We start from the raw sequence: 287,309 nt of genomic DNA on the forward strand, positions 1-287,309 counted from the left end.
ATTTGGAGGGGTACGTATTTCCGGCGGAGTGTTCGTATACGGGATTGTAGATTACGGAGAGAAGGGTGATTCGATCCATTTCTTCCTAATTGCCGTAGAAAACGGCCCGGAAGATACGGCTTCGAACGCTCCGGCACACTATTTTCCACGAAGAGTTCGATTGGAGCGCGCCAGCCTTGTGCGGCGCCGCATATTCCGGGCTGTTTTTACGGCGATTAGAAAGAAATGGACAGAATCACCACCTTCTCCTTAATCAACGATCCCGTATACGAATACTCCACCTGAAATCCGTACCACCCCAGATTCGTGCGGTGATGCCTTTAAATATGGGGAGGTTACAAAGAAATTTTAAAGCAACGTTTAGTAGCTTGGAGATTTTTCAATGACTATTATTAGAAAGTATTTTTGTAAATATATTATACTATTTTACGAAACAAATAATCTAAAAAAAAACAAACGGCTGACAAAAACAAATAATACTACATATAGTAGTTACAAAACAAATGATTAGAAAAGTTCCTAAAATAAAAATAAATAAATAAAACACAGAGCGCAGTGCATCACAACGACTGCAGTGACTGAGAACTGTGCCATCATGAATTAAACAGAACGAATGATGCTTGGAATGATCCAGAACCGTTCAGCTGTTTCGAAATGAATGGATGGACCTCATCGAATCACAGAATATCTACGATTATTACGATTATCAAGCACGGATCAAATTTCACGTCATATCGTAATCGGTCGTTACGTACAGTCACATTAGGGCTGCGGCTGAGCCATTTTTAAATTCAGCACATCATAAACATATTATAAATAAACATTCGTGGATCGGTAATACAAATGAAGATTACCGTAGATAATCGCTGCTGGGCGCTTATCCTCCTCTGAGGCAGGTGGCTGTAATCTCTTAGTGATGCTACACAACGCTGATATATTTAATAAGAATCGGTGTCTAATGCGCCACCGACGTACGGTAGTTTGTGCGTAGTATGTACGATTTAAAGGCATCACTCCACGAATCTGAGGTGGTACGGATTCCGGGTGAAGTATTCGTATATGGGATCGTAGAGATTAAGGAGAGGGGAGTGATTCCGTCCATTTCTTCCTAATTGCCGTAAAAAACGACCCAAAAGATACGGCTTCAGGCGTTCTGGCGCACTATTTTCTACAGGGAGTTCGACTGGAGCGCGCCAGCCTTGTGCGGCGCAACATCTTCTGGACCGTTTTTTTTTTGGGCAATTAAGAAGAAATGGGCGGAATCACCCTCTTCTCCATAATTTACTATCCCTTATAAGAATACTCCTCCTGAAGTCTGCACCGCCTCGGATTCGTGGTATGCTGCCTTTAAGCGATTCCCCGTTGGCGGCGGGAAATGGGAAGCGATGCATCGCTACTGAGATTTTTGATCACGTAATGCGCTATAGCTGAAGGCTGAAGATGTTCATTCGTGTTGCCGAATCAGGTCGAGTATGGACTTCGGGAAATCAAATTTTAAATTTTCCGCATCGAACAAACTTTTACGAACATCATCGTGACACTTATGTTCACGTGTGAGAACGCGACGCGGCGCCGCCACACAGCGCACGCGTCACGGTCATCAGCGCAAGTATAGGTTGGTAGTAATGGACTGTAATATAAATATAATACAACTATAAATAAGCGCAATAAATAGGTAAATAAAGTAGAAAACAGGAAATATTTAACGTTGTAACAACAACGAATTCATGAACGCATTCGTTTTTTCACTACCATGGCTTACTAGGTATGCCTTTAAGCGGGATCTTTAAGGGGGTGGATCGAATCCAGGAAAGAACAATGTGGATGAAGAAATGCTGGTTTTTGTTGCTAGATCTTTTTTTTTGTTCGTAAAATTGGTGAAATTCATAGAAATTCAAATCTCAAAACTTTAAAGTTCATAAAATTCACAGTATTAAACTGCTAGATCATTTTTCCATAAAATTAAATTAAAAATTGGAAAATGCGGAAGCATTTTTTTTCGTGAAATTAAATTAAAAATTGGAGGATGCGAAAGATTTTTATCTCCTGTTTGATTCTTGCGTGTAGCCCGAATTGTCTACCCCAGCTAGCTGGCGTGCTCTAGTGATAATTAAACACTTGAAGTTCTCACTTCCTCTCTTGTTTAGTTATTCTTCTTTTCTTTTCTCTTTTTTCCCCTCCTTATTCCTCCATACATACGTCCGTTCACTTCTTTGGCGCATCGTTGCGTTACGTTGCGTTGAAGCGATGCGGATTCTTACTTTTCACAATTTTTTCTTCTCCAAAAAAGCAAGACGAGCAGTATAACCTGGAGGAATTCTCTACGAATCATACGGGGCGGGAATTGGACGTTTAGGATCGAAATGAATGGACTACGGAACTCTGATGCTACACTTGTGGTCGTAATATAAGTACAATAGATTGTAATTAAAATAATTACAAATAGGATTCTTCGAGCAATTTTTACCAATTTTATTCGCATTATTAAGCTTTTATTTTTGTTTAGCTTGGATCCATAATTGTTTCCTTAATTGCGACTAACAACAAGTATCACTTCGGAGTTTTGAGTCACGTTGAATTAGTGCCTTGGCGCTAAAACACTCCGAAATGAGTTGACGGGGATTCAGCGGTGTTGGTGTAGTTGGTGTGTGGGCGTCAAAAACCGAAAAGACGAGATCAGACACATGAGAATTCTACTTAAGACTATCCGCTTTCCACCAAAGTTTGTGGTTTTTCGTTTCAAATGCAAAAGTGCTTAGCCAATAGACCATAAGGGCATTTTTGCAAAAATTTCTGCAGTATATTCCACACACTCTAAGAAATCTTGTGTGGTAATTTTTTTGTTGAACATTTTCAACGAAGAAAGTAGTGCGCAAAAAATTATTCGTTTGCCAGAGACTGTACAATGGAAGCGTTCGCATTTGGCACACGTTTCTGTACCTTGGGTTACTGATTTCTCCTTATGTTACGGTATCGATTTCTACGGTACTGTTCATCAGTTGAAAGGTGTACGTGCTTCCCAGCGCGTTTGATTCGGAGAAACTCTACGACGTTTTCTTAAAGGCATCACTCCACGAATCTGGAGTGGTACGGATTTTTCGGTGGAGCATTCGCATACGAGATCGTAGATTATGGTGATTCCGTCCATTTCTTCCTGATTGCCGTAAAAAACGGCCCGGAAAATACGGCTTCGAGCGTTCCGGCGCACTATTTTCTACGAGGAGTTCGATTGGAGCGCGCCAGAACGCTCGAAGCCGCATCTTCTGGGCTGTTTTTTACGGCGATTCGGAATCACCCTCTCTTCATAATCTACGATCCCGTATACGAATACTCCACCTGAAATCCGTACCACCTCAGATTCGTGGGGTGACGCCTTTAAACAAAGTTTCCAGGAATAGTTTTTCTCTTGAATTTGTTGTTTTAAAATCCAAAATCCTTCCACAATTTCCATTTCACAATTCTCTTCTATATTTTTGAGTTTTGAGCACGCAAATTTAAGATGCAGTAAACAATGAGAAAACGTGCATAGTGAAGGCGTACTGTGTTCAGAATGGGTGAAAATTTGAGTAAATCTGAGTTTTTTTATTTCCTCTACTGCCCTGATACCTCTACATACAAGCCTCATCACTTTTAGAAAATCGGAATCCACGCTAATCAGTCATGAGACTACGAGCTGCTCCAATTCACTCTTCTTGTTCCTTACTTTAATGTTTTTCTACAGTATAAGTAGTACTTAAAGCGATATTTTAAGATTTTCGAAAAGTAATGGCAGCAATCAAAAATGGTTGTCTCAACCTCCCCAGAATTACTGTCTTTGCCTTTCCATTCAGTGCATTTCATACATTTGATCTCGAAAAGAAAAGAAAGAAAAATTGAGCATGGATAACCGTTAACAACATATTTGTGTCTTGTTTACTTGTCGTTTTTTATTCATTTTTTGCGTTTGCGTTTTGCTGCCTCCTATAAGACGTGGTAGCGGTCATAAGTAGACGTTAATTCGAACACACCAAACATTAACCACTTTGGAATGGCTAGGGTAGCGCAGGATAAAAAAATTGAGTTGACCCATCCGTTGGCCTCCACAGGTCACTGCAAGGCTGCATGGGTTCCTAAACCTTAACGATTAAGGAATTTCAGAAAAACCCGTTGCTGCATCCCTGATGGATTTATACGCCAGGGGCTCTTATCCTTTTTAAGGAGGTTGGAAAATGCTCTGCTGTAAAGGGTCACCATTTCAGATGGAAGTTAATCGAAAATATTATAATTATATCAATTAAATTATCATCGTAAATTTGAAAAAAAATATCCACAAATATCTCCACTCGGGGATCTGTGACAAACGCGAAAAAAATAAAAGGGCGGGACAAAATCGAACCAACACGACGAAATGCCTTCGAAAAGTCTCAAAACAACATTTCTCTTCGTGAACATACTCTTCGAGGAACTTCTGAATAGTTCTCTTATCTCTCTTTGTTCGTAACGCTATTTACTTAGATGTATATGTGATTAAAAGGGGATTAAGTACTTATTACTATTATCAGTTGAGATATTTATTGATTAAAGTACTTTAATAAGGTCACATATTCCAATCATAAAGAAAACCATCGTAAATTTGAATAGTAAAATTTAAATAGTAAAATTCAATTTTTTAATTTAAATAGTAAAATTCGTGACAAGCGCAAAAAATGAAGGGGCGGGAATTAGAGTTATGTTCTCAACGGTATCATGTTTGGGATGTCAAGACTGGAAAAACCCCGACGGTGAACTTCGGAGTCATCTTACGGTCTCAACTGGCTCCCTAAAAGGTCCCATGTCCAAATTTCCTTACTTTTCAGATACTACTTTTTTTTTGAAGATTTGAGTTTAAGGGTACTTTTCTAGTAAAAAAAATTACTGATTTGAATGTTTTTAATGTAATATTTATTTTTATAATATTATTATATTACTACATTTATATTGTTTATTGTTACTTCATTACTATATTTATAATACTTCGGTAATATTTCTTGATTTTTCCGATTCATGTTTTTTTTCGTACGCTCCAATCTCAGGGTGCATCGTAGTCGACTTAGGACTCACAACTGATTATATTCATGTATTATATTATTATATTATTATTATATTATTCATATATTATATTCAGTGCATGAAATTAGCACGAATATCAAGTCATTCGAATATTCGAAGTTCATAGATGCTCAAGATGACTGCTAGAATTCGTAGTCCAATCAAAAAAAAACTCAACAATCCATAGCAAACCTATTGCGTTGAATTTTTACTTTACTAAAAATTTTACTATTTCTATTTATTATTTTATTATATCTCATTATTTATTTACTATTTTTACGTTTATTATTTTCGTATTTATTTTTGAGAATAGGAAAAAAAAGTTACAGATCCAGCAGCCACCATAGGCTGGGTATCGTTTGTTCCCCAAACGTGAGCAGTAGTTGTTTTTGTTCGGCGAGTTGAAAAAAAGAAGATAAATCCAATAGGTCCAGGAAGGAAAACTGAACCGAATGAACTTGAATGACTCAATTGTTGGAGGATTTGGGGTTTTTTTTCTACAAATGTAGGCGATCAGCGAAATCGATCACAAATAACATTGAATTTAATATCTATCTATCGATTGATGAAGAATCCTATGAACCGAAGGGGGACTCACCGATGCTCATATTGACACGAATCTATGGAAATGAAGAAAGGAGTGGTGGTCGGCCGGGAGGGGAGAAAAGAGGTTTTCCAGGCGCTTGCGTTCGTCGCCAGCTCCTCAGCAGAGCTGAGCCGGCCGGCTGCCGTTGCGCTTAGTAGCTCTAAGAAAGGATGACGGTAAGCAGCATCCGCTAGGAGCTTACTGCGCACACACGTACGCACACACACACACACACACACACACACACACACAATATCTACCGGCTCAGTAGGTCTGAGGACTTGAGTGAATGAAAGTCGAGAAGCGAGAAACGAGGAGCGTCGAGAGCAGAGCGGCAATTAGCGAAATTACCTCTGCCTCTATCGGATCGCATTATCGACGGATCGCCTATTCTTATGGTATCAGCGATAGCGCCGTACACCACAGCTACGCTTCGGTTCCATGAATGGGATGGGTGGAAAAAAAGGAAGGAAGGAGGAATGAAGAGAAAACCCCCTGAAGAAGATGCACAGACGGGGAATTTAACGGGACTGAACTATGCCTCTAGGGCTCTCTTTTAGACCACCATTAATCTCCTTAGATTTGCTATCGAATATGCTCAAACTTTTCCTTAACACTTAAAAATTACAGTATCGCTATTTGATTACAAATGCAGTGGTCCTATGCAGAAATCAATAGCACTTTGATAACGTGATCTTCGGAAAATTCCTCTTTTTCTGTTTTTCCTCCACATCTCGCCTCTCAAGGAGCCTAAATTACACTCGATTTTTCGCAAAATTCGTTTTTTTTTCTGCTTTTCTTCTACATTTTGGCTCTTGATCAATCTAAACGGCATTCTTTTATTTCTTCCTGTTTTCTTAGCAAATCCATGAGTTACCCAACCATTGAAGTGTTCAAAAATTTTTATCAAAGAGCTACGCCTTCTAATTATTAAAAGAAAAATTCACACGTAGTTTTCCTCCGGAGAACCATTTAGTTTTTTCATTGTTTCCTTCTTTTCATTCCTCTCTGTTAAGACGGAAACGTTCTGTTGATTTATTTTTAAATTTTGTCGGTTTTGTTTTGATTCTCTACTTGCTCGAATTTCTCTAAGCAATGTTTTTACTGTTTTACTTTTACTTTTACTTACGTCTTTTTTACTAAACTGTGATTTTTTCTGCGTTCGAGTATTTGTTTTGTTATTTACACTCGTATATCACTTTCCCATGAATTCTGATCGTTTATGATGTCATTCCTTGTCTGTTCAGTTATCTTCCTCCTATTTTGGTGCTTGTTCAAGCATTTAATTCATTCGTCCATAGATGCGATAGGCAGGAGTCGGACCTTCCTCAGGTGAAAAGGTTCTGACTCATGCAGCGCAGCTCAAGTGATGGGGATCCCTTCTCCAAACGTCCAGATGCGAAGTGGATCCTTTCGACAATCGTCCAAAAGTGAGTTGGGTCGGAGCATCGGCTCCGACTATCGCATCTATCCATTCGTCCTAAAAGTTCCTCCATTCGGTATTTATGGTTGACTTCTCCAATATCTGATATCATAAACTAGAGTGGTTAGGCTACCGTACTCACTACAACTTGTGCTTGTCGTTAGCACTTACAGTAATCTGACATTTTATCAAGCCAAACAAAATTACCACGAGGAAGAAACAAGTAAAATCCCCTCTCAAAATCGCTCAAATCAGAATCTTTCGTACAAGCACAAGAAGATCCGTTAAGTCGCGGAAAACAAGGAGAGCTTAACGATCCTCTTGAGCATTCATCTGATCCTGGTCACCCGTTCACTGGCGGCCGCCATCATCGCCCCGACTATCTGACCGATTCCTATCAAAATCGAATTTTTAATCGTCAGTGTTCGTCCGGATTGCTGACTGCTGCATTCTACTAGTGACTGCTGTGCGGGTCATTTATATCTCTTAATATATATTCGATATTATACTTATTTACATTTATGTTTATATTTATATTTACACGCCCTTTAAAACGAAAATTTAGTGCTTTTTTAAGCGCTAACTGTTGCCGTCGCTCTGCTCTAACTGCCGAAGTGTGGAAGCACTAGATTATTTCTGTTGGAGTGCGAAAGAATAATTATCACTGTGGATCCACGTGAACGAATCACGTGAATACCCCGTGATATACTAGACTATATTCGGGTGAAAAAGACATGAATCACGATTGTGGTTACTTTGCATTTGCGTACGCGCACGAAACGGCGCGGTGGAGGCAGCAGTTGGAACCGAGTTGGGACCGAAACTGCAGTAATGCGTAAAAATGCGTAAGAAGCTGCGTATGCAATTGCGTACGTGCCTCATGTCGCGTTGACCCTACTATAAGCTAACTAATGCATAATGCGTGAAGGTGTACGGTATGGTGAATCTCACAAAAAATCCATTTACTCTATTCGTTTCCAATTTATTGAGATTTATTTGTACCGAAGAACTCCAGAGACGCATAGTGCACGGTCAAAACTGCCGGAACCTAACAAAACCGCTTGGATCTAAGTTCAGCTGCGTAGGAGCATCTGCACTCGAAGCTGTGCTAGCGAAAGCTAACGTTTAGGGTTAAAGGCATCACCCCACGAATCTGAGGTGGTGCAGATTTCAGGTGGAGTATTCGAATACACGATGAGAGACTATGGAGAGGGGGGTGATTCCGTCCATTTCTTCCTAATTGCCGTAAGAAACGGCCCGGAAGATGCGGCGCCGCACAAGGCTGGCGCGCTTCAGTCGAACTCCCTGTAGAAAATAGTGCGCCAAAACACCTGAAGCCGTATCTTCCGGGCCGTTTTTTACGGCAATTAGGAAGAAATGGACGGAATCACCCCCCTCTCCATAGTCTCCCATCCTGTATACGAATACTCCACCTGAAATCCGTACCACCTCAGATTCGTGGAGTGATGCCTTTAAGGAGGAAGGCCGCATCGCTAGCTTCACTCGAAATGCAGCCATGAATGCGGTGCTAGCGAAGGTCCGATCGCGATCCTAACCGCTCTAGCGCCCCGCTTCGAGCGCAACCGCCTACGCAATGCGTCGGAGTCGTTTTGAGCTGACGATAACTCGTCAAAATTCTACATATGACTCAATTTTGGTGTGAATAAATTTGTGTCTATACGAGCATTAAATAGCGAAAAGGGGTCACTCAAGACTGCTCTATCGTTTGAATCAATCAATAATTGATGAAAATTCACTCTTAGAGGATGGAAATCGTTCTTAACTGTAAAATACGGACTGCGGAAAAGCCTTTTTTCAGACCATTTTGGTTTTTTTTTCGATGGAAATACTGTATGATATGTCGTAGCTAATCACTTCCCGTAAGGCTGTTCGTAGAGTTTAACGTTACATTGAAGTTAACGCGATAGCAATTCCAGCTCTTTCTTCATTTTTTTTCTCTTAGCGAGTTTAATCTGCATAGTATAGACGATCCTCAAAGGCTAAATCTTAGATTTTAAGCCCCATCATTGACGTAGCTGTTCATTTCCAGTGATGAACTGTTGATCAATGACTTATCGCATTCTGACAGTTAGGAACTATTTTCGTGCTTCAAGAGTGATTTTTGCGCTCTAACTGTAGTTCGATTAGAGCAACCTTGAATGGCCCCCTAATTTCCTTTTCGCTCAATAACGTTCTAGGTTCGTTTATGGTACCTTCAATATTTATGCTCTCATTTATTTATTTGTTTATTTGTTTATTTATTTATTTGTTTATCATTTATAATATATTAAAGCATACGTATGACACATAATATTTTATAATATTTATTTTTTTTACTATTTATTCCCGTTATTTCATACTTTCTACTCTTTATAGAAACGCTAGAGAACGCTTTCACTTAGAACAGACTAGCCGTTCCATCTCGGACAAATGTACTTTCATTGTCGGATCAAGGTGAACTACTAGAATACTCGAACTTTTTTACAAACGGAAGAAAAAATTGAAGAAAAATCTTCTCATTATCTCTGTCATTGACGTACATTCTGTACGTACACTCACGTCATTCACGTCATTCGTGCAGTGCTTAAGCACTTAACACATTATTACTCACCTCAATAGATCTCTCTATATGTTCGGGAATGAAAATTTTTGTGCAAATTTACGTAACACAGTTTCCATATTCACAAATAACACTTGAGCCGCTTATTTAGATGTGATTAGTAGGATACGTTATAGCGCCTTAATCTCCTCTCATAAAAATAAAAATTACTAGTAAAGTGCACATGACGCTACTCTTGGTTACCTGGCTCAAAAATCGTTAAGAAGTGCTTGAGACCTTTCACGAAAAGACATTAAAAAAATCCGGAGATAATAGAAGTTGAGTCGTTGAGTGATGGACTGAGTGAACGAACGAACGAACGAATGAATGAATGAATGAATGAATGAATGAATGAATGAATGAATGAATGAATGAATGAATGAGTGAATGAATGAATGAGTGAGTGCATGAATGAATTAGTGGATGATTGAGCGAATAGGTGAATGAATGAAAGAATGAATCAATGAATGAATGAGTGAATTAATGAATTAATGCACGAACGAAGGTCTGAATGAATAAATGCGTGGATGAATGGACGACTGAATAAGGGAGTGAATGGATGGATGAATGAATGAATGAATGAATGAACGAATGAACGCGAGCGGATAAGGGAATGAACTAATAACCGAAAAATAGCGTTATTAGTAAGCTGACGACTGATGTGAATGAATAACTACATATGTAGATGAATTATTGAATGCAAGAATGAATGAATGAATAAATCATCGATCGGTTGATTGATTAGCAGATTGACCGAATAAAAAAATTAGTGAGCAACTCTGTATATGTAGATGAATGTAAGAATTCATCAGATAATAATCAGTAAAGGAAAGAAGGATTACAAAACGTATTGATTATTAAATAATGAACAATGAATGATTTAATTTTGTGTCTGAAGAGGTTTTTAAGTTAATATGTGAATCGAGTTTTGTGCGTGAAAAATCGCATGAATACATAAACGAATGAATGAATGAATAAACGAATGAATGAATGAATGAATGAATGAATGAATGAATGAATGAATGAATGAATGAATGAATGAATAGGTGAGTAGGTGAAAAAACGGACAAACGAAGTAATGAGGGGGAAAAGGATTTCGTTTCTCAATGTAATTTAGTAAATGAAACAGATTTATTGCGTTTTCATAGCATATGCACATTTCATAAGTTAAGAGTTTTCTCCCAATGTTTAGCTTTATTTACAAAGTTAGTAACCATGGAAAATTTATGGAAAAATTCACAGATTAAAGAGTGATGGGTACACAATCACCCTTCATTATGTGAATCACTACAAATTTACTAGGCAACATTGATCCTTCAGTCGAAGTAAGTACGTTCCGAAGGAGTAAATCTATGAAATTACCGTATAGAACGTCGCCGCGAGTGTCTTTACAACAAAGAAACTTTGCGTGATTGTTGTCTGCGATTTGAGCAAAAATCAGCGCCGGCAACAAACCGTTTTCACGATAGTGATCCTGATGAACCGGCGATCGCATGGTTAGATACCGAAAAACGGGGACAAAATGCGATAAATTCCCGAATAGTGTGTGTGTACTACAGTCGGACATTTGCTTGAAAACTGCATAGATCCGACTACGTGAAGTGCGAATTCGGTTTAATTCAGCGGCGGATACGGTAGCAATGAAATCACCGCGAGTTCTCGTCGGATGAGTCGTATGTGATAGAGTTGGTACCAAATCTGTTCAGCCAGCCAGCTGCGCGACGCGTACGATCGCTCAGTTCTCCCAGTTCAGTTGTCTTTCTTTCTCCTCCTCGTACCCTCAGAAATCTGAGAGCAGGTTTGGAAAAGAGCATTGTCAGCACCTATATCCCCAACGATGCAACCTCTCACTCCATGGAACACAGGCAGCCAGGCAGGCGATTCCGTCTGTAGTCGGATCAGAACGACATGAAGCACGAACAGTTGCGTAAGCGGCTGCGCTCGAAGCGATGCGGGGCGCACAGCAGTTGGAATCGAAGTGGGACCATAGCGAATCGCAGAGATAGGTGGCGGTAGTGGGGATCCTTACACGGAACCAACCGCTACGCTCCACCGCGCTGCTTCGCTCGCAGCCGCTTGCGCAACTGTCCGTGCTTCATATCGTTTTGACCCAACTTTACGTGCACCGTACGCAATCCAACTAATATAACTAATATAGTTCAAATACGCGGCAGAAGGTGCCTCATATGAATAATCGTAGGCATGTTGCGGATCGCATTCGTTATGTTATCCGTAATAAGTTGGATCGTTGGATGGACGGGATCACATCGCATGTTTCACACGCCTCTTTCCTGCATTATTAAGGGGAATTTGACGAATCGTGCAAAGATCTCAACAACGTCAATTTTGTGATATGCTACCGTTATCGAGCACAGTACCAGAAGGAGGCAAAAAGAGGGGATCCAGCGTATTTTCTTCCAGGTCCATAAAATGGTCGAAAATCAAATTAATATCTTTGAAGGTTTTGATGTCTGGCCTTCTACTGACAAAACAACTTCGTAAACAAAAGGATTCTGATTTGAATTAAGGTAAAAATCAATAGGTATTAGTCTAGCACTAATAATATCCATGAATGGAGGTAATTTGACGGCTAAATGCGCGTATCGACTCTTCCATTTGGCGTCAAAAAGGATCATCCTGGATCTGTGGTTGCGCCTTTATCCCACGTAATACTCCTAAGCTAAGCGTCCATCACCTGAAGATTAGGCTCCACACGGATCTTCGTGAAGAGCTCGCTAATTTTAGAAATTGAAGAGGAACTAATCTGGGCCGCACGTTCACCGTCATCATCATCATCTCACAATAATACCACAATATTACTATTTTATATTTTGCTTTTGCTATATTTTATTTATTTTATTCTATTTCACTTTTATTTTATCAAGAAGAGGGGACCCAGCGTCTTTTCTTCCAGGTCCATGAAATGGTCAAAACGTCAATGAAATGGTATTATTTCTATTTGCTATTATTTATTTATTCACTCATTCATTATTTGTATTTATAGTTATTTATTACTTATTTTATTTATTTATTATTTGTTAATTTTCTACTTATTTATTTCTATTTTATTCAGTTGATGCATACGTACTCGTTTTTTTTTTGAATTTGAAATTGCGCGCGCGAAAAAATTTGATGCTATTAACACGTTTGTTGAAAGAGTATTTCCTTTTCTCATGATAGCGTTTTCGGTTTTTTTTTTCAGGTGCTGATTCAATTTTTGCTGATTTTTTTTCCTGAATTGACGGGGATAGTTTAAAAGCGAAATAGTGTCGAAAATGCCCTTTTTATTGGCTTCACGTTATATTTGATAAGCAAAAATTAAAAATGAAAGGATATATAAAAAAGATATAAATATAAAAAACAATATAAAGGAAAAAAACCAAAAAAAACCTCTCTTGTAGAGAAAGTAACGCTCTTTCAAATAACATGTTATACAATGCTAAATTCCTTTTTTGTACGCGAATTTTAATTTTGCAAAAAAAAAACTCCATTACTCACAATCCGCCAACCCATTAGATCAATTCCAAGTCAACGAAGGAGATCGCAATAGGCGTGATTAAGGTGGTATTATGAGGATTAGAGCACGTTTGCTACAGAGATGATCCTAGAAAATTGTCCCATGCTTTTAGCAGCTACAAAAATCCATATAATAAATGAGCAGCAGAGGTGGGGAGAACACTGGGGTCAACAGCTAACCCCGACCTCACCTTTGATACCCTACAATTCCAGAATTGCAAACTTGTCGATATTTCCGTAGCATTCTCTGGGTTTTTTCCTCCCATCTCAAAAGAATTCTTCAAATCGCTTCGCGAACATCAGAAAGTCAACATTACGGATGGGAATTCTAGTTCCCCCAAACAATAATCTAAGTATAAAATCAGCAGAGGCGCGAAAAAAAAAAACGTATCAAGATGGGAAGTCGAAGGTGTGGAGATTGTTTACCGATGGCTGTTGATTGATCGACATAGGAGATTTATCAAAGGGGAAAGTTTTGACGTTTGAAAACTTTTTGAATCATTGTATCTGTTGGGGGAAAAACCCCCCTAATTCACGAATCAAAGTTCGAATCTTTTCAAAGTTTTGGTTGCGTTTTCATTTTTAGCATTCTAATTTTTTTTCTTCCACAAATCCATTTTTATTCATTTCTCAGCATTGGCGACTGATTAGTTGTGCTGTTGTTCCATATCATCGAATTTTCAATACGTTGAAAGTATTGTCATGACATCATCACAAAATTAAAGGCATCATCTCACGAATCTGAGGTACGGTACTAATTTCAGGTGGAGATTCGTATAAGGGACTGTTGGTAATGGAGAGGGGGGTGGTTCCGTCCATTTCTTCCTAATTGCCGTAAAAAAACGGCCGAGAGGATGCGGCGCGTGCACAAGGCTGGCGCGCTCCAATCGAACTCGTTGTAGAAAATAGCGCGCCGGAACGCCAGAATCCGTATCTTCCGGGCCGTTTTTTTTACGGCAATTAGGAAGAAATGGACGGAATCACTTTGCTCTCCATAATCTACTATCCCGTATACGAATACTCCAATTCTCCCTGAAATCCGTGCCGTACCTCAGATTCGTGGGGTGATGCCCTTAAACTGAGTCCTTATCATCCTTTATCTAAGCCTTCAAACCTATGCGAAAATGTGAGGGATGATCAGTGGGCCGAAGGAGTGCTCAATCAGCCAATGAGGTAAGCGGCGCCACTATACGGTATAACGTAACGAATCATCGCGTTCCCGTGTAACGGCCACTTTTCCACTGATAGATGAACCAACTAAGGAAATTCAGAATTTCGCTAAAACACAACCGTGCACTCCACCCAAACTTTTTCCTCGCTACCTTCCTAACTGTGAAGCGGTTCAAGTTCACCATATACCGTTAGAACTTACTTCCTTCGTCCCACTGTTCTTATTTATCATACTATACGAAAAGTTAAAGGAGGGAAGTTAAGAAAATTGCAAGAAACATCAGGTCGAAAAAATAATGAATGATTGAACGTATGAATGAATGGACGAGTGAGTGAACGAATAAACGAGTGAATAAATGAATGAATGTGAATGAGAGAATGGGAGAGTGTATGAACGCGTGAATAGAGGAATGAATGTGTGAGTGAATGAACGAGTGAATGGCAGAATAAATGAATCAATGAATGTAAATGAATGAATCGATGAGTGAACGAGTGAATGGATGGATGTAAATGGGTGAATGAGTGAGCGAAATAACGAGTGAATGAGTGAATGAATTAATGAATTAATGAATTAATGAATCGATGAATGAGTGGATGAATGAATGAATGAATGAGAGATCAGCTGATTAGGTTGTTTCCTTCATTAGTTTCCCAATCAACCCAATAAAACAAATAACACTATAGATAATTTTAGTGCAGAAAATAGCAAACAACAGAACAAGTATCAGAGATCAGAGAAAATAAACTCGATTTCACTTTTTTTTCCTCCTCTTTTTCTTTCCTCTGATTGTCATGCTTCTCGAAAAGGCGGGCACTGTTTAAGCAAAGCATATAACAGGTAATCTAGCCCGTTTATTTTAATAGTATTCTAGAAGAGCGATGAGTAATTTTATAATTTCTTTGTACTTTAATTTTAAATAATTTTATAATTTTTTTGTACTTTAATTTTCTTGCATTTTTTTACCTACTTATTCTTAGTAAAGTAAGCAAGTGTTCAAATGTTCGCCCACGTCGCCGTTGACGGAGTATAGCGCCTGTTGTGGCGACAACTAGTCGACAGTGCCAGACAAGTGCCGCTCGTTTGAAATATCGTAGGAAAAAAAAGTGAAGAAAAGTGGAGAATATTCCCAAATCTCAGTCCGTCGCCACACACCCTCTCTGATTGCTCCACGTACAATCAATATCTACCCACATTATTGACGATCACTGCCAACGGAGGCAGACTACGGCATGATCCTTACCGATATTCAAAGACAAAAAAAAGTAGTGGGGAGCGAGGAAAATTCAATTCTACATCTTTCACCAGCTCATCTGAACATCTTAGGATGGAAAAAACTAAAAGAAAAAGGCGTTGAATGGCGAAAATGTGAAGAGGTATGCAGATATTAATTTTTGAGAATGGTTACTGTAACTCGCCGATACTGTAGTTATGCTTTAAAGGGGGTTATATACCGATGTGGAGCGGGTGTGGTGTAGCGGTTAGAGGTTCCGTTTCCTGCACGATCGATCGGAGGTTCGAATCCGCCTTAGTGCTCACCAAGACTTTCATCCCTCAGGGGTCGATAAATTTGTACCAGACTTGTCTGGGAGGTGAAAAGCACTGACTTGACACATCGGCTAGCCACCGTAAGTCATTGTATAGGCCAGATACACGTTCGTGAACCTTAAACGGTTCTGAATTGAAGTGAACGTGGGGGCGGATCCCAAGCGGATTGATTAACGCCAGGAACTTTAACTTTAACTTTATATACCGGTGTACAAGATGTGGGATAATTTTGCTGTTTTTTCTTTACTTTTTTGACAACGAAAAAATACAAGTGTTGCAGAAGTTACAGTACAAAACAGCCCGGGAAATACGTGGGTAAAAATTGCATGTGTGCCCCTATTTGTGCTATACGGTACCGGAAGACGTTTCCAAACAACAGAAAAGCTACAACCGTAGGTTAAGGCTTTGTTCCCTGAGTTTTTGCAAAGTTAGTTAGTTAGTTAAGTTTTAAGTTAGTGAATCAGGAACAATTTCAATGGTAGACCAAAATCACGTGTGATTCACAAGGCATTCGCTCAGCCCAGCTCATGGAGAGAGTACGGTATCTCGGGGAATCGAAATGAAGTTGAGATCATGATCTTTTGGCGTACGGATGAATTGAATTATTTATGGGGGTACAAAGTCCTGAGATTGGCTTTTTCTAATCCCACACTGAACCCTCTAACCCTTCGTAACCGTAAGCATTAACCCTTAATCCCTTAATCGTATGGGGACCCACTAGAGTTGTTCAAAGTTGTTGTGCAACTTTCACTAAGTGTCCTACAGTGTTTACCTAGCGGCAACAACAGCACGAGACGATACCATCTTACGGTAGGGTTTGAATTTATTATTTTATTATTATATTTATTATCTTATATTAATTATTTATTATTTTCATTATATTTATTATTATATTATTTTGTTCCTATCAACTTTATCTATTAATTTTTCTTAAGGTGGATTCCCATCTATGTTACTATTTTTCACTTATTTTATATTTATTCCGTTTTTTTGAAATTTTTTAGGCCACACTTTCACCCCTATCTATGAGGTCATCCGCGGAAGTAGACCTAGAACTTTCGCTGCTATATATTTATTAATATATTATTTTGTTCCTATCAACTTTATCTATTAATTTTTCTTAAGGTGGATTTTCGGTCCCATCTATGTTACTATTTTTTACTTATTTTATATTTTTTCCGTTTTTTTGAAATTTTTTAGGCCACACTTTCACCCCTATCTATGAGGTCATCCGCGGAAGTAGACCTAGAACTTTCGCTGCTCAGAGATGAATATGTGTGCCCTGACGAATCATATTCGATCTCACACCTTCAGAATCTGAAGCATGTGGGGTAGGCGAAACATCAGTGAAATTTATAAAGAAAGGCCCTAGCAAAAAGCAAGCAAGCAAAGACCTTGTGGGACCCTATTTAAAAGAAAAAACAAACAAACGAAGCAAAAATTGGATAATTGAAAATGCGATTTCGTCAAGAAAAAACATAATCCTCCGCGTGATCTCCGGAGATAAAATAGCAAGCACTATCAAGGGCAGTTCTACCGCAGGACACGTTTTGCATAGCGGTGCTGCATGTTTGAATTAAATGATAGTTTAAGAAGGCGAACATCGCGAATGTGAATCGCGTAATTGAACGACGAACTGAGTGAGTGAGAGAGTGAGCGTGCGTGTGTGTCTGTGAGGAGAGATATTCATAAAGGAAATGAAACAACCTGTTTCGTTCGGCATTGCCATTTTGGCTGAGGCCAGGCCATACCGCGATAAGCATCGCTAACGAACGAACAGTTGCACATCATACGTACGTACATACATACGCACAGACATATGTACAGTCAACCATACACCACCTCGCTTCTGCTGTCGGATTGAACACGAATGAGCGAACGAACGAACGAATCGCGCTCGTTTCGACGTGAGTTGAATATCGTCGTTTTGGAACGGTACAGATAACGCTTCGGGCACATCAACGCACATCAGCACAATGACATTGAAATGACATCAAAATGTACTCCAGGAGCAATTACTCCATGAAACCAGGGGTTTTCCTCGTTCTGCTACTGAAGGTTTGCAAAATTCCTCGAAAAAAAACCCCTCAGCACTGTAACTTCATTTCTTGGATGGAAACCACAGAAGTACAGAACAAAAATAATTTAAGATGGCATTAACATACACTTCGTGAGCATCTACTCGATGGCGGCACAGAGATTTTCCTCGTTGTGGGAATGGAGGTTTTGAAAATTCCTCGTGGAGAAAATCCTCGTATTCTTGCTTCATTTTTTGGATAGAAAAAAAGAAAATATAGAGAAAAAGTGATTTACGATGGCATTAACATGTACTCCGTGACCATCTACTCGATCTCATTAAGGATTTTCCTCATTCCGAGCTAGGAGGTTCCAAAAAAATCCTCGAAAAAAAATCCCTCAACATTGCAACTCCATTTTTCAACTCATAGAAATATAGAGAAAGAAAGATCTAGTAAAGTTTTGGAGAAATTTTTGCATACTATAATTCTTGCATTGTCCTAACGTTGTTTTATAACCATTTTGCAAATTTCCCAGATCTACAAGAACATCCCGAAACGAGAAAGTGTTGAGCGTTGATGACAAACATTTTATATCTTATTGCGAAGCCGATTTTTCCCTTCGTGATTACTGTAATACGGTACCTAGCCAACGAATACGAAGTTATTAGTTGTACATGGTGGCCCCGGAGAAACGGGAAATTTCGAATATAGTAGTGGTAGCCCTGAGGAATTGGTAGATAGGTGCAAGTAGCATCACTCAGTACTCAACTTTTTCCCATGGACCACTGGAACGGTTCACAACGTGCGTTTACTGCGAAGTTATCAGCATTTTTGTAAAATAACTTCACTGTAAACGCAAGTTGTGAACCGTTCCACTGGTCCATGTGAACTAAATGGTAAGTAATGGTTGTGTACTGAAAGATGCCACTTCTCCGTGTCTACCAATTCCTCAGCGCTGCCACTACTACGTTCAAAATTTCCCCTTTCCCTGTGCCACCACGAATAATAGTTGTTATTTTGTTTTCACGTCTACGGTAACATAAAGAAGTATCCGTCTCGACCACACGACTATACTTGGAGAAGCACTGACTTTCACGCTTTCCCTTCTTTATGACTGCGATTTTTTTTTCCCTTTTGGGCAATAGGCGCGTTCCCTATGGAAAAGAACAGAAAAAAAGTCACATGATGTGTATCAAGCTGGAAGGGAACAGTTTTAGGCACTGCTGCAAAGATCCTAAATTTCTGCCACAGTTGTCTCGTAGTCAAACTAAATTTTAAAAAGTAACAAAAGAATGAAAATACATTACGGTAATTCTTCCTTTTTCTGTTTTTTCGCCTCCTTTTTTTCTTTTCGGGAAATTTCAAAGTGTTCAACTGCGATATAATCACGTCACAAATGTTTTTACAGCTATTTTTCTATGGGCAACTCTACATTAAACTGAAGATGTTCTACTATATCGACTAATTTACCATGAAGTTAACTTAAAGGCATCATCCCACGAATCTGGGGTGGAACGAGTTTCAGCCGGGTAATGCCTATAACGGCTCGTAGATTGTGGGGAAGAGGGTGACTATTGCGCCTCGCCCCCTACTGCGATTCGTTGAAAACCTATTCGGACGAATCGCAAGCGGGGGCGGGGTGCAGGAGTTGCGCACTGCAACAGAAGCCGTCGTTAGAAAGTTCCGGCTGAAATCCGTGCCACCACAGATTCGTGAGGTGATGCTTTTAAGCTATTAAATATGGCAAGTTTTCTAAAATATAAACCATGGGGTAAATTTTCAGTATTCTAGGCTCTTTATAGCTGAACGCTTAGGTTGAAAAAACATACATAATTCCCATCCCTACAAACTTACACTCGCAGATAACATTTTTCTGGTAAAAACAACGCTGTAAGATAAACGTTCCTTCAATTTTTTTTAATTCCAATGTTTCAAATTATTTTTTCTTAGATTTTCGCTTGGTCGATGTTTAGCCGTAAACGCATTTGTTTTCGCCTGAACGGTTGAGCAAACGGTTTACGGTACAACACAGTCGAAACTCTTCCTTGGTTTCAGTGAGTCCCGTTTGAAAACCAAGCGACTAACTATTCGGTTGTCCCATAAGTTCCTTTCCACCTCGTCAACATTTTTATTTCACAACAACTTGGGAGTCCCAAGTCGAAAGAGTCAACAATTTATCAGATCGACGAACGAAGAACGTTGCGCTATTCCGCTGACTATTTTGTTCATTGAAGTATCTTTTTAGCTGAGTTAGGAAGTAGAAATATCAGAAAAGAAATTTGGAAAGAAATTTGTGGAACAATCTAATGTATATAAAGACATAAAAATGTTAAAAGTGGTAAAATTTGCATTTTGCTCACGTGGTGAACGTGATTTCTTCAAATAATCGCTCTTTTTTTTGAAGGACTTTAAGCCGCGTCAGTTGGAATTGTATCAGCGCTGTATTTATTATCAGATTTACTATTCTGTTAGTGCTTCGCTTTTTATTCCTTGCGTTTCTATTTTTATTTATCACAAAGCGACAAATGATCTATAGAAACATCTACGACCTCCCTAGACGGGTAGATTCCTCGTTCAAACTTTCAAAAATAGGTTCTGATAAAGAAAGAAACGCAGTTGTTGTGCAGTTTTACGTGAACTGTCGTAAAATGTTGGAATTTCGCGTAAAAATCGTTGCGGAATAAAAATTTGTGCGCATAACAAAACCAGAGCGACGTAGACAGTCTTCCTAAGAGAACCTTAGAATTTTCTTTTACGGACAAAACGGAGAGTGACCTAAAGAAATTCGCAAAAGAAATTTCCAATCCATTTATGAGAATGGGCAAGAGGCAAGGCATTCTTCTCTCCTGCATTACGCAAGTCAGTTATGTTACGTAAAGTATTTTCAGGAATTTTCGGGAATTTTGTCGCAGGAGTATCCTCGATTGTAATTAATCACACTAAAATTTACCGCCAATTTCTTCACTTGCTAGAAATTCAAATTAAAATTCCCGAAAATTCTTTTTAAACAAAGAAAACAGAGAAGATATGCCGAAATTAAAAGGGATACCGGGTACATTTGAAAAAAACGCGCTTATCGAAAAGAACAAAGTGAAACTCGAACGATAAATGGCTTGAACGAACAATCGAACAACGCTTGAGCGGAGTTAGCAATCGAAAAAACCATAAAGAGAAATACAGCTAATCAGTTGTGTACGAGATAAGAGAGCGAAGACTACTATGAATGCTCTCACTCAATTATATCTGTTAGCGAGAATTGCTCTGCTCTCTGATAATGCCTAAACTGTTCCGAATCGGTTCGGGAAATTATTGGCTGCCGATGAAGTTCGAACGAATGACGCAGAGGGGAAAATAGTGGAATTTATCTTCTATTAGTGTAAATACGATAGAATCCTCAAGTCAAGAAATCAGTCACTCTGTAGGCCAATATGCGTTCCAAAACCTCAACGGTTACGAATTTCAGTAAAAACACGTTGGCACATCCCAAGTGGATTGATACGCCAGTGACTTTATCCTTCATCCTTTACAAGCTAATAAATGTCCCATCGAAAAATCCCGTAGGCACACTACGCCTCTGAAGGCAGCGAATAAGCCGAAACGTCCGGCTTATAAAGGTCCCACGTTCCTATGCCAATGGAAATCAGAATCAGACAGAACTGCTTCCATGACACAAGAGCGTTTGAATTACAGAATTTATTGTATTTTTAGGGCGGATGTAGTGTAGCGGTTAGAGGTCCCGCTTCCTATTGTATTTTTGGTTCATACTACGAAAAATTACATACTACATACGAAAAATTTCCTTCTTAGCGGTCCGTTCACTCCAAAAATCGAGTGAAACGTGCAGCAGTTTGCTTTCAAAAGTGCTTAAATGTTTACTTTTAATTATATTTTAACTTGATTTCAACTTTTCTCCTTACCTTCCCATCCGTAGAAAAAGAAAAGGAGAGAAAAATTTAGAAAAAAAAAAACACGAGTCCATCATACTTTGAATCGAATCGTCTATTCTTAATAAGATATAGCAGTATAAGGAACAGAACAATGATGCTCTCGTGAAAAACAGCGTCTAATAAAATTTGTTAATAACTTTTTCTACCGTCATTAGGAGAAAAACCTTACAAAATGGTCCGACCAATTGTAGACGCCGGCACTTATGTTTATCCTGCTGACTGCGACGCGTGACTCCAAACCCACGTAATTTCTCTGGTGGTTGCGCTTTAACTCAATCGAATGGGAATCGAAAATAGAGCCTTCCAACGCCTACACACTCTTTCGACGTTAACATCAAATGCAGCGCAGAAAGAAGCTCGCACAGAAACTCAAACTTCGCCGCAGGACCTTCGTACGAGAGGATATCGAGCATAACGCGATCATATTTCGCGAAAGTGACTTGTGCCGTCGGTTCGGAGCAGAGCAGATGTGTTTCCCGGACGGTGGGACCCTCTTTGTCTTCCACAATTTACATGGAATCACTTTCAGGGTCCTTACAACGACGTGGGAGCAAAATAAGGAAAATTATACTCTTACTAAAGTGAGACACTGGCATTTCCCTTGTACATTTCAATTTTGAGGAATTTTTCATCGTAGCATACAGGTTACCAGGCTAAAGGCTTCTCTTGTGACACCTTTTAAGATCTCTCCTCAGAAATCGATCAAATAGGAGGATTTGTGGAGAGAAAAATCTTAAATTAGAGGATCACAAGTGTTTCCACTCTATTGTGACTCCAGGTGAACGTTACGCAATTGTACAATAGATAAGTATCGACCTTATCAGTGTCTAAGCTTCAATGCTTCACCAGTGAATCACAGCGCATTTCAAATAGCATTAGCGAAAGAAATTTTGAACAATTTTTGAAGCTCATCTCCTCACATCGAATTAGTGCAGAAAAATTGATAGACAACAAGTTATTATGGTTATAAGTATTTTAGATACTCATCCCTCCGGGGATAGGGAAACATTCCTTAATATAAGGCGGATTCGCAGTTAACAGAACGAATATCTGGTTCTTTCAGATGTCACCCAGAATCATTTTCTACGGCCAAATCGGGAATGTGTAGCGCAGTCTGTAAGACGTTCCACTGTAACTGCAGCACGATCTATCAAAAGTTCGATTCCGCCCCAGTGCCAACCAAACTTTTCATTCTTACGGGGTCGATGAATTGGTACCACGCTTGTCCGGGAGAACAAAAACACTGTTTCGGCATATCAGCTAACCCCTGCAAGCCACTGTATAGGCGTTCGTAAATTCCAAACAATCATGAATTGAAGTGAACGTGGTTTCGTGGAGGTCCCAAGTGGATTGATCATCAACCCTATCCGTAGTTAACATGATGCGTATATAATTCTACCATATGCCTCACAAAACCATTTCCTATGGGCCGCTCATCTAGGGTGGACAGTGACTGCACAACATTGTAGCAAGTTACCATAGATATCGGTGAACTTCGAGGGGATTCTCAACAAAAAATTACTGAAACTCCAAAAATCTGCTGTTAGGAAGGGAATCTATGAAGAAATCTTAAAATCATTCTAAAGTAAGATTGACAATAGCTCCGCTACTGGAAGCACATTACAATCAGATGTCTTAGCACCCGAACAAACCTCAATTTGCTATACTGCTACGAAAAATAATGCTAGGAAATAGCACTGCATCTTCTCACTCACCTTGCTTTGCATCCGAAGACGATTGATGATTGATGTTAAGGAGAAAAATGTTTTATCCGTATGTGAATGCGTCTGTCGATTTGAATGTATTTATGATGTTTGCGAACAGATTCAGCATAATCACCCAATTTCAGCGTTTCAAACTGCCATCACTACGATTATTCTTCGACCACGTTTGTATTTGCACTTGCTACAGTGCACGGCCTTCAATTCTATATATTGTCCTTACCATCAAAGAAATATCATCTCCAACACGACGATGGGTACAATTTCACCAACAGTACAATGCTATCAATCTTCACGTCATTTTCACGAAACAACCTCCCCAAAAAATGGGAGCAGCTTCGAATTCATATAGCCAATTCAATGCTGATTACCTTTTCCATCGAATATTCTACGAAAAAATGTTCTCTTATTTATAAAATGGGCCTTGAACCGAGGTGAAAAGGCAACACGTCTTTTACAAACACGGATTTCCACAACAACGAAACAACAAAGCAAAAAAAAATAAAAACAAAACGATCTGTTAAGATTATGTGAAGAGAGACTTTTGTAAGACATGAAGAGATGAATCGAGCGATGGGAAATTAACGAGAGAGAAGAGAGGAAATGGGAGCAGAGAAAAGTGAGGAAGAGATAAACAACGAAGAGATACATTTAGTGAGTAATCGTAGCTATAATGACCGTCATGTTATCACAGCCAGTGCCATCTCCGGCCGTTGACGGCGCCAAGCAGTGGTCACAAAGCTGAAACAGTTCAAATAGTCACTTATTCCTCACCTTACTCCAATGACCTCCGTAGAAGCAAAAAAAAAATCAAGAAACAAATAACGAAAAGCAGGTTCTAGACGTTTAAAATCACCTCAGAAAAAAAAACAAATTTAAGACTTTCAAAAACCGCAGCCGAAAGCGGAAATTCGGTATTTCATCGAGGATTCAACCAGATAAAGAAAGTTAGATGCGAATCAAACTAATAACCTACATCAAATATGAATATGTAAACAATTGTACTGATTAAATATCAAATTATGCTAACGAGCTGATAAAACCTACCTCTTCAGAAATATCCACACAAGATTTTCCTTGTTTTATTCTCTCTCGGATGAAATCAACAACTTGTTGAGAGCTTAGTGAGTTCCTGGAAGAATACGAGTATGACGCCATTATTACTTCTTAGGAGTACATAACAACCCTGAGAACGGATACAGCGGTTTCAAATATGGACCGATCGACTGAATTTTATAGAGAACAAAACTTATTTTATAAAGTTTTAAACAATGACGCAATATTTATATATGGTCAAAACTTTCGACGACATTGTAACCTTTAACAGACAATATTGGGTTCGTGACGTAGATTACGAGTATGGGGTATTCACACTCAGTTCCCCTTAGTCTGAACTCGTCCTGAAGAATACCCTGGGAATCTTCCACGATATCTTCTAAGGATATAGGATAGTATTTCGAATAGACTGTTCGGGAAACCCACTGTTTATCGTCCACTGGCTTGCACGCGTGATAAGTGTACAGAGGTGGTGCGTTATACGGTTCCTCGTTGGGAAATTTGTACAGGAAGATCGTTTTCTCACGCTGTTTTTCAGCACGACTAAGGGAAAATGAGTGTGAACACGCTCATACTCCTAATCTACACCTCGAACACAATATTGTCCATTACAGATCCCATATTGTCAATTTTGACAATATTTGATCTGTAATGGATTCAGGATTGACGTCCTGCCTTCAATATGGATTTCTTAACCTAGCTTAACTAATGCGTTCAACGAATCTGCGATAGTTGCTGCGCTCATTACCATGTAAGTCACGCCCTCACCCGCCCCCCGGTTCTCGCCAACACATCAGTTTACTACGAGCAGCCTTAAAGCCAACACCCTACGAATCTGACGTGATAAGGATTTTCGTTGGAGTGGTAGATTATGAATACAGGAGTGGTTCTGCTCATCTCTCCCTGCATCACTGTAAACAAACCGCTTCGATTGACAATGTTGCAACGCGCCGCCCTTGCCTCCCGCCCCCGCCTGGGATTCGACAAATGAAATAGGTTATCGGGACGTCCGGATGGATTTTCGACGAATAGCAGACTAGAGCGGGGCGCAAAGGTGGCGCTTGCAACAGAGAACGTCGTAAGGAACCGCATTCCGAAGCCGTCAGTTCAAAGTGATGCAGGGAGAGATGAGCGGAACCACCTCTATATTCATAATCTACGACCCGATATAGATATACTCTAACGAAAATCCATACCACGCTAGATTCGTGGAATGATGCCTTTAAACTGAGCAGCACTTTTTCGTCGCCTGTTCACAAATGCCATGGGGACCGACAGAATCGTACTAATTCAGGAAAGGGAAGTCCAAAACCAGAAATAAACGCAAATCTATGTTGCTAAAAAAACAAATAATTCCGAGCTGCTTTATCCCAGATTGGAAAAAATCTCTTTGTACTTGTACTTTTTTGTTGGGTATCACAGTGAATGACCATGCTTTTGTGGGGATATTGGATATAAAATGGATGTTTTTCACAACAAATGTCTGCCTACGGTTTCGCCCCAAAAGTATTGCGAGACAGTTGTCACAAATCAAAGTGGTTCATGTAAATATCTATTATAAAGAATACAAGACTTTTTTGACATAAGAACTTTTTTAATTTGCACCCATCGAAAGAAATTACTAATCACGACACAAATAAAAATGTATTTGTAGAATGAAAATCAAAAATACCAGATTCCATCACATGCCACTACGAGGAACTCATCATTCGGCTGTAGTGTCTCCATTTTCACGTCGGGTAGCGCGCTTAAAATCTATGTGTCTGCATCGGAAACACAATCCAATCGGTGAAATATCTCACGTGATCATTTGATCCCGCAAAGGCAAATCCGTATTCTTTTTGTAACTGTGATCACCGAACGCCCGCGACAAATTCAATCCACCATTCACCCTGGAAAGAACACATATGAAGTAGAAATTATGTGAGTTAATTCAAACCTAATAAATCATTCACCGCCCGTCTTCATTCACAAATCCACCCGCATTCACAATACGTGTCCTTTCAACGTCATCTTCTGGCTTATGGTCCAGAGATAAATCAATAGCGGTGCCATCCCTGCACAGAACCGCTCTGGAGTCACCAGAATTTGCCACGATGATCTACAAGTGGTTCAAAATATATAAAAAAAAAGAAAAATATCCAACAAAAAAGAAATATAGCTATTTAACCTCACTCACTCTATCTTTACTCATAAGGCAAACGCAAGCAGTTGTGCCGGAATCCTCTCCGGGTGTTTCCAAACCCCCAGGAATGGCAACATCCTAAAAGTGGCCAAAACATTGTGCAACTAGAAAAAAAAAACACTTGTAACAAGTGAAAACTATAAAATTTGTGCCCATAACCTACATTAGAATCATAAATAAACGTAAAACTATGACAAATCTACATGACACTATGACGAATTTTGCAGAAACGCCTCCGAAAAATATCTATTCGTTGTCGTATTTGTATTTTTTGTTCCTGCACAACGTGAAGTAGAAGTGATATTATATGTAGTGGAAAATAAATCAACTCACTTCACCATCGTCATCAGATTCACATTCTTCTTCATCTTCACATTCCTCATCTTCCGCTTCTTCTTCTGCTTCGTTAAAGTCTGAGTCATCCTCGGAATCTTCATCGTCCCTAAATTTGAATGCAGAACCTTTTCGCTCGCAACATTTGAAAGCGAACAGATGAAAAGATCATATTTGGCCTGTCTCAGCATTAAATCCAGCGTAACCAAGACTCTTGTAACGCTGGGTGAAGTGGCTGAACTTGTTATTGGTTTCAGTTGAATAAGAGAAATCGAAAAACTCCAGAACCCTCCATATTCAAAGAAACCGCGTAGTAGGTAACGATGGATGATGATTGTTAAACAGACATGGAATATAGAAGTATAATTCGCATATGAATACCCCTGACTTAGTTACCCTTCATGATTCTCTTTAGATATTCTTTTCCTCATCAATGATAATGGAACAAAGGATAACGGACAGAGTATACGGAGTGAGATATCCCTTTGCGGACATGTTTACGTATTCCCGCAAGGATTTCTCCAATTGAAAGGTCAGATTTTAGATGTGAGGATTATGAAGGCATGAACAGGCTACACAATGACTAGCGTTGGTCAGCATACAGCATAAGCAGCATGAAAACACTAATAAAAGGCTTGTTTGGCATCGAACAACTAGTCATACACTCATAGCCTCTTACCGACTACGATACACCGATCCCAACGATGATAGAATTGTAAGTAATACGGTAAAAGACAAAACGAAATCATTGCTTTGATAATGATAATCGTTGAAGCCACAGAATTTGATGTATAGAATGCGGATTGTGAAGTTCATCAAACATGACATTGGACATGGATCATCTGACACTATGATTTAGTATTCCAAGAGCAGAAATAGCGAGAAAAAAGTGTCAGGTTCTTCTTCTAACACCAATTATATCATTATAGCTGATTCCCATCATTAGGATTTTGCATGCATAAAGCCGTCACAACTACCAGGCTGTGTGATAAACGACTTCTCGTTTTGTTTCTCATACATTTATTGTGATGATTTATTGCGATTGTGGTGTGTTGAGCATTTCTGCTAACTATCTCGTCGTTTGACGTCGATTTTGCTCTAATTTTGAATTCAGTATATCGTCATCGAAATCTAAAATGCCATCCCTCCTTGGTTCCTCTTTCAATGTCACATATCCAGAACGAAATTTGACAAACCAATTACTAAAAGACCAATAAGTGAGCCTCCTTCACCATACATATTACATGCATATTTTTCGAGCCGTGGCCGCAGCGCTATTATCTTATTTAAATTCCAAAACCATCACATAGCGTAAGTGTAGTTTTGATTCACTGTTTTCAAGGTGAACAAAAAAATAAAACGTAACGTCCACAACACTAGACTGCTGGCTAAAGAATAAGCGAAGTACTGGGTGATAACAAAAATCCCTTGCTTAGATAACCCAATGTATAACAATAGGTGCCATGTACCTCAGCGGAAGTTATTTATGACTCAACCTCATATTTCTCTTAATTTCAAGTAGGAATTTAGAAATACTGACCTTATCAAAAATACCATGCAGAGGACGACAACAGATGCTAACGTGCTAGACTACTTACATAATTCCATCATCGGCAGCATCAACTTTCTTTTCTGCGTTCACTGGCGTTTTCTTTTGCTTCGTCTTAATCACTGGCGTCGTTGTTTCTATTTCGTCTTCCTTCTTCTCCTCAGCGTCAGCTTCCGCTTTCGAAGAGACATTATTACTATTGCTAAAACGAAGAGTAAAAAACGAAGCTAAAGCAACAGCATAAAAGATCGGTTGGAATCCTCACCATCCATCAGATGAATCGTTGGAAGATTTCTCCACAGGATTCTCAGAAACCTTGCTTTCGTTGGCGTTTAGTTCAGTGTTGGCCTTATCTCCATCACCGTTTTCACCATCTGTGATCAGCATACTCAATAAACTCCCTAAGGTATGCTTTTTAATTCTTGAAGGATTTCCATTATACTACAACGCTAAATAATAATGAACGTTATTTTAACAGTGTGACATACCATTTCCTTCAGTCTTCGCTCGCTTAGCGGGCTCTTGCGTTGGTGACCTACTTTGACGCTTGCCTTTTGAACATTTATCGTCACCACTTTCCTGCTCTGCATTCAATTCCTACAACGATCTTTTAACATATAGTGATCAAATAAAAAAAATGAAATCCCATTGCAAACGAACCTCAAGTGAAACTTTATTTTTAACTGGATTCCTTCCAATTATGTATCCTTGCCTATAAAATCTGCAAAAGAAGAATGCGTTTCAAGGAATTCTGCGGAATAGCCGATGAAAAAAAAAACGAGATCAAATGAGAAGATGATCAAGACAACATTCTTGCGATATACTTAGGGCAGCTTATGAATCTAGGTGTAACTAATCCATGAATTTTGTTGACAATAGTAAGGTTTTTATTCTAATCAATGCTTAAGATGTAATTCTCATGTGCAATCCTCTATAATAAATTTCGGTTCAAAACTCCAGTGAAATAAACCGCTTTCCATAAAAGAAATCACACCACTATGCTGTTCGAAGCGACACTTTTAAGATGATATTGTATCTCAAAAATAAAAACAAGTTGAAATATTATCATGACTGAACTAAACTGAGTGCACCCTCACCAACCTAGTCAATATTTCTTCTAGTGGCATTGAGCTCTCTTCAATAGTCTGAATTCGGTCGCTTTCATCTTCGCTGTTATCACCGTCATCGTCACGATCTGGTGTATCTTCACTTTCCTTGGCCATTTTCTGGAACTTAAGCGTTGTAAGAGATAAAAAAAAATAGGTACCCTATAAAAATCGACGTGAACAGAGAACGGTGAGACCAAAAATCTACCTTTAACTCTTTCATAACTTCCTCTGACCTTAGGACATCATCAAAATCAATAAATATTTGCTGCAGAGTTGTGACCAAATCGTCGTTTGCCCAGAACTCTCTGAAAGTAGACTTTTTTGTTTCTGTTCTACTTGAAAGAGAATAACGGGTGAAATGAGAAAATATATGAGTTATTTTTCCACAATTTCTATGCTCAAACCAAGCTGGAAATACAGCAGTTGAACTGCCGTTGCAACGCTGTCCTCATACATGCGATAGTCGGAGCCCTTGTTCTGACCCCTTCACTTTTGAACGGTTGGGGAGGAGACCTCCTTCACTTTTGAACGGTTAACGAAATTACCCCGTTCACTTTTGAGCGGTTGGCGAAAGTACCCCCTTCACTTGAGCTGAACTTCATGAGCTAAACCCCCTTCACCTGAGGAGGGTTCGGCTTCTCTCTATCGCACCTATGGCTGTCCTGATGCAAGTTCTGCTGCAAGCTAGCCGTCTGCAGGTCACTTAAGAGTTATCCGTGCTTTGTCAAGTTTAACCAGTCGCTCGGTTCCGAGTAGTCGAGTTCCATTCAATTTTGATCCAAAGAATCAAAAAGAAAAAAAAACATGAATGCGCTACTCTTAACCGTCCTGGCCTACAATTATTTACGAAAATCTTCATAAGCACTATCTCAAAAATGTTTTAAACGACGTCGCTGAAATTGGTTGATGTATGATAAACTAAGATTCTACCAAACGATTTGCACAAATGAATACAAAATTAAAAAAAAAAACAAATGTTTAAATATAACCTTTCTTTAAGGAACTCTGGTAACTTCATCGCTGTATATCTGGATACCTCATCACCGCCGTGACCATCGTATACGGCAAACATGCTCCACTCGGCATTTAAATCAAGTATGCAGTTATGTGCATCCTTAAATGGAACTTATAGTATTTTCCGGATTGAAATGTAGCCATTGTATGTATGTGAGTTATACGGTATAAAGATAGAAATAAAATAGATTTTGATAAGTAATTAGTCTTTAGAACAAATCTAGGTGCATAATAACATTCCAAGTGCGTATTCTTCTTCTTTTTTAATTTCCATTCAATAATGCGTTAACCAAAGCGCAGTATTAGATGAAAACGATGCAACTGGGTGAATATCCTCTGCGATTTCCTGCTGTTCCCCACAAAACAGCTGCATATTGTGAACTGCCAACGAAACGATGCCATGAATTATCCGATACGATGAGAACATCATCTCACGTTATGACAATAGGTCGCAAAGTGCAAATTCGCAATATTTTGATGAATAGTGAGGACTAGATTTTAACAGTGGGATGCTATTCGGAATGAGAGTACCGAAAGTTGTTTCTGAAAAAAGATAAAAAAAAAAGAAACCTTACTATTCTAATGTTATTCCAACTAATTAATTGATGCAACGATGAAGAATTAAAAATCCCGGCAAAAAAATAACGCGCTGAAATCAAAGCGAACGATTGCCTATGTCTAAGTTTTCACTGTAGATCGGAGGTGCAAATGTCCCAACTGGTTAATCGTCAACGGGACCTCAGTCTGCGCTTTTGATTAAGTGTTGAGACATGTTTTAGTTGACATTCGTGTTCGTCTACGTCTACAATACATCCTACTAGGTGAAAACACTTGGATCTGAGTACTACCAGAACGGTAATTAGGACAACACAGATATCTCTAGTACAGGCGGCTTGAATCAGGCACCTGTCAGATTTTCACACTTTGGCTAGCATTCTGAAAAGTAGCTTCACTTTCGGAGTAAGAAAGTCGACGCTTTCACAATAACTTACTATTTTTTTTGCTCTCAATGCCGAAAAGAGATAGAAAAATCGGATAATGTGTGGTGAGTGGCATTCAACCGCGCTTATATTTCTGGAAGTGAATAATCAAGTCAGTCTCGGGCCTACAACCTAAGCATTAGTCTTAGAGTATCCATGACTGAACACTGTACAGTAAACTGAAGCTACTAAAAGAAAGAAGGGAGATAGTGCTTCCAGAAGTAAGAGTACGGTTGAGTGCCTCCTTCCTCCACTCTCCAACTACACTACACGAAAAATCTTCAATTTGAGTTTCAATTCTCCATTTTCTAATTTCAGTCCATCCTGATAATAAGATCATGATGACCGACTTTTGTTTTTTTTTTCACAAAATTTCATTTCCGAATTCCTGAGCGTAAATAGCATGGCAGCCTAACGGGCTAACGGAAGCGGGCTAATCGACCACCGTACCACCCGCGGATAGAATTCACCGTCGAAAATCATCATTTTGCTAGCGTTGTCGGCTTTGCTGGGCAACTATCAGACGGCAACGATCCATTAATAACAATTTTAAAGTCCCTATTGTATTTCACCACCAAATAGACCTTACTAACTAGGCTTCTAAGGTTCTCCGAAACTTCTACGTCGTTGCCGACACGAATTTACACCAAAAAAAAATTGACAAATGACCTCGTATTGAGTCCACTGAGTAACCTGCACTGACTCTTTATGGCTAAATATGCTTCGAGCATGAAAGGAGAAAGAAAAGAATCAGAAATCCACTCAGGAATATTTAAAATTTCAAAGTTTTCTATACTGCTCGAGAGCAGAAGGGTAGAATCCTAAGTACACAGCTGAAAATGGAAATTTACAAAAAAAGTAATGTCACGATGAAAAAAAAACTCACCTCTTGTTTCACTCTCCACCCCTGCATGCACGTGGCGCCATACGTCAAACCGTTCCCTTGACCGCTTTCCGATTCCTTCTCTGTTATCGGTTTGTCAAGATATGCTCCCATGTTATAAAATCGTTTCAAATCGATCCTTACAATATATTAGTAACGAAATAGAAGCGTTCTCATGCCCAAAACTCTGTAATCAACAAATTTCGACGAAGAAAACGTAATATGGTGGGCACTGGACACGTGAGAACTGATCCTCAAGTGAATAAATGAGATCAAAATCATAATACATCGCAAAAAAGAAAAACACAACCTTAAAACGCATTCAAAAAGAAGCCCCTTCGAATGGTAGGCACACTTCGAAATGTTCCCCTATTCAAAAAGGATTCGTTCATTGGCTCTGCGCCAAAATTCGAATCCACACCGTAGAATTATCGTGACGGGAAAATGCACAACTTTTTCCCAACGACATTTTCCGAATTTTCGAACAGCTGATTCGATGATTCAGCTGCTTTTCGTGGACTTTCGTGAAGCAGCTTTTCTTGGAATGTTCTTCTATGGAATTGTTATGGCTCTATCGTGGTTTTTTTTCCACCACGGATGATGCTCATGTATTCCACGGATCCATTAGCACTGGATTCTATTAAGATTAAAAAGAGCGATTGCTTGTAAAGTCCGGGGAGCAAGTCTGTTTTCTTCCATTTCTCATTTCCATTTATTGGGGAAAATGCAGTTGAAGAGGGACCAATAAACCGCGCCACTCTTATTTCTAGAAGCCCTGTCTTCCTTTTTCCCTTAGTAGTTTTAACGTAGATATCGTGGATACTCTGAGACTAATGCTTAAGTTTTAGTGCGCTAACTAACTTATGTTTTCTACTAACGCACCCACGAGTTTTTTTTTTTCGGATGGTACTCTTATTCGTCTGTCGTTTCGGCTTTTTCGCCATCTTCAAAAGCCTAAGTAGAGGTTGATTGGAATAATCCTGCGCCCATTCTATCAAGTGTCACACTACCCTGGGTCTGTGTTTCGATTGTTTGTTCAGGTCGACTAACTTAGTTACTCTTTTCCAGAAATAAGAATGCGGTTGAATATCCTTCTCCAACTACACTTTATCCATTTATTTCTCTGTAGAAGGTGGGGTTTCAGTCGATGATCTACTTATTTTCTGTGTTCCTGGAGCTATGATTAGGGATTATCCTTGTTCCTGTTTTTTTTTTGGAAGGGAGATTAATAATATTTGCAAACTTTGCAACCACAGGACTCGATTTGTACTTAAAGAGGCTGGTTAGAATTTTCGGTCGCAGCAAAATTACATCTACAATGTCATGATTACTTGCAACCATTGGCGATGTCATGATTCGGAAGGTATCCGGAGGGTGGGGTGTCAGAGTTATGGTTTTTCTGAAAACTGAAGCTTAATGAATAATAAATGAATGAATAAAACGCTATACTTAGGAGGATAACGAAAAAATTAGTAGAAGCTTGGCTGTTGGCTAATTTTGCGCAGCAGGTTCAGTTCTCAGGAAGATGGTAACCCTAACCCTCCGACTCACTTCCGACGCACAAAACGCCCAACTATTCACCGGAACGTTGAGCATGCAAAATATTCCTAGTTATAACACGTTCTGCAGTACATTTATGCTCCTTCAGTTTCTTCGTGGTGGTTACTAATAGAAATTAAGCGGTCGGTGAGTTCATGGACATACATATAGGTCAATTTCCCTCTCCACTTCGTTGCTTGCATCATTTTCATCTTTTTGTAATCCTTGATCGTGAGGTATTGTTCCCTTAGTCCCTCACCGTTCCATTTTCACTGGTTCTATAGAGTATTTGCTTCGTTTGTTTGGGTTCTGATTGATAAGCCATTGCAATTATACATGTCCCCATTGATTTGCGTCCATGACCGCGTTGCGCATTCGATTGGAGCCATGTGAGGGGTCAATGTGCGAGTATGTACCGAGCAATCAAAATCCATTAGTTTGGCCGTACGCGTTGCTGTCACCTGAACAAAATAAGCACCTTTCTTCCTACAGGTGTCTATAGATTCAGTCGAGTACCAGACTTCTTTGGAAAAATAAAAACAATGACCTGATGCATCAGCTCGACCTTGCAAATCAATGTTTGACTCAAAAATTCATGAATTTTCAACGATTCTGAATTGAAGTCGAACACTTTTCACGCCCTCGAATTCCATCTTTCTAAAATATAATCATAAAATTCTGAAAGAAGCCTCAAGAAGAACTTTTCAATTTTCGTTCAAAGCATTCCCAAATGTGCATCTAATTCATAGTTCTTTGATTTTTTCGATTTTCTTTAGTTATTGCGACAAAGTTTCTTTGACCATTTGAACCATTTTTTACTCCGATTGTTCTATTTGTTTAAGTACCAATCACTTTTTATCCATAGGTAAATAACGTGGTTTTCAGGAATATGCGTAAATGCCATCACTCGTAGCATACGGGCGAAAATGGAACATTGCCAGTGACGACTTTGTATTTCCTGAAATTACCGAAGCATTAGTGAGATTAGCATGGTTAGTGTGAAGTTTTCCTTATACGTGTTTTTTCTCTTTCTTTTTTTTTACAATAACCAATAAAATGAAGTTCTAATTTGTGTTGTGTTCGTCAAACTTTTTCCCTTATTTCCGTTGACTCATTCTTGAAAAATGTGAAAGAGCAGGAGTATAGAACAGAAGGTTTCGAAATATATACCTATTCCTTGGTAACGCATATTTACGTTGATCTAGTAGATGGAGTGATGTAAATTTACAGGATCGATGAAAACTTTGCTTCCTAAATCAGTTTTTCTAAGCATTTACAGTATTTAGAATTTATGTACTGTTCTGACTGATATACTTTCGTATTGCAATGAGTATGTGGTTTTTCACTCCAATTTCAACCGATTCCAAATCCATCTTCCCTCTAATTTTGCTTTTATGAATAGGTTCCTTGTAATCTGAGCAACTGATAAGGATTGCTATTTATCTTAATTTCAGCTAACATATCGAATCGTAAATTTTGTCGAATTGGGAAAAATGAAAGAGATGATATATCAGGTTAAATAAAAAGTGAGCGCTTTTCGCTCTATTTCGACGACGAAATTAACTCAGTTAGGACTAACCGATTTAGATGAAATATGAGTCGTTTTGTCCGATAACGTTTGTCTATTTTATTGGTAATTTTATGTTGCGATGTTTATCTTTATCTCTATATTTATTTATTGTTGTATATCTCTACATTTGTTTTATACTCTTTATTGCTTTTATTTTTTTGTTTGTTTTTTTTTGTTTTTTTTTTCAATGTTCATAAAGCTAAAGCTTTTCATTTTTAGTTTGATGTTGTATTAGGTTGGTATGCAGGTTTTTCTACCTTAAATCTAAATTAATATAACTCAGATCTAACAAAATTTATTTAATCAAAGTAATCTCCATTACAATTAACGGTTTTTCTGTTTCAGGATGGCATTTGCGTTCGCCGTTTTTATTTTGCATTTTCCCCTGTCATGTTCTGGCAAGGATATGACCATTTCTCTGCTGACACTGCTATTTGTCAACGGCATTACAGTAGCGTTAGGTGACCTTTGGCTTCATACACTCTTATTTTTCAGGATCTCATCCTGAGTGTTGTTTTTTTTTTGAAGGAAATTATATTATGTAATATATTTTCAGCATTCCTCACTGTTGCGATATCCTCAAAAGGGTCAATAATGAATCCATATCCAAGACGGCATGTGGCCACTCTATTGTACATAAGGCTACCGATATTTGTGCTTGAAATAGCTCTAACCATTATTTCAACTGTGAATGCTTTTCGTAGGTTTTTGAAATGGTTTCTGTTTTGTTTCGAAGGGTATTTCGTGCAAAAAGAACCTATGTGTTTTCAGAACCGGATCCACCAGATTCTTTGTGCCATTTTTCAAATATCCTGAAAGTGACAATTTGCTTAGAGTGGGCGTTGATTGTATGCGTATTCTTTGGCGTTCTTATTGTATTTAATCCTGTGTATGATGATAACGTGGAAGATAGCAGCATTATAGCGCGAAGAACATGGTCAAGAAGATTTAAAATAGTGAGTATAGTTACATTTCCTCATCTTGATGCTTCTTTGGCTTCGTTATTGATTTGAGTCAGTTCACAGTTTTCTTTTTTGAGATAAATAGTAGCGCTTTGCTACTATTTATCTCAAAAAATCGCACAACTGTACAGGACGTACTTTTTGTCCATATTTGTTATCATTTTGTTCGCAGTCTCCAATCCTGGAGTAAACAAAAGACGAGATTTTTTCGAAAGCGGGAGCGAGCGAGCGTTCTCACCTTGGGGATAATCGTTTTTAGTCGCTTCTTATCCACCACTATAACCGAGATTTCAATGGATTTCATTTCGTCTCGAATCACTTTTTTCTTATTGGCCTTTCTGCTAGGAAATAAACAAATAAAAGTTCTTGAATTAACCCATAGCTCTTGAGTTATTTTGTTCATCCATCGAGGTTTTGTTTGCTCGAAAATTTTCATAAGATCCTGGGTTATTTGGTTCTCTGGGTCATGTTCTCACATTTTTTAAACTCGAAATTTAAGTACAATTTCAGTTCACCATTCGGCAAGATGCCCCAATGCGTGCTGCGATGGACGATCTAGCCAATTTAATGAGTTCCTTCTTTTCTGACGTTGATATTGTGTTCAGCGACGTGCTAGCAGGACTATTTCTAGTAGTCCACTCGCCCACTAACGTATATCCACCAATAATTACAGCTGACAGTGGTTAGTTGCAGTTTTATCAAACTTCTTTGCTATTTTGTGGATATTCTCTTCTGTTTTACATTCTAGAGCATCCCGAATGGATGACTGTGGAGAACGCGTTGCATTTTCAACACTTCTCCTCTTGTGTGTATGGGTGGCCCACATATCTTTTGCACAACTTTGGGATCAAGTCTACGTATAGGTTGTTGAGAAAACTGCAGTTTTGTGGGCGGCTGCGTTGCGATCAGGTTAGTTACAGCTTTACTGTTTGACTGCGATAATACTTATTTCTTATTTTATTATGGATGAAAAAGGGTGGATAAGTAGGTTTACTAGAGGACGCCATTAATTGGACACGTTTATCTTATTTTATTATGGTGAAAGTTAGAACATTCAATACTTTGAGAAGTAAATCTTCCTGTTTTACTATTTTGATCTATCACTCATGCTCCTTCTTTGATCATCTTTCAGTCATCGTTATGTGATCAATAATGCGATTTACTAGGAAAAGGAATGTGAGAAGTAGAAAAAAACCAAAAATACTCTTGTATATAGTCTTTCTTTTTTTTGCACTACTGGAACCGGAACCATACTTATTAGGTCGACTGGTAGTACCTTTTTTGCTGTGGGGAATTTCCATAGTCTGGTTACACTTCAGTTTTTCTTCCTATTTAAAAATTATGAGAAAGTCTTGAATTCTTCTCTTCATGCCACTAAATGTCAAATGTCACTTTCTTAACCGAAGAGGTGTTCACATTTAAAATGAGTTAAAGGCAGCATACCACGAATCTGAGGTGGTACGGATTTCAGATGGAGTATGCGTATACGGGATAGTAGATTATGGAGACGAGGTAGTTCCGCTCATCTCTCCCTGCATCACTGCAAGCAGCCGGCCTCTGAATGCTGTTTTGTACGATGCCTTCTATTTCAGCGCGCCACCATTGCACGCGTAAGGTCCTTACTGCCTATCGGGGCAGTCCGAATTGATTTTCGACGAACCGCAGGACGGAGGCGGCGCAAGGGGTGGAGCGTTGAAATAGATAGCGTCGTACAAAACAGCATTCTGGAGGCGTCTGTTTGCAGTGATGCAGGGGAAGATGAGCGGAACTACCCCGTCTCCATAACCTACGACCCCGTATACGGATACTCCACCTGAAATCCGCACCTCAGATTCGTGGTATGCTGCCTTTACCTGATGAAATCAACATAGAAAATTGTCGAAAAAAAAGAAAAAAATGACATGGACAATTTTTTTTCCGTTGAAACGTCTCTTCGGTTTTACATTTATGCTCTAAAACTTTAAAACTACAGGGGAATATTTTCCGGTGCTCTACTCTACTTCTATTTTCTCTCTGTTTCATTTCTACGTTTTTGTAGGGCGCTCTCCTCTTTTTTTTTTTGTATTCCTTTGATCAGTTCTATTTACTCTCACTAATTCACCGGTAAAGAAGATCTATAGTTGTTTCGTTCTGTGACGATTTGGGTGATGGTTCGATGCGCGCACGTTTTCACTGTCGTCCCTGTTTTGGTATAAACAATACTTTATCTTGATTTTTGTGGAACACGAATTTGGAATTTTATGTACTGTGTTGTGCTTCCTTTAATGCTTCCTGTGTTTATTGTTTGGTATCTGTAGATTTCTAGAAGGAAAACGGTGATGTCCCTATGCGTAACATCAGCAGCGACCATCCTATCCATGACCGAAGCTTCTCTAAACTGAATGCTAAGGTTCGGATTATTGTATTGTGTGTTGTTTATCCCTTGATAGCACTAGGCTTCCGTTTCCTGTTCTTACGTTGCGTTTTCTTCTATCTCTATCTTTGGGTTGTATATCTGCAAAAAGGAAAAAGGTTGTTGCTGCCTTTGCATTTGAGAACAATTTTATATTTAACGTGAGACTAAGACTTGTGCTAAAGCCAAAAATGCTGCTTAGTTGCATTTTTTGCTGCACTTTCCTAAAATTCTTTTATTCTAGGTCTTAGTCATCGAGGATAACTGCTGTTTCTGCAACACAGCTGCATTTACTTTATCGAACGAGCAGAAGAACATCGATTTATTTTTTGTTTCGTTTCGGAATGAGCTGTATGAGGTGAGAAACTTCTAGACATTGCTCTGATATCCACAAAATCCAAAAGCACTTCTTTATGTATAAACTAGATCCTGATGTTTGTAAGAAGGGAACAGTTTTTTATCCTTAGTTCCCCTACGGTAGCGCAACGTAGCCCGAGTGCGAGTTCTCTGTTCTCCGATCCGTTTCACTCGTTCCCACTTGATTGACTTACTACTGAAGCATTGCTTATTTGTTACTTTTTTTCTTTTTTCTTTCTTTCTACAATGCATTGTTTGTTCAAGACGACTGCTCTTCTTTGTATAATTACTAAGCGGATAAACTTGCGACTAATAGTTCCGTGTAGCTTGAGCAGTTGGGAACGAACTAGTGCGATTCCTATCTGCTTTTCATAGCTGAAAATATGTGTTTTCCGTGTTCGCACGCGATTGAAGACGGTTCTTGAGGTTTTAGCTTAACTAAAAACGTTTACGCGTCAAACAGAAACTTTGCCGCTTCAGTGTTGACATAGATTCAAATAGATCAAATAGATGCATGAGAGCGCTGCAAAGCACGGAGAGAGCGATTTTTGATCTGGATGTGTTGCTTCTAAGCATAAATATTGTACACAGCTCAGCAAAGGCTTCACTAGTTGTTTAGTGATATTATCTATTGTCGCACAGTACGGCTTCACTCTTAGAAATAATGCCATATCATTCTATTCACTCGATACAGTGGCGATTCCCTTGATCTCATAATGGTTTTCCGATAAATCAGCATCAAGTTTGATCTCAAGGATCTATTGGTCTTGTTTTCAATTGACTTGAGTTGTGTTTCACATAGAAGTAGTACTAGTCTATCAAATTTTTTAAAGAAATTTCACGGAACACCATTAAGCATTAAGCTGGGAGCGGTTACAAAATCAATCGAAAATCCACAGGTGGAAATGCAGTAGGATCATAATTAATATGGAAATTTTTCGCATTAATGTATTTTCCGTAGTATTTCTTAGTAACAATTTTTATCGATGTCATACTATTATAGGTCCCATTTGTGGTGCTCGCTGATCATGAAACTCGTAGTATTGTTATCACCATCCGTGGATCATGTTCCCTTGTGGATCTGGTGACTGACTTGTGTTTAGGTTTGTCAAGTGCTACGATTATCTTATTTAAACTGCAAAAATATTTGATTTATCGATCACCATAACCTTCGTTTCTCTGAAATCGTTTCGATCTCCAAGTACACTCAAGGGAATTTCAGACGATGAGGTTTTGTCCGTTGACGTTGACGCTGACCCACTTCTTCGCACGGATACAACACTGGATGCAGAAGGTGAAGTAAGAGTCCATCGTGGTATGCTAATGAGCGCTCGATACGTCTTTGATACACTCAGGTGAACTAGTCTTTGTCTTTCATTCCTGTGAATGCAGAAGTTCAGCCTTTTTTTTTTGTAGGAAACACCAAGTACTCGAAGATCTTGCGGTGTTAAACACAGGTTATCAGCTGGTAGTTTGCGGTCATTCCCTAGGAGCTGGAGTGGCTTCACTGTTGACTCTACTGCTGAAGTGAGTGATACGATATTTGGCTGCAATTCTCTTTGTTCAATGGATTAAGCTTTATTTAGACAAGAACATCCTGATGTGAGATGTTTTGCATTTGCACCACCAGGTTGTGTCATAAGTGAGAATGGTTTACATGAGATGGAACAACATGTAATGGGGATTGTGGCTGGGGACGATGTAGTGTCAAGAATTTCTTTTCATGTAAGTTTTGCTCTTGGAATATGTTGTGCTTATGTAAATTTTGGCGTTTTGCCACGAATTGACAGAAAAATGTCGACTTGGCATATACCAGTTCTGTTGTTGTTGATTTTTATTGGTATTTTTTGTTTGCCCTACCTCTGGAAGACTCTATCCACGTCAAAGTAGAATTTGCAGCTTTTTTTAAAATGTGACCACCTCAACACGGTTATGCGCTTAGTGTAATATGGATACCCGTTTACTTGTCAACTACAGAAGTCAAAAAATATTGCAACACGTCTTTTTCATGCAAAGAATTGGTGGTATTTCGATGAAAACTTTCTGCTCTATGGCCATGAACTTCGTAACTTTACGAGTTTTTTTACGCCCTCACAATTTCTTTTCTTTATTTTTTTAGTAGATGTGTTTTGAAATATAAATGTATATTTGTTATCGTATACGATGTACATTGTATGTGAATCTTTTTCTAACTCAAATAACCGTCTTAGTCATATTGGAAATGTACACATCTGCAGTGGGCGTGCTGACCTCTGCACAATTTTCGGCACAAGTCATGAAATCCATTCACTAACTGACAAATCCTATCGTTCATGAACTAGCCACCTCTTACTGTTTCATATTTTAAGGCGCTACATCGATTGCGGGTTAAAGTGGCAGCAGAGCTAGAAGCTTGTACAAAAGCAAAATACGAGATATTGATCCGCGGGATATTTCGAATTTTCTTCCATCCAGCATGGGAAAGTGGTCCACTGTCCGGTACCAGTGAGTTTCTCATTTAAATTTCCTTCTCTCTTATGAATTCTATTAGCTTCTACTTATCAATTACTATGATAGATTGCTCTTCACTAGTTCATGACTGTTTCATAACAAGAAATTTGTCGTTTTTTTTGATGAACCTATCAGTGAAAAAATAAATAAGTTGGGAGAAAAAATAGTCATCTCTCCTTCTCCGCAATTGTATACACAAGGAGCAATTTTTTTTACTAAACAAAAATGGCGTTTATGATAAAACCGTGGAATGATAAACACTTGAATATCCAAAACAGAAGAAATGGAAGGTGGGGAAAATAGCATAACTAAACTGACGCCAAATGTTGGGAATCACTAGAGATAGATGATAGATATCAGTTCATACGCGCTGAGCTTCTTTCCAACTGTACGGTAATTTTGTGAATACTAAGCACTTATGGAAGGAAATTGCCGTACAAGCAACTCTATTTGTTACTTTTCTCTCGCTAATTTTTGGTTTCATTTCTAAAATCCGCCAAATTCAATATGTGTTGAGTCTAAATACCATCTTTATCATCCTTCAACAATCCCCTTATGAATCTGACTTAAAGGCATCACCCCACCAATCTGGGGTGGTGCGAATTCCAGGTTCGCACCACCCCAGATTGGTGGGGTGATGCCTATGCGTGGTCTTAGATTATGGGGAGAAGGGTAGCTCCGTCCATTTCTTCGTAATTGCTGCAAAAAACGGCCCAGAAGATGAGGCATGCATAAGGCTGGCGTGCTCTGGTCGAACATAGCGCTCCGGAACGCTCGAAGCCCCATCTTCTGGGCCGTTTTTCTCGGCAATTAGGAAGAAATGGACGAAATCACCCTCCTCGCCATAATCTATGACCCCGTATAGGAATTACCCACCTGAAATCCCGCAGTTTCGTTGGGTGATGCCTTTAAACACATAGTAGTATATATTTATGACTATTGCACTTAAGATTTTTTTGAACGAATAACATCTACCATTCTCATTTATATCTGAAAAGTGTGGATAACCAGCACTTGCAAAATGTTGTTGCAAACTTCATGTTCGCATGTTTTTCCTAGCAATTCGTGGTGGACACAACGTGTTTGTGAAGCATGCAGAAAAAAGCAGAGCGATAGTTTTTCTTTCGTCCTTCAGGTTTCTTTTTTTCTCAGTTTTTTTTTAGCTTTCAGTGCACAAATCCCCATTTCTTGTATTGGAAATCTTAAAAAATCTTAAAATCTTCTAATCTTGACATCTTAAAATCTCTACGCCTTAAAACCTCAAATGTATCATTCTTTCCCAACATCTTAACGTCCTTTATATTTAAACTAATAGAATGAAAACGCCGAGTAGATCATCAGAGAACATTGATTAGTGGCGACAAATGCATACTTAAATGCAATATTTATCATCGAAAAAAAAGAAGGAAAAAATTCAATGTGTAGTGGTAGCGTGGAACAATTAATGGCTGAGAACGTCAATGAATTAATGCAGACTGCGCAGATAACAATTTACTCCTGTACTTCTTATGCAGTTTCGCATGCAAGTGCAAAACTACATAAGACGTACAGGAGTAAATTGTTACGTGCGCAGTGGGGGCCTAATACTGGCCGTGAACGACAAGACCGTGGACTATCAGTATCGATCCGGTCATGACCAGCTGATAACTGCTGCATCAACATCCATGTTTCCCACTCATTTTTTCATGCTAGGTTGATTTTTCTCTGCAGAATATCTAGGCAGTTCAAAGCATAAAGTTCTGCAGAACCATTTCCATTTTTTCCATCGAAACAAAGCCAGAAAAATGTAATACATAGAGTATCACCATAGTAAGTTGAATAATGAATAAAAAAAAGTAAGTAAAAGGAAAGCACCGCTGTTTGTGTTGTAAGAAACCCCACGACGGTTCATCCAGTGTACGCGCACGTACGCGTAGTTCAAGAACGGTCTTCACTCTGTGTTACAGTGTCATTGCCTGTGCAAACGATGAAGACTTTGGCAACGAATTATTCCAGCTGCGGCGAATTCGGCTCGAGTTCTTCAGAGTTTTGGTAAGGTTGTGTATGGAGGAAGTAAATATGGGTCAAATATATGCGTTGGAATCATGAGTGGTGCCCTTGAAGCGGGCAAGAGGCAGAGAAAGTGAAAAAGAACCCTCTTTTCTTGCTGCGGTGCAGAACGGTTGACGTTTAAGTCTTTATAAGGTTCATGATGGATCACGAGAGATGGGAATTGAAGAAAAGTAGGAATTGACTACGTGCGCTTGCCCCACAAAAGGGTCGGTCTTTGATATGCTAGAGCTTTTCTACAGAATTTAAAAGTGAAGAAGAAAAGCAAAAGAAAAGCTAAAAGTTGGACTTGATTGAGTGCGAAAAAGAAACACATATAAAATTTAAATGGATTCAGCAAAACAAGGACATGCTTATGAGCGTAGGTGTTAAAAGCAACATATCACGGAATTGACGACGATGGTGGTGTGGCTATGGACAAATACAGTAGTATGAGGTGTAGATTACGAATATGAACATGAACCTGATAAGTTTCCCCAAATCCTCGTGAAAAACAGATTGGAAAACGGCATTTGTTCCTACGAAATGCGTGAAACAACAAACAACGCGCTACAGTTGTGAACGCGCCGCATCACGAGCGAGCGGTCGAAAATCAATGAGATCTCCCCACTAGCCTATTCAAGTAAAACCAATCAATAGGCTGCTGGGGGAACCCGAGGGCACTGTACAAAGGTGGTACGTTCTAACGTTCTAACCTCGTAAGAAGTGTAGCGTTTCTCACGCTTTTTGGGACGATTCTGAGTAACTGAGCAGAGCCACACTCATACTTGTAATCTATACCCCGAACTCTATGTTTGACCACAGAAGTCCCAACATCGTCAGTTTCGTGATACGCTACCTCTAATGAAAAACCGCACGGCTGCTTTCCCCAACATTTTTCCCCCAACATTTCCCCCTATTCATTCTAGCTTGCCTACGTGTTGTTGAATGGATCACGTAGTTTCAAATTCCTTTCATCACTTTTTTTTCTGTTTGAACTGCTGCTGGCATTGTTTACTCGTGTTAACCAGAACGAGTGTTCGTCGAGACGTGCTCTGTGGATTCTCGAATTTCACATTACGATGTGACTCGAAAGAAACATGATGTAGTACGTTTTAAGATATATTATAACAATCGTAAGAAACGGTGGGGGTAAGATGTTTCTGGAAAAAAAGTAAAATGTTTCAATATTCACATTCTTTGGTTCATGACCCTGAGCTGGGTCCCGCTAGGATGTATCGATATTTGGTTAATTGACGTCTGCACAAAGGAACAAATGTTTTTCTCTAATCCGTCGGGCTCAAAATGAGCCATAGGCGTAACGTAGTCTTACGAACGTTCCTGTTAAGCTAGAATTTCAATGCGAGTACTTTAGAACTGCACAATTTTGCGTGCAACTGTCTAAACTTTAGAAGAGAACAATCATTTTAGTTTAAAGAATAATTGATAGCATGAATTTCGGTTTTCGATTGCCTATTATTTAAAAATAAAATAAGACTGGAAATTTTACTCGAAATATTATATTTTATTTATTTATTTATTTTCGGTTTGCAAGTTTTCGATTTTCTTCCAACTCAATACAACTTTTTTTATCTCTCTCTATCTCTCTCTCTCTCTCTTAATCACTTTCTCTCTAGGTACTGTAACGGATCGTGTGAATCTCATACCAGAAGGTGCAACTATAAATGGTGGCTCATACGGAACATCGGCTGTTGCTCCAAACACTGCAACTGCTGTAACGATCTCAACAAATCAAAGATTAGCATCAAGAGTTGAGGTGAGAAAAGTAGACATTTTTTAAAGTTGAAATATTAAGAGTATTTTCAGTATTTTCTTCAACACCAGTTTCTAACATTTTGCACGAATGTAGTTTATTGGCTTAATTATACTGTGATAATTATTAATAACTATGATATTATGTTAATATTGCTTAATGGGTCCTTCCATTGACAAAACGTTGGGAAAATTATAGGTCCTCTCCAAAGGACTTATTCACGCTCACGAAACGTAATAGTCGGTTTTGTTGCCATAAATGTACATATGTTGTGAGTGCCAGTAAGTCTTGTATAAATAATTCAAGGGTATTTTTTAATCCTTCACTTTTTCAACATTTTGTTCTCAGTAGGTGATACCAATCTGTCGTTATTTGATGTGAAATTCTAAAATTACGAAAGATTTTTGGGTGATTTGTATCTTTTATCTATTTTATATCTATTTTATGTCTATTTTCTATTTCTTTGTACATTTTATATATTTATTTCTCATTATTTTCTTTCTTTCTTTCTTTTCATATCGTTTGATATTTTGCATGTTTGTATATTTCTAATGTTTGTTTTCTATTCTTTTTATTTTATTTCTATTCGCAATTTCTATTCGCTACAGAAACGCTATAACTATAGAAATGTGGACAAATTGAGAGTGACCCCATCCAGCTTCTGGCAACAAATTTTTCGTTTCAGCTGTTTGCGCCAGGCAAACTACTGTACATCGCGGAGGACGAAAGCAAAGAGGGCGGAGTGGCATGTGAATGGATAGATCCAAAGTGAGTTGTTGATGTTTTTATTAGCTGACTGTTAATATATTATATTTTATATTTCATTATATTTTATACCAAAGGTGATGGTAACCCCACGAGAAGTATTAGAAAAACTTTTCTTATCTCAATCATTGTTGAACTTTTGAATATAAGAAGGAACTTTTGTTGTACACGTGAAAGTTAAACGAAGTGGGAATTCTTATTGCGATGTTAATGTGACAACTATAATTTACATTTTTTTTTCATTGTTGACTGTATTCAGCTCAGAACACATTTTATTTTACAGTCGGAATCCAGGTTTTTGTGCTATACCTTTAATCCGTTACTTTTTACTTACCATCCAATGTATTGTGACTGTTTCTTACTTTAATATGTTGAAAATTATTACAAACTGCGTGACTATCTGTAGTAGTACTAGTCCTTCTTTCCCGTTTTTTTTTCTTTGCGAAATCCAGTCAAACAACCACGGTAAAACGGAGAATATTAATTTTTGTGCACTATCTGGAGAGCAGTGGTAAGAGGTTTCTTTGCGACTGCACAGCGAATCGTTCGAAACTGGGCCGAATCAGCGTAATATTCCATTTCTTTCGGAAGATAAATTGGCACCAAACTTGTCTGAGAGGACAGAAACGCTGAATTGATAGATGGGAATCTGCAAGTTATCGCATATGCCACATACGCGCTCATAACCCTCAAGCGATTCTGAATTGAAGTCGAACGCATTGACCCAATACCGAGAGGTACACGAACGCCAAAAACTTCTCATTTTTATTTCATTCCCATTCTCATTGTAGCACTTTAGTCAGTAAGTGAAGAATTCATTAAAAAAGTGGCCACCATCCATCTGTGTTTTTTCTGTAACGATTTAACAATCAGACAATGGTTTTAAAAAAGTCAACAAATGCACGTAAGTGATGAATTGCGAGCTACTTGAGAGTGTTTTTCTACAACATGATTGATTTCCTAGTTTTGATAGCTGCACATTGGCACCACTGTGAAAAATTCAAGTGATTTTACTTCATTTAAGTTAGACACAGATTAATTTTTTTTTCTATTTTGTGCACCTCAGATCGATCACTGTGTAATGCCGCCCATGTGCGTAGAGATTATGATGCGAAAATTCAGAAGGTGCTCAGCTAAACGCATGTCGTTCCATTCTTTTTAGTCCGATATTCACATTTTGATATTATTATTCTATTGAAATCAAGCCCGTGACATGTTTGATGGTTTCTTTTTTCCTTCCAAATCTAGAAAATAAGGACAAAAGACACTTTTTAAACGTTTTTATTTGTCTTTCAATGGTCGTATTGTGATTGTTCGTGAATACGTACGTGGTCAGTGTTTTCTCGGAATAAGTGACATATTCACGAAAAACACAGTAGGACCCACGTTGAAGTTAAGCCGAGGTATTTAAGATTCACCACAAAAAAAAGTGCAGATGAGCTATTGATAACATGAACTTTTTTTTGTACTTGGATCTCTCTAATATTTTTTTGGCCACATTGCACTTTTAATATCAGTGGTGTATTCCAAATATTTTGTTTCGTAGAAAAGTTTAATCTGTGTGTAAGTGCAATGTTTATTTTACACATTCATTGATAAGAAAGAAAAGAATGTCAGATGTCGCTGTTTTCTCTTTTCTTGTTCGATGAAACATACCAGAACGTTTTACAACAGAAAATTTTAAACTTTTGATACGAGCAATTTTTTGTCCATATTTTTTTCCATTTATATGCATTATTTGTTGGTGTTTTTTTGTGTATTCGTCATTTATTGCCCACCGACTTTCTTTAGATACTTTATTGTGTTAGTATTGGGGTTAGTGTATTTAGAGGATGTGCTAGAATACATTCGTGTGCCTTGTAGAAATTGGAAAGATTCAATCTTGTGACTATTTTTATACGAACCTAGGGACTAATTTTATATGTTTTCGGATGCATATCGTTAGAACCCACATCTTCTATGTACTTTAAGTGCTTATTTAGACTCTTATTTTCTTTTTTTTAGTTCTTATTCCACATTTTAGTATTAATTTTTAGTTTTTGATATTAATTAGTATCAAAATTAATTGAACTTATTGATGATTATTTTTAGACGTATTTTGCACGTGATTATTAATTTTTACTATTAATTATTATTTAAAGCAATGAATCAATAAGTTATTGCCTATTTACGTTCGATTGATATTTTCTAATGTTGGTCGTCTAATAAGGCACGAAAAATTCCTCGCAGTAACGCGGCAGGTTTTCTGCAGGTCATATCTTAAGGACACAAGTATATCTTAGGATACAAGTCTGATGGATAGTTATCACTAAATATTGGCCATATGGCTGTGTTTATGGGTATCGATTTGTTGAATATTAGCACAAAACGGAAGGAAATGGAAAGAATAAGACATTATTGTAAGAATTGAACGTTAAATGATTCCTTACATCCTGCATCCTATATGGATCAAACTATATATTCTTATGTTCTTAGTGTAACAAGGATCCTGAATGGTTTCTCTTCTCTATCATATTTCAAACCTTAAAACGCACTTTTCAAACTTGTCAGGTCTCACTGTTATTCATTATTACAGTCCAAACTTTTTAATCAATATAATAGGTCATGAGCATACAGTGCGAGAATGTATGCGAATCAATGAAATTTAAATATGACAAATTTAAAAAGGTGAAATGAGCTGCAATGCTGCATGTATTTACGTTCGCATTTCGTTTTTTTGTTTCTGTCTTTCCCTGCGGTTTTCGTGAAACTGCGAGTTTTATACCTTGTTTCGATATTGGTGCTGTTTCGCGATAATTTTCTGAATTTTCTGTCTCTTGCGTTTACGTTTGGATCTGTTCTGGTACTTAATTGATTGTTTTGTGCAGTAGCTCTGAAGGAGGAATAATTCCAACATTAATACAATTATTCCCTTATTTACTATTTCGTCTATTTTTTGAAATGACTTTTTTCTGAGCGCAACTCTTTTTTCTTCGAAAAAATGGGCAGAAAATTAATATGAGAAGATTTTTAACAGTTCCTTTCTTTTATATAGTTTAGTTTCAATTCAAAAACAGCTGCAGTGCGTTGTTATTAGGCTGTTGTTGCATAGGAATAGGAAATGTCCTGTTTATCGTATCTACGGCCTCGTACGTGTATTACGCAATAAATAGTGCTAGGTCATAGTCACGACTATCGTATTCCGATAATAAATTCAAGCAGATAAAAAAAAAATTGTATGAAAATTCCGTGTGAACGTAACAACATATTTCAGGTGCCTTTCGGATGTGAAACTGACAGCGTCTGCAGTAACCGATCATCTACCGAAAAGCATTGAACGAATGTTAGAGAAGGTTATCGCTGCTAAAGGCACAACTGTTACGATTCCTACGAATGAGAGCAGCGCCGGCGTTGCGAACACCGCCGCAGCGAACGCATCAGCTCGAACCACGCCTCCTCGGGTAGTGGTCACTGACCAACCGCGGTCGTCTGCACAATAACAATCCTCACATTCTCCGTCCATTCGGAAGATCTATATCTCTCAATGGGCACTCTAGAACCTTCTCTCTACTTCCCAAAACTAGTAAGGTCATGGAAGATTTTTTTAAACTTAAAAATTCCTCTCTAACTTATTTTCATGAAGTGTTGCGTGTAACTGTAATCAAACTCGGCTTTTTTTCTGTCTACTGCTTTATAGCCGATTTAAATACTCAGTTCTGGGATATGATTTGCTGTGATCATAGGCATCCATGGAGCAAAGATCAATAGATCTGATTTCGTTGAATTTTTCAGAAACGAATACTTCATATTATACCTTGGTGTAGTTGGGGAGCGTCCAGTATTTCATTTCTGGAATTCATTCATTGAAATTTATGACGGAGGGCTGTGTTTTTGCTGGCGGAATTGCAAATATAAGGCCAACTACGAGAAACCAAATACTGAAAAAAGCTGTAGCTTGGCCATTTATATAGCGTACATCTTTTTTTCGCTCTGCTATTTACTTAGAACTTCTTTTCTTCGAATTTTCCTTACTTCTTCAACCATCGCCGTGGATTTCGCGGTTATTATCCGTATCGTCCAGAATCGCCGGCTCCTCTCAGTATGAGATCCTTACTCGTTTAGTTATCCGTTTTTTATTTTTGCAAAGCTTAATATTTATAAGCTATAGCCCTTCCGGTTGCGCTTCAGTTTTGGTTTTCTGAGCTGTTGCCTGATTACACGTAGAAAATTTTAACGGCGTCGTTTTTCAGCTAAAATTTTTGGAGTTCTCCAAGTGTGTTAGATATTGTACACTACTTCATAATGACTAGTTATGTGCCTATGTATGGCTTGCATAATTGCCATTGCTGCTTAAGAATAATTGGGAGTTTTCCTGTGAAATTAAGCCTGTTTAACTGCACGGATTCGATCGAGGTCCACGGATCCATTTCCAAACATAGCACACAACTCGGAGATTTCTGAGATTTCAGAATATAAATTAACCAGTTTCAAAGACTTGTTAAGCGCATAATTGCATTTATTCCGGTACGCTATTTTAACTGGTAGCTTAACTCGAGTTTCTTGTTCTCGGCTATATGCGTCGCTCTTCCGGATTTTTTTGTCCAGATAGTTCCCCTGTATTGTCCCCTTATATGGTTCTAGAGTCTGGTTTTAGCTTTTTTTCACCCATTTTTATACAAAAATATTGTTTTAGCGAGGTTTAACACGTGATACTATAGCTTTACAGATAGTCATCATTGTTTTCACTGCAATTTACGGTACCAGTAAGTGCGTGGCGTTAGTGACTACTATAAGTTGTGTGATATTTGCTCTATCGATCATATCTGTTGTGAGAAGAGAAAGTTCTAGCTAGTCATCCTTCTATAGAATTCACCTATACCGCCTATTTATCATTGTTTTACGAGGAAGATTGAGTGACAGCGATGTCATGATCGTGGTATCCCGAAAATTTTGCCTCTTCAGCGTCAGCGACCTTTCATTGTAGCCTTCCCTCCCTTTTTACACGAAGTTCTATGTTTTTTGCAATTGTTGGCTGCCTCTGCGCCTTGCAAAGTTCGGATAGTTATTAGGATGACAATGTTCCTGTTTTGCGGGAAATTTCAAAATTTACACTTTGAATATTTTGTGTTGATAGGATTTTGCAGAGTGCATTTTGCGATTTTCGTTTGGCACCCACAACGTTTCGATCAATAAGGGTGGTTGGGGTGCACTGGAATTCCTGGGTTATGCACTTACAATACATTTCTGCTCACTGTAAGGATTAGAAAGTGGGAAATTCTATTCCGAGGTCATGTAGAGAAGGTGATGCGTGTTCCAGCCATATTTTTTATGCGCACTTCTCTTTTCTCTTTAGTTATTGAGAAATTGAGAACTTTCTCGTTTTTTTAGCCTGATTTTCCTCCCATTTTGCATCATAGGAACGTGTAGCTTTCCCAGATTACTGTCGAAAGAATAGTTTATTGTTTGACCTATGCAGTTGCTGGGATATCGTTTATTTCTGACCGGTGACCTCGTTTTATGACATCGTTGTCGTTCTATTTGTTCTCGGTTTGCAACTCGTTCCAAAGGTCAGTGCTATTTGTCATCTAGTGTCTTGCTTATCGGATCACTTCTCGATTTCGTTTTGTGGTTGTTCATATCGAGGCCAAATGAATATTTCGTGGTGTTTTATCGAGTTTATTTGTTGCTGGTTGCGCAACCATGACCTACTGCGTTTGTTTCAGAAAACAGATGGACGAAACAGATCTGAACCGAGCAGAGGTCGGTGATCTGATATTCCTAGCGAAAAACAGCACTTCGTGCGCGTTCGAACGAGCAGTATCTGACGCCGCATCGTCTCCATACTATCATGTAGGGATAATCGTACACGACAACCATGTCGTGCACGCGTTACCGCGCGGCGTACTTTATCAAACTGTAATTGACATGGTCGCTGATTGTGAGCCGGATCGAGTGGAAATCGTATACGTAAAAGCTAAGAAGTCGGCAAAAATCAGAGCAGCTAAATACGCGGAGAAAAAAATCGGCATGCCCTATAACGATTTATTCTCACCAGATTGTATAAATTCCGATGGTGTAGAATCATACTACTGTAGTCAACTGGTAACCGAAGCGTATCATGGTGAAATTGAATTCCCCGAACATAAACTGAATTTTAAAGATGAAAATGGGGAAATTTTGGAGTATTGGAAAGAGTACTATGAGACAAGGGGCAGACCTGTCCCACAAGATGAACCTGGATCTCATCCTGCGTCAATTCGCAGAGCACCCGAATTGGAGATGCGACTCACCAGACACCTTCAGAAGTGTATGCTTGATAGTAAAGGTGTCACGGAGGCGCTGCACTTTGTCGGTGGTGCTCAAGTGAATTTCAATACTGGCAAGAAGTTCAGCGTCGTTGAGCCAAGAAGTGGTGAGTGTCTGAGGTTTCTTTTCCTTTCTAAATGAGTTGTCATTTAAACTTGTTATTCGGTTTTCGGTGGTATCTTACTTTGAAAATGAGATCTTATCCATATTAACGTCCCATGGTAAGGCGTGGTGGTGCACCATGCTATAAGGGTGTAACTGTGTTTTAGTACTCTGTTTACCAGTTCATTCGCGTTGATCTAATCTTATCTTTTTAGTCCTTTAGATAATGTTTTTAACAACCATTAACTCCCAACTGGAATAGGGTGTAGGTCGTAAACATTTTCTTGACTTAGTTTGCGATTACGTGCAGTTCCTGAGGAGCTGGTTGTTATCTTGTGATTTTTTTTCTGCGGTGCTGAAGTAATAGTCCATTGTTGTAAAGAAGATCATTGATAAACACGTGTAAAGAATTATTGGAATATCAATGAATATAGGGGCAATTTTTCATTTGAATTATTGATATTTTGACGGTTTTGAAGCTGGGAAGTTACTTTATCTTAATGAATGCGGAGCTAGTCCTCACGTTTTATTTTTATTGGATAAGCTCAGCACAAATGTGTGGTCTTACAACGAAGTCGTGGGACTCTACGTTGCTTTTCCATTTCCAGCTTTGAGGCAGCGTATCAGAAAATTGACGCAGTACGAAACAACCAGTAGAGTTTGGTTTGTTGATCCACAAGAAATCCATTTTTGTCCACTTGTGAGCCGTGTTGAACCTTGTGATCAACTTTTTTCATCCGCCGCGAACTTGTTTTAGAATTATCAAAAAGACGGAAATTCCAGCATCAATAGAGGTTTCCTAGTGGAACAGCAGATTATTTTGTGTCGGTTTTGATAATATATTATTATCATAAGGTCATTGTGACCAGTGCATTCTAGTACACTAATTTTTGTCTTAAAATAGATAGGAGTTTTAGTAGTTACTTTAAAAAAAAAGCAAGAGAACTCACATTTGAAAAACAATCAATCGAACAGCAAGCATCTCGAAGTAGGATAAAACAATGATGAAATTTGGTAGGTGGAAAGTTTTGTAAAAATGAGAATCAAATGAGTGAAATAAACAAAAATAAGGACTTTGATTGTTCTGTACTATGTTTACAACTTGTTGCTTGTTCACCGAGGAAATGATCAATTGTGAATACAGGTTGAATTCCAAGCTAAATTGCTCATATATTTCTCTGCTGCAAGGAAGACTGAGTGTTCTTTGAACTCGTTCTTCAGGAAAAAGATTAGCGGACTGCCATGCTGCCACAGCGGAAGATGTATCGAATGTGGTTGAGACAGCCTTCAAGGCACTACCGATATGGTCTGGAATGAGTTGGCTGGAACGTGGTGCTGTTCTGAGAAAAACTGCTGAGGTTAGCTAGAGATATATTAGCGTTTTTTTTTCACTTCTCTATCTTCCTCTTTAATCTCATTGTTCTTTTTATTAGCTTCTTAAAAAGAATTGCGAAGAAATTGCCCATTGGGAATGTGTTGATAATGGAAAACCGATAACAGAAGCTCGAATGGATGTGCTCAGTTGTATCGACACCTTTAGTTATTACGCAGGGGCAGGCCAGTACGACAATATTGTTGCCATAATTCTCCATATGATAACACTAACAATGAGAATTTAGGTCAATCGCTTGTAGGACAGCACATTCCGCTTAGTCGCGATCGATTTGCCTACACAAAACGCGAACCGCTTGGAGTGGTTGGATGCATAGGTTAGGATAGGTTTACTACTTGAATATTAATTGTTATTATGTTGTTACTGTTTTAATAAATGGTATATTTTCCCCATAATTTCGATTACGGGTAATTAACTTGCTAGTGGAGTGTTACATCTTCTAGAAAAGATTCAAAGGAAGGAGCTGATGCCGAGGTCACCCTGTATAATACAAACTACGTCACGACATCATCATCTTGACAACTACAAAATCATTAGATTAATCATGCGTAGAAGCATCATTCTGTAGGTGGCACAGTACCATAATCCCTTTTGAATTATGTTTATCATTTGTTACATTGCCATAATTTCATGCCACGGTCCCACCGTAGTGCTATGTTGAGCGCTGCCGTTCGTTCGCAGACCTAGGCTGCTATAAAATGAAGTTTTCTGCACTGTGAACCGTGTTATATCTCATAAGAACACAATATACATGAATTAACACTTCGTTATTTTGATACAGGGCAGGTGTGGCGCAGTCGGTTAGAGGTCCGTTGTAGCCACACGATCGAGGGTTCGAAACCGTCCTTGTGCAAACTAAGCCTTTCATCCCTCCGGGGTCGATAAATTGGTACCAGACTTGTCTGGGAGGATAAAAACATTGATTTGATCATCGGCTGGGCCCCGCAAGTCATTGTATAGGCCAACACTCGTTCCAAAACCTCAACGATTACGAATTCCAGTAAAACGCGTTGGCGCATCCTGAGTGGATTGATACGCCAGTAACTTTATCCTTTTATCCTTTATTTTAATACAACACACAAGAAGCTGCAACTCGCCTAATGAGGATGAGAAAAAAAATATTTTGTAGCAATTAGGTACTCCTCGTTTAGAAAAAAAAAATTACTGTTGACACACGAAAATTGCTTGCTATTCACGATCAATCATTCTCCATAGATGCTGTGGTCGGGTCAAAACCAGCGGAAACTCGGTAGTTGTAGTTGCGTAAGCGGCCATGACGGAAGCGGTGAGTTAGTCCGGAGCGGTTGGGATCGATGGGAGACCTTCGCTAGCATAAGTTCAGCTCCACACCAGTTCTTGTGAAGCTGGTGATGGTTCCGTCTCGATCCTATCCCGCGCCGGTTCGATCGCAGCCACTTACGCAACTGCACCGAGCATCAATTAGTTCTGATCCGACTATGTCGTATTCTCACTTTTGATCTTCATGGATGAAAAACAATAGGAAATCTTAACCTAACCGTCACATATCTTGTTGAATAAAAAATTTTTCACTTTTTCACCACTGTTTTTGATATTCTTCTTTAGTTTTTTTTTCTGAATGAGTAGCACTTTTTTCAGCTAACATTTTTGAAATAAACCAAGTGAAGTATGATATTTCAGCAATGGTCAGTGAGTAGAAATCGGTTTTCGGTGACTGCTTGTGGATTGTCACGCTTTGACAATTATGATAACACTCGAATCCTTTATGTGACTTTTTTGGAGCTGATAGTATAAGCTTCTCGATCGAATGTCAGTGGCATGTTTTGTCTACGTAATGATTACGGCAAACAGTTTTTATTAGTTGTGTTGTGCTTGACATTATGCGTTACATAATGTACACGTTAGGATTTCCCTGAGACGCAAAAACGTAGTTGATTGTAAAATGTAGCTGGGTTGCTTAGCAGCTCAGTGGTGGGATTTTGATGAATGTGGTAGAAACGAGATGCATTTCTATCTGCGTGCGGTACATATTTTGCAAAATGTTTCATTTCGTTGCGATTTTTTCTTTTAGACCCAACAATGTTGCTGTATTGCAATATCGTATGTTTCTGGAGGTGTGAGGTATGTTGTACGTGAGTTCAGTAAAGAAAGGATTAGTTTCAGTCTAGTTCGTTTGCTGTCGTTCTATAAATTGTATTTATGAGAGTAGAGGGACTCTCCCACACCTAAAGGAAGGGAAAGATGCAAGCTGTGAAAATTTGCTGAAGAGAATGCAACTAATAAGAATTACGTACCCAGAAAAATTACAAGTTGTCCGGTTATCTCGGCTGTAATTCAGCTTCGTCTTAGTCACATGTCGTTGATCATTTTGCATGAAGATGCTTGCTGAAAGTTATAAATTTGATCTGATCCATATAATCAAAGGCTCGATCATCGGTGCATGTCTGGTTTTGCAATTGCTAAATAGCGTTCGTGCAGTCACTTCACCCTACCCCACACCACCCTAAGAAGTGATGTCGCAAGGTCCCAGTATAGAGATGCTGCAGTTTTTCCATGATCGTGTTTACCGTCCCCCGAATATTGAAAATTTTAGATCATTTTTACATCTTTAAATGGAATATTTATTGGAAGAATTCTGATTTCGAGGGTTTTGTTTGTTGAATATTTACGTAAGAAAAAAACTATTATTTTAAAGGAGCATGGAATTACCCAATCCAAACATGTACTTGGAAAGTAGCACCAGCGTTAGCTTGTGGTAATGCAGTCGTTTACAAGCCGAGTCCTCTAGCACCTGTGTCAGCAGTTCTGCTCGGTCAGATCTTGCATATGGCTGGACTTCCATCGGGGACCTACAACGTCATCCAAGTAAGCGGCCGATCAATTAAAATCATATTCATTTGTCAAACTATGCTCCGTTTATAGGGTGGTGCTGAAACCGGCAGTGCTCTTATTCAGAATCCACTGGTGAAAAAAATCTCTTTCACAGGAAGTGTGCCGACGGGGAAAAAGATCATGCAGGTTTGTTGCAGCAACTTTGCTATTTCCTGCAAAGTGCGCATTTTCTAGCTGATAACGTAAGGTATGTATGCAAGAATGTAATGTTTAGGGTTGTGCATCCAGAAATGTTAAGCCGGTGACACTGGAATTAGGTGGGAAGTCATCGCTAATCATTTTGGATGACTCTGACATCGATTCGGCTGTTTCTGGCGCAATGATGGCGAATTTTTATAGCCAAGGACAAGTATGCTCAAATGCCAGTAAGGTAAATAATTATATCCATTCCACAAACCCTTGCTTTTTCCTCGATCTTGTAAACAGCATGATTATAAAGTTTATAAAATTGTGGTGTGGGGTAGTAGTGGTGTTGTGTCGTCTGCATGACTTTTCCCGGGTTGGTGGATTTATCATCTTACTAGCTTAGTCCCGGATCTCAATCGTAGGTACTGGTACATCGATCAATAGTTGCTGATTTCGTCGCCAAGCTGCGTGAGAAGACGTCTGCTATGCGCGTTGGAGATCCGCTAGAAGAAGACACGAAAGTTGGCGCTCATATTTCGCGCGAACATATGGAGCGTGTCAAAAAATACATTGATGGTTAGTTAGTTTAAGGATAATTGCTTAGGATATTTATTATCTATTTTTTTTGGATATGGTATATGAGGTGTTTTTTAAAATCTCACATTTGACTTGACGTTGACTAAGGACGAGTTATTACAGTTACACTTGGGATGATAGGATATACTCTTTGATGGCATTCGTTCTTTGACTGGAGGCACAATCCAGATAAGGAATAAATGTTAGCGAATAGACAAACAGTGGCTTTTATTCATCTTACTAAAAGAGCTTCTGCCAGATATATCTTATTCGATAACGGATCATTTGAGCTACAAAATCATTTGTTTTATTCATTTATGTCAAGGAATTGACATTTATTTACTTTGTCATTATGGAGAGCAGCCGCAATGCTCACATGTGTTGCGGAGCATAGTTCTACAAGTTTTTATTTTTATTTTTCTAATCGCCGTACTAATCAAATAATGTGTTTCTATCAATAGGACTACTGTGCAAATATGTTTAAAAATTTCAAATTAAAAATCTCTTGAATCACGAAGAAAACTTCATAGAACTCGTATTTGTGGCATAGCGAATTAATTTCTTGTAAAATTTATGATACCTCTGTTCATAATTCCCTCAATGCGTTTCTCCTTACTCCATCGCTCCTCAATAGTTGAAGGAATTTTTTCTTGCCAATTACCAGATCTGCTGTTTCTAATGGCCGTAAATTCAAAATCAATGGTATATTTTTAAATTATATCAGTTCATTCACTGCATTTTTGCATTCTTTTTGCGGCAGTCACCGATAGCCCATTTTTCCATCGCCAAGGCCGTATGCCACAGAAATAGACAAATATTACTAGGTTATATTGTGCGTCGTGAACTTCTACGATGCCAGGTGCCGTTGCGGATGGCGCACGGATCGTTTGCGGCGGCGATGCGGTACAGGTTACCGGCCTTGAAGACGGCTTCTATCTATCCCCATGTGTTCTTACGGACATCCGCAAGGAAATGGCTGTTTACCGGTAAGTGATAGGAACTTCTCTACAAATCGATTGTGGTTCAGTACCTTATTGATTAACGGTTCTCTAGTGAGGAGATATTCGGCGCGGTACTTCTTGTGATACCTTTTGATACGGACGATGAGGCTATAGATATTGCTAACGATACAACGATGGGTCTAGCCGCTGGAGTTTTTACAAAGTGAGTAAATTTTTCGATGAAATTGTTAATCGACATTACGGTGGTAATGTTCTAGGGATTTGGCACGTGCTCATTCCATAGTTGATCGACTACATGCCGGGAATGTCTATGTGAACACTTTCAACGACGTCTGTGAGTATTTTTATCAATGGTTTAATTGTTTTTGATTTTCATTTGAATGACCTAGTCTTGACCCATTATTTACAAGAAGAAAGTTTGAGCTACGCATATCGGTTTGTTTGAGGTTGATTGTATCTTCACTTCTGATACGTTCGAGTCATTTAAAAAAGGTCCCATCATCTTTTTCTTATACCTACTACAGTAGCTAGAATATATATATATATATATATATATATATATATATATATATATATATATATATATATATAGAAAGGTCAAAATGTCATGAAGAATGGTGCAGTTGCTGTAGGGGGCTGCGCTCGAAAAAGCGCTGTGGGGATGGCGGTTGGAATCGACATGGGACCATCGTGAACTCCAGCGATGGATGGTGCTAGTAAGGGTACCCTACGGGTCCTAACTCCACCGTGCCGCTTCGAGTGCAATCGCTTACGGAACTGCACAGTGCTACATGTTGTTTTGACTCTACTATACTTTCCAACATGGATATGGTTCCAAGTGTGCAGTAATCAAAAAGCGGTCGTGATAGATTCGCTGGATGGTGGGGGCTGGCTAGTCTTGAAAACCAGTGTCATAGAAATGAAACAGAAAGTAGTTATGAAAGCAGTAACTAACAAAATTTTTGATATCTGGTGAATCATAAAGATAAGAAAACACCATCAGGTTCCTCGTAGTCGTTTTACCACGACAATTGGTTGTAGTAGAGAGACACACATCACTAAAATGACGACATTTTCATACTATTCTATAAAAAGTCGACAAAAATCGACCAGCTAATTCTAAACTAGTCGAGTACTAAACTAACAACTATTTTAGCACCATTTGTTCCGTTCGGCGGCTACGATGATTCAGGATTCGGACGTGAAAATGGTACCGCGGCTATCGAACACTATACACAGATTAAGTCGGTTTTTGTGTCAACAGCAGCGACACTGCCGAATCCTTTCTAATTGAAATGAAATTACGGGTAGCTCAGGCTACATAGTACATAGAAGCACTTTTTAGCGGTGATCGATCGATATTCATGCAATTATCTGTAGACCTCTTGTTGTCATTGTACAAATGTGTATAAGTGTTATATTTATTTTAGAAATGTGCTTGTTGTGACCTCACTATGACTTGCCAGTATGTTATTACCTACAATATTCTATCCCTGTTTTTCCATTCATTGTGAAAATTTATATAGGAAAACAAATCTACAATCGTATGAAAATCAATAAAACTTCGAACAGTGCAGCGGTTAGAAATTGTGGCAAGGAGATCAAGAAAGTAAACATGTGAAACCACTATAAAGCAAATTATTTCGAACAACTGAATAAATACGTGAACAAATAGAAATAGAAATAGTGGCAGTTGGAGGTGGCAAACGATTTTTCGGGGGCAAACATCAACGGAAAAGGCAATGGAAAGAGGTAAAAAACGTGAGAAAACTAGCGGCGACCAGCAAATCACATGTCGTTAATGTTAACGTTAAAATTCGAGCGAAACGTGTTTTTCGATTATTCATCTATCATAAACAGATTTTTTAACATTAATGTGACTATGATGATTATGCTATCCTTTTATTTTTGGAACAAATATAACATACTGAATCCAAAAGCTCGCATGTCATGTTTTAGGTGGTCGAAAAGAGTAGTGCATGGATAAAGATAGGTACTGTATGGGGTTCTAATTGGTCAGGTCCATAGATATTCAACCAATCACCGTAAGCGTTGACCTTGCGTACACTCAGCCTATACGTTTGTTTTGTACTACTCAAATTAACTAATTCTACCAGTTGTATTAAATTAGCGAATTAGGTCCTAGCACGAACACAGTCGCTTTTGTCGCATGAAGAGAGCGTTTCAGTTCAGCTGGTAATTAGGGCTAAACTCTTCTAAGAATACCTGGACAGAAATGGATATTGCCGCATGTGGTGAAACATATGAGACTAAGACATTGTTTTCTTGCTGGAAACGGCTATTTTTTGAATCAACACAGAAAATATAAGACAGTTTGGACAAAGAACAAGGTAACCATCATCTCAAATTTGGACATTTGTTTTTGATGTGTCAATACCACGTTGAAATGCCACGTTAACGTCACAATATTTTTAGCGCACTTGCCAATTTACAACCGAAATTAAGAGAGATGCCGTAAGATTTCGTTAACACACTGGTTTCAGTGGACTAGCTGACGTTTAACTGGCGATCAATATTCGATCTTCCTGAATGCACCGTAGATATAGTGATGATATGAAGTTCGTGAGGAATACAACAATTCTCCTCATAATTTTTCTATTACTCGCGAATAAAAACAAAAAGGTGAAATTTGAAGCAACGGAATTTTTAAATCATAAAAATAAAGGAAACTGGTTGGAATCCTACGACATGAAGATAAACTGCATGGCCGTCACAAATTTGTTGAATTCGATGAATCGCTGGTCGCCCGACAAGCATTGGAAAAATGGAGATTACAAGTGTATATGAAAGCGTAAGTAACTGTGCCACCTATAAGAACCTGAAATTTTGTGAATATAAAATATTTTGGGACCTCAATGCAAGTGAAATCAATTAGTTAGAATGCTATGTTAGCTTTTTGCACAATGAATAGGGGTGCGAAAAGTGAGCACTTAAATGGGACCCAAAAATCGAATGAGCGTCAATAAGAAACAATTTGCGTGTTAGCTCTTCAACCTTTAAATGCGAGCAAGAATCTTCCACCTCTTTAGCTGCGAAGCGCAATAGTACCAAGCAAAAACGTGTTGCACAGTAATTAAAGCGTAGTTAGCTAATATATTATGCTACGAAATCATGCTTAAATAGGAGGCGACTTCAAAAAAAAACAATCAATAAACCGTATAACGTCACACATATGGGACTATCCGTGGTGTTCGGATCATGAAATGCAATAGCATATGTTGTTGTTGTGGCAGTGATGGAGTAGCACCGGTACAGAACAATGTAGGTGAAAATATTGTCGAGATATTTTCGACACTCATTTTGTTCTGTGCACTGTGTTCGGCTACCTTAAAGAAACCGACACCATTAAATTAATGTATATTGATTGTTAATACATGTAATAATGAATGATTACCTTTCGCAGATGTATCAACAAAGCGTTCAACGTAACTGCATTAGCTTCCGAAAGCTCTTCCAAAGCCTTTCTGGAATTAAACAACGTAATAAATTCAAAAAGAGAAAAAAATACAAACGGAAGTTAACTGTAATAATGGTTCGAATTCACCTGCAGGCCCTAGTCTTTTCATGAACACTTCGGGCATTGGCGAAGGCCGCCAGTAAAGCTTTGTAGACACTGAACGGGACGAGTTGCTGCGGTAAAAGCCTCAGGTAAAGCTTGAGAAGACCGCATACTGTATGTATGTCATCCACCTGATCAATGTGAGCGGTGAAAAAAGGAATTGAGAGACTTAATTTTGAAAATACATCTAAATTTCTAGTAATTTAATCTAGCAAGTACGTCTACTGCAAACCTGGTTCAAATCAACGGCTTGTTGCGAATCGAATTGTCTTTTCAACTTTTCCATGTGATCATGGGACCCAGATACACGATATATACCTTCAACATTGAGTCCACGTGCTTCAACCTAGAGATGGACGGCTTCAGAGTTAATATTCTAGTATTTTCAATCTTGTATAGGCTGAATAAGTCAACAGCTAGTTGTTTCTGTCGAAATGCGGATATCCTAGGATTGAATGGTCTCGAATTCAGATAACAGGCACGACCGATGATAATATCGTGACATTATTCTAGAGATAGAGTGTATAAATGCAAATCGTGCAATAAATGTAAGTGTAAAGGAATGAATGTAATCGTGTAATAAATGCAAATGAATATCAATGTATAAATACTACAAACAATGAAAATAAAATGATATAAGTGATAAAATCGTCATAAAGTCGAATGAAAACCGAAGAATAAAGTGAATTCGGGAAGCCTAACCCAAAAAAAAAATTAGTTCCTATTCAGGAGCTCCTGTGAAGTATAGAAGACAATCATATTGTTTAAAAAACATACCTCTTGTATACATTTTGTTACTACGGGCGGTATCGGCGTTGAATGTGCTAGACACAATGTTGTTAAATCTACAGCAAACATTCTTTTCACATATCGAGCTTCTGGTCTACAATCCGGCAATGTATGCTCTGAGCATCGCTTGTGTGCAGCAAAACCACAATCTTCACAACGTACACCCTTAAAATCAGGATCTCAATTCTATCCAACTTCTGAGGATAACTGAAGAGGTAGTCTCCTACCTGTTGCACTAAACCCCACATGAAATTCCTACAGTAATCACAATAATGAGGCATCTTGAAAGTATGTTGAGTAAAACTATGCGATCGTGCTACTGGTTTTCGTTCAGCGGTTTTTGTATATTGCATGTAAGGGCTAAAAAAGGTTTCAGAGGAAAATATTAGATAAAAAGAAGGTCATGGAATAATAAACATACTATTCCTAAAATATAACCTAATATAATTTCATTAGGAACCTGTGTTCATAAATTGCTTCATCCGCCATTCGCTTGATGTAATCCGAAGCATGTTTGTCCATAAACATTGATATCAAGCCGTCAGCAACTAATAATTCCATAGTTTCAAATCTTTTCTCTCCCACATAGTGAGTACCATCATAATATAACTGAAAATTTAGAAGAGGCAAATTCGCAGCGAACTGTTTCAAAACAAACGAAGTAAGCAAGAAATAAAGTCTGAAATATGCTCTAATTCTGATGAAGCTCATTCCCGACGTATTTGTGGTATGTTTTTATCAACTCTAGAAGAAATAGAAGCAGTAGTGAATTTTATGAATGTAGCTGAATTATTTGTAAAATTTGACAGCAAAATTAAAAAAAGAGATGTTAAAAATTCTAAGGGATATTAAAAACGAATTCATAAACGTTGGTATTGTTCACTACGCTAAAACTGGAAAGATTCAAGGAAAACCTTTCAAGCCAACGCAAATATCGGTGGAAAACTGCAAATGTTGAAGAAACTCGGAATTTTGATAGGACAAAAAGAACAAAAAAAAAAGGAGATGGTAAAGGGAGAAAAAAAAGATGATGAAATACCTTATAATTAAGAACACGTCCGTCAAACATCATACAAAGTGTGAATGCATCTTGAGATCTTCGAGATTCCCGAACTAAAAAAGCACCTTCGCCAACTTCCATTAGCATGCGATCCGCCTGAAAAGTACACGAAGATGGAGGACTACTTCACATCTACCTCCCCGAAAACCTTCGATTTCCCATGGAAATGTTATTTGATGGAACAATCACAAATAGAACCTATTCGGAACCATTTCTTGATCTCCAGGCAATATCTAATCTTCCTTACTCTGATCCAGTAACGAAATACTGAACTCTACTTCACGCATCAAAATAGTTCTGCTATAGACAATGAGCTGTAGCTCTTCCAACAGGAAAAACTGGAGGATGTAGAAAAGAATAGTAAGAACCTCGACTCTGTCGATCAAGCCATGAAACTCGTCTCCGTATTGTGGTGGTCGGTTCTCTATGATTCGATTGCATAGAACAGGAACTGGTTTAGGTGCACGTTCTTGGAGAAGATAAAGATTCTGCTTCCAATAACCTAGACCACCTAAAAGCCCAAAGTTATCCGAGAAGAAAATTATCATTTTTTCTGGATGGAATAAATCTAGCATGTGTTTGTGAGGAAAGAGAAAAACGGAAAATTAAGCCGCAAACCTAGTGAACCACCGGTTCCGCTGCCATCATCGTCCATGGCGTGATTCGTACCCGTTCTATCACTCTTTTAACGACATGTATTTAAACTGAAAATATAAATAAGATGAACCACGGGAATTCCATCAATAAACACAAGGATACGTACTAATTTTACAGAAACGTTGCGTCGAATGAGGTTCAATGATGGAAATAGTGCACAAACGGAGGGAAAAGAGAACAAAAGGAAGAACCTAAGATAACAAAAACATGTTTGATCTCATTTCATGACTTCCATTAAAAAATGAATGAAACAAGCAGATGATTTCACAAAATCAGTGCCATGCAGCCATTAGCCGTGGAAAAATCGGATACAGGCCAGCGGCGGCCACCGTAACCTCAAAACATTCTTGAGGTCAATTTGTGGACCCATGGTCGCTCGATTCGATTCATTCATGTGCGAAATTCTTCAGTTCGTTGATTGCAGTGTGGCTTTTGTGTGGGATTTGAACTCCTGCTACGATTGTAGATCCTAGAACACGCATTCTCATGGAAAAATTTCTTTCGAAGCCGGAAGCCATCCTAGGATGTTCACATTTTTATTTTTCATTTTTCGCTTGGATAATTATTGGGACATTGTGACATTTACATGTCCTGTCTATTTACTAAGACATGCTAATCAACGTATTTGAAATATATAACGTCTGTGTGTATGTAACATACGTTTGTATGTTCGACAATTCCAACTATGAGAATGAGGAAGATTTTCTATGAATTTGCTGCTGTTCGTTTTTTTTACGTATTGGGTTTTTCTTTCCCCTAATTTGGTAGTAATCCATATTTAGAGGCTTTGTATGGTTTTTTCTGCCTATACAATTGTATTAGGTTGTCCCATCAGTTTGTTTCCAGCTTTTCTGATATTTTTATTTTTTTTACTCGACAACAATGGTATTCCAGTTAACCATATAACCAACAGATTACTCGATAGCCTTTGTCTGATAGGCTGCTGTTTTTTCTGCTTTTTCTGCCCAGGAATCAAACCACTGCGAATTGTAGTCGGATCAAAACGACATGAAGTTCGGTGCAGTTGCGTAAGCGACTGTGCTTGGAGTGGGGATGTGGAGCTAGCGATTGGGATTGAGGTTGGACCCTTGTTAGCAAAACTCATCGCTGCAGTTCGCGATAAACCTTCCTGGATTCCAACCGCTAGCTCAACCGCGCCGCTTCGAACGCAGCGGCTTACGCAACTGCATCGAACTTCATGTCGTTTTGACTCTACCATATATGTTCTCCCTACTGTAGTAGGTGTAAGAAAAACATGATAGCTAAATTTTCTGTTTTTAGGTGAGTTTTTTAAAATGATTTTTGCCGAAATTCGAGCATTTCAGAGTTAAAAATAATCGGACGATTCATAAAAGTACCCGTGATTGGTTGATGTTCCTTGGAAAGAGTTTTTAAGACATTTCTCTACTTGTATCTCTTTTTCGCCAGGTTATCTATGCTGTTACAGATTTTTGGGTCTGAATAGCTCTGCCATTAACCAATAGAAGGTTTTCGTTGTATTTTCGATATTCGGTTGCTTGTTGCTGTTCTCTTCCGCCTCTTTATTTTCACATACCTAATATTTTCGTTTGAATATCATGAAATGTTCTAGCTTGGGTCAACAGATGATGAAGAAGGCAGTTTTGTTGTTTGGAGTACTCACCTATGCCTTAGCAGATATTTATAGTTGTGGTGGATTTGTGAAGTCTAACGTACCAATCGATTATTCAAAGATCCAGGTGAGCGTCGACTTCGTCGCTATTTTAGAATGATAGTGGAAGCTATGATTATCTATTTATAATAAGCGTTTGACCTATGAGAAAGTCAGGTCAAACCACCTGATGCTCGGTGTAGTTGTGTAAGCGGAAGCGAAACGCTGGAGGGAGCGGTTGGGATCGAGGTAAGACCCTCGCTACCTCCAATAAATCGCTGCAGTTCGAGTGAAGCTATGGTTCCAACTCGGTTGCAACCACTCACTCCACCGCTACTAGCGTAGCGTAGGCGCTTACGCAACTGTACTGAGTTTCAGGTAGTTTTCACTCGACCCTAATATTAAATTGTAGAATTTAATAGTGTTAAATGTAGTGGTGGTTTTGGACTTGGAGTAATTGACTACTTTATCTTAGTAATTGCGTATTTAAGCGTGAAAACGTTCTATTAAGGTGTCTGATAAATTCTAAGATAAATATATAGGTGCGATAGGGAGGAGCCGGACCCTCTTCAAGTGAAGGAGGTTTAGCTCATGCAAGTGCAGCGCAAGTAATGAAGATCCCCGAAAAATGAAGGAGGTCACCTAGCGTCCAGAAGTGTTCGGATAAATCTGCTTATTTTTGATAAACAAAGTCATCTGATTGATGTTAGAGAGTAGTGACATGTTTGAAGACTTGTGAAACGTCATGTTGTTCATAAAAAAATCAAAATGAACTTGATTGAAATGCAAATATCACTAATTTGTTCGTCCTTCTATTACGGCTGATATATAGTAGGGTCAGAACGACATAAAGCACGTACGCAACTGCGTATGCGGCGCCTCTCGAGGCGCTTCAGTGAAGCGTAGCGGCTAGGAGCGCATTAAAAATCTTGCTTGCACCACTCATCGCTGCAGTTTGCGGCGGTCCCAACTCGGTCCCAACTGTTGCCTCCACCGCGCCGTTTCGAGCGCGTACCCAAATGCACCGCAACTACACTCGTGATTCATGTCGTTTTGACCGGACTATATATGGTGCTGGTAGGAATTGCTATGTGCTTAGCTTAGTTTGAAATTTGCATAACGTAATTGTTGTTCAGGTCAAACTTCTAACTCCTGAAGGTCACTTGAAACATGAAGAGGAATGCAATCCACAAAACGGGTACTACATGATTCCAATATACAATAAGGGACGTTATTCGTTGAAAGTCTCAGCTCCAGAAGGATGGTATTTTGGTAAGTAGTACTGCGTCTTTCTCGTACTCACAATTTTTGTAGTATTTTATCTTTATCTTTGTATGCCTCATTCTCTCCTGAAAAAAAAACCGTGTCTGAACTATATGATGTATCTTGCTAAAATCAATTTTTAAGAGAAGTTTGGAAGCTTGGACTGCATGTTAGCTTTTTTCTTGTACTGTGTAAAAATCCATCAGTGGATTAAGCGATGCAGTACTGAAGTTCGAAATATTTTGAAAATAAACAGTAAAGTCCTATGGCTGGGATCATTCCTAATTTTATTTCTCTGCTATTTGTACAGTCAGTTTCGATAATAAAACTGTGCTCTTATTTTGTCCGCAATTTTTCAGTGATGACAAAATCTAACAGTGACATTTTAAGAAAAGGATGTCCAGGATTTTTACGTAACACATTGAATCTGCTAACATTTTTTTGTAGAGCAGCAAAAATAGAAGATTCAATGTGTTGCATGAGACGTATAGAACATAATTTTCTAATAGACAGAAATTTATATTGCCTGACGAAGGGCAATTGTTCTTTTTTTCTTGAAGTTTTCTAAGATGTAAGGAGACTACAAAGACAATTTAATGCTTAGAATCTGTTATTTATCCCATTAAATAATCTTTTTTTCTTCAGAACCAGAAACCTTCGACTTCAAACTCGACGGTTTCAATGATCCGTGCAGCAAGAACGAAGACATTAATTTCTTTCTGGCAGGTCAGTTCTGATTTGGTTCTTTTGTGTGCGTAGTAGGTTTGGAATGCATTCAATTGTTTGGTTAACTCCCTTCGGTCTTACGCTTTAAAATAGTCTGTTTTTGAATTATACATGAGAATAACATATCTTCTCTATTCTGCAAATACAAATGTAGGATTTTCTATCCATGGAGTAGTTGATGGTGGATCGGGAAAAGGCCCAACTGGTCTCTCATTGACGTTAAAACAGGATGGAAAAGTCATTGATACTGCAACAACGACTGAAAATGGGAAGTATTCTTTCCGAGCTGTGGCAGGTATGTTTTTTAGCTTATTTACTCATTGTCCTAGCTACAGTTCTGTTGATTCATAAGCGCTTATTCGGCTAGTCAGCAGCAAATTCTATTTGATTTTGAAACGGTTCTACGAAGAACGGTTAACAGTGACAGTTTGTCTGAAAATGGAAAATCTCTGAGAAATAGTCGAAGAAGTAATTGAATTCCGTAGCACACTGGCTATTTTGTCCATTCAATATCGTTGACTATCAGAAATTTGATCTCATAGGCAAAATGCCGTCGATTAGATTTTTTTTTTTGATTGGATAGCCTTTCAGACCTAGAGCTTCGTCTATGTTATAGAAATTTCCAGGAAAGTACGAGGTATCAACGGGAGCTGATTCATCGGTGTGCATAAGTCATGGGAAGGCAATTGTTGAGGTTTGTTCCACAATTTGTTAAATTTGATTGCTTTAACTGTTCAGAATCTGCATGTCTTACTAAATAGCTTCTTCTGTTCCTGTTGATGCCGAACCTATGCATGAGAGATAATATGCACCCATTTTTTTTTATTTTTATTATTTATTAGAGATTATTTTTTGTGAAAATCAGTCCATTTTGAGGTCGTAGTGCTACTATTAGCATCGTAGAAGCACTAATATGAGTAAAGTGTTGATCTTATACATGTTTAGGTGAAAAATGCTCCAGTACTAATAAAACCAGACCTCCGAATAGCTGGATATCAGTTTACTGCATCGGTAATGAACAAGGATCGTCCCCTACCTGGAGTGAGAATCACTCTCTATTCAGAGACAATGCCTGAGGTTGGACGACGATTTAAGATTTGTTCAAAACTCTCTATATCTTGTGTATTTCTGGTTGCAGCTTGAAAAATGTAAACCTATCACTACTCCCGTCAGTGGAATAGAAAATGTAAAGTTCATCTGTCCGATCGGAATCACTTCTGCTGAGGGACAAGTTATCGTTCCTTGCTTACCATCAGGTGTATATTTCGCTAAAGCAGATTATAAAGATGGAGAAACGGAGTTTTTATTCTCACCTTCGGTACAAGAAGTTCACGTCAAAGATCATGCTGTTAAGGTGATTTTCTGGGTCGTTTCTATGAATATTTGAGACATGTATTGAATCCGTACGTTTTGAGGTTGCCTTCTCTGTGACCGGTTTCACAGCCCGTGGACGAGTCGTTGTGGGTGGGAAAGGAGTTGCTGGAGCTGAAGTTCTTGTGGGTGGGAAAAAAGTGACTGAAACCGATTCGAATGGTTATTATACGCTTAGTGATCTGAAGGTGAGCGAAAGAGAGATACATGTTGAATACATTGTTTGTTATTGTATTTTCATTTTTTGACTTCTTTTTCTGGATGTTGCATTGTGTATTTTTCCTGTCTCTTACCTCTCATTTCTATTTTTTTACCTACTTTTTCTATTTTCTATACTTTATCAGGTGCAGATTAAGACAGTAGCTGTTACAGGAGGGAACTCTCGAGATCACCGCCAAAGCACCTCACACCGTGTTTAGCGTCGAAAAGAATACGTTAAAGCTGCCACACATTAAGATTAACGATGTTAAAGTCGAAGGGTACGTGTTACATTATATTACCATATTATTTCTGATGTAAAATCAATGTATATGTGACATATTGTTGTTAGTTTTCTTTTGTTTTATTTTCTCTTCATATAACAGCCAACGGAACTGAAAACAGGCTCTACTTGCCCCTCGTATTTTTGTAATTGGCTGTGTAAAATTCAGCATTCAAAACGGTTTGATTTCTCTATCCTCGAAGAGGGAAATTTGAGGCAATAGTGATGTGTTGTACATTTGCTGTGCCCATAGTATCCAAGTTTAAGGTTCGAAGTGTGTGGAAGTGTGGAAAAGACTGCCTCAGAACAGATAGCCACACCTCTGGTGTTGAAACGCAGCAATAATGCAGACACTGTTTCAATTCGGCCAGGATCGGATGGAAAATTCTGTAAGATGGTTGCTCCAGCGAAATATACTATTTCGGTGCGTTAATGATGGGACCTTCTTTGTGCCTTGAGACATTTTTTCTCACCGGAGTGTTTCCTTAATTAATTTCCAAAATTTGAAGCCTGCTGATGTATCTTCGACATTAACTCCGAGATCACTGGATATTGACGTAACGGCGAGCTCTGTTCATGATCTCCGTTTCACACATTTTAAGACGGATGCTGTAGTACTGGTCACCTGTATAGGTGAGTGTTGAAACCACCATCAGATGTCGTTGTCACGATTCTCTGTGTCTGGGTACCGCATTTATACGGTTTTATGATTTTGATTTGGGCTCATCTCACTCTTAGTATTTGTATTTTTTTTAAAGAATGAATATCAATTTACATATTTTCTAGGCACCTGTGAAACGCTGTCCATCTCACTATTACATGGAGGAAATGTCGTTGATACAGTAAGTGGAAAGGACGAATTTGTCTTCAAGAATATCGGACCAGGAAATTACAAAGGTAGAGACGACGACGATAGATTTATTCATCTATTAGTTTTTCAATAGTAGTTCAGTTCATCTTTTCAAAATCATTGCTCTTTAATTCTTGGTTGAGCAGCTCATATCATATCATTTCAGTGCAGTCTTCCTTTTATTTTGCTTTTTTTCTCAGTTCACATCAATGAAGGCGATAGAGCGTGTTGGGAACAACGCGAACTTCCTCTGGTAGTCGAAAAAGTTCGCCCACAACCGGTGCATTTTGTGCAGAGCGGCTTCTCAGCCAGTATTCAGTTGAGTCACTCGGCACAGCTAGTGGGTTTTACTTCAGTTTTATCATTTGTTTCATCCTTTAAAAACAATAGGCGTTCTACACCAACTAGTAATATTTAAATTCTAAATTTGAAAGAACTTGTAAATCTGCGAAAAGAAAAATTTGAAAGATATATTAACAAAGGTTTCGGATACATTTGCTTTTGAGCACTCAAATTCTTCAATAATTTGATGGAGCTGTACAGTGAATGGCTCAAATTTTTTCTGGAGCTCCTTTTATTTTCTTGAGTTCAGAAATGGTCCCACAGCGATAAGAAACAGCTGAAAGGAGATGTCAACGCTCCAGCAGGGTTGTCGTCGGTTTGTGTGCCCGTTCAAGGACGCTATCATGTCCATCTGATTTCGTGCATGAATTTCGATCCTCAGCAATTCGACATCAGTGGTATGTTATCCTTCTTTAAGAATAATTCCTTCGTTTTTAATCACAAAAAATGGAGAGGGACGATTTTATCCAGAGGGACTACTAGTAGACTGTTTCAAACTGTTACTGGTTAGATAACTACTTTTGTGGAAATCGTTCTTACGTTCCGAAACTCTGTTTGCTGGCTTTTATGGGTACCTTTTGCTGTGAAGTAGTTTTTTTTTTTTTAAAACAAAATTTGCTCTTAATAGGGTATTTTAGTTGCCTCGGATCAAGTCTATGAGGCGAAAGCTATGGATGCAAAAATAACGGGTGCTATCAAGAGTACTGATGGAAGTGGTTTTATTGTTAAAGTCAAGTGAGTTATTGTTTGTTTTTCATTCAATGTTCAGAGTTCTTCAGAAGTTTATTGTTTTATTATTTACTTAGTTGTTCAGAATTCTTTTTGGTTCCTTGCTTTTTTTTCCAAAATGTCGACTTGAGGTCTGGCGCCGGTGAACGCGATGTCTCTGTAAGTTCAAACGGCGTATTTGCATTCCATGAGCCGCTTACTTCAAACGGAGATGTTGTGATGACACCACATTCGGCTACTCATCTTTTCGATCCACCCTCTTTTGCACTACGATTCAGGTTTTCTCATTTTCTTTTTGCTAACATTTTAAAAATCGTGTTATTTGTTAACTGGACGTTTTAGAGGTGACTGTGCAGAAAATGTTGTGACATTCATCGCTACTAAAGGGATTTTCATTGACGGATCGATAACACCACCAGTATCTGGAGTAAAGGTTAGTTATATGGTGAAATATATGTGGTTAGTTATTTGTTATATGATTTTTTGTATCAATATTTTTTATAATGAGTTTAAAAAAATTTTCTGGTGAAGATATCACTGGTTGGATAGTGCCTTTGAGTGTAATTGGTTCCAATCGATATCTATGCATTCCTACATTACTGTCAATACGACACGTTAGCTCGACTGAGCAAAAATAATTTAATTCTGGTCTCGACTGATGTTTTTTGTATATACTAATAAAAGTTCGAACTAGCAACGGAGAGAGTAAAATGTGTTGAATTTCAGATTACAGCAAAACACGAGAAAGATGTGAATGTTTACTTCGAAACGGTCTCGGATTCGAAAGGAAAGTACAGGTAATTTTCCCACCCATAGACATTTTTTTAAAGTTTTGCATTATATGGCTTCTTGTACGTGAGAGGTGGAAATCCATTAACTCCACCAATTTGCTGTTAGACTTATAGAAAAACTATTTGTAGAATTGGTCCTGTTCGTCGAGTGCAAGACATAAAAATAACCGCTGAACTGGATGGTTATTCGTTCAGCGAGAAACCAGGTCATGTTGGGCAGATTCTTAGCATGAAGTTAAGCAAACTTACGGTAGTAGTGGTGAGTTTCTTGATGTTATTTTCAAGTTTTAATGTTGCAAATATCCTAGAACACGGTTTTATTTGACAAATTTGTACTGCTGCTGTACTGGTTGTATTTGCTTCATTTCAGTCCGACATGGCAACTTCCGAACGTCTAGATGATGTGTTGTTATCAATAGTTGGTGAGAAGGATTATCGCAGTAACACTATGATTGACAAAAACGGGGAGATTAACTTTGTTGGATTGGTAAATTTTTATTTTTATTTGGGAAAAACGACGGATGTGATGCGTTGTTAGGAAGTAAAAACATGTAAAATCGCAGTGAGTTTCTCTTTTGAGCGCCTCTGCAACGTCCATTAACGGTAACGACTCGTTCATTGGGAAAAAAATGACTTACGGTTTAATGTCATATGAGCGGTTACGTACAAAGCGGTGCAGTTACTAACTAACACGCAAGTGATTGTCGGCGTATTGTTCGTGTTGGCGCCACGATTGGTTGGCTTAAAACACAATAGAGGAATTAAAACCACCGACAAGTAGGGCTAGTTCACGAGTGCTCACTCACGCTCAATTTCCTCTAATTGTCCTGGAAAGCGGCGTGAGAACTGGCATTGCCGCTTTGGAGCCTCCTACGAGACACCAAATAACATGCCACTTCTGGATGTGCAGGCGTATGCACCGCATCTGCGAGCGGCGGAGAATCAGTGGGTTGTTGTCGCTATTTCTTTTTCTGTTTCTTGTTTTTGTTTCCTCACCGCGATCACACTCGTCAACTAGATCACTACTCCCATTTATTCGTGGAGAGATCCCAATACGTCATCTGTACAGCTAAGTGAAAATCAGAACTACCTGAAAGTAGTAATAATAGTAGTAATGATAGCTCATCAATATTAAAAAAAAATCATCTTACTGCGCCGTCCATTGAAAGTCCCACATTCCGATCTTATTACCCTCAATTTTGTTGTTTGTTGCCTCTAAGAAGCTCTTCCATAGCTACAATCGATTTTTGTGATTCTTCGCCGCCTACGAATCTAGGAAGGAGCAACAGACCCTTATGTATAACGGGTACTTTAAAGGCACCACCCCACTAATCTGAGGTGGTACGGATTTCAGGTGGAGTATTCGTATACGGGATCGTAGATTATGGAGAGAAGAGTGATTTCGTCCATTTCTTCCTAATTTCTTCCTAAAAAACTGCCCGGACGATACGGCTTCGAACTATCCGGCGCGCTATTTTCTACAGCGAGTTCGATTGGGGCGCGCCAGCCTTGTGCACGCGCTGCATCTTCCGGGACGTTTTTTTTTCACGGCAACTAGGAAGAAATGGACGGGATCGCCCCCTCTCCATAATCTACGATCCCGTATACGAATACTCCACCTGAAATCCGTACCACCTCAGATTCGTGGGATGAAACCTTTAAAAAAGGCCAGAACAATGTGTGGGAGGAAGCTGTGAGAGTACTGTAAAACTCGATAAATGATGTTAAGCTGAATCGTCCATATATGTAATGGGAATAAGAGGAGCCACACGCCCTTTAATTGTAGTAGGTTCAGAACGACATGAAGCACGGCACATAAGCATTGCGTAAGCGCTACCTTCGAAGCGGCGCGATGGAATCGCTATTGAATCGAACAGTTGGAATCGGGGCGGAACCATCAAAAACTGTAGCGAAAAATGGTGCTAGCAAAGATCCTGATTCGATCCTAACCGCTACGCCCCACCGCACCGCTCCAAGCGCAGCCGCTTACGCAACTGCACCGTGGTTCATGTCGTTTGGACCCTACTATACGTCGACATATGTGCAATGGTTTCATTATCTTAAAAGTAGCACTCGACCTCAAAGTGCTTGACTTTATCGTGTAAGTTAAGAGCTAGGATTGTGAAGGATGCTGGAATGCCAGTACATAACCGTAAACTGAGCGGTTAACAAAAATTTACTCCTGTAGTTCTTTGGCAATTTCAAAAATAATAGAAGTGTCATAACGGGGCGCAGAGAGCAAAAATATAAAAAGAAAACGATTTTGATTTTGCACGAAGAAATATTTTGGATAAATACCGTTTCGTCCAGAGTGCAATTAAACTGGTACCTTCAAAAGTGTAACAAAAAAATGTTCACATGAAGTTGATTCGAATCTTCAAAAGTGTAAGAATCGAAGTGAGAAAGAGAAGGTGAAGGGAAGTGTCACGAAAAGAACAAGAATGTAAAAGTCAATTTCTCCAGGATTTGATTCCAATACAATACACTGCGTGCATGCGCGATCTACAGTGAACTTTGGAAGCGGATTACTTGAGTAGCAACAAGTTCTGGCCCCAATCATTTTAATATTCGTTCAACTTCACTCGATGATAATTATAAAATAATACATAAATCAGCAGAATATTTTCAAAAAATCGTCTCTACGTCCAGGTATCCGAACATTTTAAATCCGGCTAAGGATCGCGGCACGAAAATCTTTAATTGTTGGGCAAGTTGTAGGTAGTAAGACCGAGTGAGGTCATAAAATCTTTTACGGATCGAGTTCTCAGAGTGAGCACGAAGCAAAGACACTTGAATTCAATTTTAACGGGTTGAATTCACCTGTTTTTTTTCTTGTAACGGATCTCTCTCGAAAACGGAAAAATCTTGCATGAGTGATTGTGTCCAACTGAGTCTTGGTCAGGATTTTTTTGTGATGCATGCAGCTTTGTAATGGTGCATAAGTTTTGGCACAAGAGCACCTATCTAGAAAATAGGACAAATTTTATTTCTCTTAAGAGATTATTTCAAGAATTTAAGAATAAAATTTAAGAATTTTAAGGCACCTGGAGAGTACTTTCTTCGTGCGATACTGCAAGAGTACAAATTTGAACCTTCTACGACAACTATCGCGGTGAAAGAAGGACAACACGAACATATCGAACTAAGAGGAAAACGTGTATCGTTTAGGTGAGTTGAATAGATGTTCGAGAAAGCATTTAGGCAGCTTTATGTGATTTAAAAAGCAAAAATGATGGCCAAGGCAGACTCACCTCGAAATTTTTGAAATATGTTTCTTTTTGAGATCTTTGAGTCATTACCTCATAAGAGTGGACTACGTCTATCAAAAATCTTCATCTTTTTTGGACTATTTCGTCGATTTCCCAACGATAAAACATGGAAATATCGTGTTTCCACTGAACATAAGTCATTTTTCTGAATTTCTCTGCTTTAAATTGTTCGTAGCTAGACAGCGGTGGATACGACGCTTGTTTACCACCATTCTATTGCTATGGCTGTAATTAACCGAACCGGTGAGGAAAGGACAAGGATTATGGTTTCGCGACTATTGAAACTGAATCTACACATGTCGAAATCCTTGGCTGTCTGAGGTTCCTTCACAATTTGAGCGTAGCTATCCAGAAGTACAGTACTGAAGACAACTCGATTATCAATGTGAAGCAAAAGCCAAAATTGTTAACGCTCCTTCTTACGGCTAACGTTTTGGCGTCGTCGCTTTGGTCAGACCCGAGAAAGTCGGAACATTTGCACCATATCCTCTCGAATGCCTCATCCTGAACAGGTCATCCATCATTCCATAAGTCACTACATCCAAAACCAGAAATCAAAGGATCCCAAATCGTTATGCTTAACCCAACAGCGTTACGGTAATGCTAGCGGAGCTTCAGGTGATAGAATTGCTCCGCTAATACTAATTAGGATGCTTCTGAAGATACTGGGTACTGTAGATTTTCTGTAACTGTTTAGTGTGTTCGGACGTGTGCGAGAAATGTCTGGAGCGGCTGTAGTGGGCGTGATCATCGAAGCGCTGTCAGAACAATGTGATCAACATCAATCTGAGGCGACAACCACTCAGGATGGCTCCTACCGTATCCGAGCGTTGAAACCTAGCTGTCAATACAGGGTTTCAATTAAGTGTGGGTGGTTTTAGTGTAATTCTAGATAATTTATGAGCTAAATTATGTATTTTGTGCTCCAGAGAGAGCATATCGAGCAGAATTGTTCTTATTTTCATTTTTTTTTAGCCGGCGCAGATGGTGCTGCTGCTCCACACTGTTTCCCCTCACAATTCGAAGTACGAATGACAGCTGAAGATTTAAAGGGACTGGATATGGTAGCTGCACCGTACGACCTAAGTACTGATCTTGCTGTAGAGGTGGGCCTTCTACTTACCGCGTAATAACCGTGAATATGTGAACATTTCTGGAGCTTTAGATGGAATTCGGCACGATGACCATACCACCTTTGTATCGTCTTTACGTACAACGAGACGGTGAAACAATTACACAGTCAGTAATCCATGCTCCGGTTACTGTATTCTACCTAAACAACCTTCCACGTGATGGTAGAGAGTATTCCGTAAGAGTTGAACCGGATCGGCAACATCAAACATTCCCAGCTAAGACGGGTACGTGAAGGATTTATTGCATCGTAGTTACAAGTTGTCAGAAATAATTCTTTCTATTCGCAGTGTTCTTTACAACGGATGCTCCTGTACGAGTAGTACGTATACCAATTACATCATCGAAACGATCCGGAGAAGTAGAAATAAGTGCCGGATCACTGCTGGCGTTACCCTTCTTTGGACTTTTGGCATTGGTGTTCTTTAATCAGGTAATGTCTCACTCAGTTTTTTTTTTTTTTGAAGTTCCCTCCATTGATTCCTGTTCTTTGTAAATCTTTTTGCTCTTCTTTTATCTTTTTTTCGTATTTTATACGTTTACTTAAACTACTATTTCTTTTTTCTTACAAATCTTTTCCGTCACCAATTTATTGAAATTATTCATTTTCATTTTTGTTGTTCCGTCTTTCTTTCACCTAAACCTCATTTTCCTCACTTCTCCCCTTTGTAGGGATTTTTTTCTTCTAAACCAGCATTTCCTTATTTGTTGTTTCGTTCCCAATGTTTTTACTTATCATCCCTTTTCTCCTCGTTTCTTTTCTTGCGTTTTTGTGTTTTCCTTCCTTTTATCTTTGCAATTTCTTAAGTTGCAGTTGTTCTTCTATCATCTATAACGTTCTACGACTATAATCACATCGTTCAACTTTTTATAGGGACGATCTCTGGAACTTTTCCGATCATTCATCTCAATCGTTCGTCCAGCAAGTCCTTCAGTGGAACGCAAAAAGAGGAAATAAAAAAGCCAACCAGCTATTTATTTATCGTGACATTCTTTCATGTTTGATCGTAGAATTTAAAGTGAGAATTCGAATCGATTAGTTGCTAATCATATGAGCGTATATATGAAAATCAATGAGTTATTAAGTATTCCTTTGATGTGTGATACGGTTAATAACGTCTCTTTACTCGATTATATCACGTTGTTGATTGTTGACTTGTGATTGGTAATGAAAAAATAAATAAAACATTTGATTGTTAAGTGAATTTATCGAAAAGGAATGGCTTGAGACTTGTTAAGTATATGAAAAAAAATGGATTTGAACCAGCTCCAGTTAGTTGTACCGAAACGACGATTCGATCGAAAGCGGACGGAGTGTGTGTGGAGATGTCCGAACGACTGGTGCCGGACCTCAGGAGGACGTCGGGCTCATCAGCGCCAACCGACTGTCAGTGAAAAATCGATAAGCCCCACCATAGCGCTCTCCTTTGGGCCGACACCACTGACGCCAATATTGATCCGTGCGCGGGTCGCGAGGAGATGCAACCGTCGCATTTGTCGCAGCCGGCTGGCCGCACGCAGTTCGCTGCCGGCACTTTGTCGTCGTCGTCCTCTGAAAACGTTTACGTTGTTGTACGTTGTTGCGATGCTTGTCGAGGGAAATTTTCCAGTTTGTGTTAGTTGTCCTGTAAAGAAATGTTACGGCCACGTTGTTTTTTATGCCCTACTCAATTCGTTGATCAAATCCTATGCGTTTCTCGTTGTTCTTTTGAGTTTCTCTCTTCCTTTTTTTCTTTCTTTATTTTTTTCCTGCGTTTCAATCAATTTATTTCTGCATATGTCTGCTTCTTGATGTCTGGATCTTTCTGCTTGAAATATGCCTTTGGGTGATTTATTGTCATATTTTTGCTGCATCCTGCATTTTATGGGAAATTTCTCAGCTTTTCTCTTTTTCTTTTTCTTTCTTTTTTCTCTGTTACTTCCTTAAAACATCCACTCTACGAGAATACTGTGTAAAAACATGAATAACCAGAGGAATATCGACCATGCAGAAATCAGATCCTTGTTTTCTTATGTTGTTTACTTGTTTACTCCAGCGACATTTATTTCTTATCTATCATATCACCATAACATCATATCTGTATAATATCTACTTGAAATATGCCCTTAAATGACTTTTCCGCCTTGTTTTTGTTTCATCCTGCACTTTTTTAAGGAATTTCTCAGTTTTCCTTCTTTCTTCCCTCTGAAACTTTCCCAAAACATTCCCAGTATAAGAATACTATTTAATAACATGAATAAGTAGGAAATTATTGATCATATTGAGGTGAGATCCTTATTTATTTATGTTGTTTACTTGTTTACTCCTGCACCCTTCATTTCTTATGTATCATTTTCTTGATTATTGGAACTATGAATGACTTTCAAGCATTCCATGACGTCATAGAATTAAAAATTGTATATCCTTTGCAAATCTTTGTGTAACAGATACATAGTTTCTTACAAGTTAAGGAAGAATGAGGGTATTTTTCGGGTAAAATTTTGAAAAAATGAAAAGAAAAGATTTTTCTGAGTTAATCAGAATGGATTTCCTCGAGATGGACGCTTGTTTGTGAATTTTTTTTTCCTTAAAATCAGTGGAATTCAGTATTGACGGAATAGTAATAAAAATTCATATGGAAGAATTTGAAGGGAAAAACTTTTCCCGATAAAGATTCCGTTTTTTTTTTTTGTTTGTTCAGAAACTTGATGAATTCGTTTTTTTTTTTTGAAGGGAAATCCTTTAGATTAGCTAAGAAATCGCTGAGGAAAACTCTTTGATCTTTGCAAACATTTTTGACCTCTTTTTGACCTTTTTTTCTTTTTTTAAAGTTTTGTTATGTTTATGTCTCGTAAATCTCACTCTAACTTCATAATCTCTTAATGGATTTGAATTTTTATTCCCAAGACGTGATATGATTAAAAAATTGCTCGTGTTTTGCCAGTCTGCGTGCCATCACACACTTTTTAAAAGTAGAGGAAGATCGAGGTTTTTTTTTAAAAGGATTTGAAAGAAAATTTGAGGAAAGTTTCGAGAATTTTCAAAAGAGTGGAAGCTTTGGAATGATAGTTGGCCTATTTTAGAACGCTGCATTATTGAAATTATTCATTCTCATTTCTGTTATTCCGTCTTCCTTTCACATAAACCTCATTTTCCTCGTACTGATAAAACTTAAACGTACTGATTTTCCGTTTCTCCGAGTTCTGTTAATGGAAATAAAATATAAAGAATATTAAGTATGTTTGCAAGTACTTGTGTTATTCCAAATGACTGCAACGCGCCCGCGACGCCTCAAACCTATAAGTTAGTGTAGTTGTTTTTTAAAGGATTTTTCAAAACTCTTTTTATAAAAATCTTTTTTTTGTATGACGGAAGCTTAAACGTGTGAATGTAAAGGTGATAAATTCATTGATTAGTGCATGACCTCCTTTTGTTGATCTTTTCCTGGATCATTCGGATACTCTGGTGAATGAACTACATATTTCCATTCCACTCCCTCTACTCCTCGTTTTTTTCTCTTTTTTTTCTGATAAAAATAGGTTTGAATATGAAACTTATACTCGTTTTTTCAATATGTTTGAGGCGGTTAATCTTGTTAATGATTTGTTGTCATTTTCCAGAAAATCTACTTTTGAAATTATTGAGAAATCCTTTTAATTTTGTCTTTTTGTTTGCGAACTTCTCATCACGTAAATATGGGAAAGAAACTGGGCAGTTTCCGACTTCTCATTTAAGTATATGGGAATCTCAGCTCTCGAAAAAACCTCTATCCAAATCCAGAAATCCGAAATTCATATCTGAGGTGGTGCGGATTTCAGGTGGAGTATCCGTATACGGGATAGTAGATTATTGAGACCGGGGTAGTTCCGCTCATCTCTCCCTGGATCACTGCAAACAACCGCCTCCAGAATGCTGTTTTATACGACGGCATTTATTGCAAAGCTCTACCCATTGCGCCGCCTCCGCCCTGCGATTCGTCGAAAATCAATTCGGACTGCCCCGATATGCAGTAAGGGACGCTACGCGTGCAGGGGTGGCGCGCTGAAATAGAAGGCATTGTACAAAAGAGCATTTAAGGCCGGCTGCTTGCAGTGATTCAGGGAGAGATGAGCGCAACCACCCCGGTCTCCATAATCTACGGCCCCGTAAACGGATACTCCACCTGAAATCCGTACCACCGCAAATTCGTGGTATGCTGCCTTTAAATTATTATCGTTGATTTTCTTCTGTCCATAACATCCTCCAAAGTCTTGAGTATTTTAATTTTGAATATTCGAACCCATTCGTTTAATCCCTGTACCATACAGTACGCTCGTTACCCAATCAATACGACGATTACCTTTCCCTGCTTGAAATTGTCATTTGTGAGCTCAAAGAAAAAAAAATCAACTATTACCAATATCAGTCATGGGGATTTAAGTTTTTGCTCCATCCTTTCATTAATATTTTCAGCTACTGTTTTTTTTTAAATTTTTGGCTATGGATACCACACCCTCTCTGTGAGATTAATGGTTTCCAAGAAAAATGTTCGTTTCGGCTCGCTTTGGAAAACTTGTGTATTCTGTTTGTGGCAATGAATCATGCTCATGATCTTGCTATATAATATAATGCTATATAATCTGTCACGCGTGTGTGTGCGCGTGTGTGGGTGTACAGGAGGATAACCCAAATTTCGAGTAATACTTTCAAATTTTGTCTACATTATATTGGTATCTATGGAGTGTTTGAAGCTGAAGTTTGAATATTCTCCATACATTGAACTGACGCGTTTAGAGGGAAAACCATGAAATCTTTTGCCTTTATTTATAATAAAAAAGATGAAGAAAGATTGTTGGAGGTACGCGAGTCTAATTTCACAAAAAGGACACTAATATTGATTTTCGTTGATCAGTGAAGGGGAGCGAAGGGAACACGACAGAAAGTCTGAAGTCCGGCTTTGGCTGGACGTTCAGACTGGCAAGAATACATATGTATATATGTTATATGAAGTAGAATAGTATATAAAATAGATAATATGTATGATTGTGGTACGATGAAGTAAGAATTTTAGAAAGTATAATTAGTGTACAAAAAGGAAAGCGAGCTTTTCTCGAGTTTTACTCAATAAATTCAATAAATAAAATAAATAAACGCTTTGCAGAACGTCTACTGCGACACACACAATATAATTGGAAGCGTAATAAGTTGAAAAATAAAAAAAAAGCGCATTCCCGTTTTCGCACACTTTCCTTTCCGCTCCTGCTGTATCCCACTACACTACGTTACCTTTTCTTTGAATCCTGCTATGGGAAAACTTTGTTGTTTCAAGTAAAGGTAGGAAAATAATTCGTCTCGTTTTTTTTCCCCGAAAAATGAATTATTAAACTAGTTTTATTGTCATTATTGTATTAAGTGAATTCTTAGTACCCAAAGAGTGCTTATTTTATTTTATTTATTAGAAATTGTTTTTTTTTGTCTTTTTCTTTCTAATTCACCTACTCCAGCTCTGCGATCGTGATGATGTATATGTTCTCAATGCTTTACTTCTTACTTCTTTTTTTATTTGTTCTCGCAGTTGTTGGAATGATTTTGAGTGATCGATTAGTATTGATTGATATCGAATATATAAAATTCAAGAAGGAAGACCTAGTTTTTACCACTAACCTTTTTATTTAGTAGTATGCTTCGAAGTTTCCCCAAACATGTGAAAAAATAGAGGTAATCGTATCTTACCGTTACTACAATAAAACCAATAACCATTACAGGTATACGAACGGTGTAGTTGGTTGAACCATGGTTACGTTTGTTTTGCTCGAGGCGGAGAATCATTCCAGCCTTATGGAGCTTATCGAATATGCAGTGAGTTTCTCTGTTTAAAGTCTTTCCCCAGACAAAACAAAATAACAGCGCCGCAGTTTGCACTTTGGTCCGCCCACAGCATCAAAGCTGCATGGGTGCTGGGGGTGAACGCATACCATTACCTCTTATCTCGAGGGTGTTACTATCTGTAATCATACGGTCTCGCCTAGAGATTTTACCTGGTGAATCTTATTCTGGACGATAAATGTGCGGCAGATCGTTGCGGGACCAGCAATGTCCCTTAGTTTATGTTACATTGTATAATTTGTGTTATTACATAGTGAATAGAATTCGCCAGATTACGTAGTGCTTGCAGCATTTATCTCCCCTCTTTTCCCAGTACAACGTTCCACACAACACAACAGCTGGCGTACGGTTATGCCTCAGTACAGTCCGCGGCCGTACCGTCTATTTTAGCGTCGTTCGTCTCCTTCCTGTTCGAGCGGTCAGTGAGTCCTGCAACGAAATCTCGCTCAGTTCTGCTGAACATAGGCAGCCCGAAAAGTTCACAAAAGCGATGACATGACGTGTGCCCCACTGCCAATTACTGATTATCGACCGGGCACTATGTACATATGGCAGAGCTCGATCGATAATTGGAAACTGTTGGTGACGTCCTTATACCACACTGTCGCTCATGTTAACTGTGGCCAGAGTTACTATTTGCTTTTTGCATATACTGTATTATTTGCTTGAAAAAACTCTAAAAGCTTAGCGGTGTTGGTATAATAAGGTCAAAACGACATGAAGCACGTACGCAATTGCGTATGCGGCTTCTCTCAAGTCCGCAAATGCAGAAAAAGCGCTGAAAATAAACTTGCATAACAAATTCCTAGAGATGTTTCCTGTTTAGACCATCAAATCCATGAAATTCACTGTGGCAACAGATGTTAACAAATTGCTACCGACCTGCAACGGCGATACCACGGAGAGGGCACAACTCGCTACAGAAACCAATTCCTGTACAGGGGATTCGATCGTAACTAAGTAAATGCAGTTCTTAAAGGTCTTTGATGGATTTTTCTATGCTGGAAGCGAATTCTTCTTCTCAGCACAAATGTCAACAAAGCCACTGAACCCTCGTCACATGCAAATGATGGTAGAGGCAGTGAACCGGGAACGATTTCGGCCGCCTTATTACTGGAGGAATCAGCAACCGCGCAGTTCCATAACGTGAAGAAGGAAACAAACGATGCGATCGATAGTTGGGAAAATGACGCCGCGTTTGTGATTGGAACTAATCACGATACTGTTACATGGTCAGCTGGAAGTTCACATGAGAGAGTGAGTTTTCAGTTCTGATTCGTAGCAATTCAATGATTTTACCCGGTTGTGATCAGAATTCTTGCTGGCTTTTTAAAAAAAAAATCTAACAAAAAAGAAAAAAAACCAGGTTTGTTGAAACTTCAACGTTCACGGGTGTCCACAATCCGGTCAAAAATTTGCGATCCTCGCACCGCTTTCGATTTTGATCCACCGAATTCACTGTATGCGCGTACGAAACGGGACCCTAGTCCAATTTCATTTTCCGGAGATCCACTGTAGGAGTCCAAATTACTTGCTAGCGATGCTGTAATAATACGCGTACAGTAATGTCATAATAATAGGGGTTTAACATAATATAATAGGTTTACGTTTTTACGGATAAAAAGGGTGTTGTATGTAGCCGCTTACGCAATGTTGCACCATATCATAAATCAAAATCTTCCGATCAACGGCACAACGGATCACTTTACTCTTTTTGTTTCGAGAAAAATACTTAGTGTTTTGCAAACTATTTACATGCTAAAGTAAACAACTGAAATCAGTTCTCCGCTATGATATACTATATGAAGATAAGAAGTCCATTAAACTTCTACCTAGATTAGTTTCATTTCCTCATAGCTATGTGTGGATTTTCTGGATTTCTTTTACACATACATGATTGCGACGAAGGCGTAGTGGATTCTTTTTTTGGAATATTCACCAATTTTAAAGTGGGGTCGATAAATTGGTACCAGACTTGTCGGGGAGGATAAAAACACTGACGATTCTGAATTGAAGTGAACGTGGAAGGGCATCCCAAGCGGATTGATTAACGCCAGAAACTTTATACTTTATCTTTCATTCACCTACTTAGACAATGAGAGCGTTCTGGAAGGTTCTGGCACTCCTAACCGGCCAGATCGGACGGGGTCGCTCGTCTTCAACGTGGCGTGGCCGTAAGCGTTTGATTGTCCCCCAAAGTTCCGCAGATAAATATTTAGGAGTTTAAGTTAATTTTGTTAGCGACTAGACTTCATATGATCCAAAAAAGCTTACCGCACTTCGGATACCGTAAAATGCGTCAAACTATGTGAGTATAGTTAAAGCAGCATTTATAGAACTATTCAACCGTTAAAATCCATGATAGTAAGATTTAAATACGGTATAAATCGAGTGGAGCACGCTTTCTAAGTTCTAATTTTTATTTTCGTATTTTCTAACTTAGCTAAGTTGAGTATCGGACCTCTACGTATGAAAAACAGTAGCTCATGAAATCTCATAAAGACTGGGAAAAAGTAGCCTAATGAATGGTGATATTTTTTTTGTGACACAATGACCAAACAACTGAGTTAGCAAAATGTAGAGACTTGCAGAAAAATTATAATTAACCTCAAGCGTATTAAAATACTGGACTTTTTAAACAACAAGGTGGTCTTTGCAAAACATTGCCCCGAACCAGGATCGAACTGGTGACCTTTAGATCTTCAGTCTAACGCTCTCCCAACTGAGCTATCGAGGCGATGGAGAAGACGTCTCAAGAGTCATATAGGAACCTGGTTCTTCCATTATTTATTCTATGTTGTACACATTTTACATTACTTTATATTCATGATATTACCTTCTAGAGTACATTTTATTACTAATTCGTGCTATTGTACATTTTGTTATGTTAAGTGGACACAAGTTAGGCGCAAATATCAAAAATCTCTCCATAAAGTAGGATTTTTCAACTTCAGCAAATACAAGATTGCAACAAAAAAAAAAGAATTTACTGTGATGCTCTGATTAGCGATATAAATGACTGTTAATCGATCAAACGGTAACCTTCTCCAGAAAAATAATCAGTGCAGAAATTTTTACGCATTTTGGTGCGTTGAGCAAGGCCCTAGAAAAATGCTGATAGAAAATCTTTATAAAAGTAATGGCAAACTCAGAAAATGATTACTGAACTGTTTATGAACTCTAAACGTTTCCAAGTACGTGAACGAGTTCACTGCACTCCTTTCCTGCATCTGCACACGTGAACGTGACGTACACGTGAGCATTCACATGATTGCGTCATGCTCTTTATAGAGGAATGAATTTTTATTATTGTAATATTTTTATTTTTAATTTTTTCTGAACTCTTACAATTTAAATTTCGGAATTTTTGAAGGTTTTGGTGATTCTGAAGCAACGTCAATTTCCATCAGTTCACTTTCGTTTCAGGAACATCTCAAGGATGGCGATACATTAAACTCAGAGACTATAGATTGGTCAACTGTTACCCCAGTGCTAGAAGCGGTTGAAAAAGCGCAAAGTGGCGATATACCGGATATAGTGAACGCTACATCGCAACTATCACAACTTACGGTATCTGTGGCTATGGTGGTGAGTTTAAAGTTGCTGGTAAGGTATAAAGTCGCAATCGATAGCTTTCAACTAGGATAGGCTGACGCGAAACATCTACAACGTAGTCGCAAGTCACTGTTCTGACGCGTCTATTAGCGCAGCGAAACTGCGCCATCGATCGGCGAGCGCGCAGAGATGCAGAGCTCTGGTGTCCGCCCGTGTCGCGTCAGCCCGGTTGGACGCGTCAGGCGGCGACTGTAAGTGTGGTCGACATGAATAACCAACTAGTGTGTGACTGTTTAGTGCTCTTCGTTGATACAACAAATGTACAGCATTAAAAGAAATTTTATTGCTTTACAATGTCAAGTATCGAAAAAGGTGGACACCAACTATAAATCAGCTCAAGGACTTAAGTTTTGCTTGGACAATCAACGACAACATTGGATTCTCCCAGCACATCCTCCTTTCGTGGTCGGTTGTCGTCCCTGTACCTGAACATTGTTGCATCATGGTATGGATTAAAAAAGCTCCGCCTTATAGGAACTAGACATGACCAATGAACTACGACATTTCACCCCGCCCACTCGAGCAGCGAGCCGTGAATATCTCGTCATGATCGATTTTTTCCGAAGAGTGTTATTAAAGGTATGATTTTTTTTCCCCCGAATCGACTGTGTATTACATAATAAACATGGAGCGCTATATTTTCCAGCTTCACTCAAATCCACCAGAAATTCGTAGGTACGCGGTGCGATTACAAAATTTCGGCAGGGATTCTTTATTGGATCTACCCGAGGAGATCGTGCAATTCTTCATAAGTCTGTTTTCCTTCCAAGAATTTCGACATACATTAGGATTCCTATTACAAGCTTTTCCTGCTCATCTAAGTTCCTGTTACTTAAAGCGTTGATCTATCGATTCTCTCATGATCCCTAGTCGTAACAAATGAGAAATTTTTAAGTAATTTCGATAAAATTTCATTTCAATTATAATTGTTTGTGTGTATAATAATTCACGAATAATTTGTAATTTCAGTTCGTCGTTTTTCCTGTCGTGTCTCTCTGTTAGTATTCAGCTATGTTCTTGTTTTCCAGACTTCGCTCTGGATGGGCTAGGCCTAAGAGCAGATGAGCTGAGACGAGGCCAGAAAGAACTACTAATAGGATCGAACAATGAGTACGTTTCACTGCTTTTTAAAAAGATGAAATTTAAAATCTTTTTTCTAATATAGCTTTAGATAATACATTTGCTTTTATTTTAGTTTCTGGATACGTCTCGGAGCTGACGACAACGCCCGCGAAAAAGAATGGGATCGTCGGATGGAATTGTTGGGCTCGTGGCCAAGTCATGCTAGAGCGGCTGTATCTCAAGCGATGTGGGTCATAATGTGTTTTATTGTTATTACAGGAGCTGAAATAATGTATTTTTAGTTAGTGTCTTAGTTCTTGTTCCTTCAAACAAAAAAGCGAGAACTGGTCCCCAGTAGACGCTGACTGAGGGGAACTAAGAAGAAGCTGTGTACAAATAGTGAGAGACTAGCTCTACAATGTTATAGAGACGTTGGAGATATAGATACAAGTCAATAACAACTTACGACATCATAATTTCAACGAATGGGGACCAGTTTTGTTTCACTTCTAATCATATACCACTGATGTATCGATGTTTCAGGGAAGATGTACGGCGATATGTGGTGATCGACGGGAAATTGCGACCTCCACCTGTAAGATTACACTTTTACACAATGTCGTACTATTTTGTGATGACTTCTTTCTAATTATAGTATTGTACGAATTAAAATGTGAGATAATACGGTGCCCGCAGTCATTGGCGTAGAAAAAAAAACACAAATAAAAGGTAAACAAAAAAATCAATGATCAATACAGTGTGTCTTATTTCCGTTCTCACCATGACGTTGTGCGTCTGATAAATGTAGGCTACGATATGCCTGCGGACGCCGATGTTTACTCGAACAGGAATGATCAAGAGACTAAGTAGGAGAGGTGCATATCAGGCACAAAAGTCGGTGGCTAACTGCTAGCCCAAAGGGGAATGTTAAGTGGTGGTCCTGCCGCGCAGATGGCTACGGTAGCGCAGATGTACAAATTTTTTGTCGACTTGCACGTATACATATACCCAGACGGGTGTACGCTATTCGCGTAATGTCCATAAATCTTTATGAGTGTCCACCCTTCAGTGTTGCAAAGCAGTAAAAATGATTACATCACACGATTATAAAGATTTAGCTTGGAAGTTTTTGTTTGGAGCATTCTGAAATCAAAAAACTATCGTATCTAATATCTCTAAGAAATCTATCTATTACCGTATCTAATATCTCCATCTGAAAAATCCATCTAAAACATTTTGCTCATATTTCGAAAAAATTTTGTTCTGAAGCTTTTCAACGTTATGGCCCCTTATTTCTCTTAGAAGCTAAGAAATTGTGATTTACTATCCTTTTCTAGCCATTACCTCTCTGATGACTTTTTTCGCAGGTTTTACTAATGTAACGTATTAGAAATAGCAATTACATCCTTAAAGGCAGCATACAAGAGAAATTGATGATGTTGGAGTTTCTCATGGACAATATATAGTGAAGTCAAAACGACGTGAAACACGGTGCAGTTGCGTAAGCGGTTGCGCTCGAAGCGATGCGTTGGAGCGTAGCGGTTGGAATCGAGGCGGGACCATCACGAATTGTAGCAATGAACGGCGATACGCTACCAGGGGTCCTCACTCGATCCTAACTGCTGCGCTCCACCGCACCGCTTCACGCGTAGCCGCTTACGCAAGCGCACCGTGCTTTATGTCGTCTCATGGATGCGGTGGGTGTATGAGGGTGGCGTATTTTAGAAGAAGTTTCCTTTTTTTCAAAACAATTAGTTTTTCAAGACAGTTAGGGAGAACTGAGCGAGTGAACACGCTGATCATCTTGAACATAATCCATACGATAAATCCTGCTCCATATCAATGAGAAATCCTAAAATAGTTAATTTCATGAATATGATGTTTTTAAATGTAATGTAAAAAGGTGAAATCAAAGACGAATGGTATTTTTTCTTCTTCAGCGCTATTATCGACTGAAAGGAGCTTGTAGGTGGCGGTCCTCAACAGAGAACTTGTAGCAACGAATAAAATACTTAAAGTTAAATACTTAAAAGCATTATAATAATTGTACATATTTCTCTGTCGCTGTCATGTGAAATTACAAAAAAGAAGAGTCAATTTTAGAAACGAGCCGCTGAAAGAGCGTCATCTAGCCGAAGTGCAAAACATGCTCGAAGCGAAGAAAACGACGATGATGATCTGGATATGGATGTGAAAGGAACAACGTAATATTATCCGAGAATTATGGATTATTCGTACATTTTGCGATTCACTTTTCCTTTGTTTTTTTCGCGTTTGAATGACTTTATTGTGCTATTAAAGGACCTGCTTCTCGATTTAGTATCAGTATGCCATGGAAAAGTGAACCGAGAACCGTTTTACTCTGCCGAACACGTTGTTTCTCATTTTGTGCTCGTTATATTTCAATGTATTGTAAATATTTGAAAAGAATATGGTTAAGAATGCGTGTACTATGTTTCTCCTAGCAGTTCTAATCATTTTATTATTACTGAGGATTTTCTGGATGTGTCACTACACAAATTCGCATTATAGACATTGCTAGATATTCAATTCTGTTTAATTTTTGAAATTTTTAGCGCTGGAAAAAAGTTGCAAAGCTCTCACTGTCATAAAATTCATAAAAAAAAATGTTCTTCCATTGTGAATACTCTCAGAAATGTTACAAATTTTACGCATGATCCATTCGTTTGCATAAAAACTGGTACTCATCCACTGCAACGATTAGAGGAAATAAAAGATAAATCTTAAAAAAAATCAAATACCAGCACAAAAGCCAATCAATTAGTCGTTTCTCAGGAAAGGTCCCTTGTCTCATATTGATTCGCGCGTGATTTACTCATTCGCAGCTTCATCAAAATCAAGTGACCCATTTGCTGCATCCCGTTGCTTAGTGCATATTGCATTGAGGGACCTATAGTCGGGCCAAAACGACATGAATCACGAGTGTACTTGCGGTGCATTTGCGTACGTGCTCGAAACGGCGCGGTGGACGCAGCAGTCGGAACCGAGATGGGACCTTCGCAAACTGCAGCGATTGGTGGTGCCAAGAACGGTCCCACCACGCTCCTAGCCGCTACACTTCACCGATGCGCCTCGAGGAAAGCCGTGTACGCAATTGCATACGCGCTTCATGTCGTTTTGACCCTACTATATACAATATAGATCTCTAAAACATCCTCTCTCCTCGGTCGGCTTGTCGCACTAGCAAGCTAGCAGCCTGGCACCGGAATCGTCGTACTACCCTCTCACTTAGCTAGCCTGTAGCCTTGGCCCAAGGACCGGGCTACTAGCCGGACACCTTTGTGGCATGGTTGAACCTGCCGAGACGAAGTCTCGCAACCATAGCTGCCCGACGGCCAGTGCCACCGCTGCGCCGCTTTGAGGCGTGAGGTAGGATTCGCAGCAGAAAACAAAAGCAAGTACACATATAACAAAAATACGAAAAAGGGACATCAGAAATGAAAAAGTCGGAAAGAAAAGGAAAACAATGAAAAGAAACAAAGAATTTGATCGATATCAATTCGAGTGACGTCACTTAGCAAAATTAGGAAAATTGCCAAGCGGAGCGCTCGCAGGCCATCTGCAAGGCGGCTCCTGCAACTACACTGTGCTGTTCATGTCGTTTTGATCGGGCTATAATTGTGCCGACTATACCAACCACCTATTCATTCCGTGTAAGTCCTTCTTCATCGTTTTCATCGAGAAGTACGATGTATCGTCCTCGTACCGTAGCACACTCGCTATTTTTACAATAAATAATCGGTTCAAAACAATATGAAGCACGGTGCAGTTGCGTAAGTGGTTGCACTACAGGCGGCGCGATGGAGCGTAGCGGTTAGAGTCGAGTGAGCACCCTTGCTACCAACGTTCATTGCTGCACTTCGTGATGGTCCCACCTCGATTCCAACCGCTGTCTCCACCGCGCCGCTCGGAGCGCAACCGCTTGCGCAACTGCCCCGTGCTTCATGTCGTTTTGACCCGGCGAGTGTTCGTCGCGCATTATTTTCTACAATGAGTCCGATTGGAGCGCGCCAGCCTTGTGCGCGCGCCGCATTTTCTGGGCCGTTTTTTACGGGAATTGAAAAGAAATGGACGGAATCACATTCCTCTCCATAATCTCCTTTGTACGAATACTCCACCTGAAATCCGTGTCACCTCAGATTCGTGGTGTGATGCCTTTAAACTACAAAATCAAGCACGACAATCATCCATTTCAATGTGTGCGTTTGCAGTTAAAATGCACGCATAGAAATGATTCATGCATGCATGTGAAAAGGACGATAAGAGCGCAGACGACTAGATATCGCAACGTTCCTGCACGCTGCACACACGTGTTTCGATCCATTCGTTTGAGTCAGCCAACAGCCAGCTGTCTGATGACACAAAATGACACAAATTTCATCTGGTATTCTCATCAGTGCTCCGGGGAAATTCCCGTTAGTAGCATTCCATAGCACCTCATACGATTACTGTATTCCCATTCGTTTAATTCGTACAGTACTATGGCAGTAAATGAGCTGCTTCGTTTCATATGGATTAAATCTATCTTAACATCCCTATCTTTTCCGATCCACATTATGTTCAGTGTTCGTTCCAGCGGTAGCTCTTGAAAAGCAGCATCACTTTGCGTCCCCGACACTACCGATCATGTTCACCGTGGGATTTGCACTAGTTTAGCATTGGTTTTGCGTCCGGAATTGGCGCCTGCTGATGTTGTTTGTTAAGCGCATCATTTCATCGATTTTTGACAACATTCATATTTTTTCAACGCTTTGTAATCTTTTTTGTTAGCTTTGCTTCGAGATTACCTGAAGTATGGACTATTCTAGTGATCTACGTGAAATCTTGTTTTCGTAACCATTCCATGCGAAATATAGTCGCGTCAAAACGACATGAGGCACGGTGCATTTACGTACACGCTCGAAGTTTTATAGTAAGCGAGCGAGGGGAAAATGTTCGCATCAGAATAAATATGTTACTACACTCTTTCCTCCCTTTCGTTTCATCCCCACAAGTATATAGTCGGGTCAAAACGACATGAATCACGAGTGTAGTTGCGGTGCATTTGCGTACACGCTCGAAACGGCGCGGTGGAGGCAGCAGTTCGAACCGAGGTGGGACCGTCGCAAACCACAGCGATGGGTGGTGCCAGCAAGGGTTCCAGTACGAAATCTATCTTCTTTTTCAGCTTGAGACACGACAGATGCCTTTTCTCTGTTCTCTTCCTATAGGAGGACCGCGGCTATTTCGCAAAAGAAAAAATCCTTAGTCATAAAGAGGGAAAAGCGTGAAATTCATGGTTCTCCAAGTATAGTTGGGTCAAAGTGACATGAACCACGGACAACTGCGTAGCCAGCTGCGCTCGAAGCGGCGCGGTGGAGCATAACGGTTGGGATCGTGTAGAGATCCTCGCTACCGCCACCCATCTTTGCGGTTCACCATGGTCCCATCTCGATCCCAGCCACTGTGTCCACCGCACCGCTTCGAGCGCAGCCGCTTACGCAACTGTTCATGGTTCATGTCGTTTTCACCCGACTATATGTGTATCTCTCCAACCATCGCTTCATGGATGACTTCTTTTCATTCCATAAGAAGTAACCCATAAAGAGCTCTCGACTAGTCAAGTTGTAATCGAATCTCTTTATAAAACATTAAAAAGCATCTCTGGATCATTTTGATTGGAAATCTCACTTTTGAGAGGCTCTATGTATTGTAAAGCTGCCATGGCAATGATAGCTTAATAAAAAGCTGAACTTTCGTAACTTGAAAAGTGAAATATGAACACTTACGGTTCTTTCTTTGTTTTTTTTTTTCTTGTTTTCTTTTTTTTTTTTCTTAGGTTTTGGTTCTAGCCTATAGTCGGCGTAAAATGTGTTGTAACGGCTGGACGCGCGTCACGTCCTCGGTGAACGTTCGCGGGCTTTGGCTCGCCTTCACAGTCCTCGATAAGCTTTTCACGGTGTCTTCTTTTTCTTGTTCTTGGTAGTTTTCCAATTTTCTCTGTGAACTGTGGCATAGGCAGGATTATTAAAGTATCTACTAACGTATTTTTCTACTAATTCGTTGTTTATTTCGCCCTTAGGACGCCTCTAAGATTTTAGTTTGTGAGAATTGAATTTCTCCTCCTTTTTATACCGTACATTGTAATTCGTGCCGTTTTTTGGTCGAAGATGATCCAAAATCTTGAAATCCCACAGAAAAGAATCCCAATCATGCACAATTGCATGGAAAAGTAGTTCAAAAATCCAATTTCTCGAAGAGTAGTCTTTGAGGAGATATTCTGACAACCGGAAAAAAAGACACTGAACTAATGAAAAAAGGATTTCCTTAGTATTACGGCTACGACTACAAGTAAAAGATGCCGTAGGAGCAAAACAAACTATGAGACCAGTGGAAAAGAACTTTCATAGACTTATGTGACAGGATAGAATTCAATTAAAGTTCACGCAATGCTATACGAAAAGTTTGAAAACTGTCAAAGAATAGGAAAAAGAACTATAAGAGTATTATGTTCTGATAATCCGGTTCTTTTTTCCATGACTTTTTTTTTTTCAAAATTGGCCTCCTACACTCTTTTTATCAGCGAAAAAAATGACGTATTACATGATTTCCAGTCTCTAAGTCGCAGAGTTTTACAATAATTCATGTTTTTCTGTTCTGCTTACAAGGTTTTAGTGTAAATTTATTAGTGTTCTGATGTCTCGAGAACTTTGTCTTTATCGAAGGCCTAAAAGTGGTTCGAGTTTTTTTTTTTTACGAAACCAGGTGTCGCTTGATGCTGTCGTTCGGAGTGTTTACCAATACAACATCATCTTGCAACTGTGCTTGCAAAAGAGCAAAAAATAAGGAAAAACAGAAACTGAGATTGACTATCCAGGAACATACTATCGAGTTTGATACGTTGTACACGAGGTTGTTAAATAGATTCATTGATTTGTTAAATTAAATTAAATTAAATTAAGTTATAAATTTGTTGTTAAATAAATTTTCAACTATCCAAGAACATTCGGCTGGTAAAAAGCTTGGAAACAGGTGGTAAGAAGAATGAGGGTCATGAAGGAAATGAGCTTGAAATAAAGTGTACGATATTAACTCGTGAGAAAGAAATATCTGCTAGCGAGGCATCGGAAGCATTCTGGATTTCTGTCAGGAATCCATCCATGAAATACAGAGATGAGCGCTTATCAATCAGCAATGACTTTATGCCTGAATCTCTTTTCTGTTGGTGAAACTTCGAAGCCGAAAAACGAACAGCAACTAAAAAGTTTGTTATTGATGGTAAAACGGTAAAAAATATGGATAGAACGGACTTTTTCATATGTACTATTATATGTATTATTATGTATGTATTATATATTTATCACTCATTATTATTTATTATTATAAAAAAAGATAAAGTCACTGGCGTATCAATTCACTTGGGATGCCCCAACGCATTTTACTGCAATTCGTAATCGTTGAGGTTTTGGAACGCGCATTGGCCTATAGAATGACCTGCGGAGGCTAGAAGATGTGTCAAGTCAGTGTTTTTATCCTACCAGACGAGTCTGGTACCAATTTATCGACCCCCGAGGGATGAAAGGGTTGGTTTTCACTAGAGCGGTTTCGAACCATCGATCGTGTGGCTGCAGCGGACCTCTAACCGACTGCGCCTCACCCGCCCCTGGGGCTTGGTTATAGTGGGATCAAAACAACCGGAAGCTAGTTGCACTCGCATGAGCGGTTTAGGCTCGAAGCGGCGCGGTTGGGATAACAGGTGTGAGCGACTCGGACTCCAGAGATGGTCCCGCCTGGATCACAACTCCAAGCTTCACCGCCCCGCTGCGATCGCAGTCAATCACGCAGTTGCATCGAGTTTCAGGTCATGTTGACCCTATTATAATAGAGAGTGTGATCGACTCGTCGCAGTGCCTCTCACTGTTGGAGATGGATCAATTACACAGAAAATCCTACGAGGGAAATCCAGAAATAAAGATTGTGTTGTGATAAATACCATAAACCAATCCTTCTCAGTGACACTAATCAGTGTCAGCCTGCGAAAATGTATGCTGACCCCAATACTTATGTTTGCCAGGGCGACCGCGATGCGTCAGTTGTAACTTTCCCTCTCTCTCTTTTTTTTCCCTCTCTCTACTTGACACCATTACTACAACTTACTGATACTTTTCATCCCTGAACCTTGCCTCAAACTCACTCAACTAACGCAAACACACTCGCAAACACTTCGAACTCGCAGGGCGGATTTGGAGACAAACATAAGTACCGGAGCTAACAGAACGGTACCGAAGCGTTCCAACTACAGTGCAGCCAAAGGTGTAGATTTTTCTTCTCCCACCAGCAAATTATTCCCTCATGTTATCGTTGAATTCTTGTAAATATTACCTCAACATATCCAGACTCTTATTATTTACAGGAGGGAATAAACTATAGATAAGTGTTGTTCGAGGATGTCGTTCATCTCTTTTTTTACATACATATGTGAATTAATTGTGATATGGTATTTTAGGATTGTATGTTGTGAAATATGGTGACGTATGTGCTACTAGAAGCAGAAACACATTCCATATTGATGGATCTAATCCAATACAGTGTGAGTTTTGGAGATTCAGTCCATTCATTATAGACTTTACTACGCAAGACATTTTCGCGAGTGATGCTTGAATATTTCGCTGAGTAATGGGATGAGAAGCGAAACTAATGAAGTCTTCGTCCATAAAATAGATGTCGACGTCGAGGTGGCGTGTTTTGGGATTTTCTTATTGGGGAATGGGGTCGTAAAAGGAGGGGATGCAACGCAAAGGAGTGTACGATGGGCAGTAGCGCATGCGCATCGTCAAAAACCAATTCGGACTTCCCGTGATAGGCAGTAAGGGAGCTACGCGTGCAAGGGTGGCAAAACGTGCGCTGGAATAGAAGGCATCGTGCAAAACAGCATTCAGGGCCGGCTGCTTGCAGTGATTCAGGGAGATATTACGGAACCACCCCGGTCTCCATAATCTACGACCCCGTATACGGATACTCCACCTGAAATCCGTACCACCCCAGATTCGTGATATGCTGCCTTTAATCGAACACCCTCGGCGCTGACTATATGTTGCCTTCGGAGTACACCACCTACCAGTACCCTTAATCGAACACCCTCGGCGCTGACAATATGTTGCCTTCGGAGTACAAATGTGCATGATTTCCCGTGGACGCACTGCGGTCCTTCATGCAAATATAATTCTTGTAATTCCCGAAGTGGATTTTATTTGATGAGTTGGTTGCTTTTTTCAGATAAACAATTTTTAGCAAAACATATAGTAGAGTCAAAACGACATGAACCTTGGCTGCAATTGCGTAAGCGGCTGCGCTCGAAGCGATGAAGTAGAGCGTGGCGGTTAAAATCGAGAGGGGACCCGTGCAGGCATGTTTCATCACTGAAGTTCACAACGGTCCCAACTCGGTTACAACCGCTTTCTCAATCGCGCCGCTTCGAGCGCAGCGCAACTACGCCGTACTTCTTGTCGTTTTGACTAGATTATAGCTGCTTCTTCAGACCATCAAATCGATGAAATTTACCGTGGCAACAGAACTGCGCAAGCTGTTTCCATGTAACTGCACAGAGTCGATGGAAAAAGCTCATATGGTGGCGGAAATGAGTTCTTCTGCCGATGATTCAGTTAGCGCGAGGTTAGTGTAGTCACTCAGGTTTGGTTCTGATCGTCTGCATATGTACAACGCACTAGATTGTTTTATGGTTGTGAGGGGAAAATTTCTGCAAACAAGTATATAGTCGGGTCAAAACGACATGAATCACGAGTGTAGTTGCGGTGCATTTGCGTACGCGCTCGAAACGGTGCGGTGGAGCCAGACAGTTGGAACCGAAGTGGGACTATCCCAAACCGCAGCGATGCTGAGTGCCAGCAGAGGTTTCAGTACGCTCCTAATCGCTACGCTCCACCGCACCGCCTCAAGAGAAGCAGCGTACGCAGTTGCACTGTGCTTCATGTCGTTTGACCCTACTATACAATCCTGTTATCTAGTATGTTATGTTACATTTCAGTAATTATGCCGCTAAACCGGAATCTGCAGCCAATCCTCCAATGTCCGTATCAGCATCTTCATTAATAGAAGAATCAGCGCCATCCACAAATGCGATAAAACGGGAAGGGGACGACGACACGTCGGATGTTTGGAGGAACGAATCTGCCTTGTTTCCTACCAAAAATCGTGATTTCCCTTCATCAGACACTATTATTGAAGAGAGGGTGAGCTTCTGAAGTTCTGAAGAAGTTTTTGCACAGATAGCATTATTATTAGATTTTTTCCTGTTATCTAACAATCTTTTCAAGGTTATACAACTTGAAACTACAGTGGAGAAGTTGGGCACTAGAGTATTAGATTTGGAGCGGGCTTTTCGAGCTGGTTCATTAACAAAGTCTCAATTCGGTAGAAAGGAAGTGACTAGCTCACAGCAGTATGTGTTCAAGTCTCCGGGACCGAGATTTAACGGTTTGATCAGTATGAGTCCTTCCAAACTAAAATTCTACGCTGAGGTAATATTTTTAAGATTTGGATCTAGTGGCTGAATATAGTAGCTGGCGTACTTTTGTACCGGACCTTCTATACATGAACGAGGAGAGGAAGATGAGCTCATTCATCAAGCACATCTACTCAAGGGTTTGTTTTTTTTTTCTTTAATATATTCCAGTGGTAGTTTTGATTTAGTCGCTAGTTTAAATGGTGCACTTCTTAGGTGGTTAGTAATGAAAACGATAAGCTCCTGTTGACTACTCGCAGTGGAGGCAGAGATAATGGTCTATTGCGGGTTCCTAATGAGTTACGAGTTGTTTTAAGAGGTAGGTCGTTCCTTGTTCTTTCGGTTATTGAACTAACTTTACATGAACACATTGATGAATCGTTGCCAGAATTCGTGTTTTTATTCGATTTTTCATCAAATCGAAAACCTTAATATTTGACTTTTCGAGTCGTTACAATGTTTGTCTTTCAATCATGTATCATATAAATTATTTTGACTTTCTTCGCGAATACTTTCCGCACATTGTTCAGGATAAATTTGGCTATTTTTATAAATGCGTTATAGTTCTATTTCTGATCTCTTGCAATCTGGAACAGTAGCTAGTGGGAAGGTCGAACGTTCTTGATCATACAAGCCGTGTGCAGGGTTTATCACTGTGATACTACCTACTCAAATCTCAAGAATTCACTGTAAAATGTGCAAGAAGAGGTGTTCTCTACAATTTGTTATTAGTAATATTCCTCAGTTCATTCGAAGCCCGATGGTAATGCATAGGTACTGATACACTGCTTCTCAGCACCCTGAAACGTGCTGCAGAAAAAGTATGTTTCAGGATGCTGAGAACAACAGATTTAGTAGGATCAAAACGATATGAACCACTGTGAAGTTGCGTAAGCGGTTGCGTTCGAAGCGATGCTGTGGAGCGTAGCGGATTCCAACGCAAGCTCGTCCGCACCGCTTCCAGTGCAGCCCCATACACAACTGCACCATACTTCATATCGTTTTGACCCTACTTGATGTTGTTTCTCACTCGCTTCATCGCATAGAAATAAACGTTGATTTTGAAAGGGATTGCGAAAAATTGTGTAATGCAGAAAGAAAACTTGCAAACCTTACAAGATCTTTAAGATTTTGACCGATCTTACACAATGATTTTGAAGATTTTGTCGTGGATGTATGCGATCCTCCGGATAGGCTAGCACTCGGAGCTGCCGTTCTTAAATGCATGAAGACGGTTGCGTGAGTCGTTGAGCGCTTTCATTGCTTATACATATTCCACAGAACTATACTGCATTTCTAGTGATAACGTACGGCGGCAGACGAACACAGATCCGAATCATGACCAAGACGATACGATGGCTGCAAGCAATCCAAGGTTAGTTTCTCAAAGATTGAAAAACTAAGCCAGCATTCCTGCCTACAAAACTGAATCAACTTTAAATATATCATGGACTCCCGTCTTTAACCATGTTCTTTTTGTTATTTCAGTAGTTGTAGAAAAAGGAAGATACCAACGCAGCTGACAGGAACGTATCAATCTCCTACTGTTGAACGAGTACAACCCGATGAAGGTATTGGACTTTACAATGCACCGGGTATGGTATAATGAAAATTTCTATATATGGTGTAAAACAACTGGAGTTACGTGTGCCGCGCTATAGAATTTTAATCCAACACAAATTCTTAAGTTATGTTCTGTAGTGAGTCGCTGAAATTAAAAAAAAAGTATTCTTCAAGTTCTTGGAATAAAAAAGAAATGACAACAATTCGAAAGATGAAGATTACTAAAAACGTGAAGCATTTTTTATCATAAATGTGTTCGTACAGATCCAAAAACAATGCGCGTTTACAATGTCTCAAATCTACACCATCTCTGCTTAGATAAGAACTATTTTACATGACATTTGCGTACAGAAATGAACAGAATATGGAATGAACTGTGGAAAATTTCCGTTCCAAGAACAGTAATAACGGAATGAAAATAGCGAAAGGTAGAACTTTGGTTTCCAGAAAATCTAATTTCATAGGCTGACGAATTGCAGAAGCTCTGCTGAGCGGCGTGTCGTATGAAAGCAAGAAATTGACGTTGCACGAGTTTGATTGCTAGATTTCACCTGAAATGGCACTAGTAATCTCGAAAGCAAGCTTTTGATACAGATACGTGCACCTACAGTTGTTCAGCTCAAACCGTAGCCGTGAAGGTACAGTATAAATGAGATAACATAGTAACGATCATGGATACAACAATCTGTATGAGAATCACACGAAAACAAGAATCCGGAAGAAGAGATGGGAAATCAAACTATTAACAATTAAAACGCAATTCCAGGTTTAGCATGCATGTCATGACTATCCAATCCTCAATTTACCTTAGAACATTTACAACTGCGCGAGATATTGTTGGTTCTATCTTCAGGATTTTGTGCTACATTGCCAACTCACCGAATTCAGCGATCTTTTTATTTAAAAAAAAAAACATATAGGCACTGGCATTTTATTTCGCACGGATTGCAATGCATGTTTGGTTTCGTCAGAGCGCAAAGCTTGAGAATTTTTGATCTGTTGCTGACAACTCATCCCAGGAAAAGTAAGTCTAAAAGGCTGTATGCTCATGGGAACTGAAAATAAGTTGCTGTGAAGGTGGTGTGATATTTCAACTGAAGAAGACCGAAGCTATAGGATGATAGTTAGGCTGCTTGCGAAGTCGCAGCCAGACATGCGGCCACGCGAATATATCTGGCTCCGACTATTGGTGGTCATCGATAACTTTTTTGTTGCACTCACTAGTGCTGCAGGCGCAGCTGTGGCTGTGATGGGACCATTGCTACTTTCACTCGGACTGCAGAGCTAACAATGGTTCCGTCTCCATCGCAAACATCCTACACAGCGCCGATTCAACTTCCGCAACATATTTGGTACTACAGCAGGCTTCAGGTCATTTTGACACGACATGCCTATCTATCGGCTTTGATCTAAGATCAGAACGGCTAGTCGACACCAATCGATCTATTCCCCGTTGCTGATAGATGGCGCTTTGCATTTGGTCTTCCTCACTCACAATTCACCTTGATAGGATATTTTTTGGCGCATAGTTGATGTAAGTTCAATACTCCCCTCATCTCATCGTCGCGAGACACTCAAAGGTCAGGTGTCGCGAAACATAACTCTAACAAAACAGTACCAAGAGAATCCTATTTGGTGATTTGGAGCAATTTGAGTGGAGAATCTGCACAATAATTCCAGCACAGTTAAAACCTCGAAGAAAGTGATACGAGGGAGCTAAATAAAGAATAATGCACCGCTTTTCCCACAACTTGACATGACAACCGTCTTAGTAATCTTTTCTGTGAAGAAAACGAAGAGTGAAAGAAAAATTAGTGTTTTTCCAAATTCTTTCGGAAAATTTATCATACTTTTCGTGTTTTGATATATAGTGCATCATAGTATTAGTATATTTATTCTGAAGGTGTTTTGTAGCCGTTTGAAGAAAATCTATCGTTTTTTAGACGTGGATGAAAACGGGTTGGAGGCTAGTTTTGACTATAAGTTGCTGGCTAGAGAGGAAGGCGAAGACGAGAATTCGAATCGCTCCCGGTTGGATGTTCTACTGGAACAAACAAGACATAAGCTCGAAGAAGTTCAAGGTTCTAAACGGGAAACGAGACGTCGGTGCGCGGCTTGCTACAGAACTATGTCTCGAAATTATGGTGCCACAGTTGCAAGAGCTCGTTCAAGAATGGTTAATACTAGGTGCAGCAAATGTAAGGTTCATTACTGTTTGGGATGTTTCCAAAATGAACATAAAGAATGTCAATCATTGTACACTCGTTTAAAGTTGGAATAGAATCATGCACATAAAAACTTTTTTGATGCGTATAGTATCCTTCGCAGAGTAAATTATTATCTGAGAAAATTACTGCAAAAAAAAAGAATCAATATCAGTGCAATAAAATCGCTGCCTTTATGGGAAGCATGAAGTTGAAGATCCAGCCTTACGCGCATAATTTTAATTTGCTTAGCACAAGAACCTGTTTCAATCAGCGAGCAACAATATGCACATTGTCATTCCTCGGATAAGACTTCCCTTGTCTCAAGCAGTCGTAAAAGTGTTTGTAGAGGATACTATAGAAGTTAACAAACGAAACAAAAAGAAAGAAATCTAAGCAGGTTTCAATTCCTGATTAGATAGAGCGGCGAATTGCGTTCCTAACCACTGTTCGTCCCAGGAGGAGTCATCTGACGATACAGAACCAAGAGAACCGTCTGAGAAGGATCTTCCTGGAAAACAACACTATTTAACTACTACCTAACATCTACTGATGCTCCTCTGTGAAATTCTATTCGTTTTCTCCGTTATGAAATGACAAGAACACACGATATGACTCACTTATACTTAGTGTATCGTCCTTGTTGGGTAGCGGAGGTGCTTTCATTCCTAATACACTGAAAGAATGAATTCAAAAGAGAAAGAAGAATCAATAGAAGTAATGAAAAACAAAGCTTCAAAATCAATGCTAGAAAAATTGTCTACTTTTCCTATCTGTATCCAGTGTTTCAGTAGGAGCCTTTCGTAAGAGCGAAACAGAAATACGCAAACAAAAATCAATATAAGTATCTTCTTACTCCGATATAGTTACCACTCGTTCTTATTTCTCACAAACTTCCAACAACCAATTTTCAAGAAGAAAAAAAAACTACATACTCTTGGAGTCCCTACTTAGCTCTAAGAATAAGGTACCGTTAAGATTTTAACCTCTTGCCCTCCAGTCTAGTCGGGCGGACACATGGAACACCGGCAACTGCAGCATTTTTTTGTTACAAATGCTATCCTAATCCTACGTCACATATTTTAAAAAGAAGAAAATTCAGCTGAGGCAGAAAACCTCGGGAACGAACGAATTTTATTTTTTTTTTTATCTGAAAGTGCTGAAACAAGCCGAACAGTCGTGTCGCCGCTAAAACGGAGCGGAAAGAATTAAGCCTACTGCACTCAATCACCATTGTATTACATGTAAAATATCCACGGTGGATTTGACGCCTAGCACCATCCTCACAGAATCACAAATACCACAAGTATGTAGAGGATATTCTTTAAATGATGAAATCAAACCTCTCGATCTTCTTCAGCTTATTCTCGTCATTCAAACCCAAAAACTCGTTCTTCATCGCACCTGAATAAAAACTTCATTTTGGATAAAACTAGAGGTCAAATAGACCGCAATGAAAACATACAGATTTTCTTATACTTGTCCAATTGGGTTTTCTTTCTTTCCAGTTCACGTTCGCACCTTACACGATGCTCATTAACACTGGCTAGCTCCTCTTTGCTCTTCGTGTAATCTTTTTGCCTAATGTTTACTATTTGTTATTTGTTCACTAGTTTCCTATATGAATTAATATTATTTCAGTTGCAAACTAACCATTTACAATTCGATACAGCATTCCGCCAGCGTATCTGGTAGAGTCGAAGCGAATCTCTTAGCGGTGGTGGTACTTCCTTAACAAATTACTAAATTGACTGCAGACATCTGGTTTACATACATGTAATACATCAAGTCAAACTAGTCTTTACATAATGAAGACTACAACGTACCAGTACGGTATCGTAAATACTTTTCCCTGTAGACAGATCAAAACTCCCTAAGATATCGTTTGCACTGAAAGAGCAAGTAAACAGAAAAGATTTTCAAGAACATCGAAATTTTTGGGGACTTACTTTTCACGAAGACATCTACTGAAAACGAAACGCTCATAGAGTGTACGGCATTTAATGTGCAAAAGTCCGAGATCACGTTTTAGTTGGTTTAATTCAGGAGTGGCGTAACGTAACAATCCGACAGTTGCTGGAAAAAATATGAAAGATACTGCCATTATATTACTCGGTGCGACGTCGCACCTCACAACCTTGAAGACAGAGTTCACGAAGAAATGTTCAGTTCTGATTCGTACAAAATTTCTATTCTCTCATATTCTGTTTTCCTACTCTCAAAATAAATTGTAGAAGAAAACTGTAGGAAAATCGAATCAAACCCAACTGCTACAGAGTAATTTGCTTTTAAAATCTTGCGCAGTGGCATCCATCGCTGTAACCCCTAACTTAGAGCAGACTGCCACTAAACAATGTGAGCGTACACTGGGTTGTTCGAATCAAAATAATGAAGACGTTAGTAGTTACATTTTTGTTTCCTACATGAAAAGTAGCAGCCTCTTCCTCTATCCTCTTCATTAGTTTCATTACCCAGCTTCTGGAACGGTACTCGTTGTCCTTGTGAACATTCCAGTTCACCTATGCCCGTTAAGAGCAATAATTGAAAGAAATACTTTTTATCACAAAAAAAAACCAGCTCATTTTCTGACTATTTTCGATGGAAATAATAGTCTTGCGCAACTTCGCAACTTTGATGTATCTTTAAAAATGTGTGAAAAGCATCAGTACTGGTGTGGTCATCATTTGATCAACATTGACTGATCGATAACCGATGATCTCGTCGTCCATTCCTAGTCCTACACCTCCATTCTCATTTTAATACTTAAAACAAGAGAAAAATTTCAGAAATATATTGTTGTTACCTGCGCAACCTAAGCTAATCTAGTGTCATTCTTATAGTAACCGTGCTATTACTTAATTCCATGCTATTACTATACACAACAAAATCTAATACCATTTTGAGGGTGACTGGTGCCTTGAAGAAATTGCTGTAAAAACACTTCATTATTTTCATAGAAGCTAGTCAAAATAGATTTGCAGTAGGAAACAACTTCAAGAAATGTGTTTTTACTATTTGTTACCACGAAACTCCTCAAGTCTTACATTTACCTCCGAAACTAAACTGATAAGTAAAGTTACCATCAATCTGACGAAGTTGCGTATTGATGATGCTCTTTACACGGTTTCTGTAGATATCTGCAAAAAAAAAATGTCTAAACACTATGTGCACGAAGATTAACGGAATAAGTATTCTCATTTCTTCTTAGTTAATGATTTTGCATAAATGATAAGATCAATTATAAATAAATGATAAATGATGTCATAAATGATTTCGCAAACATTCAACTTTATAAAGGAGATGTCCATTAAATCAAAGTTGGCCATTGTCAACGATATGTTTGTTTTACCTGCGATTCCTAACATGATTATAAATATCGTACCTGGACTTTTATTGAATCGTTCCCAAGTGAAGTTTTTTAAGGATGAGAGAGGAGTTGAACTAGGCACTGCGGTTGCAACATTACAGGTTGATTTCTTCGTAGAGAGTGATGCACTCGCCTGACACTTGTTTAGCATTGGCTCCTCTGAAGAATTAGCACCCATCTGACCTGTATTTATTTATCTATTCAAATACATCTACAGGTACGCTATAAACGGACGCAATAGAAAGTACAACCGATCGCAATTCCCTCCAAACCTTATTTAACAAACATAACACTGTTCTGTGATCTACAAATCCACATCTTATAAACCATTCAAGGAAATAATGATATAAAATACATCCGAGAAGATGAAAAACGACGATATCTAGAACGAGGGGTGAGGAAAAATCTAGTGCTATGAGTGGAACTACTTCAAAATAATGCATGTCACCGAGCTGGCGTCAGACGTGTTCGTCTTAAGACCACATGCCGGCGAGAAATATGGTACACGTTGTGGGAATAGGTCAACGAGAAGAAACCAAAGATCTTTTGAAGTTCAACATCATGCAGAACAATGTGAACCCGGAAATGCTAATTATAGAAGCGCTCAACTGCAAGTATAAATAAATACTACCATATGTAGCTTGATTCGGGTGCTGCCGCTTAGTTGCCTGTTTTTCGAGTTTCGGATGCTGAATTTTCGAATTAATTCGATCTATATTATATATTATTCGAATTCGGGGAGGTCTTCGACTACGCATTCGAATATCCCGGCTGTCGAGTGGACCTTGTGACGGCATCAATTGTAGATTACGATCATTAGACTGCTTTCCTCATAGGTACGTTTATTTGAAGTAGACTTCTGAGAATATTTGCATTAAGTTCTTCACTAGCATTTCACAAGTAAATTTCTTGTCGGGAGCATGGAGCAGGAAAGGATGGCAGTATGGCTGGCCCTCCTCCCCCTCCCCCCACAAGTTGCAAACAAGTTGTGGAATAGAAATTTGTGAACTAGTTATTGAAGGCAAGGATAATTTGCAAGATTATGTAGTTTTGAGGAAGTAGTTTGTTTCAATTCGTGGGAAACATGGTCCTAATGGTCCCGAGTAGAATAAAATCAAGTGGTAGTTTTTAGGAACACACCACAGCCAACTGTGGACCCTAATTTCTCCATTGATTTCGACAATTGTCCACTGACTGATTTACATTCCTTCGCTTCTATGGGATCGCAAGAAAATGGGTTGGATTTGAGAGTTTGTAGTGATTTTGCTGGGCTTTCAGAACATCATTGATATGGATTCACTAAGTCATTCCGGATTCGCTTTGTGGAACTGTACATATCTTATCTTCAATGTGTACTAGGCCGAACTAACTGTACGAAAGACTATCAAAAAGACCATAATTGCAGCAAAACATAAGGAAATCAAAGTTCCTTTGCTTTATTTCTTCTCAGTGGGTCCTGCACTGAAATAAGAACGCATTCTCCAACTCTTGCAATACACATCTTCGGATAATTTTAGGTAGCTGCGATGCGCCTGTGCTCAACCTGACCGCATCCTGGCGACATGCGACCGATTTTGCGGAGGCCACACAATATAGCCGTAAATGCGATGGAACTTGATCTTGATCTTCTTCCTGATTTCGATCTCGGGAATCTCCTCATTTCCGTTTTGTTAGTGTTCGGGAACTTTCCTACGTCTACTCCGAATAATGGGTTTGATCGTAGCGAAATTATGGCGATTATTTTGGTCAGGTAAAGGTGAGGATTTTTTTCTTCTTCGTTGTTCTGGTATGGATGAGAATTACTATTTTCCTGATACTCGTTTTTTTTTAATAATCGGCATCACTTTTCGAATCTAAAGTGGTTTATCGTCGTCAACTTTCAATCAGTGTAATTTGTTCTAAGAACTAGAACACTTTGAAGTCCGTAGAATAAAAGATGGCCAAAATTTAATTCGGTACATTTCTTCACAAAAAAAAGTATAATACCATCCTGTTGCTTACCACTTGATATTTGTATTTTCAGAGCACAAGATAATCATTGTTGGACTCGATAATGCTGGAAAAACTACCATCTTATACAACTGGTAAGGAATATTTCCAATCCTTTAGCTGTCGCATTAGTTTTTCCACTATATTTGTCAAAAATATACGTTATAGTAAATATTTAAAAAGGATTTCTTTTTAAATCTATCACAAAGACATGAGCCTATCTTTCCTTCATACTTACTTCAAAAACACTTTTTTTCCGAAGTTCTGACTACCGGATGCGCTACATTGTCTGTGATTTGTGCATGCGTTTTGTTTGAACTCAGTCGAATAGTCTCCGTAAGACAGATCTGCTTTGTATGTACAGATAAATAAGAAAATTAACAAGACTCATTTTTTGATGTGCTGATAAGAAATGGTCTTTGAAATGATCATCTTAGTGAAAACGTTAAATGCGTGCCTTCTTTTTGAGTTCCTATCCATCCCAATTCATGTTCAGTTCATTACTATTGGAATAACTGCATCCAAATGCTGCAGCTAAGAGATAAGCATAATAGTAGATGATACCTTTAATTCCAAAGTCGGGAATACTAAAGTTTAATCTTAAGTTTTGGCGATATCATTGCCCTAATACAGAAAGCTAGTTAAAGGTGTTGAAATAAAAGGATAATGGCTAGTTTTCTGCACTGCAGCAGTGTTCATTTCCGGCATTGGAATGGCTGCGTAAGTATGCGTGTATCTGAAATATTAAGTTTCTTGTTCTAACTTTAACATGCTAGTATCCTTCTAGTAAAATTCCTTTGTAACAACAGAAGTACACTTTGAGAAAGAACCTAGTCCTAAGCCTCATCGTAAACTTCAAATAAATTAACCTCCAATGAAATTTCAATCTGCTTTATTATGTTGCAATAATGTCAGTAAATAAGAGAATATTCTTGATCAAATGATCCTTGTGATTGCAGTCTTTTTCCTGAAAATTATTATGATCTCAGTTTTTACTCTAGTGTAATTTGATCTAGCAGAATTTCAGGGTGACTGGAGATGTAGTGGATACGAAGCCCACAATCGGAAGTAACGTGGAAGAGGTGAACTACCGCAATCTACGATTAGTGATGTGGGATATTGGTGGTCAAGAAAGCTTACGAAACTCGTGGTCGTCTTATTATACGCATACAAATGTTATGGTTGTTGTGATTGATAGTACAGATGCCGCAAGGCTACCTCTCATAAAGCAACTACTATATGAAATGCTTGCGCATGAAGTAGGTGGAATTAATTAATCTGTTTTTCAACTAATCTAATTTGAATTTGAACAATTCCTTTGCAGGATTTAGCAAAAGCGTCCTTGTTGGTGTTAGCGAATAAGCAGGACAAACCAAATGCAAGATCCGCAGCTGAAATCTCCAGTGATCTTGGCCTTCTAAATATGAAGACTAGGAGGTGGCAAATCCATGGATGTTCGGCCATTAAAGGCGAGGGTCTTAACACAGCACTGGACTGGATAGCGAATAATATAACGTGAATTGTTATTGAACGTTTGTTAACCGTTTAGAGTTCTATACCGGTGAAATTTCGTGCACTTCACGTTTTTCATTCATTTATATTAGAGTGGATTTTGTGCAGTTTATCCCATATCCTTACCTATCATTTACGTTTCTTTCAGCACGTATGTTCATATTGATGATTTTCCTAAGAAAGAACAGTCAGCGCGAGCGACTGCTGTCTTATAACCCGTAGATGACGAGACCGTAATGCTCAGGTTTAAATTAAAATTTAATTTAAAGGTCATGCACTCAAAATCTGACCCATGTTGCAAATTGCAAAATGGTCGTTTTTTTCCCTTTAAATGTCAGCTTAGTTAACATAATTAGTTGATATATTAACGTCAATGGTCCCCTTTTCTACGTTTGACGCCATGTTGACCAGCATCATTTCAACTGTGAGCGGGCTTAAGATGATTAAGTTAACAGAATTAACGAATTTATTTTCTCTCCTGCTTGTCTAACATATCATAGCGGTATATTTTAGAGAGTTAATTCAAAAAAAAATCCAAATATCGGCACCATCTTGCAAGAAGTAGCTGAAAGAAGCTTGCAGTGAACTACACAAGAAATTTCCTCAAGTTCTGCTATGTCTGATTGTGAGGATTGAAACTCCACAAATTCCCAAAGACATGATCTTCCGGTTGGTCAAAGTGCCCTCAAAACGTGTCAAATTATTCAAATCTTGATACTGCATGCTTAGAAGGGAATAACAGGTTTCTTTCGTGATTTGCTTTCCTTTTTGTTTCCTCCTACTTCACTCGTAGAAAAGAAAAAAATTCTCAAGCTCCGCTGTACCCGATTCTTGACCGAAGCTCCATAATTTCCCAAATCTCTGCGCTAAATGTATGTAAATCAGAATCTAACATATATAACATATAACAAATGAAGTATATGCTGTGATATAGGACGTGTCATGGTATCATTTTGAATGTCATAGGTGTGAAGAACACTTATTTTGTTGTTGTTTGTTTCATTCGACTGTTTTACATACTGAGCTCTCTGCCAATGTTTTCCAGAGCAGAACATTTCCATTGTTCATAAAACATAAAAGTTCAATCCGATTCGTTTGCAGTGGTTGTGCTTAAGAAAAGGAAAATATGAATAGCTAGAGGTTGCCTTAAGTGAAAGTGAAGCGTTTCAGTACATGAAAATGGTAAAGTCGATGCCAGCTCGTTCTAGGAAGTAGCGGTTTGAGCACAATATGGTGTGCACACAATCTTCGTGAGATCAGCATTACTATCTACCAGCGATGCCCGTGCACAGGATAGGATGTTTATCCATAGTTTTTCTTTGTGGTTAAAGTAAACATCTTGATAGAGATTTATCAGATAGAAGTTCTGTTTCCAGTACGTTTCAAAGATAAAATGGCAAATTTCCATTTGAAGAGACGGCATAGTGGGTCAAAATGACCTGAAGAGCGGTGCAGTTCTGTAAGCGGCGCGGTGAAGCTAGCAGCCGGGATCGAGGTGAGACCATCGCTAGCTTTACTCGGACTATAACGATGACTGTTGCTTAGCACGGGTCACTCTTCGGCTTCGACTTCGTCGCTTCGAGCGCAGTCGCTTACGCAATTGCGCCCAGCTTCAAGTAGTTTTGACCTAACCATACGGAGACAACGAACGGTCCCTCTTAGAAACGTTCGTTATTTTTACAAGAGACTGCTGTGGAAGAAAGAAAAGAGAATTGTGCACGAAGGTGCCTTCGTAGGTTTATTTTATATGGAATGCGAAGACGATGAATATGGCGCGGAAAGATTTTATTGCGATTTTTCTGTTAACAATGAGAATTAAACCGTAAGAACCATACAAGATGTACGCGAAAATGTATACAAGTGGAGATAAGTTTCGTTCATATTTATATTCATTTATTATTGGATTTGCCGTCGCTTTAGATCATAACAAAGTCGAATTGGAAGGTTGGAGTGCAATTTTTCGGAAATAGAGACCATTCAGTGCTTCTTAACCGTACATATGTGATGAACGAAGGCTAAGTACTACAATAACTAATAGTTGTTTTTGTAACAGACATGATACAAACTTCCGCATTCTTTTTCATTCCCTTTTATGTTTACTATTCACGAGACCACTGAGTATGATAAATTTCGGATATCTAGACATTCAGACTCCCGAAATTTCTATCCATAAGTTTGCTTTTCAGAGGGAATTTAAGAATCCAGGAATTTGGAATCCTAATGGAAGTTGACAGTCCAGTTCAGTGGTATTTGAGATCTGAAGATTTAAATCGTAACTTGTCCAAGGATTATAGACAAACTCACTTCTTTGCGTAATTCAGAAACATTGATAGATTTCGGTACGATTTCTCCTGTAGTTCCGACCGCAGTATCACCTTCGGTATTGAAAACATCGACCCAATGAACAAATTTTAGCGAGGAGACCAGATATTCGAAATTCAGATTAATTAAGGACTACCGCGACGTTGAGAAATCAGACAACATATTTCAGTAGTTGGATGAGGACGACTATCCTTTCAACACACATTTTTCTATCCTGTTTATACATTAGTGCGCAAAGTGCTAAAAAAAAACATACAGAATTATTATAAACAGTGAATGGGCCATTGATCATTCATCCGTTTGATCTCATCTGAATCGACAGATTTGACAGCGTTGTTAACATACCTGGAGCAAAACGATGTGAAGCTCGGTGCAGTTGCGTGAGCGCCTTGGAGTTAGCGACGCGATCGAAATGGGTCCCTTAGTCACCTCCACGGTTCGATCGCAACAAGCGAAGGTCCCGCCTCGGGCGCAACCGCTTACATAGCTGCACCAATCTTCGACGCCTTGATCCGACTATACCACTCAGTGGACGTAAGCAATGCTATTTTAATTCCAAAAATCAGGAAAATTTGAAGTGCAGTTAAAAACGATGTTTTTCCTGGAAGTTGTGCTACATCTGTTAGAGGCCATATCGCATAGAACCAGTGCACACTATAGAAAACTAGTCATGAACAAAATCTGTAAATACTCTTTTTCCATTGTCGTCAGATATACCCACCGAACTCAACGATCGCTGCCTTGCAATGTGAATAAGTATATTTAATATGGATTCGGTGGAAAACGACTGCACTGACTCTTTCCATCTTAAAACTCTTTCGAACTTTCGAACTCCCTCCAACATTCCAAAAAAAAATCCTTTTTTGGAAGAACAAAACATACTTTTAGGCATCGAAACGGTAAAACGGCTATATTTTTTCATCACATGAACAGGAACCTTCACAGAGTTCATCGGACCTAAAATGTTTGGAAGAAAAGATTCCAACGAAATCCGAGCAGAAGATAGTCATGCGATTTTTTTTTTGCGAACCATGGTCAAGCTTAAGTTTACTGGAGAAACTTCGAGCAAACTTGTAAAAGACGCTTAAGACACAGTATTGTTAACAATTCCTTTAAATTAAGGCAAATGTGTAGTTTTGACAGTATTCTAGTATGGTTACGGGATTATTGTTCCGCACATTGTTTCACTTGCCGTTCCCTTACGTTCCCCTTCTTCGTCTACAGTTGCTTTTCGTCGAGATACGTCCTTGATCTGGTCTCGTGACGTTTCTAACAATGTTCCTTCTTGTGATCAATCCATCAATTCGATATTTCTGCCGCTTTCAGAAGTTGTTAATTTAAGAGTTTTGGAGGTTTAATAATTGAGGTTCAAATTTCCCACGTTTTAAGGAGAACTAAACTTCACTATGGAAGGCCTTCACTACTAACTTCGCCACTAAATTTTTTTATTACTGGTACATGGAGCGATTCTCCCATTTAGTGAATGGTCTGTTTGTGATCAGCGTGGTCGATAACCCCCAGGGACTTCAGTCGGGAAAAATTTGGGTGGGATACCATAAGTGAGGAAGTACCAGGACACATTTTAGTAATAACAATAATAATATATAATATATCTTGGTAGTATTGATATTTCAGTAATAAGAATATATATTTCATTAATTAGGGTTCAAGCCCTGAAGCAAAAACTCGGTCGGCTTCCCGCAAAAATTCTTCCCACTGCGTAAATGAAGTGAAAATTACTGGGAAATAATCGACAAAACTTCTCACTGTAGTTTTCCAGTGATGAATCGTTGATGGACCTACCTGTATCCAGATAGAAATCTACAATTAGTAAATTAAAAAGCCGATGACAACACCATTCTCGTGTCGTATTCGGTTTATTGAACATACAACGTTACATTCTACAGTATTTCGAAACCATCACGTGATCAACGTCACACGCATACACCACGGGGCGTTCGTTGTTTGTGTCTATAAATATGTCCTTGATGCCTCCCGCCGTCGAGGTGATGTTTCTAGCATTTTTTCGCGAAAATTCGTTTATCAGTGCGCTATTTTTACTGTTTTTACATTCATTCCGATGGTTACTGTACCTACTTTTGCATCATTCCCGCTAGTTCTATGTGTGTATTATTTTGTTGTCATTCCCGGGTACCCTTGGCACCCTGATCGATACGATGAGTGCTTGCTGGCTGGCCGGCTGCTGCTTCCGTCCGCGAATTCCCAGACAGGCACATTGTGCTGACATTTTTTCCCCTTCCCATAGCGTCTTTTTATGGACAATCGTTAAATTTCTTCGAAAATTCTTGCTACGTGACTTTCTAAAGGGAAGATGTGGTTACCTGATATTTCTGGAAGCTCTTCTTTTTTTCTGAGTAGCTTTAGTCTGCATGTCGTTGGTCCTCAAGGGCTAATGCTTATGTTTTAAGGTTCCAAATGATTAAGTTATTTGCTTCCAGAAATAAGCTCAGTCGAGTCCCTCCTAACTAAACTTTGGCTCTTTTTAAATGTCTGGATTTAGTATACAATGACGATTGATGTTGGAAAACTTCAATTAATTCGTATGCTTATTTAATTGTTTATTTATTTATTTTGTTTATCTATTACGCTCGATAGGGTGCCAAAAAGGATTTGCCAGGGGGAAATACAGTAAATACATAGTGGAAAGACTGAGAAAAGAATATAACGAAGAAGAATCGGTTCTGTGTACGATTCTAGGCCTAGGTAACTTAGTAGTGATATATTATTTGTTATATTCTGAAGTATTTCTTACGGTCAACAGCAGTTCCCCAAAGAAAAAATCTGCTTTTCTTTTCATTATTCTTTCTGATGGAGTTTCTTTAGCGCTGGGCATATTCAAGTAAGATGTGTAATAGTTTATGGAGACGGATATACTTCTTTTTTGAGAGGTTTACGGATCTTATTTGCAAATGTTTGAGAATAGTTGCCATGCGTCCTTCCACTTTGCAGAAGTCATGTACAGATGAGTGGTTCCACCTGTCACATTTCCCATCAAAGGCGGAGCCCGCCTACAATATCGATCGATCGAAAACGGCCATACCTGCTGTGATAGCAATCATTTCGTTGGTGCACGATTGCGAGATGGTTGTGCAGTTTATTGAGATGTTTAGGATGTTTATAAGTCATGGATTTCATCTCTCTCCTTTAGTTTCGACAAATGAGGAACGTCACGGAAAGGCCAGTCTTCTACAGGCATTCCATTAAACTCAGATTTTTTTTGCTACAATCATTTCTTTATGCGGCTGTTTACTCTTTGCGCCAGAATTTTTGGGGAAAATATAGTTGGTGGGGACACTCAATCGCGCTCTTATTTTTGAACGTTTTATCTTCCTTATTCCCTTAGTGATTTTAGCTTGTCATAGATCCTCTAATACTAATGCTTAGGTCCTTAGGGACTGATTGATTTAGTGATTTACTTTCAGTATTGAGAGGGTGGCTTGGTGCCCTCCCTAACCACAAATTACACTTAATGGTTTCTCATTCTTCAAACCTTCCTCACCACTTTTTTATGCGATTTCAAGTGCTCTATTAACTTCCATTGCTTCGAGATTTGTCGTGTTCCTATTTTTTTCGCCATTGTGTTGCAATTACTATTTTAATGCTGATTGTTGTAGATTTTCCAAGTTTTCAGCAATGAGCTCTGCTGAGCAGATGGCCGCTGAGTACGAGCAAGATGGTGGACCGGTTGGTTTATCATGATTAATGAGAAATATGTGAAATTAGTGTCAAATTGTTCTCTTGAGTTTTAAAACAGAAATCTAATATCATTCTAAGATTTCAGGACTTGTTTCAATTAGGCTTTAGATAGTTCATGATGAAATAGTTGGAGGATGAGTGGGAATGTGGGGAAGTGGAAAAGAAACGCTGCTTAAAGGCATCACCCCACGAATCTGAGGTGGTGCAGATTTCAGGTGGAGTATTCGTATACGGGATGGGAGACTATGGAGAGGGGGTGATTCCGTCCATTTCTTCCTAATTGCCGTAAAAAACGACCCGGAAGATGCGGTGCCGCACAAGACTGGCGCGCTCCAATCGAACTTCTTGTACAAAATGGTGCGCCAAAACGAATGAAGCCGTATCTTCCGGGTCGTTTTTTACGGCAATTACCAAGAAATGGACGGAATCAGCTCCCTCTCCGTAGTCTTCAACCCCGTATACGAATACTCCACCTGAAATCTGCACCACCTCAGATTCTTGGGGTAATGCCTTTAAATCAGGATGACCGCATTTTCACCTACAACAAATTCTTAGCATTAGTACTAGTTCATGAAGATGTACGTATTTAGGTTTGAACCGAGACTTCTTTCGCAGAGGTAAGAAAAGGGCAGCCGCTAAAACACTACAGCTACACTTTGAAGAAAGTTCGTGATGAAACAAATCATTCGCCTTTCTTTCTCGAAAGGAAGTGAATGGGCGAAGGGAAGAAACGCAGAATCTGCACATTCTTCCCTTCGCAAAAACAAAGAATCTGTGTAGAATATACAATTTCTTTCAATCATCTTTTTGGAACTGTGCGCATAAGTATAGTCGTTTACGGCTAAGATCAAATGCATCAAAAGTTCGATCATGAGATGTTTTGCTTCGAATTTGATTAGATTTTTTAGCGATACTGGTTACTAGCAAGTAAGAATGTGAATACAAAAATTACTCGACGGTGAATTGTGTGTGCAAAGAGCGAACATACCACAGTATATCACAGTTTGTACATAATTCCACAGTTGTAGTATACCTATCCGGAATTTACCGTATTTGAAGTTTTTAGGATTGTTGAGGGATCCATGATAACTGAAGAAGTTTTGTATTGTGTTTATTCTTCTATATCTTCGTATTTGAAGTGCGCTATCAGACCTTCATTACAAAAAACATATGTAGGAATTCACTGGATCATCCGGAAAGCGATCGAAGGCTGAGCGTGTGGAACATAAACACAACAATCCTGGCAACGACACTAGGAAAGTAGTGCAAATTGCGCAGAATGGTGAACAAAAGAGGCGAGAACAAGCACTCGGGAAGTGAGGTAGGCTGTAATTTTTCGTATGGTTTCTTTCCAAATTTGATTATTTTTGTCTTAGGAGGACCAACATCTGTCAAGATTAGTTAAGTTAGCTAAACATAGACTTGACTAATTCTCTTTCAGATTTCTCTGAAATACATTTTCTTTTCAGTTCTTTTATCGGCATCAGGAACTACACCTCCTCACTAGCCTCCGTTGTTGCTGTCGTTTTGTTTGGGGTGTACTGTTCGGGGACTTCGTTCATTTCTTTTTCAAGTTTAATTCTTTCCTTAAAAAAATGGTGTTTTTCTTTGCATGAGAATGTGAATAATTGACGTTTCAAATTTTCTTGATAAGCTTTCTTTGTAATAAATTGTTCATTCCATTGTGAACATTTGCGGTGTACATAGCTCATTGCCAGGTGATTGGCAGGCCAGCGTGCTTATCAGAAGTATCAGAAGGTCACACAAACGTGATGAAGGGTGTTTGGTCACATGTATTGGTTTCTCCTCTCATTGCATTTATATAGTACTGTGGCATCAGCTGATTTGAAGCTCCCATGTTTTTCGGTTGCGAGGTTTTTTCGTTGCTTCTGTTGTTTCCATAAGTTTGTGACCGAGAAGAAGTGAAACATTCCCGTCAGAGTTTTGTTGACTCTCATTGTATGCGGAGAACAAATACGAATGAAATATCGTTGCAAGGTCATACAGGAACGCTAGGAAGTGTGACAATGACATAACTATTGGAAATAAAATTATTACTCAATTGAGAGCAGGATTCTGCGTTAGTTTGTATCTTTGGTTGTATGCTTCGAAATAGAAGGAAGGTATTTTAGTTCCGGTATGTGCTGAGTACGGAACGAGATTGCGTGCTGCATACGAAGGCATGTTCCTGGAACGATGTTCGCGTGAAAATAAATAACTTCCAGGAAGCTAGGTGGTAGGCTGATTGTTCGCAGTATAACAGAATAAATGCCATACTTGATTTTGCTGAGAAGGATATTTCGCATGCGAGACTGTGGAAACCTTCAGGTACTAATGAACTTTGAGTGACCCTTGTGCACATCATCCTAGGTGTAAACAGTTTGGAGGGACTCAGCAGAAACCCGATAAGATATTTTCCAACTTTTGAAAAGTATATTGAAGTGATATGAGGCCGTTGTTCTGGAGATGGAAACAATGGTCAATGTGGTCGACGAGGCTTCGAGGAAAGGTTAGGTCTTCTGTGCTTCGCATTACATTCATCAGTAACTTGCGGATAATTTTACCGCCATGTTGGGATGTTTCTTAGTTTGGCGTCAGAGCTGTTCACATCATGTCAAGTAGAAAGTGGCTGTACTCAGCGGGCTTAGCAGTAGTCTGTGTGCCTTTTCGGGAATTGATCCTCGGTGGTTTCAGTTGATTGGTTATGGAAAATGACAATAATGAAATTTTATAAAATTTGAGTATCGAAGCATTAGTAGCATACTAGTTAACAGCATGGAAAATAGAATAGAAATCAGAACAAATCTCAGAAAAACTTCCTTGGAAGGATGTTGTTTCCAGTCGGGTCAAGGACTTTGGTGCAATTGCACAGAGGACGCGCTCGAAGGCTGACGGTGGAATCCGTGCTCATCGCTGCAGCCGATTGGAGCCTGCTAGGGTCCCACCTCGATCGCAATAGCTTGTGGATTCAATTGCTTCAGGTTTTTGAACTGACCATATATCGTAAAGAGAGTGTGAAATCCCGAATACTGAGCATAAGAGGGTAAGAAGTTTTTGGGTCAAGGTGTTTAAGCTTTGTTACGGTTCAAACAAATCGATATAGCCGCATTCCTCCTTAAGAACTTTTCAAGAAGAATGTGTTAGCAAAGATGGTATCCACGACAGAAACTAAGCACAGTCTTTTTCGTTGACGTTCGTCATATGAGAAGACGCAAAAAAAAGTTCCCTAAATGTTGGATGGTGAGTAGAGCCATGATCTACTACGAGTTTCCTAGTCAAAATAACGTTACCAGCCAGTAAAATTTAGCAATATTACTTGAGAATATTGTAGAGAACTCCTTTATTGCTTTTGTTTTTAATCCTTTCCGTTTTTTTCAGCATTTGCTGATTGTAGTTCTAACCTCAGTTGTAAGGATGACATTCGCTCGTGAATCTAAACCCCCTCGCCTTTGCTTCACCTACATTTTTCGAAATCTCTTCCATGAATCTTCCTTAGTCATTCGCGTATCCATCTATTCCGTACTTTTTCGTCAGGAGCAAGAAAAGTTCTGCAAATATTCATGTGACATATATCCTCCTCGAATGAATAAGTGAACCTGCTACAAACATAAGTAAACGTATATTCTATGGGCGGCTCTAGCGCAGTGGGTGAGAGTTGTGCTGTGGGGGCGGGGTCGACCGGAGGTTCGAATCCGCCTAGGTGCCAACCAAGCCATTCATTCATCTAGGGTCGACAAATTAGAAACAGGACTTGTTTGGGAGGATAAAAACACTGGCTTGACTTCGTATTCCCCATGTTCGACTGTCCTTGAGTCTTGGCATGTTGGATACGTAGCTTTTTTTTTATGAATTTGCTTGAGGGAAAGAAAAAACTACTGGCTGTATTCATCGGCTGGGTCCCGCAAGTCACTGTACACGCGTTCATAAACCTCAAACGATTTGGAAGTGGACGTGGTGGCGATTCCATGTGGATTCATTAACCCCGGACACTTTAACTCTTTATGCACATATATAAACATGGAATGAAATATATTAATGAAGTGTATCACTGGATAAAAGTATTTAGTGTTGGTACATAAAGGTTTGGTCATCTTCTCGACTGCTTGTGAAACGGCAATAGGAATCGTCTCGTCGTCGTCACCTGTCCTCTGGTTTTTCCATAAGTCATTAGGTGGCATGAGATGCGAGCAGCGCTTTAACCTGCTGCTGCTGCTGCCGCCGCTGCCGCACGCACCAGTTGTACTTGCTCTTGTTTCCTTCAAAATCTCTTTGGTTTTCATTTCTTCAATGTTCCTCGAAAATGTATCTCCTACCTTTCTTAAAACTTCCAACTGACTGACACATGTATTTTGTCTCAAAACCGGAGGTGAGCATAGAGGTTATTCAAAAGATCTCTTCGTAACCTATACGGCAAGTTACGTAGCACGTCGTAGCGTACGCTTATGCATATATATCGACTATGTTATGCTATGTTCTTGAAATTTAATTTGTATGTGGTGAAAGATATCTTTCACTTTTGAAAATTATTAAGTAGCAACAAGAAACGATAGAAAAGTTCTTAAACATCAGCAACAACTTCCACGTGATAGACTTAAGAGGCATTTGTTTTTGCAGGATGAAATGATGCAATAGGAACCCACCTTCCAATACGACACGCAGTTTCTCGTCCTTCATGTACCATCTCTTATTCACTTGCTTGAGATTTTCTCTATTATCTCCTTAAACTTCTAATATCATGTTAGCTAACATTTATATCAAATCCAATAGGTATGGGCAGTAACTACCACATCAGTATCTTGTGTAAACCCACACTAGTATCGCAAAACAGTATTTATAGGGTTCCTTATCAGTACTGATTTCTAGTATAATCCGTGTGTATTGTATTGATTAGAGACATAAACCCTTCCTGTGATTGTGTTGTGATTGAAATTGTTGCTCTCAGGGTTCAGCCTGTTGTTCTCACGATTGAATCACAAGACAATCACGAAAAAAGTGCTGGAGGTCTGACCAATTCATAGTCGTCGGCATTCATGTTTACTCAGGCGACCGCGACGCATCCGGCATACCCCATCCTTTGCTCGACACGCACCGCCTCTCCCCTCCGATTCGCTCCGGATTGAGAGTGCATTCCGACTGATTCTGCAAGCATTGGCACCCGTACAATTTGGTATCAAAGTTGTAAATTTCTGAGAAATTGGGACGGAATTAAATGGAATACCTTGGAAAGTTATAGAATGCTATTTCAACGTCACTGGTAAAAGTCTTATATACCAACAGAAAAGTGTACTTCATTTTATCACACTGTTAAGTATTATCGGTAATTAAACCAAGATTACACTATGCACTTGTCATCTGGCTAAGCGCCACTTTTTTGTCGTCTCTTGTTGCTGGTCTTAAAAATGAGTAAAGGATTGCAGGCAAGACATCGAAAATCATACGATTGGAGAACTGAGAAATACTTCTAGCAAAGTTCGCCACTAAAAATATTGCACTGCAGCTGCTAAGTATTAGAATTGCTGTAGGTTAACTTGACGTCCTCAAATTCTATATACTTAATTATTCATTAGACTTCCTTCAACGAAGCATCCTACAAGTTTGTAGCAAAATAACTGCTTAACACGTATGGTAGAGTCAAAACGACGCGAAGCCCGGTGCGGTTGCGTAAGCGGTTGCGCTAGAAGCGGAGCGGTGGAGCGCAGCAGTTAGGATCGAGTGAGGGCCCCTTCTACCACCGTTCATTGCTACAGTTCGCGATGATCCCATCCCGATTCCAACGGCTATCTCCACCGCGCCGCTTCGAGCGCACCCGCTTACGCAAATGCACCGTGCTTCATGTCGTTTTAAACCGACTATAGCTTTTGATTAATTTGCTTGAGCTATAGCCAAGACTGGTACTGATCTTCCTTTATTAACTAACCGCTAACGTTTCGGCGTTATCGCCTTTGTCAAAGCCTGGAAAAATCAGAACGATCAGTGACTTATCCTCTCGAGCTCCTCATCACCCTACAGCAAGCATGCAAATGATACGCAAACTCAGAAGTGTACCAGGCAACTGCTTAAAGGCAGCATACCACGAATCTGAGGTGGTGCAGATTTCAGGTGGAGTATTCGTATACGGGATGGGAGACTACGGAGAGGGGAGTGATTCCGTCCATTTCTTCCTAATTGCCGTAAAAAACGGCCCGGAAGATACGGCTTCATTCGTTTTGGCGCACCATTTTGTACAAGAGGTTCGATTGGAGCACGCCAGTCTTGTGCGGCGCCGCATCTTCCGGGCCATTTTTTACGGCAATTAGCAAGAAATGGACGGAATCACCCCTCCCTCCATAGTCTCCCATCCCGTATACGAATACTCCACCTGAAATCCGTCCCACCTCAAATTCGTGGGGTGATGCCTTTAACAAATTCTCCGGAAACAAGTACACAGCAAATTTGTTCAACCAGGCGACAGCGAGCGCTTTCGATTGGGTCAGCGCAGAGGAAAGGAAAGGTGTGTGTGTGTTAAGCAGAAGGTGCGTCTCAGCAGACGTTTTGGATATCCGCCACCGATTACTTTCGACAAGTCTTCCATTCTCCGAAATAACCAGGTGCTGGAATGAAAAATGAAACATGTACTTAAAGTACGAAATAGTTCTTATAAACATAAACATATGATCATACGAGAACAATTACAAAGCTATGGATTATCTGCAGTCATTCATTTTGTCTCGCCAGGCGTCGCGCCAAGAATCCACAGACTGCAGCATTTATTCCAGTGTTATTATGTTTCGTAAGAACTAAACCTAATTTTCTTCTTTTTTTTTTTGCGAATACTGTGAAGTTCTTTTAAAATAGTCAAGCCTATACTGAATAGTTCAAAATGTATCGTTCGCATTAATGATATTCATGTTGTTCATTTATTTTCTTTTCGTACTTACTTTTTGTTACGTGCACGAAGTCAAGAAAACTCTAGAAATACCGGACAGAAATCATTCCGGATTTTGCAGTCCTTCACGAACAAATGCTAAGTTTTCTACATCTAAACAAGAGAACCGAATAGATGGGTACGAATAACCAGTGAATGTAAATTGGTCATTTTTAGAAATTTGACATGTATGGTTGGATCAAAGCGACTCGAAGTTTGGTGCAGCTGGGCAAGCGGCTGCGCTCAGAGCGACGCCGTGGAGCCAGCGGTTGGGGTTGGTTTTGAGCTGGCTGTAGGAGATAGCAGGGGTTAAGTGTAATTGGGAGAGGGGGGCCTTCAACCGTGCTCTTAATGAACTGTACTCGACTTGCACTTAGAGCGCAAAAAAAACGTCGATGGAGTGCAGAAACCGTCCCTAACATGCACGCAAAATGCAAATTGCAGAGAAGCCACATTTCAGCGCATTTTCGGTTTCGTTGAGAGCACTATATGATCTATGTTAGCTATTCACTTCCAGTAAGCTTTTTTTGAGAGTTTGGTGAATTGAAATCATTAGCAGTTCCAGCTCCACCTTCTTCTTTTCTCTTAGTAGCTTTAGCCTACATGTCGTGGATCTTCTAGGAATGCTCAGGTTTTCGGACCACGACTGGCTCAGCATTGGTCTTAGAGGATCCACGACACCTTCAGTGATGAACTGTTGGTCAAATGAGAAAGACATTTAACAATTAAGAACGTGTTTTGCGTTCCATGGACGTTTTTTTAGTGCTCTATGTGCAGGTTGACTATAGTTCAATGCGAGCGCGGTTCATTGTCCACCCCCAAATATACTTTACCCCATAGAAGGACTTGTGACATGACATGTGCGCTTATCGAAATTATCAGATTCCATGACACGTCACCGTCATGTGTCACCTCCTGAGCAATAACCGTGAATTCGCTACAAATCTCATGGATCCGATGAGAAATGCGGACAAAACATGGTTCCTAACTTGTGATATCCCAATAAACAAATACGGTTGAAACCACATTTATTTATTGGGGTCATTCAAATAGGCAAACTGACAGTAGGACTAACAGCAAACTCCTAAAAGAAGGCAAAACCACAATATGGATATTAGCATAGAAATCTACAAAAAAAAAGGAATTTATTCTATTATTATATTAAATATAGTATTATTGATTATGTAAATTAGAAGATATTAACGAACCTTAAAGAAACAAACACTTCTGCTCCAGGTGTTTCGATTCGAACTAATTACTTTGTCTGTGCAACAAACAGTGACCGCTGAAGACACTTTTAGACACTAAAAAGAATGGTTAGTGAAAATAGCTGACAAAGGTGGAATAGACTAAAATTAGTAATCGAGAGGCCTCAAATAATAATCTAGAACTTCAAATGGGATTAATTCAAAATAATGAAATATACAAACAACAGACAACAGCATGATTCGAGAAAATCCTACTAAGAATAGAGCCAAAACCAAAAATATCATGGATTCTTTGAGATCTGTGAGGTTCTAATAGCTTTTCTAGGCCAGATCAGTGCTATAACCTAGTGTCGTGCTTATTGATAAGTATAGTAGAGGAATTTGTTTGTTGTAAACAAATCCTCTGACGTGTTGATAAGAAAAGATAAATAACCACATAATGGGGGCAGTCCCTACATAAACACAACGCTTCTAGCATCATAAATTTATGTTTGTTACCACAAACTGACGATGCTAGGAGAAATTTATTTATTTATTTAGTTATTTATTCTTTACATAGTTATCCACATCAATATAGATAAATCAATATGGATTCTTAGTTATTTGTTGGGTTCTATGAGCTTTTCCAGGCCAGATCAAGGCGATAACCCCTATGTCGTGCTTATTGACAAGTGTAGTGGAGGAAATTGCTTGTTGTAAACAAATCCTCAGATGAATGGTGATGGGAGAACTAAATAACTACGAGTGCAGACCTTACATAAGCACAATGCTTCTGTACGAACGGAGTATACAAGGAACAAATAATTCTGTGCACAAATCCTAGAACTTTTGCAACCATAAATACAAACAAGGAACACCCACACACACGCAGGACACGACACGATGCCTGTAATTCGCGTGCTTTAGCGGTTTCCCATACCCATTTTTTTCTCTTTTGCTCCGGCTCCACGCCACCCATCCTAGCGCTATCAATCCGAAGCGCTCCGCCGTAACAGCTGTATTCGAAAGAGCAAAGGTCGACGATGTCAGCGATGCGTCCGGCGAGAGTCCGTCGAAGAGCACACGTCGTCGGCGGAGACGGAGACGACCGCGACGCACCAGCTGATGCGTCGCGAACGCACTACGGCGAATTTCGGGCCTAAAAATCGTCCCCACCATGCCGCCGTCGCCGCGATGACCAGCTGGCATGTTATATCCGCTGGAAAGTTGTTTATTTCCTACGCTTAGATCATATTCATTGTGATATTAATCATACATGTTGTAAATGTGTTGCATTTTCCACGTAGGACTCGTGTCCGTCCGTCTGCCATACGCTCGTTCAGCTGACCCACACTGCTCTTCATATGTTTCTTCTTTCTTCCACTCATTCTCTCTTATTTCTCGTGTTTTCTTACTTCATTTACTTTTGCTGACAAATCTCTCTGAAAGCGTTGTGCATGTAATTTTTGAAACGAAAATAGTAACGTAAACTTTTTCTGATACGTTGTACAAAGTTAGTTAAGGTTTAGTTAGCTTTCTCTTCCAATTTTGTAAGTTTTTTTTGAATTTTTACTACGATTCTTTTTGAAAAATCCTGTTTATATGCTTCTTTTCCTAGCGAAGGTTTTGCTCAGGTTTTCTCGATAGGGAATTACCCTTAAAAGGAGTATGCTGAGGAGGAGATCTTCCCAACGATTCCTATTGTACGTCAAGTGATACGTCGAATGTTTGTTTCCAACGAATCATATGCAATATTTTAATGTATGCGATTAATGCTCTAATGAAACATACAACGTGCTCAATGCTCATCCCTATCACCGCGTTAGGAATATGCGCTTATTTGATCAAATTTTTCTTCGGGAAAAGGTTAATTCTACAATTAACAGCGAACTATGGATTTGAATTTGGTTAGTATCCAAAAAGTGAGTTGCTAAGGTACATTACTTTCCTTTTTGCAGATCATTAGAATAGTACATACGAATTTATACCGTATAATATTCATAGATGTCTATCATTTCTTTTTACAGTCTCCTATTAAGAGAGATTTCGGTGCACAACATCGCAACGTTTGCAATTCTGTAACATTTTGTTACATTTTATGTCAAATGGAATTCTCAGGTGGATTTTATTAGATAATGGAACTTGGCATTTACATAATACACTAGCTTGTCTGTACTTTTTTTGTATTATCCATATTTTGTGTTTTAAAAATAAATTTCGAAAAAAAAATGTAAAAGAAATAGAAGTAAGCTAGTACGAATAGTATCTTGCAAACTAGCCATTGTGTTCGGGGCAGCGTAACGCATTGATATTCATGAAGTGCAGATCGTAGTTATAATACAGACATAACAGACCACACGTACGTCTTCAATGATCAAATGTACTATTCTGCTTCTAAGCACCTGCAGTGTATTTGAAACGAATAAATTTTTAACTACAGTTCACGGTAAGTGACTAGGAAATATTTCTATTTACTCGTCATCTTATAGGTAGCATGTAAATGTGTAACTAAGAGATATAGCACTTATCTGGGAAAATGAGATTCATCCCACCTAATTTCTGTATTCAACCAGTTCAAATGGTACTATAAAGGAGTTGTATGAGTGCAAAAATATTCGGATTAGTAAGGTTATCTGAACCCAATCGCAATTCTTTATTTACAACGTTTGAGGATGAACTCAAGAGTAATATAACATTAAAAACAGCTAGATAACTCCAGCAGTTTGCACACAATGTAAATATTAGTTCACTTTACCCTGAGATTTGCTAAACCGGTTTGGTCGTTTCGTGCAGATAAACAGAAAGACTATAACAAAATAGAATCGAAATTTTCTGCTATCTTTCTTTGTTGGAGGAAGTTTTGGACTCAATTTTTTTTTCGTCTCAATTTTTCTTGATTGTTTTTATTGTGCTTGATGTATGGTTCGAAGAGTGACAAACTCACAATCATATTCTTTTTTCATAATTTCTATCATACTTTTCCTGTGCGATTATTTGGAAACTGAGAATCTTATGTACGTATTGGACGATTCGATAGTAGCAACAAAAGGGCTCAGTTACGAATAATTTCACGTTGTTTTCTCACGCACTTATCTTTGTACGTCCTTCTTCTTCTTGATCATCATTACCATTATAGGTAACACTTGGCGAGCTGTGTAAAAGCACGTCCGACGACACGAAAATGGTACGATCCGAGAGCGCTGATGAAGAAATGGCAGTCTCGGACAAATTTGACGCTACTGCCAACGAGGACGATGACGAATTCTCGCCTCAGCCTATTTGGGCAACGAACGGAACGCATACAGAGTCTGGGAAAGGGAACGGCGGCGTCCCGAACAGGTAGGTAACCTTCTTACGTTTTTCTTTTGGAGCCGTTATTTCTTCAGTTGTTCTTAGATATTTACTAGAACTCCGTGGGGAATTCTGCATCTATGCTGCTTCAAATATTTGCGAGATGTTAATTAGGCCGTCGACAATTGAACAAACTAAAGTATATACATTCGTGAAGTGTTATGTGCAGTAGGAAAGGTCAGAGTAGTGGTATGAAGTCATTAAATCGAATATTGCTACTGAAACTACGACGAACATTCAGTAAATGCAATTCCTCACTGAAGAAAGACTTTACCGCGAATTTTTGAAGTTAGAGTGAGTTTAGAAGATAGGTTAATGATGTAGGCTCTGGCCACTTTTCTCTCAAATTCTATAGTACATCTAAAATGTCGTATTAACGGTCGACACATTGAAGAAACCAAAAAAAAAAAAGATTATAATGGTCTTAGCTGAAACTAGAGAATAACTGAATAGTACAGCTGCGCAATGACACTAGGGAAGAGATAAGCGAAAGTTTGCGCTGTGTTGCGTAATATGTGGTAGAATTGCGAAATTCAAGAGAAGGCGGAGGAAGTGGAGAACCACATTTTAATGTGCACATTAGTTCAAATTACTGTTTTATTTTTTCTGGAGAAGACTGAAGCAAAACTGAATGCAGCCATAGTTTGTGGAAGGAAGGGATAAAATGATAGTCGTTCTAGGAACCCTTAGTGCATACGGCGAATTGGAAAAATTGCCACTGAACACGAATACCAACATATTCGAGCACAAAACTTTTGTCTTACTAATTTATGTGGGCAGATCATCATAATTTGATAGTTGGTCTCGCTTTGAGAGCTGGTAAAAAAAAGATAAGGTATTCGTTTCAGTCCTTTATGACTTGTTTTAGTCAAACCTTCAATGTTTTTCATCCTCATGTTCTTTGGATGGTTTATAACCTGGTATGATTAGTGATTTCATCAACTTTGAACGTGCTCTAATGCCCAATCAATGTTTCCACCTCTTCCTGGATCGGTTCGTGAATTTCTACATGATTGGGTGAGCTTCCAACCATCAATTATAAGACAGCCATTGTCTAATTTTCTTCACTAATTAAAAAGTTTCTTTTGAATCACTTGAACCTGAAAGTAAACTGAAAATTTCCGTATGATCTACTTGATGAGCCTATCAGTTGTATCATATGCTCTTAGTTGTATTCATCACAACTCTTTATTTTCCGAAAATTATACAGATGTTTGGAATTGTAGCAGATCATAGCCAGAAACTAGAGCTCCATGTACTCTAAACTGGAAATGCAAGATGATCGCTGTTGATCAAATTTCGGTCCCGAGTTTCTGCACAAAGCAAAATTCTGAATTACCCTTACAAATCCTGAAGTTCGATTTTCATTTTTCTTTTCATTTTCATGCGCTATTTACGATCCTTTCGGTAGAAAGTGATAGATAACTTAGCGAGTTAGGGGGGCCTGTTCCTAACACCTTACTTTAGTCTCTACGGATAGCATCACAATAATTTGCTTTTGTATCACCGGAAATTAATTTTTCACGTTACCACTTTGTGCTTATATGTTGCTTCGAAATCTACTAGAGATAATAGAGGAAGACCTTTCTGTGATTATTTTTGTTCTTCTATTCCTTTTTTTTTTCAAATAGTGTCGACTATCAGTGCGCTGCGAAGGCTTATCTGCTTGCAGCGGCACCACACACTGAATTCTTTTGGTGCGTAGTCTGTGCAGGCGAGGTGAACAGCTGATCCATTGCACGCCACATGTGGCTGAAAGTCTCGTCGGCCGGCTTGTGTGCGTGTATGTGTGTAAAAGCTTGCCAGCTCGCCGATTGAGATTTCCGGGAAGTTGCGCATGTTCTCATGTGATGAGTCGCCTGTCAGGTTTTCTAAGTCAGCGCGATTTTTGAGATGTTGTGTGCATACTTACGAGAAACTCGATATGCAGTCTAACTACGCAAAAACTTCTCTATTTGTTATCCGTTATGTTAGCGAACCTAGGTTTTGGTTATGCTGTACTCAGTGATAAAAGAGTTGTGGCTCAGGAGGGAAATAGATTAGAGTTATAGGTAAATGCACTTATATGTCAAAAATTGATCTGTCCAGTCTCTACTTTCATATTTTGCGTTGAATTTGCAAAAAAACAGACAAATGAGAAAATGGTCCAAGGATTATACCTGAAATCCGAATGGTGGTCTCTGTAATCAGCTAGTGGAATGATCAACTCCGTTGTTAATTGCGCACAGTTTACAAATCCTAATTTAGTCGCTATTCGTTTGGTGGTACAGCAACGCACCACCATGTATCATGCGAATTTGCTTGATGAGCAAATAACAAATGTGTACGATCTTTTTCAACTGCTCGCGATGCAATCGCTGTCGCGCTAATGATGCATGCAGATTCGTGAGATTAAGAGCAGGTGGACCATGTGTACAAACTAGCGCAACCTTCTGTAGGACAATCGCTATTGTTCAAAGCCAGATCTCCTAGGATGTGTATTTTTCTATTATCCTGTTCTTTTTCAACTTTTTTTTGGATTTGTATTTGAAAAACATACTGCATAGTAGGGTAGGAACGACATAAAGCATAGTGCAGTTGCGAAAGCGGCGCGGTGGAGCGTAGCGGTTAGGGTCGAACGGGGACCTTTGCTGTGCAACCACTTACGCAACTGTACCGTGCTTCATGTCGTTTATTCGACCACATACATATCATATTATTGTTGTATGCTACCAACATAACATACCAAGCTACTAGCATACTAAGAAATCGTGATAATCGTAGTTCTGTTGTCCGGAAACAATTTAAGTTCGTTGATTTCTGCGGAAATTAATGAGCTTGCAACAGGCTGCAATCGAAAAAGAGGATGTATGGTCTTATTCACACTAATGCTTATCGCAGAACACGTGCGTAGAATTGCAATAGTGATTACTACATATCTATGAATTTAAGAACACAGTTCAGTCTGTGTTCTTATGTTTATAGATGGGTCGCTCTTTCTTAAGTAGGTTTATTGTTGCTCTAGTTAATAGAATGATACATTTGAATTGAAAAGGAAAACTACATTTAAAAATGTTCAAAGTCACCATTGTTTTTAAACTTGTCAGATGTTCTATGTTCTCGAACGTTCAAATTTCTTAACAACAGTTCTTCAAAATCCCCTTCTTTAATGGTCGAATGCTCGAAATTTCGATCTCTTCGTCATGCCCTCAAGTTTCGATGGTCCTAGTTTTCGAAAGTTTAGTTTTGGTAGAAATGGGTCGGAAGCTTGAATGAACTCATAATCGAATGATTATTCGAGTTTTCCTACACATACATTTAGACCGCTGTACCCAATTTTACGGGTAATTTCACCATAGTTACAGTTACATCGTTTTTTATTGTTCAAAATTTCTTTGTTGTTTACAGTCAGTAAGAATTTGGTCTGCAAAAGTAGACCATGATTCAGTGTGATTTTGCTAACTCTTGTTACTCACGTAGAGGAGGAAACGACAGTTGTCAATGCACGCATTAAAGGACTACGGTGTTCATGAATAATGTGATCCATTCTGAAAGCAATTTGTAAACAAAAAGTTCCTTTTTGTTCCTTCCTGGGAAATGTTAGGTTCTTTCCACTAATATGCAGGAATAAGGACGTCATTTTGCAAGTGTCACAGCTAAAACACACAGCGACGTCTCTAAATCCAGAGCCATTGGGGGGACCCGTACATCAGTTTATTCAACGAGATAACTCTTAACAGCACGTGATGGGCATCGATAAGTGGTTTTTCGTACTCATACGGTTGTAAAAAGTTGTTTTATCTGGCCATTTAAATAGTAATCTATATTGCTACAGTAATTGATGTATCTGCATCGAATAGTTGTTCTGGATGATTCTATTTCCGAAGTTTATGCTGAGAGAGCTGTACAAATAGGTCAAATTCTGGAAGTTGGGTTTTTCTTGCTAAAATAGGAAAGAACGAATTTTCATAGCTTCTAACTTACGGCTGGAAAGTTATAGTTTCTAAGGATGCAGAGGTTGAAATTCGTGTAAAATCTGACCTTTACCCCTTCACCTTTTATTTCCTATCGATCTCGATCACCTCGAAGGTCTCTAAAATCAGTTTTTTTTAGGCCGGTATCACGCTCGGCGTCGTCGTTGTCGCCAAATTCTAGCGATCCTGACCGGCGATTGAGACGACAAATCGCAAACTGTAATGAGCGTCGCCGTATGCAATCCATCAATGCGGGATTCCAATCGTTACGCGCCCTGTTGCCGCGAAAAGTAAGTGTCGATTTTCAAGAAATGGCTTCCGGTTCGATAAATCCCTTATGCGTACTTCTTCTATTTGAATATTTGAAGTGTTTTGCATTGTAATTTAGTGTTGCAAATTCCAGGAAGGCGAGAAATTGTCGAAAGCTGCGATTTTGCAACATACCGCAGACCTCATACAACAGCTTCAGAGCGAACGATCACGTTATTTAGATAAAGATGAGGCTGGCGGAAAGAAGCCGAAAATAGAGAGTGAGTTTTCTTGGTTAGACCACAACAGGAGTTTATTGAGTAACGAAGAAATTACAGTTGAAGATTGCAACGAATTTGATCAACAACGTTCGATGATTGATAGCCTTCAAATGGCTTTGGAACGAGAACGTACCGCCCGCTTGTTCTTGGAACAACAACTAAACCAATTGCGAGAAATGTACCAGAATGGTCTAAGTGCAGCGGTCACTTCAGCATCCGCCAACTCACCGCAGCAGCGTCAACCACAGCAACAACAAACGTCAGCTGTGAACTCGGCGCCAAAAATCACTACCACCACCACCACCGCCGCAATAAGTGTGCATGACTCGGTGATAAGACCAACACCGCTTATAGCACCAATTTCAGGTTAGTTAAGGGTCAGATTTATGATAAATATCTCGTGTGGGAAGTGCTCATAAAAAGTCTTCCATAACGATTCATTTGATTTTTTTTTTGTGAAGAAACAAAAAGAATGATATTAGTCAGTAGCGAATGGGCATTTTATTACTTCTTTATGTATTGATTCTGATAGAAATTTTCAGCTATCAATTTCGTGAAATTGACAAGTGAAGTTTTCGTAGCTTCTTGAGTGCTCATGGGAATTTTTGGAGGAACTCATCAATTACTTTGAATGTTAGACAAACTGCTGGGATGTTCGATTACTTTGAAATTATACTTATCAGTTTTGTGAGAGAACATTGTGTAAATTTCTTTTCAGGGCGAAATCTGAATCTAAGAAAGTAACCACCTATAGACTTATCATTTGTTTGTTCTGCTCTGAAAGAAAGTATTTGCTTCAGACTGCTTTTGAAAAAAATTGCTATACTTTAGTCGGGTAAAATGTCGTATACATACCTGTAAATATGTATTTCCAAAATATGAGATTATGTGTACTAGTCATGAAACCGCTTCCCTATTATTTTTATTTCTTTCCTTACTTTTGATAGTTCTAAGCAGCAAATGCTATCATTTTTCAGTTGATGTGTCGCCGCGTATGTCGGTGCCTATGCCACCAACACCGTCGCCTCTGTTACCGTCGTCAATTCCATCACATCCTGCCAATGGACCACTTTCCGCGCCTTCTGCCTTCAGTTCGTCATCGATCACTGCTCATCGCTCACTGCAGACGATTCTGGATGCGATAAGACATCTGGAAGGTGGTGCATTAGTTCCATCGACTCCTTCGCCGCCGCCTCCAAGTTCTCAAGCGCCTCTAGTACGGTAATTCGTGCTGCCGCCTACCAAGTGTGACGTAGTCAGTGTTTTCGTATGCGATCGCAAATTCCACCCAATAGTCTTTGTTTGTAGAAGGTTAGGTGCTAGAGCAAGTACTGCTTTGCAGGCAGTAACGTCCCCTTAACCGCTGGTCTTCTTCCACTAGGGGAGTGGACATAACTTCCGTATAAGTATGGGCGTACGTCGAGCTATTCATATATTGTTCCCTATGAGTGCACTGCTTGTTACATTTTTGCACTTTATCCTGTGAAGCCCTCCAAATTATTTTCGCACCGGTTCTTGTCACATGGTCATACTCGGTCGCTATCCGGTCTTTTTGTGGTCTTCAATAATTCGCTCTCTTCGGATACAGTATCGTTTTGAGTTCGTGTTTCATAGCTTTATCAGCAAAAAAAAAACCTTGTTTAGATCTATTAATTCTATTTGGACTATTTCGTCTTATTGAAAATCAGACATACGCTATCAAACACGGATTTTGATATTTGACGCCTGGGATTAGTCCTGTGCTTGTTTTTTCTACTCTTATTTGTTTCGTATCTTTCCAGCTAGTACTTTCCGTCAGCTGTTCGTAGATTTAACGCTTATTGGTGCAAGCGGTTGTGACGCATACAATGACAAGCTATCGGCTATTGATCAAAGTTAGGACGGAAATTTTTCTTGTCGATAGCGTCGTAACTACTTTCGGCAACCCTGCGTGCAATCGTTCTCTAGTGGTAGTTGTCCCAGGTCGCTGGAAACGTGGAGTTCAAAATGCTGTAGAATCGCCAATTTATCCGCAACAAACACATTATTATCGATTTTTTTGCCATATTAACACAATGTCCGTTAGTATACCTGAGCAAGAACAAAAAAATTCGCTTCACAGAGAGAAAAGAAAGCCCCCGAAGAGGAGAGTCATTGCTCCCAGCGGCCTAGAACGTCGTTGATATTCCATAGCACAGCGCTGTTGTTGTTGTCGTCGTTTTTTCTGGTTTTGTTTCTCGTATGTGACGACTTTTTTCGATGTAATTGTTGAGTTTCGAAGCAGTAAAACACAGAGGACGGGGTATTGTCGTGAGAGTTTGGAAGAAACCAGGCCCTCTTGTGCCGGAACTGTATCGAAACTAATGTTTTTTGTTTTGTTTTTTCTCAATTTTCTCACCCTTCTCTTTATTGTCTTTCGGATCGTGCGATGGCATCTGGCCGGGAGTAATTCCTCTATTCACTGCCCATCCTCCATTTCTTTTCTCCACTATTTCATTTATTCATCACATCACATCATCTACAACTTCCTTTCTGTTTTTATGATCTGAATGTGTTTTAGTCGTTATTTCGTTATCAAACCAATCACCTTACTGCTCGCTGAAGCATCCAGATGCGTGTGCTCGCTTCGCGATACAATCAACCATCACATGCACGCATCGTAGCCGTAGTTTAGTGTTATGCCCCACCGCGCCTCAACACTTGTTCGTTTAGCGTATTCTCACTGTTTTTTTTTTATTCCTGAAAGATTTAGTCTATATCTGTGACTGTTTTACGGTAGAAGCAATTATTGAGCGAGAAGAATTTACGGCTAAGAGACAAATTTACGAGATATTTCTTTTTTTTTGTCACTTTTTATAATGTTCAAATATACTTTTACACATGGTGTTTATCAGTTGTTATGATAATGTTCTGGTAATGCTGAGCTATGTGTTTCATCGATAGTTCTCGTCATGCGATGTTGAGGCTGCTGGCGTGTCGCTTCTATTTCCATTAATGCTCGTTGTAGTTGACCCCGTGTTATTTAGAAGTATCACCAGAGTATCTTTCGTAAGTGTTAAAACGTTGTTTCGGCAGTATATTTAAGTTTATCTGAATGAATCGTTTGTTAAAAATCTGTTTATCTGGAATGTAACACGCATCCAAGCGCCGGATACTTAGATGCCTAGGGAGATGAGGATACGGTAGATCATGTAACTAGAATCGTGTTGGCGTTTCAATTGGAGGAGGTCGTTTAAGATCATGTACCTTCATCTCCGGCCTGTTTCCTGTAGCACCAGCAAATGCACTTTTTTGAGCAATCATATGCATTTAAACGAATACTGTGCAACAGAATCGAGTCAGCAAATTAGTAATACTTTTGTGAGGAACAATAATAAAGTAGTACCGACGAATATTGAAAGAGAACGGAGGTGAGTACTCGGTTTTCCCTAAGAAATCCTGATAACATACCGATAGAGTCATGTTCTGAATTGAAATTGGTTCCATCGAAGTGAGAAGCGGTTCTTCATGTAAAATCCAATGTATTTAGTATAGGATGGATAAATGACTAGAATCGTGTTGGCGTTTCAATTGGAGGAGGTCGTTTAAGTTGTGATAGTGTTTGAGTTGGACGAGAAGTCTGAAATAGGAACAACTTTTGCAGAATTTGAGAGAATATCAGCAAAATGAACGAATACTTCAGTCATAACGACTCAAGCACGGACAGTTGCGTAAGCGGTTACGCTCGAAGCGGCGCGGTGGAGCGTAGCAATTGGGATCGTGTAAGGATCCTCGCTACCGCCACCCGTATCTGTAGTTCGTCATGGTCCCAACTCGATTCTAACCGCACTCTCCACCTGACTGCTTCGAGCACACCCGCGTACGCCTCTGTCCGTGCTTCATGTCGTGTTGACCCGACTATATTATGAGATAGTTTTAAAAAAGAAACATAGGGCAATTAAAGGCATGTAGTTGAACATTTAGATGCAACCGAATTGTTGCCGCCGTATTTTTTTTTTGTCAAAAGTTTGTAGTGAGTGCTTCGCTTTCCACTAAGACATGTTACGAATGATTATGGTGTATATTCACTTTCACATAATTCACCATTATAGAAAAAAGAGAAAAAATGTGTTGTTTAAATACTAAACATACTTTTCCAACGACTTTGTTGTACTGCAAGAAATATGTTGAACTTTGGCTAGATTTCATTGAGGAATAGTACTGGATTCCTAAACTAATATCTTTGATCTATTCGTTCTCTAAGTAGTGTGACAGGTGAAAACGAGCGACACTGCTTTGAGATCACTAATTTATGTTCTTTCAACGTTCCCCAACAGATGTTTTTATTTACGCACAACATATTGGATATTTTAGCAGAAGAAAACATTATGTGCTGATTTCAAGGGATCACTATTAGACGTTAGATGTAGTGTTTAGCTCAGGCCTTATCACGAAAATTTCATTTACAGCCGGATCCGGACATGGCTACACCTTCTTTATATGGTCGATTCAAAAACACATGAAGTTCGGTGCAGTTACGTGAGCAACTGCGATCGAAGCGGCGCGGTGAAGCTAGCGGTTAGGATCAAGATGAGACCATCATGAACTGTAACGATGACTGGTGCTGGCAAAGATCCTCCCTCGATCCTAACCGCTACGCTCCACCACACCGCTTCAAGTGCAACCGCTTACGTTGACTATATAGTACCGCCCAACTGTATAGTAAATTATTAAGGAACAAAATTTCTACATACTCCTTTTCCATTGTCGTCAAATATAGCCACCGAACTCAACGATCGCTGCCTTGCAATGTCGACCGGTGTGTTCGATATGGATTCGGTTGAAAACGCCTGCACTGAGTCCTCGGAGCGAAAACGTCGAATCACAGTGGAGCGTTGCCGTCGAACTCCTAATGACAAAAGTCAAATAGTTCAAAGAATTCGCAGGAAAATAGTCCTTGCGAAACTCGTCCACAATTGCTCACCGTCTTCTTTATCGCTGTCCGAGAATTCATCATGCGATTCACTTCTACTGCGTATTGATGTAGCTGGTCTATCAGTGGTCAAACTAGGTGGTTCTGATCGTGATGGTGATAGTCTAGGTGCCGGAGTGGACGGAGGAGGATCCAACCCGGAAGAAATCTGAAACAATTGGATTATGACGTCATCAACAAGCTATAGTTCTACGGGAATAAATGCAAAAAGCAAGCCTTTATAGGTGGTTCCGAGCGTGTGAATTTTCTTGGCAGCGTTTCAAGATGAATTTCATGCGGAATTGGTGAAGTAGAGGGTAATATAACAGTTGGTAGAGGTGTATGCCGCTGAAATAATAGGAACGGGATGGGAAAAATATGCAATAATCATGTAAGTAATCCAAATATCCATGCGTTTAGGGGTAAGATGTAGGGGGAGGGAGGGGGAGCACTCAGTGGCGCCCTTATTTCTCGAAGTAAATAATCGGGCCGCTAAGGCCCAAGCATTAGTCTCAGAGGATCTATGACAATGTGTATATAAACTAGAGTCACCAAGGGAAAAAAGTAAGTTAGAGCGTCGGGAAATAAGGGAGCCACTGAGTGCCCCTCACCAACTACATTTTTTCCCGCATTTAGGTCCAAAATTATACTTATTCGATAGAAAACTGTCGACGCAATCACAAAGTAACAAAAACAAATACAGAAAATGAAAAATAAATGAAGAAAACTTGAAAATAAAAGACTGCTATGTCCAAGACTGAGTTTGAATCTTTGATTTGCTCATGTCTTACCTTCCCATTGATCTTTGCGTCATTAGAATTGCTACTGGGACGCACAGTCTTCGAATCTGAGATCATAAAGCCATTTGATGCGGGTGGCGATCCAAATAACGTCAACGTGCCTTGCGAGGTTACCGATGCGGCAAATGATGGCTGCGATGGTGTTTGATCGAGCGATACAGTTTCCTGTACATGCAGTACATTTTTATACACTAAGCCATCAAATCAAAATATAGAGTAGAGTGAAAACGACACGAAGCACGGTGCAATTGCTTAAGTGGCTGCGCTCGAAGCGATGTGATGAAGCGTAGCCCCTACGGCTGAATGAGGACCCCTGCTACCATCGTTCATTACTTCAATTCGCGATGGTACCATCTCGATTCCAACCGCTATTTACACCGCGTAGCTTCGAACGCAAGCGCATACGCGTTTTGACCCTCTACACCTTCATACCTGCCAATCTCTCAGTCGCCCACTTTTCCACGCATAATTTTCGTTATTTCCCGTCTGGAAAACTGACCGTACTGTAGGACCACGAGATGCTGGATCAATATACTGTAATTGATATGTCGATTTTTAGAAGTGCATCACAGACTTCCGTACGGAACGTACCATGTACGTGTTCTCTCTTTTCGGCTGAGTTTTACTTGAAGGGGAAGGTGGCGGTGAATCATCGTACAATACAACTGTGATTTCTTGATGCCAAGCAGAAGAATCAAATAAGGTGGAGACTGTCTAGAATTCGCAAGCTCGTCTAGAAGGGTGATAATTCGGCCCTAGCACTGAACCTCAACATACCTTACCACTTTTACGCATGTTCACAATAGCCATAATTGCTCCGATAAAAGCAGCGGTTAATGGTGCGTGAACTAAAATCCACGCGAAGAATTCACTTTCCATTGGGACGTGACAACCGAAAAACAGTGGGCGCCGATAGCTGACGGCATGAGTAATCATGAGAATCTAAACAAGGTGATTTAGTTTTCTGGATGTAGCCCTCAAAAAATAAAAATGTGTGGCCACCAGCACCTAAGCATGGCCTTTCGGACAAACATAGGTATATAGACAAATACAGATAAAAATTAACAGAAATATTAACAATAAAACGTCTCAAAATGGGTACCACAGATAACATTATAAAGTAACAAACTGAACTCTAGAAAACAACACTCTACGTACTCTTACCGTCAAAAAACAGGGACATACTAGTGCCCACGAAAGTCTCATAAAAGTCCCACAAGGACCAAAGAGTTCCGTTAACTTCTCCTGCAAACGAAGATGAGCCCATTTAGCTTTGCTACGTCTTGGGACACGCAGCATCGACGAAACATCACTAAGGAATTCGTTGAGTCCTTAAAAGATAGGAAATCATCCGCACTTTCTAGCACATAATTATAACACATGATATGGACCGATGGAGCTAGCGGTTAGAATAGAGGTGATATGATATGTATCCTTATCGGCACTTAGAGGTAAGTGAAATGCGGGAGAAGAAAAACGGAAGACAGAAACAGAGAAAGAGGGAGATGTTGCGAAGATGTTGCATCAATTCAGTCATTCTAACCATCCTCATGAAGCAATTGCGTCCAATTAACCAATCTTCTTCAAAGGAAAGTGAGAGAGAGACTAATTCACTTCTTTTTTTAAAATTTCCGAACGAATAGATGGTGAGAGCCATGGAAGAGAAGCGCCACAGTAGGGTCAGCACAACCTGAACCTGAGTGCAGTTGCGTAAACGGCTGCGGCCGAAGCGGCGCGGTGCAGGTAGCGGTCAGAATGGAGGTGGGACCTTCAACGCTAGCTTTACTCTTATTGCAGCAATGATTCGAGCTAGCCAGTGTCCCAACTTTGTCAGAACCGCTTCGATCGGATCGGAACAGCCGTTTACGCAGCTGCAGGTCGTTTAAACCTGACCATAGGAGTTCTGCTTTCTCATTCGACGTCTCCCTCAGCTGGTCCAAATTTAGGAGCCCACATAAGGTACAATCACAGCCCTTGAAAGATTGTGACAGCCTATCTTGAATGTTCTCTTGTTCCTTTCTGTTTATTTGTATATCGTTTCAAACATGACTCACCATACAAATAACTAACAGTAATCAAAAGAAGGAATGATAGTATAAAGGTTGAAAGGCTAGAAATGAGGGAGTCCATCGCATGGAACAAGAAGAATCCACCCTGAATATTATTCATGAGAAAGTGAATTCTAACATTGTACAAGTCACAACGTCAGCATAGATACACCTTCAATCTCTGTTTGTTTTCCAGTAACAAGTGAATGGTTTCTTTTTTTAGAGTGAAGAGAACCGCTGTGGATCAATGATAGATCGAAATTATAGGTCATAGTCCGTCACTAGAGAATGAAAAACGCTGGCCAAGAGAATATTTGCGAAAACCATGCGGTCGTTTGGTTGATGCATAGGTGAAGAGTCAGTTCTGAAGTTTTCTGCAATGCGCATTATCCTTTAAACGCATCCGATGTGCCTATTTTATTCTATGATCCTAATTGTCTTATTATTTCGAGTAGTATTTTGTTCACATCATTTTCATTTTCTGCCTACTGTAGTTTGCAGTTTTTTTCCCTTGCTATAGAGACTGAGTTCTCAATTTCTTTGCATTATTTTTCCAATCGTTTATTGCTTAGTTTTCTTTGTTAGTTTGTTGCATTCTTTCAGTGGAATAATTGTATGTTCTGGTTATGCTCGACTTCTTTTTTTGGTTCCATTCATCACGTTTCCATATGCTAAGATTGAGGGGAAACGCCACTGAATTGCGGTGCAATCGTGCTCACACAGGAACCCTCGTTAAGTGTAATCGGTATGCAGAGCTGAGCGGAGGTCCTACTCCGCCAACTGAGGTTACACCACTAGTCAGATGCTTTTGGATCCGACCATACAAAGAGCAGAATGTAGAGTTCTGCAAAGTCGTGACTAAAGTGTGCACCTGGAACCCGTACCACCCCAGATTTGTGGGGTTATGCCTTTAGGCGCAGTGACGTACGTAGGTAAGTGATACGCAGCGCAGACGCATACAGTGGATACGGTGGATTAACTGAATTAACTGGAACCAGAACCATGTGAGAAGCGACGCGGCAAAGCAGTCGCACATTTTTGACAGCACTGTAAGTACGCGAAGGATATCCTGAATATTTGAAGGTGGTATAATTTTGCAATGTATAAATGATTATTCTGCTGAGCCAGGACTGACTCATGACATCCTTGTATCTCGCACGTCGGTCCGGCCAAAAGCCTGCAATCAAGTGACTGGGAGGTACATGGGAGGCGGTTTGGAGTCGCCTCCAACGAAAAAGCTCCACATATCCACTCCGGGAAAACGCAACGTTCTCCAAAAACTAATGGAACTAGAGGCTTGCAACCTGCCCATAGGTTTTAAAATTTTACGCAGGTCACAGTAATAAAAAAGAGTCCTGATTCTAGAGGAGAAACTCTTTTTTATTACTGTGACAGCCTGGTACGCCTGGTAGCTTGGAAAGCCTGGTACGGTAGCGCCAGGAAGGACGGCGTTGCAGCAGTCATATACGCTACCGAAACGGAAAAGGATTAGATTGACGATCTGTACTTATAACGCACGCACGCTTGCATTGGAATGATGGAAGCGGCCATCGAAGATCTGATGATACAAGCAAAAAAGATTAAGTACGACGTCATCGGACTGACCGAGACGAGACGACGTCACCCTCTCAACGCCGTATATGAAACTGGAGAAGAACTGTTCTTAGGAAAATGCGACAGCAGAGGTGTTGATAGAGTTGGTGTGCTCGTCAACACGAGTATAGCAAAGAACATCGACTCTTTCGAACAACTTACGACCCGAATCGGGCCTCTGCAGATGAGAATATGTGGTCCAACCCCAGCTTTGACTATCTTCGTCGCTTACGCTCCAACATCAAGCTACGCAGAAGAAGTCGAATGTTTTGCGCTTTGCTGATGACACACAAACGCACAAACGCAAACGGATGAGTCTGGGATGCCCCATTCACGCTCAACGGAACGAACACATCCGAATGCACCAGCTACGTTTATTTGAGTCGGGGATTGAATATGATGAACGATCTGACCCCCGAGCTGAGCAGGAAGAGAAGAGCGGTTTGGGGAGCGTATAAGAGCATCGGGGATGTAGTGAAGAAGACCAGGAACACCCGGCTCCGTGCTCACCTCTTCAACACCACCCTACTTCCTGCTTTGACCTATGCTTCGGAAACCTGGGGATTTCGCAAGCAGGAAGGACGCGTGTCCCACGCAAAAGGAGGAACCACTGGGCGACTCTGGCACGCGATCGGGACAAATGGAAGAATTACTGGCGCCTGCTCGACCAGTTCGAAGATCAACGGGAGTCAAGGTTATTAGAAAATGCTTATTTAAAAATGAAGAGAGAAGTGCCACACTTGCGGCTGAAAATTTAGGTACAGATTTTGGCGTGTTTATACTTGCGTTTCAAACCGTAAAAAAGTGGAGAGTCTAATGGAGTGGAAACTTACGCTACTACAGATAGGAATTTCTAGCAAAAAACCAAGACAACATAGCACCGCAATGACACGTGAATTTAAGCGACGATTCTTCGAATGAAGTAGATTCATTGCTGCGGAAGCAAGCATTTCCACCCTAAAACGAAGGATGGGTATTGATTGGACGGCTTAATCCGCTGATGAATCACAATAGATAATCTGTTACGATAAATCGATACCATAAGAATTCTGCATCTATAGCTGTGAAGACAATTGTCCCGTAAAGTATGCTCATCCACAATGGTCCCCAACGCATTAGTGATGTCATACTTGGGATTACGGTGAAGATGATATAGGAATGATCGTGACTGATAAGCGTTGAAATTTCCTGCCCGGACGAGATTGCCAACAATCCCAGAAATGAGAATAATACCATACTGGCAAGAGTAGAAGTCAAAGCGTTTCTGCAAATCCCGGTTGTCCGTGGGTTCATAAAATGAGGAACTAATAGTCGGGTCAAAAATTCTGATATTTGGTGGAGGAATCATTTTACTGGCTTCGATATCAAAGCATTTCAACGTCTACAACCGTGTACGCGAGCATAGTTCTGCAAATGCACCAAACACCTCAAATTTTCGACTCGACTGTAGAATAGCAAACATAGTGATCAATAGTGCTGCATCGCGGTAGACATTATTGCGAAATCGACTATAGGCGGCAAGTGAGAACAGTGCTCCAACGCCAACGCCAATCTCGAAGAGCACTTGTTCAGCTGCTGCTGACCACATCTATAATGACAATAATAGCGTCCATAAAAATATACAAGTAAACAAATGTATATGAACAAAATAAAACACCAATTCAGTAAAAATAATGATATAGTAATGAAACGAAATAAGTGATAATAACAAAATAAAGTAATAATAATAATAATAATAATAATAATAATAATAATAATAATAATAATAATAATAATAATAATAAATGTAAATAGCTGTGAATGACGTCACTGTAACCTTCAACGATGAGATACTATCAGATGCTGAAGAAAACAGATACGTCAGTCCAACGCTGGCTCCTGGCAGAGAAAGACCACGAATGAGAAGAATGAAAAGCTGAAAATGTTGCGTTCGATTTTTTGGATCGATCTCAATCGAATCAACTAATCTACTCTAATCAATCAATCGTCTCGTGGTACCAAACAGAATGTTTATCAGGTAAGTTATTCACAATCAGCATGCTATTCCTTTTGTGTCCTTATCGAGAGGAACACTCAGTGTCGAATGTGTTGAAGCAGATGTATGCAGTAAACCTTTGATCAAGCAGGATGACAAAAAAGCGTGCCAGGTCGACAAATACTGCGCGTATTGGCAGATATAGTAGATCCAAAACGACATGAAACATGGTGCAGTTGCGTAAGCGGCCGCGCTCGAAGGGGTGCGGTGGAGCGCAGCGTTTGGAATCAAGATAGGACCCCTGCTACCACCGTTCATTGCTGCGGTTCGCGATGGTCCCACCTCGATTCCAACCGCTGAGCTCTACCGCACCCCTTCGAGCGCAACTGCTTACGCAATTGCACCGTGCTTCATATCGTTTTGACCCTACTATGCGTTACGTTCAGCTGGTTGAACACATTCAGATATGGTACTTCGTCCCATTATCCTTCAACACAAGGTCGTGTCTCGATACGCGCTAACAGTATTAGCTGCCGGTAACAATTCATGCATGCGTAGCTTCCTTGTTGACTTATTCAAGCCGTAACCAAGATTGGTATTGATCTTCCTTTATTCATAGCTAACGCTTCGGCGTCATCGCCTTCGTCAGAGCCTCATTTGCTAAATCTTGTAACGTAAAAGGCCACCATGTACCTGATTCATGTATAGTCGGTTCATGATGGTGCAGTTGCGCAACGGCTGCGCTCGAAACGGCGTGGTACAACTAGCTCTTGGCTGGAGTGGGACCATCCCCAGTTTCACCCGGACTGCAGCGATCAGCGGTACCAGCAAGGGTCCCCACACGATCTAACCGCCACGCCTCACCGATACCCTTCGAGCTCAACCGCCTACGCAACTGCACTGAGCCCCAGGCCGTTTTGAGTCGATTGTACCTTTCATCGAAACAGCATCAACGGATGATAACAGAATAGTACCAATTTTCAGGTATGTAATTATTCAAAATTTGTAGTACCATCAAATATGGAATTGTAGCGGTGAATCTTATCGCCCATGACATCCACGTAGTTCCACGACAAACTCCCAGAAATACGAGCAACCATGCTGTGGCTAGTGCGAGGACTATATGGCTCTCCGGTAATGTTATCGACAAATCCGTATAATTAGTCAAAGAGAGAATATCCAAACTAAAAGTTCGAAAATAGTGAAGTCCTTATATCACATCAAAGCACATCGTACTGGAAAAACAACTCCGACGAGGTTAACGTCACATTTCCCAAAGCTGAGAAGTCCACTGCTGCGTCGTTGGGCGTAAGACCTGAAACTACTACATTGAAGTCGCTAATGATTGAATGCGACAACATATTATACGCATCTGTAGTTAAGTTATTGGTTTGTTAAAAAGTTTGTGGCAAAGGTTACAATCTACTTTTGAAGCGTTCTCTGCGAATATGTATTTGTCGAGATATATAGTCGGGTTGAAACGACATGAAGCACGATGCAGTTCCGTAAAGGCTCAGAGCGACGCGGTGGATATAGCGGTTAAAATTGGGGTGAGAACACTGCGAACTGCAACGATGAGAGGTGCTAGCGTGGGTCACCGCTAGATCCTAACCGCTACGCGCCACCACATCGCTTCGAGCGCAGCCGCCCACGCAACTGCACCGAGCATCATGACTATTTGACGTGACTATACATAGCTGCTGCTACTTTTTCAAAATCTATTCTTGAGAGGAAAAAACCATATACAGTTATCTCGTCGTTGCATGGCATATCACATTCTACAACCGGGTGATCGCGATTTGCATTTGATTGGGGAAAAGAGGGAGAAGTGGAGCTGGTAAAGGAAAAGTGCTCGCGGTCACTGAGTTTTATAATGTAGGCGCCATGATCGATCTGCTCTCCTATTGAAAGGTATCACTCCACGAATCTGGCGTGGTATGGATTCGGTAATGAGGATCCTTTCACGATCCCAATAACTACGTTCCACCTCGGCGCTTTCAGTGGAACTGCTTACGCAACTGTCCGTGCTTCATATCGCTTTGACCCAACTATATCTTGAGCAACGTTAGGCAGTTTAACTATCACAGAAGCTTCTCCATTTGGAGCCAGAAAACTCGTCTCTCGTGTCTTAAAAATCATGTTACATAGAAAAACACAACTCTGCTTTCCCATGGCAGTGGATCGGAAATGAAGACAGAAAGTGTTGAAAACCAAAGGTACTGTAACGACCAGGTGATGATTATATTATGGTAGATAATGACTGGTATAGCTGCTAGAACATAAGCCCAACCAAGACCTGAAAACATAGTGATTTAAAGCAAGAAACAACGGTTGAATGACACCAAATCAACCACGTGTCCAAAAAGAGTGAAGTTTTATTATTATTAAATGTTTTGTTGACAATTCAACAAAAGCAGCTGCTACTGTCACCGCGTTCAACCGAGCTGACGCGGCGCGCCACTGCGGACACGCATCAGATTTAAGAGCGACTGTTCTCCGTGCAATCCAGTAAAACAACAAATTATTATTAGGAACTAACCACATGTAATCGGCATAAGACGCCTGAAAGCAACATCGGCAGTCTGTCCAGCGTACTGTCCAATACACAAATGTAAATAAAGCATAGGGAATCCAATAACTATTAGACAGAAAAAGTACGGAGCAAAGAATATACCTAAATAACATCGTTGTTACCATTGACAGAAAAAATCTCGAAAAATAAAGAAGAATTTCAAAAAGAAGGACAATTTCAAAAAGAAGGGTATAGCTAATTAGCAAGTTCAATTTCCCGATCTCATGTTTGTGTTGTATGTCATTAACAAAAACTGAGTTGTGTAAAACTATGGGTGATAGCTTATGAATCCTTCAAAATGCAAAACCAGCACGTTAGAAGCTTCGAAATTTCTAGAATGTGAGAATTGTTTAAAAAAATTTCTAAAAAAGGCCCTGGGTACTCTGACCGCGTATTTACTGTCACCGGTATAAGTTGGCTCAAAACGTATGCGGCTGCACTCAAACCGGTGTAGTGCATCGTAGCCGTCCGTCGATACCGAAAGGGGACCCTCATTAACTCAGCACTCATCTGCGTAGTCTGAGTGTAGCTAGCAGTTGGGATCAACGCAACTACACCAAGTTTCCGATCATTTTGATCCGACTATACTCACTTTTCTCCTGGCGATTGCGATGTGTACGCAGCAACTCATGCATTTCCTATGTGAGGCATCTGGCCTCTACGCGCCACCGTGCTCTGTTCAAACGCGCATCGCGGACGTCTAAGAGGACACAGATAGGGACGTCTTTAGTCAAAACTCAGACCCTCTTGTTGATTCAGAACTGTTAATATTATGCTGCTAAAATCGTCTACGGCCGGCGAGTGAGAGGAGACAGGAGACATCAAACATTTATGGTGAGTAGATCTGGTAACGATCATCAATTTACTTATTCTCTTTATTTATTTTATTCATTTATTTATTCTCTCCATTAGCATAGTCGTAATGCATCATAGTGGTTAGGTTGGCGGACGTTACTAGCGTTACTCAAATCAAACTCATCTGTACGAAAGTAAAAGTCTGCATAATTCAATTTGAAGTCGTAAATCATTAAAAAAAAACCTCCATATTCGCAAATCTTTCCAGGAAATCGTAGCATATTACCGATACCAACTATAAATCCTAGGCAAGACAGGAAGAAGTCAGTCTGGAAAAGAAATGAAGAAGTCAAATAAAAGAATGAACAAAATAAGTGAAAAGTCATAAATGTGATGTAGATTGTGAATGGATTAGTGGAATCAAGGATGTTAATGTGTAATAAGTAAACAATGCGGATCAGTGGTGTTACTGAAAGAATACAAACTGTATGAATGGCCCCGACTTGCAATTTCCAGATATACGATTTTTTTATTTTGGCAATTTTTTTGAAGACGTGCACAATTATAGAAATTCCGGGGGGAAAGTGTAATTGGGTGGGGGCTCACAACCTCGCCCTTATTTCTGGAAGTCAATGAAAGTAAATAACTAAATCAATTGCAGCCCTAAGACCTAACCATTAGTCCTAAAGGATCTATGACATTTAAGCTAAGCTAAAAAAGTAAAATAAAGCGTCCAGAAATAAGGGCGCTGTTGAGTGCCCTCTCCCTTCCTTCCGTAACCACATTTTCCCTGAAATTCTTTTCTTAATCATCTGTTAAAAATGAAGCTACATATACGCAACAGACTTTCGTTTTCCAGTCATATGTTACTCACATTATGAGTTTTTAAATTTATGTATGAATGAGAATGACAGTATAAGAAGAAATGCACACTAAATTAGAACTGGCACCAAACAGAAACTCCATAACCTGTGTTTTCCAGAGGTGCCGCACTTCATCCTGACCATCGGCGTACTCTTCTCCTTTACGATGTACGGTAAATTGTTCCCACCATCGCGGTTGCTGACTTGAAACGGATCGCTGGGGAAGGATCATTTCGACTAACGCTAACTGGAAGAAATCGGTTCAATCTTCCTCCGTAACCAGTGAAAAGCAATTCTTCTATTGCAATTTAGGGAAAAAGTTGGATTTTGCTTCGATTTTGGATTCTTTGTCGAGAAAAGATTGTTGGGAGCTCCGCCAGAGCAATGTTGGAAATACTTTGTAACATCCGAAGATATTATTTACACTGTAGTCTGCTGTAGTCGATAACATATTTTTTTACCATAGAAGGACTGACCGCACTAGGAGCAGATCGTAAAGTCGCGACACTTGGCGTTGATACAGCATCGTTTAGACCTTTAGGCTTTTTCCGCTTATTGTCTCGAGAAGAGGTCCTAAATGAAATCTTCCTTGAATAACACTTTCAGAAACAAGGTTTCTGTCCGATGTAGATAAACCGACTGAGTATACGTAGTGTGAGAAGTCTGGGTTCACTTAGAATGTGACTTGTGTCTTGCCTAACTACAACGGGTCTTAACGACCTAACGTCTGCTGCAATTACGTTAGCGGAGACGGTTGAAGGGGATCTGTGCTGTAGTCGAGTGAAAGCGTCTAGAGGCTCATGGCAGTTGCGCAAAGGGCTGCGCTCGAAGCGGTGCTGTGGCGCTGACGATTGGGATCGTGGTGGGACCATCGTTAGCTTCACTCGTAATGCAGCGATTGCAATGGAATTAGCGCGGGTCTCTCTTCAATCCCACCTTCAGGTGCGCCCCACAGCGCCGTTTCTAGCGCAGCTGCTTACGCAATTGCACCAGATTTCAATTCGTTTTGACCCGACTTTACTGTGTTATTCTAAATAGATACGCCTTCACTACGGATGAGTATCTGAGTACAGTCATGGTCCGTCCAAGTCAGGCGTGGCATTTCGCGTGCGAATGCGTTACTGCTGCGCTGATGCTGAAAAAAGGCGTTCACATGGACTAAGTTGATGTAGAGTAGGGTCAAAACGAAACGGAGCACGGTGCAACTACGTAAGCGGATGCTCTCGAAGTGGCGCCAGGAAACGTAACGATTAGAATAGTGGTGGAACCATGATTAGCACCACCATTGTTGCGGTTCGTGATGGTCCCACCTCGATTCCAGCTGCTATCTCCACCACGCTGCTTCGGGCGCAGCTGCGCAACTGCACCCGGCTCCAAAACAGACGCTTCTATATAACATGGCGATGTAGTCAGGTCGAAACGACACGAAGCACGGACAGTTGCGTAAGCGGCTGCGCTCGAAGCGGCGCGGTGGAGCGTAGAGGTTGGGATCGTGTAAGGATCCTCGCTACTCCCAAACTCTGCTATTCACCATGGTCCCATCTCGATTCCAACCGCTGTCTCCACTGCACCGCTTCGAGCGCAGCCGCTTACGCAACTCTCTGTGATTCATGCGGTTTTGACTCTATAGTATGTGTGCGTGGCAGTAACCAACGAATGAGCCGCAGTCTCGTTAGCATAACTACGATTGTACTTTCATAGTCCTCTGAACAAACCTGTTAAGTATTCGTTCCGTTTCGTCTGCATGACAAACACATTCCAAGTAGAATTGTGCTGCATAGTTTGCATCCGTGGAGACTAGTTCTCGCAATTTGATAATTTTCATATCCATATCCTGGAATGGGCAGGTTAGCGCACAAGTAGATGGCAGATAGTTGTCGTAAGTAGTAGTGCGTAGTATAATAGTACTATGCGCACATTTGCCTTTTCAGAACAATGTTAATACTATATTTCATTCGAGTATACAAACCCATAATTATGGTTTGGGTAGGTGAACACATCGAGAAGCATGATATCAGAAAAAAAGAAGTGAAGGAGGGGTCGACTATGAGTTTCTTCAAATACTGCAACATTTGGAATTCCCAGTTTTGGATTTATGGTCTCTTCCGGATTTGAAAGGCATTATTTTTGAAATAGTGTGAAATAATGGAGTCGTTCATTCTATAAATCGGTAATAATGTAAAATGCATACAATTATGAAGTTATTCAAAACAAAGATGACGGTTTGGATCATCGTTCGCACTGTTGCCAATTGAAACGCCCACATCCCTGATCTGCGCAAAAGTTGTTAGGATCATATTTTTCGAGACTATCAGTCGATTTCTATCTGGCGGACATTCAAACTGGTGGATTCCTTTCGAATGTTCGAAAGATCCGGATTTTTTTCCAAGGACCTGTTCGGAAACTGATACTTGGACCTGTTCGGAAACTGATACTTGTTCTGTACTCAGTATTTATTTTCTTCAAAATAAACTTACTACTGTTCGAGTGAGTACGGAGTCCCTGTGACAACGTCTATGCAACTCATTCCTTCTGGCTAACGCTTCAATTTGTAGTCGTAGCGCTGCTTTCCATTCTGATCCATCCATAACGTATTTCCCTAAAATGAAGCATGAACAGGGTTTATTGTCGCCAAAAGGCACCATGCCACAGAATCGAGAGTGTTGGGATCTCTCCACTATTAGGCAGATTTAGAGGTGTAGTTCACGAATGCGATCATGCTCGATTCGCGATCAACTAGACGATCAATACATACAATCAGTAGGCTTCTGACCTGGTCTCTAACGATCGCTGGCAGATACGGCGTGTACGCCTGCGCTAGCAGACGTGGCACATTATTAGGTGCCTCGTAGAGGGATTCGGTGCGACAACGCCCTTTCTCACGCCGTCATAATCAATGAGAATTAGGCGTGATCGCGCTTATTCTCGTGAACTACGCCTCTAACCCTATTTATTCGTAGAAATACTATCAATTTCGTGGTACGTTGCTTTTAAATCATTAATGTGGACGGATTTCAAAAATTCATGAACACCCATCACAAGTCAGATAGAACCGTCTTTTCAAACATCTAGTCACCCTCGTTCGGAGAGGAAAAATTATACTTGGGATTTCTTTTTTTTTTTGGTTGTAGAGAGATTTAGCCGGATAGGTTGCGGATTAAATCAACAATTCCAGACTTTCGACATGTCGATTGAGCAGAATTTCAGCCAACAAGATAAATTAGTGACATATTAAATGACTGAAACAACAAAGGTCTCTGTAAAGTCAGCAGAGATCGTTCTAAATTCGATATTGTCAGTTAATAGTAGAATGTAGCTTAAAAAAATCCGGACAGTGGATTCCGGATTGGAGGTAAGAGACATTTTTTTTCGATCTCTTGTTTCGAAATTTGGTTGAAGAGAAATACGAACATTTTCAGCGACGGATTTTCAGCTAATTCGATTAAGCGCCAAGAAGTGGTCTAAGATGGAAGCAATATGAAGATTGTTGAATCGCAGACAAAAATTTCATGTGATCACAATTGATTTCTCCTGTTTTTTCTTTTTTTCTTTTTTTTTGAAAAATGTTTTTACTTCTGAAGGAAAAAAGCTTGATCTAAACCCGTACTGATCATTGACTTCACAACGGTTAAAGGCAGCATACCACGAAACTGAGGTGGTACGGATTTTAGGTGGAGTATTCGTATACGGCATAGTAGATTATGGAGAGGGGGTGATTCCATCCATTTCTTCCTAATTCCCGTAAAAAACGGCCCGGAAGATGCGGCGCGTGCACAAGACTGGCGCGCTGCAATCGAACTCGTTGTAGAAAATAGCGCACCGGAACGCTCGAAGCCGTATCTTCCGGGCCGTTTTTTACGGCAATTGGGAAGAAGTGGACGGAATCACCCTTCTCTCCATAATCTACGATCCCGCATAACAATACTCCACCTGAAATCCGTACCACCTCAGATTCGTGGGGTGATGCCTTTAAAGAAAACCACGCCCACTCAATTACCCCAACACTAAACAGGACAGGTAAATTGGCGGACATCATTGGTCTAATATAGCCATGGATTTTCATGAGAACTAGAAAACCCAGTTTTTTTTTCCCTCAGAAATTTCTCCGGTCAGCGGATTGCTTACCATGATGGTGCACTTCATGAGTACTGTGCATAAGAGCGTCGAGAAATTTCTAAGGAAGAAGTCTGTGACCTTGGAAAAATCGATCAACAATGTTGATTAAGTTAAAAGATCGATGGAATGGTTGAAATTTCCCAAAAATAATAGCGGACTGAATGCGGGCCAAATGGAAAACTTCAACCAATTCATGAGAATTCTGTAGGAATTTTCCTGTGCATTTCTACTCCTCTGATTTCTTTTATTTAAGGTAAATTGATTTGAATGAGGAATTAAAGAAAATGTTGGATAGCGTGTGGAGTTTTCTATCGATACACTGATATAGCACTGTCACTGAACTATAGCTATCATGTAAGGAAACTATTCGCTGCCTAACACCTTTCGTTTTGGGACGACCAGCAATAATTTAAAGGACGACGAGCAATAAAATAGATCCATGGATGTGCTAAGCTCAACAGTCAACAATTTTAGTTTGAAATATGTGTCTGAAGACAGGGAATTAGCCATTTTTTGAGCACGGGAGAAAAAAAGCTGATATTTGCACCATTGAGGACGTGGTATATGAACGTCCGTGGAAGAAGTGATGAACCCAGGAGAACCACGAAAAGGCCGGAACAAAATAGACTAAAACATGGTCATAGGCGTTGTCATATATCGGAAGAAGATTCTGGAAGAGGTTCCGGGGAAAGTATCTATCGGGCGTCCGAGTCCGACCGTGGTCGTCAACTTCAGCCAGCGAAGACAACCGAAACAGGTTTTTTGTGTGATACATACGTGCATCATGTGTACGTTACGTTCATGTTAGGGCTTTCCTTGTAAAGGATACGATGAATGTGTTCACTGAAACCGAAAACACCTTACTCCACCAAGATTCATGGAATCCACCCCATCTCTCTCTGGACACGCACCGCCTAGAATCCCCCAAAGCTTAACCTGGCGACAACGGTGGAAAATTGTGCCGTCAAATGAAATACATCAGCTGCAGCGACTGTGCAGAACTTCGCAGACGATATCGTACGCGAAAATCCGTGAGCTTTTTTTTCTGGAATGTTTAGTCGATGCGGCCTAGCGGCCGAAATATTGTGAGGCTGTTTCTCATGCAGTAAGAACTGCAGCAGTGCAGTTTCCCTCCAGTAGTGCTGCTTGCCTCATCTCGCCATTCGTGCGCTTTTCTCTGGATCCAGTACCAATACTTAGAGTTGTTATTTTTACAAAGGAATCTTAATGTTTCGCAAATTTCCCACTTTTTCGAATGCAAAGAATTGTTTAGTTGCAGTAGCTGACTCTTTTGTTTTCTTTTCGCCTATCTTCTTATATTTTGTACATCTAGTTTAATCTCCCGTACTTTGTGATAAATCCGGCTTTCTATTGATTAGCTTGGACTGCTTTTACGTGGTGGTGGTGAGTGTAATGCGTTCGTGTCACTCATGGATTATTACTAGTCAGTTATGCGAAATAAGTCATGGAAAAATATCTCTGGTTGCCTTCTAATCCCTTGAAAAGTCTCCGATTTCTAGTTTCAAATATGCAACCCTATTCTTGGAATTCGTGAGCACCTCTCAGAAATTAAAACCGCGTTCTTCTCGAATATTTTTCTTTTTGCTGCTCGTAACGAATAACATAACACTTGTTCCAGCAGTTTGATTATCTGTGCTGATTCTCTTTCGATAACCATCCGAAATGTCGACTAATTACAGTTGCCGAGCTCTTCAACGCCGGTGAATGGGGAACTAACGGACTTGAAGATATAATCTACTATATTAATAATTAATACTAGCAATGGTTGGATTTTCTCCTTGTGTCAAGGAAAATCTCTACACATCATCACACCCTGAAGATGATCCGAAATCAACGGCGAATTCTATAGGTGTGCAGCAAGCAGAGACTGCATGTGTGAGTATTTTGAAGTTTCCACGTTCTCCTCTACTTAGTGTGGTCTAAGGATTCGCAGAGTAAATTATGGGATTTTATTACTCTGCGAATCTACCTTTATTTAAAAAAAACCTCTACACTTCGATGCTATCTGCAGCCTTGATATGGGACATATCAACCGTAAGAAATCAATCTTTTTGGTATAAATATTGATTTGTGGTGCTTGTGCTGCTTTAGTTATTTGTCATAATAATGTAATGACAAACAAACTTGTATTAGAATAGTTTTGGTGTTCCCGAGCATTGAGATCTCATTTTTGTGAGACGAAATCTTTGACATAATGATTTTGACGTATGACTTATTGCTGATCTTTTTTTGTTATTACCACCTTTCGGTTGTATAAAAGAAATTTGGCGTTGTTTCGGAGAGAATTCGGAAAAAAGCGAAAATTGCCAGTTAACAATGCGATAGTACAATATATAAATGTGCTACTACTGTTACATTAATCTAACAATACATTACCTACATTAGGCAATTGAAAAGTGCAAAACACTTGGTCGTAACCATATGTGGAATTGGGTAGCATTGAGGATCTCATAAATTTTCTGTTTTATAAGGCCATTTGTGGTGCTGCCACCGAATATTACATCGATTTAGTACCACATTTCAGGCAGGCAAAGTATATACGTATATGTCTGAGTTCTCTTTTAAATTGCTACTGCTTACATCCAATAATAATATATTCACAGTATACCCACGCTCTAGTGGGAGATTTATTTCAAGACTTGGCATTAAAAAAAAGCAGCCAAAATAGGTTTCTTTCTTCGTAATTGTCTGGAGCTTATCCTTCTTTATTGAATAAAGCAAAAGCTTTTAAGGAGATCTTTAACTATTAATGTGAAGTAAAGTTTAGATGAGTTTCGCTGACACCACACGAATGGTACTTCACAAAATTGCATCATATTGCGCAACAATGGTTATCATGGGTTTGGTAAATGCGTCTAGTAGGGTTATTCCGACAATTCTGCCCAATTAGAAGAAAGCAGAGCAACATATATGTGTTATACATCAGCCCAAAACTTATGTGCTTAATGTTTTATTACACAACATTTCCATGTTATTCGCAATACGTTTTATTTTTTTCACTCTGCCATCTTTTATTCTAGATTATTTGGAAAGTTAGTCGACATTCAGAGAGGCAAGGAGAAATCCGGGAAACATTCTAGTTCTCTACATCAGATGTATATTTTGTAAATATCATTAATTTTTTTTTGCAGTAGTTCATCTCGGCTGCTATCTCTCAACCATTGTTTATTTATGTTTACAAGTGTTTTTTTTCTGTGCTATGTTCCTAAGAGTTGGAACGCAAAGACATGCAGCACACAGAGCAACGAAAATTTTGATGGATGTGCCAAGCATGTGCATTGCTGTCAACTCGTATATCAATCATTCGGTAATGCTTATTTGAAGGTGCCTTCTCGATCTATTCATCCACAACCATGGTGTGGACAACATCAAACGAATAATGACGTTTCTTCACGAAATGTCTACAACTACAGCAATCAAGAGGATAAGGAGAAGACACCTATGTGTCGTATTGCGGAACTTGCTCGCTTTCATAAAGTAGTGTTTTTATTCCTATAGAAATTTCTTTCATTTTCATTTTTTTCTGCTAAATATTTTTCGTTCTCTTAGTTGAAGCACGAATACAAGCTTATGGATGAGAGTGGACCTGCTCATAAAAAAATGTTTACAGTGCAACTGTTACTAACCCCAGAAGAAGTGAGCCATAAAGATTTTCTAATGGATTATGCGACTGCTAGTTACCGTATCGTTTTTCTAGATCTTCGAAGGAAGTGGTGCTTCAATCAAGAAAGCTCAGCAAGCAGCAGCTGCAGCTGCATTAGTGGGAACGTCACTAGCAATGCCACCTGAAAAGAAGCGAAAGAAAGGTAGTTTCATGGATTTATTACTAGGTGCTCTCGAAACAATTGCATGATTATGAATTGCCTGTTCAGACGCCAGCTCGCCGTCCGTTCTCCTCTCGCACGTAGCTCGTCGTCTAGGCCTACCGGAACCAATTTATCGATCGCATAATCATCAGAAAATGCCATTAGCGCCTATAACAGTGAGATTATTTAGGGTGTTAGAGGGCAGGGATTTCTTATGAAGATTATGATTGATAGAAAAAGTTAAAATAGTCGTCTCCGAAATACCTGTTCATGCTGTTGGATCAGTATTGGAAAGATTTCTAGATCCTGCCCTGTTTGTTCCTGGAAAGAGTTAACCTGAGATGAAATGACTTTCAGTTAACAAGGTTAGCTTAACAACTCGATTAGGTTGTCGTGGATATGTGTTGCAAGGGATCTTGTTTATTCCTTTAGTTTTTGCAGCAACAATAAAGCCAGACTTTAGCAGTAGTCGTTCACCCGTTTTCATCCGAAAAATTATTGATTTTTTAAATTAGCTTTCCACCAATCCGCTAATTAGTTATGATTTTCTCCCTTCGGTTTCTTCAAGAACGGTTTTTTTTTCCTCTGCTGTGTTTTCAACATTTTTTCCAGCCCCGATTCACGGCACTCACTTCGCCTCCGTTAGCTTGCAACGGAGCACACAATGGGTGAGGAATCTCCCTAAATTTAGATGTGATTGTCATTTACGCATTGTCAAGCAAGCATTTCTAGATTTGACCGCACTACATACTTTCCACAGGATGCATTTGCTCCATCTACACATCCTGCGACACCGAGAATTCAACGTGGTCAGTTCAAACGTCTTTTCTATTGATTTGGAACTTTAGCTTCCTTTCGACTTTTGAAAAGTTATCGGTACATTTAGCATTAATAGGTTCATCGAATTTTGAACTAATAGGACGGTGGAGTGTTCTACACAGTATCATTGAAGAGTTAAAATCATGGACAATTCTCCACTCTTTTTCGAGAGCGATTCATTTCAGCGCCTCTAATAGGCCCAATACCGCCAGTGAATCCACTGTTCGCTCTCGTTTCGCAAACACCTCGTTCGGGACCCGCGTATCCAGTACAGCCACCCAATGAAAGGCTTTGTATGGTTAGCGTAGCCATAGGTCCAGGTCGTGTTTTCACCGGTATAGGGAACACTTTTGCCCAAGCCAAGGCGAATGCGGCTACTCAGGTATTCGTAATACTGATTAAAGTGTACTACTATTCGCAGAAAGTATTCTTTCTGTGTATCTTTTCATACAAACTTTCAGTGCTTGGGTTATCTCGGTCCACATATTCAAGCTCTAGACACAAAGTTAAAAATGGATGAACTGAGGAGGAAAGCTTTGTTGCAGAAGTCCACTTCTGAGGAAACAACATCGAACGGAGGAGTTGTCGATGGAGTGCTGGAACAGACAGTCAGTTGTGGAGTTTTTATAAAGATGTACTCTGCCAATCTCATATAGAAAATTGGGATTTTATTTCCGATGCATAGAAAATGAAGAGAAAACTGGGATTCTCTCTTTTATATAAACATCGCTGCAGAATTTACTTTATCATTCGTAGTTCTCTTTCCCAACTGTTCTATTTTTTTTTCAGGAAGCTTCAGCTGAGGTAGAATCAGTACCGAAGCATAAACAGAAGTCTGTAATTAGTCAAGTGCATGAGTGTGCTCTGCAGATGAAGCTGAACGTAGAATTTGAGGTTTCTTTTATTTTCCTTAGTGGCTGACTTAAAATTAAAAGATGTTACAAATTAGGTGGTGAAAGAGGTTGGTCCCCCGCATGATCGATCGTACGTGGTTCGTTGCTCGCTTCGAAATCCAAAGAACGAGGTAACCTTTTGAATTTCTATCTTTTGAATCTCGGGTCATCTTTATTCCTTATTGATGTTTTTGCATGCATGCCCTATAATCTAATCCACTCCCGAAAGAACGAGATTACTATCTCTTGTTATCTTTGTGATCTATTTTGTTTCTATTGAGCTACTGCATTAATGAGCATCTATATTTTGTTGAGCGGATTCATTGTGTATGTCTTAAGTATGTTTTTTTTTCGCTTCAAGGTTGTCGTAGAAACCGTGGGTGAAGGTCGAAAGAAAAAAGAGGCTACTCAGAATGCATGTGCAAACGTTTTGACGAGGCTGCGTGGTATAGGTTCGTCATCATTTTGGATGATTCACGTGACTAGTTCAACAAATATCTTTTCCCTTGTTATTTCACAGAAAATTCTCCAATATTCATTGCATCATCGTTGTACAAACTCCAAAAACGTGTACTGAACCCTTCTAAGGAGCCAAAAAGAAAGACAATCATAAAGGTAAGACAGTCCATGGTATTGTGTAACTCTCATCACTCCACTTACCTCAGGATATGAAAATGGATCCAACCTATGGTCACCAGATAAACCCGGTATCGAGACTTATTCAAGTTCTACAGGCTAGAAATGAGGATGAACCGCAGTTTGAGCTGATTTCTGAGCAAGGACAAAGCCGATACAAGGAGTTTACTGTGCAGGCAATCCTTTGATTTATTATTTTTTTTAAGGTAATCTGTAAGGTAATCTTAGGAGGCTCATGTATTTTTTTGTATTTGGACATAGTGTCCTTTATGTTTGAAAAACCACTGAATTTGAAGGGATGGTTGTAAACAGGAACAGTGACATTATATAACACTTTTCTTTGGCAGTTCGTTTTGAATTCCTTCTAAATTGTGTAATTCTCGGCTTTCCTGTTTTATAGTATATTTCCTGTTTTTCCCCCTGAAACTTTACTGATTTTCTAGCATTCCCAAGTAATTCTAGTGGTATACTAAAGACTGTTGCTTTCTTAAATCGACGTATTACCTTGACATATCATACTGTAGGTTAGCTGCGGTGCACGAGTTTGCTGTGGAAGCGGCCCGAACAAGCGTCTTGCAAAACGTGCAGCCGCTGAAGCGATGCTGGCTGAGATTGGTTACGTCAAACCTTTACCTCCACCAGGAAAAAGTTTGCTCAAAAAAAAGATGGATTCTCAGCTCAACATCGGTATAACTTAACACTACGTGCTGTAATGCTATGCAAAATGTCTTTAATCGATTTCCAGGAGTTTTTGATCCCAGCGATCTGGTTACGCCACCAGTGCCTGAAGATGCGGTTATTTCATCGAACAATCACATGGAGCAGCAGGAATCTCATGAAAGTGACGAGCAAACGATCCATGAAGGCCTATTGTGAGCTCTGTCTTTCACTGCTCGATTTGAAATTTGAGTAATTCGTTTCGATTTAGAGCACTTTGTGTAGATGAACAAAATGACCAACAGGGAGGTATCTGGCAGCAGTCGCCTGAAAGTGAAACACGAGGAGATTCGCCTGGAAATGTGCCGCCATCACCTGGACGTCGTCGTGTAACGTTTAGTAATCAAGTGAAAGCATGCCCACCACCAGGTTTGGTAGTTGAATTTTCTTGAATTTGTTCATTCTCATGAACATTGTTTGTTAGACGATAGCAAGTATCCGGAACCTGAATTGGCACCTCTGAAGGCAGATGTGTTGGTTGAAGGTCGTGTTAAACGCATCAGGCGAACTAAGGAGGCAAAGAGGTTTGTAAAGCAGAGTAGAATTGAGCTTTGTAGAAAAAGAACGTTGCTAATTTCGATTTCTTTCAATTGCTCTTTCTTTGTCATTCTTCTCTTTTTTCTTGATGAAGAAAGCACAGAGCTATTGCTGAATCCATCCACTGAATCCATGCTTGCTTATTATGTATTTGAAAATTCTTTAATAGCTCTTCTTAGCATTGTGAGTTGTGAAGATTTTTAATGCTAGGGCCCTGTCTGATGATCAGAAGTGCGAAATCCGAGAGATCGCAAGAGCTACGATACAGACTTTGCAGGCTCCGACGATAATTCCATGTGGAGAGGGTGAGCGTCCTTCAGGTTCTTTTATTCCTTCGTTCATTGTCTTCTACTGTTCGATATCGAGTTGGGCACAGTTCTGGAGATATATTGATTGTTATGTAAGCGATTAATGAAACTGCCCGCTTTCGAACCACCTTTTGGTCAAGAAACTGTGTCGCGCGGTTGTTTTTCAATAAACGAAGTGGCTTTCAAATTTGTGAATCAATATGTGCAATAATGTAAACATCAGTTTGATGTATCTGTGACATTTATTTATTTTTAACAATATTTTTGAATACACGCCTGTAGTTGTGCAAGTTCATAAACTTGTTTTTAGTCTCAGCTTTTCTGCTGCTATAACTCTGAAGTGACATAATGAAGAATTTCTGGAATAGCTTCATATTTCTTGATATCAGGAATAATTTGAAATATTATTTTCCGAACAGAGAATCAATCAAAGGACTTGTACTTCCTGCGAATCGCATACAATTCACCCAATTTTCGATGATTGTCATGCAAATGAGGCTCATTATCGAAGAAAACTCAATTCTTCTTATCCTGACGATTGATTTCGATCACTCAGCCACTTTTTCAGGTTCTCCTGACTCGGAAGCTTGTCAGATGCGCACAGCTAAACGCCGCCTCGAAATCCTGTCGGAGAGTTTCAAGTTCAGCGTTCAATACACCAACTTTCCGAAGGTCTTTAGCATATTCATTCTAATAGAGTTCATCACAATTTCATATGTATTGGTTTTGAGTACAACACACTTCAGTCACCTGATGGGAGTGATCCACTATACTTTGCGCTAGTGTCTTTAGGATTGGAGCGACCTATTGTGAGTTGTTGGCTCCTAATAGATTTTTTTGTTAAGGCACAGAACCACAAACGTGGTGAGGGAACTCGCAGGAAAAGCTAAGGATGGGGTTGTAAATTGCGCGATCCGGGGGTGATTCCTCTCATATCTCCTTAATCGTCGTAAAAACGGCGTTGAAGACGCCGTTTTTTAAATGACAATTTCAGTTGCAACGGGCCATCGCGCCGCGTCGCATCCAAGTCCGAGCAGTCGAAGATCAATGATTTACTTTCACCGGCCTTTTCAAGTAAAATCAATGGACAGCCTGCTGAGGAAACTGAAGCGTATACGTGAAGGAGCGTTTTAACATACTTCTTAGGAACTGAAGCGGTTCCCACGCCGTTTTTTATGACAATTAGGGAGAGATGAGCAGAACCACCCCAGATCCTTCAATCTACAACCCAATCTCTAGTATTTTCCGCGGATTTCCTCGAATCGGACCACATCCTGTTCGTGGTATGCTGCCGTTAAATCAAACTGTTATGTAGCACACGTTGTGTTCTGAACTTCCTTAGGTATGCCATGGACGTGGTTCGACTACGGAAGCTGCAGCTGAGAACGCAGCCTTCAATGCGATAACAAATCTATGTACTTACGACCAACCCACTTCACCTCACGATCAGATCGGCACTGTACCTACATGTAACTGAGCTACTCTTCAGAAAATCAGTTAGCTAAGTCATAGCCATCCTGTCACTATCTTTTCATACCATAGCTCGCCTACTTGGACTCAATACGAGTTGCCATAACGTTCAACGTATCTAGGAAATGTTCTATCATGGATAGAGCATTCGTGATCTTCACGTTCCATCCGGTTTCTAGAATGTTCAACAATTGATTCGACCGGTTTACATCCGTGATATGCTTTATATGCCTGCATGCTATACATCGACTCCATTTTTTTTTCTGATTCGCTAGTTTAGTGATGTGTCTACGAGTTTTCAGTTGGCTTTTTTCTTTTTTTTTGTTCTAAAACTTAACTTAAAATAATTAGTACCGCAGAATAGCTTTCGGGCGAACTTGTGCATTCGTTTCTATGTCAAATTTTAAAAGTTCAACTTCTACACTGCAATTTATATATTTCTCAGAACATGCTAATGTGATTTTGTTCTTTCGAACGGTTAATTTTTTTTAAGTTTGGCAACGTTAATCACTACGGTTCGCAAATGATCGTGCCAATTGTCCCAAAAATCGTGTACGGGATCCTTTTTAGAGAGTAGCATTTCGCATTAGTTTTGGGACGTTGACTTGGTCAGCTGGACGGATTGCTTCAAGGTCTTATTTCGATCCATTTGGTAGTTAGATGCGAAGAGAGTTATTAGGGGACGATGATGACTATAAATCCTACTTGCAGATATTTTTGAACGGCGGTTCTTAGCTTGATTTTACATTAATTGTTGTCTTCGCTGCCAAACTTCCACATTTTTTTTGCTGTGAGTTAAATTGGAAACCTAATTCCATAGAATAATTCAAAGTCGATCTTCGGAATTACTCTAATGATTTTTTTGGACACGAATCCGATTTTCTCGCCTTTTCAAACTGCCAAATGTATTAAAATGAAGCCGTTTTGTTACAATCCGATTGGCGTTAGCAATGAGCTTGCTCACCAAAGTGTGCTGTAACGTAATCTTTCTCTTCAACAATGATCCCTATTTACACTCAAATGCCACCTGTGTTATAAGTAAATACTATATTCTCTTATCCGAATGCGGTTTATATCCAGTGCTGTGTTTCAAATTCCTACTAATCACTTGTCCATACTAATCGCTCATAAAACCAACATGTTTAACATTAATAATATCGTATTTTAGAAGAAGCTTTGCCACCGCATAGGTCTTGTCTGTTGAAGTTTTTCTTTCATTTTCTTTTTTTTTTCTTTCTTGTATCATTTTCTGGTGTGTAAAAATAGAGCTTACACTAATACTTTCTCAAGGAAAAGAAATTTGGGAGAAAATTTGACAATAGGTGCTGCTTTTTGCATTGTGATATCTTAAAAACAACTACTCATTTTTGACGTGATTCTTTGCGTTTCGAGGTGTTTACGATATCGGTGTCAAAGGGAATTTCCGATACAATTAGTCTCTCTGTATTTGTGTATCCTGTTTAGTGAAGTGTCTTTGCTTACGGTATGTGATTTATTTTTAAGAAAACAAAAATTGATGAGATTGTATCCTTTTTAGAATGAGTTTTTCATAGAAATTTTCTCTAGGGTAGATTTGATCTACTATTGTTTATATGCCTGATTGTCCCAGAAATGGTTTGGCTTGAGAATTCTTTTTTTTTCTGTTGGTAAAGTTTAGTTTGCAAAGTTGCAAAGGAGGGCTCTGAGTCCACATGTAGGTGTTACTGATCGACTCCATTCCGTCCTAGGAGGTTATGATTTGAAAAAAAAAGCTTCTTTTGCTTCAGTTCAGTTCATTTCATTTCAAAGGTTATAAGTAGGTAAAGTTGAGCACCATCTCTTTTCTTACTTCCTTTTTTTTAAAGAAATGAAATCATACTACTAGAAATCCTACATTGAACGGTTTCTTGGAAAAATATGTTTTGTTTTCGTGGAACAGCACAACTAAAATAACCTTCTCAAGCCAAACTATTTTGATTTTCTTATAATCTTGTTTAGTATTTCGTGCTTTGTTCCATATTCTCATTGCTCCCTTACCAAAGCGGCTGTCAGAATTCTGTAATCTGTTTTTGCACTTAACATTTTCTAAAATGTGATCCGATATCGATTAGTTCAGTGTAAAAAGTGATTGTTCTCTGATGTGTTCTCAGCTATGATTTATTGCAATTTTTTCTCCTCCGACACAAATGTGCTCATTGCTCTCTAGTGCTATTCTAACCATATCGCGCTTTAATACTCTCCTCTTTTTTTTAAAGTTGAAATGCTCTCAATTATCCAACTTTCCCCCCATCCCTAATCCATGGAGGCATTCGAATCAAAGCATAACCAAATTATCTCGCATGAGTGATAGGATCGATTGGAATTGTTCACCTCAACTGCATCTTGTCATGTCTTGTCACATACGCGCGCATAGTACTACGGTAGATTACTGTGTATTCAAATTGTCCGTGTGTGTGTGTTTTTTTTTCACCACAATCTGTGAAATAAATATTGGTGACGGATGTCTGATGCTCTGAGATAATTGAAAACATTGAACTCACTTCGGAATTTCTTGACAGTTTATCCTTTTTAAAGGGCATTTGTGAGATTTGCTCACAGGTTCCTGTGAGGAATGCTTTTCGCTTTTCGAAGTTATCAATTCAGATAAACGAGGAGAAATGCTATGAAATAAAGGACATTTGATGTATGATTTTAAAAAATCGTTAGGTTATCTAACTGACACACTTTGACCTACGGGGGGTCAGATGCAAAGGGTATCGTTATTAGTTATTATTAGCGGCGGAACTTCAACAACCGATGGTTCACTAACATCACGAGTCTATGGCTAAGATAAGGTGAGCGCAATTGTGGATTCCTTCTCTGACATTGTCTTTGAGCAATCTGTTTGCTCCGACATATCTTGTAGGGTGACGAGACGTTTGAGGGGAGAGATTATACGTATCTTTGATTTTCTAAGTTCTGAAGAAGGCGACGACGCCGAGACCTCAGTCAGCATAAAGACCGATGAAAATCTGCTCTGCTTTGCTCGAGAAAAGTAATGCATGAAACGTACTTCCTTTGCCTTTTGTCGCGCTCCAATGGTGTATGGGTATCGATCGATCCATTCGTAGTTTTTTGTCATGAAAATACTTCATAATGATGCAAAACTCCACACCGATGAGGTGTCGAACCATCGCCATGCACCTGATAGGCGAGCAGTCTACCTTTTATTCATTGTCCAAAGTTATGCAGCTATCGGTGTTGTCTTTGATAACGCAAGATAGTTTCTCTCATATGTTAGTGAGGATAAATAAACTTTTATGTGAATGTATACTCCCAAATTTGCAAACTATCATGCTGTATAATAACGGGCCTATTCTGTCGCGTGTGTGCGTCTGTGTATGTGTGTGTCTCAGTCAAGAAACTCCAAAAAGAGAGGGAGACAAATACTTTGGCGTCGGTTTGGTGCGCTAGAGCCTCAACGCGCGGCGTCGAATTCGTGCCCGGATCCAGATAGCTGTAAAATGGGGTGCGACGGGTCCCATAGGGTCGGATTGGGTCACTGGTGCCAGAAAGTTATAGAGTGAGCAGAGACGGTTTCCGCTGCTCCCGATTGGTGCGCGAGAGCCCCAACACAGTAGAATGGATTTCTATGGTTCCTTCACATGTCCATTTCCCAGCATGTCTCTCTGATGCTGCTAACATCCTTTCTTCAAAGAGAAGAAACAAACGTGCTAGCGGCTGCTTAAATACAGTACATAGTAGCCAACAGTTTACGCGCGGTCTGACGTAGAACGTTATTTTGATCACTACGGCAGTAATATTCACGTCATTCCATGTTAGCACATCATGCTGTGCAAATAATTGAGAACGGAGGAAACTCATACTTCGAATAATGTTTTCAAATTGTGAAGGTTCGAGAGGAACATGGATGTAAAATCAAGTTTGATTGTTTTCCAAATATAGAACTGAGCGTTTAAGGAAAAACCATAAAATCTTTTACCTATGGTTATATTGTCGGGCAAAGAAAAAGTTGAAGAAAGCGTTGATAGGAAAAAACAATTCTAATTTTGCAAAAAATGTCGCCACTCTTACTTTTTTTTGATCGGTGAAGGCGAGCGAAGCGAACACCAAAAAAAGCCTGAAGTCCGGCTTTAGCCGGCTGTTCAGGCTGGTTACAATATATTGATGGTGATATTCAAGGAAAAATTCTTGAGTAGAACTTGGCAGCGGTCCTTTTTTTACCGTTTACCACGACCATGCTTCCTAAGATAAATCATTTTCAAATATCATATGGAAAAAATACATTCATTTCTTTTAATGAAAATCACGAGTAGTGAAGAAATCAAAATGAGTTGAAGCAGGTAAGGTCAATGTGAGAAGAGTAACCCTTTTCACACATATATTTCAAGAAAAAACGAAAAATGAATTTTTCTCACTGCAATCTGATTATGCAACTTAAATGGACAAACGTAGCCTATTACGCAAGGGGTTTACCGCGGTACTGGTCGAGTAAAAAATATCTCTAACTTCTCAGGTAAAGTTTTAGTTGGTTTTGATCTTCTTAAGTCCATCACAAGAAATACGACCTGGGCTAATTACTCTCTCCAGCAAAGTGAGGGCAATTCACGTGCGAGCGTGAATGCATTATCAACTAAAAAAACCAATACGTATGGAACAACCGATATAATACAACCAAACAAGCGAATTCAAATTCGACCCAATTTGCACAAAAAAACCAATTCAAATATATCATTTTAAACCAATTAAGAACTATCAGCATACAATTTTTAAAAATCATTCCAAATACATCGGCAGTGAATACAACCAAAGAACACAGGGTGATCCAAGGAAATGGGAAATTTTGAATATGGTAGCGACAGCCCGGAGAAATTGGTAGACAAGGTGAGAGTAGCAGTCTTTCCTATCCAACTACTTGCCATTTACAAGACATGGACTAGTGGGTTGGTTCACAAAGTGGATTTGCTGTGAAGCTCACAAAGTGCATTCCAAACAAATGCTGACAGTGCGACTGCTGCTCAACGACAATTTCGACGTCATTACAATTCCAGACGTCATGTTCGCATGCCAACTTGCCACACCAGCAATACATGGGTTAAGAATTCCGAGGAGATCGATTCAGATATAAAGATGCATATGCAGTATCTAAAAGCTATGGGAGAGCAGTTGAGTGAGCAGTTCAGTAGTAGTAGCACCACGACCGTTTTTGTAAAATGACTTCACAGCAAATGCACGTTTTGATCCGACCCACTGGTCCATGGTTAGTGAATGGGACCTAGTTGTATAATGAGGGATTGCTACTTGCACCTCGTCAACCAGCCACTCAGAGCTGCCACTACTACACGTAAAACTTCCTTGGACCACCCTGCATTTTAGCAAAGTGATTACCCTTTGACTCACTTATTTAACTAGAGAATCAATCATTCTTGTAGTTATAGGTGACATAAAACATTGCCCATCAACCTATGTGCACAGTTGCCGCTGTGTTCAAAATTGCTGGGTCGATGAGCCAGGGTCTCTTTAACGACTGTTCGAAGGCAATTAACGTGCATGGTAATGCTTGCTAGAAAAGAGTGTGATGATGCAAAACCTACAGGAAGAATTCAGTATAAGTGAAAAGGAAGTCTGAGGCTGACAAAAAGAAGGACCTCTGCAGATTTGCAGGCATCCTCCCTTCTCTCAGAATTGCACAGAAGGAAGGGGTCTAGGATTTTAGTTATGAGGAAGGTTGAAAAAGTTAGATTTTTTCAAAGAATGACAATGATGGCAATATTGTTACTACACAAGAGATTATGGCACCATGATATGTAATTGTTCTCGAGATCGACGTCGATCATTCGAGGTAAGCAAATTTGGGTAATATTTGTTTGTTCAGTACAGGAACACTATTGTAGGATTTTACATATGAAAGGCTATTGGAAAACGTGGTTCACAAACATCTTTTGCTTTTCAGCAGCATAAAAGTCGACAGCGGTGGTATTCCGTATCATCTTCCAACGCCATGGCAGTTCTTCTCATCCTTCTTGCACTCTTCGCCCCAGCACAGGTAAGTCTTGGACATTATCACTGGTCTACATGGACAATTTCCATCGTCTATTTGAAGGCTTGTGCTCCAGCCACAACAGTTGCTCCCGGCGGCGGCAGCAGCAACGAGACCATTCCAAGACAGAAGCGGGAGGTCGAACAAGTTTTGGTGACGGTGAGCACCAAAATGAAATACGATCCGAAGATGAACGGCTCACATCTGAATGTGCTGAAAACAATGGTAATAATGGTTGGCAAAGTATTTTAAAACATATTACAAAGGAAGAGCGGTGGCTCATGTTAAGATCGATGACTTTGCTCAAATGAATCGAGTGGACTACAAGAAGAGTTTAGTCAAAGAGAGCGTGAAGAACAATAACGGAAAGTTCGCCGCCGTTTACACAGTGCAGGGCTCTGGCTGTGAGGAGGTAAATGCCAATAGTTCCTTTTATTTTTTAGAATTCCGTACTATTACTCCAGACATTCTCTCGTTTTGATGCGGACCTTTTGTTCTTTTTGATCTGGTTTTTCAACCTAATACTAGGATACGTTGTGTAATGTCGAATGCTGAAGGCACATGAGCAAGGCTTGTTGGGCTTAGTAGAGTACCAGATTGAGTGTTCGTGTTATTCAACCCTCAGTCTTGTCAAAGTTTAAGAGTTTGTAGGTTAACAACCCACAATTTTTCAAAAGAGTATTTGAAAGAGTAGGTATTTGTTGGGACGGTTTAACTTTCAGGTGCACAACTTCGCACGTGGAGCGAGGGGCAACGTAAACTTCATCAGGAAAATGGAAATCAAATGCGGAAGAAGGCCTGCATATGTGATCAATTGATCAAATAGTTGCTGGATTAGAAATAAAATCTGAACGGATACAGTGAACAAAAAGATAATTGAACTTGATATAGAAAAGAAATTTAAAAGTGTGACTAAGAAGCAGAATTCTCCATTCACCCGAATGGGGAACGGTAAAAAGGGTCCCGGCGGATTCTCCGCGAATGTCTCCGAGGCATAACGTGCCCAGTGGATATGCCGGCGGACAAGCGAACGTACCTCGACGAGGTCATGCTCCAGTCGTTCATGAAGACGCAGACAACCGTATTAGATGTTCTTCTAGCCACGGAGACGCAGAAAACTGCGCAGTTACAAGGAAATATGCAAAGAAGAGTGGTGTGAGCTGTCGAAATTACCGAATAAGTCGAAGAATAATAGTGTTAGATAGAAGTACATGAGATTTGTATGGTGTTCTAATAGAGAAAGGGAGTGAGTTTGCCTTTATACCTCCTTCAGAAAGTCTAGAAATCTTACCAAATTTGAACTCTTTTTCTTTCTGTAAGTTCCAAGAAGTCAGAGATGCAGAAGTTCAGGAATAAATTAGGCTAAGAAAACTTGGGAGTTACAGGATAACGATAATTCTCATTACCGTTACTTTTGAGAGCTTGAATATTACGTTTCAAAGAAAATTTTTATACACGTAATTTGAAGCTATCAGATACATCCTTATCTCATAATTCGCGTGAGAATTTCTCTTGCTTCTGGTACGATTACAAAATTGAGATCACCTCACGTTACAAAATTGCAGTGAATGTGTATGATTCTGAAAGACAATTTAGTATATAGTGAATTATATCCTAGCCGTTGATGTAGCGTATGATTAGCAGCAGATAAGCAGAGTCAGTTATTTAGGTGCGAAAGTGAATCTCTTTAGGACACGCACCATCGTTAATTGCTCTGACGAGGCATGACCGAGGCATGCTGGAAATTCCGCCGGGACCCTCTTTACACGCACCCCACCCGAATCACTTGTGCTCCGGTTGTTCATCGATTTGCTTGAGTGGGCACCAGTAATACTTCTATTTGTCCCAATCGCTCCTAAGTGTTGCCCAGTTGGTTCTCTTCTTGCGAGAGACTCGAAGAGCATCATGTTTTTCGAAAGACTTCGTGAGGAGGTCGGAATAACGGGTCTGCCGGTCTTACCGCGGTGCGTTTGATGTCGCGTAGTACGCAGTAGGTCACGGTCCTAGTGCAACGATAGTCGGTACAACGTGTGCGTTCCACCTAACTTTACTTTTATTCGCATATGCGACAGCGTCTCTGATCTTTGGTCGATGATCCCTTCTTTGACTTGCATGAAGAGGGGCACTCCTAGCATCACCAATTCAATTTTCCGTTTTCTACTGCGCTGAAAGCATTTTCCTCCTGTTTGCAACACGCCCAGGCCTCTGACACGTAGATCAAAGCAGGAGGAACGGTGGCGTTAAATAGGCGAGCACGATGTTGGATTAGTTATCTTCATTGCATCATCGATGCTGTTGCTGCCAAAGCCCAAGTTTCCTCCTGCCCGCCTCGGAGGTCAGGTCGTTCACCATTGTTAATTTCCCGACCTAGATATACATATCTGGAACATTTGGAAATATTCATTCCTTTGAGCATGAATGGGGAATGGGAAATTCATGTTTCTCGCGAAAATCGTCCCGTTCAGGAACAGCTAAATACCGATCTCTTTACACGTTTCATCAAATTCGACCAGCATTCGTTCCGCCTGATTAATGTCGTCAACGGGAGGAAGATGCTGTAAATGCAAGCCGTCAACATTCGCTCCCATGTTATCTCATTCCGGTCCTCGCATTGCGTTCTCGAGATTGGGACTAAATATTTAGGGTGAGATCGTAACACCCTGACGAACCCGTCTCTTCATGTCGATTGTGAAAACATTATTTAACGGGGAAATTTTGGTCGTGAAGTTGCTATAGAACTCAAAAAGTATCTTAATGAATGGAGTAGGGACGCCTTGCTTGTCCAAGGCCTTCATGATCGCCTCAGTCTCAACTGAATCGAAGGCTTTCTTCAAGTCGATGACAGTGACAGCGATGTCTTGTACGCTCTAATCTGTATTTGTACGGTACTTGACATGGTATGTATGTGATCAATCGTACTGAATCCTTTTCGAAACCCTGCTTGCTTGCATGCCTGTCCTTCATCTTCTCCACTTTTCACCTTTTCTTTTTATCCTGTTCAGGATAACTCTTGTAAAAAGCTTGTAGATGAACGTCAATAAGCAAATTGCGCTATAGTTCTCGATGTCATATAGGTCTCTCTTCCTATACAACAGCACGGTCTTGCTGATTTTCCATTTCGTAGGAACCATGGATTCCGACAGATAACGAGTGATGGGGCCGTGTAAAGAAGTTGATTGTTACCTGCAAGTGGTGGCCCTGCTTTTACTGAACGCAATCAAGCACTTGAGTTTACGCATTGGGAACGTACGAGCTATATAACCTCCACTGTTATATAGCGCAAGATTCCCATACATTGCAAAAAGCTGTCGTCCGACAGATTGCCAAAGCACATAACCTGAAAGGTCAACTGTCTGAAGGGACCATAGAATCTTTGGCAACAACCATTCGTTACGTTACGCTGAACTTCCAAACACTATCGAGTGAACTTCATCATACTCCCCTGTCTAGGCTTTTACGATATCTCAGTGTGCCATTTGCGCTAGAAGAAACATGCATCAGAGTTCGGCCCGTCATCAGCATCAAAAATTACACCTTATGATGCGGAGATCCTGATGAGAAGAAAGTAGGTGGCTGAGCGATAGCTGTGAGGAACGATTACGACAACCTAGTGGAGGAATTTGGCTCATCGTCGTTTAAATGCGTCATTGTACGACTGAGGGATCGCAGAGGACGTAAACTATGAATTGCAAGTGCCCAGCCACCTGCCGAAACCGCTGATGGCAACAATAAGCACGCCTTGTAAGGAGAACTCAATGCGTTGATCTCTAAGGTACCATCCCAGCATCATCTCTTTTACGTTTAAGAGGAATCATCAACGCCATGAGCTCACGTGGCGGGGTCAAACTTTTAACCCCTGAAGAGCAGGGCAAGCAGAAGATGAGGACTCTTGAACTTCAGCTCGACTACGTTCTGACGAGGATTATTCTTCGTGTCGAGGAAGATACATGTGTAGAGGAGGATTTAAAAACAGCGCACCACGAAATTGACGACATCGAGATCTCAACGCGAATAGGTAGGAGTAAAGTTGTTGTTCTGAGCTATGAGCGTGATCGCAATGAACCTCTTAGTTGTCAATCAAAGTCTTTAAAAGGATATAGTCTGTGGTGTATCAGTCCACTTGGGATGCGCCAATGCTTTTTACTGCAATCCGTAATCGCTGAGGTTCTGAACTGCCTGTTGGCCCATACAATGGTTTTCGAGGGCGGCCGATGTGTCGAGTCGGTGTTGTTGACCTCCCAAACAGATACTGGTACCAATTTGTCGACCTCGGAGGGATGAAAGGGTTGGTTTTGACTAGGGCACTCTCGAACCGTCGATTGTGGGATCGTAGGACCTCTCACCGAATGCGCTACACTAGCTACACCACTATCAGAGTTGCATTAGATACTGGCATCACGCATTATTTATATGAAAGCGTTCTCCGTTAATAGTAAAACTTTGTTAAAAGAATGTAAACGGAAGGCTCAAATGTGCCCAGTAACTCAAGCATATTGTAAGAGGCGTAACTCATTACCAACTCCACTATTATTAAACTAATTTTGTTGGAATTTCATCGCACTTGGCTGGAAAATAAGCTGCTGTTTTCGTCATTTTTCACTTGCTCTTACTCCTCTCACCGGAGAACATCTTTTCATTTCGCCGCTATACTGTTTTAGTAAAGCATAAGCTTTTCAAACTTCTCTGCTTTTGACGTTCACTCGTCTCCGCGGTGTTTTTGCAGGTGCCGACGCAACTTCCCTCTCAAACGGTTATCCTGGCTGAAATCGGCAGTGCTGCGAGCGACGTATAAAGAACTGTACGTGGATTTTGTTTCCGCAGATGCAAAACATAATTTCTTCAGTGACGTTTGAGCCGGGAGCGTTTCCTTTGCAACGTCCTGGATGCACTTTGCGAAGGAATCCGCATCTTTCTCGTCCGCACTCCAACATGAATAGACACACGCTAGCGGAAATTCGTTTTGGATTCTTCCTCTTTCAGACCTGCCATTTCAAGTTTCGGTTGAGGAGGAACTTCTTGGTTTCTCTTAAGGAAGAGAGTCTTGAAGATGAGAAGAATTGGACGGTGGTCAGAGACAAACTAGATGTCCCAAATAGCTCTAGATTTTATTTAGAGATCTGACTGAAGAATGTTCCTCGTCAGAATGTAGTCGAGCTGAAGTTTAAGAGCCTTCAGGGGAGTATGATGAAGTTCACTCGATAGTGTTTGGCAGTTCAGCGTAACGTAACGAATGGTTGTTGCCAAAGATTCTATGGTCCCTTCAGACAGTTGACCTTTCAGGTTATGTGCTTTGGCAATCTGTCGGACGACAGCTTTTTGCAATGTATGGGAATCTTGCGCTATATAACAGTGGAGGTTATATAGCTCGTACGTTCCCAATGCGTAAACTCAAGTGCTTGATTGCGTTCAGTAAAAGCAGGGCCACCACTTGCAGGTAACAATCAACTTCTTTACACGGCCCCATCACTCGTTATCTGTCGGAATCCATGGTTCCTACGAAATGGAAAATCAGCAAGACCGTGCTGTTGTATAGGAAGAGAGACCTATATGACATCGAGAACTATAGCGCAATTTGCTTATTGACGTTCATCTACAAGCTTTTTACAAGAGTTATCCTGAACAGGATAAAAAGAAAAGGTGAAAAGTGGAGAAGATGAAGGACAGGCATGCAAGCAAGCAGGGTTTCGAAAAGGATTCAGTACGATTGATCACATACATACCATCTCAAGTACCGTACAAATACAGATTAGAGCGTACAAGACATCGCTGTCACTGTCATCGACTTGAAGAAAGCCTTCGATTCAGTTGAGACTGAGGCGATCATGAAGGCCTTGGACAAGCAAGGCGTCCCTACTCCATTCATTAAGATACTTTTTGAGTTCTATAGCAACTTCACGACCAAAATTTCCCCGTTAAATAATGTTTTCACAATCGACATGAAGAGACGGGTTCGTCAGGGTGTTACGATCTCACCCTAAATATTTAGTCCCAATCTCGAGAACGCAATGCGAGGACCGGAATGAGATAACATGGGAGCGAATGTTGACGGCTTGCATTTACAGCATCTTCCTCCCGTTGACGACATTAATCAGGCGGAACGAATGCTGGTCGAATTTGATGAAACGTGTAAAGAGATCGGTATTTAGCTGTTCCTGAACGGGACGATTTTCGCGAGAAACATGAATTTCCCATTCCCCATTCATGCTCAAAGGAATGAATATTTCCAAATGTTCCAGATATGTATATCTAGGTCGGGAAATTAACAATGGTGAACGACCTGACCTCCGAGGCGGGCAGGAGGAAACTTGGGCTTTGGCAGCAACAGCATCGATGATGCAATGAAGATAACTAATCCAACATCGTGCTCACCTATTTAACGCCACCGTTCCTCCTGCTTTGATCTACGTGTCAGAGGCCTGGGCGTGTTGCAAACAGGAGGAAAATGCTTTCAGCGCAGTAGAAAACGGAAAATTGAATTGGTGATGCTAGGAGTGCCCCTCTTCATGCAAGTCAAAGAAGGGATCATCGACCAAAGATCAGAGACGCTGTCGCATATGCGAATAAAAGTAAAGTTAGGTGGAACGCACACGTTGTACCGACTATCGTTGCACTAGGACCGTGACCTACTGCGTACTACGCGACATCAAACGCACCGCGGTAAGACCGGCAGACCCGTTATTCCGACCTCCTCACGAAGTCTTTCGAAAAACATGATGCTCTTCGAGTCTCTCGCAAGAAGAGAACCAACTGGGCAACACTTAGGAGCGATTGGGACAAATAGAAGTATTACTGGTGCCCACTCAAGCAAATCGATGAACAACCGGAGCACAAGTGATTCGGGTGGGGTGCGTGTAAAGAGGGTCCCGGCGGAATTTCCAGCATGCCTCGGTCATGCCTCGTCAGAGCAATTAACGATGGTGCGTGTCCTAAAGAGATTCACTTTCGCACCTAAATATCTGACTCTGCTCTTCTGCTGCTAATCATACGCTACATCAACGGCTAGGATATAATTCACTATATACTAAATTGTCTTTCAGAATCATACACATTCACTGCAATTTTGTGACGTGAGGTGATCTCAATTTTGTAATCGTACCAGAAGCAAGAGAAATTCTCACGTGAATTATGAGATAAGGATGTATCTGATAGCTTCAAATTACGTGTATAAAAATTTTCTTTGAAACGTAATATTCAAGCTCTCAAAAGTAACGGTAATGAGAATTATCGTTATCCTGTAACTCCCAAGTTTTCTTAGCCTAATTTATTCCTGAACTTCTGCATCTCTGACTTCTTGGAACTTACAGGAAGAAAAAGAGTTCAAATTTGGTAAGATTTCTAGACTTTCTGAAGGAGGTATAAAGGCAAACTCACTCCCTTTCTCTATTAGAACACCATACAAATCTCATGTACTTCTATCTAACACTATTATTCTTCGACTTATTCGGTAATTTCGACAGCTCACACCACTCTTCTTTGCATATTTCCTTGTAACTGCGCAGTTTTCTGCGTCTCCGTGGCTAGAAGAACATCTAATACGGTTGTCTGCGTCTTCATGAACGACTGGAGCATGACCTCGTCGAGGTACGTTCGCTTGTCCGCCGGCATATCCACTGGGCACGTTATGCCTCGGAGACATTCGCGGAGAATCCGCCGGGACCCTTTTTTACCGTTCCCCATTCGGGTGAATGGAGAATTCTGCTTCTTAGTCACACTTTTAAATTTCTTTTCTATATCAAGTTCAATTATCTTTTTGTTCACTGTATCCGTTCAGATTTTATTTCTAATCCAGCAACTATTTGATCAATTGATCACATATGCAGGCCTTCTTCCGCATTTGATTTCCATTTTCCTGATGAAGTTTACGTTGCCCCTCGCTCCACGTGCGAAGTTGTGCACCTGAAAGTTAAACCGTCCCTACAAATACCTACTCTTTCAAATACTCTTTTGAAAAATTGTCGGTTGTTAACCTACAAACTCTTAAACTTTGACAAGACTGTGGGTTGAAAAACACGAACACTCAATCTGGTACTCTACTAAGTTCAACAAGCCTTGCTCATGTGCTTTCAGCATTCGACATTACACAACCTATCCTAGTATTAGGTTGAAAAACCGGATCAAAAAGAACAAAAGAACCGCATCAAAACGAGAGAATATCTGGAGTAATAGTACGGAATTCTAGAAAATAAAAGGAACTATAGGCATTTACCTCCTCACAGCCAGAGCCCTGCACTGTGTAAACGGCGGCGAACTTTCCGTTATTGTTCTTCACGCTCTCTTTGACTAAACTCTTCTTGTAGTCCACTCGATTCATTTGAGCAAAGTCATCGATCTTAACATGAGGCACCGCTCTTCCTTTGTAATATGTTTTATAATACTTTGCCAACCATTATTACCATTGTTTTCAGCACATTCAGATGTGAGCCGTTCATCTTCGGATCGTATTTCATTTTGGTGCTCACCGTCACCAAAACTTGTTCGACCTCCCGCTTCTGTCTTGGAATGGTCTCGTTGCTGCTGCCGCCGGGAGCAACTGTTGTGGCTGGAGCACAAGCCTTCAAATAGACTATGGAAATTGCCCATGTAGACCAGTGATAATGTCCAAGACTTACCTGTGCTGGGGCGAAGAGTGCAAGAAGGATGAGAAGAACTGCCATGGCGTTGGAAGATGATATGGAATACCACCGCTGTCGACTTTTATACTGCTGAAAAGCAAAAGATGTTTGTGAACCACGTTTTCCAATAGCCTTTCATATGTAAAATCCTACAATAGTGTTCCTGTACTGAACAAACAAATATTACCCAAATTTGCTTACCTCGAATGATCGACGTCGATCTCGTGAACAATTACATATCATGGTGCCATAATCTCTTGTGTAGTAACAATATTGCCATCATTGTCATTCTTTGAAAAAATCCAACTTTTTCAACCTTCCTCATAACTAAAATCCTAGACTCCTTTCTTCTGTGCAATTCTGAGAGAAGGAAGGATGCCTGCAAATCTGCAGAAATCCTTCTTTTTGTCAGCCCCAGACTTCTTTTTCTCTTATACTGAATTCCTCCTGTAGGTTTTGCATCATCACACTCTTTTCTAGCAAGCATTACCATGCACGTTAATTGCCTTCGAACAGTTGTTAAAGAGACCCTGGCTCATCGACCCAGCAACTTTGAACACAGCGGCGACTGTGCACATAGGTTGATGGGCAATGTTTTATGTCACCTATAACTACAGGAATGATTGATTCTCTAGCTAAATAAGTGAGTCAAAGGGTAATCACTTTGCTAAAATGCAGGGTGGTCCAAGGAAGTTTTACATGTAGTAGTGGCGGCTCTGAGTGGCTGGTTGACGAGGTGCAAGTAGCAGTCCCTCATTATACAAGTAGGTCCCATTCACTAATCATGGAGCAGTGGGTCGGATCAAAACGTGCATTTGCTGTGAAGTCATTTTACAAAAACGGTCGTGGTGCTACTACTACTGAACTGCTCACTCAACTGCTCTCCCATAACTTTCAGATATTGCGTATGCATCTTTATATCTGAATTGATCTCCTCGGAATTCTTAACCCATGTATTTCTGGTGTGGCAAGTTGGTATGCGAACATGACGTCTGGAATTGTGATGACGTCGGAATTGTCGTTGAGCAGCAGTCGCACTGTCAGCATTTGTTTAGAATGCACTTTATGAACTTCACAGCAAATCCACTTTGTGAACCAACCCACTAGTCCATGTGTAGTGAATGGCAAGTGGTTGTATACTGAAGAACTGCTACTCCCACCTTGTCTACAAACTTCTCCGGGCTGTCGCTACCAAATTCAAAATTTCTCGTTTCCTTGGATCACCCTGTGTTCTTTGGTTGTATTCACTGCCGAAGTATTTGGAATGATTTTTAGAAATTGTATGTTGATGTTCTTGATTGATTTGAAATGATATATCTGTATTGGTTTTTTGTGCAAATTGGGTTGAATTTGAATTCGCTTAATTGGTTCGTATTTAATTAGTATTATATCGATTGTTCCATACGTATTGGTTTTTTTTTTAGTTGATAATGCATTCGCGCTCGCACGTGAATTGCCCTCACTTTGCTGGAGAAAGCAACCAGTTCTGCGGTAAACCTCTTGCGTAATAGGCTACGTTTGTTCCTTTAAGTCGCATAATCAGATTGCAGTGAGAGAAATACATTTTTCTTTTTTTTTTTTTGAAATGTGTGAAAAGGGTTACCCCTAAGAACCAGTGTTGCAGCAGTGTTTACTAAGGATAACCTTTCTCACATTTTTTTAGGCGAAAAAAATTATACAATTGATTCTTTTCACATTGCCCTTGTCTGCTTCAACTCATTTTGACTTCTGCTCTACTCGTGATATTCATTAAAAAAAATAAATGTGTTTTTCCATAAGATGTTTGAAAATGGTCCATCTTAGGAAACATGGTCGCGGTAAACGGTAAACTGAAGGACCGCTGCGAAGTTCTACTCAAGAATTTTCCCTTGAATATCACCATCAATATATTGTAATAGCTATTTCCTTCTCACATTGCACATCGTCATTATAGACAACACTTTAAAAAAGCTCGCTTACACCTGAAAAAAACCTAGGATTTCTTCAATAAATCAACTTATTTATTGATATCATTAAGCATCCATCCATTAATAATAGTGAATGAAATTTTCCTTAAATTCGATTTAAACAACGAATCTGTCAATCGATACCCATACATTATTGTAGCATGACATAAAGCAAAGGAAGTACGTGCCATGTATTACTTTTCCTGAGCGAAACCAGGATTTTTATCGGTCTTTATGCTGGCTGAGGTCTTGGCTGCGTCGCCTTCTTCAGGACTTAGAAAATCAAAGATACGTGTGATTTATCCCCTTTAAACGTCTCGTCATCCTACAGGATATGTCTTAGCAAATAAATTGCTCAAAGACAACGTCAGAGAAGGAGGCCACAATTGGGCTCACCTTGATAGTCTTAGACTCGACGTGATGTTAGCGAACCATCGGGTGTTGGAGTTGCGCAGCTAATAATCACGCTATATAATAACGCACGTAATCCGTGTGTGTGTCACGAAAATACTCCATAATGACGCAGAATTCTGCTCTGTTGAAGACCGAAGCATCCCCACGCACGTGATAGGTGATTCCCTTGGATCATTGACCTGACTATGCGAGAAGGTATGTTGGCTCTGATAAAACAGGTTAGTTTCTGTCGTATGTTAGTGAGGGAAAATAGACGTTTGTGAAAAAGTACACTTCCAAGTTTGCAAACTATCATGTTGCGTAATACCGGGTGTATTCTATCATTTGTGTGTCTGTGTTTGCGTCAGTCTCGAAACTCTAAAAAGAGAGGGAGGCCGGCCCTACGGCGTTGGAGTGGTGCGCCGGCGTCGTAAAGCGGTAAAGTGGGGTGACACGGGTCCAACAGCGTGGAGTTTGTGCGCCGGTGCCAGAAAGCGGAGAGATGAATTGAACTGCCCCGCTTTAGGTTCGCTTTAGGTTTTATTTTGACTTCTCCTTTCTCTGGGGTCATTCTATAAGTATATATTAAAAATATCATCATAAATATGTCAGTATAAGCACAATATCCACAAAGCTTGGGACACGTAGCCACTGTTTTAAAAACTCTGAACTATATACGATAGTGAATGCTTTAGGCGGGCACATAGAATTGTAAACAATCCTCAAAATATTATCAATAATTAGAAAAACGCTAAACCTCACGGATCACCCTACAAATTCTCGTCCGGAATCCTTTCTACAATCGTTATTATTACTTCGCCTGAGTTCTCGACAAAAAGAAAAAAATTTTTCCCTTCTTCTCCTTTAGCCGCATGCACATACATACGTATAATAAGGTTTCATAATTAGTTCGAATCATAGAAATTCGAACAACACTCAATATAGTGCCTGTAACACTTAGTATTTGCTTGTGTCAAGAGATGTGGACATTTTCTCACACGTACTTCAATATCTTCACTTTTTTCGGGTCTGGTTCAATCGATCATACATTAGGTGATTACGGTATGAGAATTTCTTGTGAAAACCAAATGTTAGCTGGGATCTTCGATCCGATAGCTCGTTTCCTTCTGCCTCATTCCTCGTTTTTTTCCAATACATGTTTTTGTCTTCCTCCGATCCGACAGCGACATCATGTAGGAAAGGTGTGCTATTTCCCTTTGGCCAACCTATACTTGAAAGATTTCTTATTTTTCATTCCATGGGTTTAAAATAAGGATTTTTTGTAGCTAATCTATTCTTTCAACAAAGAGTCCAGGAAGAAAGGTTATCCTTTGGAATAGGGTTTTTGGTTTTTTATCTACTAATTATTTATTAACGATAAATATTAATTGCCCTGTTGGACTGTTATGGAACTTTGGAATGTTGAGTACGAGCTTTCTATTGATTTGCTTGAGCTCTAGCCAAGATAGGTATTGGTCTGTCACTCTATAAAAAAGCATTCAAGCAGTAAATGAACTCAAACTGCAACACATCAGCTAGTGCATTGCCAGGTTTGGTAAGGCAACAGACCACGACGCGCCACAACTGCGAGTCGCAAGGGTTTTTATAGTGACTTGAGGACCCACTTCGTAGATCGTAACCCCCACAGATCCTAGTTGAGCTAGTTGGAGCTAGTTTGTTTGTGATCGCAATGCACTCATTTTCTCTGTTCATTCTTGGACTTTTGGCGGTAATCAGAAATGCCTCTAGTGTTCTGCGCGGTATGATCTCGGACTCGATTATTGATATAGTAACCTGTGCCTCTATTTTGTAATTCTCATTACTTATTCTACGGTGTGGTTCGAAGAGGATGGAGAGTTTAGATTTTGTGAAACTATCTACATACTCCTTGACCCGAATACACAGTTGAGGTCTCATTCAACCTATATTATCGTCGCTGCACAACCTGCACGTGATCCGCGATCTTCAAACAACTTTGCAGCACATCCACGCAGCACCATGCTCCATTGCACATGCGCGGACTGACCATTACGGAGATCATGACGCTGATAAATGAATGCCTCAAAGAAAGAGTCCCTCAAAAGAGTATCGGCAGAAGCAGTCAAAATTTGAGGCACATGTCATTTTGAGTTTTCGCGGACGTCGGATCCACGGAGAGAATTTTTTTTTACGTTAGAGGACCATTCACATTTCCTCGTTTAGCTCCTGGTCTATTCTGTTGTCTGTTCTTACATTTCGATATATTGGTTCTAGATTTCACTCAGCTTACATGCTTAATGTTATTAAAACGTTGCAGCAGTTCTCCAAATGTGAACAGAATGTAAAAGCACTCCATAGCACTGTGAACTGTGGGGGTATAGCTCAGTGGCAGAGCATTCGACTGCAGATCGAGAGGTCCCCGGTTCAAATCCGGGTGCCCCCTCCATTTTTCCACAACATGTTTCGCAAAGGTGAGCAACATAAGGTCTTGATGTGCTGATAGTACTTTGGAATTCTATAAAGTACATATTATAATCACCATAATTGTTTATCTACTTCTTATCCGTCTAAATACAGTTCTAAATATACTTTTTAAATACTCTGGATTTTACGGTTTAGCTGCATAATATGTAAGTAAACAAGCTACATCCCCACTCGACCACGTTTTTTGTCGGCTTGATCTAATGAGAACAGTGGAAGTCTCGCGTGGATTTTTCCACCTCGGGAGCGTTACGTATCCGGGAGTGGATATGATCGGGTAAAAACAAATATGCCTCGACGAGTGCACACTCCAGCCTCTTATGAAGGCACAGACCACCGTTCAAGATGCTCAGCTAACTACAAAGACGCCAAAAATTACACGGGTACAAAGAAATACAAAGGCATACATACTGAGAGTTGTCGAAATAAAAATAGACCAATCAAATAGAGTGATAAAAAAAATAACTATAAATCACAATATCACATAGAACAGGATCTTCTTTAACTTGCCTAGCATGTGATAGGCTTTAGGTGGGTGGAGTCAGCTATTTAGTCAGCAACGGCGGTAGACCTCATTAGGACATAATGTATTACATCGGTAATTGCTCAGGCAAAGCATGATCGGGGGCATGCTCAGAAATCTGCGAGAGCCTTTTTAGCCTGTCTTGATCCAGAAGGAGATAGAAGAATGATGGTAGAAAGGAGTAAATGAAAGAAATCTACATCTGCTATAAGCATTTATTCGACGTAGAGAATACTCAAAACGTTTCTGCATTCATTGCACGAGAAAATGGCTCGTTTTAAAGGCAGTGTATCACAGTGAAGGTGAATTCGGATATAAGATTGTGGAATGCAGCGTAATTCCGCTCATCTTTCTCTCATCTCCGCAAAAAACAGCGTGGTAACCGCTTTCATTCCTACGAAGGGCGTTAGAAAAGTCTTCTATGTACATATTCCGGTCTTTCTCACCCTCTTCATTTGCTTCACTTGAGATGAGAAGTGATGAGTGGATGAGAAGACATCATTGATCTTCGACCGCTCGCACTCGGATGCGGCGCGTGCACAAGGTTTACGCGTTGCAACTGAAACTGTTGTACAAAATGGCATCTTCCAACTCTATTTACGGCAGTTAGGGAGAGATGAACTAAACTATCCCGGATCTTATAATCTTCTAACCAAACTCTACGCTTTCGCTTTGGCGCGTGCACCACGTCAAAATCGTGATTCGCTGCCTTCGACCCGGTAATTGTGACTTTATTGACCGTTTGTGTTGCAAGCAGCCTTTGAAAACGTGATAAGTTACACGAATGAAACCCCATCGTTTACGTTGGTGGGAATGTTCTAAGTTATACAGGACCGGGGGTGGGTGAAGAGCAGTTGGTTAGAGGTTCCGCTATCTACACGATCACTTCGGAGATTCGGATCCGCCCTAATGCTCACCAAGTTTTTCTTCCCACCGGGATTGATAAATTGGTACCAGGTTTGTGTGGGAGAATATAAACTGACTTGACAAAGGGCGACTGCTATCGTCCGACAGCGGGTTCTGACGCTGCCATGCCATATCGGTCAATCAACACCCATTTGTAGTGAAAAGCAAATGCTATCTATCGCTTTTATGAAAACTGTAAAGATGCTCATAGTTTCATGGACACAACGAGGGTTTCATCCATCTGAAACAGTACAAAGAGAAGAACGATTAGTGTTAAACTCCGCATGTGCTTCAAGAGTATTCTCTGCGTATCTTACATTATTCTAATGCGACAGTAGTCTCAAAGGATTATCAACCGTGGACTTAAGCTCGAATGTTCGAATGCACTGTGCATCATAATTTTCTGATTCGACTTTGCTTTTTAGTGGGAAGTATGTGCTGCGTATGGCAGGGTGGAATCCATTTGATGAGTTTCAATTTGTTTGAGTTTTGATTGTTTCACAGAGGTAATACATAAAAGGACTCCATAGGCCAACGATGTTCCACTATTCTAAACAACAGAAATTGGCAGTTCGTCCAGCTAAATTGGTTATAACTATCCCAGAAATAATCTACCACAGGTAATTACCCTCTAAGATCTTATAATTTCCTTAATTTGCTGTTCTAGAAACTTAGCAGTGGTGTGACATAGCAATAGTGCTGACCGGATTTCTAAAGACAAATATCTTTTTTTCCCCTCCTCGAAAACCTCGACGAATAAAATACAGGATTTAGTGCTCATGTAAAACGGAGCCACCGCGGCAGATGTAGTCGTGAAAGTCGTGTCGTCAAAACGACATGATTCACGGATATAGTTGTGGTGCACTTGCGTATGCGCTCGAAACAGGGCGGTGGAGGCAGCAGTAGGGACCGAGTTGAGACAAAGGACAACAAAGGTTTCACCACGCTCCCAGCCGCTAAGTTCAACTGATGCACCTCAAGGGAAGTCGCGTACGCAATTGCGTACGTGCTCCATGTCGTTTTGAATCTACTATAAGCTGGAACTCATACAGTTATCCGCTTGATATTTGCTCCCGCGCTAGAACACTATATAACTCGCAACTGCAGAGTTGGCAGATAGGTGGAGTAGCATCCTTCAGTATGCAACTTTCTACCATTTACTAATCATGGGCCAATGGATTGGTTCACAACGTGCATTTGCTGTGAGGTTATCTTACGAAAATGGTGATAGTGCGACTGCTGCTCAAAGGGAACTCTGAAGTCATGACAATTTAGGGCGTTATGTCCGCGTACCAACTTGCCACACTATCAACACATAGGTTAAGAATTTCGAGGACACCTGTTCAGGTCCAAAAAGAAAACCACCAGGTTGTCAACGCACTCATCGAACTGCAAAAAGCAGTGAAGCAGTTTGGGCCTCACTGGCAAGGACCCTGCAACGTTCGGGAAAGAAACGCGAAACAGCAGCAAATCGAAATCGAACAACCGATCGCCGAATACTCCACACTATCCTTAGGTAGCTCTAGGTCACTTACTTCGCTTAATCAGCGGGCTGATGTCATCACCTGACGCGATTACCCGCATCTTCGCCGAGGTGTGCCGTTCTTGAACACAGCTCTGCCCAACCTTCTCGATCTTCTGCGAGGGCTTGCACAGAATCAATCCATTCGCCGCTTTTCCACATTCTGCGAAACCTTACGTCTTGCCTGAACTGCCTATCCACGCCGAGTGTCCTGAGGTCCTCTTTCACCACCTCAGTCCAGAACTTTCGTTTCCGGCCATATGGCTTCTTCTAGCTCGCACCCGACAAACTCTTCAGAACTCGTTGAACAAATCGATCTGTCGGTCTCCTTAATATATGACCAAAGAAGCGAAGACAATTTACTTTAGCCATTTTCGATGGCGATGCAAGATGTTGATATCTTCCACGTGTCATCCACACTTTTTCTTTTGTATTGATCTGGGTCCTGGAGCTAGACACTACCTGTGACTGTCCACATACCACATCAATTTCTGCGTAAACATCTTCACTGTGGCATACCCTTGGCCAAAAGTAGCCAAGTAGCCGTCTAAGCAGCTTTCGTTCCGTGCAATCAAGCCTCTCCATCACCCACGATGGGGTTGCCCAAGTCTCCGATCCGTACATCATGATGGGACGAATTGCGGATAGGTAGACTCTCAGCTTGACTTCGTTGGTGATGGGGGTCGTCCACAGACATTTTGTTAAGGAGTTAAATGCAGAAGTGGCCTTAGCGCACCTTTGCTGAACATCTCTCTCGTAGCTGCCGTTGTTCTTCGCGCGTTTCTTCGCGATGTTTAATGAGTCAGTTCAGGATAGTGCGCTCCAATACCTTGTATATAACACGCAGGAAAGAGATTCCTCGATAATTCCTAGGGTCCGTGATGGATAACTTCTTGTGGAGGGAGATAATGATAGTGTGTCTCCACGAGCCGGGATCCTTTCGACTATCCACATTGAGCAGATGATTTTTGCCATCTTACGGAGGACGAGGAAGATATTTCGGCTTCGAGAAATCCCAGACGGAGGAAGAGATTTCAGCATCCCATCGTCTCCATCAGATTTTCCATTCTTCATTTTTTAGATACAGACTAGAACCTCATACTCGGTCGGTGGCTCCTCGTTAACCGCATATATGCGCCTATAAAATGCTCGAGTTCAGGAGCCAACTGTGCTTGCCGGTTCAGCAAGGTCTTGAAGTGTTCCCTCCAAATTGGAAGAGTTGTTTCATCAGCAGTTACTCCAATGGCAGTGTTCAGGACAGGAGAACATCTTTTCATTTTGCTGCTATACTGTTTTAGTAGAGCATAGGCTTTCCGTGCCTTTTCAAACTCCATCGCTCTTGACGTCCAACCGTTATCGCGGTCTTGTTGGAGTTGCTCGCTTAGTACTTTAGACATCAAAGTATTGAGTTCTTCTTACAAGACGTCCTCATTGTTGTCCTCAGCGGTTTCCTTAGGTGGCTGGGCACTTACGATCCAGAGTTTACGTCCTGTGCGATCCCGCATTCGTACGAAGGCTCATCTAGACGAAGTTGAGCCAAACATCCCCTATGTTGTTGTAATCGTTCCTCACAGCTATCGCGCAGTCACCTACTTTGTTCTCATCGCCGCCCCATTAGATGCTGTAATTTTCGATGCTGATGTTTCCTGCAGTGTAGCAAAAGGCACACAGAGATATCGCAGAAGTCTGGATAGTGCGGCTTGTTGGAGTTCACTCGATAGTATTCAGCAGTTCAGCTAGGCGAAACGAATAGTTGTCTCCAAAGATTCTATGCTTCACGCAGTTTACCTTTCAAGTTATGGACTTTGGCGTTGTGCTGGAGCACCTTTTTGCAATGTATGGCAATCTTTCGCCATATAACAGTACGGGTTATATAGCTCGTACGTTCCCAGTGCGTAAACTCAAGTGCCTGATTGCGTTTAGCTAAAGCAGGGCACGTACAGGTAGCAATCAGACTCGTATACGCGGCCCCAAGCTCTAGGTGAAGATCCAATATGTAAAAGTTATGAGAATGGTGAACAGTTCCGATATCCCTGTATTATTACAGGGCGGGTGTAGCGTAGCGGTTAGAGGTCCCGCTTCCTGCGGTATCAATCAGAGGTTCGAGTCCGCTCTAGTGCTCACCGAGCCTTTCATCCCTCCGGGGTCGATAAATTGGTACCAGACTTGTCTGGGAGGATAAAAACACTGACGTGACACATCCGGATTGAGACACTTTGTCCTTTTTATCCTATTGCAAGGTGATTGCTCTTTGACTCACCCGTTTAATCAAAGGATCAATCAATCTCGTTGTTATGGGTCACATTGAACATTACCATTAACAACCTATGTGAAGGTGCGTCCAAAGTTGATGGTTCAATGATCCAGGATCTCTTTAGCGACCGTTCGAAGAAAATTATCGTTCACTATTGTGATAATGTTCGTTAGAAAAGAGTGTGATGATGCAAAAACTGCAGGAAGAGTTCAATATGAGAGAAAATGAAGACTGATGTTGACCAGAAGAAGGATCTTTGCAGACTTGCAGAAATGTCGGAATCGAATTTGCCAGAATCGGAGTGATGAAAGAACTCTAGGATTTTAGTTATAAGGAAGGTAAGAGTCATTTCTTCAAAGAATGATAATGATGGCAACAGTGTTGCTATACAACAGATTATGGCAACATGATATGTAATTGTTAATGAGATCGACATCGATCATTTGAGGTAAGCAAATTTGGGTAATATTTGTTTGTTCAGTACAGAAACGCTATTGTAGGATCTTACATATGAGAGGTTATTGGAAAACGTGGTTCACAAACATCTTTTGCTTTTCAGCAGTATAAAAGTCGACAGCGGTTGTATTCGGCATCGTCTTCCAACGCCATGGCACGTCTTCTCATCTTTCTCGCAGTATTCGGCCCAGCACAAGTAAGTCTTTGACATTATGACATGGTCCACATGGACAATCTCCATCGTATTTTTGAAGACTTGGGCTCTAAGTACTCCAACTACTGCTCCCGGCAGCGACAGCAACGAAATCATTCCAAGACAGAATCGGCAGGTAGAGCAAGTTTTGGTAACGGTGGTCACCAAAATGAATTATGATCCGAAGATGAACGGCTCACATCTGAATGTGCTGAAAACAATGGTAATAATGGTTGGCAAAGTATTTTAAAACATATTATAACGGAAGGGCGGTGCCTCACGTTAAGATCGATGACTTTGCTCAAATGAATGGAGTGGACTACAAGAAGAGTTTAGTCAAAGAGAGCGTGAAGAACCAAAATGGAAAGTTCGCCGCCGTTTACACTGTGCAGGGCTCTGGCTGTGAGGAGGTAAATGCCAATAGTTCCCTTTACTTTCTAGAATTCCGTACTATTACTCCAGATATTCTCTCGTTTTGATGCGGTTCTTTTGTTCTTTTTGATCCGGTTTTTCAACCTAATACTAGGATAGGTTGTGTAATGTCGAATGCTGAAAGCACATGAGCAAGGCTTGTTGAACTTAGTAGAGTACCAGATTGAGTGTTCGTGTTTTTCAACCCACAGTCTTGTCAAAGTTTAAGAGTTTGTAGGTTAACAACCGACAATTTTTCAAAGGAGTATTTGTTTAGACGGTTTAACTTTCAGGTGGAAAACTTTGCACGTGGAGCGAGGGGCAACGTAAACTTCATCAGGAGAATGAGAATCAAATGCGGAAGAAGGCCTGGATATGCGATCAACTGATCAAATTGTCGCTTGATTAGAAATAAAATCCGAACGAACTCAGTGAACAGATAGATAACTGAACTCGATTTAAGAAAGGAATTTAAAGCTTTATTACGAAGAGGAATCTCTTGAAGGTCAGAATGCAAAGAAGATAGAAAGAAATTCGATGCTCTTCCCTAAACAAAATTTTTTTTGTCGGGTTAAAACGAACTGCTCCCTAGTCCAGTTGCGTAAACGGCTGCGCTCAACGTGGCGGCATGGAGCTGACGGTTGTGTTCGCGGCTCGACCTTCGCTGTCCCCACTCATCACTGCAATCCGAGTCGATTCCAAGTGCGCAGCTTCCAGCGCAATCGCGGACGCAACTGCGTCGAGCTTCAGGTCATTTTAACGGGTTATCTCTTTTCAAAGATTAGTAGGCTATGAATATAAGTTGAAAAGTTCGTCTTTCAATAAACCTCGGCGTAGTTAGATGCCGTATTGATTTTTGATTAGATGTACACAAGGTTATTAAATAATCTTATTGGCTAACATTTGGGCAGAATCGCTTTCTTCAGAGCCTGAAATTCATTATTCATTTCACAATTTAAACGACCAAATCTCTCCACAACCAAACAGATAAACTACTTTTTCAATCACCAACTTGGCGACCGCACTGAGTGCTCACCTTGATCGGAGACGTCTAACATGGACCGCTGTTGGCTGAGAGCGAACGGTTCGAATGTCTCATTCGGGATCAGTAGAGCCATCCGAAGTATGATGCGAGTTCTCGCGTTATCGACAAATAATCGCTCCAGCGGTTCATTTTAAGGTTTTAGGATTGGATCCACAATTCCTCTAGTGATTTTCGAGCCAACGTCTTAGATTCGTGCGCTAAGATCTGGACCCTGACTTCAAAATCGGCTCGGTCGTGTTGGCCCATTTCAGGCTCTGAAGAAGGCAATTTTGCCAAAACGTTAGCCAATAAAGTTAGTTAACAGCCTCGTGTAAAGCCAAAAATCGGTATGAATATCAGTGGGAATTATGAAGTAGATTCATTTCCAACTCTAACACACGTAGTAATTCGACGCTCTTTCCAGCTCTCATATCACATCATTACATTTGTATGCATAGTCCTACGAGGTATGTTAAAAACAAACAATTATTATTTAACAGTGCCATCGTTGTACTCGTTACGGTCCCTCCGGAACCTCGCTTGTAATCTACTCTCTATGTTTTCCATCAAGTTTCCACAGTACTTCAATTTCGTGATACGCCACCTTTAACTTTGAATGAAGTTTTCCCTTTTTCTTTTGTATTGATCTGGGTCCTGAAGCTAGACACTACCTGTGACTGTCATTAAAGGCACCATACCACGAATCTGAGGTGGTGCGGATTTCAGGCGGAGTATCCGTATACGGGGTCGTAGATTATGGAGAAGAGGGTAGTTCCGCTCATCTCTCCCTGCATCACTGCAAACAGCCGCCTCCAGAATGCTGATTTGTACGACGCCATCTATTGCAACGCTCCACTCTTTGTGCCGCCTCCTCCCTGCGATTCGTCGAAAATCAATTCAGACTGCCCCGATAGGCAGTAAGGAAGGCTACGCGTGTAAGGGTGGCGCGCTGCAATAGAAGGCGTCATACAAAACAACATTCAGGGGCCGGCTGGTTGCGGTGATGCAAGGAGATGCGCGGAAACACCCCGGTCTCCATAGTCTACGAAAACGTATACGGATACTCCACGTGAAATCCGTAACATACAAGATTTTGCTATGCTGCCTCTAAAATTCGGAGAAACTAATTAAACCGAGGTGGTCATGAGAACTCTTGTTTCGATCTCTCATCGCAAATTCTGTATTTTCAAGTTTCTTTTTACTTATTACTTGTCTTATTTTACTCATCTTACTTTTACTTACTTTACTTATCTTACTTTTACTTATTTTTTTAAAATTTTTACAGTGACAAATTTGAGAGAATCAATCAATCGATAAGAGAAAAAAGCTGGTCCTCAAAAATAGAACGTCTAGGAGAAACAAGTCTACAAACACGAAGGTATCGTTTGATCCACAGGAGGATTACCGTTGTCACTATTCGAATTTCATCAAAACCTCCGAATTCTCTCAGATTTTCCATGTTAAAGGTTGCTCGTAGCGTAATGTCAGATTTAAGGAAAAAAATCGTGTACGATCCACCAAAACAAATCCTAGAACTTCATTAAAGAAAACAACAGGCAACAAATACTAATTACTCAAATCTTCATCAGCAATAATAATCAAAATGTGAATCACAAGAAATAGTCTCGTTTGTTTTTTCTGTGTTGAAGATTTTTCAAGTTTTTCTTCTACGAATTCACCGGATGATTTTCTTTTAACCTAGAATAAAACACAAATAAAAAGCTTGTACAACCAGCTCAGCTTGCTATGATATATAGCTACAGCTGATATGAAAGCCACAAAATACGTAAAAAGAAAAAAAAATATCTAAGCGTGCTACAATACCAGATTAGAGCAATGACAAGATGTGGTGTATGTAACAAATACTTTTCTCTTTTTTCTTTCTCATTCAGTGAAAATAAACATTAAATGCCCACCGGTTCGATTTTGTGATTGGCACTTTTTTTTTTCTCAATCGATGACTAGAACCACTATGAATTAATATGGCGTAATTAGATAGATTGTGTAGAAATCATGAGAAAATCGTCTTTTTTCCAAACTTCTTCGTCGTCCTCATCATCATCTTGAAAATTCGATCCATCACCGCCGTTTTCCGTCACTTCGACAGATTCCGTATACATTGCTGCACCTTGTTCTACTTCTGTTCCAGTTGTTGTTTCGTTTCGTGCTGGTGTTTCATCTTCTAGTACCGTATCCAGTCGTTGACCGAGTTTATGTTGTAATTCGGCCAGCACTCGTTCCATATGTTCGCTTTTTTGTTTCTCTTCCTCTAACATTCTGAAAAATCCATGGTTCGATTGAATTTTTCTTAATCGTTAAAGGCATCACTCCACAAATCTGAGGTGGTACGGACTTCAGGTGGACTATTCGTATACGGGATCGTAGATTATGGAGAGGTGGGTGATTCCGTCCATTTCTTCCAAATTACCGTAAAAAAACGGCCCGAAAGATACGGCTTCGAGCGTTTCGGCGCGCTACTTTCTACAACTAGTTCGATTGGAGCGCGCCAGCCCTGTGCACGCGCCGCATCTTCCGGGCCGTTTTTTTACGCCAATTGGCGAGAAATGGGCGGATTTATCCGCCTCTACATAATCTACGATCCCGCATACGAATACTCCACCTGAAATCCGTACCACCTCAGATTCGTGGGGTGATGCCTTTAAATAACTACGCGCTCACCTTGTGGCCAACCCTCGTACTATTTCCTCGTCTTTAAGGGCCAATCGCTCTTGTTCCAATTCAAATTCCAATCGACGTTTCTCAGTCTCGAGCTGTTGCCTTTCGGAAATTTCTCGATCACAACGTCGACCTGGAAAAATAGCATATGAACGGAAATGTTTGGGAGAATGGAGGAATTTTCAAGCATATGAAGCAATATGAAGAAATACTTCAGAATGATTCGTAAAATTCCAACCGAGGTGAACGAGTAAAGCCCTGGAAAAGTAGTGCTGATGCCGATACTTATGTTTACTGCCGGAGCAGCCGCGCAACTCGTGTTCGATTGGAGCAGATCAAACTTTGGGGAGCATGTTAGACAGGCAAACTCCTGCAGTTGTCATTGATACAACACGCCCATTGAACGAGCATAACTACTGGAATTCTAGACTACGACGATCCTGTTTGCAATCTTTTTCTTTTGAACCTAATGCAGATGATATTTTCAGAGCGCATATGGTTTTCCTGATACGCCAATGTTCGGACTGACTTATGGTCATTTAAATACTATTTTTTATTTTTGTATTTAACCGAATTCTTTTTAATCTCATATTTCTGTACTCAATCGATTATTCTTATCTTCACCGGGAAAGGCTTGTAGCTTTTCTCGATTGGTGAAACTCGGTGAACAGTCCTTGATTTTCAGGATAATATATTTTCTAACTATTCCAATAATTATGATTTTGTTTTCTATAAGTTGCAGTTCAGGAAATTACGAATGGGATAGAAAGATCTGCTATCCTGGACATTTTAGATTTCCTATTTTGCGAGCAAGTTATGCAAATTTTGAAATTCTCTGAAAAACGCGCTATTATTTTGTTCCTATTAGTTTATCCTATTTATCGTCATTGTTATTCTCAGTTTTCATTATTTCGTGTTTTCGTTTTTTTCTGTTCTATTGTATAACTGGAAGCAATTACTTCACATTTCGTTAAAGAAGTGAGGAACCAAAGTTTTTTTTTTGTAGATTCTCATTTTTTTGCGGAGGTGCAGCAACCCTCACTACTACTACTTACTACTTCTATAGTGAGTATCATGAGATAACTAAGAAAAATACACGAAAAAAAATCATACGTGAAAAAGTAGGGAAATAAAGGAGTAATCCCAGCTACAACCACTTAGGCTTATGTTTACCCGGGCGACCGCGACGCGGCAGTTCACATCACTTTCTCGAGCACACTCTCCTTACCCTCTGTTCTGCTCCAATCAAATGCGCGTTGCGGTCGTCCAGGGAAACAGAAGTGTCGCTGCCCATATTCGACTAAAAAACGTATTTTCGGTTGTTACTGGAGATTAGGAGCGACTGGACGGCTGAGCCTGATGAGTGTACGGTTTTATCCTTTACTCTACGAATAAGTTCACTTTAAAAAAAATGCATATTTATTTTATTACCGTCGTATCGTAGCGATCGCTTCTGATCAAAATCTTGTAGAGCCAATCGAGTTGGTCGTTCAATTGCAAGGCGTATATCTGAGAAGTTAAACTTATTCAAAGGTCAACAATCAATCAATAGATCACGCGAACAAACCGGTCACAAATGCTCTGCTGATAAGCGGGTCGAAATGTGCGAATTCCACCACCCGTTTCCCAAACTGTACATCCCATACGAATCGATCACCTTCTACCGCACTATCCTAAACCACATGCGGATAGAATGGAATATGGTGGGTGGAGCTTGTGTTTGACATATTTCTCGTCCGCATAGAGCTGTGATTGTTGATGGATCCCGCTACTTTGCGCGAGGGGGAAACTTTTCGAGAGAAAATATTTCTGATATTGTATAAATGCATAATATTACATACATAATTTTATACATAATTTACATAATTATGGATCTACTAATTATGGATAATTTCAGTACATGGTTTTTTTTTTCTCACAACAATTATGATTGTTATTTTGAAGAAAACTACATAATCTTTTGATAGTTTTTCTTAGAACGATTGTCTATGATCATTTTGACTATCATTTCGAAAAAAAGACTCCATATTTATTTATTATCCATATTTATTATTTTTAACTTTTCTTAAATTTTATTACTATTTTCTTATATATTTTCTTAGAAATTCTTACATATTTTCTTAGAAATCGGACGCTACTTAGAATGCTACAATAATTAGATAAATAATTAGCATTATATTATTTTCTACAACAATTATAAAAATAGTGACATTAAGAATAATAATTAGGTAAATGATTAATAGCTAATAACAATTATATACTACCTAGAAATATCTAGAAATTAAGATAATGATGGTAATGATAATCATCATTTTTGAAACTATTACTTATTTAATTTTTACTTACTTATTTAATTTTTAATTTTTTAACTTTTATTTTAATTTTTTTGAAAAAGTTGCTTAGTTTTTTTTTTTATATTTCCTTGGAATAATTACAGCATATGACACTTTTCCATCGTTTATACTCACTGAAACTCTGGTTTCAGCGTCAAGCGGGGCCGTGACGCGATTGTCGTTGTTGATCTGTTTGTCGAGCGGCCATAGGTAAATCGCACCCGGACTAATACTACACCATCCGGATCGCCATTTGTTCCGTTGCATACGTGGCATGCAACTTCGACCACCACCACGACATCGAAACAGGACGAAACCCTAAAATCATCTTTTTTTTAAATGACTGCTTCATCTATCATCATTTTTAGTGCATTCCCAATTTTTCGTTAGTTATTGAGAGGAGACAGGAGTGTAGCTCAGTGGTAAGAAGAAATTTCGCAGCGACTACATGGTCAATGGTTCGGGACCACCCCAGTGCCAGCCATTTGCACGCATTTGATTGCTTCAGAATCAATAAATTGATACTGGACTCGTCTGGGAGCATGAAAACACTGCCTCGATACATAGGTTAGCCCCGAAAGTCATTATGTAGGCCGAAGAAACGTTCTTAAACCTTAAATGCATCACCCCACGAATCTGGGGTGGTACGGATTTCCGGTGGAGTATTCGTATACGAGGGCGGGTGTGGTGCAGTCGGTTAGAGGTACCAGACTTGTCTGGGAGGATTAAAACACTAACTTGACCATCGGCTGGCCCCGGCAAGTCATTCTATAAGTCAACAGGCGTTCCAAAACCTCATCGATTACGAATTCCAGTGAAACGCGTTGGCGCATCCCAACTGGACTGATACGCCAGTGACTTTATCCTTTATCCTTTTTATTCGTACACGAGATCGTAGATTATTGAGTGGAGGGTGATTCCGTTCATTTGTTTCTAATTGCCGCAAAGAACGGCCCGGGAGATACGGTCTTGAGCGATCCGGCGCGCTATTTTCTACAACGAGTTCGATTGGAGCGCACCAGCCTTGTGCACGCACCACATCTTCCGGACCGTTTTTTTTTACGGCAATTAGGAAGAAATGGACGAAATCACTCCCTCTCCATAATCTACTATCCCGTATAAGGAGACTCCACCTGAAATCCGTACCACCTCAGATTCGTGGGGTGATGCTTTCAAGTTTTGCAGATTAGTGTTATTTCAGTACTGCTTAAAGATTATTTTGCGAAGAATTTTTCTTTTTCCTCGAAACTTTTTTATATCATTTCTGAATTTGACTAAGTTTTTGTGATTTCTCTTTTTTTCTGGTGTACAATAGGCGTATGTGAATACACTTTAAAAAAAATTAATATATCTTGTGATGCGTTCCCTGAATCCCTAGTAGGCTGAGGTATGTGAGAAATTTCCGCATGAACATGCTGTCTATTTGTATTGTGTGTAACACAGCATCGACCGACCGACCGACCGACCACCGATCCATCCGCGCTTATTTGCTCACCATTTCACACCTTTTCAGCGCGCAACTGAATCCGTATGTAAATAAACTGGTGAACTCCCTCTTAGCTGACTGTATGTGACTTCTTCAACGTAAGAAATCTTTCGATACCATACGAAACTAGAAATCGAGGCGAGCAAACATTCGGGGTTATCGGCATCTCTCTCTCTTCTTCTTCTCGCACTCTCTCTCTCTCTCTCTCTCTCTCTCTCTCTCTTTGTGTGTATATATATGTATGACAACAGGGAATGATTTTTCTATTAGTCATCCGCTTGTCTGATTTTCATACTCTATCATACGAATCACTAACAATCCACAAAGCACTCTTAGTCAGAGAGTTGTCCTTTGTTCCGTAGGAAAAAAGGACGTTGAACGCCATTAAAATCATCGTATACTGTAATAGAACACTTCTCATGACTCATGACACATCTAAGAAATTCCTGGGAAATTTCTTTCTGAAAACATCATTGATCGGATGAATAAATAATAGGTGTAAGAATAAAATATCCTCATGTCTAGGCAAGGTACATCCAAAATGCGTGCATGTCACACAGTAATCGATCCGCTTGGGACCCATCAACGCATTCGACTTCAACAATTCAGAATCCCCACAAGGTTTATGAATACGTGTTTGGTCTATACAATAACTTGACGACTTTGAACCCATGTACTAAGATTTTATTTTTCATTTTTTCAAATTTTTTTCTCAGGATTTTAATCCTCCCGGACAAGTCTGTCACCAATTTATTTACTATATTATATTTTATATATTGTTATTTATGTGTCACTACAGTATTATTATATATTTCCATATTATACTTACTCCAGAGTGAAATAGGGTTTGGTTGGCTGCGGAGCGGTCTCGAACCATCGACTCTATTCTGGCGGGCGGCCGAACCTCTTACCAACTGCGCCACACTCGCCTACTTGTATATAGCGCAAGTACACGACGCGACGCTATAGGATGACGTCATCTTACCTTTCTAATTACTTGTCCTACGATACGCTCGAAAACTCGTTCCACTGCCGGTTCGAGTTCTTTTCGATCTGCGAATTGCACTTCAATCAAATTCAACAGCTCTCTGGAAGAACGCATTGATTATTGATTCAATAACAAAAATCATTGAACACGACGCATACGGATTTCTAATATATACATTTCTTCATATAATTGTTTGTTTATTGTTCCACATTTTATTATTTACTATTATTTTCAGATAAATAAATAAATAAATGCATACGCGGATTTTCTACACATAGTTCGTTCCTTTAATTTTTCTTCTAAAGAATTAGATTGGTTTGAAATAAATAAAAAAACAATTAAATTTACAATTGAATTTAGAATTTCCACAATATTTCCTAAAAGATTTCATTTGCTTTTTGACAATCCCTATTTTTAAAAATCGCAGTCGTTCAGTTCTGATGTGGTGAATGTTGTTTTTCTTCAAAATTGTAGTTAGGAATAAAAATTTGGAGAAAAATAAATGGAAGGAAAAATCGCTGCATAAACACAAAAAATCTGGGAAATTTCTGCAGTACAACGTCAAATAATTTTTCTTTGGATAAAAGAAACCTGAATGAAATCCACATCGATATATCCGGCATTGTTAAATGACATAATCTAATATCTTTAGGTTTTTTTTTTTTTTAGTAAATTTCTATTTTCTCAAAAGAGAAAATATGAAATCGCAAAAAATACGAACAACCTGTTCTTGCAGAATAGAGCAGAATAAATTTTTTGGAGCCTGAATTTCGTGGAAAAAGGTGATTTTGATAATTCAAACGGGAAATTGTGCGTGTCTGGGGAAAAAACCTTTCACAGTTCAGGATTCTCATGGCATACAATTCGACACAGTTTCAGTTGGTTAAATGTAGAGAAAGGTAAAAACATTAAAAAACGTTTTAAAAAAATCGTTAAATCTGTCTTGCTTAAGTTTTCAGATATCGAGGAAAAAAAGAAGGAGGACTAATCAGGAGTATGATCGATAATAATTAATCAATAATTAATAATTACACGTCCAGACCTTCCAAATTCAGCCTCTGGATTTGGATATGGATTAAATTGGACTTGAATATGGATTTGGATAGAACGATGCAGCTCGAAAGGGATAATCGGTTCACAAAAATTAAAAAAAAAATCAAGCTTCTATGAAAATAGAGAAAAATTTTCAAAAATGTAACGAAAATCTTGGAAAAAAGGATTAAGTGAGGACTAAAAGGTCTGGTAAAAGCGAAATCAATTTAGGTAATTGATTAAAAGACGATAAAATATTGATTAGTCGCGAAGAAGTGCAAATTAAATCGACAAATCACCTCACCGAAAAGTGACGGAATCATGACTGAACGTGTTTCCTCTGGATGTGGACGGCCGACCAGCTTCGCGTAGCAATTCGTCGAGTATAAACGATGCTTGCGTGGGATGTAGCGCGCCCGACGTTGTTGCATCAGCAAAATAGGAGAACACACGGAACATTCGCTGATATAACACATCGCTCAGTGGATCATCGGCCATCCTGAAAACTTTTTGGGTGAATGGTACCAAAACCGTGATCAGTTTGGTTCGGAGCTTATTACACGAAATTTTCAGCGTGGAAGAAATTTCTGGGATTGCGATGGGCTCGAAAATCAAGAAATCTATTGATTGTTCCAAGTTTTTTGCAATTAATAGATGGGAAAGGAAAATCTAATAACTTTCCAGTCAACCTCTCCTTATATTGGGGTTGCAAAATAATTATTGGTCATTTTTCAAACGTAAAAATTTTGGTCCATGTAACATTGCACTATAATTATCTGGAAAAAACCGGAATTAATATTTTAAAAAAGTCAGAATCGACAGAATTTTCTTCTTTAAAAAAATCGGCAACATAATTGACTTGTAAAATGAGAGGTTCTGTATCAAATCCTAAGTAGTATTTTGCCAATATTTTTCATTTTCCTGGGATTTTTACGTTTGAAAAAAAAGTTTACGGAGACTTTTGTCATTTTTTTTGATTGGTGACTGGGAAAAATCACTCCGTGAAAAAATAAAAATTATTCGTCAGCCCAAACAGCCCGTCAGCTCTGAACGGAACGGAAAGTAGAGTAGAGCGTGGAACGCGAGTAGCGCGTAGTCTCGACGGAAATCGCCGAAACGAACATTCTGGAATGTTTTGCGCCTACACAAAAGGCTATCTATCAATGGAAAAAAAGCGAGCAGTCACGCTGTTCGGCGCGAAACGAATGGATGAACGATCGTAATTTTATGTTAATAAGTTGAAATGATGCATGAATCGGTCAGCGTTATGAATTCGTTCGTTCATTCATTCAATCGACGATCTTTCCATGTACAAGCGGGGCAGAATTCAGATGAGATCCATCGTAGAGAAGGGATCCTCAAAAAATAGTGAATTCAACAAATAACCCAGAAGAAGAAAAGAATGGTAGATAGGAGGATGAAGAATGACTTTTTCCGGCGAGCACGTATTTTGAGCGGATCCTGGATAGTAGATCCTAGGACGAAGCAGGAAAAAAGTATAGCTTAAATCAAATTTTTAAATTTTTCCAAGAAAAAAAAATTGCAAAATTTCGAGCCATTTACTCATTTCATATGCATTTTTTGCAGCATTTTCATAACCCTACGGACGAGTTTTCTCGACTAGACTAGTCGACCAATCACAGAGCATAGTGTCCGTGTACGTTCCAGGATTCGAGAATGAAGGTCAAATGATTGATGGGAAATAAAATTTCCCTTAACACAGACGTATTCGTTGAAGTCTTCTATGAGAATAAATAGATGCATAGATGCAGAAATTTCATTTCCTAACGATATTGATTGTGGGCGGAGCCGACGACGTATGAGTCGCTGCGATCGCTCCGCCCACAATCAATCGACTTATCGGTAACGACGTCGATAACGTCAATTTCTGACGCCAAATACCGACGACTAGTAACAAAGACGAATATCTTCATGTGATTGCTATGACTATCTGGCTTCTGGCTGCTGGATCCGAGTCGTAAAAATCGATAAAAGGAACAAAGAAAGAAAAGAGGAAAATAAATAGAATAATGAATATTTATTGGTAAAGTAACTTTGAGAAAATAATAACTACGTAATAAATAAAAATATAATTTTGCTAAATCTTCGCAGGACCACCATCCACATATTCACGTCGTGTCTTTACGTGAGATTGACGAGTCTTTCGTGCTTTCATACGTTCCTCCACCACGTTTCTACCTACCTTTCAACATTACATCGTTCTTTTTTTCTAAACTTTTACTTTTTACTTCTTCGGTTTCCAGAATTTATGACTCAGTCGCCTACGCCTTGTTCTTTAAATCATCACAAAACACTGTTCAATTCGTCCGTACACGTTACTTTCACCACGACAAAAATATCATCAGACACTTTGAAAAGAACGGTTCCACTATCGTTATGGTTTTTTTCTTTGAGAAAGTTTTCCATAGGAATAAAGTTTAAAGGACGCAGAGATGTTAAATGTAAGCGTGCATACGATAGAAAATGTAAAAAAAAATAATATAAATAATATAATATCGTAAAAATATGAATATAATTAAAATAAATGAAATAAAAACAATAATATAAAAAAGATAAAAACAAATGATGTAAATGTAATAAAAAAAATATAAAAGAGATGTTAAATGTAAGCGTGTATACGATAGAAAATTCAAAAAATATCGATATAAATAACATAATATAACAAAAATTGTAAACTTAATTTAAAAAAAATGAATGGAGTAAAAAATGAGTAATATAATAGAAATAAAAAATCTAAGTATAATAAAATTACAAAATAAGTACGAGGGCATGAGCGCTGAAAAATCCTGGGATTTTTCGGAGATTGGACGAGATGTCCTCCTCTTCCATGACATGACTTATCATGTCTTAACATGGAATCGGTACACAGTAGCTGTGGATAACAAAGAAAACGCCATGTCAACGTTCTACGAGGAACTCGTCCAAAGAACTTTCAGCGACCGAGGGAAAAACCGGTTTTTAGGTATGCCGCCGTCACATTTCACACATTTTATCCTCAAAATCAACCTTTTGCCGAAAATCTCAGATACGATCTCGAGATGAGAGGACTTTTAAAGGTCGTGTTAAATAAAAAAAAACTTTTCATTCATACGTGTATGGTGAAAAAAAATAATACAGCAAATACGAGGATTGGTGCATTAATTTTTCGAATTTTCGTTCGAACTGTTCTGTTGCGGAAAAAAAGTCAAGTATTTCAATAATACAAGTAATATCGGTGTAATAATTGAAATTAAATGCCTAAATTTTTCTCAGACTCTTCTTTTTGTTTGAAAAATCTTTTTTTTTTCTTTTTTTAGAACTAAGTCAAATGATTCGATGAGACTATATAGGGTTTTAAACTAACAAAACAAATTTATTTATTCGAATTTATTTTTATACCTTACAGTTATTAAATAAGTATAATAGATAATAAGTAATATAATATACTATATGAATTAATTATTAACAAATAATAAACAATAAATTCATCTTTTACACATGAAAAACGATAGATCCTCATCTTTTTCTCGTTTTTTTTTCCTTGGTAATTTTTTCCTCAGACAACTTCTGTTCATGAAAATCCCCTAACGATGTCGGGACTAAGAAATGTTTATTAATTAAATTAAACACTACTTGATCTCCCCGATGTATTCACATTCCAGAAAATAACACACTGGAATATTTCCGTGAAATCTTCGCTGCGTTTTTTTTTCTGCCCTTCTTTCTCAAAAGTGCAGAAATGCAGATAAGCATCAGCTCAGAAAGTCAGTTTCATCGTTCTTTTCTTTATATCTCGTCTTAATCAATACCTTATCCCCGAAGCATTTTTTCTTTGAAATCCACAAAAATTTTATTGAATTTCGAAAATTTCCGTTACTCATTACTGCTATTTTAACAGCAAGGGGACCGTTTATACCGGTCAGGTACGAAATTTTAGCAAAAAAAAAAACTGAAATTTTGTTCTTGGAGCAAAACTCTGTGCTATTTAAAGAATTTTAACATTTTTGCATTTTAACAGACAAAAAAAAAAAAACAAAACGATGCAAGCGATTCGAAAATCGTTATATATTGAGAATATGATGAGACAAATGTGACAGTTGTCCTGGGAAACCGGATTCGAGAGAGTTTAATCTAATAGCCACACGTTTTCCTCGCAGTTTAGTTTCCATCTACGAAAGAGGGTAAGAAGGAAAATCTATGTGTGACCGAATAAACGAATAGAAAAACAGAACGAAAACAACTGAACGGAACCGAACTAGAAATTTTCCGGATCGATTACTATAATATTAATGAGTCGATGTTGTAAGCGTAATGGTAAGAGACGCATAGGAACACACCGGCCGTGCGTATAAAATACCGGAAATACCGGATAACACGATGCGACGACGTAATAAGATACGTTGTGACGCCGCGACGACGGCGAGGACGAGGAGGAGGAGGAGGAGGAGGCGGCGGAAGCGCGCGATGGCATCGCATCGTGGAGCGGGACTGGGCGGCGATTGCGAATCCGCCGCCGACACGGCGATTCGGCGATCATCAGCCGGCGCCACCGTCGGAACAGCTGACTCTCGGTTCCGTCGGTTGACCGTCGGGAGCGGCTCGGATTTAGGATCGGGAGAAAAAGCTCAAAGTTTTCCTTAGGAAAAAATTATTTAAATCCTAGATTCCTGAGAAAAAGCACATGAGGACGCGGCACCAAAAATAAATCAGCATCGAATCCTCATTATAAAAGTGCAACAGGAGCAGTAGCAGCGACACACACACACACACACACAACGCTCACCCGATAGATAGGCGACCGACGATTCAACAGCTGGATGGATGGACGGATGGATGGATGGATGGAGGGGAGATCCAGCACCTATCGATTGACGTCATGCAAATTGAAGTTTAAAAAATGAGAGGAAAGTCGAAACGAAGCAGGAGGAGACGAGTTCGCCTAGCAACTAAGAGGGAAAAATCCATAGAATCGCATTGGGAATGAGCACATAGTTTTTATTGGGACCGTGAGATGGTCTCGATCCACAGCAGTATGAATGATATAAACAATAACAATAACAAACAATATAAACATAGAAACCAAAACTAAATTTTAGCAGAAAATTTTTGGTGAAAGTCCTGGAATTTTGTCTCGATTTTTCCTTAAAATTTCAAGTTTTAGATAAAATAGCTCAATGTAGAACGGGTTTTGAATAACATAGAAACAAAAGTAATATTTAAAACTAATCTTCAGAATTAAATTCCAGGAAAAATCCTAACATCTAAGATTAAATAAAGTAATTAAGTATAAATATACTACTAATATAATAAAATTCATCTTCAGTAACATGAACAAAATAATTGTAATATTTGAAAGTGAGTTTTTGAGATTAAATATTTAGGAAATTATTAAAAATTGACATCAAATCAAATACATTATGGTCGTTCTCGATCCTTCGAACGTTAAATTATCAAATTAAACAGCTCATCAGCGTTTGTCACAATTGATATTTTTAATAATATTTTTAATATTTTAATATTTTTATAATATTTTTAATATTTCCCATAGAACAGAATTTATGATCATCTAACGAAACCGTGGCGATAACGGCTGTCCGTAGCTTAACAACAAGAACGGAAAACGCATCCAGAAAAAGTAGTTTACAGTTGGTTCCAACTAAACTCAGCCGAAGCGACGCCTCGAAGCGGCGCGGTCGCGTACGCGGCACCACACCGGTGAGGCGAGGGCGCCGCCTCCGTGGGTGATTCCGAATTGGACGCGAAATCGATCGATGGTTTAAAAGAAGCTCATCAAACCTTTTTTTTCAAGTTAATACAAGCTCTCCTTAACAGAAAAAAAATATTCTTTCCACAATATCTTTGTGCGTTTATATATAAACAAATATGTATTTAATATATTTTCAAATTCAAGTTACAGAAAGCTCCATAAAAACTCATTCAGCTCTAGAAACTTCTTTTTTCAATAAAATAACTTCGAGATGAAAAACGATTCGGAAGATTACAAGAGGAAAATAAATAAAAAAGAATAACAAGAGTGCAAGAACTAAGAAACTCTAAGAACTGCAACATGTACTGTACTTTCGAAGTGAGGAGAATCGTTGACAAACATTTTCGGATCCGGGAACGTTCTGGAATTCTCATCATGCCAGCCAGCTGACGAATCATCGTTTATTCTGATTGACAATTTGAGGGGAAAAAAAACCTCGATGTTTACATTATAGGCTTCAACGAGGAACGTTTGACGGTGATGACGGGAGAGAAAATCTGCTCTAAAGGCATAGAGAGGGAAGATCAGGTGGCGTGGAAGGTTAAAGACGTAGAGGAGCCTATATAATATATAATAAATTTCCGGATATGATTGAAAACAGTTGGAAATAATGTGGAACACGTTTTTTTTTCACCCTAGCTCTAGACGAGCAACAAATCCGTAGTGTTTATCGTGATGTGGTGATGATGATTCGCGTTTGCAGAAAGCGTTGTAATAGGATTGCGTTGCAGGACCCGCCAGCCGACAAAAGAATCGCACAGCATGTGAACGTTTTTGAAACGAATCGTTTCACCATTTGAACGGAGGGAAAAAACGTGCCATTCACGAATACACAGCAGTAAAAGAGCAATGTGCTTCGACGGCATAGTGAATCAATGGTGGTGAGAGTGTGTCAACACTAGGGCAAAGCATAAACTCAGAGGAGCACCGTATTTGTTTATGGAAATATACGACGCACTAAAAAAACAGCACAAAAAAAACAGAAAGGAAAGAATAATCCGTTAAAAAATACTGCTATTATTTGTTTTATTATTATTAATATCATTATTTATACTAGATGAGCGCCGCTAATTATATTCACCTCCTCAACCGCGACGCGCTATCGGTTGGAGCGCGGCAGACAGTGTATTATTATTACTGTTATAATCAATATTTATACTAGATGAGCGCCGCCAATTATATTCACCTCCTCAACCGCGACGCGCTATCGATTGGAGCGCGGCAGACAGTGCTGCTAGACACGAACGGAGCGTGATTTTGCGGCGGATGCGTTGCGGCAGCTCCTTCCACCCAAATAAACGTAAATGAATGGAATAAAATCGCTTATAGGATAGGGATCACATTATTCTCCTATCTATGAATGAGGTAATGAAGTCCTCTTCTTTCGGGGTCCGTTGTTGTTTGTTTGTTTGTTTTTGATGTTGCCTACAACATCGCAGTGCATGTGATGGGTAACTATTAGCGGTACTAGTATGACCTACTCCTTAATCCGCGTTACCACGAGCTCACTAAGGATCTCCGGTAACCTGAATGAAGGGATGCAGTAATTGTCCTAAAAACGGCGTGGGAAACGGCCCCACCGAGCGTTTATGCCTACGAGGCGCATGAGGACGTGTCACTCTTGCACAAGTACCGGTTTTCTTTATAGCCTATGCATTTGTTTTACTTACCGATACTGTTGGGAGAGCTTCATCGATTATCGTTCGCTCGCTAGACGCGGCACGTGTGCGTGAATGGTGTGTGCTAAGGTGGTTCGTAGGGAGATTTGCACAGGAAGCCAGTTTCCCACGTAGTTTTTTTTCCGAGAAGGATTAAGGTGAATTAAACGTGACCTTTATACTAGTGATCTAAAGCCCAAACTCTACCTTTTTCTTGAGAGATCGTCAATTTTGTGGTATGCTGTCTGGATGGGATTCACTAACTATACGCCTACAACGCCGATCCGATAGCATACTGTTTTCAGAAAATCTGCAACAATTCTCAGTGGTGAACAGCCTACAACACGGCTACCACCATCTATCCCAAGATCCATTTCGAACGGATTGAAGCCGTCCGCAAACCGTCGAAATTCGTCCGGAGTGGGCAAAATTAAATTTCCGAAGTCGGAAGGAAAACGTGAAATTAAATTTTGGAAATGCCAGTTGGAATAAAAAAGGGTAACTGGATCCAAATATGACTTCACGATCAAGTTTTATTCGAGACCCGCTTTAAAAATGAAATGAAGGTCTCTCAACTTTTTCAACCTTCGTCAATTACTCCCACACCTTCGCTATACTGCCATATTGGAGTATCCGAGCGTCGTGGAACAGTTGGCAGATCCAAGAAATCGTGTTATTTTCCAAGAAATTAAATTTTCGTTATTTTGTGGAATCAACTTCTTTGAAAAAATGGGGTCTATGAGCAGAGCAAGTTCTAAAGGAGGGATGTTTATCTTAGAATACGTCTGGATGTGAATAAATGTATTGGAAGTTTGGAAGAACAATTCGAAAGACTATTTTGAAAAGTTCTGTCATTATACGTTCGAGACGAAAGTTTGTTGCAGACAGAAGGACAAAATCGGCAAAAAATGTCCATCAAGAAATGTTCTGGAAGCGCTGAAGGAACAGCTGTAGGGGCTAGCGAAAAAAAAAATAAGAAGAAGAAGAAAATTGATTAGAACACAAGATCAAGTTCGACAGATATCACGTGACTCAGGGACATCAGGATCATCAATAATGGCACCTGATCGAAGAGGTCACCGAGTTCCGAAGTCACGTCAGCCAGAGGTCAAAATAGCATTTAATTTAGAACCCGTATTTATATAATTTATGACTTATTTATAATTTATAATTTTAATATTTGTAACAATATATATATTTTAATTTATGAATTATGAAATAATTTTTTGAATTTATTCACGTAATTTTTTATTCATATCTAATTCAAAAATTAGTTCAGAGTATGAAAATGAAGCGTACTGTAATATATACGTCAAATTTATGATAATTGAAAATTTCTTAACTGCAGAACACGAATTTTAAACAGGATAAAAAAACAAAGTTTGTAGTTATTTATATATTATTTATGGATAATTACTTAGATTATTTTTGATGACAAGCGTTCATTTTCCACTTTTATTTTTATATCCTTAAATGAACAATTAATTTCAGATATTTCTCCTTAATTAATTATATTTTTAAAAATTTTCATCTTCACATGAAACTAATTTTTATCATTTTTCCCATCGAACTTACGGATAGTCGAATGGGTCTTTCGGATGTTCATTATGCATAACTCTTAAGCGCTTTCAGCATATTCGACTTGTCGAAGTATTCGCAGTCAATGCAGTCGATCAATCGATCGATTTGATACTCGAACTCGACTTGAATATTCATTCGGTTTTAGTCTTCGAGCATAAGTGTTGCACTTGATTCTTGGCGCACCACTGAATGTATTCGAATGAATAGATGTATGAATAGGTGAATAAAATAAATAATAAAGTAAACAAACGAATGATCTCAGTTTTGGGATTTCTCATGTCCTCGGCCACTTCTTTCCTCTCTCTCTCTATTTCATCCTCTCTCGTGTTCATTCTCTCCTTGTTTAGCATTCTCTCTCTTGCTCATTCTCTCCTTCGTTCTCTCTGTCCTCTTCATTCTTTCCTTCTTGTTCATCCTCTCTCTTCTATTTCCTCTTACATGATCATTCTGTAGCTTGTTTTTATTTTCTTTCCCTCTTGTTCATTCCTCTCATTCATTCTTTCTTGTACATCCTCTAGTTCATCTTCTATTTCTCTTTTGTTCAATTTCTTCCTTTCTAGTTCATTCGATTCCTATTTTGATCATTCTCTCCTTCATTTCCTCTCTTGTTCATACTCTCGTTCATTCTTTCTCTTGCTCATTCATTCATTCATTCATTCATTCATTCATTCTCTCTCGATCTTTTTTCGTTCATTCTCCCTTCTGTTCATTGATTCATTCCTTGTTTCTTTCTTTCTTGACCTCTTCTCGTTCATCCTCCCTCTTTCTTGTTCATTCGTTCAATCTTTCATTCATTCATTCATCCTTTCTCTTCCTCTCTTTGATTCTTTCTCTCTCGATCTCTTCTCGTTCATTCTCCCTCTTGTTCATTCATTCATTCATTAATCCATCCTCTATTTCTCTCTCGATCTCTTCTCGTTCACCCTCTCTCCCTCTTGTTCATCCATTCATTCATTCCTTCTCTCTTTCTCTCCCGATCTTTTACCATTCATCCTACCTCTTTTTCATTCATTCATTCATTTATTCATTCATTAATCCATCCTCTCTTTCTCTCTCGATCTCTTCTCGTTCACCCTCTCTCCCTCTTGTTCATTCTTTCTCTTCACGTTCATTCTCTCGTTCATTCTCCATCCCTCTTATTCATGCTGTCTCTTTCTCTCCCGCTCATTTACACTGCATGATGACCGCTGCTTAAACTCACACAGCGCGGTCATGGCGCGGTGTTTTGAGCTGATGTGAAGATAGGAGGATAGCTTATGAATCAACTTTACAACTGCGCGCACACACACATTCACACACACATAGGAATAGGAGGAATGACGGCGATGAGACGACGGCAGTCGTCGTCGGCAGCAACACGTACACTTTTGCATTTTATTCAATCGAAATCGGATATCTCACCTTCTGCAGCAGGAGAATGACCCGCCAACCCACCACCCATCACGGGCCAATTTGAAGGGCCAGTCCTGTTGTGTAAAATTCAGGCGAAATTCTAGTGAGCTCTGTTCCATCTTGTTTTCTTTTCTGTTTTGTTTTATGGGAACACTTGCAGGTGTTTTCAATAAATAAATAAACAAATAATTAAATAGAAAAATCGAGAAAAACCCACACATGTGGCCGATATACTATAAACTTGGCTAACTCAATCCCATGCTAAGAACATATTTGACTTCGATAGCGATGGAACCGTGGTCCCTTCTGATCGCTTCATAATCTATTTATAAATAAACAAATGAATGTAAAAGTAATCTATTTTCATATTCGCGAAAAAGGGAGACATTTAGGACCACATCTCTTTTTTTTGTAATTTTCAAAACGGCCTAGCTTGCCTACATTACAAGATAGATGAAACTACAACAAATTAATTAAAAAACTGTTAAAACTAATAAAAAGTAGAGTTGATGTAATTAGAACAAGTTAGTGGAAAAAAGTTATTAAAATTAATGAAAACTAAAAAAAGTTATTATATGAATTATTATATTATAGGATTATTCATGAAACTAGAACGAAGACATTGACGATGTTCAAACGAGTGATCGCGACGCATTGGCCGTAATTCAACGCGCGTCGGGGATTGCCCGCTCCCTGGACATATAATACTTATTGATTGATGAGTCTGACCACTAGGCAAGCGTCGTCGGCCACCACAACAATGCTTGAGAAAAAATGTTCAGTGTTTTTCTTCTACTGTTCCCCATTTGCAGTGTTGTTCAGGAAAATACGCTTAAATTTCGATAAATTTTGCAAATATGAAAAAATATAATAAAAATGGTGTAAATAAAAATCAATAAATGAAAATATGTTGTTTGTGAGGCGCGAAGAAAGTGGAATGCTCAAGTAAAAAAAACGAAAACTCTTCTTTTGCACCTTTTTTTGCGTTAATTGAGGATCAAAATCGCCGATTAGGGCAGTGACGGCTTAATTTCGGCCGCCTACGAGAAGAATGTGCTTGAAAAAATGCACAACTGGAAAATTGTTCTGTCATTTTGAACAGAGCAGCAATTTTAAATTGAGCCGCGTTTTACGCGGTTTGCGGAAAAACTACTTGAGGGATTTGATGAACTGGTTCTAAACCCCTTAAAGACAGCTCCCTAAGGTCTGAGGAAAATTTCCGATGCAAGGTATTCTCTCTGTAGTGAACGATAGCGTTTGTGATTGTAATAATTTACAAATATCTTAGCGGAAACGTGAAAAATCACCCGAAGACCCGAAGAATCCAAGCATCAGAGCAATCTGAACTCTCAGAAGAATCAGCCCATCCAACGATACAACTCTTTACTACTGTACGATGTCGATCAAAATCCTTCCGAAGAAGTAGACGGGGTTCCATAATTTGCATATATCACAACGAAAACGCAGAACAACACCTGCAAATCGTTCAAATCCAGGTGCCAGAGTTATCCGGAAAGTGCCACGGGAATCAGTTAGCGCAACGATGCAACTCTTTACTATCTAGAGCACCGTTAATCACGTAAAACCTGTGAACTGTTTTCATACTAGGCAGTTCTCTACAAAAATTTTTTTAAAAGTCTTTTTAGATTAAAATGAAATTCAAGTCCCATACAGCTTTTGCTTAGTTTTGCTGAGGAAGTTTTTGTTTTGTCCGAAATTTGTTTCATATTCAGAGAGATTTTATGAAATTCTTCCGAGTTAACTTCCAAAATTTCTAAAAATTCTAAAATTTCGGATAATTCCCCATTGAGTACAGTAATTCTTTTTTTTTCTTTTTTTTGTTGGAAGTTTCTAAACATAATAACTGTGGTATTTTGAGAAAAAAGTATCCAGAAATGAAAATTTGCAATTTTTTTTTGGTTCAGCTACGGTATTTGTGCGTTTATGCATGAATGTCTACATGCTGAGTGTTCTAGATTTATTACACAGCAAAAATGACGTCAATTGAGGAAATATTAGGACAATATTTCAATGGAAAGAAATTACCCGAACATAAATTTTCATGCAATCACCTTGCAGTGGCTTGCCCCGTCATTCCGACTACCGAACACAAGAGGTAAAGCTTAGCAAAAAAAATATAGAAGATTCGGGACTCTTTTTATGGTGAGTCCCGAATCTCTTGGATAGAATGATGGAATCTCTTGGATCAATCGATAGATGCTGCCAACGATGTGATGAGTGGTGAAATGAAAAATTCAAAAAAAGAAATAAAAGAAAGAAATAGTGGTGAGCGCGAATACGAGGAGTACACCGGATTTTTGTTTGTTTGTTTTTTGTTTTCTGTTTTTTGAACATAAAACACTTCATCTAATTCATTTTCAAGTTGAAAATGTATTTAGGGACTAAAAAAAACGCCCAATAGCACGCCAAACGCGAATTGCTGTTCACCCGAGCGTCACGGTCGCTCGAGTGAACATAAGTTCAGACGACCGTGTAACGTATAAACGGGATGTCAGAGCTGAAGTAAATCATAGTAAATGTAAAAATCTAAGCAATACAATGTGAGGCAGTTTACAGCGAGATATCGAGGAAATAAAACGATGGAAAAGCAGAAGATGTCTCTGGGATTGAATCCCTATTCAGTCAGGATTTAGAGGAAGAAAAAATCTCCGCCCGCCGCACCTACACAGTACACCTTAGGAGAGAAAGAGCCAGCGAAAATAATTACAAAAAAAGGCCATTTGTTATGTCTATGAAGAAAACAGTGTCGTTGTTTCAAAAACAATTTTTTTTAACTTTTTCTCAATACTTTTCCGAATACATTTTTTTTATTCTCGTTCAAAAGCATGCTATTCTTCATTATGAACTATCTTTTCCCATTTGATTGGCAAATTTTCATATCATTTTCTATTATATAATGAAACTCCCCAAAAATCCTTCAAAAAACAAGTTCGAAAAAAATAAAATCAGATAAAATTGAATTAAATTAATGCGTTTAGATCATATTGCTTACAACTATTACTACTACATTTAATTGTGAAGTTAGCGGTAGCAATTTATCGTTCGTTCGAATCAGATGTTCTCTACTAGTGACTTTTCCGTGTAGATGGGACCCTCATTAGTCTGACATTTCAGCTTTTTCATTGTCTTCAAAGCACCAAATAGAGATTGGGACAATTTCATATTTACGCTGTTTACTGTCCCATTCATTACACTAAGTCAGCGTCCCAATGATCGTTCAAACGGAAGTGGAAACGGGACCTATATGCCAGGACGGTCCATAACTAATGACATTTTTCAAAAAAAAAAAAAATCGAACGCAGAAAGAAGAGTTTAGCGCTACGTAACTTGTTATTTAAAGGAGCGTTTCCTTCTCTTAAAGGTAGTTTTTTTAATGCTGATATAATTTTTGTTAATTTTATATGGTATGAAATAAGTAAATACATGATAAATGTATAAAAATAATATATAATAAAAGTATATAATAAAATATAGCAATATAATATATAATAAAATAAACAAATATATGATAAATGTATGATAATAATAAGTGATAATAATAATATGATAATAATAATATGATAATAATAATAATAATAATAATATAATAATATATAATATGTATAGGTAAACGCATAATAATACATAAATATATGTAATAATATGTATATATAATACAATGCAACGAGACAATGTTTGCATCGCGTTAGAGTCACGTGAGCGTAGAATTTTCCGGAAATAAGTGAACACAGACAGGGAACAGCAGTAAAAGGAGATAACGAGGAGACCACAATTGTTTTACGGGGGGCATCTCTAGGCCAGGAAGGATAGAAAGTAGACACGTCGGCCGACGACTGCCAGCCGAAAAAAAATGCACCTCTTTATCGGCATTCAGAGCGGCACACAGCACCGAATCAATGAAAACGAAACGAACAGAATCCCAGCAGCAGTTAAGCAGCAGCTCATCGCCAAAAAAAAACTGACGATTTAGACGCAGTCATGCGGCACAATTTGGGTCCCACAATAGACTAGCGCAGGGTCCCGAATCAGTTCCTCTCTTCGTCTTTTGGGGAGTTGGATTAAGTTGACTATCCAAGCTCTGGTGGACTGACATCGAACACAGCTACTAAACTGGGTCCCAAAATTCGTCTCCGTCTTCGGATTCAATTCGTCGGAAACTCGGAATCCTTGGGAGAGGAGAAACTTGATTTTGAAAACATCATCAAAAGTTTAACAAGTCATGATCGTTGAATCCAAATATATAAATAGAAATACAAAAAACATATTTAAGAATATAAATAGAAATAAAAAAGAAGTGGATTTTATCTAACATTTGCTCTCTATTCGAAACGTTTTGGAATCGGGGACCAGATCTCACGCGAGGACGTTTTACCTTCCTTAAGAGGAAAAATGGCCTATTTACTAGGGATGAAAAACCTGCGTCTATTTCTATCGCGAAAAAAAACCTGCGAAATTTCTGGTGTTTTTTTATTGCTGTCTTTTTTATTGTGCACTATTCGTGTTTGTGAAATAAATGGCAGTAAATAAATAAAAAGACAAATAAATAAACAATGTCTTAAGAACACGGCAATCCCACAGTCTGTTTTTTTATGGGTTTTTTTATTGGCGTAAGTGAATAAATAAATAAAGCAACAGTAAAAATAATGCTTCTATTGAGCGTTCCTGGAGATGGACTTTCTAGAACATTCTCTTCCGTTTTTTTTTTTTTGAAGAGCGAAGAATCCGGTGATAATATGGCATTTTTATGGTAAAATTGAACCACTGGTGTATGTGAATAAATAAACAACTGAATAAACAACTAAATAAATAGATAAATAGATAAATGAACAACGATTCAAGCGGCAGTTCCTAAAGAATTTTTTTTTAGAACCTATTCCTCCGGTTTCTTCTTGAAAAGCAAAGAACCCGGCCGTAATGGGGTTTTTTTATGGTGAAATGGAGCCATTGGTGTATGAGAATGAATAAATAAGTAAGTAAATAAATAAATAAACAATTAAATAAATACTGTTCCACGTGGCAGCTCGCGATGACTAATATTTTTAAATTTGGTCTTTTCGAAGAGCAAAGAATGAATTTGCTAAAAATCCACAAATATGATCCGTGCAAAACAAAATCGCCGAGAGCCTGTGCAAACAGGCGGGCGGGCGATTTCACATGCCGGCAGCTGTCCGACGGCGATCGCAGCTCTCATCGCATAGTGAATGTATCGATGATGACCACGGCTCTCGATTTATCGCACTCGACCACCTCGAATCGCCTCGAAAACTCGTCGAAAAACGAGGAAAAGCGAAACCGTTTCACCCAAAGACGGTAAGAATTAGAGAAGCAGAGACCACAGACACACAGACAGACAGGCGCGAGTTCTTCTGAAACTTTGATTGTTTCTATGTTAAAACTTATGTTCGATGGTGTAATGCTTTTTTTCCGCTCTCCACGCTCAGAACAGCTTCAGATTTCAGACCGGAAACGAAGGAAACGAAGAAAAAGTCCGAGTTTATTCCTGACGGTTTAAAATTTCACGGAAAACTCTGGAGGTTTTCGTGAAATTTCTTGGGGATTTTCAAAGTATTTCCTTGTATTTTTCCTTTTGTTTACTTGTTTTTCTCACAATAATCTAATAAGAAAAATAAATAAAATATGTATATAATAAATACTGGTGTAGTAAATATGTAAATTATACAGTATTAACAAAATATAGAATTTGTAATATAATAATATATAATAAATATATAAACTAAATAGTAATAAAATAAAAAATATAATATATGACAGTAATAATATACAATAAATATTAAAAAAAAATGAAAAAATAAAATAAATAAATATGATGGTCAGATTTAGATAATAAAATTAGCAATAGCGATCATAAGAGAAAGAAAAAAGAAAAAATGATAAATGATTATGAATGAGAAAACGAATTATTGGAAATTTATCGTGGTTTATTTTTATAATTATTATTAATTCGAATTTATTGTAAAAATAATATAAAATAGATGTTATAGTAGACATTACAGATATGTGGTTAGAAAATATGACAGACGGTATATTTTAGTACTACTGTAGTTTTTTTTCCCGCAAGGTTGACGTGAAATGCTTCATCATCGTTCACCGGAAAGCAATAACCGAACGTCATAACGCGGAGTCATTCCAAACGAACGAACGAACGAACGAACGAACGAACGAAGGAACGAAACAATAAAATATCCACGGAGGTCCACCGTCCACACTAAAAACGTTTGCGGCTGAACGTGAACGGCAGAAGCCATTAAGCCGTCAGGCCGTTCTGCTTTTTTTCTTCCTGCTTCGAGCAGACGACGGCCCTGCTGCATCCATCTTTGCGCCGCTGCCGCCGTCGCCGCCTGCTTATGTTGGTGTCATTGAGTGGTTTTGGAATACATACAAATACATTTAGGAGGAAAGAGGGAAAGAGTTAAAAGTTGAAATTTTTCAGGATAAATTAATTTGAGCACGAAAAGTTTTTTTTTTCCCCCTCGTTGTAGTTTCTCTCCGACATATTTCCATTTCCACACAAAATCTCAATTATTAAAATGGGAGTTTTTTTTTTCTTTGGAAAAAACTCAACTATTAAAATAAGAGTTTTTTTTTCTGGAAAAGCACAGAACTGTCTCCGAATAATTTTTTGACTTTTTGCGCCTTATTTTGCTTCAGAAATTCTCTTATTGTCTTTCGCCTTATTTTCCTTTGTCTTCAGAAATCGAATGAGAACGAATTGAAAATATTTCTCTGCGGATTTCTTCTTGAGAATCGATTTTTTTTTGTGAATTTGGAAACGAAGAAATTTATCTCTTCTTCAAAATAAATTTTTTTTTGAAAAACAGAGAACTGTCTCAAAAAAATTATAAATAATAACAAAATAATAATAATAAATAATAGTAAGTAATAATGATAATAAAACAATAATAAATAATAATATTATAATAAAATCTCAAAATTACGCTTATTCCGCCTTATTTTGCTAACTATTTTCAGAAAACGAGTGAGAAAAAATTGAAAATTTCTCCGCGGATTTCTGCTTGGCAATCGAAATTTTTTCTAGGATTTGGAAAGAAAGGAATTTGTCTCTTTTTTAGAAGAGAGAAGGAAGAAGTTCTTCTTCACAAATTGCTGGGGAAAAAAGGAAAAGATTGCAGGGAAAAAAGTGTTTTTGCTTGTTAACAGTTTCGTGAGAAACCAGTGCAACACGCAATGATGGTTATAGGAAACGACGCAATTCACTGATGTCTCACATTTTAGTCTTTATTTGTTTATTTATTCGAAAACATAAGCAAAGACACAAGGAAAAAGAACAGAGCTTACTTGGAAATTCTAACACTAAACTAAATGTTATACAGCAACGTCTCACTCTTTTACTTTACTTTACTTTTTTTACTTTTTTTTACTTCACATATTCTTGTGAGGTGTGGTTGACGAATCATCAGATTTTCCCTTGAATTCAATTTTTCCAACACAGACGTGCACTTTTACATGGATTCATCCCTCCAAAAAAACGTTCTCACGTGATGTTAACGTACGTGACGCAGAAAAACGCATTTGCTATCTTTAGTACCTTAATTATCTCTATTTTACGACCTTTAATGGTCAAAGCTTTCAGTGCCGAAAAAAACCATGCATTTTTGTACGAATATTCAGAGAAGTGAGGGTAAAAATTATGGTGTAAAATTTTTATTGTAAAAATTACTGTGCAGATATTTAAAGAAGTCGAAAATTTTATCACTGTAGAAATTTTCATGGAAATATTTATAAGCAGTATTTTTTTTTAGGCATTTTGTGGATTTTGAGACATAAAATCGTGGACATATCGAAATTCCATGGATTGTCATTTTATAATAAGATGTTATAGATTATCATTTTGTAATAATATTCCATTCGCATAATATTCATTTATTTTCTATTTTCACGTATTTTATTTTTGTTGTTATTTTATTATATTTTATTTATATTTTATATATTTTTATTGTATTATTTTTATGTATTTTATATATATATTATATTTTATTTTATTTTTAATATTATCATTGTATTTTTCTGTTTTATTTTATTTTATCTATTATTTTATTTTTCGCTTATATTTTGAACTTTGAATGCTTCAATTCAGCGGTTCTGAACCTTTTCAAGTATCTGGGACAGTGAAAAAAAATCATTTTCACGATATTTTTAATGACAAGACCAGCTAATACATTAATATTTTAGTATTCAAATTTTTGAGATTTTTTTCAAATTTTTAGTAGTACGTAATAAACTGAAAAAATTAGAGTTAATAAAAAAAAACGACACATCTCATGGACAAGATGAGTTTTGGTGTAATTGTGCGTAAAATAGTGCGTGCGTGCGGAATGCAGATATTAACAAGAGAAAAAAACTACCACTGAATAGTATATGATGCAGGAGACAGAGAGAGAGAGAGCGGAGAGCGTCGTTCAGCCCATCGGTCAGAGACGCAGAGCGAGCTCTGTCATTCTGCACGCGTGCACGTGCGCTTCGCTTGAACAGTTGTTGCGGCTGAGTTTGTGCAACGTTGCTGACCTCCCACCCGGTACCGGAGCCAAATAATCAACTTTCGGTGGAGGTTTGTATAGCCGTACGGTAAATACGGTACGGTTGTGTGGACAACGTAAAATCCGGCGTTACAGTATCACACGAAGGAACACCGCGTTTTTCCTTTCTACGTGATCAGTTCCTAATTTCTTAGATTTAAACCATAAAATTGTTGAAAAGGTGGTTTATTTTTGAAAATTACGTGCGAGAACTGGTACACCAAGGACGGCTCTTTTTCTCTGCACTCTAGCCTTTATACCTATTTCATGCGCACAGTAACATACTTATGTAGCTGAACGAAACAGGATTTTTTTAAAGAAGGAAATGATTTTTTTTTAAGAAGATTCAACATTTTTTCTTCCAGAAATGTTGGTACCGATGGAATGTATCCGTTCATTACAGTATTTTTGTATTTATTTTTGTGTTAGAAAAAAAAAGAAGAGTAATCATTTATCATTATTTGTTACTGAAATTGTTCACAAGTTTAAATGAAGTAATCCATATAGAAGAGTTTAAGAGAGAAAAAATAAATAAAATTGAGACATTAAATGAAGGCATTAAATATAAAATAGTTTTTACAAACTTTAGCATTTCAAAGTTTTCACAAAAAAAAACCTTTCAAACATTTTCAAACGACCTTTCAAACAAAACACACAAAAAAACCTTTCAAACTACAACAAACACAAAAACATTTCACCTTTTGCTAGATCCAATCCTTAATCGGCGGTCCCAATTAAGAGTTCTCTAAGAAAATGAAAAGAGAACTTTTGGAAAAAAAAATCTCTCAAAATTTTCGGGCGTTAGCAATTACACTTATTTACCGCAACCACTGACCTTTTTTCTTCCTCAGCAAAAATAAATTTCAAAAAAATAATTTGCTCGCACATTTTTCTACTTTCGTTCCTAGTTTCCAGTTCTGCGTTGCCATACTACTGTAGACCCGCGCGACCGCGACGTTCACGAAAAATCACGAACGCACACTCCCTATGTGGCATATACCTCCTCCTCCCTCATCATGCTCTTATTACCGTAACCACATCGTGTCATCAGATTTGTTCCTATTTACACGCGACGCGGTAGCAGAGATAAACATAAGTCCATAGTCATAGCAGTGATAGATTCTGTAGACCGCAATCCATCCTTAGAATCATGGACAGCATTTCTTGTGAAGTTATTGCAATGAAGAGGAGTTATTTGGCGCTAATAGCGACGTAGCATGAGGCGGTCAAATATCCGATCAATAATCGACAAAAATATTGACAAAGAAAACAGCGTAAGTACAGTGAAAATATTGTCTGGAAAAATGACGTCTATTTTGCAAGTTCTCCACAATATTTTGGGAGGAAGTTTGAAAAAAATAATGAAATAAGAAATCACATGAAAATCAACTACTTTTTCCAGTTCTTAGTTCTTGGAAGAAAGTGGAAAGACGTTTATTTTTTGAAAATTATTTTTAAAATTCACATCGCCATTTATCTGGTTCCAGAAATTACTTAGTGATATTTTCCAAGAGTCGCTCACGTTCTCTTCTGCCTTTCCTCCCCCACCTATGTAGATTTGTCAAAAAAACTCTTTTTCTGTCATTTGTTATTGTCAAAAAACCGTTGTCAGCGGATTAGTTGTGTCTGTTGTCATTTTTACGACATTCTTAACGGTTCCGGACCTATTCCTATCGCAGCGACAGAAAAATCTGTTTCTTTCAAGCCAACAAAGAAGAAACAATGAAAAATGTCATGCGAAGAGCAGAAAAACTCCCGCCGGACACAACTAATCCACGACAAAGCAGTTGTAGCAAAGATTTCTACGAGAGAAGAAAAAAAAACTTTTTTTCGCTCAGAAAAGAAAAAAACACGGCGGCTAAGCGGACAGGAATTGCAACGCACGCGCGACGACGACAGCAACGAAGAACACCCGATGTGACAGAACGGGGCACCGACGTTATCGATGAGACGTGGATGAATGGGTGGGTGGGTGGTGGATGGTGGGGAATGGGACAGAAAAACGAGGAGAAGCAAAACGGATGACCGCGAACGTTTTCTGCCGGCCATCTGGCGAAACGAGATAGCGCCAGATTGGGACCCTACACGAATTGTTTAGACGCCAAAAATTTCTGCAAAAATTCACAAAAAAAAAATCCCAACTGAACACTATTTATTGTGCTATCCACTAGGTTACTGATATCAACTAATATTTGTTTGTTTATTCATTTTTCTTATGCATGCTGATCCTTGTAAACTTGGAAGATTATGAAAAACTAAGCAAAATAATAATATATAATAATAGCATAATAATAATAATAATAATAATAATAATAATAATAATAATAATAATAATAATAATAATAATAATAATAATAATAATAATAATAATAATAATAATAATAATAATAATAATAAATAACAAACAAAATAATAAAAAAATAAGAATAACTGGAATGGTGAATTTAATTGTTTATTTATTTATTTGAAAACACCTACATCTTTACCAAAAAACAGAAAACAGAAACAAGAAACAGCAGCACTCAAACGAGAATTTCGCCAAAGTTTTAGTTTTATACAAAAATGCATTTGATCCGGCAGCTAATTTGCACGAAATGTTGTTTATTTGTTTGTTTTTTAAAAAAATTTTTATGCACGGTGATACTAGTGAATTTGGAAGAAAATAAAAAAGAAAGTGAAATAATAATGATAAATAAAAATAAAAATAAAAAACACCATAGAATAAACATGAACATAAAATTAATGATATGAATGTAAATAAAAATATTTATAAATATAAATATAATAAACAGCGACATATGAATAACGATGAAATACAAATGTGACGTTCATTCCCCATAAACCGGGGAGCATTGTTCGTTTCGAGTCGAGAGATGTTCTTTGGAAGATTAACGAGAACTTCCAATTATTTAACAAATAATCGAATGAATGTCGAATCGATCGATCCCTCAATCAATTAAACAATCAATGATCATTCTATGAATGGATCAAATCAGTATCGCTTCTGCAACTGAGAACTTCATCACCAATTTTCCTACATTCAACTATAAAAAAAATAAGTAAATACAAATATATAAAACTTATAATATATAAATACAAATATTTTTGTACAAAATAAGAGCCAATGCAAAAATAACAATAAATTAATCATCCAAAAATGTAGGTTGACCCGATTTTTCATCAGTTTTTTTCTTCTACATGAAAAAAGATGTCCTTTCTGTCCTCTTTCTATTTGATGGGAAATATTTCTGTATCGGGCATTAAAACTTTTTCTAGGAATAATATGTGTGAAATCATTGAAAAAACCATCCAAGAACGAAAGAAATTTCCCGCCCAGAAAATGTGACAGGTTTCATCGTTGTCCTACCTAAAGAAGCGGTTTTTCTCGACTAACTCAGCGAAAACCACCAATGTTACGAGAATTTCCGATCAAAATGAAAAGAACTTATAACACTCCTATTTCTAAAAGATACACTTAATAAAAATAAATAATAATAAATATAAAACGAACACTAGCACACAATCATATAAAAAATAAAATAAAATATAAAATCATCGTCATATAATTTAAAAAAAACAATTGAATGTAAATAGTCACATGAAAGTTAGAACATCACAAAATGTGAGTTTCCGTCTTATTTTTGGATGAAATAGCAGAATGGCAACGAAACGAAAAAAAACACGAGGAATTCATGTGTAGCGCTTAAATGAAACGCATAAATTCACGACAGCAAAGCAAAGTGCCAGGAAGAGAACCGGGGCGTCCTCTAGCGATGCACGGGCGATGGATGGGACGTGGTGAGGGTGTTTCATGGGATAACGTTGTTTACATTTGTTTGTTCGTTTGCTTTTGAAATTATATGACGATAATTCCATATGATAATGTGCTAGTGTTTGTTTTGTATATTATTATTATTATTTATTTATTTTTTATTAAGTGTATTTGTTAAAAGTGAGCGCGTCGTAAGTTATATTCAGTTTGATCGAAAATTCTCGAAACTTTGGTTGTTTTCCCTGAGTTAGTTGAAAAAAAAACTTTTTGTTGTCCTTCGGCGGTGCAAGGGCGATAGATGGGACGTGGTGGCGGACGGACGGACGGACGGATGACGGACGGACGCACGTAAGGCACAGCCGGCGGTACAGCAACTTCTTAATCAGCATCACAGACCCACTCTCCCCCTCTGGAATCGACGTAACCGGCCGATCCTGATTATAAAAGAGACGGTGACAACTATCGATCGATCTGTCGACGTGGTGCAACGCGATCATTTCAATCGATGTGTGTACGTGTGTGTGTGTGTTTTTTTTTCGTTTTTGCCCTTATCAGATCAGATGAGAGGCGAGCTGTCAGCGAGCGGGCGGACAGCAGCACCAACAGCAGCAGCAGTAGCAGTTCACATTCCTAACGCGCTTTTTCGTCGCAGATGTGAATCTGGCGAATACGTCGGCGAGCGGGTGCGTGTGCGTGAGCGCATATTTAAAAACACATCCATAGAAAAACTTAATGCAGCCAGATTTTCGAGTTTCATAGTCGTTTGCGGATGGACGCGTAAGAATGACGTACGCACTCCATCACATCCACAGATGTGTGCCAGACGAGGTTTTTCCCGCAGGATATTAATGAGATTCCCGTCAAAACATCCACATAATGTGGATTTAATATGTGCTAACATTAGCTGGGGGGCGGGTGTGGTGTAGCGGTTAGAGGTTCCGCTTCCTGCACACGATCGATCGGAGGTTCGAATCCGCCCTAGGGCTCACCAAGCCTTTCATCCCTCCGGGGTCGATAAATTGATACCAGACTTGTCTGGGAGGATAAAAACACTGACTTGACTCATCGGTTAGCCATCGCAAGTCATTGTATAGGCCAGTTACACTTTCGTTGACCTCAAACGATTCTGAATTGAAGTGAACGTGGTAGCGGGTCCCAAGCGGATGGATTAACGCCAGAAACTTTATCCTTTATCCTAACTTAACATTAGCTGGATGTGCTGATGTGGTTCTCATATGATCAAATTATATCGAATTCGAACTAGAGAACATATTACGAAGCAGAGAAAGAGAAAAACGAATTATTATTATTTATTATTATTAGTAGTACTATTATTATAACTATTACTACCATTTATTATTGCTTATTATTATTTAATTATTATTACTTATTTAGGACCAGGATTTCTCACATTTCTCTAGCAGGAAAATGTCCAACGTCAACCCATCACAGGAGTCTGTAAATGAAAAAAAAAATGCCAAATTTACTGTATGAAGTTTCGAAGAAATTCTGCTGAGCTCCGTTCCTCGTTGTTGCTTTTTTTTTTTGTTTACTGCACATCTGATGGGTTCTTCAAATAAATAAATAAATAATAGAGAGAATAAATAGGTGGATGAGTTGGAAAGAAGATGAATTAATGAAACATAAAAGAAAGAATAAAAAGGAATGGACTGAGAACTTGAATGCATGTATTTATTTATTTATTTATTCAGAAAAGATAAAGTCACTGGCGGAAGAATCCGCTTGGGACCCGCAAACGCGATCACTTCAATTAGGAATCGCTCGAGGTTTACGAACACGTGTCTAGTCTACACGATGACTTGTGAGGGTAAGCCGGAAGACGACAAGCTTGGTTGGCAGTAGGACGGTTTCGAACCATCGACCGTGTGCCTACAGCAGATCTCTAACCGACTGAGCCACACCCACCCCGTCTGCGTTTATACAAATAGCACAGAAATGAATACTACTAGCACAAAAATGAATACTACCGTAATCCAAGAATTTAGGTATAGATCCATTGGACGACATAATTCTTCAATAAGCTAAGGAAAGAAAAAGGCAGGGAAGAAATCCATAAGGGCCAGAACCTACGCTCGTGCGCCGTTTGAATGAACCGAGTCAAACGTGAAGCTCGCATGCAGTTGCGTAAGCAGCTGTGCAAGAAGCGATGCGGTTGAAATGGTGGTTGCGAGCGACTCGGACCGCAGCGATGAATGGGACTAGCAAGGATCCCGCCTCGATCCCAACCGCTGGCTCCTCTGCGCCGCTTCGAGCGTAACCGCTTACGCAACTGAACCGGGCTTCAGATCGTATTGGCCTGAGCACGTGGATGAGAAGGGAGTTTATGGAGGTGATCCATTAGGCGACAAAATTCTTCGATAAACTATGATCCATTCAATTTCCCCTAATTATCCTGAAGAAGGGCGTGGGAACTGCTTTATTTCCTACGAGATACGTAAGAACGCGCACCACTGCGCACTCTTCGGCTCCCTTAACAGCGATAAACTAAGGAAAGAAAAAGCCGAGAAAAACGCGTGGAAGAAAATCCGCGTAGGGCTGGAACATATGCCTACTTACATTTTGAATAAAGAAAGTCGAAGGGAGAGAGCATATGTTAGAGAGTTACCCAAGGGGCGAGAATTACTTCAGACGCGTCGCGGTCGGCCGCGTAGACATAAGCGCTGACGGGCACATAAGTGAAGGTATGGGAATTAATTATACAGGGTGCGCCATAAATATGGCCACTCGATAAAAGGCGAAATTGATCAGGGAACAGCGAAACTTTGTTAATAATTTACTAATAATCTAATTAACAAGAAAAATTCGTCACTATTCAGTATGACCTCCCTTGGCACGAATAACAGCCTTAAGACGCTGATCAGACATTAATCTATGGCGAACTGCAGGGTTACGTTATGGTTTGGAATATATATTGATTGAACTGAACATTTTGAACTTTTTCCACGTGGTCAAGAAATGAACAAGGGATCGGAAGATTTGCTTGAAGAAAAAAATTATGCGCGAAAAAAAGTGACCATATTTATGGTGGCGCACCATGTAAAGAGACACAAAAGTGTGGAAATGAATTTGTTTCGAAGTAAACAAAGTAAACAAAGTGAATTTAGTCACGATATAGCAGAGAAATTAGCAAAAATCACGTATCCTGGTTTTAGAACTCCGTCAACCGTGGCCTTGAGGATTAGTATCCAGGAAAGTTCCGGGTGTATGGAAGTGTTGCGCGCCGTCGCATGGAAATGCCTATCTGTATGATCAAACAATTACAACAACAACAACAATCAAAACAATCAAACAGCAAACAAAACAAAAAAGAAAACAATTATAGGAGAGCTGGACGTTGGGACCCACCGTTCTCCGTTAGGAACGGCTAAAAGTCGTTCCTATCGCCGTCGATGAGGTTGAGATTTTGAGGGCTGAAGACGCGCCCAGATTTTTTTTTGCTACACTTTTCGACGAGCGAAGAATTTTCTCAACCCACCCTGAATGATTCTATTTATTGAATTTCTTGGATTTCGGCTAGGAACACTTCGTTACTGAAGCGCTTCCTACATTGAGGAATTCCCTTGCGATCACTCCTCCTCCACCACCACCACCACCACCACTAATGACATGCTGGGCAGGAATGAGAGGCGCTGTGGATGTGTTTAACTGACGACGAGTTGGCACGGTGCCAAGCGCGTTAATTTCGCGTCCGTGTTCCCCCGTTTTCGGAGAAAACCCGTTTGTAACGATGAAATGTCGTTTGTAAAAAAGTGACAAGAACATGTGCGACATATGTCTGTGTGTTCAGGACTCGTATGGCATCAGTAACACAGGGTGATTCAATTTCTCGTCACAGACACACACACGCGAAAAAAAAGCGGCAAGAGGAATGAGGACAAGATGGAAGTGCAACTTTTTCGGTGAAATTCGTCTCTTGGACAAATAAATTGGAAAATGTACAAGCAGAAGAAAAGCAGCAATGGATGGATGCATGCGTTGCGTTGCAAAGTTTAGCTGGATGGGGTAACCATCACGGATTTCTATCCATGAACCGTGGATCAGTGGAACAAACGGACCAATATTTTGATCGTAGGCACCTCAATATCGTCTAATCTCTGGTATTTTTAGCCACGATAGGTTTTTTTTTCCTTAAAAATTGAGCCTTAAAAAAAATATTAAAAATTGGAAAAATCCCTAAAAACGAACAGTCCTTATAAAAGATGTCTTTTAGTTTCTTTTATAATTTTTCATGCAATTTTTTTTATTTGTTCCCATGTTTTTCCTGGATGAATTTAAAGATTGGAGACCATACGTACATACCCATACGTTGAGTACGGTAATGGACAATAAAGCTGAAAATGCGCCAAAAAATGTGAAAATGGCACAAATAAATGTCCAAAAAAACTATTTCAGGAGTAAACGTTTCAACGAGTTCAAAAAATTATGAGGAAAAAAGGAAAACGTTACTTTATTGAAAGACGTTAAAGCAGACCAATCAGGTGAGAATATTTTTAATTTAACGGTTTTTTTTAACGGTTTCCTCCAGAACAGGAGGTGCGAAAACAATATTTTAGCTCATTAACCTAAAAATCCAACAATAAATGGTTCACGAAAGTTCTGGGAGGAAAAATATGAAAAATTCAGGAACACAAAAAAAGTTGCGAAAAAGTGAGCGGCCATCCAGAAATAGCACGGAAGCGATAGTGATGTGAGCATCGTTGGCAGATCAAGTGTTTTTGAACTACCTGAGAGAATCAATCGGCTCTGCTCCTACAGGAAGTCCTAGACTATTTTCGATCGTAATTCCTTCGTACACGTATCCTCAGGATTATTTATTCAGCTGGTAAAACGCGACCAACGGATAAATGAGCCTGGATTGAATACATGCCGTGCTCTTCGGTAAAATTTGCTCGGCGATAACTGCAACGCGTAGCGAAAACATATATCCACCTGTTCTAACATTCGAGATCCTACAAATGTTTAGGTCTCGCAACGAAGTACCACACTGCATCGGGTTTTCTGCCAGCAAACCAATCAATACTGGGTAGGATTCTAGTTGGGAAAAAAAAGAAATTCCATCATTTCATTTCCATCGTATTCACCACTCTCAATGAGTTTAAGGCTAGTGATATCTTCTAAACAAAGCCAACCATTGAAGAAACTACGTCACTTGTATGAATTACGATAAGTTATAAGCCAACTTTAGCAATAAAAAGGTTTTTTTTTTGCTTTAGCCCTTTAGCGTAGGACCAGGGCTTCTTCGACCGGGTTCAATTCTTTTTTTCCGGTTCACTTCTTCTTAACCTGTTTCCATAAGGAGGTGGATTTAAAAAAATTGCATTTTTTGTTGAGTATTTCCAAATGAAAACAGAGGATAATCATGAGAATAAGAAGTTGCAAAAAATTAAATTGATTAAAAAATCATAGGAATTGATTAAAAAATGTTCACCTTTCTTTGTATTTGTGCAAATTTTCAGCAGCTACTCTGAATAGAACCCAGTTGCTAAGGTAAAAGTGTTTGAGAAGGCTCAATTGTTGGAAAATGGTCCTTTTAGTTTTTAATTGATTTTCTTGAGCTGTAGCCAAGATTGGTATTGATCTTCCTTTGTTAAACAACAGCTAATGTTTCGGCGTTATCGCCTTCGTGAGAGCCTGGAAAAAAGCCAAAGCCATTAGTAATTTATCCTCTCAAGCGTCTCATCACCCTACCGAAAGCATCCAAACGGTAGGCAAACTCAAACAGCAACACATTGGCTAGTGTTTACCTCATTAGCTAGACTTGTTAACGCAACAGACCACCACGTACCACAACTATGAGTCGCAAGGGTTTTATATAGGGTCCTTCTAGAAATAAAATCATTATTCAGCCGTTTCCTACCGTTTCAACCTCTGCCAAATATAAATAATGATCCATCACAAATGAGTAAAATAATATTTATTACAGCGCTAGAGAATCCACGCATATAACAACTATTTATTTTATGATAGAAACATTAGCTTGGTTAGAGAACTATTTTCAAACGCGTAGCAAAGGTAGATCTCATCACAGAAGTGCTGAAGCCAATCATAAAAATTTGTTACGAGAACAAATGTGAGCTATAGATGTAGGAAAAAAAACGGTACGAAACATAATGTACGAATGTACAACTGTACGAAAACGGTAATGTAACAAGCGAAATCTCTAAAACTCAAACATACTACTTTAGAATAATAAAGCAAAGCATGAAACAAGATCTAAAGACAGAATCCCTCCTCATTTTAATGTTTCTAATATTCCACAAACATTTATGGTGAAATCAAAATGAAATGTTTGAAAATTGTCCCTTTCTTTCTAGAACCTACTCGTACATTTTCTCCTCCTGCAACACTTTCAAAGCTCATTTTATGTGGTCCACTCCCATCTGACTAATGGAATAGAAGTGTTTAATTTAATTAAAAAAGTGACTTTAATCCTAGAAAACAATACACCCCAGAAAAGAATGAAAAAACCTTGGCACTGACGTCACTTACCGATTCCAAATCTGCAAAAATCTCAACACCAAAATGAGGTGGGACCCTGAGTTTGGAATAATTTAAATTTTCGAATCAATTCATTTGAGCAAAGCTACCACGCCAGCTTATTCCATTACTTTCCAGCTCTTCTTACACCGTTCGCCCGACGACCTCCATGAGTTTGTGGCAACGAAAACGTTACACCAAGACGATCCAAAATATTTGCCAACGCTTTCTTAGGAATACAACAAACAGCTGAGTCAGCACGTGACATTCGTAGATGTAACTCTTCCTAAGAACGCAAAAACTCGTCCAACGACCCATTTCCGATGAAGAATGACTCACAATAAGCACCGGTTGTAGTGACAACAAATGATTGTACAGTTGATCGTTTTCAGGATGGCGCAGCCATGTCAAGAAAGTTCGCGTCATTCCTTCTAAATCCTAGAAGGAACAGAAGTCACGTACAAGGACGAAAAAAAAGACGAAGGAAAAGAAAAAAATCTCTAACCGTCGGTAAAATCCCTGTATCGTCTATCATACTCTCTTCTGGTGGTTCAGCACGTGGCTCATTTAATGTCTTATCGCCAAAGTCCACAAAATCCTCTGGAATAGAAATATCTTCATCTGGTTTTCTGGATAGCATGCGGTTCCGCTCCTTTGGTATAAATTCATACGTTTGCTTTCAAGAAAAAAAAAGGAGCAAAAAGGAAGGATTCGAAGGAGATTACGTCGTTTTTTCCAGCCCCGTCATCTCGTAGGCTATGTAAACAATTTCAAAGTGCAATCTACAGTATCCAAGACTAACTCACCATCTTCTGGGTCATCATTTTCCCTTCCAATCTCCTCCACCGTACTCAAAGGACGAACTGCGACATTGGAAACCACTGTCTCAGACTCTGCCGGTACAGTAAAAACCTTGTTTTTGGGTTTACCGTTTCTCGTTTTTGCTTGACGAGAAGCTCGAGGCGTATCACTATCGGATTTTTCCAGAATTAACGGCCGTACTGTAGGTGTAGTAGGGTCAATTACTGTAATAATTTGATAACATACACTTAATCTCAACAAAAATACCACTATTTTCTCATCTGCACCTGGATGTACTTCATCGTAAATTCTTTTCAACATCGCCACTGCACGTTTTCTTCCCATAGGTTTCAAACCAAATTTTTTCAATTCGCGCTGAAAAAACGACTCAGGAGCCTATTTTATGATGGAAAAAAATCGTTAACTCTTACCTTTAGCTCTTCGTCGGTCATCCCCTCATAGTTGGGCATAGGAGTGATATCAGATGTCTTCAAAATTTTTACATTCGAGCCAAACCTAGAAGTTTTCCATAAGGTAGAGATAGCAATCGAAAATAATCATCATGAAAAATAATAATGGAAACCAACTTGGCTTTCTTTCGAGCTGGTTGAGCTGGAGTCGAATGAGCCAAAGGAGGTACGAAATGTGGTGAATTCGGTCTTACAGTAAACGAATTCTCACTCTCAACAGAGAAAAAAGCAATTAACACAAAAATTAAATAAAAGATTCCTAAAATGTCACGCATTTATGCGTTAAACGCGTAAAAGAAATGTTTAAGAAAGATAATGAGCTTACCGAAACTTCGTTATCACATAATTGATGGTCCACGGTTGCCACCTTCTCCGAACCATTCGACGACTCTTTGGAATCTACTATCTAGAATTAGCAACTAACAGATAAATAAATTTATAGATTAATTTAAAAAATAAATTTATATGCAGTGATTCATAGAAGAATAGAAAAGAAATGATTGATTCATAGAAAGACCCGTATTTAAAATTTTAAAAAAATGGTGGAGAAGAGTATGTTTGATATCTCTAACATAAATAAAAAACAAAATTAAACAAAAATAAAATCCTAACAAGTTCCAAAGAACAATATTGGAGTACTTCCTCCGGAGGAAAGGGATATATTAGACTTTCTGGCTTTTTTTTCCGCCATCAAAGTGAAAAATTGGTGGAAAAAAAACATAAGATTATCTGTTTAAATGAAACAATCATTCAAGGATAAAAGAAAAAAATCGGAAAATTTACTTTTGATCCTCTTCTACTTGTAACGCTCGTTTCATGAACTGGTGATTTTGGAACCGAAGCTGTTGCTTCATCTTCTATCTCTAACGGTTGTGAAACTAAAAGAACTAATATATGAAAATACAAAGGCAGTGAACTAACTCCTGAAGAACAGCTTACCTGACTGCTGGCTCATTTCAACTGGTTCATACCAAGGTTCCATAAATGGATCGTGATAGTTAAAATATTCATTTCCATAAGAAATATCCGGTTGCTCATTTTGGTTCTCCGCGGGAGTAGGATCGGGGATCTCTTTCAAACATGGTTCATCATCAATGTTAACGACTGTGACGTTATTTGATGATTTTGTCGGCTCAAAAATCTCCAAGTCACCGTTAGCTCCAGGAGCTTCTGCAGCATTGTCGAAAGATAAACTAAACGGAAGGTTAAAGAAATTAAATGCTAGCACTAATGGAGAAACAGTAATCAAATACCGTAGACCACTATTCCTTAAAGACTGTCTTCCAGAAGAGCGGCGATCAACTACTGCGGATGGTCGAAGCGGTGTAAGATTCCATGAGAAATCGTCAGCAGCTGCAACTGGCTTTCTAATAGCGAAAACATACATAACTTTCTTTGTGCAAAAGAAAACAAAGAATACCGTTCATTTCATTCGCATCGACGTCCCCATCCTTCTCTTCAAACACATCCGGACTTTTACCTGCTGCTGACGGCTGTGGTGTGCACAGCTCTTCGGGGATTTTGATGGTTATTTGCAAATCACCAGAAATTTCTTGAGAAGATGATGCAGCCTTCAAATAATTCATCAGAAGTCCATGTTTCAAGTGGAAGAAAAAATCTAGAAATTCAGGAATTGAAATTTGGAAAAAAGATAGAAAGGTGTGACTTTTCAAAAATCAGTAGAAAAACAAAAATTAAAAAGAAGAGAGAAGACGTCCTCATAAAACCTCACTGAAATAAGAAAAGCAAGGAAAAATCAGATTTTTTCAGAACACTTGGAGCACCAGGAGGTAGTGTCTTCAAAAAAAAAGATAAAAATTTCATATACTTTGAAAGACTCTTTGGATACCAACTCCAAGTAACACACATCAAAACTCGTTCAGATCTACGATAATTCTTTTTGAGTGTCCCACGCTTGTAATGCAAGACAATCGCAAGCCATACCTCTCTCTGTTCTGAACTTGACGTGCATGCGACATCATCCGCCTGTTTTCCTGCACTAATATCGACCTGATTCACTTCTTGGTCGACGCTCATGACATTGTCCTCTGAACAAAGCTTCGAGAAAATACCATGAAAATATAAAATATCATAAAAGTGTCTTTTTCTCCGGAAGCTTTCCTCTGAAAAGTTTTCCTTTTCTCGCCAGATTGGTTGATCAGGTCGGGAAAAAGGAGCATGTCAAGAGAATTGGGGTCTATCTAATGCTGCAAAAAAAAAACAATACATCAATTGGGAAATATTTTGAGTAGTCCAAAGAATCAGCACAGAAGGATAAGACTTGGACTTCTCTTTAGTCTTAAGTTATGCAGTTGGGAATGAAAGGACACTTAATAGTTACCATGCTGCTAATGCGATATGAAAATTATTCTTTTTCTTGCGCTAAAAGAAATTTTATTTATGGTTGCTTCAATATATAGTGAAATCTGTTTGAAAGGTGCGAGACTCTCAAACTAGAACTTATTTCTACTTGAATCTTATTGATTTGAACTCTTAACTTTCCCGTCAACGATATTATTTTACATAGTAACTTTCTTTAGTGAAAAACTGAGGGGAAAAATCCACGTCCATCACAGTGAGGGACGGAAATTGTTGAAGAATTCAAAATCCATCATTTCACCAAAATGAAAAGCTGACCCAAAAAAAAACAAATATTATCCATTAATAATAAAATATTTCTCAATTAATATTACCTATTGAATGATAATAAAATGAAAAATTGAAATTATAATATGCAAAGCCTCCCAAACCACTAACCTATGATGCAGCAACTAGAATCTGCTGACGAATTACCACTGGTATTAGCCAACATAATTCCTTGTAAGGGATCCTCTAAGTCCATTGTCTGACTGGACTGAAACTCCAAGGAAATGTTCCATAACAACTTTCGGAACGATGACGAAAGAGCAAACCTCCGCGTCCATAGCCGTTTCTGGCTCATTCAGATCTACCATTAAGATTTTTGGGACAACAATTTCAGAACCAGTACCAGCATTTGATGACTCGATTGGAGTGATTTCTGTCTGTAAAGAAAAAAATCGAAAAAAATTAAGACTATCGAAGAATGTTCAGAGAAGCGAACTGCAGCTTAAGAATGAAAGGTGAAATATTAGAAAAGACAAGGAACTAAAAATGCTAAGCAGTGACAATTCGATCAAACAAATAAAATACAAATCAAACGATCAGAGACAATATTATATATACCTTTGTAGCTGTTTCTTCATCTTTCTTCTCCTCTGTAGAACTGCATGTCGAAATAGGTTCGATTTCTAAGGAGGATGTTGCAGTTGCACCAAATGAATGCACCGGTGCCTTCATACGAACACATAACGGTACCAGATCATCTAAGAAAAAATGAATATTTTCAAACAACATCTTTTCACTGCACAGCTAATACCTGGTCCGTATAGTTCCGCCAATTTCTGAATACTTTCATGGTCTTCGCTATTCCATTCAATTCTTCCAGAATAAACATATCGCAGCCATGACGAAACAATCTGAAGGACTGTGGGATGGCTTAAAACTAATAACCATTACAAAATGTTCAGAATAAAAACTTGAAACATTCGTGTATAGAACAAGAAAGCTTGAATCCAATAAGAAAAGAAATGATACGAATTAAATTGAACCTTTAGACTTTCGGTCACATCGATGCTGGAAATACTAGGTTGTGAAGGAGTTTTCCCCATCATTGAAGTTCTAGCATAAAGCACAGCACGGTGCGCCTTCAATGATCCTGTATTAACATTTTTTTAAAGTCAGAATAGAAATACAAAATAGTTAGCCGTTGGCAGAATCCCAAATCTCACCATCCCGACACTGGATTTGTATGTCCGATGTGGTCTCGTTCCCAAATAAATGGCTCAAATCATCAGAAAGGCGTTCTAATCTCTCCAACTAGAAAATAGAACTTTAGAAAATTCAGCAAATGCTATGACACGTATTTGGAGCTACCTTGTCCAATAATCGGGTTTGATACTGCATAAATACGCTTGTCCGATTGTATCGTCGCCGACACACCTCTGTGTGTGAATCAGCATCACCATTTGTTTTCTTGACTTTGAATGCTTCAAGAAAGCGGTTATGAACCTTTTCAAGTATCTGGAACGGTAAAATATCATTCAATCACATCCAGAAAAATCCATATAAATACGTCAAGAAAACAATACCTCACACTTGCATGAACGTGGAGCCAATTCAACAACTGCATAGGATCGTGGTCTTTTCCGCTTTTTCTCATTGGGATCAACTAGCCTAAAAAAACAGTATAATCTATGAATGATTCACTCTCTTTAGGGTCTATGAAAATGGCATATATACAAAATTGATGGATACCGAATCCTAGAACATTAACCACTCTTCGGGATACAGAAAAAGGAAAGGGAAGAAAGAGTACATGAAGAAATGGAGCCTTTCTTTCATTTGCACCACCAAAGCGCACACGGTGTCGTAACAAAAGGAATTCTCCAGGTTACACATTTCATTCATGGTTAGAAAAAATATATCCATTTCTCAGCGGTATACATTTTTTCAAGTTACTGCACGTTAACACAAAAACATTTCATTTCCTTAAGAAGGTTTTTTTGACTGGAAATGTAAATGGCGATGACAATCACCAATATTTTCTGCATTTTGTGCCATTTCTCTGCAAAAACAACTGTAAATTTTAAATTTTTTCCTCCAAGAGTTCAACTCACCTATTTTTACCACTGTGAAGTGTCGCGACACAATAACAGCAATATGTGTGTTCTATATCTTGTTAATTTAACTAGAAACGGTAAACGGAAATTTAACTAGCAAGAAGTAACAATACGAAGAGAAGAGCGCGCATGCTAACCACAAAGAAATCCATATAGAACAAACCTTGTGAATTGTGGTGATGGGCTCTGGCTCGTCTCCAAACAATCTGTCGACATACTTGCTGAAATTGCTTGTGCCAACTGAAGATTCTCATCGAAAACAGATTTCGGTGCTCCTTGCAATTTTGGTGGTGCCACCTCTTTCTTTATCGGTACCTGAGCTCTGAACATGACACCAGAGATTCGTAGGTTGTGTAAAATTAGTGACAACTTTTTAGAGATAACAGTCGTGCATGAAATGGCAACAAAATGTTCGAATATCAGTAAACTGACTTGGTATGGGCCATGCTTGCCCTCTTCTTAGCATCCGATAAACGACTCTGTATATCCATGAGTTTCAATAATTCCTTAGGTGGAATTTTATGTGCCTTTCCACAACGTTTCGCGTGTGCTGCCCGATGCTTTAAACGAAATTTTCCTCATGAAGCCCTACATGTGCATCCAGAGGAGCGAACCTACCGGACCAGGAGGTTGTGGTTCGCCACACATTGGACAATCAATGGTATTATTCCATTTCTCAGTTGCTTTGGCATGGTTGGTTGTGGATTCTTGAGCATCAAGACATTTATTCACGTGAGCGACTCTGTAACACGAAAAAATTGCAAAGCTAACGGGATAAGCGACAAAGAAACAAAAAAATGGGAAGAGAATGAATGAAAAAAGGCCCTCACTTCCTCAAATCATTAAGATGTTGAAGGTTTTTGGAACAGATGGCGCAAGTGTCAGATAATGGGCTGAGTTTAGAGTCAGTAGAATGCTCTAAACAGGCACTAGGAGAAGTATGAAAAATGTAAATATAATAGGATGCAATGTTTAGCAAGATATTGTTAAAAAATCACTTCTACAAAGATATCAAAGCCAAAAAATGGAGTAGAATGAGAAAATGAAAAAGAAAAAACTTCCGCGCCTATTACAATAATCAACAGCCTAGCGCTCTCCGATTTAGTTCAGAAAAAAACCGAGAAATCAGTTTCCCTAGTCTAGAAACGGTAATGTGAATGAGAAAATCAGCACGTACGTTAAATTTACACTAACAAGATGACCACGTGAATTCGATGCTTTGTATGTTAAATGAAATGACACAGGGCCGACGTAAAACGTGAGCAAAACTTTCAATTTTGACCTCACAGTTCAAAAATGAAAGTTCTTAGGATTGAGACATTGCTTTTAAGAACTTCCTTTCCCTCAGTATCGTATTACAGATTATCTAGGAAAGACATCCACTAATAGCAACGGGAACAAGGACAAAAAGAACAAATAACTGATAACTGCACATTCTGTTCTTCAAATGAACTTCTTTTGAACTCCAAAGGAAAAGAAAAGACGGATAAATCATGTTAGGAAAGATATTTTACCTGTCTTTTCCAGAACAGAAGACAGAGAAGAGCACGGAACGGAGATTACGGGAAGAGACTGAACATTACCTTTCTTCTCTGGGCGCCTGAAAAAGAAAAAAAAAACAAATAGTGGTCATACGCCTACGATACAATCAGATGATTTTAAATGCTTATATAAAGAGTATATATATATATATATATATATATATATATATATACCTATATATATATATATATATATAGGAAAAAGTTAGTTCCATAAAAATATCAGGGGAAAAAGTGGAGTTGGAGCAGAACATGGAAAAGAAGTTCGCGGTTGTCGCGTAATAATTATTAAGCTATCTCTTTCAAATCAAAGCTAAAGAATATTACAAGAATTGATCTTATTGAGCAACGAAACTTCGTAAGTATTCAAAAAATTAAAATACCGTGGAGCAGCCGGAAATGATACAGAAGGTTTTGGCGAACAAAAATCATCGTCCAACTCTTTGCTCATGTTCCATGAAACCTAGAAATGGGAAAGTTACACGACGAAACACTACTAGAAAAATAGACGAGGAAGGCAGGCCAAAGTCTTTTGTTTCTTTTTTTCTAAATGTAAAACGAAAGTTGAAAGCAACGAAAGTGTATGTAATCCATATAATCAAGCTCTAAGAACTGGATAGATTATGCAATGAAGTTTCAGAAAAACACAAGCATTAACATAGAACGGTTTGATAGTGCTAAATATCGTGAAAGTCATCATAATACTGATAAAGATAAGGACCTCAGGTCCTGAAAAATCCGGTCCAAACAAACATTGCTATCGTCTTGTTGTTTTTCAACCCGGCGGCCGCAGTCACGTCTCAGCGCGCCAAGGACACGCTCAAATCCTGACGTGTTCAATGCCTGCTACAATTCGTTTGCAGAAGCTAGTTGTCCCCGTTTTCCTGAACGCTGCTCTAAACGTCTTCGGTCTTCGAATTCGGCGCGTAAAAACGTCCATAGAGCACAAAAATTGTTCTTAAGTGACAAATAGTTTTTCCATTTGAAATGCAAAAACACTTGAGAAGGCGATAGGCGAAAAATATAGTTGGGGGGAGAGGGCACTTAGGGTTGAAGTGTCGTTGGGGGGGGGGGCATTCAGTGGCGCCCTCATTTCTCGAAGTAAATAATCAAATCAATCGGGGCCCTAAGGCCTAAGCATTAGTCTTAGAGGATCTATGACTGAGTGTCCCCTCCTCCAACGACAGTTTACCAGGCACTTAATGGCTCCCTTATTTCCCGACACTCTACCTTGCTTTTTTTTCTCTTAGTAACTTTTGTTAACATGTCATAGATCCTCTAAGACCAATGCTTAGTCCTTAGGACCCCTTAGGATTGGTTTGATTATTTATTTCGAGAAATAAGGGCGCCACTGAGTGGCCCCTCCCACCTCGACTACATTTTATCCGGTGGTAGTTCATCAATCGACTGTTCATCAGTGGAAATGAACAGCTAAGTCAGTTGGGGCCCTAAACCCTAAACTTTTGTCCTTGGGAACACATGTCATGTAGGCTACTTCAACTTTAATCAAACTCTTCAAAGAGCCTTACTAGAAGTGAATAGCTAACTCATGTCACGTAATACTTTCAAGAAAAAAAAAGAAAAATAAATATTCGGAAAATATTCGCAACAAGATCTAGTCACAAATTGATCTGTATTCGCAAGGTTGTAGCCTTAGAAGCCCCTTGGGTTAAGTGCTGTAGCTTTTATAAAAGCTGTTGTGTTACGAAATCCCTCAAGAAATGGGGTACTTTGCGGCTCTATTTTCCTTTTTTTTTCTCTAAGCAGTTTTAGCCTACATGTTATGGATAATCTAAGACTAATTCTTAGATTTTAGGGCCCCGACTGACTTAGCTGTTCACTTCCAGTGATAAACTATTTGGTTGATCAACTACCACTTTCTAAAAAAAAATGGGAACGACAGAAAGATATTTGACAATTAGGAACGATCACTGTGCTCTACGGAAGTTGTTTACGCGGCGAAGTGCAAGTCGATTAGAGCAGCACTAAGTGTCGTCCCCCCAAGTCGAAACGAAAAAACACATCCTCACAATTTCCACCTCTGATGGGACTTTCTTGACTGGTTTAAAGGATCCTACTGATAATCCTTTAGCGGATATGATCAGCAGTCGTATGTGATCGATTACCACAGAGCAAGAGAATGCGTTCAGTGATGAGAATTTTGGTGTTTCCTTCATCGTGAACGTAAACAAGGATAAAATGCAGACATGCAACGTTAGGAATAGATATATTAATGTACTCTGAAATAAAAAAAAAAAAACATTTAATAGATTTCCAATGTTGCGCCAACCTTCACGATAATTAATCTTGAATTCCCCTCATGTCGGCTAAAAACAGACATTACCGATCCAGTGATCTCTGCAACAACCACTGTCGGGTCAAAACGACCTGAAGCCCGATGCAATTGCACAAGTGGTTACGTTCGGACTGCCGTAGTGAAAGAAATGATAGGGATCTAGGCGGGACCTTCGCTTGCTGATGCATCACCGGACTGCAGAGACGAGTGAGGGTCCCGCCTAGATCGAGTGAACGGTAGGCTCCTTCGCGCCATTTCGAGCGCACCCGATTTCGCAACTGCGCTGTGCTCAGACTGTTTTCAGTCAAATATTTGTTCTACCATGTTTCTACAATAATATGTAAGTAGTATCATATATATATATATATATATATATATATATATATATATATAATATTATGAACTACGCTGATATGTATGTCATTACAATTCGTTGTTTCAGCTACAGTTATTCGCCATCCGGGAGGAACGTACCTTTCCTTTCCAACCAACTCTCTTGTTCACTTTAAATATAGTTCCAGAACTTCTGTCGTAGGAAAAATAGTTTAATCGCATTCGGATATTTTTTCTTTCTTTCTTTTTTGTTGCCTCTTTTCTTTTAGGCAAGTAACCTGTTGAACACATAGAAAAAAACTTCCAAAACTTTTAATCCCTTTTTTCCTTTCAAAAAAAATGCAAGAAAAAAGGAATTAAAACCACACGGGGATTCCTTTTTTCCGAAATGAAAAAATAACGAACAATAATTGAAATTAATAATACACATTAAAGTGCAGGCAAACCAAAAAGATTTGTATGTATAGTGCAGTATGGTAGCCGTTTAATTTATTTGTACTTGTATGGTGCAGTATGGCGTTTAATTTGCTGCGCAAATCAAACGGCTACTGGTCGTGTTTTTTCGTCACTGGGCAGCATTTGGATCTTAATTCCCTCAATTTCTCAATTTTATCTGTTAATGTCATTATTGTTGACATATTAAGGTTATATCTAACCGTCATGTGCTACACAGACACGCGACAATGGAACGCAACACTTTGCTCCCGGTCCCTATAGTTCGACCGTGAATAGGCGTCATTTTCACGCAATACTACGGAAAGCGTTCGCGCAAGGCTCTCATGTAAAGTGCACAGACGACGCGATCGCGTAGCGCTTATGCGCGTCTTAGCCGGCAAGCGTGGCTATCGATCGAGCCGTGTGACGTGGCAGTGTTCGATCGATAATCACCACTTGGTTCATGGACGCGTATAGGTGGGATATGCGATCTCGTCTGTAACTGAACTCTTCTATAGGAGCCATATAAGTTGTGCGCGGGCCGTCGCGCGCTCGCACACAAACGTTCACAGCATGCGGGCCGCCGCATCCGCCGCCGTCCCGTCCGAGTCAATTTTTCGCCCGTATTGATTCAAAATGATGCTATGTTGTCCAGCGTTGTCGCGGTTATGATTGTAGTTTAGATAAAGGTCGCACTGGTTCCAGGAAATACAATATGATATCCTCCAAGTTATTTGGACGGCTAGGATTTTTGGATTCTTCTTTCAGCCTTCATTCTCATTTATTGATTCTCTTCTTCTCGTTGTTGTTTTTTTCGTACTTCCTCATCTTGTAATCTTTTTTTGTGCAAAGGGAAATATATGTGCTTTAGAACTACTTCCTCTTGTTCTAGAACATCAATCAGAAATGGATTTGGAAGGAAACACAATGAATGAAACAAAGTTAGTTTTTTTTTCTTCTTTTTTTAAAGTTCTCATTATTCGAACTCAAATATGGTCGAACTATTTTCTTTGTTATTTATCCCAATTAAACGTATTAACGACATTATATAAATGATGTGTTGACGATTTTAAGACACCAAGAATCCATCCTGAATGAAAATATATTTATATATACGACTTTTGACTTCTTTTCAAAAAAAAAAATCCAGTTCTAAAACAATGTTTCTTTCGTTCAGGATATATTTTTGGTCTTTTAAAATCGTAGCATATAATGAATTATATTTTTGGATAGAAGTCGTCACAGCCATTCATATTTTCATGACATTTCTTCGCCACCTCCGCGAACATTTCTGAGAAACGTTCTCGAATTGACGGTTGCGAATTTTTCGGGAATAGATTTTTTTTTAAATTAATAAGTTGTCAGAGAGACTTCTCTCAGGTGACCTTTGCGTATCCTACTTGTCCTTTTGTCTCCATTGGCCTAAAAAAAATTTGAAAGCAGAAGAAAATGGGTGAGTTAAGTGATGTAATGGAATATTAAAATGGGGAACTCTTTAAATATTCTGAAATGGGGGACTTTTTAAATATTCCCTAAAGTAGTTGTAATTTTCTAATCAATGTCTTTGTTGAAGTCTTCACAACTCCCCCCTTGGGTTTCCGATTTTTTTCGGTCTCGTCTTCTGAAATATTTGCATTCTGCAAGTAGTTTAACTATACCTTGATCTTATGGAGGTTGAGAACAAGGGTTTCAAGTGCAGCCCTCGGTCTATTTTTTATACCGAGGCGGAAAAGAGACAGATAATTGGATATATTACTAATTTTTCCATAGAAGGAAGAATTTCAATATCTGAAAGGAAATGCTGTTCGTGAAAAAGTTCAGAGGAATTTGCATCTTCTTAAAGCGTCTTCTTAAAGGTTTCGTAAAGAAAAGAAATAGTTCTGATTCCGTATATTTTTGTATTACAATTTCATCCGAGCAAAACTGCAGAGCCATGTATGAGAGGTGAAATTTGAGTGCATAGTACTTGACGTACACGTCGTTTAGCATTCCAAATGTCGAGATTCCTGCTCCACCATTGAAGAAGCGTGGACGACCTCCTAAGAGGGATCAAGAATCGCTGTGAGTTGTCCTTTTTGTGAAAAAATTCAAACGAAAATGCATTTCTGCATTTTCTAAAAAATCAATTCTAAAACAATTGCCTGATTGATGTAACTGTGGCCTGGAAGTTTAGAATAGTAAACTAGTTACCTACTTCATATTTATATCAAGAATATTCGGCGAGAGTTAGGTTTTTGGTATTAGCAATAGCCCACATCGTGTCTTTCTCGGTAGAACGAGTAAACAAATGTCTTGATCCCTGTAAGTAATTAATGGTCGCTGTGGATTTAGTTCCACACTGTATTGACCTTCTGCTGCTTCCCATTTCTCATTGATCCGGAGTTTCCTTCACTCTAATTGCACATACTTATTTTTCATCGACGTAATTGAGTCATTTATTTTATGGGAAAAGTTTACCATGGGATAAGCATATTTCTACCACGTATGCGAATTTTGAAAGTTTTTCTTAATAAAATTCTGCAATATACAAAGTTTTTCCATTGTTAACGAACCAAGAACGTTAGGAAAATTTTCACACCTATGTTTTTTTTTTTTAAATTTCCCATTTACTACTCCCCACGATTGTACAAAATTGGGTGAAGTTAAAATCGAGATTTCATTTTTGCTCCATCGGCATAGGATATCTCACACATCATTAGCTACGTTATCTCATTGCACTCCATCTCTATATAGGTGATAGATGGTTTTTTAGAAAGATGGATTCCACGATTGTACAAAATTGGGTGAAGTTAAAATCGAGATTGTGTAACAATACGATCAAAACGACCATTGAAAATTATTCGGTCGATTTTCGACTTTTTATGTACTCAAATACTTTTGATAAACATTATATTTTCTTCTATAAAGTTTGCTTTTGCGAAATGCAGCTCCAACATTCCTTCTGCCGTATCTTTTGTATGTTGAATAATAGGAACGTCGAAGAGTAATCAATAAACTGCCAATGGCGGTCGGTCGCCGTGCTAGAAACACGCGGAAACCAGACAGCATGAATTATAGGTTGCTGCTTGGACGATGGTTGCGCGTCACTCGCCTACAACGGGGATCTGAGATATTTTGCGTAAAATTCTTGAGTGAACTGATAATTCGATACTACTATCACTGACAATTCAATGTGTAAATATCCTTTTTGATAAATTCACAGCGCGAAAATCTGACATCGCCCGTTCTTGAGCCTTTTTGAGGAAACCTTTCTGTCCAAAATCATTGTTTATTGTTAATTATCAGTTCAAAATTAAGCAATTTTAGTTAACTAATTCTGCAGAACTAAATAATTCTACAATGTTATTCGAAGAGTTTATTAGAGCGAATAATTCAGTATCTCAAAAACGAGAATCATTTACTGTGTTTGATGGAGTAGTAATTTTGTAATATGGAAGTTTTTCTTGATTTTCTTTGCACCAGCAGCATGTTTAAAAATTGTATTACGAGCTTCTTCGGTCCTAAATTGCTCTGGAAGTTTCTACGTATATGCTGGTTTTGAAAATGCACATCTATAATTTACAAAATATGCCAAAAATCACCTAAACTTCAGTTAGGTCCACTTATCAGGGACCTAGAGAGAACGAGTAGTACTTTAGTAAACTGGATGACTGGAATTCCTATAAGTTGATGTTTTTAGGAACGGAGAGAACGCTATCGATGCTTCGCATGCTCCGAAGAAACGCGGTAGGAAGTCAAATGCTGAACTTGCTGCAATAGCAGCCAGTAGAGAAATGCTTAGCGATGGTGCAAGTCCTCCTCTATCGCCATCATCGGAGAAACGCAGTCGACCATCGGCTTACTCGTACGCGGAATATTCTGAGTAGGACGCCATATTTGTCATGTTTTTTGGAGAGGCTGAGTTGCGACGGTTGATGCATTTAGTGATAAACCCGTCGACTATTGGTTGGAATCTCTCTCCCTCTCAAACTAGAATTTCAGTGCATCGGAAGGTAGTGATGATGATGATGATGACGATGACGACGATGATGACGATACTGCAATCAAAAAATCACCAAAGTCGCCGCCGAAAACAACATCCACAACTCCAAGGTTTGCAACAGTATTTCAAGTACTAGGTCAGCTAATTGTAGCGCTACACAACTAAAACTTCTAAATTTTGAAACTCATAGAGTTTAGCATAAAGGACTTTTTCTTTTTTGGCTGGACTTTTTCAAAACCCTATAAATGAAACAACTAGTGGTTATTGTTTACCTGCTACGTATAGCTGAATTTGTATTTAATGTTCAAACCTAGTACTTTTATCTAAGAAAAGTATTTTAGTGGAAAACGTGGACGTGGAAGGCCTCCAAAGGCTCATAAATCAACCGAAAAGTAAGGTTTACACTTATTATACAGTGTATTAATAACTAATTTCGGAATAACGATTAATAAAGGGATCTTTTTTTGTGAGATTCGCCCATTCTGCTTTTTATTGAAAAAAAAAATTAAAAAGTTCAGTTGATCCTGCTTGTTTCTTGGTTCAGATAATGTTGATGGTGTAGAACAACGTTTACTTTCCCTTCTTCTTATTGATTATTATTTGGTTGCTTATTTGATAAGTGATTGATTTCGTATGAAAAACAATTCAGCACACATTCGACCAAGCCTCATACGCCAAAGAAAAGAGGTAGACCGCCAAAGAATCGAGCTATGTAAGCCTTCTATGCTTCATAACCTTTCATTTGAATCCACTTTCAATATTTTACTTACTGATAGTTGGTGCTTTTTGAATCTACTGTAGACGTAATTTCATTGATATATAAAAGTATTCTAGGGAAAAAGAGAACGGGCATGAGAAAACAAGCAATTCTTCCTCAGAAACTTCACACAGGAACGAATCCAGGTGATCTCTTCAAGATTTCATTTAACGGTATACCGAATGTATTCTACCTACTTTATTTTTTGTTTCAGCATCGTTATGACTGAAAAGAGACGCCGAGGTAGACCTAGGAAGAGCGAGAAGGTTGAGGAAGTAGGAAAATGGTAAGTTAGTGAAGTAAGAATTTTCTTTTGAAGGGCAAAAATGTGCCGATCGTCTTCGCTTTCCGGGAGGAATTTGTTTAGCTTAACTTTTTTTTTCGTATTTCAGGAGCGACGTGAGCGTTGCGCATACTGGAAAATTCACACTGCCGCTTCCTGTCCCAGAGAGTTGGCCATTGGTTACAAATATGGTAATTTATGCAAGTTCTTGAACATTTAAACAGTGTCGCATATAAATGTTTAGGAAGAAATCATGACGGAACTGTCCGAGATGTATAACAACGTTAAAGATGAGAAGCGTGGCGAGTTTCACAACCAGATCAAAGCTTTTGTCTTTGCGCTGCACTGGGTAAGAATTTCTTCTTTATTTCATTTTTCTTTCGACAGAATTGTTCATTTTCTTAATAGCTCATTAGCATTCTAAATAACTGAAAGTTATAATCATAGGACCCATTGCAAAATCCAGTTTATATCATAGAGACCAGTTTTATAACACTAGCAGATTGTCAGCTCACCGCGAAATTCCTACCTTTCAAGGCTAGTATTACAGGACCGGGTCAGACATTGTGATTCATTGCTTGATAAAAAAAGACTAGTCCAGATGAGCTTTGCTCAAATATCTTTAAAGAAAGGCGAGAGAGTAGTGCTCTCCGAGTTAAAAAAAAAAGTTATCTTTCTGGTAGTGATATGCTCTACAAATCCCCTAAACCGATTTTTGCAAATTTTTGTGCTGTGAGGTGGTTGGAAATCGTTACACATGTTCTCCTGAATATGTATATAAATATAATAAAAACGCAAAATTCACAACACGGTAGTTATTCTATTTCACACTCCCAATGATTTATTGCGATCTGATAAAATGGAAAGTGGAAAGGAATTGAGCCTGACGTAGTAGCCTGTTATACTGCTCTAATCTGAGCAGAAAAACAATTGAGATTGTTGAGAATAAATTGCACAATAAATTTAGGAGGATGGCAGCTTCTCCACTTCGTGATCAGCCGCTAGTCAAATTTTAATGTTGGCCTCAGGCTTGTGTTTCTACCCTCTCCTATGAAGTAGATCCTCAAGTATCATTCGTAGCATTTGTTGTCATTGCCCTTAACATCTGAAGTTAACTCTTTTTTTTTCTCAAAATTTCTTCATTTGTTGCGGTCACTGGGTGCTTCCGCTGTTTATTGTATGCGGAAACCAAAAAACAAACGAACAATCTGCGTTTAATTCTGGTAATTACCTCATATGGTCTCAACCAACTTCTTTATTCCATTATTTTACTCGTTTTTTTTTGTTCTTCTTGTGATTGAGAAGCACATCAACTTTTCTCCGATTGGATTTCCGTATGTATTGTTTTTACTGCCCTGCTTATGTTATTTGTTGGGCTATGTAAGAAGATGAACATTTTGTTACCTAGAAGTTTGTTGCAGAAGAAAATGTAGTAAAATTCATGCTTTTAAAATTTGAACGAAAGAATTTACAGTAGCAGTGTGAGCCGTCTAATAGTTCTAACCTTTGCTGTGGTCGAAATCATGGCAATTTTTAAAGGACGTTAACACAATGGACCAATATTTTTCCAGTTTATTTGTAGTTTGAGCGTAAAGTCTTTGAATTCATCTTGGAAACTTTTGAGAAGAGCTATCCTTACTAGCTCGAACCACTCGAAATCAATCTCAGTCTTCTCTCTTCTTCATAACTGGATCGGAACATCTGCAGAGTACCACAATTGGCATCGATAGAGTATTAATGTAATGTAACCTCATTACCTACCTTATTTACTTGCATAAGTTGTGGATTAGATGCTGCGATTAGGCCTATATCGACTGCGTAGAGTAATGCGCATTCAATCGATGAGAGGAAGTATATACGTTCCTTAGCTGCATTATGTCGAGCATGATTAAGTCGTACCCATACTTCAACTGGAGACATTTCACCAAATTTTTGCAGCTGAAATGATTCTTCCTGTGTCGGGGTAGTTTATACAATGCAATTTCATCTACATTTGATCACACGTTAATGTTTATTGGATCGGAATGAGTCGGAGTTTGTAGGAGCTTTTTCGTATCTGATGCGTGGAACTTTGTCAGCGACTTTCACGACTTATATTTGTATTGTATTCGAAGATAATAAAACATCAAGCACACAAAAGCAAAAGAAATCTAGGAACTCATGAAAAGTAACTGTCGAGAAGTGTGCGGCTCGACGGTGAGCCGCATTTTTCCGTGCAGCAAAAAAAAAAACGCGGTTCACCGTTGAGCTTCGCTGTCGTTAAGGGGTTAAATAAAGTCATTCTAGAAAAATTTGGTCCAAGACTTTCCGAACAACCTAATGTTTTGATAGGATGTGAGTATAGAACTCCTGCCTGCTGATCATGATCTATGTCATTTTCGTCTGGTCACTCGAACGACGTGAAGATCCATGAAATTAATCCTCAAGTCTTTCCTTTTTTTTTTCGAAACCTCAACATTTGGAAGTGTATTTATCTTTTCTTGTTATGCGAACGAGGTTTTGGTGAAACTTTGTTATTGCCCTGACTTTCTGACAAACTGGTCTTTATCAAAGGCCTGAAAATGGTTCGAGCTCTTTGATGCCATGCATATCCCATCAAACTCCTCTCTTCTCGCCAAGCCTCGATATTGCTCTAAGTACACCACGCAAGACATTCAAAAGGAAAACAAACTGACCAGTCTCACCGACTGGCGGGGCTGGTGAACCACCGCGTTCTTAAAAACCAATGCGATTGAGATCTACCCAATTTGTAGTAGCTTTGAGTATTGATGTCTGGATAACGTTAAAGAATTGCATGTGGGGCAATTCTGATAGCTTACATAGTGTTACGAACGGCAAGAAGTCATTGGTAATTGATAAGCAGTCATTTTTGTTATTTTATTGTCTTGTTATTATATTATTGTAATTTGTTATTTTTGAATAATAATAAAAATTAGTGCTTATCAAATCACCAATGACTTCTTGCCGTTCGTAACACTTTGTGAGATATAAGATTCACATGCAATTCCTTAACGTTGTCCAGACATCAGTACTTAGGGATACCGCACTGTGCGTAGATCTCATTCGCCTTGGTGACAATCTTTGAGAACGCGGTGGTTCACCAATGCCGCTAGTTGGTGAGACTGGTCACTTTGTTTTCCTTTTGAAGGCCTTGCGTGGTTTACTAAGAACAATATCTCTTCTCATCTCTTCTCACCAAGCCTCATCGTTGCATTTTATTGGTTTTGTGGTGTTTATACTATATTGGTTCTGTAATGTTTATACTATTGACGTACGATGAAGGCTATACGCATGGCCAGCTAAATTAGGTTTTTCGATTTGAATTTCCCCTTAACTTCTACCGCTCAGGTAAGCGTTGAAGTCTCTTCACTGGATGTACACGTGCACCGAAACCACTTGCTGGGTAAGTTGCTCTTGTGTAGGGGGTTGCGCTCGAAATGGCGCGATGAGAATAAAACTAAATTCCCGCGGACGATTGGACTTGGCTAAGGTCTTACCGCGAACACAACTGTATACGCAATTGCACCACATAAATCAGTTTTGACGTGAATGTACCCGAGATGAGATTCTGAGTCTTTCTGCTTTATACACAAAATTGTTTGTAGGGTTTTGTTTTTGTTCAGCAGTTTTTGATCCCCTAAAAAATCCCCTTGACAGTTATTTGTTCCCTCAGTACAGCGAGTACAGTAGAACGTTGTTGAGTTACAATTTAGTTGGTGTACTGTATAGTTGTGTAGCATACCGATCTACACAACATAAAAGTAGCAATAAAAGCAGCTGTACGACCAACACCATTGCAGCCATGCACCAATATTGGTGGAATTTCCGTTTCTTCTCCATTGGACGCTGCCTGATGAAAGAAAAAAGGTTTAATTATACATATTTGAATTATTTAAATTATTGTTTTATATTTAGATACTTTATGATTGTATCGTATAAACTGTACCTATCCTAGCACGAGTAGGAAAATCTACCAAAAAATCTGACTTACGTCGCAACTGCGTAAGCAGTGGGCCCTAAGCGAAGGTCCCATCCGTGTCACTTCAAGCGCAACCGTTTACGCAATTGCGCCATAAATCAGGCCGCTTTGACCTGACTATAGAAAAATGTAAATGGTACCGTCTCCGTCGCTGAAACTTCTGCAATCAGATTTAGTTGTTTTCGTGGATGAACTGGTGTGTTCACCTAAATTTGATGTAGTGAAGGAATATTAATGACGCGGGGATAAGGTGATGTTAGTTTGAAAAATTACTCATGATAATCATAATATAACTACGACGAACGGATCCAAAATAAATTTTTTCCAACACTAAGACCTTTCTATTTATATGCGATAAATAATTGTTTAAGGATGAAAAATTTTGGTGAACCTTCTTGTCGGACGTTCCGCTACCGTCCGTCCAGAGTCGTCCCAGACTGTCGCGTTCCAAGGTGCTAGCTTCCCAGGTCCAGTTCCGGAGGCTCATTGATGTCTGGGTCCAGTAAGGAATTGGCACTGGGACTCTAGCAACATGGCAAGTGGTTGATGCGGATCGTCGGGGGTAGAGTTGATCCGCACGAGGTAGTGCAAGCCAGCCGGGCTTGAATCCGCATCGATGATCCACGCCATACTCCGCGGGTACATTTTCTTGGAGGCCCTGAGGCTACCGCCATACCCCTCTGTACTCTACACTTACTCTGGCCTCACGCCGGCTCGTACATTGTTTTCTGACGCCTGTATGGTACCACAGCCTGCGGCCCTGCGGGCGCTCGCGGCCGGGGTCTTCGAGCCCCTAGCAACACACATGTATATTTGCCACATGCACATGAACTGCCTCGCCACCCCTCTATGGCTCAAGTAGATACAGGCTCTGAGGATCTACCCTGCCGTCATCGCAAACTACATATATACAGAACAATATAATGTGAAAAGAGCGGGGCCTAATCAGCTGCTCACTACGGGCCCGGGAAGTACAAATTTACAACATGTGCTCTGCTTCGCCAAACAGTCTAGATGCCGGTTTCCTCCAGCTCGTTGCAGCTCCTCCTCCTCCTTTTGGGTCATGTTATTGCTCGAAAGTTGCGCGGTTGTTCCTGATCGATCGCATCTGCTCCTCGAGTCCGTTTCGGTTATCGCTTGCCAGTTGACACATTGATGGAATGAATTTCGAGACACGGAACGGCTCATTTTATCGAGGCAAAAGTGGGCGGAGGGTAGAGCGCGCGAAACAGAGGAGAGCTATGGAACCTTGCGAGTCGCGTGGAATCTGCGACACAGATGACTTAACAGTCCCATACGGATTAGTTGTAATGGGTTTACTTAGTAGCTCTGGTTGAGATCAACTGATACGGAGTGTTTTTTCTACTGGGAAACAGATCTCACAAGAGACCGTTTCATCCTTTGTAAGAGGAGAACGACCTGTTTTCCCCAAACAAACTCATGGTCAGTACTGCTCTTTCCACTTTTTCGATTCTCATAGTCTTTTCCTCTTCTTTCTGGTGCACATTTAGTGTTTGTGAATGAATGAATAAATAAATAAATGAAAGTAGTGACTGTTTGTTGTATTTACGTTGTTACTGAAAATAATGATGAATGAAATTTTAATCCTAGGTGTCATCTTTTTCCGGTTTTGTAGAAAGTTTTCATTTTTCTAGAGTATTTTCAATGTCTGCTCTTCCAAAAATTCTTGAAAAATTTGTCTTGTCCATGATGAAAAATCATTACCCTATAACTTTTTCTGGAACGACCTAATATTACACCTTCGAAAATTAAGATAAATGAATTCCCTTGATTTGAAATGAACATTTTCTCACTATTCATAATATTTCCCTTATGTTTCTGGGAAACTTTCGATGTCTTCTCTTTCGAAAATGAAAGAGTCATGATCAGGGCAAAAAGTACCGATCGTTACGTTTTTGCCAGAATGATCTAATATTTATCGTAACTTGCCTGTGTAGGCATTGCAATCACGTAAAGAGTACGATTTTTCTCCAATGACAGTTTGTTTGTCAATTTTAGTTGATAATTTGTTATACCGGCATCCTCTTCTCGAATCGAAATCGTACGAACAGCAAATCGATTTTTAATCTGAATAGTTCAAGAGAAAAAATTAGCTCTAGAAGAAAAAGAAAGGAAGAAAGAAAAGCAAATTAATGGCTTTGTCGCACCTTAAAAGTTCGATTTTGATACGGCTTAAAATATGGCTCACATTGAGCTCTGTCCTCTGGATCGACAAGACACACCACAACGGCGATCTTTAACTGCCAAATCATTCGATACCAATCGATGAGAGTGTTTGCCATAGGTGCCTAAACATGGACCATTCGGCATATGAACATCATGTTTTGTGTTAGTGATCAAGAAGTGCGTACCCCAGTACACATTTTTTTGTTACCTCACACACCCGCCATCCCTCAACCTTGAATCAGGGAAAAAATTTTGGCGAAGGCCATAAAAATCAACATTAACGATAGGACACTGTCAAAACGACATCATTTAGTGTGTGTTTTGGTGCATTAGGGTCGAGGTTGCGCTTGAAGCGACGCAGTTCGCAGCTGCTCGCTGGTGGGACCTCTGGTTGGCTCCGCCCACGAGCTGAGGCCCACATGTGGGCGGAGCTAATTCAAGGTCCCACTGACGAAGACCTTTACTGCGCATTCGTACGAGGCATAATAGGACACAGCACGACAGCCCCGAATTCATAACTGAATCCTTCCTTCGCATTTCCGCACGTGCGATCACGTGTTCTTTTCTTGTGTAATCCGACTGGATGTTTTTGGGCGCTGACTTCAACAGCCTTGAGTTAGTGTTCTTGCGCACCTAGATGGAAACTGTAGTCAGAAACCGGTAAGAATGTTCCATACCTGAGCTAGAATAAAATTCCCATAAGGAGAATGAAGATGGTTGGCATTGATATACGTGTTGTCCTTATCTAGCTTTTCTTCCTTCTTGTTACCTGTTGTTAATTCAACAGCACCTTCATTGTAGCAAACGGTGGTAGAACTGCGGTTCTTCTAGAAAATTCGCAATCAAATACTACCTGTATTCGCCGGGAATAATGTTTACTCGGATGACCGCGACGCATACGACGCAGTTCGTGGAATCGCCTGTTTGACGTCCGCTCCTCTCTACCCTAATGGAACGCGTATCGCGGTTGTGCAAGTAAACATAGGTCTTGGCGGTTATAGTCGAGCCCGTTGTTCGGTCTTCGGATACTGTACTCTATGTATTATATGTATTTGTGTTTTCATGAAGGATATACGGACACTCTTCGTTAACCAAGAAGGTACTTGATCGATTAAATCCACATTCTATAACTGGGTAACTAGCTTACCTCTACATTCCTATTGTACTTCCAAATGTGTTTTTCTTTTCTCGTTAGAGCATCATGTTCAGCGTAGAGCTAGAATAAAGTTCAATGAATTATTACATTTTTACTTCATGAAAAAATATTTTCGTTATCATTCTAAACCAAATACACTTTCATTGTTTTGGCATTTATTGCATATCAACGTTTATCACGTCTAGAGTCGGCGCCAAAATTCTACAACCGCCACACCGCGACGCATCCGCCACGATGCGTCCGCCGCAACACAAGAGCTTTCTCCAGTCCACGCATAGACTTCGTTTCTCTGCCCTTCACCGAGTTAAATTCTCATTGACGCCGTCTGATTGAAGAATTTATATGCGCAGTTACATCTATAGCGCTTACGAGCCTTTTTCCTCAACTATTGCACTATGCCACGTGTATGACACGTGATTTGCACGTGATGAACACGTGCTGAATACAAACCACAATCGGAATGGGATGATCATTCAATTAGAATAAAATGAGGTGTACACTCGTGCAATGCACAAGCAGTTACATTCAAATTAGGGCGATGGGACCTCTGTACGCTCCAGACTGGAGTTAGTTTAGGTACTATCACGTTACTTTCGAGGTGACTTACCCGAGATTGTCCACGGGAACTTTTCTTGCTTATATATTCAGCGACAGTCTCCGTTATAGCATCGCGCTGTGAAGTCTCTATCGAAGATAAGCGATTGCATTTGCGTACCGGTTCCTGTTCGTCAGATCCCATAGTTCCAGGAGTGGGTTCACACTAAAAATAAACAAGATTATTTTCAAAACTTGCTTCCGCAGGAGGAATTGTAGCATTCCGACCACGATAGTTGCTTGGAAAGAAATGAGACGTGTTTATTGATTGTATTGTTTTCCTAGAGTCTATCTTGATAAAGCTGGTTTGAATTGCGGTGTCTTTCTAATCCAACTGTTTTCTTTTTTTCCTGGAATTTTAAGGTATGTTATTTTAAAGTCAGCACAAATTCTAAAAGGTCCACTGGGCTCTCTTGCTAGACAGTGCATGGTTAAAAAACCTCCGTCCTGCTCATTCATTCTGATTTAACTACTTTTCCATAGGTTTTATTTTAAATAAAAAGCCTCTCTTGAATGGAAAAAAAAACTCCAAAAACCCTTCTGAATGGAATAACAGAACTCCAGAACCTCTCCAACTTGTCGTTGAGTCAGCAGTAGCACAACCTATCGAACTCGTGGATGAGTTCTGTTATTTGGGCTGTATGCTGAAAAACAATGGCAGCTACGAGGGGAAGGGAGAGATATTCGTCAAAAGCTTCGCTAAAGCTAATTTGGCCCTTCACTAAAGCTAATTCGGCATTCAACTCATTTATCAAGTGCCTCTTGTCGACCCCATCGTGAACGCAGTCAAGCTGCAAGTCTACCTATCCGGAATTCGTCCTATCATGTTGTACGGATCGGAGACGTGGTCAGCCCCGTCGACGGTGATGGAGGAGCTTGATTACGTGGAGAGAAAGCTGTTTAGACTGTTGTTTGTTAGCAAACTTTACTACGGCTAACGTTTCGGCGTCGTCGCCTTCAGAGCCTGGAAAGTCAGATTTTTTTTGTGATATATCCTCTCAAATGCCTCATCCAGAACAAGTCATCCGTCATTCCACAAAATACTACATCCAAAACCAGAAACCAAGAGAGTCCAAAACGTTGTGCCTACCTAGGTAGCCGCGTTGCCGTGATATTAGCGGACCTCCGCGTGATAAAGTCGCTCCTTTAATACTAATTAGGATGCGACCCTCATATGACCCCGTAGATCAAAACCCGCAAAGGTCTTGATACAGAGCCAGCTCATTGGTCACGGCTATTCATTCTTCCTTTCTATTCATTTTTGGACTTTCAGCGTTTATCCAAAACGCCTCCAAAGTTCTGCAAGCTACAATTTCGGGTTCGTACGATAGAATCTTTCATCCACTACAGATCGTACTGTAGCCAATCTGTTGGAGGCAGCGTATCACGGAATTGAGAAGTTTTGATCTATACACGAATACATAGGGCTAAGGGCCTAGCTCATGACTGCGAAGGTGATCAAGTTCAATTCCCCTTAGCAAATCAGAAAAAAGCCGTCTGTAACAGCCTTATGTGATCCCGTCATCCCTACGACATAGCTTATCACGCGATAGAACTCGGGCAATTCCATCGTGGTCCAAGGTCCGCGATTCAACCAATATAACTCAAACAAGCCGCAGTCAAGCTGCCCCGCTCGAACAATCGTGGACGTGTTGCGAAATGCCCGCACTCTAGTGTCTGTAGTAAGTTGCATCGTTGGAAAAATGGGAGCAACCAAGGCTGTTTCACACACCTTTTTCTGGATTATTAGGGTGAATTGACGCTCATGCTCGTGATCTATCTCTTCGGTAAAGTGAGTTGAGCGTTGTCAATTTTGTGACCTGCTCTTTTCGATAACTATGCGGTGGTACGCTTACGTGCACGTGCGGATGCGTCGTTGAAACAACACATACGGTGTGAGTGATGAGCGATCGTCGGGCATGTGTTTCCGAAAGATAAATGGCTGGCCGCTTCAACTGCGAGCCCCGTTTACACCGTGTATCAACGAGAGAATCAGTGTGCGCCCTCCCAAGTATTCATGGCATTCTAATTTCTATCGTTTGAACTCAGTTTATCCTGGGATACTTTCACAACCCGTGTTATTTTGGTGGTTTTTGGTGCAATTGCGACCTTTTGGCGTCACTCTCGAAATTCTACCTTCACAAATTGAAAGATTTTTCTACCGGCTAATTCTATTACAAATCCTATTTAAATGAGTGTTAAATACGAGCAAAAAACTTTTTTCTTTTCCTTTACGAAGATTTTGAATTCCTGTCAGTATTCAGTTCCTTTTTTCAGAATTTAGCTGCGTTTATGGAAATTTAGCAGCTAATTTTTTTTCAATACCCTACTAATTTTTCTCCTGGAGGGTTTGAGGTTTTTTTTTGGCAAATTTTCGGCAGACTGGTTGTTGTGGAAATGAACCTGTCCTTTATTTTAATTGAATATTTTTAGAATACTTTTTTTCAAAAATATTTTTTTGCATTTTTCAATATGTATATGCATAACAGCGGCTAACAAACAACGACTTACAGTGATCTACATATCGCAGCGCTTTACCCACGAGAAAGAAATAGGTGTGGTCAAGAAATTTTCTGTATTTTTCATAGTAATTGAAAAAATCAACTGAGACTTGTAAATTTGATGCTTACAATTATTTTTACCTCATTTTTCCCTCTATTTCCAAGTTTTTAATTTAATTTTTGCCTTAATTTTTGTTTGTTGTTTTTGACTGTCCCTTTTTTGGCTACAGAAATATTTCTGCAACCAGTAGCGATGATTCTGTTACCGTTATTATTATTATTATGAACAAAAAAAAACAAAACAAGAAATCAGGACTTACATTTGAAAATTAAATGCAAACGGAACGATTTTCTGCCCAATAGTCGTTCACTGTTCTCTGTTGCCTTTTATTTCGTTCAGAATTGTGAGAGATTTTCTTTCTTTGTGGCATTTTCTGGAAGAAGAACCGAACGCGCAATAGTACTCGTTTTCCATTCTGATAAATGTCCACTTGGCTTGAGAAGTAGAAAAAAAAACTAAAGGAGACCTTGAGTTTTATTTTTATTTTTTAATCTTTTCTTGTCTTCAAATTAAATTGATTGAATGAGCCTGAGGTTTTCTAGTCATTTGATCAATCACTTGGGCCAACGTTTTTTCTTCGGATCGAAAGTTTCTGAGAATCATCGAAAAGCTGCCACCATTTGTTTTAGATGTGCAATATGATGGTGTATCAAATCCACAGATATTTCTAGAGTAGATCAAATTTATGAGATCACCACGGTTGTTGGAAGAAGGTAATCAGATAGTTAAACCCGGATAAAAATTAAAAAAATAAATTGAATTAAAGTAAAGTGAAAGTTTCGTACGTTTCAAAAATGGACCGAACATAATATGTTGAAGGTTGAAAGATGAGCTTGAATTTTTGATCCTTGAGTGGAATTCTTCCTTGAAATTTTCCTAATTTTTTTTCTTCTGAAAACATTAACTGATCTCAACTTTGTTTCACGGGACTTTTCAATAAGTGTTTATAGTTGTTCTTTTACAATTGAGTAAGATGTAGTGTCTCTTCATTGTTGAAAATGCATGATATTTGAATTTTTCTTTTTTTTTTCTTTTTCTGTTTTTCTCTTACCGTGCTCACCGTTATGCAGGCAATGAACTCATTAAAATGTGTGCTTTTCGAGGAGATCCTGCAGGAAAAAGACGCTTTGCGAACAAATTAATACGTTGACGCTCGCACCGCTTTCGCATTGGATTCTAACTACCTACATATGTAATCAAATCGCCATCGAACGCGTTCAACCGGATTGACCCGACGCGTTGATAGGCATTGCGTCTCCCTACGTGTAAAATGAAACAGAGCTATCGATCGGCACCGTTAAACAGGCACCTGAGCAGTGCGCGTCGCGGTAGCGTCGCGGTCGCGTGGTTGAACACGTTTATCGCTGTGTGTAGACGGGTTGAATAAAGACTCTGAAAGATCCATTTCGATTTTTCTGGCTCGTAATATCTGTCAGTGCCTAGTATTTCCGGAATAGTTCTGAAAAAATTTTCAGTCCTCTTTTATTGATCGATCAGTAGGTCAATATGTGGATCGTACTGCTACTAGTAGCAGTACGACCACTATGGGCGGCAACGCTTGATACGGCGGCAGTGATCGCGATCCAGAATGAACTGAACAAACATGCCACCGAGTTGGAAATGCTACTCGAAGTGAGTGTATCGGTCCGCTAAAAATCAATAATCTACTCTTGATTTGAAAGGAAAATTGATTTATTTTAGCATGTGAAAAATCTGAACGCACGAGTTAGTGATCTTGGACGCCCGGGACCACCGGGAATTAATGGATCACCAGGATTTCCGGGTGCAAAAGGCGAAAAAGGTGACACAGGGATCGATGGTGAGCAGTAAGGTCAATTAGAACATTAATGTCATAAGTGATGTCAATTAAATATCAGGAAAACCCGGGAAGGATGGTATGCAAGGTATTCCTGGAGTTAAAGGTGATGTTGGCCCTGTGGGACCCACCGGCATGAAAGGTGACAAGGGAAGCACGGTAGGTCAAACGTGGACTTACAAATGAGACGAAGATTGTAGATAGCCGTTTGATCTCCTATAGCTAACGCTTGGTTGATATTAGTTTAGGGTTATCCTGGTCAAAAAGGAGAAGTTGGCGCTGCTGGTACACCGGGCATGAAAGGTGACACTGGTATTCCTGGAAAGGTAATTTTATCCTGTTTTCGATACTATCCTGTTTCCTACTGGTCGATTATCGATTTACCAAAGGTTGGCGAACCCGGGTCCACTGGACTTCCGGGAGTGAAAGGCGAGAAAGGATCTGAAGGTGTGCCTGGCACTAACGGTCAGCCAGGACCACCAGGATGGCCCGGCGTGAAAGGAGATGACGGACTGAATGGACGTCCAGGTGAGGAAGAATGTGATTTCCGTGCGTGCTTCTAACCGCCGGGGTCATTCTTTGGAATTTCAGGATCACCTGGATTCCCTGGGAAAAAAGGTGAAAGCGGTATAGCTGGTGTCCCAGGTTCTCCAGGACCTATAGGTGAACGTGGACTGCCTGGAGCTCCTGGACCGCAAGGTATGATGGGACCAATAGGACCACCAGGAAAGGTCGGGCTACCTGGACCTAGGGGACCTGAAGTGGGTTGATTTGATCAAAATCTGCTGCTATAGATATTTTATAATTAATATTTTACACTCTATATTTATTTCATATTATATTATTCTATGCTTATTTATTTACAATTTTTATTACATATTTCACTTACATTTTTTACATTGCACTATACATATTATTTATGCTATATACATATTATTTTTATATTATTTGTTATATTATTTTTATATTATTTGACATTATATTTATTATTTTTATATTACTTTATATTTTATAGTTAAGGAATTAATAAATCCTGTAATTTAATGTATTTTTTGGATTTAAGCAAGGATTTCATAAGCAATCATTGAAAATTGACGTTAAGGGCATACCTGGACTTCCTGGCCAGAAAGGGGAAACCGGAAAGGACGGCCTGCCTGGCTTACCCGGTCAGAATCTATCTTGCTTCTATCTTTTTCTAAAAATTAATGCTTTGTCACCTCATAATCCAGAAAGAGAAATGTTTCAGGATGGCTTGTGAATGACAAAGGATACTGTATCCTAGCGTTAGGCAACTGTCCACCATCATTCACGCAAATTGGAGCATATCAGGTAAATCCGTGGGATACTGTAGAACTACCTGTATGTACATGCAGACGGTAAAGAACAGAAATTTCCAGCGAATAAGTGTTGTTCAAAAATATAAAGTAACCTACGTCCCTAAATGAATTAAGATTAAAGATTGGTTTAGAGTTGGCTAGGATGAATGCCGCTTTTTCGCTGTGTGAAAATCACTGGGCGGGAAGGTCCCGTAATTATTGTAGATGAGCTTCAACACAGCAAAAATGCCTCAGTAGTGTCTACACAAATTTTCGATCCACCAGTAGCTTGGAAGAAAATAAGATTTGGTGTGCCATATTGCGTAAGCCGTTACGTACCAAGCTCCTGTGCTTTCGACTTCTTGCTCGTCCCGTGCGTATTGTTGTGATGCTGTAGGTGGATAGTTTTGAAGCCAGATGCAACATACGAAAGAATATGGTTGTGTGCCGCGACGCGACAGCGTACGGTATACTCATTGTAGGCGGACACGGGCAAAAACGGAACGACGCGCGCAATATTTTACCGCGTTGATTTGTGCTACCAACAAATTTATAACCTTTAAAATAAAAACAGTCACATTTTGAACGCCTAAGTCCTCATCGTTCTTCATGTTCTACGCACCAAAGGAACCTTTGATGGATGTTCAAGTGTGAATTCCTGATCTTTTCCCTGATTCAGGCACATGTGGACAATTATCGATTCGGCGACTATTCACTAGTGAAATCAGCAGGAATAGGTGGAGCAGAAGAACAATTCGCTTTAAAAGTTCATGCATGTTGTCGATAAAAATGTTCTCAAGCCGAGATGCTGTTTTAGAACTCTGATCAATCAATATTTGTACACAGTCAATCAAATGATCATTTTTCTTCTGAGCTGAAGTGAAGAGTTAAATAAAAATTTTTATTTGAGCCACAAGGTGAGTGGCTGCTAATTACATGCCCAACAAGGGAAATATTGTTCCGCTTCGCAGTGGGATACGGTAGGTTCATCGTGGACAGACACGTGCGACGACGGACTGGCGCACGCGATATTTTTTAAATTGTGTTCCCACATTACTTTGCCAACATATTTGTAAAGGTCAGGTTACTGTATTTACCACCATGTTTACCTCTGGTAAAACTGGTAAGCAGCAAAAACTCACTCATTTTGTGTCATAAGTCTTGGATTTTAAGAAAAATGCTAAATCTGTGAGTGAAGCAGCTTTACTTAGAATAAATTCAGCTCAGTTCAACTATTGATCAAAAGACCACGAATTAAATCGGTGGATGAACTCCGCCCACAACATGAATCGAATAATTATACAAGGTTTTATTGACAAATAACTAGTAATTAAATTGAAGCATTAATAATACACAAGTGTAATAACGCTTGATGAAACATTAAGCACTTTAAGACTTTAAGAAAATACTTTAAGAAAAATGTTGAGATCAAGTAAACATGTATATGACAGATATATGAACAACCCGGTGCGATCAATCAATACGTACATTTTGTGTTGCGTAGGTCTACTAGATTGAAGAGGAGAAGAAAACCAGATGAAAGGGGTGAACCTAACAAGTATAAACATGTGGAAAGCAGCAAGCGTAGATCAAATATGAACATGTCAAGTATAAACGGACATTTCCTTTTGGGGAAAAATCATTTTAAAATAAGATGACGTCGTTTTATGAAGCGATGCCACTCGGACAACTGCCACTGCCATCATAAATTCCAATTTACAATGTGAATTAATCCATTTTAATCAATTAATTGATTGAGTTCAATCGACTTTTTAAAATTTAATTAATTTAAAAGACTTTAATTTTTATCCGCGAATAAATCAGCAGAGAAACATAGCTGATTATAGACGCTAATTGGAAAAATAACTAGGAACTGATTATTGGGAAAATTTTAAAAAATAAGGAACATTAGGTGTGTTTACACTTACGCGGCAGGGTGTAGAGAGCGCAAAAAAGCGTTTCATTCGCGGACCAACTATTTTTTTTGTTGTAAAATCTATGTATATAGGTACGTGTGGGACCTTTCCCCTTTCATGGGACACTATTCGTAGGAATTTAGATTTAGTTCCGAGCGTGTTTCCAGCCTCACCACGCCCATTTCTTAGCGAATGTACGCATCTTGATCGACACTCTTCGAGAAATTCATCGATAACTGCTTGGTGATGGTGCTTTGTGGAAGCGAGGACCTGGAAGACGTTGATTTCGTTTTAATGACAGAAACATATCGGATACGGTAATTTAGTAACAATAATACATTGTATTAAAGAAAATTGGGAAAAACCGTCCTATTCTAGCATTCATGGTATTAAATTTAGTCAACTTGCTCTGCTCAACTTGCAAAACACTGCCCCGAACCAGGATCGAACTGGTGACCTTTAGATCTTCAGTCTAACGCTCTCCCAACTGAGCTATCGAGGCATGTTACCTCTTTTAATAATAATAATAGTTTACTCTAACTTTTTATCTGAATTTAAATTTTTCTTAGCAATAATAAATGAGTAAATAAATGAAAAATAAAATAAAAGATAATAACAGCAGTGATAACGCTAATTTTCTTTCATTATCTTTTTTTTTGAACAGCTGACCGATGACAAAGAGTGGGCTAGATCTTATCTGTCTTAAATCAATAAATCAATACCTAGTCCGAATAGTTGCACACTCACCGTCTTTGATAGCGCACACGACTGTAGTACCCGTCCCGGACAGACGTGAAAATCGCAGCGATCAGTTGGCTCCATGCCAAAAGTGTCTCACACCTGGAAGAATTCTTTCAAGCTGGGACCTCAACTACAAAAAAAATGCGAGTATAGGAGAGGATGCACTAAATAACGTAGAGGAGACAAAATCCTTTTCATACGTAATTGCACAAAACTGAACCACCCGGGATATGCAACTGCAGCACCTACGGAAGTGAAAAATCTTAGGAAATTTTCGGTTTGAACGGAGCTAGGACAAACATCACCAGGAAAAATTTCTCAATGCCAATGAGAGGTTGAAGGAATGATTGCCAAAATGTGTGTCAATTGTGTCAAATTGTGTGGATTTTGGGATATGTGGACGAGTTAGCGTCATGGATGCCCACAACTTGTACGTGTTAACATACATGTGTTCACGTGAACATCACGTGAATACGTCGCGATACAGTCGTCGTGCTAACATCTTTTCAACGTGTAGCTAGGCGTGAATTTCTGAGCAAAATTTAAGCGACTGGTAGAAGTTCGGTGCTATATGCATTTATACTCGAATTTGGTAAACATGGCAACTCGTCCACGTCCGTTGAACACGATAACTCGTCCACGTCCACAATAATCCATTCGGATCTTTTATAAGACGGATGTTTTCCATTTAACCATAACCATGTCGAACCTTTTATGTGTTCCTCCGTCAAGTTTAACACATTCTGCAATTGCGGCATCAGCTAGCGCAGCGAAAAAATCGGGTCGAAAACCGATTTGACACAGCGCAGCATAGCTCTCACCGAATCCTCGTGCAAGTTGTTGAACCTTGAGAGCAGAAGAGTAATTTTCGGTTAGACGACACCCATTTATGTGTTACCGTAGTCCATAATACGTAACGTACCACTTCTGGTCGATCGATATTCTCGATCGATTCGGCGATAAGCGAATAGAACTGTTTTCCCATATGTTCAAGTTGTTGATCGTTTAGTCGGCTTAGAAATGTACGCATATCGACACGATTGCTTGCCGCACGTTTCAGGATCGCATCGCCAATCGTTGGCCTGAAACAGGGAACGTTGACCGGGATGGAAAACCGATCCTCGACTGGAAAAATTTCTAATGTGCGTAGAAGGGAGACAGGTGGTTTTGTTTTTTTTCACAAACTATTAGAATGGAATTAGCTTGGTTCGTCTATTTTTTTTCTGTTAAACGTATGATAAATGCATAAGGATAAGAAATTAAGACAAAATTAAAGGCAGGGCCCGAGAGTGAAAATAAACGGGCCAAACGGGAGAAATAAGCATGGATACACGCTTTGCCTGAAACTAAAAAAATCTCCTCAAGAAAGCTTTGAAAGTGCTTGAAATTTAAAATTAAAATATTTCACTTTCTATTAACTGGTCCTAAACAGAAGAAGTCTAAATTCGTGGAACAAGATAATACAAAAAAATTAACAAATAACGTATATATATATATATATATATATATATAAAATAAATAATGTAAACAATATTTAAAAAATAAATTAAATAATAAATATTATTATAATATAATATTATAATACTTAAAGATAAATTTAATAATAAATAAGAGAAATATCTCAAACGTTTGAATTTTATGAAAAATGGAGAAAAAAAAATGTAAAATTACATTTAGATGCGTGACTTCTATAGGAAGAATAAATAAATAAATAAATAAATAAGCGCTACAGAAATACCGTCGACGAGAAATAATCCTAGAAGTCGAATTTATTTTAATGTTAGGATGGATATTGATGTGTAAGAAAATGCGAGAGCGAGAACAAGCGACGAGCGACCAACGAACACATGTGAGATAGTTTTTTAAACCAATATCGGAGATAAGAATATTTTAGGATTTATTATTACTTTTAAATTTTTAATTTTTATTATTTGATTCACTTTTTTTTTGCATTTACTCAAAAAATGAAGGCAACAAAAAGTCGCAAAAATTCCGACGGTGCACAGTTAGCCATTGTGAATGATTACTGTAGAGCGCGTAATTTTTTCATGTGAGAAAAATGATTTTCGATTCGTTTCATTTGTTTCAAGTTGGCCGAAACTGTCGAAATTCGTGAAAATCCAGAAATTCTCTGATCCATGGGCAGAAATCCTTTTTTCCGAATGCGTGTGCTTTCGTGAGAAATAAGGAGAAATACAAATAAACGATGTTTAATGAGAAAGCGAATTTTGTTAAAGGATAGCTGAAAGAAAACTTTTGTTTCTGGAAAATTCGTCCTCAGGGTCATACTTGAATCCAGGAAAATTATTACAAAAAAAAAACTGAAATACATAGACTTACCGTGCTACTTTGAAACATTGTTGAATTCGTAGTCGATTTAGTGACGGAACAAGACCAGTCGATGTTTTACGACCACCGTTCGTCATCGTTGCCGCACCCGTCGTACCGGGATTTCTCGAATCTTCCTGCATTTTCTGTGCCACAGCTGCCTGTATAGGTTAAAGAAATATAAGCGTTGATTAAATTTCACCACACATCTGTGTGTCCTTTGAAAAGAAAAAAAACCGATACAAGATTATTGCGATATTTTTAGAGCAGGGCAAGTAAAATATGGTGTTTTGCCAAATTATATATTATTATTTAATATAATTATCTATATTTTGTTCTGTTTCCATTACCGTATTATATAATTTTCGTTAAAATGAAAAAAAAACGAGATGCTAGGCTTCGATGGAGAAATAGCCGGTTAAACCGCTAACAAATGATCACAACCACAATTTTTTTTCTTCACAGGTTTAATATTCATGAAAATTTTAGCATATTCTTATGTGTGGAAACAAATACGCATATAAATATGCATAAGATGATAGGTGCGAAGAAAATAAATAGGTGGCGCATTTGTTTCCGAAATAATTACATAATCGAGCGCAGTGAATGGGCGATTTCCTGAGAGCTGTACTGAGAGTTTTTTTTTGTTTTTGGCGAAGGGAGCCACATAAAATCCACGATTCTTCGAGAAATTTGCGAGAAGTGTCGTATTCGATCGAATGTAGGGGAAACACAGTGTCCCAACTAGACGTTTTTTGTATTTGAAGCATTAGTAGGTCCTACACAGAACCTACTACAGTATATAATGACAGGCTCATTCTGTCACGTGCGTGTGTGTGTGTGTGACGAAATTTACGTGATCTGACGAAGAACCTTATCGTTATTAGCACGATGATAACGTCCAACGCGTCATCACCGTGTTAAAACATCATTTCGTGCTAATTGTTGAGGAAAACGAGGAGAAAAACTCATATTTCAAATAATGCTTCCAAATTGTGGCGATATCGAAAAAATATAGATGTAAAGTCAAGTTTGAATACTCTTCGAATGTAGCATTGACGCATTTAAGAAAGAAAAAAAAACTATTAAGACATCGCTTCATTCCATCATCGTTTCATTCAAAAAGAAACGAAAGAGGCGTCGTTAGAAAAAGGCACAAATTTAGATGTGCAGAAAATGTCATCACTTCAAATTTCTATTGATAGATGAAGCCTAGCGAAGCGAGCACTGCGAGAAGTCTCTAAGGTCTGGCGCTAGCCGAACGCTTAGACTGGTAAGATATAAGCCAATAAATATATAATAATAACCAATAATAATAAATAATATAATACCCAATAACCTGTAACCTATAATCATCGACATAAGTTGTTTCCGCGTAGAGTTCTTACGTATAGTTTCCATGTTCAGTCAGGAAAATTAGTCAAGGAAAGAACGGAGATTAGAAACTAAACCAATTTCACTGCTTTTCTATTAAAAGATCCGAAAAAAATTCACTTTTGCCATGGGAATTCTCGAAAATATCAGAAGGAAAAATGCGATGTAAGTCATGCCCACGCATGGTTAAGATAAAGACACCGGACAAAGTGCAGAACCCGTTTCGGACCAACCTACTTCGTCTGACTAAAAACGTAGTATCGTTTGAGGTTAATGCGGTCCTACAATGAATTGCGGCGGCGAACCGATTTGTTGAAGTCGGCGTTTTTACCTCCTCTCCGTCGAGCTTGGTACCAATTCGTCGACCCCCAGAGGATGAAATGCTTGATTGGCACTGGGGAGGAGCCGAATCATTGATTGATCATGAGCAGTCACAATCGAATCTCTTACCGACTGCGTTACACCGTTCCAAATTCTAGCACATTGATAAATAGAATATGGGGTCCCCAATAAGTTGAAGAACAGATTTTCTGGGAAGCATCAAATATCTACCAACTAAATGAAGTAAGGCTAAAATGTGGTCATACAGGAAGCCCTTAGGTTGCGGACTCGACACGACTCTTCCACCTTTCATCTTAAGGGCCCGTCAGTAAGGGCACGACAAGGTCCTGCAGCGCTCTTACATACATTAGGCGCGCTTTTCGCTCCGCTAACTTTTGTCTCTATAAGGGCTGCAGTTTCGTATTTCGTCTCTCATTCGGACAACTCCTGGGTCAGGGAGCCAGCGGAGAAGAAGATCGGAAGTGAGCTGAACAAACAGCAAGCGTAACTCTTCAGCAGTATCATGAGCCGAAGGAGGGGCAGGAGGAACTGCTGCGAACTGGAGGTAACCGGCATCTCTGAGACGGTCTGTCAGAGTGGAGCACACGCCCCTGCGTCGTGACATCGTCTTTCGTCCGGATATTTGCACTTGCTTGGCCTGCACCGAAAGGCTGGTTAGGTCCTGCTCATTTTTATATTGTAGTGGGTATAAATGCGTAGACTGGAATAAAGAACGAGTAAATACTCAGCGTGTATTGTATGTAGTAGAGTGCACGGGACCCGCAAGGATGCAGCGAAGCAATCCATTGTGTAGTAAGTATATGTGTGTATTGTGAAGGAGCTCAACGTCCAGTACTGTGGAGGTGTCAGAGCCTAGCGTATGGGCCCGCATGGGGCCAGAGTAAGGGTAAAACACAAAAAAGCGTGGCCGTAACCACGCTGGCCTTAGAGCTTCTCAGTAAGTGTCCCCGTGCTGAACCCAAACATGCAAGCTTAGTGGCTACCGTTTCCTCGTGCGGATACACCCTATATACTCACGGGACTCACACATCATCAGTGGGCCTCTGGAACTGGACCTGAGTAACTAAAACCTGGAGTCGCAACACCTTATCTAACATATTTGTCCTTAGGGGGACACATCTGCATTAGGTTTCAGGTCGTTTTAACCCAGTTGTTTTCGAATTGACGAAGCTCGTTGGAATGCTATTCATAGAGCCGTCTCCTCAGTGACCAATTGATCTTAGCAGGAAAATCCAGCTTATAATCCGTTCCATATGCGATCGGAAGACCTATGCTACACCATGATTTAACAGCGATGAAATGAAATTATTTGGCCAACCGAATGATCCGAATGATTTTATGCTCTTGAGTGAAAAGTCCCATCTCATCTTGCATTATTTCAGGGTTTGGCACAAAATTAAAACGTCTGTGGTCAATTTTGATTCCTATTTTTTTCAACATTACCTATACGACATTCGGCCACAGAAACAACTGGTTGGCAGGTGCCACCTAGCGTCGTCAAGTCGATATCGATCGGGCATATCGATTAGACATATTAGATTAATATTAGACAGACACATAATCTCTACCAGATGTGGAGAAATTGAGAATTCTCCATAGAACTTTGTAATTAGGGTTTTAAATAATTCTATCCATGAATCTTTCTGTTTCTTTTGATTTTGAAAAAAAAATATACAACGAAAAAGAGAAATAAACACAGGACAAGATAAATTTCTTTTCTCCCTTGTTGTTTATTATACGACTAAAAAGTGGATTGAGAAATAAAAAAATATAAAAAATAGCATACAAAATTATGAAAAATTAAAAATGATAAAAAGTAGCATTTTCATTTAGAAATATCGGCCGAGTTAACACATGAACCAAGATTGGTGCATGTGTTAACTCGGCCTCTTTTGAGACGAGTGGAAATTTCTGGAAAGCACTACACGTTCATGTACCTGTGTGTCGTGAATCATCTGAGTCGCACATAAGCTACGACTTCGTTTTCGATCCGGTGTCGGTGGCATCAGAAACGAATCCATCGAATCATTATTCGCTGTCAATTGTCCACGTTGAGCTGGAATTACAGGAGAAAAAAATCAGGGTCCCATTGAAACATATTCGAACATATGGCAATAATCAACCAATCTAACAGATAGTGACGCTTTTAATTTTCTTCTATTTTCTTCCGTTTCCTTCATTTTTTCCTCCGCTGTTCTACGCCAAGTTCCATCTTTCTTTTCTGGATTTCAGCAAAAGTGCAGTTCCGTTTTTTGCGAATTCAAAATATAAATTTTGCGAGAAAAATGAACGTGACGAATGGGACCTTTTTGTAATCACGATTTCCACTGGAACTTTTCACTTTCGACATCAGAGAAATTGCATGAGAACACATCAGAGGAACGTAAAAGAGCAAAATATGAAACATTTGGTTTTTGTAGAAGGAAATAACGATTTTTTTTCCGTAAACGTTGTTCTTCGTTAATTATTTTTTGTTTGCCTTCATTTATTTACTTACTCATATTTTTTTTCAAAAATTATTTATTATTATTCACTTCTATATTCAGATTGTAAGAAAATAAAAGAATTTATTATATGCTTGTGCGAATGAAAACAAACAAAAAGTTATTAATCAAATGAATAGGAAAAAATCAATGAAGTGAAGGTTAAGGAAAATAAGAAAAAGTTTTAAAAAAAAGTGAAATATAGAGGTGAAAATTAAAGGCAAAAATTCCGGTTGAACCACTGTGTTCCCGATACGAAGGTATTCAATGACTATTGTTGCATTATTTTTGTAAATTTTATTATTTTATTTGTTTTATTATTTTTATAGTTATATTTATTTAAGCCCTTATTACCAAATTACACCACATCTCGTTTACAGTACCTTAACGTTATTCCCTCAACGAAAATTGTGCGAAAAAAGAGGAAAATAATTCCCTCAAAGATTCATTAAACGTCACTTTTCCTGGTGTTCGTTTGCAATTCTCGAATGTTTATGAAAGAAATCTCCGGAGAATTCTGCAATAAATTTAGTTTAGCGCTCCTGAAAGATCCAAAAACATTTCCGAATGCTTCTCGGTGTTCGTTTAAATGCAAGAGAATGCAATGTGCGGTGGAAAAAGTGAACGAAAGAACTTTTCCTGCACAGAATCCTTCTAACAAGAAATAAAATTACCACCATATGCTAGTGATGGAGCGGGTTTTTTTTGTTCAGGATCAAAAACTCGTTCTTCATACTTAATCTTTAAATGAATATACATACTTGTATTAATAGGAAGTTATATTGGAAAATGTAAAATAAAATTTATTGTAAAAGTAGGAGTCTTATAGTAGAAACTATTTATGGTAAAATTAATATAAAATATAAAATAATAATAAAATATTTGTAAAAACGTTAGGACATCTTCCAACAAATCTCGCATGAAATTCCTTACAAAAGGAACACCCAAATAGGGTTGTTACATAGATTCCGGGACCCATGTATGGTATGGGTTTATTTTTCGAACATATCGAATTTTTCTTGAAATTTTAAAGTTCAAAAAGGATTAAATTACTTTTAACTTAAAATTATGGATCAATAGCTTTTAAATCCTCGCAAAAATTGTAATAATAGAGCATTTTCTCACCAGGTTTTGGGCAATTTTAATGCTGAGGTTACCCTAATGTCCCATATTTTCTTTATTAAATTTAAATCCTTCCTATGCACGTAAATAAGGTGTATGTAGTATACAGAAAATACTGTACACGCCAAAATAAAATGAACTCCACACCACCCACCTAATTTCACTGTTTTGGAACAAAAAAGGCAGGTCTTGCGCAGAAATACTAAATATTTGCACTTCTTCATCTTAGACAATGATGACTTGATGACAGTATAAAACGAAAATGACAATGGTAGAACTGCTCCACGAAAGAAAAATACGATTAGAAGTGGTGAGTTTACGAGTATGAGCATGCTCACGGCCAACTTCTCTCAAACGCTCTGAAAAAAACCCTGAGAAACTGCACTGTTGATCAAATTCTCCTACGAGGCACCTAACAACGTTTCACGTGTGCTGGAGCAAAGATACTCGACGCGTCTGGCAATCAATGCATTGGGCCAGACTAGATATCATTGATTGTCATGTTAAGAGTTCATTGATTGTCCACTTGCTGGAGACGCGGTACGTATGCTTGCGCTCGCGCAGATGTGGCACGGCGTTGCTGAGCGCATCGTAGGATAATTTGATCACTAAAGCAATCCCCACACCGTTTTTCGCGAACAACTGGGAGGAAAAGGGGGGAACCCCCTTTTCCCCCTACTCCCCCCCAACCCTTTTTTTGAAAAAAAAATTAAATTTTTCCCAAACAAGTACTAGGGTTGACACAGACGTTGGTGATCTTGTGTTTGCGCGAGCGATTCTCAGTGGTGAGCTCACTTTGTGGTTTAATTTCTTTTACAACTTATCCAGGTTTTATTATTTTTATTTTTATTTATTTATTTTTTCGAAATAGTAATTCCCCATGAAATTTAGTTATAATTATAATATACACATTAGCGGAAAAATTGTTGTATGCTTTTTATTCTCAGCTTCTTTTCAATTATAAAACTTTTATTGCCTTAAAAAAGATTTTTCGCATTTCTTTCTGTCTGTTTTAAAACGTTTTAAAGTTCATTCTATGAAAAATCAGGTTTTTTTTTCCGAGGTTCAATGTTCAAATTAAAAAGTAGATGGCGACCAGGTAACAGAATGACATGAAATCGAATTGTAAATAATAAAGTAAAATAGATTACAGGTAAATAAATGTCACATTGTGCTCAGGAAGGGAAATCTGAATGTTCGGCGAGATTTTCACGATTCAAAAAACGGACAATGATTAGAATGAAGCATAAAACACGTAGATGTAGAAGAAATGGAAAAATGAGAAATATACTGTATCAACTGAGGTAAATCAATACTTACTGATTTTTTTTTCACAAAATGAAAGAAAAATGGAGAGACATATCACTGTGTTAATCGGATGACCCAGATTATTTCTTATTTCTCAGTGTTGTCCACGATATTTTTCCAACACTCCCCTTTTTTTCTCTTTCCTTCGTTCCAATCTTTGTTCGTTTTCTGGATTTCAAAAATTTTGTAGAACATCCACATTTCTCGCCTTGAGCACAATTTTGTATCTATTTTCACGCTATATTTCCTAAAGCGATGCAATATCGGGATCTAATGCTGAGGCGAAATTTTTCGATATTTCACCAGAATTCGTCTTGATAGGAAAAAAAAAGAAATAGATTACATCGCTGTGCTATCCTTTAATTATTTTTTTTTCCGACAGACAAATAAATTCCTTGATTTCTTTTTTATTTACTAATTATTACAAAAAAAATCCGATTGGACGAACAACCTCAAGTTAAGGGATTTGTTTGTTTTCTTTTTCGTTTATTATTAGCAGAAAAAAATTCAACTGAATCAATATCATGAGATTACGGTACGTGAATCACCAATAACCAACATTCTCCAGTAGAAACTTACTTAAACTTTTCGTTGATACCGTATCCGAATCGTTTTTCCATTTAGGCGGCGATAATTTCCGTATTTCATTTGATGAACATCGACTATGGCTAACGCTTCGTGGTGGTTTCGGGTTCTTTTTGTACGTGGGCGTAACACTGAAAAAATTACTATTTAAAAATACTAATTATTATTATTACTATTTAAAAGATTAAAATTTTTTCAAAATATTTACTAATTATCAGTAAATATTAAAAAACTCAAACTCAAATTACTTACTATTTTGATGGAGAAGTAATCATATTCCGTTTACAGCAAAGTAATGATCAAAGGGAGAAATAAAATAAATTATGAAATAAAATAATAATCGATATGATATAAAGTTATGTATACAACTTTTACGGTAGATCTATACCACAATTTCAAATTTTTCAATCTTTTCCAGCAGTTCTTATTTATCCTAATATTCTTTAAAAATTTCCCAGTCATCGATGCTCGCCGACTTTTTCCCACTAGTTGCTCCTGAAGACGATTAAAAATCAGAGAAAGTAGAATCCTTAATGTTAATCTACGTTTATACTAACAACTATTACTCTTTGATATTAGTCTTCTATGATTTTGATCTACAAAACTTATTATTTTTACCGCTACGACTTGAAATTCGGTTAGAACTTTGAGCTGACCACTGACCAGCATACTGTATTTAAGAACTGTTCCTGAAAGAGCACAGTTACCGTACTGTTAAAAGCACCACTTGCAGAGCACTCTGCAGAATTTGTTTTTATCTGCGAAAAAAAGGGCACTTAATGAAAATAGGCTATGGAAACACAGGGAAAAAACTCAATTATTCCCCCCGGAAACACTCTGGAGACAGCAGACGTCCGAACATTCTTCAGTGTTGTCCATTAGTCCATTAGTTTGTTCGTGTATGATGTCATAAAATTTGGAAATTTTTGTTTTCCGGAGAGAGAGAAAAGTAATACAGTTATCCTGGTCTGCTGTGGCTCAAGAGTTTCAGAAGAAATCATTAGAATGTTGGGAAAATTAGGATGAAATTAGCATTTTGAAAAAAAAGAAAAGAGAAAGATAGAAAAGATAAGGAAGATAAAAAAGGAAAAAACTGTAAAGACACGTAAATGTAGCACTTATATATGTACAGTTGCGAATATTCTAATTCTATAAATTATATCTCATATTCTATTTATTTATTATTTATTTGTTATTATTTGTATATTTAGTAATTCTGTATTATTCTATTGCTAATATTTTTCCCGAATTCTAATGGATGCAGGATTCTCTCGATGAAATTTTTGCGGAGGTGAAAGAAAGAATAAGAGCAACATTAAAACTTTCTAAAAGTTTTTTTTTTCCTTTTGATTTTTCCTTCTGAATTTTTTCTCCTTATTATCGCTTATTTTTTCCTGTATTTTTTCTTGTAGTCTACACCATTCCTATACTGTTACTGCACTAGGTCAGAGGGAATAATTTTATCCGTTTGAAGATGGGAAAAAAGTTGAAACGTCAGGCAAATAAAGGTCCCATCCGAAAAACCTCAAAAACCTCGTACGCACACTATTAAAAAATATTCTATCCTTTTCTAAATAATAATTTTCTAATTTCCTAAATAAATAAATAATTCTAAATAAATAATAAATGATGAATAAATGATAAATTAGTTCAAAAAGTTGCTCTTTGGGTATTTATTCCTTCTGTAAACAGAAAAAATATGGGAATCCTTGTTATTTATAGGATGAACAATATTCGTTAAAGGCATCACCTCACGAATCTGAGATGGTACTGATTTCAGGTGGAGTATTCTTAAACGCGATCGTAGATTGCGGAGAGATGGGTGATTCCGTCCATTTCTTCCTAACTGCCGTAAAAAACGGCTCGGAAGATACGGCTTCGGGCGTTCCGGGGCGCTAATTTCTACAACGAGTTCGATTGGAGCGCGGCAGCGTTGTGCACGCGCCGCATCATCCGAGCCGTTCTTTACGGCAATTAATAAGAAGTGGACGGAATCACCCTTCTCCCCATAATCTACGATCCCGTATACGAATACTCCACCTGAAATCCACAGTACCACCTCAGATTCGTGGGGTGATGCCTTTAAAGTGAAGCTTTCCCCTGTGAGCTTCCTCACTTCCGATTGAATGTTCCAGAAATGCGTGGAAAGCTCCTCATCCTTTCCACGTACCGATTTTCTTCGTTTTTATCTCATCTAACTACAGGCTTCGGTTTGTTTTCAAAATAATGAGCAAATCCAAGCATCAGCGAACGAAGAGAAATGTGTGCATTTCCGAGATTTCTCTTCTCTTTTTTCGCCTACAATCGAAAGCGAAACCGGTGCCGGATTAGCACGAGAGATTTGTACTGGCTTTAGGGAAAAAAAATGTAGCAAACGAAAAATAGCGGCGGACAGGTGGCATGTATTTCCTGCTAAGAGCCAACAATTTCATTAAAATGAAGCACTAATAAGCTGCTGGAGACAAAAAAAAAAGAAGGGAAACTAAACGAAAATTGTAAAGTAGGAAAAACCTCCTCAGAAATAGTTAAGGACACTAATTCTAATTATTGATCAAATCAGTGTCATTATTTTTTTTTGTTTGGACAAAGAGGAGAAGGAGAAGGAGGAATGAGGAAGAAGAGATGTAAATGTTAAAAATTAAAAAGTGGAAGAAAAACATAGAAACAAAACTCATCGTTCAATCGATTTTTTTTTTATTTTTTATGCCTTATACTTCTCTTTAATAAAATATTCTTTTTTTTGCGATATTTTCAAGAACCCACCGGTGAATCCTTTAAAAAATTCGCATCAAATGTGTACATTCTCATAGCAGGTTTATTCCCAACGTAATTTTTTTCCTTTTTAGCGGGAGGGGAGAAGGGAGAGAGGGCAAAGAGGACGCTGTGGCAAAAAAAAAAAACTCGATCCTTTTCCTCTTAAGGTTTTTCCACCAGGTTTCCAGGTTTCTACCGTATCCATACAGAAAATGAATATTTTATATATATATATATATATTGATATTGAAGAATAGATATATTCATATATTGATGAATGTTCTCATTTTTAACGAGTGAATTATTTCATTATTTCTGTATTTTTATATTTTTAACGAGTAAAGCAATCTTTTTAAGCAAATATTTTTTGTAAAAAAAAACATATGAAAATTAACTCAAATCACAATAAACTTAGAAAACAGTTGAATTAATTTTCAGTTGAAAACAGTTGAATTAATTATTTAAATCTCTGTGCCCCTGGCTACCTAAATATCCTCGAACAGAGAACAACGGTGTTTACCTTCGTTCATCATATTCCATAATAATCGGATGTTGTTTATCCTTACTTCCTCGCCGAAATTTCACCAACGCCGACGATTCATTGCCCATTCCTGCAAATGATTCTACGTTTGTTTCGAATCAGAGAACCGAAAAATCCCGCCCCACACACGAATATAAACAAAGAAAAGATCTATGTGTACGCAGCATATGGAAAAAATAATAAACAACACACGTAAACAACAAGTAACGAAGAGAACCAATGCTATAGACGCTCAAAATTGGACGCAAGACGTAGGAAATGGAAGAAAAAAAAATGGAAAATTCCTCGGGAAATTTCCTTGGAATAGTCGTCAAGAACCAAGAGCGGCTTCGCTTGGCGTATCTCGAGTCTTTCAGCAAATGCATGAATTAATAGAATTGTGACAAATGGAGAAATCCGGAGAAAAGCCGGATATCTAATTTTCTCATGAGAAAAAGTAGCTTGCTTTCTGATTGTTATTCTCTCGCTCGAGGTTAGATTGCCATTTGGAATTGCCTCATGAGGTGCGTTAAGAGGTTTTTCATATCATCTATCAAAAATCATCTACTTATTATATTTTTCCGTAGTAATAAAAGCGCTAACGTTCAAACGTTAAACAATTATCAGATTATTTGTCTTTTGAAATCGAATCAACTAACCGTAATTAACGGTTCGCTGACTGTTCTGCACGTGCTGCTGGATGCTGGATAAGGATAAAGGATAAAGGATAAAGTCACTGGCGCTAATCAATCCGCTTGGGACCCGCCAGCACTCTCGACTTCAATTCAGAATCGTTTGAGGTTTACGAACGTGCAACTGGCCTCTACAATGAGTTGCGGTGGCTAGCCGATGTGTCGAGTCAGTGCTTTTATCCTCCCAGACAAGTTTGGTACCAATTTATCGACCCCGGAGGGATGAAAGGCTTGGTGAGCACTACGGCGGATTCGAACCCGTGGAGGAGGCAGAACCTCTAACCGCTACACTACACCCGCCCTCGGATGCTGGATAACTGAATAAAAACCCCCAATACGCAGCAATTACTGCTGCTCGCCGCATATCCGAACTACGAGTTGCCAAAAAATGCGTCTGAATATTGATCTTCAGGATCTTCAGGATGAGGCTGGGTTCGCATCCGATAGATCAACTAATTGTAGAGATCAATCCTTATTTGAGTAAATCGATCAGAAGGCGAAAAAAGTAGAGATTATTCATTATCGTTGTCATCTTAGAAAGCGTTTTTCTGGAAAAATTTTATGCTATGTATGTAGCTTCTCATCAGAATTCTTTGCATTGTAGACGGTATCAATTTCTATTTTTTTGAAATTGTTGTAAACCGTAGAATCTGCTAATGCATTTGCGTTTTATTTTCCTTTTTATTTTTTTAAAATGATTTCTTCCTCTTTTCTTTCTTTTTCCTTTTTCTTTCTTTTTTTTCCTCACTCGAGTTCAACTACCCAATTTTAAGGTTGTCTCGTAAATAGAATTTATTCGCGTGGCAGAATAAATCTGTAATGTAATCTCACAAGAAGATAAGGAAAAAAGATCATCAACCGGAGGAAATAATACGGGGAAGTCCTGGCCGAAAATAGCAAAAGAAGATGACAAAATGATGATAAGAAAAATAAAATAATGATAAGATAATGATAAAATAAGTGAATGATAATGCAACGATAATACGGGCAGTAGAAAGATAATTTTGAAAAAAAAATAAAAATAACTATGAATGATAAAAATGATAATTACTAATAAAAAATGACTGAGATATATGTAAAATGAGCGAAGAAAAAGAAATCCTGCGAGTTCGAGGAACAGGATCCTAACGAAGAGAAAAAACCCGATAAATTCAGGTGTTAAGTAAACAACAAAATAGACTCTCTATATGTTTTTCTGTACTTCCTTCCTTCCTTCCTTCTTAATCCCTTTTGTCATGTCCCTTCATACGTTCTGCAGCCATTTCACTTTGCTATACCGACTAATAATACAAAACATCACCGGTCGCCCTTAGCCATGTTCGTCCGGGCGACCGCGTCGCATCCGCTGAAATTCACGCGGTCCCCGCGCTCCAGTAACCCGACGCGGCAAAACAAAACAAGTAAAAACATGCACGCAGACAACCAGTTAATCAAAATTGATCGATCAATCGAGCGCCTCGGCATGGCGCCTGTCGAAAAGTACGTAATGTTTGCACAATTGCCCGTGGATCAAAGGTAATCAAGGATGGTGGAGCAGGAAGTTGCGATTAGAGCGACTTATACACTATTCCATACTCGACTACAAAAAGGTCTATCAAAGGTTGGAACGTTTTTAAGCCGATTTTAAGCCAAGGTGATATCTCCAGATTTTTCGATTAGAAAAAACGAATTTTTGCGCATATACGGATTGAAAGTCTTTTCCGAAAAAAAAAGAGTTTTTGCAAGGATCCAGGTTAAAAGTCCATTAGAAATGTGTTGGAGACATTAAATAACGAACGGAAATAAGCATTAAGTTTAAAAAATTGTTCTTAGGATACTTATTAATTCTATAAACAGAAGAAATATGGGGATCCTTGTTATTTATAGAATGAATAAACATAAAACGAGACCATAGAACTGGAAAAACCGTTGAGAACAGCACTTAATTAGTTTTTGCACATGCAATGCTCCCATAAAATTGTGTAAATTTATTTTATTTTTATTTTTTAAAATTGTATTTCTTCCTTTTTGCGAAGTATTAAAAGCAGGAAGAATTGGGGGAGAAGAAAATAAATGGACTTCATAGATTCAAGAATTCATGTGTCGCCAAAAATTATTTCGCGCAATCTTTTTTTTTCTTCGAGATTTTTTTTTCGCAAATAGCGAATTTCTCGATGGTCGAGCGTTGAAATCAATCCTTATCCAGTAAGCAGTGCTCACTTCTATGCATTTTGCACGGAAATAAAAGGAAAATAAAATAAAAATAAATAGAAATAGAAATTCGCCAAAAAAATTTCCGCATATTCATTCTTTTCACCTAAATTTTTTGCAAATAGCGAATTTCTCGATGGTCGAGCGTGGAAATCAATCCTTATCCAGTAAACGGTGTCAACTTCTGTGTATGTTGCATAGCGTAGCGTATAATCAAAGAATATCCTGATTGGTCGCCGCTAATCCACGCGGAACCCGTTACTAAACCAATAGCGGCGCCGCTCTCTCTCTCTTGTGCGCTGATTAAATCGTGAATAGTTCGCGTTGACATCCATAAATTTTCCTTAAACGCGTTGCACGACGAGAAAAAGAAAAGGAGGTGAAGATGGAAAATCGCTTAAGTGGGTGACAGTTTTTTTTTTCAAAATTTTTTATACCTCACTCCACTTCTGTATGCACACAAAATTTCCTCATTTCCTCGTTTTCCGCATCTGTCATTTGTCAGGAAATGGAATTTATTATTTGAGGAGAATAGGGCGATGAGAAATTGACAAGGATCCAAAATTGCAGCTAGGAATTGATGATTGCAAAAGATGGAGCATTATTAATACATGTGAAATTCACGTGGCATTCGATAATAAGAATTAAAATAGTAGTAGACAAGTTGTAATAATAATAAGATAAAATAATAATAATAGGTTACGGTAACAATGATAACAATGTTGATAATGGTAACAGATGCGCGTTGAATTGAAGAAACACCCGAAGCGAAGAAGGCGCATGAATTGAAGCGGACGCGACGCGGCCATCAGAGTCAACATAAGTAGAAGCACCTAATACGCTTGCAAACAGTTTCTCTTCGTCATCCGTTAGTGCGTAGACATTCAAGCTTGATTGATGAAGTTGACCTCAAATAACAAGACAGACAACCCTCATGAGTCTCGGAAAAACTGTGTGGCAAGGACTCTTAATGAGTTCTGCAAAAACTGCTCTGCAATGGGGGGCTGCAACCGGAAATTTCTTTCAGGCGGAAATGTTTTTTCTTCCAATTTGAAAGTGCACAAAGGGTTCATTAGAAATTCATAGAAGTGAATTTCTCGAAATGAAAAGTTAGAATATGAAAATTAACGTCAATATCAATAATTTTGAAGGTCTCATTTAAACCAGAAATTAGTACGCTTTAAAATAATTGAAGAATACCCTGATTGTCTTCAATTTTTAAAACAAACCGGAACATAATATTACCATCAGAGGCGATTCTCAGGGAAAGAATCCTGAGAAATACGTTCGACACAGTTCAGACCTTAATTTCTTTTTTTTTTTTGAAGTAGAAAGTAAATGGAGAAGGAATAATAATCCCGGAACTCGTTAAAAGACGAACGAAAAAAAATTCATGACCTATAGCTTCATGCAGAAGAAAAAATAAGGACTACAGTATACTGACGGGAGTTCTGCAGTATTACAGATCGGAAACCACATCAGTAATTGGTTCTTTGTGATTGCCATTACAGTAAATAAACTGACTGTAATTTGTGTCTACAGTAATCCAGTGATACCACCACAGATTATATTTCGTAAAATTCGAAGGTAGAACGGAAAAATTAGAAAATAAGAAATTTTTCGGATAAAACAGAACAGGAAAAAAGATTCCCACTAAGAATTTCACCACGACCGAACAAATATAGTCAAATCATCATTGATATCAAATGAGTTCCAAGGTAATTTGTTAAATTTTGGGGATAAAAGGGAAGAAATAAAATAATCTAGGTAGTTAGGTAATCTATCGATACCACCACAATATTATATTTTAAATCGTTCGTAAAATTCAGAGATTCTTTGGAATACAGTTAGATCGTAGAAAAAAAGCAAATCATTTAAATATTCAGATAAACTGTTATAAATATCAAGTATAATAAATATGATATTAATACAGAAAGTATATTCAGATAAAATACTCGGTAAAAAGAATCCCAGTAAGAGTTTTATCACAACCGAGCAAATATGGCGAGAATTTGTCGATGTCAAATATTTTCCAGTATATTTTGTCAAATTTTCCGGGATAATCGTCGAAAAATAAAATGATCTAGATTGATAAATAATTTTTGAGACTATATAACTTAAATTGTGGATCTGCAAGGCCCACTACTACACAGTGACATGCTGGAAATGATCGCTAAAAAGGGAAAAAACTGGAAAATCCTAAAGAGCACCTTTCAAGAGTATTTACACGATGAAAATATTTGCTCTCTGAGAAAAAAAAGCTGCTGCTTCCTAGAAAAAAAGGATGAATAGGCATCTTGAAAAAAAAAGAGAAGAATGATTGAAGTGATTCGACAGAATTATATAGTAATCAAGAACACTAAGATGAGTCGATATATATGTATATATTTATTTATAATACATATAATAATATAATATAATTAATAACACATATAATATTTATAACAAATATTAAGAAAAGTGTAAAAGAGTCTGAGTGATTTCATTGGGTTTTTCAATGATTTCACTCGATGTGTCGATATATATATATACATTTATAATACAAGAAAAGTGTAAAAGAGTCCGAATGATTTCTGGATCCAGAAAAAAAGGAACAATTAGCAGATGAGCTCAGCTGTACTGAACATTCCGCGCGCGCATTCCTTAATGCACTCGGATATTCAATACGTGTGGGAGTATGGTAGAGGATGTTAGTATTAGTAGTAGAGGGAGGCACCAGGAGCAGCAGCGCTAGGTGCCGGTCCTTCATTTCATCCACCGCTACCACCACCACCACCACCACGACCTCCGTCCGTCGTTGAACGACGGACGGAGGTCGTTACACGTGGGCGGACGGCTGGATGAGGGCGGAGCCAGCCCATCGGCTGACCACGCCTCCGTCCAGTGAACCGACCGCCGAGAGGTTCTTGGAGGTGGGGTCTAAGCGGTGGATTTTGGAATAATCCGTAAGTTCATACGGAGGGCAAAGTACGGACGCACTTCTTCTTTTTTTGCACTTGTGTTTCCATCAAAAATTTTACTTCTTATTATTAGTTAATTTTTTATTTCATTTTCTTACGATGCGAAATCAAGCACATCAAACAAAAGAAGTCAAATTCAAGAGGTAATTTCAAAATTTAAAAGAAAAACAGAAAAAAACTAAAATGTTGAATCATGTACTAGTTTTCTTGAGCGAAACTAAAGCAAGCATTTAAAAAGTTGCTTAAATTACAGAGTAATTGTTCATACTCCGAGTTTTGTGCTCCAATCAGGGCGAAAAGAAAAAAAAAACAAAGTCATCAAAAATCTTACAAGTCATCTCTCAAAACATTTTAAACCAAAATATTTGCCTCTTACGGAAACAAATCAATAAAACTTGGGACGGTAAAGGGAACAACGATTAACTGTAGGTTTTAAGCAAAAATTCCGGCTTAGACGAATTTTTTACATGTTGTTAATACATAAGGAACACAGTTTAGAACACATGCGAGATCAAGAGAATTGCCAACAAAAAAAAATCAAATTATTGAAAACAAAACTATAATGATACAAGAAGTAGGAACCCTGGTGTGATAGAGCGTTTCAAAAAAAAAACGCACACTGTGGATTCCTCTTACGCAGACACAGGCGACAATGCGATACCGCGCGTAGACGGCAGATTTCTTATCAGATTGTACAATTCAGCTGCATGACGTCGTTGATCGCTTCGAAAAAAGTTCCGACAACTATCCAGAAGCTACTATTGAATTATTGTTTCTTGTAGATAACGTTGTACTTAGGAACTGCTTAAAAAACCAGCCAAAAACTTTGTTGGAAAAGAAAGCTTTTCCAGAGGTCGCTGTTTGAGGCTACAAACAGAAAATTACTGTAAGATCAAATGAGTTAAAGTTAAAATTCTTGTATTAGCTAAAAAAAAACAGCGAAATGTGTTTGTGGCGGTCGATGATTTTCATCCACAAAATTGACATGAATATTAAAATTTATATTAAAATACCACATAAAGTTTATCCAGAAAATCGAATAATTTGGTCTGCATTTGTGCAAATGCACTTCTTCTCCACAAATATTCGACTATTTCATTCTCGTCTTCTCTCGTATTCCATACAAGTATTAATAATTTCTCCAAGTCCTCTCTTCTTGAAACCTCGGCATTTGATAGTGTATTTATGTTTTCTGAGTTCGTCGAAACGTTAGGCCCGGAAAAAAAACTTTCACCTAAACCTCGCTGGCAAAACAAGAAAACATAAATACACCGTGAATATAATAGTTTGTTAGTAACCTACAGTTAGTCACCTGAATCAGGGAGTTGCGTGTGTCACGCAATGATGACTTTGATAGCTGTGACATGCAAACTAGGAATAACATATAATAATAATAATAATAACATAAAACCATATGACCAGATATAATGGTTAGTGAATAGAGCGCAGACTAGCAAAACACGCATAAAAAATTGAAGAAAGGAAAGAAAGAGGGACCGTTCAGATTAATTTGTTTATGAAAAAAAAATACCGGAAAAGGAAAAGTTATCCGAGTCTTGTCACTTTGTGAAAACTGCCAGTGCTTTGGAATTTTTTGCTGAAAAAATTGATTTCAAAGTAAAGAAAGGATTACTTTCCAGTGCATGTGTTGTTGTGTTTTCGTTATTTTTTTTCAAATGTTATTATTAAATCGTAAAATAAAAAAAAATTAAAATATGAGAAATATGAGAGGAGCTCTATCGATCATATAACTCTAAAATCGTTGGAAAATACAAGAGATCACGCAGTGAAGACGTGAACACAAAACCAAAATAATCCAGAAATCCCCGATGATCCAAGAAAATAGAAAAGCCGAAAGAGCTGACCATTTATCCATGTCACGTTTTTCTCTATCTCACTCCGAGATGCAAGGAAACCGTCAAAGTGCAAAACATGAAGAGAAACATAATGTTTGTAGGATATGGGCATGCATTAGTCATAAATCACACAAAAATAGCAAATGGTTGCACCAGAAATCCACGGGAAATCCATGTAAACCGCAAAAGGTTTTTCTTTTTGTTGAAAAAAAAAACTCAAAATTCGGTCTTCCAATCCATATTTTGAGGGGAGAATTCAAAGCTGATCTGCTCGATCATCTCACCAAAGACTGGTATTGCTTTAAAAAAAAAACTTTTATTCAGCTAAATATTTTGCTAACATCCAAAAATTGCACCTAAAGCAACCTTTGCAATGAAGTAGTAAAGTTATGTATACCCACCACTCAAAATCCTGCACCAAATTTCGTTTTTCTATTCATAAACCATGGGATCAATTGTTTTGCACCAATAATTTAGTTATAGATGATTAAATTTGTTTCATTAACACTATTCCTTGGAAAATAAAGCTATGTAATAAATAATAATAATGTAAATGTATGTAATAATTTATCGCTGCAAGGAATAATTACAGGAGATTGTTCTTTCCAGTGTACTTTTTGTCCGATTCATCAACCGGTTCCATATTTCGGACCTGTACCGGCCGCCACTTATGTACACTTGCGCGACCGCGACGCATCCGCTGCAAGATAATCGGCAATATACGTGCTGCTGGTCGTCATATAGTGCGGTGAGGGATTTCTTTTAAAAAAAAATAGATGTATCGATTTTTCTGGAATGAAATCGTCGAAATCGTGTACATCTGCCGCCGCCCCCGCTTCAATGAACCGTCTAGAAACACTCATGCTCATGCTCATCTGCTAACTAATCAATCAACCAATAATCAATAACTCGGTAAAAATGCGTTTACTTCACACTACACGCACCCAGTAACAAAACCACAAATCATGGAGACCAATGGAGAAAAGGGGAAACAATGATGTCATCGAGTTCCGGTTCATATGCACACATTTTTTCATATATTCCGTCAACATCGAGAAAAAAAACAACAACAATAAACATCTTAACAACACAAAGTGTTCATCGAAGCATTGTAGCGAATAATTCCTTATGTGATACACGTATGTGGGGGTGGGCAAGGTTGGAGTAGACTGGTGCTAGACGGTTGTTGTGTACGCTTACCACCACATTCAGCATTTCCGTCATCACATCAAAAAACGTAGCCCCCGGCAATTAAATGACGTCATAAAATACATGCGTGCAAAATTGCACGCATGTTCTAAAATGTTCCACCGCCCCGTGAAAAGATTGTGTTAAGCGGACCTTCTTTTTTTTCGAAAAGAAAAGTCGTGATTGAGCAAATTGTTGTACTTCTAAATTACATTTTATTTGATTGAGCACCGAAAAAAAAAGAGAGAAAGGAACAATGAAATAAAGGAGAAGAGGAGAAAAAACGTTACACGTTATTGCTTTGAAATTTTATTCAACAGCTTCTCCAACCGAAAAAGAAAAATTCATAGAATTGAAATATTCCAAAATTCACCGTTTTAAAGTTCCCACGAAGGGTCCACGCGTAGCTCTCGGAGTCTCTTCCTGCGAAGTTCTCAAAAATTTCTCAAGCACCTTGTAGCGGATTATTTATTTATTTGTTTATTTATTTATTTACTTGTTTACTTTTGTTATTTTTACAGGGAGTTACTCCAAAAAAGAAAATCTCCCAGCACCTACAATATGTGAGATCACATTAGGGCTGTAAATGAATATATGTATAATATTAAATATGGAATATGAGGAAAGAGTAGCGCAGTCGGTAAGAGGTTCGACCTAGACAACACGATCAATCAATGGTTCGAAACCGCACCGGAGCCAACTAAGCCTTTCATCCTTTCGAGGTCGACAAATTGGTAAAAATAGAGCACAAAAAACGTTAAAAGTAAAACGGCAAGGATTTCAATTTATATTATAACACATACGTAAATAACGTGCACAAACAAACAGTTCGCATCAAGCATAATCAAACACGGCTGCAATGAAGTTCACCGCGTTCACAAATCCGTTTAGGACCAACCTAACACGTGTTCGGCTTCGGTTCAGAGTCGCTCGAGATTTCTATGAATGAGATTGCACCCTTATGATAACTGATTAGGTACCAAATTATTTAGTTCGGATGGATGGAGGGCTTTGATGACTCCGGGACGGTATCGAACCATTGACCGTACGGTCGCAGCTGAACCTCTAACCGACTGCGCCACAATGCAATGCAGGGAACAAGTGAACATCGCGTTACATTGAATTCAGTGCTTAAACCTAGGTCGGCAATGTATTCACCGATTGGAAACTTCTGGAAAGAAAAAAAGCAGAGAATGAAAGAAAATGAAAAGTTAAAAAAAAAACGTTTCTTTTATGCATCCATGTTCCCAAGCATATGATCAGGGGATACGGTAGGATAAAAGAACACTTTGTTATGGCAAATAAATGGAAAGTAGCAAAAGTCCAAATTTCTATATATGCGTACAAAAGGACACACCAACGCTTTTCCTGGAATTCCCCAATGGGACTCTTTCGCCGGGATTATTAATCGTGAACGTGAAACGAAAAGACGAACGTTACAGTTGGTTGGAAAAAAAAAACTAATAAAAATCTAGTGACTTTCTGGAATTCTTATAATTTTAGAGAAAAGATCATCTCCAAAGATGGTTCACATGGAAATTTTGTTGAAAATCACATGTCATTCCACTCTAAACCTTTTTGAAGGACTTTTTTCAAATAATGGCAAAAAAATTGCTTAATTAAAAAAAAAAATTTCATTTTAGCTAGTTCCTATCCAAAAATATGCAAAAAAACAGCATAAAAGACGAGTTTCTCGGCACCATCAGATCACGTGGTATTCACGTGTTATTTTTCAGTGTACATGTATTAACGTGTACAGTACAGTCTATAGTACGTGTGTGTACGTGTATTCACGTGTACGCGGTTGTGATTAGCGCGGTAAACTCGTGCAAACATGTCAAGTCGCCAAAATTTCCCCAATCGATTCATAACTTATTCATAATTCACATTCATTCCTTGAATCAGTCAGAGTTTTTTTTTTCTTTCGAGAAATTTCCAGTCAATATATATATATATATATATATATAAATAAAGTAAGGATAAAGTACACGGTAATGACCAATCCGCTTGGGACCAGCCTACGCGTTCGACTTCAATTATGTGTTATTATATTCACCTATTTATTTCAATTATTTGTTCATTTACTTAACTATTTGCTCAATCATTTACTCAATTATTTTGTTTATTTACTTGAGATTTACGAGCGCGTGTCGAGCTTATACAGTAACTTGCAGGGCGAGCGGTTGTGCCGGTGTTTTTAACCTCTCAGACAGGTCCGTTAGGAAACTGTCGAACTCGGTTGAATGAAAAGCTTGGTTGGCCCCAGGACGGTTTCGAACCATCGATCAATTGTGCAGCCGCGGCCGAAGATCTTACCGACTGGGCTACATCTCTCCTAATCGATACGTGTGCTAAATTCGTTGGAATTTTTGCGGTAGCATCCGTGCGAATCTCAGGAGGCTTTGTTTCCGTGTCGTATTTAAAGTACATGCCATTAGTGCGCGCCGCACACGAATACGGATTCATCGGGCGGCGGGGGCGAAATAATGAAATCCACGCCGCCCGCGAATCCTCCACGTCTTCAAACGCGCGACACATCGCCTCCGGCGCTATATGTGTGCGAATGTGCGAGCAAGTATTCGAAGATCACACGAAGCCTATTCAAATCCTTTGCCCTCAGGCTGTGAGGAGAAGAGGTTGAGCGCGTGCGTGCGCGCGCAGCTTAGTGGCCTCCGGATAGTGTTTGTCAACAAACACATGCCCACCCACTCAAATATGCTCAATAATAAACAGATTAGTGCAACTCGGCTGCTTCATATGTGCACCATATTTTGTTTCAAGCACGTAAACAAGAACTCGTCCACCATTTTCCGCGCACGGAAACGGTAATGAATAAGGGTCGTGAATACACGAGGTTTACAGTTACGGTTTTTTTTTTGATGTTATTTCAGTGAAACCTATGATTCTGGCTTCTCTATGCATGCGAAAGCAAAAACACGCAAGAAGACCGCCAATAAAATAAATTGCCCTCTTATAAGGATGGCAACGGCACCGCCTCCCACCCACGCACTCAAATCGTCACGTAAAGTCAATGTAAGAACACAATCTCAAGGCAAAACGTTGAAGGAAATTTCAAGAATCAAATAATTCATAAAGACTTTGCGTCTCCATTTCCTTGAGGTCACTTCATGTTAGGAGCCCTTCGACGAGAACTAGTCCCTCTAATGTGAGAAAATTTGAAAAGTCAAATAACTCATCAAGACATCGCTTTTCCACTTTCCTGTAGCCAGTTTGGTTACTCTTCGACGAGAACTGGTCTTTATGATGGTAAAAAATTCAAAAATCGAACGATTCATAGGGGCATTTTGCTTTTACGTTCTCTTAGTCAATTTGAATTAGAAACTCTTCAAGGAGAACTGGTCCTTCAAGATGTTTGTTAATGAGGATCATGAGCACACAACTTGTAGAAGTGTATAGCGGTTTGCTATCAGTCCAAGGGTTCAGAGGTCATAACGGAGAAGTATTCTGCAAACAAAAGTATAAATTAACACTACGAACGGTGAGCAGGGACCAGTTCTCGTAGCTTGAACAACTTCTTGTGGCTATGAGACTGTGATTATTTTGCCTACTGAAATTCATTTTAAAAAATAGTTGATGCAGATACCCAACGTAATGTAATATCATAAATAATACTAAACTAACAATATTTTGATATATTAACCACGGAAATAATTAGAAGTTCACTAATTATTGATTAGTTATTAGATCAATTAGTTGATTACGGAGTTTACGGAAATGAATGAGACATTAAGAAACTGGAATTATTCCCTTTTGCTCGTATGAAAAAAATCAATTTAGCTAGAAATTGCTAACAATTTTTAAAGATTCATAACAAAAAAAAACGAAACCTCGGGTTCCCGAGTGGAAATCGTCCAAATCCCGGCGGACAAATTCAGAAGTAGCACTTTCACAAAATGGCGCATATATATGGCAATCCAGAAACTTTTATGGATGCATTCTCAGGGGAACGAGGATAGATGTTAGGAGATTTGAATAAACTTTTTTTTTTGAAAAAAAAGGAGAAAAATCATTCAACGTCGAAAGCAGGCATATGGGATTGAATAAAGAATAGTTATAGACAAAATGGAAAGCAGAGTAAATGGAAAGCAAAAATTTTTTACTCATCCAAAAAGGCGAAATTCAATTTAGTTAAAATTAGCAAAAACAAGCAAATAGCATGAATTCGAAAAAAAAAGAGAAGTTTGAAATTCCACATAAATTTTTTCAAGACCATTTCCATTAGTTGATTTCTACTTCGCATTCAATATTATTTACGGTGGATAGCTGCAGAAATAAAAGAAAAAACAAAAAAAAAAAAACTGAAAAGAGAGATAAAAGTTAGAATAAATAGAAAATAAAACCTTTTTATCATCTGAAAAAAGCAACTGGAAAAACAAAATTCATTACTGAACAACTTTCTGGATAAATTCGTTTCGGAGATGGATATATTGTTGTCCAGGAAAATAAATGAACGTGAAATGTGCGCGGATAAATGTATCAAGCAGTGAAAATAAATATGGATTTGTTCTATTGGATTTGGAAATGTTTATCCAACAGAAGGCTTGGTGGTCCCGAAAAGAAGCACCATATTATCGTAGGTTATTATGTTATATGTATTGTAAGTTTTTGAGGAGATGCTGGAATCAGGAGAAATTTCAAAAGTATGTAGTGAGTAACGGTTTCCTTCTTTGTACCACTATGAAAATCAAAATTTACGAATTTGAGTCAACAAAATAACAAGGGTCTAAACAAAAATAACCAAAATAAAAAACTAATAAAAATAGTATTAGATTGGATGGCGTTGTTCAAAAAAGAGGACTTCGTTGTTTTCATTCCTATCGTATTTGATCTCTTAAGGACAAATATATTAGAAAGAGGGTCTCGGAGACAATCCTGACAAAATTTTATCCTTATTTTATTGAGATTGTTAAACGCCGGGCACTTGCTAGAAGATATGTTCCGAAATTCATTAGGGTCCCATATTTTATTAATATACAACAATTTAAGTGAAGAAACGTTGTGACCAAGATGATTCTCAGGAATTCATGTTAGAAAAATCCGCACAAGGGGGTTGGAGTCCGTAAATCTGAGCTTTGTAAGCTTTATAAGCCACTTCATAAGCACCTCCAAATCCGGATGGAAATAAGCGGATCAGTGAGAAATCCGCCCGTTTTTTTTTTCTCGAACCAGAAAAAAAAGCCACGGACAACACGAGAGTCTTGAGGGGTTTTTCCCTCCGGTTCCTGAGCGGTGCCAGTCACGCCGTATCGCTTCGAAGGTACTGGCGGTCACGACCAGATTATCTGCATGGGCACATGGATACGCTGGACTTGAGCGAGTCATAATATATTCGAAACGATGGCGGTCGTGGAATGAAATTACACAGCAGAAGAATGGTACTGTAAGAAAGCACGCTGCGCCTATGAAACTTCCAGAAATCAAATCACCGAAATTTGAAAAAAAAAAGTTCGTAAAGTTATAGAAATTTCGAGCAGCAGTAGCGAAAATTTTCTGTCTCGTTTGAACATAAAATTTCCCGATGTCAGCTGTTTTTAACCGTGGACATCTGGATTCTCTGGACCGTAACTCTTTTATGACCGGCAAGCGTAGGCGGCAAAGAATTCGTTATGTCCTTATGTCAGGACCAGGATCAGCTGAGACTCGAATTGAATCGAGTGTAAAAATCCAAAGAAAAAAATCAATGACCCGGTCGTTCTCAACTATTTCTGTACGAATCTCATCTTCATGACTTTCTTCGGTTTTTATTGGTAATTTTCTGCCAGCCGTCTGTCTAAATTTATTTGTTTATTTAGTAATATATTTATTTTATTTATTATTTATTTATTTTTTCTATTTACATGTACCGATAGTTCACCGGAAAAAAGGAGAAAAAACACACTTTTTCAGAGTCAGAACCAGAAAAAAGGATGTGGTGGTCAGTTGCTTCAGGAATTTAGTGGTCTCACTTGCTTAAGATCCGCATTCAAACATCCGTCCAGGGTCCCAAACGTTCCCTCAGGCGCTAAATTGGATTTCCAGGCCTTAGTACGTAGATTGACCGCTACGAAATGGAATTCTGGATTTGGGGAATAGATCACCGAAGAGTATATGCCTCCTTTTGGAAGAGAAGCACGATCTGTTTTTTCGCCATGGAGAAGGTCTGCGCCAATTATTTTTTTAGCAAAAAAAAAATTAGCTGCGGGATTTTTTCTTATTTTTGTTTTGACACGAACAAAATATGGCTACTTTTTTCTCTTTCGTCACGAGTGTATGTGAATAAATAAATAAGTAAATAAATAAATAAATCCAAGTTATTTCGTAGGGGAATTTCCATGCATTATTCATATCAGTGGTCACGATCACGGCCCTCTATTGAGCGCATACGTATGAGGTTTCATCGCTATCGCAAAGATCCAGAGAAAAGTTTGGAAGAAGTTGGCCTAGCTGCTGGTCGGCTACATCTGAGGAGGGAAATTCTCTTTTCTGGAACAATTTCGCATACAGAAAGGAGGGCGGCGGGGAACGTTGAAATACGAGGAGTTCAAACGGACGGAGTGAGGATGGAGGATGGAAGATGAAAAAAAAATTCCGACCTACAATATAGTGGTATATTTTATTTTTATTTAATATTTTTAACATTTTAGTTTTAGTACCTTGTTAGTATTTTTAGTATTTAATTTCAATGAGTTCTGATTTTATATTATTTCAGTAGTCTAGTATTTCACGCTCTATTTTTTATGCTTTTATTAAACTTTTAGAATTAAATTTTTCTAGAATTTTAGAATTTTAGAATTTTAGAGTGATCGATCTCTTTATTCAAGTCATACGTTACCTATGCTCACACCGTCCACGCTATCCATCGCCAAGGAAAAATCGCATGAAATGCAGGATTTTTGTAGAAAGAATAAACTTGTTGAACTTTCTGTCATTAATTCCCACCAAAATCAACTACCGTATCAATTATCAATTTAATTATCAATGTATAGGATTTTTTGCCTATATCTCTACCATATTCCATGTACTCTATAGACATTAAGACTTTTAATATATATTAAATTACATATATTATTTAATTTCGCTATTGCATAACGATATTTGCTGGAGAACTTACTTAATGACAAAAAAAAAAGAAGATAATCAACTCAGAATGTTTTTTTTAGAATTAAATTCCGCGACAATTCATTTTATTACTGTCAAAAGAAGAAAAATTGTCTGAAAAGAAAAAAAATACCTGAAGATCATCGAGCTCGTGGATTTCTTGATGAATTTTGATGTTCGAATGCTTCCGTTACGAAAAAAAACAGGAGGAGAGCAACAAGTGAATGATTTTACTTTTAAATTATTCAACTTTCTTTAAATTTTAAAATCATTCCTAGCTAAATAATACATGGATATGAAAGTGGAAAAAAATAGAACCGGTTAGGGTTGCGGTCTGGGAATAAATGAATGATTTTTGTTGTGTTTCAACTAGACCAGACACATTATACAGCCCGGCTAATTGTTCGAAGCGAGCGAGCGATCGAGCGGACGCACGCACGCACGCAACAACGTCGACGTCGTCGCCGCCGCTGCCGCCGCCTTCGTCGTCGAGAAACCATTAGACCCATTGTTCAGCGTGTTCAGACGAAAACAAACGCATTTTAAATGAAAAACGGCCTGTGAATTGGTCTGCAAATCATCGTAGACGTTGTCCGGGGCAACAAAAAGTAAAAGCAAAATATTTATGTCTCTTAGAAAAAAATACGGACCTCTTATCACAACAACAGATCACTTAAATTCTATTATTATTATTATTACTATTATTATTATTATTATTATTATTATTATTATTATTACTATTATTATTATTATTATTATTATTATTATCATTATCATTATCATTATTATTATTATTATTATTATTATTATTATTATTATTATTATTATTATTATTATTATTATTATTATTATTATTATTATTATTATTATTATTATTATTATTATTACTGTTGTTACTGTTATTATAGCTATCATCATTACTATTATTATTTACACTTTCTATTTTATTTCTTTATTTTATCTTACTTTAATTTAATTTAATTTTTCATTTCCATTTCATTTGTATTTTTTTATATTTATTTTCGTTTTTATTGCTATTGCATTGTGCTAGCGTTCTAATGAAAAATATAGCATAAAAAAATAAAGCAAACAAATGGAGATCATTTCTCGCTGCTATTATTTTAAGGAATTAAAAAAATAAAGTATTTTTAGTCTTATTTCAAAAAGAGCAATTTCGAAAATGGAAGAACATTTTTTTCAAAAAGGTTAATCATAATTTGGTTTGTTTTTTTTTTGCACGGCAGTTTTAATAAATCTGGAAAAATGTACTACTTTGACGGATTTCACAAAAGCGGATTCTTATCGCAAGCGTCGCGCGGTCGATTCATAGCAAATCGCATTAGACCGGCGTTATTTCCCGGGAACACAATTTCGTTCGGTTGAGATTGTCGAAAGCTCAAAAATCTACGTCGGATCTCTCTGTCCACAACCTCTACAGCTACGAAGATTAAAATACGTTTAGAATGATTCTAAACGTATTTTAATCTTCGTAGCTATTCTAATTAATTCGGCAGATAAATAAGTAAAAAAAATAAATAAGTAATAAAGTAAGTAGATAAATAAATAAATAAGTTTAGCATTGGATTTCGAGCGAAAAAAAATAGAGTTATAAAAGAATCGAGTTTCATCCTATTTAAAGGCCATTTTTTTTTTCATTTCATTTTTTCTCATTCTACTCTTTTCTCGTTGCTGGATTTTCTATTGTTTATTTGTATTCATTCCTTGCCTCTTACTGTGGGCACGCCTTTGAGCGTAATATAATTTCTCATGTCCTCCATTTCAACCTGTCATTTAATCGAGTTTTTTGAAATATCGACTATTCAAGGAAAAAAAAACCTGTAAAAAAAAGATCTGTAAAAAAAAAACCTCTAATCCACTTCTCCAGTCATCATTCTATTTCCTTTTTTTTTTGCTAAAACATTTAATTTTTTATTTGAAAATATTAATTACACGAATCGTTTGGAATGAGATTAGAGCAGTATTCATGAGTTCTCACGTGGATCAGGCAAAAAAAAATTTCTCCTTGATCGTATGAAAAAATGGTGCAACACTCAGTAGTAA

General features: G+C 38.9%; 28 protein-coding genes across 52 annotated transcripts; 15 read left to right on the forward strand and 13 right to left on the reverse strand.

The window, feature by feature from the left end:
- Positions 1-24,244: 24,244 nt before the first annotated feature.
- Positions 24,245-32,816, reverse strand: RB195_011891 (uncharacterized protein; the record flags this gene model as incomplete). 2 transcript variants are annotated; one of them, XM_064193494.1, is made up of 15 exons in its annotated part: positions 24,245-24,334; positions 24,641-24,725; positions 26,322-26,396; positions 26,452-26,541; positions 26,605-26,750; positions 26,829-26,912; positions 27,168-27,276; positions 28,766-28,918; positions 28,982-29,090; positions 29,205-29,313; positions 29,377-29,437; positions 29,818-29,942; positions 30,031-30,130; positions 30,815-30,939; positions 32,706-32,816. In XM_064193494.1, the coding sequence occupies 15 exons, from the start codon at positions 32,814-32,816 to the stop codon at positions 24,245-24,247; spliced, it is 1,572 nt and encodes a 523-aa protein (XP_064051077.1). The 2 variants fall into 2 exon arrangements, with proteins under 2 accessions (XP_064051077.1, XP_013294546.2); XM_013439092.2 differs by having other exon boundaries at positions 28,982-29,117.
- A 2,322-nt stretch (positions 32,817-35,138) lies between these two features.
- RB195_011892 (uncharacterized protein) lies at positions 35,139-50,058 on the forward strand (the record flags this gene model as incomplete). 2 transcript variants are annotated; one of them, XM_064193495.1, is made up of 16 exons in its annotated part: positions 35,139-35,233; positions 36,157-36,272; positions 36,368-36,511; positions 36,583-36,767; positions 37,284-37,455; positions 37,522-37,682; positions 39,079-39,162; positions 39,410-39,523; positions 40,526-40,625; positions 40,745-40,877; positions 40,939-41,049; positions 41,109-41,247; positions 41,871-42,006; positions 45,678-45,817; positions 46,500-46,582; positions 49,833-50,058. In XM_064193495.1, 16 exons carry the CDS (start codon positions 35,139-35,141, stop codon positions 50,056-50,058), a joined length of 2,139 nt encoding a protein of 712 aa, XP_064051078.1. The 2 variants fall into 2 exon arrangements, with proteins under 2 accessions (XP_064051078.1, XP_064051079.1); XM_064193496.1 differs by lacking the exon at positions 39,079-39,162.
- A 2,230-nt stretch (positions 50,059-52,288) lies between these two features.
- Positions 52,289-60,184, forward strand: RB195_011893 (uncharacterized protein; the record flags this gene model as incomplete). Its single annotated transcript, XM_064193497.1, has 12 exons — positions 52,289-52,970; positions 54,188-54,324; positions 54,400-54,523; positions 54,586-54,675; positions 57,034-57,203; positions 57,261-57,356; positions 57,445-57,600; positions 57,779-57,932; positions 58,792-58,918; positions 58,986-59,096; positions 59,152-59,228; positions 60,051-60,184. The coding sequence occupies 12 exons, from the start codon at positions 52,289-52,291 to the stop codon at positions 60,182-60,184; spliced, it is 2,058 nt and encodes a 685-aa protein (XP_064051080.1).
- A 1,441-nt stretch (positions 60,185-61,625) lies between these two features.
- Positions 61,626-64,978, reverse strand: RB195_011894 (uncharacterized protein; the record flags this gene model as incomplete). Of its 2 annotated transcripts, XM_064193498.1 has the most annotated exons (11): positions 61,626-61,733; positions 62,086-62,241; positions 62,310-62,379; positions 62,460-62,605; positions 62,707-62,820; positions 63,252-63,428; positions 63,491-63,623; positions 63,724-63,872; positions 64,303-64,419; positions 64,692-64,834; positions 64,942-64,978. In XM_064193498.1, 11 exons carry the CDS (start codon positions 64,976-64,978, stop codon positions 61,626-61,628), a joined length of 1,350 nt encoding a protein of 449 aa, XP_064051081.1. The 2 variants fall into 2 exon arrangements, with proteins under 2 accessions (XP_064051081.1, XP_013294549.1); XM_013439095.2 differs by lacking the exon at positions 61,626-61,733 and having other exon boundaries at positions 62,080-62,241.
- Positions 64,979-66,235: 1,257 nt separating this feature from the next.
- RB195_011895 (uncharacterized protein) lies at positions 66,236-78,521 on the forward strand (the record flags this gene model as incomplete). 2 transcript variants are annotated; one of them, XM_064193499.1, is made up of 27 exons in its annotated part: positions 66,236-66,261; positions 66,572-66,698; positions 67,747-67,882; positions 68,519-68,599; positions 68,754-68,894; positions 69,226-69,293; positions 69,545-69,676; positions 69,738-69,953; positions 70,015-70,158; positions 70,343-70,449; positions 70,719-70,875; positions 70,961-71,084; positions 71,238-71,348; positions 71,502-71,641; positions 71,894-72,041; positions 72,282-72,378; positions 72,504-72,650; positions 72,715-72,805; positions 73,099-73,169; positions 73,293-73,422; positions 73,534-73,650; positions 76,204-76,331; positions 77,130-77,299; positions 77,408-77,538; positions 77,598-77,790; positions 77,854-77,996; positions 78,438-78,521. In XM_064193499.1, the coding sequence occupies 27 exons, from the start codon at positions 66,236-66,238 to the stop codon at positions 78,519-78,521; spliced, it is 3,360 nt and encodes a 1,119-aa protein (XP_064051082.1). The 2 variants fall into 2 exon arrangements, with proteins under 2 accessions (XP_064051082.1, XP_064051083.1); XM_064193500.1 differs by lacking the exon at positions 66,236-66,261 and having other exon boundaries at positions 66,585-66,698.
- Positions 78,522-83,315: 4,794 nt separating this feature from the next.
- On the forward strand, positions 83,316-90,293 carry RB195_011896 (uncharacterized protein; the record flags this gene model as incomplete). The annotated part of the gene is made up of 11 exons (XM_064193501.1): positions 83,316-83,381; positions 84,235-84,368; positions 84,434-84,665; positions 86,835-86,996; positions 87,261-87,428; positions 87,498-87,602; positions 87,670-87,775; positions 88,052-88,133; positions 88,219-88,332; positions 88,629-88,680; positions 90,189-90,293. The coding sequence occupies 11 exons, from the start codon at positions 83,316-83,318 to the stop codon at positions 90,291-90,293; spliced, it is 1,326 nt and encodes a 441-aa protein (XP_064051084.1).
- Positions 90,294-96,609: 6,316 nt separating this feature from the next.
- On the forward strand, positions 96,610-102,742 carry RB195_011897 (uncharacterized protein; the record flags this gene model as incomplete). Of its 3 annotated transcripts, none has more annotated exons than XM_064193502.1 (11): positions 96,610-96,675; positions 97,624-97,757; positions 98,131-98,335; positions 98,420-98,579; positions 98,638-98,747; positions 98,824-98,926; positions 99,768-99,846; positions 99,908-99,982; positions 100,096-100,202; positions 102,114-102,251; positions 102,627-102,742. In XM_064193502.1, the coding sequence occupies 11 exons, from the start codon at positions 96,610-96,612 to the stop codon at positions 102,740-102,742; spliced, it is 1,293 nt and encodes a 430-aa protein (XP_064051085.1). The 3 variants fall into 3 exon arrangements, with proteins under 3 accessions (XP_064051085.1, XP_064051086.1, XP_013294552.2); XM_064193503.1 differs by having other exon boundaries at positions 100,105-100,202; XM_013439098.2 differs by lacking the exon at positions 102,627-102,742 and having other exon boundaries at positions 102,114-102,451.
- Positions 102,645-105,919, reverse strand: RB195_011898 (uncharacterized protein; the record flags this gene model as incomplete). 2 transcript variants are annotated; one of them, XM_064193504.1, is made up of 10 exons in its annotated part: positions 102,645-102,729; positions 102,819-102,885; positions 102,995-103,050; positions 103,718-103,778; positions 103,840-103,955; positions 104,028-104,104; positions 104,201-104,264; positions 104,324-104,450; positions 105,455-105,511; positions 105,757-105,919. In XM_064193504.1, 10 exons carry the CDS (start codon positions 105,917-105,919, stop codon positions 102,645-102,647), a joined length of 873 nt encoding a protein of 290 aa, XP_064051087.1. The 2 variants fall into 2 exon arrangements, with proteins under 2 accessions (XP_064051087.1, XP_064051088.1); XM_064193505.1 differs by lacking the exon at positions 102,645-102,729 and having other exon boundaries at positions 102,767-102,885.
- A 1,529-nt stretch (positions 105,920-107,448) lies between these two features.
- RB195_011899 (uncharacterized protein) lies at positions 107,449-109,807 on the forward strand (the record flags this gene model as incomplete). Of its 2 annotated transcripts, XM_064193507.1 has the most annotated exons (5): positions 107,449-107,497; positions 107,765-107,825; positions 108,758-108,989; positions 109,055-109,245; positions 109,756-109,807. In XM_064193507.1, the coding sequence occupies 5 exons, from the start codon at positions 107,449-107,451 to the stop codon at positions 109,805-109,807; spliced, it is 585 nt and encodes a 194-aa protein (XP_064051089.1). The 2 variants fall into 2 exon arrangements, with proteins under 2 accessions (XP_064051089.1, XP_064051090.1); XM_064193506.1 differs by lacking the exon at positions 109,756-109,807 and having other exon boundaries at positions 109,055-109,249.
- A 4,622-nt stretch (positions 109,808-114,429) lies between these two features.
- Positions 114,430-119,261, forward strand: RB195_011900 (uncharacterized protein; the record flags this gene model as incomplete). 3 transcript variants are annotated; one of them, XM_064193510.1, is made up of 7 exons in its annotated part: positions 114,514-114,669; positions 114,734-114,762; positions 115,200-115,269; positions 116,458-116,497; positions 116,575-116,602; positions 116,751-116,817; positions 119,142-119,261. In XM_064193510.1, the coding sequence occupies 7 exons, from the start codon at positions 114,514-114,516 to the stop codon at positions 119,259-119,261; spliced, it is 510 nt and encodes a 169-aa protein (XP_064051092.1). The 3 variants fall into 3 exon arrangements, with proteins under 3 accessions (XP_064051091.1, XP_064051092.1, XP_064051093.1); XM_064193509.1 differs by lacking the exons at positions 116,458-116,497; positions 116,575-116,602; positions 116,751-116,817; positions 119,142-119,261 and having other exon boundaries at positions 115,217-115,232; XM_064193508.1 differs by lacking the exons at positions 115,200-115,269; positions 116,458-116,497; positions 116,575-116,602; positions 116,751-116,817; positions 119,142-119,261 and having other exon boundaries at positions 114,430-114,789.
- Positions 119,262-119,664: 403 nt separating this feature from the next.
- On the reverse strand, positions 119,665-124,760 carry RB195_011901 (uncharacterized protein; the record flags this gene model as incomplete). Of its 3 annotated transcripts, XM_064193513.1 has the most annotated exons (6): positions 119,665-119,684; positions 119,922-119,999; positions 120,348-120,420; positions 123,394-123,489; positions 124,515-124,591; positions 124,649-124,760. In XM_064193513.1, 6 exons carry the CDS (start codon positions 124,758-124,760, stop codon positions 119,665-119,667), a joined length of 456 nt encoding a protein of 151 aa, XP_064051094.1. The 3 variants fall into 3 exon arrangements, with proteins under 3 accessions (XP_064051094.1, XP_064051095.1, XP_064051096.1); XM_064193511.1 differs by lacking the exons at positions 119,665-119,684; positions 119,922-119,999; positions 120,348-120,420; positions 124,515-124,591; positions 124,649-124,760 and adding exons at positions 121,201-121,233; positions 121,656-121,871; positions 124,313-124,351; XM_064193512.1 differs by lacking the exons at positions 119,665-119,684; positions 119,922-119,999; positions 120,348-120,420; positions 123,394-123,489 and having other exon boundaries at positions 124,419-124,591; positions 124,649-124,703.
- Positions 124,761-125,264: 504 nt separating this feature from the next.
- On the forward strand, positions 125,265-133,357 carry RB195_011902 (uncharacterized protein; the record flags this gene model as incomplete). Of its 2 annotated transcripts, XM_064193515.1 has the most annotated exons (7): positions 125,265-125,294; positions 126,509-126,711; positions 130,816-130,966; positions 131,080-131,206; positions 131,264-131,572; positions 132,184-132,363; positions 133,308-133,357. In XM_064193515.1, the coding sequence occupies 7 exons, from the start codon at positions 125,265-125,267 to the stop codon at positions 133,355-133,357; spliced, it is 1,050 nt and encodes a 349-aa protein (XP_064051097.1). The 2 variants fall into 2 exon arrangements, with proteins under 2 accessions (XP_064051097.1, XP_064051098.1); XM_064193514.1 differs by lacking the exon at positions 133,308-133,357 and having other exon boundaries at positions 132,184-132,431.
- Positions 133,358-134,732: 1,375 nt separating this feature from the next.
- RB195_011903 (uncharacterized protein) lies at positions 134,733-150,938 on the reverse strand (the record flags this gene model as incomplete). Of its 2 annotated transcripts, XM_064193517.1 has the most annotated exons (26): positions 134,733-134,804; positions 135,919-136,073; positions 136,149-136,305; positions 136,374-136,484; positions 136,928-136,983; positions 137,038-137,101; positions 137,369-137,470; positions 137,528-137,650; positions 137,714-137,878; positions 138,101-138,267; positions 138,991-139,090; positions 141,411-141,534; positions 141,617-141,841; positions 142,038-142,165; positions 142,394-142,492; positions 143,565-143,736; positions 143,789-143,867; positions 144,712-144,771; positions 144,843-144,848; positions 145,092-145,226; positions 146,164-146,248; positions 146,889-147,029; positions 147,259-147,355; positions 148,498-148,616; positions 149,260-149,381; positions 150,908-150,938. In XM_064193517.1, 26 exons carry the CDS (start codon positions 150,936-150,938, stop codon positions 134,733-134,735), a joined length of 2,895 nt encoding a protein of 964 aa, XP_064051099.1. The 2 variants fall into 2 exon arrangements, with proteins under 2 accessions (XP_064051099.1, XP_064051100.1); XM_064193516.1 differs by lacking the exons at positions 144,712-144,771; positions 144,843-144,848; positions 150,908-150,938 and having other exon boundaries at positions 136,928-137,101; positions 149,260-149,370.
- Positions 150,939-152,680: 1,742 nt separating this feature from the next.
- RB195_011904 (uncharacterized protein) lies at positions 152,681-160,112 on the forward strand (the record flags this gene model as incomplete). The annotated part of the gene is made up of 22 exons (XM_064193518.1): positions 152,681-152,794; positions 154,244-154,396; positions 154,469-154,555; positions 154,617-154,725; positions 154,792-154,901; positions 155,338-155,393; positions 155,458-155,534; positions 155,730-155,926; positions 156,006-156,152; positions 156,334-156,438; positions 156,494-156,568; positions 156,799-156,889; positions 156,958-157,052; positions 157,103-157,249; positions 157,598-157,760; positions 157,819-157,945; positions 158,002-158,159; positions 158,215-158,314; positions 158,538-158,632; positions 159,204-159,307; positions 159,382-159,444; positions 159,978-160,112. 22 exons carry the CDS (start codon positions 152,681-152,683, stop codon positions 160,110-160,112), a joined length of 2,508 nt encoding a protein of 835 aa, XP_064051101.1.
- A 4,805-nt stretch (positions 160,113-164,917) lies between these two features.
- Positions 164,918-166,942, forward strand: RB195_011905 (uncharacterized protein; the record flags this gene model as incomplete). Of its 2 annotated transcripts, XM_064193519.1 has the most annotated exons (5): positions 164,918-164,968; positions 166,038-166,130; positions 166,188-166,349; positions 166,414-166,536; positions 166,847-166,942. In XM_064193519.1, 5 exons carry the CDS (start codon positions 164,918-164,920, stop codon positions 166,940-166,942), a joined length of 525 nt encoding a protein of 174 aa, XP_064051102.1. The 2 variants fall into 2 exon arrangements, with proteins under 2 accessions (XP_064051102.1, XP_013307992.2); XM_013452538.2 differs by lacking the exon at positions 164,918-164,968 and having other exon boundaries at positions 166,086-166,130.
- Positions 166,943-168,399: 1,457 nt separating this feature from the next.
- Positions 168,400-168,919, reverse strand: RB195_011906 (uncharacterized protein; the record flags this gene model as incomplete). 2 transcript variants are annotated; one of them, XM_064193520.1, is made up of 3 exons in its annotated part: positions 168,400-168,491; positions 168,604-168,679; positions 168,794-168,919. In XM_064193520.1, the coding sequence occupies 3 exons, from the start codon at positions 168,917-168,919 to the stop codon at positions 168,400-168,402; spliced, it is 294 nt and encodes a 97-aa protein (XP_064051103.1). The 2 variants fall into 2 exon arrangements, with proteins under 2 accessions (XP_064051103.1, XP_064051104.1); XM_064193521.1 differs by lacking the exon at positions 168,794-168,919 and having other exon boundaries at positions 168,604-168,712.
- A 1,027-nt stretch (positions 168,920-169,946) lies between these two features.
- RB195_011907 (uncharacterized protein) lies at positions 169,947-172,466 on the forward strand (the record flags this gene model as incomplete). Its single annotated transcript, XM_064193522.1, has 4 exons — positions 169,947-170,139; positions 171,930-172,072; positions 172,187-172,262; positions 172,375-172,466. 4 exons carry the CDS (start codon positions 169,947-169,949, stop codon positions 172,464-172,466), a joined length of 504 nt encoding a protein of 167 aa, XP_064051105.1.
- Positions 172,467-173,924: 1,458 nt separating this feature from the next.
- On the reverse strand, positions 173,925-174,979 carry RB195_011908 (uncharacterized protein; the record flags this gene model as incomplete). 2 transcript variants are annotated; one of them, XM_064193524.1, is made up of 5 exons in its annotated part: positions 173,925-174,020; positions 174,331-174,453; positions 174,518-174,676; positions 174,734-174,826; positions 174,938-174,979. In XM_064193524.1, the coding sequence occupies 5 exons, from the start codon at positions 174,977-174,979 to the stop codon at positions 173,925-173,927; spliced, it is 513 nt and encodes a 170-aa protein (XP_064051106.1). The 2 variants fall into 2 exon arrangements, with proteins under 2 accessions (XP_064051106.1, XP_064051107.1); XM_064193523.1 differs by lacking the exon at positions 174,938-174,979 and having other exon boundaries at positions 174,734-174,778.
- Positions 174,980-182,756: 7,777 nt separating this feature from the next.
- Positions 182,757-183,113, reverse strand: RB195_011909 (uncharacterized protein; the record flags this gene model as incomplete). The annotated part of the gene is made up of 1 exon (XM_064193525.1): positions 182,757-183,113. One exon carries the CDS (start codon positions 183,111-183,113, stop codon positions 182,757-182,759), a length of 357 nt encoding a protein of 118 aa, XP_064051108.1.
- Positions 183,114-183,574: 461 nt separating this feature from the next.
- On the reverse strand, positions 183,575-183,883 carry RB195_011910 (uncharacterized protein; the record flags this gene model as incomplete). Its single annotated transcript, XM_064193526.1, has 1 exon — positions 183,575-183,883. One exon carries the CDS (start codon positions 183,881-183,883, stop codon positions 183,575-183,577), a length of 309 nt encoding a protein of 102 aa, XP_064051109.1.
- Positions 183,884-184,284: 401 nt separating this feature from the next.
- Positions 184,285-186,189, forward strand: RB195_011911 (uncharacterized protein; the record flags this gene model as incomplete). 2 transcript variants are annotated; one of them, XM_064193528.1, is made up of 5 exons in its annotated part: positions 184,285-184,377; positions 185,300-185,392; positions 185,451-185,612; positions 185,677-185,799; positions 186,094-186,189. In XM_064193528.1, the coding sequence occupies 5 exons, from the start codon at positions 184,285-184,287 to the stop codon at positions 186,187-186,189; spliced, it is 567 nt and encodes a 188-aa protein (XP_064051110.1). The 2 variants fall into 2 exon arrangements, with proteins under 2 accessions (XP_064051110.1, XP_064051111.1); XM_064193527.1 differs by lacking the exon at positions 184,285-184,377 and having other exon boundaries at positions 185,348-185,392.
- Positions 186,190-188,390: 2,201 nt separating this feature from the next.
- On the reverse strand, positions 188,391-199,815 carry RB195_011912 (uncharacterized protein; the record flags this gene model as incomplete). Of its 4 annotated transcripts, XM_064193531.1 has the most annotated exons (11): positions 188,391-188,522; positions 188,741-188,785; positions 188,864-188,886; positions 188,953-189,101; positions 189,504-189,633; positions 190,729-190,800; positions 190,932-191,009; positions 191,068-191,173; positions 191,969-192,151; positions 194,305-194,407; positions 195,644-195,837. In XM_064193531.1, 11 exons carry the CDS (start codon positions 195,835-195,837, stop codon positions 188,391-188,393), a joined length of 1,215 nt encoding a protein of 404 aa, XP_064051114.1. The 4 variants fall into 4 exon arrangements, with proteins under 4 accessions (XP_064051114.1, XP_064051112.1, XP_064051113.1 ...); XM_064193532.1 differs by lacking the exon at positions 190,729-190,800; XM_064193530.1 differs by lacking the exon at positions 188,741-188,785.
- Positions 199,816-218,645: 18,830 nt separating this feature from the next.
- RB195_011913 (uncharacterized protein) lies at positions 218,646-221,755 on the forward strand (the record flags this gene model as incomplete). The annotated part of the gene is made up of 3 exons (XM_064193533.1): positions 218,646-218,768; positions 219,481-219,543; positions 221,624-221,755. The coding sequence occupies 3 exons, from the start codon at positions 218,646-218,648 to the stop codon at positions 221,753-221,755; spliced, it is 318 nt and encodes a 105-aa protein (XP_064051116.1).
- A 2,668-nt stretch (positions 221,756-224,423) lies between these two features.
- RB195_011914 (uncharacterized protein) lies at positions 224,424-234,646 on the reverse strand (the record flags this gene model as incomplete). Of its 2 annotated transcripts, XM_064193535.1 has the most annotated exons (32): positions 224,424-224,444; positions 224,596-224,641; positions 224,715-224,869; positions 224,923-225,021; positions 225,089-225,183; positions 225,390-225,446; positions 225,513-225,608; positions 225,672-225,759; positions 225,816-225,900; positions 225,972-226,066; positions 226,180-226,260; positions 226,638-226,732; positions 226,794-227,047; positions 227,108-227,207; positions 227,275-227,425; positions 227,799-227,902; positions 228,612-228,708; positions 228,767-228,877; positions 229,059-229,198; positions 229,252-229,351; positions 229,484-229,590; positions 229,664-229,751; positions 229,809-229,955; positions 230,024-230,108; positions 230,718-230,876; positions 230,987-231,114; positions 231,173-231,296; positions 231,385-231,472; positions 232,069-232,154; positions 232,479-232,558; positions 232,817-232,824; positions 234,583-234,646. In XM_064193535.1, 32 exons carry the CDS (start codon positions 234,644-234,646, stop codon positions 224,424-224,426), a joined length of 3,234 nt encoding a protein of 1,077 aa, XP_064051117.1. The 2 variants fall into 2 exon arrangements, with proteins under 2 accessions (XP_064051117.1, XP_064051118.1); XM_064193534.1 differs by lacking the exons at positions 224,424-224,444; positions 224,596-224,641; positions 232,817-232,824; positions 234,583-234,646 and adding an exon at positions 234,135-234,272 and having other exon boundaries at positions 224,711-224,869; positions 225,390-225,608.
- Positions 234,647-236,065: 1,419 nt separating this feature from the next.
- RB195_011915 (uncharacterized protein) lies at positions 236,066-241,175 on the forward strand (the record flags this gene model as incomplete). 2 transcript variants are annotated; one of them, XM_064193536.1, is made up of 11 exons in its annotated part: positions 236,066-236,100; positions 237,146-237,220; positions 238,839-239,021; positions 239,141-239,251; positions 239,483-239,533; positions 239,791-239,853; positions 239,976-240,044; positions 240,113-240,184; positions 240,291-240,372; positions 240,426-240,530; positions 241,149-241,175. In XM_064193536.1, 11 exons carry the CDS (start codon positions 236,066-236,068, stop codon positions 241,173-241,175), a joined length of 873 nt encoding a protein of 290 aa, XP_064051119.1. The 2 variants fall into 2 exon arrangements, with proteins under 2 accessions (XP_064051119.1, XP_064051120.1); XM_064193537.1 differs by having other exon boundaries at positions 238,839-239,003.
- A 644-nt stretch (positions 241,176-241,819) lies between these two features.
- On the reverse strand, positions 241,820-252,064 carry RB195_011916 (uncharacterized protein; the record flags this gene model as incomplete). Of its 2 annotated transcripts, XM_064193538.1 has the most annotated exons (10): positions 241,820-241,882; positions 241,943-242,119; positions 243,924-244,031; positions 244,301-244,366; positions 246,111-246,248; positions 246,329-246,469; positions 247,025-247,174; positions 247,495-247,563; positions 248,111-248,263; positions 251,969-252,064. In XM_064193538.1, the coding sequence occupies 10 exons, from the start codon at positions 252,062-252,064 to the stop codon at positions 241,820-241,822; spliced, it is 1,161 nt and encodes a 386-aa protein (XP_064051121.1). The 2 variants fall into 2 exon arrangements, with proteins under 2 accessions (XP_064051121.1, XP_064051122.1); XM_064193539.1 differs by lacking the exon at positions 251,969-252,064 and having other exon boundaries at positions 248,111-248,242.
- Positions 252,065-252,165: 101 nt separating this feature from the next.
- Positions 252,166-254,578, forward strand: RB195_011917 (uncharacterized protein; the record flags this gene model as incomplete). The annotated part of the gene is made up of 9 exons (XM_064193540.1): positions 252,166-252,291; positions 252,361-252,478; positions 252,537-252,634; positions 252,724-252,801; positions 252,865-253,003; positions 253,067-253,236; positions 253,578-253,641; positions 253,722-253,804; positions 254,471-254,578. The coding sequence occupies 9 exons, from the start codon at positions 252,166-252,168 to the stop codon at positions 254,576-254,578; spliced, it is 984 nt and encodes a 327-aa protein (XP_064051123.1).
- Positions 254,579-255,892: 1,314 nt separating this feature from the next.
- Positions 255,893-269,353, reverse strand: RB195_011918 (uncharacterized protein; the record flags this gene model as incomplete). The annotated part of the gene is made up of 8 exons (XM_064193541.1): positions 255,893-255,977; positions 256,455-256,547; positions 257,158-257,294; positions 257,371-257,530; positions 258,789-258,937; positions 262,430-262,548; positions 265,985-266,121; positions 269,265-269,353. 8 exons carry the CDS (start codon positions 269,351-269,353, stop codon positions 255,893-255,895), a joined length of 969 nt encoding a protein of 322 aa, XP_064051124.1.
- Positions 269,354-287,309: the final 17,956 nt, after the last annotated feature.

Source organism: Necator americanus, chromosome III (assembly GCF_031761385.1).
Source record: "Necator americanus strain Aroian chromosome III, whole genome shotgun sequence".
Lineage (NCBI taxonomy): Eukaryota > Metazoa > Nematoda > Chromadorea > Rhabditida > Ancylostomatidae > Necator > Necator americanus.